Source organism: Bacillus rossius, chromosome 17, assembly GCF_032445375.1.
Source record: "Bacillus rossius redtenbacheri isolate Brsri chromosome 17, Brsri_v3, whole genome shotgun sequence".
NCBI classification, from domain to species: Eukaryota; Metazoa; Arthropoda; class Insecta; order Phasmatodea; family Bacillidae; genus Bacillus; species Bacillus rossius.
This window is the reverse complement of record NC_086344.1, coordinates 40,119,251-40,368,650: the sequence shown is the minus strand read 5'-3', so window position 1 is coordinate 40,368,650 and position 249,400 is coordinate 40,119,251. Positions and strand designations below refer to the sequence as shown.

General features: G+C 42.1%; 8 protein-coding genes and 1 long non-coding RNA gene across 13 annotated transcripts; 5 read left to right on the top strand and 4 right to left on the bottom strand.

Annotated features, from left to right (window-relative positions):
• The first annotated feature begins 1,254 nt into the window (after nt 1-1,254).
• On the top strand, nt 1,255-10,906 carry LOC134540845 (eukaryotic translation initiation factor 3 subunit I). The gene is made up of 6 exons (XM_063383836.1): nt 1,255-1,390; nt 6,244-6,490; nt 7,003-7,155; nt 7,661-7,788; nt 9,855-10,055; nt 10,598-10,906. Exons 1-6 carry the CDS (start codon nt 1,388-1,390, stop codon nt 10,862-10,864), a joined length of 999 nt encoding a protein of 332 aa, XP_063239906.1. The 5' UTR covers nt 1,255-1,387; the 3' UTR covers nt 10,865-10,906.
• A 5,386-nt stretch (nt 10,907-16,292) lies between these two features.
• Nucleotides 16,293-56,389, bottom strand: LOC134540844 (serine/threonine-protein phosphatase 6 regulatory subunit 2). Of its 4 annotated transcripts, none has more exons than XM_063383834.1 (21): nt 55,964-56,389; nt 52,195-52,274; nt 51,223-51,302; nt 50,013-50,286; nt 47,664-47,801; nt 45,765-45,943; nt 40,669-40,785; nt 37,179-37,338; nt 35,592-35,744; nt 32,285-32,410; nt 31,899-31,963; nt 29,816-30,011; nt 28,629-28,715; nt 25,789-25,883; nt 20,902-21,036; nt 20,745-20,827; nt 20,442-20,663; nt 19,210-19,330; nt 19,045-19,131; nt 18,549-18,716; nt 16,293-17,441 (listed from the first exon to the last, which is right to left on the bottom strand). In XM_063383834.1, the coding sequence occupies exons 2-21, from the start codon at nt 52,252-52,254 to the stop codon at nt 17,375-17,377; spliced, it is 2,613 nt and encodes an 870-aa protein (XP_063239904.1). In that variant the 5' UTR covers nt 52,255-52,274; nt 55,964-56,389; the 3' UTR covers nt 16,293-17,374. The 4 variants fall into 4 exon arrangements, with proteins under 4 accessions (XP_063239904.1, XP_063239901.1, XP_063239903.1 ...); XM_063383831.1 differs by having other exon boundaries at nt 47,664-47,834; nt 56,154-56,389; XM_063383833.1 differs by having other exon boundaries at nt 56,154-56,389.
• Nucleotides 56,390-62,468: 6,079 nt separating this feature from the next.
• Nucleotides 62,469-70,330, top strand: LOC134540574 (mitochondrial carrier homolog 2-like). Its single transcript, XM_063383391.1, has 7 exons — nt 62,469-62,669; nt 63,521-63,605; nt 65,082-65,253; nt 66,458-66,589; nt 68,435-68,621; nt 68,936-69,003; nt 69,730-70,330. The coding sequence occupies exons 1-7, from the start codon at nt 62,574-62,576 to the stop codon at nt 69,866-69,868; spliced, it is 879 nt and encodes a 292-aa protein (XP_063239461.1). The 5' UTR covers nt 62,469-62,573; the 3' UTR covers nt 69,869-70,330.
• Nucleotides 70,331-78,171: 7,841 nt separating this feature from the next.
• LOC134540575 (tubulin polymerization-promoting protein homolog) lies at nt 78,172-92,812 on the bottom strand. Of its 2 annotated transcripts, none has more exons than XM_063383393.1 (4): nt 92,723-92,812; nt 86,722-86,973; nt 82,252-82,381; nt 78,172-80,922 (listed from the first exon to the last, which is right to left on the bottom strand). In XM_063383393.1, exons 2-4 carry the CDS (start codon nt 86,970-86,972, stop codon nt 80,740-80,742), a joined length of 564 nt encoding a protein of 187 aa, XP_063239463.1. In that variant the 5' UTR covers nt 86,973; nt 92,723-92,812; the 3' UTR covers nt 78,172-80,739. The 2 variants fall into 2 exon arrangements, with proteins under 2 accessions (XP_063239463.1, XP_063239462.1); XM_063383392.1 differs by lacking the exon at nt 92,723-92,812 and adding an exon at nt 87,558-92,685.
• A 20,404-nt stretch (nt 92,813-113,216) lies between these two features.
• LOC134540889 (Na(+)/H(+) exchanger beta-like) lies at nt 113,217-130,479 on the top strand. Its single transcript, XM_063383918.1, has 15 exons — nt 113,217-113,302; nt 114,470-114,551; nt 114,738-114,765; nt 115,666-115,878; nt 118,127-118,309; nt 119,386-119,467; nt 120,409-120,504; nt 122,207-122,328; nt 123,441-123,643; nt 125,309-125,398; nt 126,388-126,453; nt 126,537-126,637; nt 127,464-127,710; nt 129,839-130,028; nt 130,110-130,479. The coding sequence occupies exons 1-15, from the start codon at nt 113,271-113,273 to the stop codon at nt 130,277-130,279; spliced, it is 1,905 nt and encodes a 634-aa protein (XP_063239988.1). The 5' UTR covers nt 113,217-113,270; the 3' UTR covers nt 130,280-130,479.
• Nucleotides 130,480-144,222: 13,743 nt separating this feature from the next.
• On the bottom strand, nt 144,223-152,968 carry LOC134540670 (transcriptional repressor scratch 2-like). Its single transcript, XM_063383542.1, has 2 exons — nt 152,944-152,968; nt 144,223-145,220 (listed from the first exon to the last, which is right to left on the bottom strand). Exons 1-2 carry the CDS (start codon nt 152,966-152,968, stop codon nt 144,223-144,225), a joined length of 1,023 nt encoding a protein of 340 aa, XP_063239612.1.
• Nucleotides 152,969-154,831: 1,863 nt separating this feature from the next.
• Nucleotides 154,832-183,313, top strand: LOC134540704 (uncharacterized). The gene is made up of 3 exons (XR_010076491.1): nt 154,832-154,902; nt 170,628-170,895; nt 183,244-183,313. It is a non-coding gene; the product is annotated as an uncharacterized LOC134540704 (long non-coding RNA).
• A 17,767-nt stretch (nt 183,314-201,080) lies between these two features.
• LOC134540669 (ribosome-binding protein 1-like) lies at nt 201,081-206,968 on the bottom strand. Its single transcript, XM_063383541.1, has 5 exons — nt 206,960-206,968; nt 202,226-202,921; nt 201,859-202,025; nt 201,603-201,715; nt 201,081-201,532 (listed from the first exon to the last, which is right to left on the bottom strand). Exons 1-5 carry the CDS (start codon nt 206,966-206,968, stop codon nt 201,081-201,083), a joined length of 1,437 nt encoding a protein of 478 aa, XP_063239611.1.
• A 466-nt stretch (nt 206,969-207,434) lies between these two features.
• On the top strand, nt 207,435-215,784 carry LOC134540668 (transcriptional repressor scratch 2-like). The gene is made up of 3 exons (XM_063383540.1): nt 207,435-207,516; nt 208,651-209,455; nt 214,197-215,784. The coding sequence occupies exons 1-3, from the start codon at nt 207,435-207,437 to the stop codon at nt 214,369-214,371; spliced, it is 1,062 nt and encodes a 353-aa protein (XP_063239610.1). The 3' UTR covers nt 214,372-215,784.
• Nucleotides 215,785-249,400: the final 33,616 nt, after the last annotated feature.

Sequence of the window (249,400 nt, the reverse complement as noted above, 5' to 3'; positions counted from 1 at the left end):
CAGACCAGCCTTTACACCAGTAAGAAAGCATACTTTTTTTAATGATTCATGCAATGGAAATTTTGATTTAATGCAGTTTTTTGACATAAACCATTCCAGTTTTGCACTGTTTGTAATGGAAAAATTCCGAAAATCAAAAATTAATAAAAATATGAAGATAAAAAATTCACAGAAAACAAGACTGAATCAAATGATGTCGGAAAACGGAACGAACGATGACAGCACAGACAAAAAATTTCAATCACTAAATATCAGACAATACAATAATTCTGTTGAAGGAACTTATTCATGAAAAATATAATAACAGCACAGACGAACACAGTGGGCTACCAACGACGACACAGATTAAATGCAGGCAGTCAACAAACCTGGACAATGCAGCATACATATAAACACAATGATGAAGATAGACAAATACTATAAACTACACAATGATGATAGCACTGATGGACCCAAAAGTTTTCCAATAAAACAGTTACAAAATTTCGGGAACTGACATCTGTTCCCATCATCAGGCACAGACAGACTGATATTGGACACATTTTTTTATGCTTGTTTGCTGCAGGTTATTAACAACAGTATATTATACATATTGATTTGATCCATTAACGAAGTGCAAAATAGACTATATAGCCACTTAAGAGTTTAGTACACCTAACATGTTTCAAAACCCTTAAACTAAATATATTTATTCACAACCTTACCTGTGAAACAAAACACTGTTTTTTGTATTCATATTTTTGATCACATCCACAAGCAACACAAGAAGTAACCATACAAATTCAACACTTTTGAATGAGACAAAACAACACTTTATTCTGGAAGTTATGATTTTTTTTTTGCAATGTGGTCTACAGCTTACACCAACAGCAATAGGATGAATTTGTCCTTGTTCAAATATCGTTTTTATATCGTAATCATAATCATATATCAGTATGTATATGTTTCGCCCATGCCTTATCCGGGACTCGAACCCAGAATCTATCACACCTTAAGTAAGTGTGCATCCAACTTCGCTACAGAGGACCGATTTTGAAGTCAAATAAAGTTAATTAAAAAAAATATGTAGACATTTCATCAACAATATATTATCTACGTTGGTAAGATAATACGTTTATCTATATAAACCCAACCTATACTCTTTAACTGACACAGCAACCACAAAATATTACACACGAAAGCCTGACACTACAGTGATTCTTAGGGGAACTTTCCTTTAATCAGCTGTTTTTGATCGCGGAAATAAATGTGAATAAGCTCTCTATGATATATATGCTCAATGGTTGTTCACATTCCCGAGAGAGAGACCCAGCGGAATTTTTGGTTATGTGTGGTTTGTTTGAGCTATTTTAGATCCGGTTGTTTGGTATAAATATCTAAGAGAAATATGGTTAGTACAAATAACTTATTTTGAATCTAAGTTCATTTAATTAACTATTATCAGATTACGTTCTGTTGAACGATATGGCTGCGGATGTATGTGACTGTGTTTTGTATTACTTATGGGGAAGGGGCAAATCTGCAAGGTGGATGAACGGATTTGAGAGATGGAAATTGTGAATGGGTTGGCTTTACATGTAAACAAGAAGAAAGTGGTGAGATTTGCAAGGAGGAGGACATAAATACAAAGAAATACAGAGAAGGAAGGAGGGAAGCAGACAGCGTGGGTTAGAGGAGGGGTCGGGAGGGTGGAGCTGATTGACAAGACATCGAAGGGAACGTAAGGAAGGTAAAGGCAATGGTTGCTACGTTGGTGATGTCAATGATTTTTATGCTGGAATTTCTATTGGCCTTTATCTAGTGACATAAATAAGGTAATTATCAGACATCGTGGCTTTTTAGAACGGAAAGAAAATAATCGGAAAACATCGTTTTCACACACTACACACATCCATATATTTGCTCCGAAGGGATGGTTTAGTAATAACTACTAGTTTCTGAAGGAAAAAAAAATATATCTTTCGTTACAATACCTGGGCTTTTACGCTGCTGTCGCCATTCATTGTTTACCCATGATAAATAGGAATATGAAACATTTTCCTGGGTAAATATTTACTTGGGCGGTATTTCCGAAAAAAAATGTTAAAAATCCGAAAATACCTTTATTTTATGCTCTTCAACTTCCTCTTTTCATTAAAAGTGGCGGAGGTAAGAAATTCCAAATACTTTAGGAGATATCGAATTTTTAAATTTCATCATATGTAGTTGAGCGGTATTTGCGAAAAAAAATGTTAAAAATCCGAAAATACTTTTATTATATGCTCTTCAACTTCCTCTGTTCATTAAAAGCGGCGGAGATAAGAAATTCCAAATACTTTAGGAGATATCGAATTTTTTAATTTTGCAATACAAGACCTGTGGAACCATTCGAGCGGCGCCATTTTTGTTATTTTGCAGTGTGTTCGTGAGTACGTGAATCGTGAATGCGTAATTAATAAAATGGTTGATTAGGTCAGGTCAGTTACATTATTAATACTTTCAAACTAAGCCGACATTAAAAGTTATTTTGTGAATTAATTTTAATGGCTGTTTAGTTTTAAAATATTTATAATGTAACTGACCTGACCAAACAAACCCGGACAGAGGGTGAACAGTAAACTAAAATGGTCGATTAGGTCAGGTCAGTTACATTATAAATACTTTCAAACTAAGGTGATATTAAAAATAATGTGAATTAATTTTAATTATTCTTTAGTTTTAAATTATTTATAATGTAACTGACCTTACCTAACAAACCCGTAACAAAGGATGTACAGTAACAACTCACGTAAATTTTTTTGTTACTTATTACTTGCGCAACAATATCAAAATAAACAAATAAGACTTTAAAATTAGAAACATTAAAAACTCACTTAAGTTGGAGGCGGTAATTAAATACCGTTTTAAACAATAATTGAACTAAATAATCACGTATTAATTCATTTGAATTCTGGCCTATCACGAACAATCACGTGACATCATTATCCAATAAAAAAAAATAGATACTCGTATGTAAACAAGAAACAATGGTGCACGCACGCCACAGGAATGCGCTGGTTTTGTGCTGAAATTTAAAAATTCGATATCTCCTAAAGTATTTTGAATTTATAATCTCCGCCACTTTTAATGAACAGAGGAATTTGAAGAGCATAAAATATTGGTATTTTCGGATTTTTAACATTTTTTTTCGCAAATACCGCTCAACTACATATGAAGAAATTTAAAAATTCGATATCTCCTAAAGTATTTGGAATTTCTAATCTCCGCCAATTTTAATGAAAAGAGGAAGTTGAAGAGCATAAAATAAAGGTATTTTCGGATTTTTAACATTTTTTTTCGGAAATACCGCCCAAGTAAATATTTACCTAATATGTATTGTACGGATTAGCGCCAAAAAAAAATCGTACAAATATAAAATAACTTTCATTATATGCTATCTTACGTTCTCTTTTCAGAACCGCCTGCGGAGATAAACAATTCCAATTACTTTTGGAGATATCAAATTTTTTAATAATCATTTTTTGGCAATTTTTTTAAAATAAAATTTTAAAAATCCGAAAATACCTTTATTCTGTGCTCTTTAGCTTCATCTTTTCATTAAACCCGGCGGGGATCAGAAATTCCAAATACTTTAGGAGTTATGGAATTTTTTAATTTTCATGATGTGTACTGATGCGGCGTTCAGCGGGAAGCCTACGATTCACAGATCCTTCTGGACATACCCGAATACTCACGTTGGCAAGCCTTCTTTTCTTAAAATTAGCAAGAAATAATTAAAAATACTTTAAAACACTGTGGATGGTTGGTTATCTTAGGTAAGTATAGCTACATTAAAAAAACTGTAAAATAATTTTATGGTTGCTTAGCAAATAACTTTTTAATATGTAGCTATCCAGCGCTAGGAAACCGTTTACATGATTTCACAGTATTTTTAATGTAGCTATCCTAACCAAATCAACCATCCACAATGTTTTGAAGTATTTATAATGTAGCTAACATAACCTAATTGACCATTAGTTTTCATGAGTTGCATATTTATTTACAATAAACAAAAACAAAAAACCGAAGATGCACGATTGGGCGTTTGCCTCTCGTCTGTTGAAAGAAGGCTTGCCAACGTGAGTATTCGGGTATGCCCAGAAGGATGAGTGAATCGTAGGCTTCCCGCGTTCACCATTGTTGCTTGTTTACAAGTATGATTTTTTTTTTTTTTTCGCGACGTAGTTGAACGACTACATCACGTAAAAAGAAAATTACGTGAGTTCCTACTGTTCATCCTTTTTCCCGGTTTGTTAGGTCAGGTCAGCTACATTATAAATACTTTAAAACTAAACAACCATTAAAATTAATTTTTATTATTTTTAATGTCCGCTCAGTTTCAAAGTATTTATACTGTAGCTGACCTGACCTAATCTACCTTTGTCCCGTTTTGTTAGGTCAGGTCAGTTACATTATAAATACTTAAAACTATACAAGTAAAATTAATTGATATTATTTTTAATTTCCGTTTATTTTGAAGTATTTATCATGTAACTAACCTTACCTAATGGAAAATTTCTGTTATATAAAATGGTGCCTGTTGAATGATTTCATAGGGCTTGTATTGCAAAATAAGAACGGCAATATCTCCAAAAGTAATTGGAATTTTTAATCTCTGCAGGCGGTTTTCAAAAGAGGACGTAAAAGAGCATATAATGAAAGTTATTTCATATTTGTACGATTTTTTTTGGCGCTAATCCGTACAATACATATTTACCCATTCCTGAATTAACCCTGAAAGGAAGGTTTCTTAATTCCTACTGGTTTCTGAAAAAATAACAGTTTACAGCTTACATTACAAAACCTATGTATTGTGTAGTCACACAATCGCTGACATTCATTGTTTAGCTTTGTGGGTTTTTTATTTTTGATAATTTTAGTTAATGTAGGTGGTGGTGTAATAATGAAATTCATTTAAATAACTGTGTTTCACTTATAATGAATTTTAATGCTTATATTTCATGTTTGTTGTATTATTAGAATAAGTAATTGTATTATGAAATGTTTGTTCTGTTACATTTCATTTAAAGTACGTACTATTTTGAGTCATGTTCTAATGGATGAGTCCATTGGGAGGCAAAAATTTGAATAGAATTGGTCTTTAGTATAGGTACATTAAAAATTCTGTAAATTTATGTGAATGGTTGGTTAGGTCAGGATAGCTACATCTTAAATTCGTAATTCCTAACCAACTATAAGAAATTATTTTATAGTATTTTTAATGTAGCTATACTAACCCAACCAACTGTCCACAATGTTGGAAGTATTTTTAATGTAGCTAGCCTTACCGAATTGACTATTCACAATATTTGAAGTTCTTCAGCACAAACACACAAACCTGTGTTGGTAAACAATTAGTGGCAGTGGCACGCACAGATATTGTAGTGTGAGCTAAAAACTGGGATTTCTCAGAAAATAGTTGGAATTTATTAACACTATTTTACAGGTAAATACAGGAATGTCTCAAGTTTGGAAAATGGTATTTTCGTAATTTTATTTTTACTTTGTGGAAAAGCAGCAATGTAAGATATTTACCTGTTTTTCCCCATAGGAAGAGGACTCTCCATAGCATGAGTGTTTCCCACAGAAACGGTATAGTCAGTGATTTCCCACAAAATAGGATTTTTTTGAAATAATAAATTTATTTAGGTACTTTCTCTGTTTTTACACTTTTGACTACAATTTACTCATTTATTTTAGAGGAGTATTTAGCTGGGTATAATTTACAGCTTATCCTGATAATTTAAATATCTTGATTAGTATATGATGAATTGTTTCTGTATTACAAGAATCATTAATGAGCAAAGTATTGTTATTAGAGAAGAATTACACAGTCCTTTTATTAAAATTTACTAAGATTTTCTATTTAGAAACACCACTTGATTTAAACCATGACATCTAGCCATACAGTTGAGTAAGTGTTAGATGACAGAATAAAGTAGCAACTAACAATATATAAATGGAATTCTAAGTACAACAGAAAGGTATACCAAAATAGTTTTTGTATGGATTCTACACTAGCTCGAGATGAAGTGAGGTGGTGAATGGTAACTTATTCCAAATTAAGTAAGATAGTGAGTGGTAATTCACATTACAGAGGGTTTAAATCTTGTTCCAACCATTCTGATTTTGGTTTTTCGTGGTTTCTCAAAGTGACCTAGTGCATTCGCACCTTGGTGACTAGCTGTGTTGAGGCGAGCGACAGATGCGGGTGTGTGCTTGCAGAAGCCACTCATGCTGCATGGTCACGAGCGGTCCATCACGCAGATCAAGTATAACCGCGAAGGGGACCTCCTGTTCTCGTCGGCCAAGGACCAGTGCCCCAACGTGTGGTACTCCATCAACGGGGAGCGCCTGGGCACCTTCGATGGTCACCAGGGCGCAGTGTGGGCCATCGACATCAACTGGGAGACGACGCGCTTCATGTCGGGGGCTGCGGACCAGTTCCTCCGCATCTGGGACTGTGCCACAGGTTAGGGCCAGAAACAGTGGGCTAGCGCGTACGAGGCTGTATACGTGGTAAGAATGATGAAGGCATGATGCTGTATACATTAATCCTGTGGTACATGATACTTGCTTTTTTAATTTAATATGTTGAAAGATCCTGGTCAAACAAAAACAAAAATATCACAACACAAAAAAAAAATTATGTCGGGGTCTTGTGGAAATTTTTCAATTCATATTAAGCTCACGATCATAATTTGTAGTTATATGAAAAGTTTTCGTTATGTTCAAGATCTTTCGATGCAAGCAAGGATCAAAGTGGACAGGATCATGCCATCAGGATCAAAAAATAAACTTGGTTAAGTGATATGGAACTTTTACCATTTATTTAGTTACATAATGGGAAACTTGTTCACCAGCGTCAGCTTTGAGGAGTCACCAAAGCTGTGTCTGGGTGCAATACTACTGTGGTCTAGTTCCAGGTGGACAGGTGTCAGTCCTGGGACAGTGTGACGAGGCGCGGGGTTGGACTGCTTGCAGGCAAGGAGATCGGCAACATCCGTGCCCAGTCGTCTGTGCGGACGTGCAACTTCAGCTACAGCGCCAACATGGCTGCCTACTCCACGGACAAGCAGTTGCGCCAACAGTGCGAGATGAACATCATAGATGTGCGAACCGTTGATGAGTCTATAGGTGTGTGCCACAGCTCTCCGAGACACGATTCTTTACCGAGTTAACAACTGTAAATCACATCCCACACAAAATGATATTCCAAATGTTTAAAAACCAACCCTGTGAAGTCACAGGATAAATATTAAAACAAATTTGAATTTTTGAGTGGAAAATCATGTTTTGTTGCTGTTAATTTGTTGAATTCTGAACAAACAAATACATGCCACTATAAGCATTTTAATATTTTACAGTTTGTTTACATTCTGGAAAGTCAGATAAGTAGGAATTGATCAGGAACTGTCAGAGAATTTCTTGAAATATGCGATAGTCATGTAAAGTCCACGGTGACAGTAATTTGAGAAGATGGCCAGCTATGAGGACGGCGGTGGCTGGATTGTCTTTGTTCATTTCATAAACTTGTTAATAGGTAAATTGCATAAAGACGTTAGTCGGGAAAGTCAGGGTAATGTTACTGCAGAGTTGTGGGAACACTGAACCATGAAGGAGGTGATGTCTGTGGGCGCAGGCAGCTCGGAGCCGATCCTGCGCATCCCGTTCAGCGACTCGAAGGTGACGTCGCTGCTGTGGGGGTCCCTGGACGAGACCGTCATCGTGGGCCTGGAGAGCGGGGAGATCTCCCAGTGGGACCTCAGGGCAAGTACCCCCCGCTGCAGTGGCTTAGTGAGGCATAGTGAGGCATTAGGCTCTTTTTGTTTTTACTAAGCCTATGGCTCTACTGATTCTGATACCACAGTATCTACAGATATTGACAATATCGGTAGCATCTGAGAAAATTATTTCAGCACTGATGCTACAACTCACAAGTACCATTTATTCAGGAAAAAAATCATGCTTTGGTATTTGCAAAATCATTCCTATAATTGAAAGTGATTTAAACTACCTACCTCTTACTCAAGCAGAGGTTATTTGACAAGAGTGTTTTATTTACAATGGGTTGTAGTAGATTTTTTTTTTTACACTAAAAATCTGCATATAATATGCTACCCATTTGCTGGTAAATACGGTATGTTCCTTCTTTCTCAAACCTAAGGGCCTTGTCTTTTTTACAGATGTATAAACATGTATGTGTCTAGTTTTATTTGCTGCTTGTAAACTTAGACAATCCAGAAGGCATCTCCTGCCATAATAAGTTTTGACAACTAATTTTTGAGTTATAAATATTAGACCAAGTTTATGTATTTTAAATAACAGGGTTTAATTATGTGAATGTAATTATATTTTACTATATTAATGTATGTAGTTTAATTGTGATATAACTGAATAGTATTGGATGTGAGTGCGAAGAAGTTGACCAGTCGCCATATTGTACTACATATAGCTGCCTGTTTGATTGTACCGTCACCCTAGGAGTACACAATGTAGTTCGTCGTGTATGCATGTCTGATGCACATCGTGGACCATGTAGATTGTAGATTTAGGTATATTGTTATTGTTATTAAGGGAGTTTCAAGCCACGTGTAAAACTTGAGAGTCTTGCCCAGGTCCATGAGGCCATTTTCATGTGGTGGCTCGCATCAGCTACGACTGTTTTAGCTGTAATAAAAAAAAATTGCAATTCAATAATAATTTAAAGCTTTCAATCCATACCAGTGTTTCAAATAATGACCCATTAATTTAAGAGATTTCCTACCAATTGGTTGGATTTCTTTCTATGCATACAGAATTTTTATTTAAATTAATCATTTCTATTCGATTGAACCAAAATCTGTTAAATAGTCACAATACTCTGATTAATCAGTAAGTGTTCTGCCTTTTTTTTTAAAAAAATTTAGACTAATCGAAAAACTCGAAAAAATATTATTTGAAAGTATTGATGAATCATCTTAAATGGTCTTACCTATTTAAATAAGTATTAGGATACTCTTAAATTCAAAACGTTACTATAGGAAAACCATTGAATTCTGAATCTTTTGGTCCCATTTCAGTTTGTGGAATCAGCAGATTCCATAACCTGAATTGACACAACAGTATTTGTTTGTATGGATGATGTGACCAGTGGCCACCCGACCAGAAACATTAGGAAACCTCGAACGAGCAGCAGGGAAGACGGAAGAAATCGGTACACTTTTCGAAGCAATCGGGGAATTGATTGTTTGTCTTGCAATTTGGAAACAGCTTAGTTAAAAAAATCTGAACGCCATGCCTCTCTTAACAGACCTACCAGTAGATGTTAATCAAATCATAAGAAAATATTTATAATTATTTTCATAAATATATTCTTGCCGTTTGTCAATAAGTTTCCTTGTAGATGGCTTACAAACTAATAAAAAAAAATCTACGTTCAATATAGTATTTGAACCAGTGACCTCACGGTAAGAAGTGAAGGACTGACAACTCTGACCTCTATAGTCTGTACCACTGGTACGGGCTTTAGTGAGGAAGAGTCACACCTCTGGACTTGAGTCGGTGGAAAGTTTAATGCTAGTGACATGCGTTGCAATAAACCTACAACTATGTTCGGCTTTTGCTAAAATTATCTCTTAGTTTATGTTATCACTTTAAGACACCATTTAAATGCTATCAAATTATTTGCAGGAAAAATTCTTTATTATAATTTTTCAGTATTGTAATTTATTTCAGAGTAAAATGAGACTCACTTAGATTTTTTATTAGTTGAGATGACTTGAAAAATGTGTGAATGAAACGTGTAGTGACGGGGGCAGTGCAGTTTTGCCAGAGGCGTGGTTGCGTGGTTGCAGAACGGCAAGAACCTGGCCACGGTGAAGGACCACACCAACTCCATCAACGACATGCAGATGAGCAAGGACGGCACCATGTTCATCACCGCGTCCAAGGACAAGACGGCCAAGCTGTTTGACTCGGACACGCTCATGTGCCTCAAGTGCTACAAGACGGAGCGGCCGGTCAACAGTGCCGCCATCTCGCCCATCCTGGACCACGTGAGCTTCATGTTCGCCCCCTTTTATTCCAGAAGCTTGTTTTTAATGTGGTTACTAATAAAATACATCATCAAACAGCACAAAATAGTTTAATCGTGGAGTGTATGGTCAATAATGACTTGATGTAAGTTTTTGGACATACGCCATTGCTAAGAACTTTTTCTGTTGAAGAAAAACTAAAAAATAAAAAATAATAAATAATTTATTTATTTCTTTATTTTTTATTTTTAGTTTTTTAGTTTTTCGTTAACAGAAAAAGTTCTTAGCAATGGCATATGTCCAAAAACTTACATCAAGTCATGTACTCCCATTGCACAAATCTTTCAAAGATAATGGTCAATAATAGTATAAATTGTGCAGAAAAATATAGAAAATTTAACTTTATTGAGACTTGCCATAATGGACCATTAGACACCTTGTTGGAAGCAGTGTTGCCAAGTGAAGCGAGCGGGAGAATGCTTCCAAGTTGTACATTTGAAGCCAGTGGTAAAAGGCAAAGTGCCAGTGTCTGTGGAGCTAGTGAGGTGTGTTGGTTCTCGCAGGTGGTGCTGGGTGGTGGACAAGAGGCCATGGACGTGACCACAACATCGACGCGCATCGGGAAGTTCGACTCGCGCTTCTTCCACTTGGTGTTTGAGGAAGAGTTTGGGCGCGTGAAGGGCCACTTCGGCCCCATCAACAGCGTGGCCTTCCATCCAGACGGCAAGAGTTACAGCAGCGGCGGGGAAGATGGTTACATCCGCATTCACAACTTTGATTCCTCGTATTTCGAATTCAGCTTTGAGGCGCAGGTTGAGCCTTCCAAGTGATGGAACTGATGTTCAAATAAATGTTTGTATGTTCATGGTAAACCTCTTTGTGTGATTCTTTATTTACCATTGTACTTGATATTTCAAGCATCTACCATGCACTGGTGGATAGCTTCAAGTGCCAGAGGTAGCTAGAACCCTGTAACTTATACCTGTATCCACTTGTATCTGCAATCTCTGTTACCTTGTATCGAGTAGCCGCCATCAAACTAGTTGAACTTTGTATTGGCCCTTGTGGTGTTCAGTAGATAATCGACTGATCATCCTATGAACCTTTGCAAGGTGATGAGGTACCGCACGTCACAGCAAGCAGTCAGTCTCTGGATTGTTTCAAGCACAAACATCCTGTCATGACCATAAACAAAATAGTGGGGTATCTATACTATAAGTTAAAAAAAGATGTAAGAGTGTCTTTCAGTACTTGCCAGAGATGTGCAACATCTAACCTCGGTAACAAACACGTGTGTTCTTATGTTGCAAATACACTTATAATATGAAACTCTGACACAAATTTTAATGTATAATTCTTTTGAATTTTGCATTACGACCAAAAACAACTTGTCGGTCAAGAGCAATGAATTCCGTTTTCCCTTTTACCGCTTTTACCGTTCAACGTTTTCACTTTGTCAGTTATAACGTTGCGGTTGTGTCCGTTAGTTTGTTGTCTACTCGCGAGTTTTATTGGATTGTAAAGTAAATTGTTTGTGTGTTATACATATCCGGGCTATATTTAAAGTTTTAAGTTAACGTTATGTCTGGGGACAAAAACCAGACATTGAAGCAATTTGTTTATATGTAATTTCAATTATTTCTAGTTAAGCTTTAAAAGGAAAGTTTATAAAAGTTAACAAAAGAAAAGTACTAAAAGCAAAAAATAATTTATGAAAAAAATTTGTATGCCAAGAAAAGTTAAAAAAAAGCTAAGGAATAAAAATAGTTTTATTTCATAGTTTTTATGATTAATATCAGTAGTTCATAAATTAATACGTGTAAATGTGTAAAATGCACCCTCATAAATGCAACAGCTATTTTATACTACTTGAGTGTATTTTAATTTTATCTTTGAAATTACCTCTCAAACAGGATTGAAAATGAAAACTAGGGGTTTTTAATCAACATCTAGGGGAATTTGAAGTTGGTCCTAGGGGTAACACTGTAGGAGTTGGCATCACTGCTGTATACAGATGTGACAAGAATATTAAATATTTTCACGTGTACTTTCTTTTATAGTTATGATGAAAATTATTCCACAGTAGTACAAAAAAATAATTTATATGTGAATTTGACTTGAGTTGAGCCATTTTATGCTGCAGTTAAGTTGTAGTGAAGTACTATTTTTGTAAAGAGTTTTGATATACTGCCGGTACCGGTTGCAATGCCGACATAAGAAGCGAGTAGCTAAGGAAAAACCAAAATTTTGTTTATTGATTCGTCGCGTTATTTATTTGTTGCATTACTAATTACTTGCAGTGTATTTAATAATTTAATGTTACTCAAGTTTCATTGCCATTGTGCGCGCACGGAAATAAAATTTAAAAAGTTAAAAATTGTATATGGTTCGTGGAAGTGAAATATGCCAGGGTTAACCCGCACCCGGATATTCTGGAGTCTGCTGTACTTCTTATAAAAAAGTATTTACAGAAAAAAGCCTGAGAATTCATGAAAAGAAGGAAAAACAAAGGAATTTCGTGATATTAAACGTTTATAAATTTGTTAAGGTGGCTAAACATCAACAAAAACAGTATTCGAGATGTGTAAACATCAACGAAAACAGTATTTTTCATTTTACAATCACGAGAGGTCTCTAAAGGCCCAACTGATTTACTATTAAGACCTAAGTGTGAACTTTGTAGTTGGAGTTATGGGTTAGCGTGAGATTAATGATAGTTGTACTAAGGAGAAATATTCTCACAATTTTTAATGATTATTTAATCGTTTTACTTTCTTGTTGAAGCTCATAGTCATAGAATATTGCCAGGTTATGCTACTGATGTGTAATAGCCTTTGGAGTTTCCTTTCTCTATGAAAACTGTATAAACATGCTTGTTATTGTAATTTACTGAACCTATACAATTTTTTGTTGTTAAGTTCACTTTTTAATATAATTATGTCATGTAAAAAAACTGACTGAGCGGAAGGAACAACAAAAAAAAAAACATTCTGTTTAGAAGTTTAGTTAAATTCTAACTTCTTGTGAACAAGATATTTCTGGTAATTTTGATAGAGAATTCAAGAAGTTATGCTTATAGTTTGTACAAGAGTTATAAAGAAAGAGCACGAACATTAATTCTACGAACGACCATTAAAGAACCATCTTTGTTCGTAAAACAAACTTTTGAGTGAATTATTAATTGATAGTGGATACTGGAGTATTCAAGGTATATACATACTTCACCCGAAATTCTACAGGACATGTGGATAATCAAGTCAAGAACCACATTGCAGCACTATGCTTGAAACACGAGATTCTGGGAACTAACAGTGATGAACATCTGAGTACTGTGAGTTTTTCAACGGTTTCTTGTAGAGAACTCTTGTTACCTGCTGCTTTCGAAGCACCTTCGGTTTTATGAGCACCCCTCGTCGAACAATCATTGCTACTGTCAGTCACGAGGTCAATCGATAACCAGAAATTGTTTATTGTGGCAAGATAAGGTATGGTCCATCATATGTAAAACTTGTCACTTTGTTTCAGGGTAAATGTGTCATATATGGTATAAGGTAACTAGCATTCTCCTTTGAAAAGTTAGTCTGTTTAACTTTGATGATTGCAGCTTCAATTTAACTCTTTACATGAATTGCTAATAGATGTTTGAGATTTTATTTTAACATCATCATCTTTACTGTTTCTCACTATATTCCAGAGGTGATCCCTGAGTATGAATTTTCTCTTGCTTATTTAATGTACTGATTAACTAGTGCAAAGTTAATTTGTAATATTTGAACAATATCACACATAAATGATTAAAATTATTTTTCTGTAGTTAATTTGAAAACACGAAGCCAACTGATTTAATTATTTAATCCGAATTCAAATGCTAGTTTGTCCCTGACATCAAGGTCGAGAGTATGTGATCAACAAATTCCTTAACTAGTCATTGAGTTTTTTGTTTTGTTTGGATGAACTGGGAATAGCATACGCTGATATCTAGATACTCCAACTATGTTTTTCTATTGATTTTAATAATCTATTCGTTGAAAGTCCAAGGTAAATATGTAGTTGGGCAGTTTGCGAAAAAAAATGTTAAAAATTTGAAAATACTTTTATTCTATGCTCTTTAACTTCCTCTTTTCATTAAAAGCGGCGGAGGTAAGAAATTCCAAATACTTTAGGAGATATCGAATTTTTAAATTTCATCATATGTAGTTGAGCAGTATTTGCGAAAAAAAATGTTAAAAATCCGAAAATACCTTTAGTAGATGCTCTTCAACTTCCTCTTTTCATTAAAAGTGGCGGAGATAAGAAATTCCAAATACTTTAGAAGATATTGAATTTTTAAATTTCATCACAATTATACCAGTGCATTCATGTGGCATTCTACATTGTTTCTTGTTTACGAGTATTTTTTTTATTATTGGATAATGATGTCACGTGATTGATCGTGATAGGCCAGAATTCAAATGAACCAATATGTGATTATTTAGTTCATTTATTGTTTTAAAACGGTGTTTAATTACCGCCTCCAACTTAGGCGAGTTGACGTGTAGAAGAGAAAGTCTACTCCCCGAAAATGTAGAGCAGCTTGTGTTTCTCCACAAAAATTTAAATTAGCTAATATGTAGTGATGTGACAAGACCTTTTTTAATACGAACTAATTATAAAATTGGAGAACCTTAAAATTTTAAGTACTGTCAGTTTTTTGATTCTACATATACATTGTATCAGTAAATATGTACCTGTTATCATATTGAAATGTGATGTGATATAACATGTTTTATGGGATTTCAATTCTCAGTCCAATTATTCGAACTCAATATTCGTATTCGAGAATAATTCGGTATTCGTATTCGAATTCGATTCGAACTAAAAAACTGATATTCGCACAGGCTTAATGTCCAGGCTTAACTTATATTATAGTTTCCTTTTGAGTGATGATAGTAGCTTTATCCTTTCATAGAAAGATGCGATTATGAATTAAACTAACTTACGATAGTGGAATACGGGTGAGTAGCTATTTAAATGAAACATAATTATATTAGTTATATGAAAATTGATGCTAAGTCAACTTGTATGAGCATTTATTTACTTAAAAAAAATTAAGTTTTACGATAAGTGGCACAAGCAACAAATTTCTTTTAAGTACCTATACATGCTTGATATTTACATTAATACGTAGTAGAATAATGGTTATCCCTACCCTATAGTCCATGAGTGTGTTCATGGAACTGAACAGGCATGGACTAGTTATTGAGTATAGTTAGTGACTCCCCAGACTAAGGCAAATACTTAGCGATGAGAGTGAAGGTCCAAAGATCCACATTTCGCCCACAATAGTCCTGACCTCTTCTGACCTGGTCGTGTCCAACATAAGTGAAGACCCATCCACAGTACACCATTGCAATGAGGCTGTTACAGCACAGGAATCAGCTATTTGTTTATTTGTAATAGCTGCTTTTATCTTTGCCAGATACTATCTTTTGACAAGCATTAAAATTTAGTAATCTGATTTTACTAAGAATGTAAATGGCAAAATATACTTTAAAATACTTTGGCCAATGTCAATGATGGCTGCAAAACAAAATCTTGTGTTTTCTTTCCTTTCACTATTTTTTTTTTCAATAGAAACCAAGGTTATACTTTTATGCACTCAAACTTTGAGGCTATGAAGTTTTTAATTTTTGCAACCAAATCAACATAGTGTTTAGGTTGTTCCTTATTTAAAAAAAATCTTAACTGCAATGCATATAATATTTCCAGCAATGAATGACCACAAAAAAGTTTGCCAAAATTTACTTTAAAAAAGTTAACTACTTTGCGGTTGTTAGGTTGCCTCTAAATCCCACTTAGTTCTCAGATTTCCACAAAAAATAAGAGTGTTAGTTGTAGCGTTGAGTAGCCACTCTTTATCTTCCTTGCTTTGTGGTTTTGTGCAAACAATCTCCAACTGTTTAAGTTTAACTGGAGTAAAGCTTAAAAAAAATTGAAGCAAAAAGCTGCAGGAAATTGAATTGTAAGTGGATTCCAGTGGTGTGGTGTTACTGTTTACTTCAAGACTGCCTTTTCTGACATGAAGACACCCTGTTACTGTACAGATGCAGTTGTCTCTCCTCTTTGAGTCAACTTGTGAAGGTACTTGTTTATGAAGAGCAGGCACTCTGCTACCTCGTGCAGACAAGGTGCCTGTAAGTGTTAGCACGAGTGGAGACACCACATGTCCTACCTTTCTTAGCTTCAAGGGGGTGTGCATGCAACACAGAAGAACACAAATGTGCATTTACAGTTTATTTTCATCAATTTTACAACAATAATTTTGTCATTAAAAATATTTGAACACGAGTATTCTCAGTTGTTTTGAATCATACAGCAACGTTACTCCTAGCCTGCTCTTAACGTAAAAGTACTTGACACAATTGTGAAATTAAAAAAAGCATTAAAACTTATGCACTAAATAAATTCATCCCAAGTAAATCAGAAACAGCTTCCAGTAATAATGAGCTTACTACAACTGCCTACAATGGTTCTCAATAATACTTATTTTAGGTTCAAGGCCACCAAACATTAGCATCGGCACAGGGACCGTCAGGGCTTCCCTCAAGCTCGGAGGAAGTTCAACACACATATATTACACCAATTTATGTACAAAATGCCAAAAATATTCTTAAGCTTAAAAAATGTAGATGAATCAACAATGATAGTGTATTTTTTAATATTGCTTAAATTGCAACAATTCGTAAATACATACAGAGTCGACATTTTTGAAAGAACTTATTTAGTTGAACAATTAACAATGCGTAACACATCATCGTACATCCTGCTTCAATTGTTACCTATGACATGTATGTTTATTACAAATCAAGCATGACACAAGAACATTGTGCAGGAACACAGTTAATAAACATTATTGACCTGACAGTTAACATTCAAAAAGTACTTTTGCAAGTTCTTATTTTTAAAAATTCACAGAAAAATTACTAATGCATATCATATCATATCATTCTATACAACGAAACGGTGGATGTTTAGTAATACATACTATCACCACACAGGATCCAGCCAAATACGCTTGACAACATGCTACAATTGAGAGCGAGAATGTTGCAGACTAATGTTGTAAGGTTATTCCGAAATGACAAACTACAAACGGTGGCACAATACCGCACAGTTCAAATACTTTCCCATTTGTAATAACCTACAAAACTCGACTGCACTGTAAATAACACGCTAGATATGTGGTGAAGGCAGAGCACCTCGAAGGAACATCCGGAGCACTTGAACACTGCAGTGTCGGGACCGCGGGCGGCTACGCCTGATATGAGGTCCCGCAGGATGAAGTAGCACGGCGGCCGTGCTCAGACGGGCCCGTTGGGCGTTACGGGCGGTGGTCCGGTCTCTGCGCCCCCCTCCTCCGCCTTGGACCTGCCACGCACACAGTCACGCCACTGACACCACGACTCTAGTTTACAATGTTCACAGTCACACCTATTTGACTGCCGAGCATACACGCAAGCGCAACCCTTGCTGTGTTTGTGATGTTCACCGAGCAAGTAAAATACAATCAGCTGTTATCTCAGGTGCTGCTGGCCACACCAACCTGTGTTCGCTATGTTGGCGATCCTGGTGACATCACCGGGTGTTTAGTTTCTCAGCTATTTTTTCTAAACGTCGCCGCCGACTTCACGTGTATGCAGGTTAAAAAAAAAATCTTGTTTTTGCATGGAATAGGGCTGTACATCTGCATTTGCTTTTAATGGTGTTTTGTTTCTCTCAATATTGTGCTTTAAATGGTCATGTTCGACTGAAAAGTTCACTGAAGTACGAAAATATCCATGTTTATGGAATAAATAAATGGCAGAATATAGAAGACAGGATGTGCAGGACTATGCCTGGGATTTGATTTTGAGGAAATGCTAATTATGAAATTACTCCAATTTTTTTTTTAGACTAACTTTATGAACCCATTTCTTTTTACGTTTACATACTGTGAGAGCCAAGAACATTATCATAGTTGCAATCATCACTCAAATCCCACAGCATGCACCTCTTCAACATCGCGAACTGGACTATCCTGTCTGGTCACTTCGTGCAGTGAACATAGCGTAGAAAGGGAAGGTGAGAGAGGCAGAGGAAATGAGGAAATGAATCAGAAGGTAGGGGTTGGAAGATGATGGTAGTTAATTGTAGGAATGTTTTAAACAAAGTGCACAAGCTATGGCCAGTAGTTGAGCTGGATGGGGAAGTTTCAGATAGGAACACAGGAGAGAGCTGGAGACGGAAGTCCAGTGGCTGGGGGAAAAGAGGTTCTTCAGCTGAATAGTACAAAAATATGCTGAGAACAGCCTGATAGTGGTAGTGGGTGAGTGCGGGAGTGTGCTAAGGAGCTAGCGGGGTATTGGGACAGTAGATGGCAACCGATTTAGTTAAAAAAAGGTCTAAATGAGTGCATGACTATACACAGCATGACGAGACTTGCGTGTCGGCCATCCCTCGCTGTCTAAGAACCTGCCACCACGCGCACACACTCACTTGGAAGACGCCGTGTCGTCGTCTGTGGCACCGGACAGTTCAGGAGTCACGACCGGCCCGTTTAGCTCCGCCTCTACATCTTTCCCTTTCCCGTTGCCGCCGCTTTCGTCGCTCCCGCCACTCTCCCCAGCAGAGTTCTCGGAGATCATGCCCTGCGTCGACAGGAACCTGCAGCGCCAAACAACCTCCCTGACATTTTACCTGCAGCTCACATTCCCAGTCAGTTCAGCCATTTCACTCAAACAAAGGAACTTCAATAAAAGTGAGAGCAAAAAAATTGTATTTTAAGGTATGCCTATCAGAAGAAAATTGATTCAAGAATTATGAAGTACGAAAAAAATTAATAATTGTATGATCGAACTTAAATTCACAAAATTAATTACTCTAAAAAATAATAAAATACCTTGATAAATTGTTAACGTAAAACTGCAAATCAAAAAGCATCTAATTGACCACATGTACCACGCCACTAAACAGACGAGACTGCGACGTGCACCTGTAGTTGTCCAGGAGCTGCGAGTCTGCTCCGGCCGGCTGGTTCTGGTTGGCGTCGGCCGCGCAGCTGTCCGTGCCCTCCGCCAGCCTGCAACACGGCGCAGTTGTAGCGCGCTCTCGCGCCGGCACGCTCGCCTCCGCACCGCGCACACGTCCCGCTACTCACGTCGTCTCGGAGGGAGCGTCGTCTCCCACCGCTGCCACGCGCTCTTGTTCCAGGCCCCCGTGCGCCGCTTCCTCTGGGCTGTTGCCGTTTGTGCAGGTCGCATCGTCTTGATCCAGCAGGGCTACCAACCACGGAAGAAATACCACAACCTCCATCAGACCTCACTATACCAAAACAAAGTAGACAACTGAAGCTACATAATAACGGTAATTTACTTACATAAGTTAAGTTTGCAAGGTTTGTATTTAGCAAATGGTATTATGATAAAAAGTCACGGGGCCTAACTCTCAGTGATGCTCAGACATACAGTTCGGGCTGGCAGCGAGACGCGAGTGCCGTGTCACAGGTACAAGCGAGACGGCACTGGGGAGTTCGAGACAAGCAAGAGAGTAGCCAACGTGAGAGTTGGTCAGTGAGATTAAATGAGAGTGAATTTGGAGATAAGTGGCTGGATGTGGCTCATTAGCAGTTTGTTGACTGGATTAGTGTCTTACAGTTTCCAGTCTTTTCAAATATTATTTGTGAGACACAGCTCATGGCAGTGAGCAAGTCCTAGGCCAACAGTACGTTACACATAATTCCCCTCCCCCCTGTAACTCTATCAAACCAACACATCACTGTATCAAAAACTCTATCACTATCTTGTGAGATTACTCCCTCTCACTTTAACAACAGATCTGTGGTAACCACACCTACATGTTTCTCTAGATATGCAACTTTATAGCTGTCATGTTGGATGACAGATTTATTGGACTATTTTCGTTACTATCTAAATAACTATATTCCTCTATATTTATTTTTCCATACAGGTTCAGTCTGAATTCGAAAGACAACCTTCATCTGCAGATTTATCACGACAAAATAAGTTGAAAACCTCTATGCGTTTATGGTCTATTGTTGGTATGTTTATGGTGGTAAAAATTAATACCGAGAGAGAAACACCATACCACCAAGTAAACATCCAAATTAAACTTAGAATTCACAACAACAAAAAAATGTATTTAATGTTAAGAATGTTAATTATGCGATGTGAACGTACATTTCGCATACTGCCACGAATTTCACGTGGTGCACAAAATTTCGCAAAAACGAAATAGTACATTTAAATCAATTACAAATGTTCTCAAGTAAGCTTTCTGTTAATCACCGACATATTGCACTGTTCTCGTAAAACATCGCGATTTCATCACTAACAAAATGCAAGATGTCCCGCTGGTTGGTCGCGTGCGCACCTGGGGCGGAGGGGGCGGAGGGGGCGGTGGCCTGGTCGTCCAGGTCGCACGAGCCCTCCGGGTCGAAGTTGGCCTCGAAGTCGGCGAAGCCCGCCGAGTCGAAGTCGGCCCAGCCAGCGGGGAAGCCGGCGGCGGGCGGCGCGCTGCTGGCCCACGGGTTGCCGGCGTCCACGGCGACGGGGGCGTCGCCCGCGCCTTCCGCCGCCTCGCCGCCCGCCCAGGCTGCGGGCACACACGCTCGCGCTCGGGCCTCGCCCCCACCGACACCCGCAGGTACCTGCTCGCCGGTGCAGCCGGACTCACCGTCCGCGTCGGCCTGCTCCTCCCGGTCCGGGCCCGGCGGCTCGTCCTCATCCGAGCTGCTGTCTGCCGCGTCGTCCCACCGCCTGCGCACCGCACACACGCTCGCACGCGCTCGCACACACACGGCACGGGCCCTCCACCCCCCGCCCCGCCTCACCTGCCGTGGCCCCAGGCGTCGCTGGCGCCCAGCTTGCCGCGGCACACCTGGCGGAACACCTGCGCCTGCTGGTCCAGCTCCTCCTCGCTGACGGTGAAGGTCATGCTGGCGAGGCGGTCCGTGGCCAGCCCCGACCTGCGGACGCCAGACTTCACACCACCTCCTCGCTCTCCACTCACAATCGGACGTGGTTACGCAAAAAAAGGAACCAAAACCCACACGAAACCTATTCAGAGTGTTTCGAAGTTGAAGTTAATCACAAATTGTAATTCTCGTATCGACAACATAATGTGGGTATGATTTTAATGGTCTAGTACAAATGCCGATATGATAATAGCAACGACGGTACGATCAACCTTGTACTATTTCAATTTATTTTCAAATAAAATGTAACAAAATTGTGGGATGGTTCCTTTTTGCATAACTATGTCCAATTATTCAAAGTCTGGAGTTGGCAGTGGTTTCGTGGGAATGTTCAGCACGCACACAAGTGTAATACTCTGTTAATGAATGAATGAACGAATGAATGGAGGGTGACCGAATGCGCAGGCGGGCGAGAACAGCAGAACCCTGAGCAAACCCCACGGCTCACTTTAATGTCCAACAACACGTGGCACCTTGTTTCCAAACGTCCTAAACCCGATGCCTCGGTGATAGGCGAGTTAACTGCCCACCGGACCACTGGAGAAAAACTGTACTTCATAGTAGCAGCGATTCAAAGATAAAATGTACACAAACAGAAAAAAATATTAGCAAAAAAAAAAATGGAAATTAACTGACTTAACTCCAGTTTTTAATGGGGTCTAAACATTTTAAATCTCTTTTGTTGCTTTTTTTGCTTAGGACTTCATTTACTTTGTACGAACGAATACTTAAAAGTGCTAAAGTGGCATTAAAAAAAATAGAAGCATAATACGTGAGGACAAGAAAGAAAAATCTGTTGCATGGTTCAATAAAATGTATGCTGCTGATGTGCCAGTTTTTATAAAATTTAATTTTTTACGTGTGTTGACACACAAAACAGACCTCTCAAAATTTATAGCCAATACCTTAATAATTTGCAAAAAACATTTGGTACCAAAACAAATATATAAAATTCAAGTATATTTATTTTAGATTTAAATGAATATTCAAGTTCTTAACAGACATGCATAAATTTATATGAAATTATTGTACAAGTAGGGTTTTAATTATATTAATCTCTAAGGAAACTGCTATATGTAAACTCTCAATTCCAATCTCTAAATGTTTAGCATAATATTGTCCAGTTATATAACAAGCTTAAAAAATAAATGCCCCTATGTTTAGAATGAGCAAATAGATAATGCAATTTAGATATCTTGATTGCTTGGAATATAAGACAATCTTAAACAAAAGAACATCTTAATTATTAGACCACTTCATAAGCAAAATTAAAACATATCAGCTAACGTTCCACTATAGCTAAGCTTTTACGTATATGCAACAAATAATAGCACTATTTTATTTGTAATTTTATGTTAACAGTTTGGACCACAATGTTTTACGTTCTTTAAATGATTCATGCAATGGGGAATTTCGATTTTTTGCAGTTATTTTAGACACATGCCATTGCAGTTTTGAACTACGTATATGTCATAGGAAAAAAAAATCACGAAGATAAAAAATTCACAGAAAACAAGTCTGAAATCAGCTGTCGGAAAAACGGAACCCCTGCCCAACTACACCACTGCTACAGTCCTCGGACAGAGGCCACTGCTGCAGCTCTGCGCCTCTGCCTCTCACGACACGACTACAAGACTTGTGCCTCAAGCCAACGTTTACACTCAACATGCTCACGTACATATCTGTTTGCTACCACATCTATGCTCGAGTGTTTTCAGAACTTGTCTGTGACACTGTATCTCTACAACTTTGATTACCTTCCTACCTAGAATACTAACTATCCATTCCAATTCTGTAAACAGCTACCATCCACAAAAAACACAATTTTTTTTTTTAATGTTTTAAAAATTTATGTGGGATGCTATAATAATTTTCGTAGAAAACTTTTTTTTCATGTTTCACAAATGTAAAAATTAAATAAATATATATATAACACATTATTTCTACAACCTGTCATTTCTTAAAGTAGGTGCTCATCAAACTAAATATTAACATTTTAAAATAGTATTTTAGAGTACTACTTGTCCCAAAAAATTACATTAAGAATTTAAATATAGTTAACCTAACCAAATATTCAAAATAGTAAATCACTCAAAATATATTAAAATGCCATTTTACAGAATCATAAAAAATTATGAGAAACTGAAAACTACCATTTTTAGAATTTTATATTTATCTATAAAATTACCCATCTCATAACATTAACAATTTATTTTCAGCCACAACAAATAAAATTACTAATACACAAAATTTATAAAAATGAGCAGATCTGTTAATTCCATTTTATTTATCACATTTTTCAGGAAACATATTTTTCTCCACTTGAAAAGGACATCAGTTTCAGTGTGATGTCACATAAAGAAGAAAAAAAACCAAGAATACATATAAAATACCTACTTTAGCTTCTCTTATAAACACTGCTATCCTGCTTTTTTTTTTTTACTAAATAACCAAGGATATGAAGTTACAAAATGGATAACTTTTGGGTTTTACGCACAACACAGAGCAAAGTAGTATGTGTTTGTGCCGTTCATAAATACTATCAATTGTCATTCCAGCATAATAAAAAAAATATTACCTTCGAGATAGTGAAATACTTTGTTATTGAAATTTATTCCCTGTTTCAAATCTATGACATACTGTCTGATATTTTCAGAAATTACATTAATAAACTCAAAAGAACTACATAGTTGTATTTTATACCAAACTTAATGTTTACATTAGACAATATAGTTGGAATTTCCAGAGGGGAAAACAGAATTGCATTTTTTTTTAACAAATAGCACGCTGCACCTCACCATTTTTGTGGTCCCTACCTATAACTGCTATATCCCCAATGAATCTGCTTTTATAAGAAGATACGAGTATTTGAGCTAACCATTGAAGTGTTAGTGGCAGTAACAGCCAGGCTTCTATAATAGGATAATACTTTTCTCGACTGACATAAAACTAGGTTTTGAATTTTAAAAACCTAAAATTGAAATAAAATAATGCTGCAGTATATGATTATGGCATATTACATTCACAGGGTGGCCACCAATATCTGATTTTGAAATTCATGCACACTTCCAGATTTTCAAGGAACAAAATTTAATTTTCCAAGGAATTTGCATGGTGAAAATATGCAAATTTAAGATGTCGATATAAATTTATATACTAACAACACAGGTCCTAAACTTATATTTCAACAAAAGACAGCAGATACAATTTAATTATTGTTTCTGAGCTGTCAGAATTTAAAAAAAAATTATACTTAAATAAAATATACCCAACCAAAAATGATTAATATACATAGTCATGTGACCGTTTACATTTCCTAAGTGCCTTTATTGGCATATTACTGAAACATAAGCTACTTATTAAAATGGTATTCACAGGCATTTTTATATTTTAAAATTCATAATTTTAATTTGAAATTATTAAGCTACAATATCTTACATTTCGTTGTTCGCCATAACACTATTAATTGCTGAGAATAAAGATGATAATGGTAGGCATAACAACTCAAGAAAACTAAGCAAAAATGATTACATTCCTGTTCTAGTTAATACAGATCCCGAGTTTGCGAATAAACACTGACTATGTACATTTTCATGTGCTCATTGAAATACTTGCATATTTTTATTTGTGAATGGAAGCTTTCGTAAAATTGCAACTGCCATTTTTATAAAAAAAAATTTTTAATCTGTAGACCTATAAATTCTTACAAAATTAAACACAACATAATAAAAAAATTAAAAAGTGAAAAAAAATTGAATGTATTTTCAGCCAGCCAAAGTTTGTAAGTGAACATGTTTTAACAACATACTTTGCTTTTAATATGTTTTATTTCATGTAATATATATTATATTTTCAATAAACCCGAATAGTGTTTTCCTGCACCTTTGTACATTATATAAACCTTTGATTGGGCATGTCATTCATAGCATCACAAAACAATGGCGAATGGAATCCACACACCCTGCCAGCCTGCCGATGAACCCAAGTATTTATGTTGGCGATCTCGACACGTACAGAGTGACCTTACGTACAATACGATTCCAGAATCTGAGGACCACCTAATTGTACCAGGACTTTAAATTGTTTTAGGCTTACAAAAAAAGTTTGAACTCTTTTGTGTAAATGGTAGGAAAATATTTTTTTTATCGGTATTGATAGAGCCAGTTAAGAATGCAATTAACGGTTTCTGTAAAATAACATAATTGACACACGAGACAGGATAAACGTCTCAACTTGATCATCGCGCACAGAAATAAGAATAACTCTTCTAAACAGCATTTTGGCAAAATTACATTTTTCACAAATTACAGCTACAATTTTTTGGTTTAACAGCCGCCAATTTCAATATGGCCATGGTCGAATTAATCAAAGTAGACAAAACCATGTTAAAGCAGAACTGCCACAAATTAGCAAACGGTAAAAACTATTACTGTTTCTTTTTGTTTTTGTTAATTTGAAATGAAATTCTAATATCATCAAAAGTCTGGGTTTGACATAACCTGTAAAACTATGAGACATATTATCTGTCAGAGAGCTAACTGAAATTCACGGCGACAACAAGTAATTGAAGCATAATTCCAGGTTTTTTCCAGACAATGATGACGGCCACTCTGGTTCACTTCAAAGTAAAAGAAACACACAACATCTATAAAGTATAAATAAAAGAACACCACAAAATATGAAAGGATAAAATTTTTACAATATAAGTTAAAATCACAATCGGTTTTGAAAGCATTATCTTACGATATTTCATCTCCATCGCTGAACTCATCATTGTGATAACCATAGTTCTCGATAAACTGCGGTGAAGGCTGGTTTATCTGATACTCTGAAAATACCTGCAACAGAATTAATGACAAATGCAGTCAGAGAAACAGAAACATTACTGAGTGTAACTGTAAACTCTTCATGCACAGAGGCAAAAAACAATACACAGGAATACATAACAGTAGTTTTCAATTTTATTCATTTACATTATTTGCAAGATAGGTGGATAATCAACCCATGTCACAACTGCATTATGTACTTTCTTATTTTCTGGTCCTGTAAGGTTTCATCTTCCAATGTCTTCTTTATGTTTGTTTCTGTAATGTTTCCTGTTGAACTGTCTACCTAACGCTAGTCTCAGTAATGTGTCATGTTCAGCTTGCCGATATTATCACATTCAGCATGTGATTCATGTGAACCATACATAAAAATATGCGTAATTCCAAGTGCATTTAGTGTTTACCATATTTACCCAAAACAAATGTGACTGAATATAATGTGAACCCACACTTTCTCTGTGAGGCAATGCAAAATACTTTATGGAGAATAGTTAAACAGTTAAAATACATGACATAGTAAACAGAAAATTAGTATTTAACTTTGCAGATAATTACGATATTTACTAAAGCTATTCTGGTAACACTTTCATCAATTGAGCTAACCTTTGAAGTGTTAGTGGCAGTAACAGCCAGGCTTATATAATAGGATAATACTTCTCTCGACTGACAAGAAACCAGGTTTTGAATTTTAAAAATCTAAAATTGAAATAAAATAATGCTGCAGTAGATGAATGCGGTAAGTAAAAGAAACACAGAAAACTACGTAACCCTAGAGCTGCCATCTGCGGTGGATGGCACGAACCAAAGCTCACGAAAACAAAGGCTGATTTATATTATTAAATGATTAATGAATTTTAACAACATGAGCCATGTTCTAATAAAATTCCTTATTGAAAATCAGGTCCAAAGGCGAGGTTTAATATTTTTGTCAATTTTTTTTTATTTAGTTTTGTTGGAGCCATTTCATTATATGAGTCAACATTTCGGTCTGCTAAACAAATAATTCAATAGTCGTTGCAGCTGTTCCAGCAGTGAATCCTAGCCGCAGGTGTGGAAACTATGAATAATTCGCGTCCAGAAATGTTGTTAAAAACACAATTTGCATGTATGTATCATGCTTGGCACTGTTATAAAAAAAAATTACATTAATTTCTTGTCCGAGTTTCGTATTATTAGTGTATTTGCTTGTTATTGAGGTTAGATGTTACACATCTCTGGCGAATAATAAAAGACTAGCTCACAATTATTTTATATATCATGTAAATAATCTTTAACATTGTTTCACTATAATTACAATCTTACGTATAAAAAACAAAGATAATGTATTTAGTTAAAAACCGGTCTACATGCATCATTTTATGCTAGAATTAAAGTTAAATAGTTTTGCTACAACTTCACTCGTGACTATTTTCTTCGTAGGATCATTGAGTTTCCCAAAATTACTCAAAATTCGACCCAAAACTTAAAATTTCACTTTTGGGAAAAAATAACCAATATCTGAAGTGCTGTATCTCGAGAACTATATGACATTCAGAGCAGCAGTTGAGCTCTAATTGTGGCACATTTAGTATTATAAAAAACGGTAACAGTGAATTTTTCACTATCACATTTATTATTGGAATTAGAAGCAAAAAAAAAATTTTTTTTTGCTACTTTTTGCGAATATCTCAAAACACACCTAGAAATTTTGTTGGATAACACCCCATATTTGGATTCAGCAACTTGAAAAACATAGGGAATGATAATAAAACTGACTACTGGATTGTTTGCAATGAGAGGCCTTTTTTGACACTGTTTGCCTGGGTTATTCCTCGAATATTGAAGCTTTCAAATACTGAGAATTGAATGATTTACAAGGTTTTGAGGATTTGATTAGCTCATCCCTACAATCTACAATTTATATTTGCAATCTGAAAATATCATACTGCAATGAGTAGGTGATTAAATTAAGACTAAACTTAATTAATGCAGGAAACAGCATAGGCACAGAAAGTGTTTATAAATCTTTTAATGGTAATTGTTACACCTATGTCGTTAATGCATCCCTCGTTCATCAATATCCCACAATCCTGTGTGTGTACTGTTCCCTATGCACAGACAAACAGGATAGGATGTTGGAGATCTTACATGAGAATAAAAAAAAAAAAGTGAAAGATTAAATAAATGTTGAGGTAACTGGATTTTTTATGCAGTTATCATTTCCAATGAGTGGTAGATGTTCCTGCACGGCCAGACTCCACAGAGACACCTACCTGCACTCAGCGCGCCGCGCGCCCGCGCTGCAACTACAGTCGGACGCCAGGAGCTGCCTGGGGTAAAGGAACACACAGTGACCACACTAGCAGCTCGCACGGGAGCTAGGTTCTAACAAGCTGACTGCAGCGATTGTGCCTTCTACCGACAGGATTCAGGTGTTGAACTACAGCTCTCAGTGTGAGCAAACTGGAGAGATCACGGATGAGAGCCACATGAAAAAATGCAAGGGAGTTTGGGAGGTTTTCTTCACATGAGATGCTGGTTTCCGCAGCAGCCAAGCTTGCTAACGCTACGACGCTCAGAACCATCTTCGTGCTCCGGAATGAACTGTCAGAGAGCAGGCCGGACCAGACTTGCACAGTGCTGATTGCAGTGACCGTTTATCCTTTATCCTCAGGTGTGTGAAGATGCTCAGGGCATACAGTGTGTCCTAGTAGCTTGGCTCGCCGCACAAAGTGTACACAAGTCTCCTCAGGTGTACACAAGGTCACGAGGCAGTACCTGCTGCAGCGCGGGGTTCTGCGGGAAGGGGATGTCTCTGAAGTCCTGTGCGTCCTCGGAGGTGAACTGCGCTGGGTGCACACCCGCCTGCAACACACGGCCTCCCTGGAGTCAAGTGCACCACTAGCACACATTTATAACTGAACCATGTATAACCCTTGGTAAGGTTTACACCTGAACGTTCATTAACAACATTTTACGATTTCAACACTGTGATTTTTTTTCCTCCCTTGCGGTTTGGATGGTTGCCTGCAGAGACTAAAGAACCTAAGTCTCATAGAGAAAAAATAAAGGAAAATAAGGTGATTTGACTGTTAGTATTTATGATGAGGGGAAGGGGGGGGGGGGAGAGCAGATGGAATATAGAAATAACATCATTAGAAAAGAAACAAGTTGGTATTACACTATCAGTATTGGAAAATATAAAACTAGAACAACAAACTGTTAGTACTTTTATCAATTTCAAGCAGGCATATTGAACCAAGCCAGAAACTGGATACAAACTCCAGCTGTTATACATTCCAAACAAACATTAACACTTTTTAAGCTAATTTTCTCTATCTTGAAAATTACAAGTCATTTTATTTAAATTATGTATTGCGAAATAAATTATATTTTGTGAGAGAGTGCAAGACCTCCCAATTGACACCTAAAAACCTGAACACTGCATGGCACGTATATTTTGAAGAGTGTGTCCAAAGTAATTTTTCAGTGACTTGTTGCAGTGAAAACGGAATATTTCCTGACATGTTAACACATTATCCAGTCTTGTAAGGATGGGTGAAGTGATGTAGGAAACACGAAGGGGAGGCGGGTGGTCACAGTACCTTCGCCGGCACGGCTTGTGCCACCACCTAGCAGCTAGCAGCCGTGGGAAGAACATCAGCACTTGATACAATGAAGTAACCCAAACAACTTCTTATTAAGTGGTGCATAGTTCACGTCGTGTCACCTCATACACCATGTGCCCAGCCCTGATAGATCGCTCCGCAGATACAACTATGTAAGGGTCAAAACTAGTGAGCAGTATTCTTTTAAGTATGTATCGATCCATAAACTGTCTGTAACTAAGGAATATGTTAAGTAAACATGTAATGAGTTTCAAAACTGTGCATATTTACCTACGAACACATTAACATGCTCCATGAACATAGTGTGACTGCAAGTTGCTGAAATGAGGCCCTCACCAGCAGGATGTCGTTGGTGCGGTTGGTCTCGGCCAGCGCGTTGGCCATGAAGGCCTCCCAGGCCGCCACGGTGTCCTTGGTGACCCAGTCCCTGATAGCAGAGCCCAGGGGCTCCTTCTCCGCCGCCTGCGCCACGTGGTTGGCGATGTTCGCCAGGTGCCCCATGTAGCCCTTCCTGCGGCCCTGGATGCTGCACCTGCACGCACCGCACACCGTGCTTCTACCGCACCACACACCCTGCCTCTACCGCACCACACACCCCGTGCCTCTACCGCACCACACACACCGTGCCTCTACCGCACCACACACACCGTGCCTCTACCGCACCACACACCGTGCCTCTACCGCACCACACCCCGTGCCTCTACTGCACCACACACACCCTGTGCCTCTACCGCACCACACACCCCGTGCCTCTACCGCACCACACACACCGTGCCTCTACCGCACCACACACACCGTGCCTCTACCGCACCACACACCCCGTGCCTCTACCGCACCACACACCCCGTGCCTCTACCGCACCACACACCCTGCCTCTACCGCACCACACCCGTGCCTCTACCGCACCACACACATGCCCTGCCTCTACCGCACCACACACATGCCCTGCCTCTACCGCACCACACACCCCGTGCCTCTACCGCACCACACACCCCGTGCCTCTACCGCACCACACACACCGTGCCTCTACCGCACCACACACACCGTGCCTCTACCGCACCACACACACCGTGCCTCTACCGCACCACACACCCCGTGCCTCTACCGCACCACACACACCCTGCCTCTACCGCACCACACACCCCGTGCCTCTACCGCACCACACACATGCCCTGCCTCTACCGCACCACACACCCCGTGCCTCTACCGCACCACACACCCCGTGCCTCTACCGCACCACACACATGCCCTGCCTCTACCGCACCACACACACCCCGTGCTTCTACCGCACCACACACCCCGTGCCTCTACCGCACCACACACACCCTGCCTCTACCGCACCACACACACCCTGCCTCTACCGCACCACACCCGTGCCTCTACCGCACCACACACATGCCCTGCCTCTACCGCACCACACACCCCGTGCCTCTACCGCACCACACACCCCGTGCCTCTACCGCACCACACACACCGTGCCTCTACCGCACCACACACACCGTGCCTCTACCGCACCACACACACCGTGCCTCTACCGCACCACACACACCGTGCCTCTACCGCACCACACACCCCGTGCCTCTACCGCACCACACACCCCGTGCCTCTACCGCACCACACACCCCGTGCCTCTACCGCACCACACACACCCTGCCTCTACCGCACCACACACCCTGCCTCTACCGCACCACACCCGTGCCTCTACCGCACCAAACACACACCCGTGCCTCTACCGCACCACACACACCCGTGCCTCTACCGCACCACACACACCGTGCCTCTACCGCACCACACACACCGTGCCTCTACCGCACCACACACACCGTGCCTCTACCGCACCACACACACCCGTGCCTCTACCGCACCACACACACCCGTGCCTCTACCGCACCACACACACCGTGCCTCTACCGCACCACACACCCTGCCTCTACCGCACCACACACACCGTGCCTCTACCGCACCACACACACCGTGCCTCTACCGCACCACACACACCGTGCCTCTACCGCACCACACACCCGTGCCTCTACCGCACCACACACACAGTGCCTCTACCGCACCACACACACCGTGCCTCTACCGCACCACACACCCCGTGCCTCTACCGCACCACACACACCATGCCTCTACCGCACCACACACACCGTGCCTCTACCGCACCACACACACCCGTGCCTCTACCGCACCACACACACCCGTGCCTCTACCGCACCACACACCCGTGCCTCTACCGCACCACACACCCTGCCTCTACCACACCACACACCCTGCCTCTACCGCACCACACACCGTGCCTCTACCGCACCACACACCTGTGGGAATATGCGGTATATAACACAGTATGTATATCATTCTAAATTCATATTAAAGTATCATGGAATGCCATAAAACCCTATAAAATACATAAACTACATACTCGTTATCTTCATTGCCATCCCAAGCCTCAAGTATTCTCTGCATCAACTTGCATCTGATGAATATCTGGAAAAAAAAAAAAAAGAAAAAAACTTTATGGCCTACGTAATTATTTAAAAATTAAATTTAAGAAATCCCTTCCTCTCCGTATGTCTTTAAACTGTTCATATAACTTCCGGTCAAAGGCAACTACAAATATGGACCCCCAAAGAACGATAAATAAAACTGACTACTAAAGGCATGTTAAAATAACATAGAAGCAGTGCAAAATTTCAGGTATATATGAGTTAAAAGTCAATTCTAAAATTTTACACCGAAGGAGTATTTTTGTATTATTTTAGCCTGCGTGACCAGGGGCCAAGAACGTGAGAGGGGGACGTGACTCACGCTCTCCAGCAGGATGCTGTGCTGGGCGTCAGAGGCCGGCTTGAGCTGAGCGTTCAGCGCAAACGCCAGGCACTGCTCCACTTGGAAGTGCAGGAAGTTGTTCCACGTGTAGTTGAAGAACAAGTCCTGCAACACAACCCCGCCCAACAAGTCAGCGTTTTATCTCCACCGTGCCTACATCGACAATCCTGCATCCTACCTCGCTGTCATCAACACATATACTTAGAAGGGGGGTTACTTTTACAACCAGTATCATGTTAACTGAAAAAAAATTTGTAAACAGAAATTGTGTCACTTGAAATATATGTTTAGATTACTTAATAAGAATAATTTATTCTAAAATTAGTGATGGGTCGAATCTCAAAGAGTGGCTTGAATCAACCCCTTGGACCCAAATCTAGGTGTCAAGAGTCAAAAATTAAATAATGTACACTAAATAACAATTCTGGCTTTTCTTCAGAATTACTTATTGTTTTTTACAAAATAAAAACAGTTTTGGGTTTAAGAAACTATCTCATAAAATGTACATAAGATCATCTCCATAACTTTCTTAAATTCAACCAAAAAATTAAAATAACTTGAAGTTGAATTATTAAAACATAATATGGTAAGTACTAAATGAAGTAGTACACAAACTCTTATCTATTGGCATAAACAGCGCAGATACCAATAGGCCGGTGTGAATATAATTTTTTTTTTTAAATTAGAATGAAATACAAATAAAAATTATTCGTGAATACAAATGTTACGCAGGTTGGTACTGCGTAACGAGGAAACTCGCCCCTGCGGGCTAGTGGGATACCACCCGCCATACACAGCACGGACTCGGCGCGCGAATTTCAATTGATGCGCGTTGGATAGCAGATCCTCGGGTCCACTCGTGCCGAATCGCCTTTGATCGGAGCACGTGGACGTGGTCGGAAGTTTCCGAGCCGCGTTTCCGATTCAGGATGTCCAGAATATTCCTCGCTGTTTTAGTATGGAGCGCAGCGAGTATATAAGCAGGCTGCTAGCACGAGTTCCACAGAGTCTTCTCTCAACCGGCTGCGTGAATAATGCGGTGACCACGACCCGCACCTTCGATCATCGACGCCGAAAGGCTGCCCGCTGAGGTCTTCAAGCTGCGCATGGATGCCGAAAAAGGCGGTAAGAGAGGCCGCAAATTATACAAGTCAGTTACGGACTTGGTAATAATTCAGTGGTAGCCCAGAAACAATTTGCAAGTTGGCACGGGACTTCGGAAGTAAAAAGTAGGTGTCGGACTTTGCAGTAAAATGACCAAGGGGAACATTGAAAATTCCGCCGAGGGTCATGAAGTGGTTTGCGACTAGGAGCATAACAGAGTTCTGCTCAGCAATACTTTAAAAAGAAAAATATATTTTCTCGTTCTATTAATACGGTGAAAATAAAAGGTGTTACTACTTGATTAAAACATTAAGGGCGTAGTGCAGTGGCATTAGCGGGACTACCAGTCGTGGCGTTTAAGACTACCAATGAACATAAACAAGGAGGTAAATTTTTAATGAAAAACTGTTTTAAAATAATTTCAAGCAACAGCATGTTAGGTGATTTGTCTCCAATTTTCTGCACTAGTATAGTGTTCGTTTTATTACCAAATAGTGTGAATTAAGAGCCGGCGAAAATGTGCAAGTATCAGGGAATCAGCACGGCGGCAGAGGTAGAATAAAGACATTCGCTCCGTCGATGTTTCCGGTCCGACTGGGGTGATCAGGTCAAGGATCAACGGAAATAAAAAACACTCGCCGCTATCACTTAAACGACACTGAAGATTTTAGCCAATTTTATTTGGGGAGAAGTGTTGAAATTTAAATTGTGTTAGAAATATCTCGTTCCTAAGTCTCTGGTACTGTTAAAACAATGTCTAATTTTGATCTGTAATTGAAGGTTTAAGTATTTTGTATAAAAAAGAATTTGTAATTATAACTAAAAGAAAAGGGTCCAGTTAGAATTATTTATTGAGGAATAATTCGTGTAGTTATGAGAAAATGTTTAAAAAAGTAGTGAATGGTACGTAATTTTGTATAAGTTTATTTCAGGTGTTTTGTTGGTAATCGCTGGAACATGAATTGTAGCAGTAAGGTGTAAAAGCCAACATAATAAGAAAATTTATATTAATGTAGGAAGATTATATGTGTTTGTATAATGTGTGAATAAATTTCTGTACATGCCGTACTAAATATGTGTTATACATTGCTCTGTGTTTCCTTAAGCTCTTGTTGCCATTCTAATTTCCAACGACTAGGTAACACAAATATAGAATAGTAAGAATTAAAATTAATATCCCACTTTTTTTTTTCACATCATGTAACAACTTCTGGAAAATTAGACAAATAATACTAAATAGTAGTTTTTTTTAATTATGCAACTAACCTAACTAACTAACTAACTAACTAACTGACCAAGCAACCAACCAACCTTTCATTTCAGTTTCCTACTCGCCCTATCTTCCATAACCTGCTACTCTACATACTGAACCTGAAAATTTTCGCAAAAACCACAAAGTACCCTGAAATCCATGCAAATCTAATATACGAAAAGCTTATCTTTTTTTTTTTTTTAAAAAAATGCTGTATTCGCACATTAGTGAATGAACTGTGATTATTACATGGTACTGAAACTGTGCATTAAAAAAAATTGGTTGTAAAGTTGGTTTACAGACGATAGTTTAACGTGACATCGTCATAACAAAACATTGATGAAATGATTGCATACTTTTATGAATAAAATCGAATCATTTTTATTGAATTATCACTATTTTGTATGGATACAAAGAAAGAGTGAAATGAAATCTACAATTTAATTCATAAATTTACTTTTATTTGCACTCATTAATTCAAATATGTTTATTACTTTAACAAACAGATTATTTTAACTAGTATAACTTTTATAAATGTTTTGCTATTTAACTTCTTCCAATCTATGTTATTCTGTTAAGGATAGGACGATGATAGGAAAAGTAGGAAACGAATGGGAGTGTTCAAGGTTAAATGTGCCTCGAAAAAGTCAAATTGACGGTTGTTCCAATCGAGTGGAAGAGAGATAGATGTGGCGCAAGCCTACAATGAGAGTAATTGGATGCAGCGTAACGGGACACTGTACGTAACGGGACACTTTTTCGTGTGTGCAGCCGGGCGTTCGTCGATTTATTAGACATTGTCACGTCAAAAAAATAGGTTATATTGCATCCAAGTGGGTACAAAAATCAGGAAAAATGCAATCCGATGGCGACGGAAGTGAACCGGACGTAGGGAGGGGGGGGGGGGGGGGGGGGAGGGGTGTGTCGTACCAGCAGCACCTCGACGGTGCCCAGGCGCACCAGCTCCTTGTTGACGTCTGCGTCGTCGATGCTGACGAGCGCGGCAACCAGCCTGGCCACCTGCAGCCGTGCGTTCCCCAGGGGCGGGTCCAGCACGCCCACCGTGGTGCGCACGGGAGCCTTCTGCAACACGCACCACCGCCCTTCCCCCAGTCCGGGGACCAGACCACCTCCAAGCACCTGGCAACCTCTCCACACCACTTCACAGCTCTACACCCGCTCCATCCCGCTCCAGACTTTACCTTACAGACAAGGCAAACCGGTAAAAAAAGCTAACCAAAAAAACAGGAAAAAAAATAAACGTCGTCATTGCGACGGTAACATCATTGTATTCCAACATTTAACCTAATAATTGTAATATATTCAATTATGCAAGGCTCGTGCCAATTTACTTGATTATGCTTCTGGCAAGCGGGCAAGTTGTTTTTTAAATTAGAAGCGACGTGAACAAGTTGACAGCGGGCTTGCGGTACAATTTTGTCAAACTAGTTGATCTCGTACTGATGATTGTTTTTCTACAGCAGCACACAATACATACATATTAACGTACCTAATGTGTCAATATACTTACACATATATAAACATGACAAATCTATTAAAAGCTCTCTAGCCATTAAAGTACAGTAGAGCACCCTCAACCGGAATCATTGGGGGGAGGTCTATTCCGGTTATGGGAAAATTCCGGGTAAGGGGAGTTGCGGTAGAGCCGGCCTCCGAGCCGGACGAATGACCTTCATTCAAGCAAGCTGGCAGGCACGTGTTTCTTATCTCTGTGGGTGGGTGCGTGCGTGAGAGAAGAGGACGATGAAGAGGGTTCGGGGGAGGTAGTAGGCCTACAGCTGCAGGGTTGTGTTACTTCTGTGTTGACGTGCTAGTAATTCACACTTCCTGGAGAGTGTATAGTCACTGCCACGCACAGTTTACATTTCACATACACAAGAATAACACTTCAAACATCTCGTTTAAAAACACAGATATAGAGAAATACAGGTAAATGTAGACTGTTTAACCATATATTAACATATTTGTACACTAAATTATTGTCTACAAACTGAAAGCATCACACGTTGGAAGTAAATGTTACTGGCTATCACGTGTGTCAGCGTGTGTAGTGGGAATCAGTGTACATTCTCAGGCCGGCCGGAATTTTCCGTTTACTTGACATAGTGAAACAATAAAACTACTTATAGCATAAACATCTTTATAGTATTTCACGTCGGACGCGAAAACCAGCGGTGTATTTACGGAATGCGCGGGAAAGACTGGCTATAATTAGCTCTCTGACAGACGTGCGCGCGCGCGCGCCTACAAGATGTGTACAGTCAGGCAAAAGCAAAAAAACCTCGTTCCAGTGTGGAAATGTATTGGAGATGTTTTGTAATGTTTTAATTTTTTTTTGGAAAATTAGTTCCGGATATCGGGAGTTCCGTTTGTGGGAATTACGACTGAGGGGTGCTCTACTGTATTGGGTGTTCCTATTTGTTCGGTTAAGTTAAGTTTTGTGTTCCGATGTCGCTTGTGATGACACTGCGCACGGCGTGGAGAGGGCAGACTCACCACGGGCGGGTTGAGCAGAAGGTCGTGCAGCCGAGCTACCCAGGGCACGACTGCGGCCGTGGTCGACACCACCACCCTGGAGCGGGGCCTCTCCTCCCCAGCCGCGCCGTCCGTGCCCAGGGACGCTGCCCCATACACGCTCGTCTCTGCCACACACGCGCTGCACGCACACACGCTCTCACCACGCTGCCGTCACGGCCGTTCCTATGTTCCCGACAATACCCTTCTCAAATACATAACAATTCCAGACTTCAGTATATCATCACTTTTACTTTCAAGTCCTGTGCGTCAATAAAATACAGTAATAAATCAGCTGCCTGAATAATTGAAGTATAAGTATCAAATCATACAATGTAATAATCAAAAAGGCTGTTGATTTTGGTAAAAAAAAATTTGTTATTTTTCTGTTAAATTTTAAGGAAAATAATTTATTTGTTAGTAAAATTTTCTGGATTTTACAACTTAAAAAAATATTCTAACTTTAGAAATTAATTTGAGTATTTACTAATATATAGGGGTGTGCGAAGCTTAGAGTATTCAATGTTGAATCAAAGATATTTTTTTCCTTCGACTTTGGCTTCGACAAAAATAAACTTTGAGTGGAAAAGTCGAAGATTTTTGCCAGAAACATTTGGCCCACTATTTGGATCAATATATATATATACTGCCAAAATATATTTGCTGCGGGTAATTTCCCGTTTATGTATACAGCAAATTCTCTCTAGTACGTCCCTCTTGTTAACGTACAATCCAGTATAACGTATAAAGCCGCCGGCCGGTCCCTTGAAACGATATGCAAATTAATAGGCATAATAAATATATAACGTACGTTTTTCAAAGCCCTGGACGGTAATTCTCGTTAATACGTATCGTTTTGCCGATATTAATACACAAAATATTAAACATTTTCTCATTTCATTCACAATTCTATAGCTTTGTTTAACGACAGGTCTTGTGGAAATTGTTTACAGACGTTTTCTTTATTTCGTTGAGAGTTGAGTAAAATGGGAGTTGCAGTGCTGGTAACCGTGCGGATAGAAAATTCATTCGTATAAAATAATGTCAGTTTTTTGTGTGATTGGTGTAACAACATAACATTTATGCGGAATAATCAAGAGTTATAAATAAAAAACGCTTAACTTTTTCAATTAAGGAAAAAAGATTCGATTATAATATTTATCCTACAAAATGCGTATTTTCCCGTTTGAATTTGTAGCAATGGATATTGGCCGATGGCGGCCATATCTGGCTAGGTACATAAAACGTGGATTATATGATGGCCAACGACTACTAATGCATTTTTTGTTACCATTTGTTTTCTGTTACGATGACCTAACCTATAATTTGTTTGTAAACATCATTTCAGATTGACATCTTTCGCAATCGTACACAAATGTAATACGTATACAACATTTATTGAACAGATCTAGTGGCACGTTTCCGACGCTAGTGAACATTTTGTGACGTTTTGTGAAGCTTGTTTATGGCGATGTGACGACGTGGATAACCTGTTTATATTTTTATATTTAGTGTATTACGGCAGCATATGTAGGTAGGCCTACCCGTAGAAGTTATGAGTACCCGAAAGCGTGTGGGTATCAGCATTGCAAAAAACTAGAGATTCTTACAGCTGTTGACAACTGCAAGAAAAATTGTGATGTTGCAAAACGCTTTAATATTGCACCTACAACTCTGTCCACAATAATAGAAGACAGAGCAAAAATTGAAGAAAATGCAGCAAAACTGCACCAAAAGAGGAAAAGATATAGCAAATGTATCGATAGTGACCTTGACAAAAATCTTTTTGATTGGATTGTGCAAGCACGCTCTAATAACATACCCATTTCGGGGACAGCACTGCAAGAAAAAGCACGAATGGAGGGAATAAGGCTTGGAATTGACAATTTTCAAGCCTCAAATGGCTGGCTCACACGCTTCAAAGCCAGGTGGAATTTAACTTTACTAATACGTAAAAACCAGATTAATGAATTTTACAAATTTTAAATAAATGAAAAGTACTTATTTTTCCTGTAGATTAAGACATTTAACAGTACTTATGTAGTATACATACATTTTTTTTATGATGTTTGGTACAATGGAATTTTCTTTAGTCTATATAATCATGATGAAACATATGTAACAATTTTTTTATATTAAAAATTATGATATTTCAATCCTTCGACTTCAATTTTCCTTCGACATTCCTTCGCACAATATAAGCTTCGCTTCGACTTCGCTTCGCATTTAAAAAGAGACCTTCACACATGCCTACTAATATAATATATTAGTAATTATCATTTAAGTATACACCTGTTTTAACTTTGGGATTATTATACAGTAAAAAAAATTAAGTAAAAATGTGAAATAGAAAAAACAAAGTTAGAGAATTGTTACCAACATAAAATATATGAGCACTGCATAGTCATGGGTATTTTTTTTTGTAAAACTGATTCAAGGTGTTTTTTTAGTTCTGAAGTATTATTTTTCGAAAATCTTGGTAATTTCTTTGTGCTGTATTTGCACTTAAAACTAGCATTTCCTGATAATTCGTAGTATTATTATAATAATAAATAAGAAACTTATAAAAATAAATACATTTTAACAAAACTTGATTACTTACAAACTAAACCAAAATAAAATAATAAGATAATTAAAATAGCTTTAAAACTTTAACTAAAATTCTTTTCAAAGTCTTCAACAGTTCTTAAAAAATAGTTCCAGCAAGTAACTCGCAAATGTCACAAGTTAAAAAATAAATTAACATAATTTAATTTTAATAGATTCTATTAGATAATAGTACAATATTTCTCTGCTTTAGTCTGTATGTGTAGATAGTGTTTAGTATTAATCCTGTATTACACGCATCTATACAACCATTATATTACAGTACAGCACGTAGTTCTACTTGTCTTTCTTTACCACCTAACAGATCACTTCTTTTATTAATTGGTTGTGTTTGTATAAAATGGTTGATAAAACTTGTGCGTGTGTTTCTGTAGAAGCGTAGCTCGAAACATTTTCTCGTTTTAGCAGTTTGCTCAGAGTTTACCATTACTGTCTGTTTCTGTGCCGTTTTAATTTTTAAAGCCCTTGGTAGCCATTTGATATTCTTTTGCTAAAATGAAGATATTGAAATATTGATGTTGGATAACGCCAGTGGCGTAGCCAGGATTAGTGTATGGGGGGTGTTAAGAAGCATGCCTCCCCCCCCCCCCCCCCCCCCATATTAAAGCGGTGGTGGGTCCGGGAAAATTTTGATTTTAAGGTGTAAAATAGTGCTATTTTAGCAGTTTTCGGTACTTAAAATTTAAATATTGTAATAGTAAAATTTTTTATTAATTTTAAGATGAAATTTGTTTGAGTGATGAATAAGAAATTAATTAAAGATTTGGTGCTAAGGGGGGCGGGGGAGGGGTGTTTGAACCCCTAAAAACCCCCGCCCTGGCTACGCCCCTGGATAACGCGACAAGGCAGAGCGGGGTGCAGGTACCTCTGCCTGCTGCAGTCCAGGAGCGCCAACAGCACGGAGATGCCCCCCACGATGGAGGCCTCCGACTTGTCGCTGCCGCCCAGCACGTTCTCCAGCAGAGTGCGCACCGTGTCGGGGCTGCGGGCAGGCACGCACGCTCACAGCACGCTCGCTACCCACTCCCGCTACCCCGGGCGTTCAGCATCCCGGGACCAACACAAGAGGCTGCAAAACCCTTCACAGAGTCAATGTCGAATCAGCGACCGATTTTCTCCGACCAAAGCCCGCCGCGCACGGCACAATATTCCTTACGACATTGCAAGCTAGGGAGTCGCACTGGCTCTACCACTAGTTTCTTCACTCGAATTCAAACTGGATACTAGTAGCTGTACTAGCTGGGCTACTGGTTTTGCGTGACAGACTGCGTCCTATTTCCGTTGCTTGCTGTGTTCCGATATTTAAGGAGTGGCCAATCAGAACTCACGGAAACAGCACGAGGGGTTGTTCACACTTTTAAGCGCGCATGTCGTGATAAACATGGACGGAAATAAGTGGAATAGTGGACAACTTCTCGTTTTAATAAATGCATACAAAGAAGTGCCTTGTTTGTACGCATTAAAAAATGTGAATTATCATAATAAAAATTTGTCGTGGAGAATATTCTCTTAAAAAAACTAGTATGGCAGCTAGACTTGTGTGCAGCAGGAACTTGTAGCGCACCTAGTGTTTCAGCTTGTAGCCTACACAGTACAGAAACCAGTAAGCAAACTAGTAGAAAATATTGTACCGTGTGCGGTGGGCTTTACAGAAGAAGGATCCGGGTCGGGGCTCACCAATATGACATAAACTGCGTGAGTAGAAGCAGGTAGGTGCCGCTTTCAACGTCCTCAAGTGTCTCACCTGAGTGGGCCTTGGTAATCAAGAAAAAAAAGTTTTTTTAAAGATTTTAAAGTAGAGTTTGAGGGATATTTCTTATGAATGTTCATGTCCGCGGTGTGGCGGCGCATGGTCTGGCAATCCGCCGGCTCGGTTGGCCCGGCTAAGGCTAAACAATAAGCCTGTGCGAATATCAGTTTTTTAGTTCGAATCAAATTCGAATACGAATACCAAATTATTCTCGAATACGAATATTGAGTTCGAATAATTGGAATGAGAATTGAAATCCCATAAAACATGTTATATCTAGGGATGGGCAATTTACTTGGCCTGTTTACGTTTTCCTTGGAACACATCCTATTGAGGTACAGTAGAACCTCGCTATTACGTGATGGTCAGGACCGAGATAATCACGGATTACCGAATTTCACGGACTAGCGATTAAAAGCCCGGAAGGTCTTGTCAAGCTTCTCAGACACCGGCGTGCAGCTGGGTTAAGGCCGTTCACGGTAAGGGCCGGCCGTCTTCGAATTAGAGTCTCGGCTTAAAAAAATACAGCACTGCCTAGCCATTAGTTCACGGTCATTTACAACAGCCGAAGAGAGAAAGATAAGATCGTGCTGGCCTTGCACCCTCCCCCCTCGCCCACTTCGTACAGCCGAATGCCAGCTAGACACGTCACTCGCCAGGCACCTGCCGTGCGTTGGCGGGTGGAAACAAACAAAGGTAGAAGGGAAGCAGAAGTCAGGACATCCCCCTCAAGTTTAAAGAGTGACAAATGTGACAGCTGAAAGGGGGGCGACACAAAGGGTCGGTACAAACAGCTTTGCAGAGTTTGGCGGCCCACGCGATGGCTTGCAGTGTTTGCCGGCCGCCGGCCCGCGTGACGTTAATTTTAAGCGCTGACAATTTTTACTTCTTTTTTTTTTTTCTCCTTTAAATCATCCCGGATTATCCGATTCCCGAATTAGCGCATCACGGATTAACGAGGTTCTACTGTATTGTACTTTTAATTCGTTATTATATAAAAAAAATTATGAAGCATGTACTGATTTGGGAAACTTACTTTATATTCATGAACATGGATGCATTGTCGCTACATTGGCATTAAATAAGGCATAAATCACATATGTATTCTCAGAATATGCTAAAAAATAAAATTAAGCATTTTGGGATCTAGACTAAATGTATGAATCTTGTTTTTTTTAAATAACTTTACAGAGAAATCTGTTACTTAGTAATACAACAGTAATGCCGACTTTCATCACAAGTTACGGTCGCACATGTAGTAATAAAATGAAATAATGAATGAAAAAAATTAATACATTATACAATTATTATTTTAACCGCAATTCAATTTTAAATATTCTGATACACGTTCTATTTATAAATTTTTTTAGGAGCAAGTTTGGTTTGTGTAGACTACCAACGTTAAAATATGTATTATCTGAGAATTCCATGATGCCAACCCATAGAAAACATTTACTTAACAATCTTGGTACACCATGTAACGTGATCGCAAGCTTTTAAGTAAGTTCTTGGCAAGAGTTTTTGACGCGCGGGACAGGATAATTGCCTGAGCTGTCACTACGCGAGGAATTTGGGAAGGGTGGGAAGGGTATAAAGTTTGGGGGGGGGGGGGGGTGGTGGTGGTGTTTGCCGCCTGCATCCGGTCGTTTGCTGTGTATTATCCTATTGAAAAACATTGACGTAGCATCAGTAGCTGATCCAGAGGGGGGGGGGGGGGCTAAGGGGCTCAAGCCCCCTCCAAAAGCATCTGGGTCCACTATCGTTTTAGTGTTTGCCTTGATAAAGCCTAGCCTCAGCTGGGTCAAGCCCCTCCCAAACCAAAATCCTGGATCCGCCACTGCGTAGCATGTTAGGCTTTTGGAGTCTTTTCTGTGAGTATGCGGCCAGATGTTTTCCACATGGTCTGTACAATTTTCTTTCTCTTCGCCGTCACGTTCGGAACGAAATTACAGTGCCGACAAACCATGTTTCACCCTCTAATCTGAAATCTGTCACCTATAACGTCCCGGTTGTATGGATTTTACAGACACGTATTTATCTTTATCAGTATGCTGACAGTTCAAATATATTTTAAACGACATGACGACATTCTTCTACATAAAATACGTTAGTTATCGCTCCGAATTACTGTGTTAAAACGGGCTTTACGTGGCCAGATGTAGTGATCCCGCTCAGCCTTTTTCGTAAATGACTGAATATTCGTTTTTTCGAAGTGTTAGTATTCAAAATCGAATTGAATACGAATAATAAACTATTCGTTTTGATATTCGAAAATTCGAATATTCGCACAGGCCTACTAAACAACCCACAATAGTAACACAACACTTCAATCACCTGAAAAAGTTTATGTTTGAATACAATGACTTAGTTTTTTTTTTAAGTTTGCCTGGTTGCCAACAATGAAGATGAATTATTTTCTTAGGTTAAAATTTGGAATTTAGTTGTCTTTACAATAAAAAAAAATTTTAAAGCTGGCTTTTGTTTTATTATTTATTCTAAAAAAAAACATACGCATATCACAACTTACACATCAAGATGATTTTCTGCATATTTTCACTGTAAATCATCGCTCAATTACAAAAAAAATATTAAAAAAATTAAGTCCTTTAGTTTAATGTTGAACAACGGTACAATCTCCCGCGGATATGTCCCGGGAAGGTGACAACAGTCACCCTGGGCCGATGCAGAGGCCTGGGGTCAAATTTCTAGTTAAACGTCCAAAAAACCAAAAATAGAATAAAAAGAGGTTAAGATTTGGCCTGGCCCCGACCAGCGGGTGTAAAATTAACTACCGGCAACTTCTACATAACTTTCGTGAGCTGCCAAAGACGCGGCCACACGCGGCAACAATCGAGCGACAAGCGACTGAACAATGTGACGTTGTCTTCCTTCACAAAGGTGAAAACAAAGGGGAGGCAACCCCGTGTCGACTCGCCAATCACAATACAGAACCAGAAAAATGACCCTATATGAAATACTATGCTGCTAGAATTTTTTTCCTCTTCTGTAAGAAGGTAGATACCACAGCCGTCGTACTGAAGAAGCCTGGTCACTATGACGGTGGCGAGTAAAAGAACCACAAATGGGTGGGCCCGTCAACTACACTACGCGCTACCTGCAGGTCAAGCATAGTTCCTTTACTAGCCACTGTCGAAGCGACGACACGTCTCCGGTACGGCGGCGCCGAGCATCAGAAGTTTATAGACTGAACATTTGCTGAAGGACCGGTCAAAAAAAAAGTCTCACTTTATTGTGGAAAGAATGTATATCTATTTTTGATGTCAATAAAAAAAAACAAAATGTTGACCATATTGTGTGCTAAACTGGATGTCCCACAACTCAAAAGTAAAGCAGAGAACAGTTTATAGGCCAATTAATGATGGTTCTACACGTTTAAAAAAAAAAGGAAGTGTAATAGTTTTCAGTTATAAGTAGGGATGTGGGAATCCTTGATTTTCAGTTCGGTTTGAATCCGATTCGAATCCCTGGCAATATTTGAGGTATGATTCCGATTCCGAACATTAAGCACAGAATAATTAAAGATAACAGATTAATTTAAAAATAATGTGTGTTCTCTTTTTTCTAACTGTAACTACTGGCAATTATTTATTACACTGAGATTGAAATGTTTATAATTATGTAAAATTAATTAATAATAAACACTTTAAAATATGAAAACCAAAACATATTTGTTTCTCCAACTCAATCGTAATAAACTGCACGCCACAGGGAAATCTCCGTTTTATAAATGGTTCAGCAAACGAAACCATTTTTTTCTCCAATAAACAGCCAAGACGTTTTTTTCTTGTAGGTATGTAATTGTTTTTAGTTTATAGTTTGCTATATGACGAAATTCGTAATTATAGTTCAAGCTCTCGAAATCTCGAAATTATTTTAATGTCACTGTGTTAATTATTTAGTTTACATATCTTTCTTTGATACATCATATTATAAATACTTACGTAATAGTAGCCTAATTTTATTTTTCACTGCTAGTATTTTTGAGCTGTATTAAATTAATTTATAACTTTTGTGTATATTCGCAATACTGTTCGAATCCACGTACGTACAACGATTCCGGGTTCAGGTAATTGTGGATTCGAACCGTACACGAAAACATCGGGCACTCGCACATCCCTAGTTATAAGTTAGCGTTTTGAAATCCCCCACGCTGCACCACATGATCTAGTATTACAGGTAATGACACTCACTTCTCGACCTGCGCGAGGACCGGGTCGGGGTCGCGCCGCTCCGTGCAGCCGTGCAGGCCGTCGCGTCCCAGCCGCACGATGTCGCACAGCAGCTGCGCGGCGTTGCTCTGGCGCTCCGTGTCGACGCACGGCCGCAGCAGCGACACCAGCGACTGCACCACGGTCTGGCTGTCCAGCCACTAGCACACAGCACGGCACGGGCGTGAGTCCCTCACCGACCCCACACACCACTCTGCATTCACGCAAACAAGCGACTGCACCACGGTCTGGCTGTCCAGCCACTAGCACACAGCACGGCACGGGCGTGAGTCCCTCACCGGCCCCACACATCACTCTGCATTCACGCAAACAAGCGACTGCACCACGGTCTGGCTGTCCAGCCACTAGCACACAGCACGGCACGGGCGTGAGTCCCTCACCGACCCCACACACCACTCTGCATTCACGCAAACAAGCGACTGCACCACGGTCTGGCTGTCCAGCCACTAGCACACAGCACGGCACGGGCGTGAGTCCCTCACCGACCCCACACACCACTCTGCATTCACGCAAACAAGCGACTGCACCACGGTCTGGCTGTCCAGCCACTAGCACACAGCACGGCACGGGCGTGAGTCCCTCACCGACCCCACACACCACTCTGCATTCACGCAAACAAGCGACTGCACCACGGTCTGGCTGTCCAGCCACTAGCACACAGCACGGCACGGGCGTGAGTCCCTCACCGACCCCACACACCACTCTGCATTCACGCAAACAAGCGACTGCACCACGGTCTGGCTGTCCAGCCACTAGCACACAGCACGGCACGGGCGTGAGTCCCTCACCGGCCCCACACATCACTCTGCATTCACGCAAACAAGCGACTGCACCACGGTCTGGCTGTCCAGCCACTAGCACACAGCACGGCACGGGCGTGAGTCCCTCACCGGCCCCACACACCACTCTGCATTCACGCAAACAAGCGACTGCACCACGGTCTGGCTGTCCAGCCACTAGCACACAGCACGGCACGGGCGTGAGTCCCTCACCGGCCCCACACATCACTCTGCATTCACGCAAACAAGCGACTGCACCACGGTCTGGCTGTCCAGCCACTAGCACACAGCACGGCACGGGCGTGAGTCCCTCACCGGCCCCACACACCACTCTGCATTCACGCAAACAAGCGACTGCACCACGGTCTGGCTGTCCAGCCACTAGCACACAGTACGGCACGGGCGTGAGTCCCTCACCGGCCCCACACATCACTCTGCATTCACGCAAACAAGTGACTGCATGTATTCACGGTGAGTTTAAAACTAAGTTAGCGGCAAGCTAGTCAAAGCAGTTTCAGTAGATATATTTTAAGCAGCTATCCACAAGTACTTTAATATGTACGTTGGAAAACTTCGTTACCAATATTTTGACATCTAAATTATACAAGTGTCAGTTGCCTGTGTGAAAGTTGACTGCTGCCCCAAATCAGTTACTTTTTCATCCATGAACAAAGTAGAACAAGAAAAAAATTCCCCAAAGAAATTTTTTGATCCAATTTCTTTTTAGGTCCTGTAAAAATATGAATTTTGATTTCAGTACATACTGTTTTTCTTTGCATGTATACGTGAACACATTTTGAGAGTGAAAGGTTTGTTACGTTGGGTCAGACACAATTATAATACTGTAAAATCGTGCAGAAGGCTGGTTACGTTAGGTCTATGACATTTAAAATACTCTAATATTGTGTGCAGAAAATTTAGTTAGCTCAGCAACATTAGAATATTTCAGAATCTGGTAGGAATTTAAAAAAAATGCAGTTTTGCAGGGGGGAAAAAAAATTGTAGGGTCAAAAAAATAATATTTGTATTTTTTTTTATTTGGTCTGAAAGAGTGGCACCCCACCAAACACGGCACACTCACGTTGAGCACGTTCTGGCGAATGTCGACGCCCTCCACCTGCGTGATGAGCTTCAGAGTGGCGTCCATGATGGCCGACGTGCCTAGGTGCTTCAGGAGCAGGCTCACGAAGTTGGCCTTGGACTTAAAGAACTCCAAGACCTGCAAGCAAGTGAACTGATAGGAATACCAGTTCTGGCAGGGAGGGAAGGAGAGAGAGAGAGAGAGAGAGAACAAATTTATGTAAAAAAAACTGCCCAAATCATAACAAATACAACATGTTCTAAACTAAATGAAGGCATGCAGATCATTTAAAGTAACTGGCAAAGTAATACAGTTTTGCCAAATGTTAAACATGTTAATTCTAACATTTATCATAACATTAAGGTACGTACTAAAAAAAAATGACTGATTGAATGAATGAGGTCATGAGATGAATGAGTGATACATGGTGCGCTGCAGCAGCATATGAATGCTGTGATAGGAAAACGAGAGCACTTCATGACAACCCACATTCAAGGCTATGTCTACCAGGCTTCCCAACTGCAGCAGCACCACAACACAAACAAATAAAAATATTCAATGACAATTATAAAATTAGTAACAGTGGAATGTCACTACACAAGGTGCACTGAAACAAAAATATATCATAGAATTTTCTCAACCATCAGATTTATATTTTCAAATCAAAACTATTGTTAATACTCTTCATCATTTTTTTACCATCAGATTTAATTAAAAAAATTAAAACTATTGTAAAACTTTTAGCAATTTTTTGCTGCTGTAGTTAGATATTTGCACCATGAAATTAAATAATTTCACTGTATCCTTCTACAAAAAAAAACTTGTTTGCAGTTTCCTTTTTCCGACCTAACAGTAACCCTTAACAGGAACCAAGCTTTAATTTATCTGAACAAGGAAAAAATTTCCACACCTGCCACACATCACACAGAGGACGTACGAACTGCGAGCTTGAAACAAGAGAAACCAGAGTCCGGCCAAGCTAGTTTTTGCCCCGCAGACATCCGGCCAATCACTAAACCATTCTTAACAAATTTAAAAAAAAAGTCTACTTTTCCAGATGATAATTTTTTATGCTGCAGGTCTTGTGTTGTGAGTCTGCAATGCAACCTTGTTTCCAGTGTTGTTAAGTAACAAATTACAAGTAATCGGACTATTGTAACGATTACTTTTCAAGTAATTTATAATTGTAACGAGTTACATTTAAAAAATGTAATTCGTACTTGTAATCGGAATACATAACATTAATTGTAATCAATACATTAAGGTAATCGATACTTTATATTTACTTGCCGTTACTTTTATTCTCGGAACGTATAATGTATACAATTAAGAACAAGAAGAACATACATTTTTGTATTAGTAAAGTTTATAATTTTACGCTTGTAGTGCTACGATCGTATGCACGGTAAGCAAACTAGATAATGAATTTTATTAATGATATGTATTAACACTGTTTTTTTACAACATTTACTGACATTAGCAACTGTATTTCCACGATTGCAAATGTTTTGTAAGCTCAATTCCAAAATTTAAAGAATGTTACTTTTATTACAGGTAGCTACTCCTATGAAGTCTTTTGATGTTATTCAAGCAAGTTTGTCCTCAAATATTATTCATTTAACTAAAGATAATTAATTTAATCATTACATGAAATAATTTTATTTAACAAACATATATGTATGTATATTAATGTAACAGAGCGTAAAAAAAAAAAATCTTAAGTCAGTTTTAAAATGGTAGCGGAAAGTAATTGTAATAGTAATTGTAATTTTACTGATTAGGGGTCGTCCAATAATCATGTGATGTTTTTTTAGCAAATTTTTAACCCCCCCCTCCCCACTAGTGATTTGTGGTGAGGTTTTTAGACTACCCCCCCCCCCCCCCAAACCAACAAATCACGTGTATTTTTTCGTACAAAATATTTTTAAAAATTTCAGAATAATATCTTTAAATATAGGTATAATCTAATTTAATTCTGGAAAATTAAGCACAGCATGTATATTCGGCGCCAAAATCACAGTCTTACTGGCGACCGGCAATGCCGAGCCGGGTGGTTCACGTTGCGGCGGGGCGGGGATATTGTCGCCCGGCTACGGCGAGTCAAGGTCACGCGTTGCTTTTCGGTTTAGTAGAAATCGCACAAAAAAATAAATACACATGATATCTCTCTACACCCCCCCCCCCCCCTTGTGATATTTCGTGATTTTTCAGAAACCCCCCCCCCCCCCCCTTTCGAGCCTCACGTGATTAATGGACGATCCCTTACACCTATGTAAAGTAATTTTTACTTGTAATTAGTTACACTGTCACCGCAGTGATTGTAATTGAGCCCTGTGTGTGTGCAGGTACCTGGTCGCCGTTGCGGGACACCAGGGCGCCCACCACCTTGCTCCAGAAGGAGGCCAGCAGCGGGTCCAGGGGCCGCTCCTGCTCCAGGAAGCCGTGCAGCCGGTCCAGCAGGCGCGGCTCCCCCGCCAGGCGCTCGCTGATGGCCGGCACGTCGCACGTCAGCAGCTCGCACGCCAGGTTGGGGTACTTGTAGCGCAGGCGCTCCTCCGCGTCGCTGCTCGGCGCCGCCGTGACCAGCGTCACCAGCTCCTCCATCACCTCCGGCCGCACCAGGCTGCCGGCACGCACGACTCGCTAGCTTCACGCACGGCACGGCTGGTGCAACCGAGGGTTTCCCGTCCACCGAGTTACCCCAGTTTTTCTTTTTTGAACTTGCAAAAATAAACGCGGCGCACGTAACATTTCAAAAGTAATAAATATATTTGAATTAATGAATGCAAATAAAAGTAAATTTATTAATTAAATTGTACATTTCATTTCACTCCTCCTTTGTATCCATAAAAAATAGTGATAAATCAATAAAAATGATTCAATTTTATTCATAAAAGTATTGCAGAGGTAGATTTTATCATACAAAAAATAGGAAAATTAAAAAAAAAATTACTTCCTCAAAGAATATAATATTTTTAATGCCTAAATGGTTTGGTTGCAAAAAACTATTACGGCTCAGTCTCAGGCCGAATATGATATTTCCTTTTCTTCTGGATCAATCATTTCATCAATGTATTGTTATGACGTCACGTTAAACTATCGTCCGTAAACCGACTTTACAGATAACCAATTTTTTTTAACTGTCATTAACGCATACAGAATATTTTTAAGTGTGTGGCTGCCAATACGTAAAAGAAAACAAAAGCCCTGAAAGAAAAGGCGTCCAGAGGCAGGCTGTGCTACCCCCAGACCGGCAGGTCCGGCAGGAAACAACGGCAAAAAAGCGTCATAAGTATCAGAGTATCCATGCAAGGCGTGTCTTTATCAACAATTGCTAAATATTATTTTAAAAAAAAATGTACAAATTGATAATTTCCGATAAGTCTAAAATCTCCAGGGTTCCAACAGCAAAAAAAAAAAAAAAAATCACGGCTCGTTCCCGGTTTCCCGATATTCCCGCTGGGGTAGTCACGCTCCTTAGCAGAGAGCTTTGTCGATTTAGACATTGATGCTAGCACATGCTCAAGTCCACAGCAGCGACATGCTACTTAATGCTTACAAGTCAATGAGTTTCTTGTTTTGCACTCGACATTCTTGAAGAGTGTCTTCTTCGTCCATGAGATCCCGAAGTGTCACATCCTGCAAACAAAAAAAGTTAATTACAGCTTCACAGCCATGATTAGTGTTGTCAGGTACATTACAGAATATCATAGCTGACAGTACAGGGTTCCAACTGACATTTCACTACACATCTAAATTACTAACTTTTAGTGGCACACAGCGAGTGCTCCACTCGCAGAGCGGAATTATCTGCTCGGCTCCACAACAGCGAAGCCGAAACAGAGCGCGGGCGACTTTTGTTTAGAACAACCTTTTGTGAGCGGGTTTTTAAACAGCATTACCCAAGGGAAAACCTGAGATAAACAGTAAATAAATTTTTTAGAAGTGATGTTCAAATATTTTGAAATTGCAATTTGTGAAACTTGAACTGAAAATATTCCCTGGAAAGCTATAAGAAATAAATTTTAAATTTTAAAGTTATAAATTCTTCGTGATAAAATAAGTTGGTAAGAATTTTTAAATATCAAGTTCTGTCGTAATGAAAGTTCAGATGAACAGAAATGTAGTTTATTATGTTCAGCAAATGTGATGCAAAGTAATTTTGAAAACAAGACCTTATTTACATTTTCAGAAAGTATTATTATTGTAATTGTAATATTTAAAGCTGCAGTCTTTTTAAAGAATTTGTATTTAATCTTATATTTGCAGCTGAATAAATAAGTGTACTTTTGTGTTTCACAGAAGGTGATTTCGTTGAGAACAACTGTACTTCTAGACCTAGTGTTCAAGCTACCTGACATTTTTCTCTGACTTTCTAGAATGTGGACTAATGACTGCCAGTGCGAGATGCAAGCATAAGATGACTTACAGAATGCAAAACACAAACACAAAGTGCAGATTACAAGATACCAAACCAACTGAAACACGGCCCCCGTTCACTCGACGATAAAGAATGTCTTAGAGCACAAACCTCCTTGTTCAGCACTGCTTCAACTTGCGCAGAGGAGTTCTGATTGAACTTGAAGAACATTGTGGCGACAACTCACGCTCCTGAAACAATAAACCATATGTAACTGTTACGTACATTACTCGCCTCAGAGCAGTTGGTTGGTTACGTCCTGTGATTGTACGCAAACTAAGGCAAAAGTGTGGTATCCATCTAGGAGAGGGGTACATCTTAAGGAGGAAAAAAGCAAATACAAATACCAAAATTAATTTTGTTTTTACTTCCTGAGTTTTTTTATAACTATTCTGTAAAATGGTAAAGCTATTAAAATTCTATTATTTCATGACCAAATAACTACTTTCCAGCAGCAACTACAGAGAAAAACATAAATTTCTGCCATGTTGAATATTAGAAAAGAGACATTTGCATATTGTGAACGAATGCAAGTTATTACGGAGGAAACTTAGTACTTTTTATTTGTTATTCACAGTACTGGTGATTGTTTGGTTTCCTTACTAGGTAAAAAAAAAAAAGCAGATTTGAGGCTTTTGCAAACCAAAAGAATAAAATTTCAGAATTTTATTTCACTTCCTGACAGGTTTTTGAATTATTCTCTAAGAGGGTAGGAACTGTGATACTTCTAGTAGTTTACTAGTAGTTTGCCATTTTAACACGTTGTTAGGTTAATTAAAAATTCTGTAAAATCTTGACAATGGATGGTTAAGTTAGGTTGTCAACATTAAAAATATTGCAAAACTGTGAAATTGCTTGGTTAGGTTAGCTACATTGAAAATGGATACTGTAAAATCATTTTACATTGTTGGTTAAAAATTACCAAATTTAAACCCTAACAAACAAACAATACTTGCTTTAACGTAGTATTTACAATGTAGCTAACATAACCTAACCAAACATTCTCAAAATATTACGCTACTTTTTATGTACCCAGCCTTACTACTCGTTCAAAAAATGAGTTACTGGTAAATTAATTAAAGTATTAAAACACTCTCTTAGAGACAGATTTGAAAAATGTCAGGAAGTGAAAAAAAAAAAAATCAGAACTTTTATTTTTCTTGTTAGCAAAAGCCTCAAATCGGGTTTCTACAGCAGTCTATTCCACCTTCAATGCAACGTGTCCCAGTTTTCAGCAGCCCCCGTCTCCGTGACCCTGTAACAGCTACAACCCCCCTGCCCCCTGATCGCCACAGACTGTCTTGCCGTTCCCCTGGCCGCCCCGCCCCGCCCGCCAGCAATTCTCCGTCAGGAGTGTGGCCAGTGGAGGCTGCTATTTATACACAACTGTAAGTTAAATCATTTTTATATTTAAATTTTCATTTTAATTTCAGTTTGCAATTTTTTTTTTTAAGTAGCCAACCTTTTGTTTATGTTTAGTTTTAAGTTTATTTGTTATTTTAGTTTCTTTTAAACTTCAGTTATTATAAAATCAGGATGTAAAAGTTATTTGAAGTTTAAATTTAAATTTTCTTTTCATTATGGTAAACAGTTTCACGGACTTTTAAATACTAGACATTAAAAAATGGTTATCGGGAAGTCGCGGGAGTCGCTATCCTATTAGTTGGGAAGAAAAAACAGCTGACACTGCTGATACTGCGTATGTGCAAGAAAGATGTTAAGTTGTGTGGTTATGCAAAAAGGGCTCGGCTGTGGAGAAGATTGGCGTGTGCATGCACGAAGCTGGGACTCTTGCTTCTCGTCGCAGGTGTGAGCACAGGGGCATTCTACTGAGGGCTCGCGGAGAGACCCGGGTGGTGTCAACAGTTGCGGAACATGACACGATAGCTAAGAGCACGTAGCTCGGCCTTTCCGTGCAAGTTTATGAACACAATTTAGTTTGAGGCCATGACTGATTGGCTTCGAGTTCAAGAAATCATCTGAGAACCTGTAAGTACTCTTTTCAATTTTTAAAATGGAAATGGAGCATGCATCGTGTAACATAGTCTGGGTGGACAACAGCAATATTTAGCAGGCAGCTAAACTAATTTTTGTACATTTTGTACATTTTGGATTACATTTTGTTTAAAGAAAAGTGATAAAAATGTATAAAACTTGATGTTAATATGAATTTATAAATTTGGTAAAGCAGAGAAAATGGCAAGTTTTTGCAAGTGATTAACTCGCAAATTTTCGTGTTGCTGTCCCGATCGTTGTCGTTAGAGATTCCCCTAAGTAGGACCTTTAGATTTTGAATAATTATCGGACGTTGCTGATTTTTAGAATGGAAATAAAAAATAGGAAAACATGGTTTATACACACTGCACATGTCCCTAACTCTGAAGGGATGGTTTCTTAAGTCATACTGGTTCATGAAAAATAACAGTTTAAAGCTTACAAGACCTGTGTTTTCATACTACTGTCACCATTCAATATTTACCCGCGATCCGTAATTTGTGTATCTCTTTGTTCAGCACAACTATGGAGAATTAAAAAAATATGCTAATTCTTCACTGAATTTTATCCCTAGATCCTGTTGGATTGTATTCTGTTGGCTTGATCCTATGGTACATTAAGCTTGCTGTTTTAATTCAGTATGTCGGAAGATCCTGTTCATTAAAAAAATACATTGCCATATAATAATGAATTATAACAGTAAGTCAAATTAAAAGGATTTTTTTAACCTACAATTATAATTCTATTTTGCAATTTCTTTTATGTGCAGGATCTTTCGACGTAGGTACTGAACTAAACCAGCTAGCATCATGCAGGATCAAGCCAAAACGACCATGCCATCAGGATCAAGCCTTCAGGATCCAGGGATAAATTTGGAAACATGAAACACAGAATATATGACGACTGTAATCAAAGAATAACTTGGAAATACTTCAAAATTCAATGTGTCTGCTACTTCTGTGCACAACGTTTATTCCTCACCGAAATTGGACATTAACAATTCAATTCAAATTTTAGGCTCCCATCAGAGTCGTTCGTTACATCACTCAAAATAGTACCTATGTACTTTAAATGCAATGTAACAAAACAAACATTTTGTAATACAATTACATACTTATTCTAATAAAACAACAATCATGAAATACAAGCATTAAAAATTCCTTACAACTGCAATACAGTCATTATGTAAATAAATTTCATTATTACAAATTTTAAAAAACGCACACTGGTAAACATACACAATGAAAGTCGGTGATTGCGTGAATACATAGGTATTGTAATTTAAAGCTGTACACTGTTATTTTTTGCACAAACTAGTAGGAATTGAGATAAATTTCTTTCATGGTTAATTCAGGAATGTTTCTAGTATATAGAAAACATATATTCCTATTTATTTCGGGTAAATAATTAATTGGCAATGGCAGCGTAAAAGCACAGGTATTGTAATTTAAGATATAAAATTTTAATTTTTTCATGAACTAATAAGAATTACGTAACCACCTCTTGGGAGTAAATTTAGGGACCTATAGTGGGTGAAAACCATATTTTCTGATTTCCTTTCTTTCCAAAGATTTGTTGATAAATAAATTATTAGAAATAATTTATATGAAAAAGTATTAAGTAAATTTGTTTTTGTGTTGAACTTAATCAGAACTCCTAATTTTAATTTGTTTTTATCTGGTTTTGAAGATTGGTGACATCTAGAATTGGTATGTTTGATGACACTATTTAAAAAAAATATAAATTTTTTTAAAAGTTGTTTATGCTATACCAAACAGTTGACACATTTGTGCTACCTCGGTCTAGGAGACACAAGGTACTGCAAGATGTCAAATTATGACATTAACCAAATCCACTTCCATGTAAATATCTCATACTTACATACCTGACCACCCTATTAAACAGAACTCAAAATCGCTGTTCATTCAACCACTAAAGCTGAACTTCTCCTGTATGTCAATTAACATTTACTGCACAGCCAATATATGCATATAAAATTTATTATTTATTGTTATTGAGTTTGAGGAAATTCACTTCACAACACAATATAAAAAAGGGAAAAAAATGTAACTAACCTATTTAGTAAAATTATTTACACTTCAGTACAGTACGCTCTAACCACAATTTAGTTAAAAAAAAAAAAAAAATTATTTTCTTTCAAACCAAACTTCTTGAACTTATATTCATCGTCGAACATGCCTAAACAATTTCATGGTTTTAAAACAAGTGACATTATTTACACACTAAATAAAATAAAATTTTAATAAAACTTTAAATACTCGACACCCCTTTATTGTACAATACATAACAATGGCGGTTCGAATTGATAATTGAAGGCGATATCTATGAGGATTGCCATATTCGCAGACATATATTTCTCGTTCTGTGCACATACATCACGTTGGAGACACTGCAGACGATATATTGCGAAAGGGAACGAAATAAAGTAAATACTACAGTTTCCTCAAAAATTAGGATCTACCTCAAATGCAAGTGTAATGCTTGGTTGGGGTTCTAGTTGTGGATAATTAAAATAAATAAATAAACTATTTCTCAAGTAGTAACACGTGTTGTCGTTTACCATTGTTAATTTTTTTTCCCCCGCATACAAAGTATGGGAGGATCAAATGACCACCCTACTACACTTGATTTCAAATACAAACTAAAATGGTATATTCTTGGGCAAACTTCTTCTGCTATATTAACACAGAGCAAGAATATAAAATCAAATACAGAAAAAAATTTAGTCAAACCTACATCAGAGTGATAATTAAAGCATCGCAAATAACTAGATATATCACCTAAGAGGGCGGGACAAGCGTGATACATACTTACAAAATAAATGTTTAAGTAAAACATAACTTAATTCTTCTAGCATATTAGTAATGAGAAATATGTGAATGTGGGACTGTCACATAGCCAGCCTTTCTAGGTGCTCGTCAATACATGGAGAAAAAAAATGCTTAAAGACACACAGGCTATGTGCAACATTTTAAAAAATAGAATAAAAAATCCAGTGAAATCCCACACAAGCATGATGAGATGAAAGTTATTATGTAGATATCGCTCACAAATAATGTTATTCGGCAGATAACTGAAAACCTATGAAATTAATTTTCTAGGACATAAAGCACTATAAAATTCCACAGTAGAGAATAAGAGCATCCCTACATCTCAAGTGGTGGGAACTCGACTTGGATAGTCTGTACTGTTTGATGTTATTTCTTTTCTCTACTAAGCCATGGTAAACGACTGGCTATGCACTTCTTTTAAATTTCCTTTTTATTCGTGACATTATATATATTATGGTAACAGGAGAAAAAAAACAATGTCCTCTACCTTTAATTTAGTTCAAGAATGATTTGAATTAATTTTATTTGACTATTATCACTGAAACAACTTCTGAATACCAAACTGAAAGTTTTCAGTCAAGCTTTTACCTAAACAAAAAATATCTGAGTCAAAGGAAGTCATTTTAATTATTGATTTCATTCTTCCAACGAATTAAATTTAGCTGATGTATAGTTAGAAATAGCTTTCAAATTTAATGCCTCGAGGGTATGTACTTGCGATGTCGTTTGCAAGTAATTGTTTTAAAGTTTTAAGTGTGATTAATTCATATTTTTTTAAATTTTTCTAGAAAGTGAAATTTATTCAATCGGTACTTATGAATTTACATTATGTTTTGGATTTTTTGAAAGTATTTGTATTATTAATTTGACAAATAATTTTAACATTTACAATATTGCCCCGGTTTCATGCCACACTACAAGAAATGTTTTCAACATTTTTCGAGTTGTTACTTAAAGTTGCGTTTTATAATTGTTTTTATAACTATTTAAACATCATTTTATGAAGCTTTAAACTACTTTTTAATGGTTAGTAAGTTTACATATTGATGTAATAAATAATTATTTAGGTTTTAAGCATCCAAGCTACATGCTGCCAAACAAAACATGTATTCGGCATTATTTTTCTAGTTGTTGCTTTGAGTTTGGTATTATAATATTATATTACACATCATTTTAAGAATTTACAACAGCTTTTACATAGTTAAAAGGTCTTCACATTGAAGTAATATATGAGTTTTAGGTTTTAAATGGCCCCACGCCACCTTCCAAAACACATTTTAAATACTTTTGCACATTTTTACTTGATGTTATGCTTTATAATTTTTTTTATTATTATTTACACATCATTTTATGAATTTACAACAGCATTATGATAGTTTAAATGTCTTCATATTAAAGTAATCTATGGTTATTAGGTTTCGCGCGGCCTCACGCCACCTTCCAAAACACACTTTAATCATTTTTACTTGATGTTATGCCTTATAATTGTTTCTTATTATTTAAACATTGTAGAGACCCTTTTCAAACTTTATTGTTTTGCACTGACAAGGCCGCGGCTAGTCCCTGTTATAAGTGGCGCGTCTTCGGCTGCTCAGGGGCGGTAGATTAGGGTTCGTGCCTCGTGGCCTAAGGGATCTAGCCTGCCCAGGATGACTTCAGGAAATAAAGTCCGAATGAAGTTTTTATGGTTTTATGCACGATAAAAAAAAAACCTTTACATGGGGCTACCGCGGTCCCGCCTGTGGCAATCTCAATAAGGGCGATGCCCGGTTCCGCGCACTTTAATTTTCCCGCACACTGCAAGGGGCGTCCAACCTGTACTGTAATCGCGACTAAAAAGGCCTAGCTGTGGAGCGACATCTCCCTGCGTCCACCTCCCTGCGTCTCTCGAGCGCGACTGCTCTCCCACGTGCCGCGCAAGCGACTCCCCTCCCACGTGCCGCGACCTTGACTCCCCTCCTCCGCGAGCCCGCGGAACGTGCGGATTGGCCACAGGCGGAGAACCACGGCCTAGGCGCCCGGTGAATAATACAAATAAAATAAATAAAATATGAACTATAAAAACAAATTAATCTGAAATGAAATACAATACAAAATAAGTACATACAAAAGGAAACACAAGTCTACACTGCACCCTCGGCGAGTAGAAACACTTCCACGAAGCAACACTCGGCAGGAGAAGGCATTGGCGTGACATATAGGCCTGTAAGAGTTAAGGAGGCCTTTGGGCCGACGTCAGTACGAATGGCCCCACTTTGTGTTAGACAATTTGACGTCATACCGACCGAAGGCCATTAGCCCGGCCTCAGCCCGCAGTACTGGCTCCTGCTGGCGGAATGCACCCCTCGCCAAGTCTCCACCCAAATGAGACGTGCGGCGTAACCTTGGCGCATGGAGGGAGTGTCCCCCCCTCCGCATGCCAACCCCTGAGGCAGTTCTGATCAGCTCGCGGCCCGGAGCGGACGTGCGCGTACCGTGGGGAGCCTTCAAGTTTTGTCTCTGATTCCTCACGACTGGTAACTATAGTTATCACCAAATACCTTTTCAACGCAACTCCCCACGCGACTCCGGGTCGGTTTTTTTTCTACGGTGCAGGGATTAACCCGGCCGTCGCTACTTTCCAAGTCAAGCCACCGAGTCTAGGGGACACACTGGGGCCGATCGACCCACTCACGGTTAGACGACAGAGCTAGCCTGGCGGCCTTCCGGAAAACACCCCAATTTTCACGTACAGCTCCTTAGACTCGCCGCGGGAATCGCACCCGAAACCCCGGCTGATGGCAAATTTAATATGTTGTGCTTTCTTTCTCTGTGTAAAATAATACTGCTTAGGTAACATTCAGTTGGCATGTGTCAGGAATAAGTAGGCCAAAGTTAGGGATTGGCTTGAAAATACAGACTTACACATACACTTGGATAGATGAAATAATAAATAACATAAAACCAACACACAACTAAAATTTTTACTTATTTATTTAAACAAAAATATTTCAAATTTACTCTTACTGTTAATATTTAATTATTATTCTCAAATTTTCTAACTGTTTATTGGCATCGCATTACACATAAAATTACCAACTGACAGGAGTGACGATGCGCACATTTCATTACCAAGCAAAAGTCTTTGGTTCGGGTTCGACGATATATACACAGTTTTTGTTCGTTGAATTTTGGTTCTTAATTAATATTACCTCGGCTAGATAGTTTTAATTAGGTCGGTAGAGCTCAGAGTCTCTCGCACATCAGACCTCTGAGTCAAGTTAAATGTGTGTAAAAATAAAATAAATTATATTAACGGCGTTAACTTTACCGTTTACCGTTTCAAAGTCATTACCTCCTTAGAGGGGTCTCGGTAATTGTTCAACTTCAAACGTCTCCATAGAACAACATTCTTATAGATATGCATTAAAAATAATTACCGTTTTTAAATAAAGTAAATATCTGCCATTAAGTATACTATTAAATAAAATATAAATAATAACTTAATCAGGCAAAAACATTAAATGTTACAGTACAACATCATTTATAAATTTTAAAAAAATTTGTATAGTAAAAAAGGTTTTGATATTATTGTAACCGATGAGTTTTACTGTTTTGGTGGCTCAGTTTTATGCCACATTACGGTATAATTAATAGCAACTTTACGTGTTTTTTTACTTCAAGTTAACCTTTGTTATGGTACTTATTATTATGTAAGAACAAGTTTATGAATTTTTAATCATCTTTCGAATGGTTAAAAAACCTCTGTATAAATTTAAACGATAAATTTTACGTTTATGGTTTCCCTGGGTGTTTGATATTTCTCAAATATGTTTTTTCAAGTTTATACTTTTAATAAGGTGTTGTATTGTTATATATTAAGTCTTTTTGTCAGTTTTTAAATTTACATGTGCTTTCGGATTATTGAAATCTGTGTAAATTTAATGCGCTATTTTCAGTTGCAGTGAGCGCAGCTTTACGCTGAATGATTATGGGAAAATTCTCTGGTTTCTGTTTGTTTTACAGCATTTCCTCTTTTACCATTCGCTAAATAATATTGTTTTGGTATTTTAAGTGTTGCTTTGCGATATATTTGACATTAAATTTGAATTTTATATTTTTTGTATTTTTGTTGTATATTTATGTTTTTTCTTACGAATTTAGATGAAAATTAAAGTGAGGATTTGGATGACGTAAATGGTTTTGATATGTTTGGTGCTTTTGACTTTTTTTGTAATTTAGTTTTTTTTATTTATTATGATTGTTTCGAAATATGGAATCATTATTGTAACTTTTTACAAATTTTGCGTTTTTTTTTTTTTTTTATCTTTTTGAGCATCTCATTCTTCTTGGGTGACGATTCTACTGGTTTCCAAAAAATGTGGTTATATTTCGTAAATTTTCAGTCTTTTGTTAAATTTTTGGCATAAAAAATTATAATACTGATGTTTTCTATGGTTCAGTTTCGTTGCATATTTATAAAGTTATTATAATATTTTTATTTGGACCCATAAGTACACCAAATTTCAGAGGAACCGATGTAGTTAATTAAATTTAGTATACCATATAGAAGTTCTTTTTTGACGCAAATTAAAATCGATCAAAATGTGAGCTTTGCGATAATTATTTAAATTTTATAGCTTCAGGGAACATGTGATGTTTCATGCAAGTTTTGGAATATAATAATGTCTTATTGGATGAATACTTTTTATTTAAATCTTCCTAAAACATTATATAACATAATAAATATTGAGTTTTTGTTTCTTTCAATAGGAATTAGAAGACAACTTAATGCTGCGATCTAGTATCTGTTTTGCAAAATATTTGTAATTATAGTTGAAGAATTGTACTAGAAAATTATTTCTGTTATCCTGGCTTAATCAGCATTATTTTTAATAAATTATTCGTTATATTTTGTGTCCGAGGTTCAAGTTTCGCATCAATCTAAATATTGGAAGTAACGAAATCCTAATTTGCATAATTTGTGTAGTTATTTAGCCATTTTCTCTCCTCTTTGGAGAGAGGAACCCCTAGTCGCCCCGCCTCTTTAGACGCAAATTTTGCGAGTAACTGGGTTTGAAATTAAAAATAAATATATTTAATTTTGTATTCTTAAAAACATTTACGTAAAATTTAATGCCGAATGATGAAGTTCGGTATTTACAAAACACCTATTTACCGTGTAACAACCCAAAATCTATTGCATCACATGACATGCAAACAACAGTTTTTAGAGTTGTTACTTTTTGTATGACTTTTGATAATTTCCATTTTTTTTAGTAATAATTTCCTTATTTTAAAACATAGTAAGTGCTTTTAAAAAGTCTTAAAAGTTTTATTGGTTATTTATTGACGACTCAATTAATCTTGGAACACTGGGTTGGAGGTTATGAGAAAATTTTCCTCAATTTTATATACATCTATTTTTCTAATGCTACGAATATTTCTAATAAATTCAATAAATATAATAATGGTCACGTACCCATGCATTACTGATATTAAAATAGGGCTTGTGGCTGTTTGGAATTTTTTAATTTTAACATGTTTGCCAACCTATATATATTTTACATTTTGAGTTTAGTTTTTTCCATAAACTAGGTTATGGTTGTTGAATTCTATTCCCCGAGAAAGTAATGCTAGATTGGAGGTACACTTACATATGAAATGGCAAATAATGATTTTTCTTGGAGTGCAGTGGTTGGAAAAGTTGTCATAAATACAGTGTCCCATCCACTGGAATATGCCAAAGTTCTAATTCAGGTAATCCGACGGTATCTTCAGCTTTAGTGAACAGAAAGAGAAGGCTTGACATAGGCAGTGTTATTGGTAGCATGAAAACGCAACGGATTATGCTGTTAGCTTGTTTAGCAAATGAAATAAGAATATAAAGTAGTATTCAATTTGCTGATGATTTTGTTTTTGTGAGGTTATGGACAAGCCGGCTTTAAGACAGAAAAATAATTGATATGTTATAATAATATATGGTTTATATTAATAAAATAAGACAAAAAATAAAAGGAATCTGCAGGTTGGGTGCAGCTGATGATGATTACCTGTAATGTAAATATAGGGATGAAAAGTTTTGTTTTGCTTTAATAGCGTAGCGTAGAATACATTACACGAGAGATTTCCTTCATTCTGTAGTCACTTCCCTACTTGTTTCCTGTTACTAATTTGCAACGATCCAGTGGTTCTCCAAAGATTATTAAGAATATAACTTAGCAGAGACTGTTTAAAAAAAGACTGGAAATTTTATGTCGGTAGAGTTTTTAGATAATTGTTCCATATCACATATACATGTTCATCCCTTGATTCTGATGGCATGATCCTGTAATTATTGATCCTGTGGTATATGATGCTTTCTGTTTCATTTTAGTAGGCACGTCAAAAGGTCCTGCACATAAAAATGTTTCATTTAATAATATGAAATATAATTTTTTTTTATTGCAAGAATCAAGTACCACAGAATCAAAATGTACAGGATCATACCATCAAAATAAGGGATAAACTTGGATACGTGATAAGGATCTTTTACTGAGTCTTTAATGTCAGATTTTAAAATGGGTAATAATTACGAGCAAGGGCTCATAGGGCTGCTTGTATGTCTGCAGTTGGGTCATGAGCCGATCCCTCCGTACCCAACGAGGACACTGTTTGGGCGGCCTGCACTTGCGCTGCCTAGCATCTTCCAATATGGTACGTGGTCACACTGTCTCGTCCCTGCTACCCTTCCTCATCCCTGCTACCCTTCCTCGTCCCTGCTACCCTTCCTCGTCCCTGCTACCCTTCCTCGTCCCTGCTACCCATCCTCGTCCCTGCTACTCTTCCTCACCTCTGTATTTACTGTTGAACTACATCTGACTCATGGCTTAATCTTTGATTTTCCTTAGAACTTTACAAATTTTTTTTTCCGAGACTTGGCAGAGGCAGAAAGTTAATTTTTAATTAGATGTTTTACTCATTTATCATTTGGTTTAGAGAGACACTTATGACCTAGAAGCTGGCGTCATCCAGATGCTGGTGTTTATGACAGTAGCTGCAGAGGGGCAGAGTCCTGTGCTCTATACCCGGCAGATGTGCTCTCAAGTTGATCACATGGCAGGCACAGAGCTGCTGCCCCTGGTACGTCCCCTGGGCCGATTGGAGCAACAGGCTTGTCCCGACGAGGGAGAGTTCATGGGTGTGGTGTCTGTGGCAAGCCAAGAATGGCTTCTGGGTTAGAGCAGCGACACCCTGCAAGTGCCACTCCGCTCCCCGGGATGTGGGGCAGGGCGAGGGATGTAGAAGTACCCCAAGAAAACTCACTTCTCAGCTACATCCACCGTGCTTCCCACTTAATGAAAATGGAGTTCAAGACCAGCCTTGGAGAGAGGTACATCTGTGATAGTATCTTCCAGTTAATTGTTCACTAAAATTCAGTGATTCAATTATTTGCAAGATTACCACTGAAACTTACAATCATTAACACAAGTGTCTCTGATACTATGTATGTTATATGTTTGAAAGGTACTTAAGTTCCTCTCAGATTATTCAAGGCTTGACTTCACCTGCCAATTTTGATTTTTCATTATTTTACTAGTTGAATTTTTAATGAAGAAATATTTGAAAAATGATTATGGAAGCAATTTTTTATGTGATATCAGTTGTGCCAACCTGTAAAACAAACTTCCTGAGTTACCACAATGCAATTAGAAAAATTTAAATCATTGTATTGTGCTGTCTTTTTCCAAAATGCAGAACACTAGTGTATGTATATCTGACCACGCAGTCTGCTACAGAACTCAGATTGCAATGCTTGTGTAGTGGAACAGCAGGAGAAATTGTCCTCGATAAAAGAAGACACAACAAGTCAAAAACTAACATGGTGGGTGTAGCAGTGCTTTAAAATAAATTTATCAAGAAATCCCAGCAATCTTTAGAAAATTTTCTCTGCTAAATACTAACCATAATTCACCCTGTATGTTGCACATCACTCGACACATGAATGTGCCTTCCAGTGTTGTGGAGTTGACCATAGTCATCGTCAGTTGAGCTCAGCCTGTCTGAGCTTCATTTGTGACTGCCAGCGTGGGCCACGCAGCAGTCTCGTTGGCTCTGTGACGGTCTCAGGCGGGACTCAGCGCCCTGTTGGTCTGGCACTGCCTGTGAGAGGGAAGTGTGGTGTGTGCGTAGTGGCGCACATAAAGCGTGTGGATGGCTTGGCGGGCTGCTATCGGGGACTGGGAGCCAAGCTGTGCTCCGTGGTGGTCAGCGGCTACGTGTACCACTGCACGCTCGACTCTGTCCGCGACGCGTCGGACACAGACGTGGACGCTGAGACCGAAGACCTCTCGCCGCAACTCAGGTTTGTCAGCCTGCGACAGCTGAGTATTACGCTGTCTCTTCCCCACGCGGGAGCGCAGCCCTGTGCTGCTAATTACAGGTGTAACTGCTGCTGCTGACATTAGCATTTCAGAATGGGATCATTCTATCATTCCTGCAGAATTGATCTTAGCACAAAATATGATGTTAAAAAATTGCTTACACTTGTTAAAAAACAATTAATTGCTGCCTTAAAGTAAAAAAATTAAATCACAGATAAATCAAAAGCAGTTGAAAGGCTTGCAGCATCACTTAAACCTAAAAATTCATGATCTTAGTATTAGTGTTAATGTTATGGTATCCATCTAGAATAGATGGCAATACCATAACATTATAAATGACATCACCAAGATGGCATCACATATGTCCTACTTTCTTGCGGGACAAGCACGAGATTATGGGGGTTTTGGGCGGGGAACAATAAACACACTTTCGCATATTTCATTTTTTCACTATTATGCTTTTTTGGTATCAAAATATAAGGGGTGGGACTGTATTCCACTTCACGATACTGAGAAAACATTATTTTGAAACGTCTCGCTTTCAGAAAATTAAATACCGGTGTAGCAAAATAAAATAGACTGGCTGGTATCGTTTTCTACTCTACGATGCTGATAAAATTATTATCTAGAATTTTCCTTATGTATTTAAATCCAGCTATCACATAATAGACTAGACTGTTTGGATTATTTCGTATTTCATAAATTCACAAAATTTTAATCACTAAAATCCTTATTTTATACAAGTGAAATACCGCTATTGCAAAACAAACTAGACCTTTTAGGTCGTTCTGATCCTGTAATTTGTTTCTGAACTGTAATTTTAGAAGAGTGAAAATGGCTGAAAGGTGTGTTTTCTGAATAATATTTGGGCATAAAACACCCGGTACAGATTCTCAAAACCACTCAAAGGACATGATTTACATCTATATCTTCATTTGTTCACCTTGTGATATAATGGTTACCTCTCAGATCTCACGGTTGCCTTACGCACGACGAGAGTACTGTGCGCTAGAAGCACCAGCGAGCGTCGCTGGCTGGTGGACCTCTCAAGGTCGTTGGAGGTGGAGAGATGAGCGTGAGCCTTGAAGGAGCTGCGGGGTCGGGCTCTACCTCGACGGAGTCCTGCATGCATGTCCCTGCCGCAGGGCAGGGCGCAGCGGTGACGTGTGTGTTTGTGTCGTGGAGGGGAGAGAAGTTTGCCCGGGAGGTGCGGCAGATGGCGCTGGCGAGAGCGGCCGCGGTCGTCGCGAGCCAGCCCTTCACCGTCGTCGCGGTGAGGACCATGGCGCAGTTCGTCGGAGGCGAGAAGATATACGTGTGAGTCGTGTTGTTTATCATCTTGCTGGCGGATTGTGTTGGTTCGTGTCTCGAGGAGTGAACGTGACACCTCAGTTCGTACACTCTGAGTTACATTCAGTGGCCAGGGTATTAATGTCATGATATATGCTGCATTATACTCCATTTCACCCATATTCCGGTTTAGTTCCGTTGGAATTTAATTTAATTTTAAGGGATTGGCAAGTTAAATTACAGTTGCCACACTCTTTGACAGGTATGTCTGCAGAGAACACTTTAGGATTTAGGATCGTGACAGTAAGGCAAGCTATTCGCCCTCCAAGTAATTGCCTTAATGTTTTAAGGCTAGACACTCTACTGTAGCTCCTGGATGGGTGATCTCCCGGCCATGAGGGTTCAACAGGTGAAACCCTTCTCCAAGCAGGAGTGCCACAAAAATGGCACATATTCGTCGCCTGCATGTGCACCTGTGTGTGCTGTACAACTACGACAGTACAAGTGGAACTGGCGTCAGACCTGTCCACTCAAGGTTTTATTGGAGCCTGCAAGCGCTTCCTTGCTCGCCGGGGCAGATCACCAGACATTTTCAGTGACTTGGGACAAACTTTGCCTGGGCTCACAAACATTCACGAGAATTACAACAGCTGTTATCGTCATCGGAATACCAGAAAATTGTTCCAGATTCCTTGGGGCCACTTGGAGTGACGTGTAATTTCAACCCAAGGTTAATGGAGATGCTTGCGCATCATTCTGCACATCATGTTACTTGTAGCCCCGGCTCGAACACCACCACCGTAGTTTAAAAATGCTTAGAAAACAAATCTTGTCCCTTAAAGACAAGTTGTTTCTTGCCAAAAGAAAGTCAGTTTTAGTTTTGAAATCATGAAAAAAATTCAAAAAAGAAAACTGGAATCTTAAAAACTAAAGAAAAAATGGTTTTTCATCATCTACAGATCCGCATGCATATTACTATTTTGGATAGCATTATGTATCAGCATTATAAATTTTTTGATCCTGATTTTATAATTTTTTTGTTTGCTATGGTTCTTTATTTTCTTAATTTTAACTACTGTTTGTTTTGGCTTTATTTCGGTGCCAGTATTACGCTTGTCTCACTTTTGCCTTTTTTATTACCAGTCATGTGTAATTCTTGAAGCATTTTCTCTGCTCATGATCTGTAGGACACTTGAGATGCCTCGCACGTAATTCGTAATCATTTTCTGGTTCTCTCAATTTATTACAAGCTTTGAGTTGTGTTATGTACTTAGCACTGTTGTTAAATAATGCTCAGGTTGCCCTTCTATCTTTTAAGTGAGATTGTGACATCATGAGTTGGAATTTTTTTTATGAGAAACTTTATCAACTCCGAGTTAATTGTGCCTGACCCTTTTGTTTATTGAAAAAATCTGTTTCAGTATTGCTTATCTTTTCAAATATTGTCATTTTTGTTTGTTTTGATATCTGAATGCTTTTTTTTTGTAGCACTACAATTGACATTTTGTAATTTTGGTCATTTATTAAAAGGAATTGATTGCATAATTTTGTATAAAATATTATTCTTATAGTATGCTTATTATTATTAATTTTCATTTGTCATCACTCATCACCAAAAAATATTTTCATGCATGCTCAGAGGAAGTGATAGATTAATTTTTTATCTGAAGAGAAATAAATTGTGGTTTTGGTTATGACATATTAGGATTGCTGTAAATTATGGTTTTAGGATTTAAGCCCTTTAGTGCTGTTTTTTGTAAGTAGTGTATCCAATGACAATGTGTTTTGTCTTGTGCTTTCTGTAAGGCACGGCTGATGCAGTGCATTGTCTTACAGTTCGTGTGTACTGATCCTTGTGTGTTTTTCTGACAGAGGGATTTTCGCCTCGATAGGAGAGATCTATCGTGAAGAAGGAATCATGGGGTTCTTCAAGGGGCTGGTGCCTCGGTTACTTGGAGAACTGATAGCACTGATAATTAGCAGCACTTTCACACATTTTGTGAACAACCTGTTGGTTAAAGACCGGGAGTTCCAGTCGTACGTTTCCATCACTTCCTCGGTGAGTTCTCACCTGCTGTTTGAGCAGTGTTTTTTTTTCTTTCAGTTACAGATGATTTAATTTTTTTATTCAAAGAAGTGTTGCCATTTTTTCAGTGATGTCTTAATTCTATGTTTTCTCTAATCCAAAACTTGAATTTGAATCGTAATTAATTTCATAAGTCTACCAAAAACAGTTGTGTAGCAGAAACAACAGTGAGTGGCTTGCTGTGAACCAAACTCCGGTTATATACATTGTTGAGGACAAGGAAGTGTTTGCAGTGTGAATGCATTGCTGTGTTGGCTAACCTGGAGGAGCGCGGGGCTCTGTTGCAGTACCTGGCCACGTCGCTCACGTACCCGTTCCAAGTCGTCAGCAACTGCATGGCAGTCGCGAACACCAGGTGAGTGGCTCTTGTTGACCGACTCTCGGTTCTTGTGCGAGTTGACACGAGAATAATAAGCTGTGAACTGCAAGTCATTGATAAAATCACATTCTTCATTGTCATTGAAAATCTTGAGATTATTGAATCACTTACAAAAAATTTGATTTGTTATTTAGGGTTCTGATTGTTGATTCCTTTTCTTCATGTGGGAATTGTAAAGTTGACTTAACCAGCCGCTAAGTTGGGCCAAATGTTGGGCTTGTGTAAGCCAGGGCCGGCGCGTCCATATAGGCGAACTAGGCAACCGCCCAGGGCGCCAGGTAGCTGGGGGCGGCGCAGCACGACACATAACAGCTGATATAATATGATTAACGATTATTGAAACTAAATGAAAATGGATTTTTGTAACAGTTTGGAATATTTACATTGATATAAGTAATTATTTAAAGTCCACGGTGACCTATTTATATGTAATAAGTAAAAAAGTAAAAAAAAAAACACAAGCCTGCTTACGTTTGATTGTTGACAAAATCTTAAGCTTACGTGATGTATTTTGAGGCAAGGAAAATTTTTTTGGTGGTGTCCGGCCGGGGGGGCATTAAGGTTTTTCGCCTGGGGCGCCAATTTACCTTGCATCGGCCCTGGTGGAAGCTGCCCCACTCCGCAGTGGCAGCGCACACGTGGCTAGTTGCCTGCAAGAGTGCGAGAGTGCGAGAGAGTGGGCGAGTGTGGGCACGTGCGCAGGCTGGCTGCGGGCAACCCCCCCTACATGCCGGGGTACACCACCTGGGGCCAGTGCTGGCGCCACCTGGGCGCCACCGGCCAGCTCAAGAGAGGCTCCAGCTTGCTGTGGCGCTACTACACGGTCCTCCCTGCCGCCTAGCCGCCTAGCCGCCGGTCCCCTCCGTCGTCGCTTCACACTTCACACCAGACAGTACTTGGTTCTGTCCTCATGTTCACAAAACTATGTTCAACTCAGTTTCCATTATAACGCTGTGTTTAACAGAAGTGTTTATTTTCAACTTAAAGATTTATTTTTTTTCTGATTGAGAAACTTGGGGACAGTATTATTTCCTAGTAAATATTAGAAAGAGTACAATTTTACTCAGTAAGAAAGTGTGTTTCGTGGCAATACAAATAACTACCTGCCCCTCCTTTCCCCTGCATGTGCTTCATTGAACATTGTTGTTTGTATACTGCATAAGGAACAGTCATTCATTATCATCCATTCTTTAATGATTGTGCGTGACAAGCGAGCGACATAGTGAACACATGTCTTCTGTTTTTTGCTAAGTGGAATATTGATGAATCATAGAGTATAGCCTGTAAAAATGTCCATTTTTTATTCAACTGTCCAGGAAAATCTTATTTATCTTTCAACTGAATACCTTATACCTTATCCAGTATGTCCCTAAAAGAATGTCCCAGTTATGAAATTTTATAGTATCAACTGTAAATGTTGTAAAGTGTTGGTTTAAGGTCACAATTAAAGATTAACTCAAAAATTTTTAGATAAGTGCTTGGATGAGTACTGCTTTGTGGTTTTCTCGCTTGCATCGTGAAAGAATGGCTCTTTTCCCAATTAGTAGAGGGTGAACCTGTAAACTTTATTTGGCAACAAGATAAAGCATATTCCCATTGGAATCTGTATGAATGGTTGAACTTCGAAGTCCCTGACCGTTGGATCGGTCGCAATTTCGAGGCGACAGAGTTCTTTTTGCTGACCTCCACGTTCAGCTGACATAACATCATGCAATTTTTTTTCTTGGGGTTTTATAAAAGATTGTGTCTACGTTCCGCCGCTACCTAATGATTTGCTAGAGTTAGAGTCAGAATTGAAGAAGCTATTGCTTCCATTGCTCTGAACATGTTAACCAAAGTGTGATAAGAATTGGACTTTAGGTAGGATGTGTTTCGTATAACAAAAGTGAACAAATTGACCACTTGATAAAAAAAAATTTACCTTCGATATGATGTATGATTTGTTGTAAATAGTCCAAATTAAACTGTTAAAATGTACCATTAAAACTGGAACATTCTTTTATGGACATTCTGTATTTGTGAGCTTAGATTATAACTACCCAGTACTGCACCAGGACACAGGCATTCTCTTGTTACTGACCTTGAAGTTGGCTGCGAGCTTGGATGAGGCCTAACCTAGAAGCCAAGCAGTATTGGTGACTTGGCCATGGTTTATGTTGTCTGTGGTAAAGGCATTTCTTAAGATTAAACGTTAGCTCTTCTGAAGTTCCTTTGCCAAATATGTAGCTTAAGGGGCCCACCTAGTAAGGGATGTAGCTCTGTTAGTGAGGCGGTATGCTAAGTGTGACACATGCTGGTGTTTCTAGTACAGTGTCACCTCTAAGCACAAGGTTCTGAACTCATGCACAGTCATGCTTAGGGTAACAGAGATGCAAGCAGTAACCATAACACAACATTAAATGGTGGAGAAATTAATGTCTAATGTCTTGGGTGCTTTCAAGTATCTGTACTGTTGCATGGCTAAAAGTTATTCTGAAAACACTCGTGTTAGTCATGTTCAAAAATAACACGGAAAAAAAACCAATCATCCGCCCCCAGCATATTCGTAAACGCTTTTCGTAAACAGTTTCACATTGATAGCTTGAGCAGTTTTTAAATTGCATATTTTTTTCTGAAGCTTAACGTCTACAGAAGCTAATTTGAATGATCATTGATCATGCTACAGAACTCACGGAGCACTGTGGCCTACAATACAGTCTGGTTCTAGTACGTGTGCTCTAACAGAACGATATGTTAACTTGTAAACCCATAAGACCTCACGTACAAGCTGCAGAATGGTCGCTAATGGACCAGTGAACATCAACTCTGTCGTAAGCAGGTGCATGCGTACACATCCCCCTTAACAATTCATTTTTATGTAGTTTTGTTAGAATCTATGACCTATGTAATCTGTTGTGGTTTTGTTTTCACGTAGATAAGAATTCCTCTAATCCGGCACATTTGGGAACACAACCTTAGCGGATTATGGAATGTCAAAATTATATTGGGAATACGAAAGAGAAATTAATCTGCAGTATAATGGAACAAAAACCAGCTGTAATAAACTGCTCTGTGACTGCACCATATGCGTGCATGCGTGATGTGTAGCCTGCTAGGAAGCATGTCTGCACGTGAGCAGCTTGCGAAGTGCTGGAAGAGCTCCAAGCATAGGTAATTATCTTCCAGTTTACTGAAAATAAAATGTAAATGTGGGGGTTTTGTTACTTTGAAAATAATTTTAGTACCACTAAAGAAAATTTAATTGATGGTAGACAGAACACAAGTGTTTACTTGCTAAAAATAAATTTTGTAAATTTCATACACTTTAAGTGCTTGCATTAGAAAGATAAAAGGTTTTTTCCTTACTTAAGGGAGACTAAAAGAACACACTTAAGGGTATAGTTCTGTGAGATTGCATTTTTTTCAGTACAAGCGACATTGACAAGCAAAGGTCATTATAAAGTTATGGAGAAGTTAGTTTTGTTTCATAGTAAATTTATGCTTAAAGCTGGACTCACAATGATCCGTCTCAGCCTTCTGTCACCCATGTCCGTCAATCACATGATCTGCAGCCAATCAGATGGTACAAAAAATTTCATCAGTCCGTTCACCAAAACCTTGGCAAGCTTTAACTTTCGACAGACAGATTCAATTATAACCTTAAAAATGTCTGAAAAGCATTGCCTTTATTTTAAAATGATTTTTAGTTTGTTTATTTGTTTATCCTTCCTTATTAGGTTTTTAACTTGTATACGAACACATTTGAAGTTTGATGTTTGAAATAAAAATTGTCTGAGACACACAAGTAATTGCGGTAATCATTTATAAGGGCTTAGCGTACGTGATATTCAAACTGGTAAACCTGTACAAAAGAAATTTTCTTAAAAATGTAAGGCTTAATAGTTGGCAGCATCTAAGTAGGAAAATAATATGACGTGTGGATCATTGTGATCTCTCAGCTTCTTGACGGATGGACGGATGCAACGGATCAGAGTTCAGCTTAAGGAGAGTAAATTTAAGTGTAATTGTAATGTTGATGGTACAAATTGTTGCATTTATATCCAGTGCATGCTACTTTGAAAGAAAAAAAAGGATCTTAGCTTAATATAAAAAGAGGAGTGTGCTACTTTAAGGGCACTCCTTCCAGCAACTTGATGGAAACGTGAACAATTGGGCTGGTGTAAGTAGAAGATAGACACAATAACGAAAGATTAATAACGTAAGCTACGGTGAAAGGTCTTAAAGCCAACACTTTCGGAACATGCCATGCCGGATTATCAATTTCACGATATTATTGAATGTCAGTATTGTTTTAAAATAAAAACCAAATGTGAAACTGTGAAGTATAACCTGTTAGTAAACAGGAAATGCTGAACTAAAAAGAAAATTAATGTTAACAATAAACTCTTGAGTGAGTGGATTTCACCAAAAAAATCTGAATGTGGATGGTTCTCTTGAAGCTGGACTACATAACATGAACATGTGGAGCCATAGAACGCCGGTTGGAAGATCCGTCACCGTACTTGTGTAGCTGTGGATACTGAAGTGGAGGAAGATGAAACTGGGTATAATCATGTAATTCCAGGAGTTGGTGTTGTTTCTGCCGTGATGCCAAAGGGAAAGCTTTACTTGATGTTCCCATAGATCATTAATACGTATTGTGTATGAGAGTTTTCTTACTTGAAAATGATGTTGAAAATGTCTGTTTTTAACTCTTAACTCGACCAATTACATTTCAAAGAGTAAATAAAAAATCTTGCAGATCTAACAGTTTCTCAAATGTATTTATGACAAGACTGCACTGAGAGCAGTCTACAATCCTGTTTCAAATTTCCCAGGACTTCTCCAAGTTTATTGCTGGAATGGCTGCGTGCCAAATGCAGGACTTAACCTTCCCTACGTCCTTGTGTGCTGTGTGTATCCCCAGTGACATGACGGTCCACAGACGAGACAGTCGGATCGCCACAAGCATTGAGTGGTTGTAAACGTGTGTGGCTTGTGTGGCACAAGGCGCAGTCCACGGGAGTTCTGTCGTCGCAAGATGCTGTCTGGTCTCTGGCGCTGGCAGGGTCTATAGTCACGCTCTGATGAGCCCCGCAAGTGTAGCTCACGGTCAAGAAGCATAACAAGAAGGAATGCTTGATTCCACAAATTAGTTTTTGTAGACACTGCCATTGAGAGAAACTAAGTCCCTGGCAGCAAATATTTTTTTGGGTCTTTAAAAATAAAATTGTAAGACTCTAATTTTTGTCCTATCAGAGTAAACCCGAGCATTAAAGAATGTCCAAACTCATTGGGCCTCGTGTGTTGACCTCCCCCTCCTGCCCCCTTCTGTTGGACACCATGATTGGAGAAGACATACGAGGTTAAAATTAATACTAACACAATTCTATTTGGATAGGTGATTCCTAATGATAACTTAACACATACTCGGTGTGCATTTTTGCAAAATGTGCACATAAGTGTCGAATGCTAAATTAGAAATGCCTGACAAGCATGCAACATGCACTGCAGACTACATTCTACAATAGTGTACACGAGGTGGCACTTCAGTAAGCAAGCAAGCAGAACAGCAGTTGCAAGAGTCAACACGGTAATGTGTAGTGTATATGTGGTCTGTTGACTCGTACCTTGTTCAGTGGATACTGGTAGCTGTACTCGCCATACGAGAGGTAAGTCAAGCTGGCAATGCAATGTATTGGCGCTCGTGGTAGTGTTTGTAATTCTTCACATATCCATTGAACACCAGTGCATAGTGCTTTCCGTTCATTTTGTCATCGCATCACATGTCTTACCATTTGGTGTTTACTGCGTGTTACATACTCGCCAGACAATTCAATTTTAGCATCTAGTACTTACACAGGGTTTTGCTCCGATTGGTTCTCAGCAAGTTTGAGAAACTTTTGATATCGAGACTTCGTGACTTAGACTTTACGTAGGAGACTGTTGGGGGGGGGGGAGGGGGGGGGGGAGGAACCATCGGAAAGTATAACCATAATGCCCCATATCGAAAGTCAGTTGCGTATCGGGCCGTAACTGCGGCGTCAACTGTTCACCTGGTTCGTAGACAGTGCTTTCTACCTCGTAACATTATCCCAGAAAACAAAGGTTTAAACCCGCACAAAATTTGTTCAAAGCTGAATTATTGCACAGTGGTAGAATATATACTGTGCTTAATAACATAACGAAAGTTTACTGCTGTAGACCTTGTGTATATCACCGAAAACGTGCAGATGACAACGACGAACGACATATTAAAAGGCTTCCCATTTACGCAGTTTTTAACGTAGACCCACCATAATATTACCAAAATAATCTACAACGCTATTAAGTATAAACATTCATATTGAAAAACCTCTGATTTTTAATATTAAAGGTTAGATAAAAATCGATTAAGTAATGAAATAAGTTTTTTTTAAATCCCAGTAAGGACATAAAAACAAGATTCACTTAAAAATAAAGGGCCCGACGTAATAATCACTCTTACAAAAGTTGTTGCATATTTCTTAAGCTTTAAAGTGATATACTTTTGAAGAGGCTAGCATAATTAATGACATCGTTAGTGTTCTGAGCGTATCAGTGTTGCATACATTCCGTGAAAGTGCTACAATCGCAAGAGCTGGGGCGACTTTCGCTCCCATGAAATCGAGGTTTTTTTAATCTTTGGAAAATTTGACCAAAACGGAAATTTAATACAGTGGTAATATCAACATTCCTAGCAACACGTGAAGAGTATACCTCGCACTCAGGACGGCACGCTGAAGTGAATTCGTGTGTTCTGCCTCTGAAAAGCGCCGGTCGCAAACGGACAGCACTAATTAATCTTTCGCCTTGGTCTTCTTGGCTTCCTGTTTCTGCCACATCGTCCGTTATTGTCTGTTCACTTTTTTTTTTTTGAAACGGGAACTGGGAACAGCGTATATCACGAGTGTGGTTCTATGCTACCAAAGGACGCAGATTGGGACCAAAGGTTCGAGTTGACCTGTACTTATTCGGACCATGTGGTCAGAGGGTCTCATGGGCCAATCAGCGATCAGTGTCCGTCGTATACAATTCAGCTCATGTCCTTCCGAACTCGTTTCCCCCGCGGGACGCCATGGTAGTGCATTACTGCAGTATCTCGGTGCCTGGCTCGTCTACACAGTGCCACAACAATGCCCACTCGTGCCGGAGGTTGCAGTGGGTATTGGTAGAATCTAGAATGCATCCAAGCAGACAATGCAGACAATGCAAAAAAAAAAAAAAAAAAAACTTCATGTGCTAATTTTTTTGAGAAAGTATTTTGGGTGGTTTGCATTTAAGTTACTACACAACTTAACTTAAAAACACGTCTATACTGGGTTAGTGTAATGCCCACGTGACAGCTTGTTCTCCGTCTATGTTGGCACGCCCGAGTGTGAACACAGCAGCTCCCGTGCCGTCTCTGTAGCTTCAAGCGTAGTTCAGCAGAATCCCGTGCTGCAAGCATAGTTCAGAAGCATCCCGTGCAAGCACAGTTCAACAGCATCCCGTGCTTCAGGCACAGTTCAGCAGAATCCCGTGCTTCAGGCACAGTTCAGCAGAATCCCGTGCTTCAAGCACAGTTCAGCAGAATCCCGTGCTTCAAGCACAGTTTAGCAGAATCCCGTGCTTCAAGCACAGTTCAGCAGCATCCCGTGCTCCAAGCACAGTTCAGCAGAATTCCGTGCTTCAAGCACAGTTCAGCAGAATTCCGTGCTTCAAGCACAGTTCAGCAGAATCCCGTGCTTCAGGCACAGTTCAGCAGAATCCCGTGCTTCAGGCACAGTTCAGCAGAATCCCGTGCTTCAAGCACAGTTCAGCAGAATCCCGTGCTTCAAGCACAGTTTAGCAGAATCCCGTGCTCCAAGCACAGTTCAGCAGAATTCCGTGCTTCAAGCACAGTTCAGCAGCATCCCGTGCTCCAAGCACAGTTCAGCAGAATTCCGTGCTTCAAGCACAGTTCAGCAGAATTCCGTGCTTCAAGCACAGTTCAGCAGAATTCCGTGCTTCAAGCACAGTTTAGCAGAATCCCGTGCTTCAAGCAGTGGCGTAGCCAGGATTTGTGTATGGGGGGTGTTAAGAAGCATGCGTCCCCCCCCCCCCCCGTATTAAAGCGGGGGGTCCGGGGGTCCTCCCCCGGGAAAATTTGGATTTTAAGGTGTAAAATAGTGCTATTTTAGCAGTTTTCGGTACTTAAATTTAAATATTGTAATGGTAAAATTTTTATTAAATTTAATATGAAATTTGTTTGAGTGATTAATAAGAAATTAATTAAATATTTGGTGCTAAGGGGGGGGTTTGAACCCCTAAACCCCCCCCCTGGCTACGCCCCTGGCTTCAAGCACAGTTCGGCAGCATCCCGTGCCTCAAGCACAGTTCAGCAGCATCCCGTGCAAGCACAGTTCAGCAGCATCCCGTGCTTCAAGCACAGTTCGGCAGCATCCCGTGCTTCAAGCACAGTTCAGCAGCATCCCGTGCTTCAAGCACAGTTCAGCAGCATCCCGTGCTTCAAGCACAGTTCGGCATCATCCCGTGCTTCAAGCACAGTTCGGCATCATCCCGTGCTTCAAGCACAGTTCGGCAGCATCCCGTGCTTCAAGCACAGTTCGGCAGCATCCCGTGCTTCAAGCACAGTTCGGCAGCATCCCGTGCTTCAAGCACAGTTCGGCAGCATCCCGTGCTTCAAGCACAGTTCGGCAGCATCCCGTGCTTCAAGCACAGTTCGGCAGCATCCCGTGCTCCAAGCACAGTTCGGCAGCATCCCGTGCCTCAAGCACAGTTCGGCAGCATCCCGTGCCTCAAGCACAGTTCGGCAGCATCCCGTGCTTCAAGCACAGTTCGGCAGCATCCCGTGCTTCAAGCACAGTTCGGCAGCATCCCGTGCTTCAAGCACAGTTCGGCAGCATCCCGTGCTTCAAGCACAGTTCGGCAGCATCCCGTGCTTCAAGCACAGTTCGGCAGCATCCCGTGCTTCAAGCACAGTTCGGCAGCATCCCGTGCTTCAAGCACAGTTCAGCATGTTGCCGCCATGTAGCATTCGCCCTGACAAGCATTCCCAACTGACACTTTCAAAGTGTCACCTTCATTGCATGTTTGGAATATTTCACCTCCACGACAGCCACTAGGTCTGTCATATTTATTAAGAAGAAACATGTACTCAATAAATCGTGCAAAATCTCAAAACGTTTATTGAAATAAGTTTTACAACACTTCACAAAAAACTTATAACAAAAATGGAAGAAGTAAGGCGTGAGATCCATTCTGAACACATGGAGGCTCTGAAAGCTACTGACACTTTAACATTGCGTTACAAAGTCCATGAAAAAATATGCTGTTTATTTATTACGAACGATGTTGATTTTCTAGTGTTGTGCACATTTTTTTGTTTTGTTAAATGATACAAATGACGAAATCACCGGCTATATTATACAAATTCAGTGAACAATATGAACCAGGCACATATGCTTAACGCTTTGTAAACAAAAGTGTCCCAAGGGGCAAAAATAAAATATTTGTATTTTAGTTATGTTAGAGCAAAACATGCATTCAAAGATGGGTTAGCAAGAGTAGGTCTAACAAAATAAGTCTTGTGATGTCAGGAAAAAAAAATCACGGGTGTGAACGTTAGCGTTTTGTATTATTATTGTTTGTGCGTGCTACGTGTATATAACGAACTGGGGACAGTTTCTGAGCCAGATTGATATAAGACATAGCAGTAAATGCTGCCAGTATGACAGTAAAAGTTACCCTCTGCTATAAATAGGTAAGCCTACTTCGTCTACGATTGAGTTCTTATATTAAATCCAAGATTGGAGAAGCTGAGTATACTCTTACTACCCGCTTGTTTACTAGCGTCACGTGACATTGTCAGGTGATGGGCTCGGAGTCGTAAGCAAAAAACAAATTAATTTATAATTTAAAGTTTCAATATAATTTAAAAGAAATGTTTTTTTCAGAAATAGTTAACTTTATAAATATTCTACAAACAAATTGTAATGGAATTTTTTTAAACTAATAGATAATTAATGCTCATAAAATATGTAAGTCGACTGAAAAAAATCACAAAGTAGTTTTCCTGAATTATAGTTTTAATACTTTCCCTGAAATTTAAGTTAAATGCTTCCATAGGTAAAACTAAATACAGGTGAGACAAGTGACTCATCAACCAGGAATGTCTTAAACAGCATCTCTTTAGTTTATTTTCCCACCTAGAACTATATTTTACTTTAAAATAAGTTATTTAAATAGATTTTAAAATATTGTTCAATTAAGTTTTAATTAATATGGTGAATAATGTTATATTTTTTTCCGTCTATGACTTGTTATTTAAATAAAAATGCGGTTTTGATCTCACGAAGTAAAGAAACGTTGAAAGTACAGAGAGCAACTTCGGCCCAGTGAGCTCGGGTGGTATTCGTGCTGCATGGAGTCTATGCTCGCAACAGTAGCACATCAACGTGACAGCATAGTGTCGGCAGCAACAAACTGCGGAGTTAATTAGTCACTTGCCGTGCCTGCTGGAACACGACTGTTGCTAGAAAGCTAAACCCAGTTAGTAAAACGTAAACTAAACTCAGAAAGATTGCCGACATATCAAAGTGTTGAGTTTCTGAAGGTATTTACTCCAATGCGCATCAGCGGATAGAATAATTTATTGTTTAAGGTATATATTACTTCTGCAAGCAACCTAAGACCATAAAAGTTATACATCGTTATTGCATGTGGTGAATTGAGCAACTTCCTGATAAAGCCCTTCGTTGCTCATCTCCAAACTGTTACCACTGTGAGTCAGCAGAGCCTTTGACATGGAGACGAACACTTCAAAGTACAGTTTGTATAAAGCAGAAGAGGAGTCTTAACAAACAGTATTCAAGACAGAAAACTACCGTAAAAAGCATAACTAAATCACTTAAAAGCACAACATCACAAGGAGTATTCTCAGAATCCACACAAATAGGGCAATATTAAAATAATAATATTTACATATTTAAGTACGTACGATTTATGGAGGAGAGTTAGTTACCATTTTTAATTTTATAAATATTCCAAATTACTTCTATTCGATAATAGTTTTGGAAGAAGAATGGTAGGGAGTATACCAATAAATAATTTACCATCATTATAATATCATCAAAGATGTGAGTTATTTAATATCAGTGATTCCTGAGACTGAAACAATTGCGGCAATCACTGTGAGCTGCAGTTGGCAAGTGAAACTGCGGGCTGAGGATGTTAGGTTTCCAAGTTTGACATGAAACCACAACAAAGTCCTCCAAGGACAGCTGCCAGCGAGGGGCTGCCCAGTCTCTGTCCACACTGGACACAGCGCGAGCCAGGGGCCGTGTGCGCGACTGCGGAGTCTAGCCTCCTGCACTACATCCCGCGCCAAGACCACGACTCTAAGTCCGTCTTACGGCAGAAGGCAGAAGGCAGAATTCCACCACCGTGTAGCTTGTACGCAATCAGGTTTGCGCCATTGTCAGGGATGACTATATAACAATTTAATTTTTTTTTGCGTCAAGATAGTGAGCTTAACAATATAAATTCTCACACTATTTATGCTGGGAAAAAAAAATAATCGTAACGTTTGTGGTTAATTCAGTCGCAACAAGGAAACAAATGCAACTGGCTTAGAGGAAGTGCATCGAGGACAAACAGTAACTGCCGCCGCCTCGACTCGCCCCGGCTGGCCGCGACCCTTCCAGCACGGCCCGCAGTCTGCAGATGGCGCGGCTACTGGTTCTTGTAGGAGTCCTTGTTCTGGTAGCCCTGCACGTAGCCAGAGTCGTCGGGCAGGTCCTTCCTGCCGGCGATGCCCCGGCCCTTGCCGCTGTCGTCGAAGCGCTGCTTGTGCGAGCCCGTGTACCTGGCGGCGTCCGTGAGGCGGTCCACGGCGGCCGCTGCCTTGCCCGCCGGCTGCAACACGTGCACCCTGCACACTCTCTGCACACTCTCTGCACACCCTGCACACCCTGCACACTCTGCACACTATCTGCACACCCTGTACACACTGTACACACTGCACAACCTGCACACTCTGCACACCCTGCACAACCTGCACACACTGCACACCCTGCACACTCTGCACACCCTGCACACCCTGCACACCCTGCACACTCGTGGCCGTGGAGCGCCTGGTGTGAGGTGTCACGTGACACCAGCGGCCCGCATCGATCGCCGTGTCTCGAGTGGCGGCAGAGCTTGTTGCCTGCGTGCCGGCCCCAGGCTGTGCTGTGCTGGTGCCCGCCCAGACCACTCTCCGTGCGCGCTTCACAAACCACTCGGCGACTTGCTGTGCGCATGCCCAGGAAGGTGTCTGACCCTGTACAACCAGCGGCGCGCGAATCCTTTCAAAAAAAAATGTTTGTTTTAAAATTTAATTTGGCGGCAGTTCGTGTGTTTTCGGTGCATGAGTGCGCATGTATGACAAAAGTGAAATGGATTAAGAATAAAATACAAAACAGTGATAGAGAGAGGTATAAAAATAGATATAATGATGTAAAGATAGATAGAAAGAGATAGAGAGAGGCGTAGAGAATGAGGTAGAGAGATAATGTGATATATATATAGAGACAAAAAAATATAGGTAGAGAGAGTGTGTATGTGTATACATAAAAAGACAGAGATATATAGAGTATATATATATATATATATATATATATATGAAGAGATAGAGAGATGCTTTGTATATGTGTACCCGCTTCAAACAAATAAAAAAAAATTGAATGAGGCAGTGCAACGAATGCCGAGCATTAGCTAGCAACGAAATATAATTAGGCAAACTATCGCGTATTAGCATACTATATGTAGCATGCAGTAGTTAGCTGATAGTATTTAGTAGGCAAAGTATTCTAACAGAAATACTAAAAAAATAAAATATGATTTCTGATCATGTAATCTACACACTGTTAAAAGAAATATTTTTTTATTAATTTTTTTGTTAATACTATTTTTAGAAGACTTATTTGTTTCTGCATCACATGAAACACATTGTATTTTTTTTAAAAACGTTTTTGTACAAAAAATGTCGCGAGAAATGCAATATTTATTCAATGTGTCTGGCCACTGAATCATTAAAACACGGACAGGGCCGGCACGACACAGACTGGTCCAGAAGCCAGCAGCTAGCGAGGGGCAGCGAGGGACAGCGGGGGACAGCGAGGGGCAGCGGGGGACAGCGAGGGGCAGCAGGGGACAGCGAGGGACAGCAAGGGGCAGATAGGGGCAGCGAGGGACAGCACCCACCGAGTTGGAGGTGAGCCCCGGCGCGCCGCACGACGCCAGCTTCTTCTTCACGTCCTGCAGCTCCAGCCGCTTGTTCTTGGCGAGGTCTGCCAGATACTTGTCGTAGTCTTCCGGCGCCATCTTCATGACCCTGCGGCATTTCTCTGTGTAACTATCAAGAGTTTAGGTTATGTGTGAGTGAAATATCCTAAACAATTATTACCTCAGTACATATTTTAGTATTTTGTTATTTACATTTATTGACAGTCTCTTTCACAATAATTACAGCGATTTATTTTAAAATCACAAATTACTGAGCTGAAGTTAGCTCTATCCACCGGCTCTAGTCGGCCGCCCGGGGCAAAAAGCTTGGGACAACAACAGCCTAAGTCATTCCACGCAACTACGGAAATTTCCAATCGAGTTTTTATATTCTTACAACAAAATGTGCAAAAATAACGATAGAACAGTTTCATAGCGACCTTCATACATGTGTGTACTATCAATAAAAAATTTAATTTAGAGTGCGAGCCATCGTACAAGTTATCCCAGGAGCCTTGAAGGCCACCAATGTGTTGATTTCATGGAGTATATCACAAACATTTTTTTTCCTCTATCCCTTTGACTACCGGTACCGATAGAGGTGGTACATAGGTACCTTCCTACAGGTATAGACTTTCAAATAAAACATAACTTAGCGGGCAAACTATCGTACAGGTTGTTCCAGGAGCACTGTCTTAAATGTTTTCCCAGAACATTATTTTGTCATTATTACAGCTTTGTATTGGCTTGGTATTTGCATTCTTCAATTCACTGACATATTGCATCAGCATATGAAATAAAATTTCTATATGTTCCACGAGGAGGAGAGTTGTTTAAAGTTAATTTGTAACAGGCAACAATGACTTTCATAATATTTAATTGTGTAGTGAACAAAAAATTCAACTCAAAGTTTTTCAGCCAAGTGAGTACAAACTTCTTTTTCCCCCCTGGGTCTTGGTTGTTAAAGTTTTACTTTTATAATGGGTGTAATTGGAAACACAATGTATCTGTTAGAACATCCCTGTGTGAATAACAGAAGGATATACACACTTTCACATAAAAAAGTAGACTGAAAACATCGGTCAAACATCTCCATAGAACCAAGTCAACTTTTACACGTGACTTGAGCCGAAATGGAGTATTCTGCCAATAGATTAGATTTGTAGAGTTTTTGTTCGGCTTCACTCGCCTGACTGAAAGCGGCCCCTACTGTCATGGCCACCACTGTTATGAAAATACTGACGTACAGACAGAAGTTGCCCCTGACATGGTTAGTAAAATTCAACACAAAACACGTTGTCGAAGTTTAGAGATAACCCAATATAAAAAAAAAATATATATATGTTCATATATAATAAATGGAGGCAATTTTAATAAATAACATTAAATTCAGCATTATAAATGAAATAAACCATTTCCTAGAGGGCGTATGATTTGAATAATATAGTTATAAAAAAAAGAATCATGGAAACAACTCAAAATATTTAATTTTACGAATAATTTCTTATGATTATTTAAGTGAGGAGACCTTAAATCAAAAAATTCATGGCTGTAACTCAACCCGTACAATAAATGAACTTAATAAAAATAAATGATATGTGTGAGTTCAACTTAGTTGTTACCTAAATCAGAATTTAAGTATTTCAAGCAAAGCAGTTGTTGTCACTATTATATAAAGAAACATGTATTTCACCAAAATATTGAGATATATTATATACATATAACTTAGAAAATTATCTGTATATAAGTAGAAGTGACAAAATTGGCGAAAAAAAAATAATGTTTGTGAAATACTCCATGAAAACAACACATTGGAGGCTTTCAGGGCTCCTGGGATAACTGTAGGATGGCTCGCACTATAAAATTATTTTTTATTGATAGTACACACATGTATGAAGGTCGCTATGTAACTGCCTTATCGTTATATTTGCACATTTTGTTGTAAAAATATGAAAACTCGATTGAAAATTGCAATGGTTGCGAGGAATGACTTAGGCTGTTGTTGTCCCAAGCTCTCTGCCCCGGGCGGCCGGATAGAGCTGGCGGATAGAGCTAACTTCAACTCAGTTCCCAATTCACGCCAAAATGGCACCCTACTCCTCTGGGCTCTGGGCTTTGACCTGAGCTCAGGGCCGCAACTAGGGGGGCGCAAGCGGGGCATACGCCCCGGGCGCATAGCTGTGGGGGCGCGAAATCGCCGGATTGGATTGTAATTCCTACTACAACTGATAGTGGGTTCACACATGGAAGTTACAGTAGCACAGAAACTGTTACATCTAGGTATGGAAAATGCTTAAATAACACAATTTTTCCGTGGGAAGGCTCCCGGACACCCCCCCCCCCCTTTTCCGCTTTATTGGTGTGGTATGTGCCAAAAAAGAGGGGGGGGGGGCGCTTGAATCAATTCATGCCCCGGGTGCCAGAGACTCTAGTTGCGGCCCTGCCTGAGCTAATATGTGACATATCAAGATAAATTTTCACCTAAACTATATAAAAAAACTAACAAAACACAAATTATTCAAAACTTAATAAAATATATATAGTACAAATAACTTACGCTATATAGTTTTTAGTCTACAGTTCGAATCTGTCGAGGGCAAAAATTATTTATTTAATAAATATTCAACAAAAATCTAAAAAATAGTGTAAAAAAAATCATTTATATAAAATTAAGTCACGGACTTATTAGTAGTTGCCTCGATACCTGCATTAGAAATTAGAGTCCCAAGTGTTAAAATCCAAACGAAAACACAATTGTTAATTTTTGACAATATGTTTTAATTTCCGTTTTGACGAGCATATTAATCATTTTCTCTACAAGCAAAGACTTTATACAAGGCGGCTCTTCGACTGATCTCTAGGCCCATTCAGAGGACAGCGCTCCTTGTGACTACTAGAGTGCCAAATGCAAGTATATAAGCTAAGTGTCTTCGAACTAAGAGACCTTATTTTTCGATATTAGTAATCCCTTTCAAACAAGCCATGTCCATTGTTAGGCATATAGCCCAGGTGTTTCCAAACCAAGAGGTCTCCTTCGTTGATTTCGATACTTGATACACCTTCCAACCAGGTCACCTTTTTCGTTTCTTGAAATCATGATAATAATTCCTTATTTCCTACTCCTTTCGTACTATTTAATAACCTGCTTTCCCCGAGGAAACATTTATTTGCGCCAACACGTTCTGCTGTGCTGTAATTGGTGCTTCCCATAATTCTAAAGGAAAAAATATAAAATATAACTATCTCTGTTAAATCTTAAGTCATCACATGATTCGCTCACGACCTGTTAAGCTCTTACACGACAATCACCTTAATTCCTCATGACCATACCATGCGTAGTTGTGAATCAGTAGGTTCGAAAATATGGCAGTCAAATCATGTGCACTCGACCCATGTTCTATGTTACGGCTATTTTATTTAACAGTGAATCCACCTTAGGTCGTTTTGAGTCGTTCTGTCATGCCCCATATTGGTTAATTCGCGTCATACCAGCTACTAAAGTAACATCAAACCAATGTTTATTTGTGAATGTGCCGAGGAAGGATGTTGCTCCCAGTACCTGAACTCTTATATGAATACTGCCATCTCAGCTGACTGGACAACATACCTGGTTCTGTTGCATTGGTACAAGGGTGTATTGTAATGTAGCAGGCACCAGCTAGGCATGTGTCGGCACCACAGAGCCACAAGGTGCAACGAGGTACAACAAGGTGCAACGTGTGCCACAAGGTACCGAGATGTACCACGAGATAACAAAAGGTACCACGAGGTACCACGAGGTACCACGAGGTGCCACGAGGTGCCAAAAGCTACCACATGCCATAATAAATGCCACAATGTACCACGAGATGCCACGAGGTCACCACGAGGTACCACAAAGTACCACGAGACATCGTGATGTACCAGAAGGCACCACGAGGTACCGAGAGGTACCACAAAGACCACGAGGTAACAAGAGGTACCACGAGGTACCACGAGGTGCCAAAAGCTACCACATGCCATAATAAATGCCACAAGGTACCACGAGATACCACGAGGTTACCACAAGGTACCATAAAGTACCACGAGACATCGTGATGTACCAGAAGGCACCACGAGGTACCGAGAGGTACCACAAATACCACGAGATAACAAGAGGTACCACGAGGTACCACGAGGTGCCAATAGCTACCACAAGCCATAATAAATGCCACAAGGTACCACGAGATGCCACGAGACATCGTGATGTACCAGAAGGCACCACGAGGTACCGAGAGGTACCACAAAGACCACGAGGTAACAAGAGGTACCACGAGGTGCCAAAAGCTACCACATGCCATAATAAATGCCACAAGGTACCACGAGATGCCACGAGACATCGTGATGTACCAGAAGGCACCACGAGGTACCGAGAGGTACCACGAGGTACAAGGAAGTGGCACGAGGCACCACGCGGACGGCAGCACTCACTTGAACTTCTTGAAGTAGATGCCGGTGTCGGTGGTGGTGACGGTCTTGCCGTCGATGACCTTGGCCTGCTTCATCCACTTGTCGCTCTGCGACAGCGTGATGTGGCGGCCGTCGGACTTGGGGTCGCCGAACTTGGAGAAGGCGCGGAACTGCGCCTTGAAGGAGGGCGATGCAGCCCTGTCTGAGGCCGGCGTGCCGGGGGCGGAGCCCTGGGAGACCTCGCCGTCCTGCTGCGGCTCGCTCTCCGACATCCTGGCGCACCGCCCCCTCTGTCAGTGTGGTCCCATCCCAACCAGCCATCTCGGCACTGCTTAGTCGCCGACAAGCTTGGTGCAGATGTCACTAAACTACTTTATATTTGATTTATCAGTGTGTGTATTAAGTTGTTGTTATATGTTACAGTTAATATTATTCATGTAACATCACTTATTACTAATAGGTATAGAAACAAAATTTAGACTTAATATACATATTAAATTTAACTCCATTTTTAAATGTCATTTTATGTATATTGTAAATATGTCTGATTTATTATACATTTTATCAATGCCTCGAATTTAATACAGAAAAGTATAAAACTATTGGTGTTATTTTACCATTCCTTTTGAACACACTTGTAGGGGTTCTGTCCTCCCGAAACAATATTAAATATTATGAAGTCGCTAAAATCTGTAGCCAATGGCATTAACACGAGGGTTGTTTGTGGTGAAACTGGTTCCTGATTGGTCACATTATCTACAGGGAAAATGTGTCTTCACTTACATTAAGACACTAAGACACTTTAATGGTTTTACAGACTTCTAACACTCCCTGTTGTGTTTCTCGCAGAAGCTTACATCAAGCATCTACGTTGAGGGTCGGACAGACTGCAGCAGGTAGCAGCCAGGCGAGTCTGGAGGCCAGGGGCTCCGGTGTGAGCCATGGAAGACCGCCGCTCCACCAACCAGCGCCTCTGACACAGCGGTATTATTAGCACCGCGAGGTTATGTCATCGCCGCTTCCTGCGCGCTAATGGGCCGCCGCTCCGTGTGCGCTCGTACACCACTACACCACCAGGAGGTAGCATGGCGGCATGTCTGCTCGTAGCTGTGAGGTGGGGATGGGACCAGGAGACAGTCGCCCAGCTATACATAGCCTACCCGCTCCAGGGCCTGCACGCGGCACGTGAGGGTTCCTCTAGCGTGCCACGTGCAGCTTTCTGTGTGGCACTTGTAACAGACGTGACAGTTCACATCCGCGACGCCCAGAGCTCGGCTGAAGTATCGTGTGTTAGGTTCTCGCACAGGAAACTATAGGTAGCTAGTAATAATTAAATTAAAAAAAACTATATAAATGAAAAAAAAAAAGTACTAGTTTTCACTCAGTTTTGAAACGCCGCGCGCCGACGTTAGGAGAATTTTGGCAAGCCTGAAGGTGCTCTCGCATCAGGGAAGTGACCCGCGGTGTTGCAACTGTAGATAGCAGTTTATCTCCGCCTCGCTGCGCCGGGAGATAGCGCCTCTCTAGGCGGGATCTCGCACGATAGACTGCAACTACGCCAGTCAAACAAGCTGGGATGAAACTAGCGCTGCAACGTGCTGCCAGTGCATTAGGCCTACACTCGCGTTTGTAACATCGACAACAACCGCGCCTTTGAATACACACATCTGCGTTTTTTTTTGTTTCTTTGCAGGGAAGGGAAAATAACTTTATTCAACATTGATATCAATTATTATTTTCCTATGTTACTTTTATTTTTAATAAAAATTATAAAATATAGCCTATCACGTGCCCATCAAAGTTAGCCTACGAATTTAAATTAAAAAAAAAAAGCTGATCTAGAAAGAATTGATAAGTTATTATTATGAAATAACTAATTCAAAAAGTGTAAAGTTAAACACAACTTTTGTGAGTAAGGTAGTGTTTAGGAGCGGCCATGACAGTGGCAGACGAAATTTGGTTTGTTATGTTCTTTACGGTGGTTATAGACGGAAGTATGTTATGCATCACGGTAGTACCTAAGCTGTCTTTTTATTTAAGCGAAGTTCTTATTACTAACAGATCAATTAATTTATATTATTTTTCATACACTTTGATTGCAAAACCCCTTCCCTATGGGTTCATGACCCTCTAACTCTCACTTGAGAAAACTCAGAGAGCAACATTGCAGTCTCGAGCTGTGCCACAGTGGCTGAGGTGTGGTGTGTGGTGGTGTGGTGGCGTGGTGGCGTGGTGTGTGGTGGGGTGGTGGCGTGGTGGTGTGGTGTGTGGTGGCGCGCTGCCAGCCTCGCTGCGACATGACCGCCGCGCGCCTCTACGTGAGAGGCAACTATCGATCACCGCCTGAAGTGGCGTCGCTTTTGCCTCCTGCCCCGCCCTGTTCACACGCAGTCCCTGATAGCCCGAGCTCTCGCAGCCCCAGTCCCCTGTCCCCAGTCCCCAGTCCCCAGTCCCCAGTCCCCAGTCCCCACAACAAGCACAATAGGACGACCACACGCCAGGCCTCGTGTGCAGCTGAGACCGGCGATAGTAGCCGCGCGAAGGTGCTTGCTTGCCTCTGCTGTTGTTGTCCTGGCTACATTCGTCAGCGCACAGCCAATAAACCAATCACGAACCACTCTTCAGGGCGTGCCCTTGTCACTTTGCAGACAAAATGCACATATTTGTTGACTTTGCGAAAGAGTGGACCGTTGTAGGAATTGGGATTGACATGATCCATTGAACGACATGTGTCACACGATAATGAACATATAAAGCGACACACATACAGCACCCAGAAAGAGACCACAATGGCCTGAAACAACAGGCAACAAAGGGCGGAGCAGACAGCAGCTCTTCAGTCACAACCTGTACCTCCGCGAGTTCGCACGGGTCTGGTCGCTGCTGCGGGTAGCTGTCAGCCAGCGGGGACTTGCTGAGTTGCGACTACACATATACAGTGTGAGTGGTGCGATGGACTTCCCAACACTCTGTTCCTACTTGTTGCGCGCTTTAGTTAACTGAAGCTAACAGTTGCTTATAGTTTTAGTGTATTCGGACAAGGACATGGGCTACCCACAGGCCTGGACTGTTGTAGAGTAGACGAGAATTTTATGTAGGGGCTGGATAAAGATAGCGGTTTGAAGGACAACATTTTCATACCTCTGGAAAAAAAAAATTCTGGGTAGCCTGTATTTTGGACTACAGGGGCTCGTTTTGCCCACTGGCTCATTTATCTCGGCTACTTTTTACCTCATTCAGTACCTACGGCACTTCTCTGCATTTGTAATTGCTTCCGCTCGGGCGATTTCGCTTGTTTTCTTTCTTTTCTTTCAACGTAACCCGTTTTCCCTTAGGCATTTTGCGTATAATGTCTACAAAACCAAAGTTAGTAACTTTATAGTTATTCCACTTAACTATCCCCGCTCAGCGCTCACTCACAAGCAAATTAAAGTTTAAAGACGCAAATGGTCCATTACTTTCTGAGTTACATAGCTCTCACTGACTTAAGTTAGACGCTATCCAGCAACGCTCGTTACGTCATCACTGCAAATATTAACCGCGTGATTCATACGTAACGCAAACGAGAAAATTCTGCTCTACTAATTGTAAGCTATATTTACTTCATCTCTGTAGCTTTCATAGTTTACGAATTTTAAGAGGTGTCGAATCCTCAGCCGAAGTGACACCAAACCCAAGATTAAAGACATTCATATTCCTGTCGGAAATTCCTGTCAAAAAGGGAATAGGGTATATCTTCGTAGTCTGGCTCACTACTGAATCCCGCACAAGCCTATGTCCTACGGAAGTGTGAAGTAATGATTACTATTTTTAGAGCTGTACTGTCACTTTATACAGGGATGGTGATTGTGAGGGGGGATATATCCCCAAAATCCTAAAAAAATAATAAAAATCTATTATAGTTATATAAGATGTATAATAATTTGAACGCAAACAGCAAGCAAAAAGGTTTTGTCACTTCCTCCCCCAAATGAAACTCTGCGTACACTCACTCACCAGGCTAAGCCTCTGACTGCAATAACCGCCTAACTACCTCACATGAACTTGTTCGAGTACATTTACAGTTAAACTTGTTGCACGGTCGCGCGAGAATCAACACAGATAAGGCGTTTAACTTCACGACTTACACTTATCACCCCAGTGAACTAGTGCTTGTAACAGATAAGTCAACAGATAAATGTCGCGCTGTCTTTTTTTTCTCCATGTAGTTTTAAAATGATTGTTTCGCATCTACGTGTAACTTGCCTGAGAATAAAACCGAATGGGAGTTGAAACTCCACAAACTGTTTTTTGAGTGAAACGTGATGTGTGACCGATCACGCGTGTGAACATGTCACTCTGGCAGCGCCGGTAGTTCGCTGACATTCACCTTGTCATTTATATTTCACTGTCCGCACACATAGCTTCTTATTTATGCCTGCATTCACTTCTCAGTAAAGAAATACGTTGAATATGGGAACTAGAATTGATATCATATATTTATTTCATCTCATAAAGGAATATACGTATATATAGGTATTTACGAATATTGACGCGAGACAACTCTTGATGACTCGTAAATACAGCAGGAGAACATTCGTATTCTTTGTACTCCGCTCAGAACACTACAAATGTCACGCTCATCTCTACAAATTTATTAAGATCATTTCGTAAATATGGATCGTCGTTGCCGTTCACTCCACATACGTCGTGATATTCAGCGATTCAACTAATGGTGATTGGTTGGATGGATCATTATCAATATCATGATCCATTCTAGAACTCTGGCTGTGAATCATTAAAAACAACAATCCCAGATATCTAAGCATTCCATGACAATATGTTCTTTGAATGATTATTGCAATGGGTAAGATTGATTTAAATCATTATTTTGAACATACATCATTGCTAGTTTGCATTGTATGTATTCGAGAAAAACCGACAAACGCATAAAGAAAGATGAATACACAAACACACAGAAAACAAAAAACATAGAAATCAGCCGATGTCAAATGAATAGACAGCACAGAGAAGGAATTAGAGCAATATCACAGCTCACAACATAGACGAACACAATGGGCTGACAAGCAAAACAGTAGCAACAAAAACGGCAAATACAGACAGACAACAACCTTGAATAGCACAGCGACAGGCGGAGGAATCCAACGATGATACTAAACTGATAATCTGGACAACCCACCGACAATCTCACAGGCGTAGGTAAGCAAAGAATGACGGGGAGAGGGAGAGGAGGAGGATAATGCCCTCCCCCGAAATCTTAATTTTTTTTTAATTTCCAACCAATGGAAATAATTTGAAAGCAACCAGTGAACAGAGTGGTTGGAATCACCGTGCGTGCGCTCAAGGACAATATATTAACGCACACGCGAACCCAACGATGAAATTAAACGCACAGGGAAAAAAATCGGTACTTCTTAAAAAGACTCATTTTGAAACCAGTTGCGAATAAATAGTTTGTAGTAGTACAATAATGATATTGTAACGTTATACAACACATGACAATAATTATTTTTGCAGTTTATCAAGATAAATCTGAGAATTTCTAACGAAAATTGGCGCATAATTATACATTTGAATTAATATTTAATAATCCTGGAAAGCTATTCAGGGAACAGTTTAGAAATAACTTTAACTTTTGGAGGTACTGGGACCACACAAAGCATAAATTCCTGGGTAGGAATCCGAACCAGGTATTACTGCGAACACCATTTTGTAATAATACAGTTGTTTTTATGTAATATCTGTAATTTTACATGAATATTTCTGCTCCATTTACAAAAAAGAAAAATCTGTGCAGGCATTCTGACATCACGCGTCTGGGCTGTGGTATTGTTCTAATTCCTTACACAGAATTCTCTGTGTTGTCAATACACAAACATTTGAAATTGGCTGAATTTGGGTTGTTTTCTGTGTGTTTGTGTATTCATCTTCCTTTGTGGTTGTTCAGTTGTTTTCTATGACCTCCAGCGCAAGCCAACAATGACGTGCGAGCAGAGTGACAGTGACAGAGTGACAGGCCTACCTGAGCGCTTCTTGTGCGGCGATGTCACACCCTGCACATCACACGACCACCACTCGACTGACATCGATCCCGCCGACGCAGCCAGCGGTCGTGTTCCGACTGCGCCGCGCCGAGCAGGCCACGCCCACCGGCCAATGGCAGCGCAGGTCGCAGGACGCGTTCCGACTCCTGCTCGGAGTTCTCCGTCACACTGGCGCTCAGTGGCGAGGCGCGAGGTTTGCATGCGGGGAAGCAACAACTCCTTTCACCCCAAAACATGTCCGTGGGGGGATTTCAAGGTACAAAAGGGTGCTATTTAAGTTGTTTCCTTAACTGAACATTGACTATTCCACAGGTAGAAAAATTGACAATTTTTTAAATTATAAATTATTTTTGAAAAATAATAATGTTTGACTTACATTATTCTGATAATAAAATACCTACTCTACATTATTTATATACTAAGTGGGAGTATAGTATCATCGATATCTGGTACAAAATATATAAACAGACAACACAGGCAAAGTAAGTACTTAAAATAAAGAGAAGAACCTCATAAAAGTGTACTAGAATAGTAACAATTAAATGTTGGTATTTTTCGTACCAACTCAAAAGAAATTATCTTCATACGTGATCAGAAACTCTGTTAACTGGTACGTGTACCAAGAAACTGGCACGTCAATTATTCCATTCCTGCCACCTCGCCACCTGCCGTGCCGAACTGTAGCGGACATAGCCGAAGCAGTCGGCGGAAGAATTCCACCGTCTGATGTTTCGGCCATGTTCGCTTCAGTTCGGCAAGAAAGCGTTACCTTCGTAGCTTCTACCACGTATTTTTACAGCCAATCCCCTCCTCGAACCTTTATACCATGCCACCCCCCCTTCCGAAAGGAAACTACTGCGGCAGTCTTCCTGCTGAAAGCGGTCCTACCAGCGCTTCTAAACCTAGCAACGCTTCTAAAACAGCATGTTTTGTGTGTCAACGAGTTCTTTTCTTACAGCGCACATAGTAAAGTATTGGGTCCCAAGAAGATAATGTAAAAAATACATACACCTAACTGCACGAGCCAAAGTAAAATACTATTCTGAATAAAATATTTATTTAAAAAATACAATGTCTGGAAACTGCCTGGGCAAGCATTGCTTGCCTTGCTTGCCCTGACGAGATGCCACTTCTGGCGCTCTGTCTCACAGCCGCACACATTCTGGCGGTACTATGGAATCAAGGGCGCATACTCAGTTAATTAGTAAATATAAACAATATGAGCGACTAGAACTAATATTTACCCTCTCTTTCAATCAAATCTTGTAGGTAGTAAGCTTGACTTTGCAAGCAAATGAATTTGCAGCAATAAGAACGGTTGCCAGATTGAGGGATTTTTCCACAAAGAATAAATAATTAGGAAAAATTAATAGGCAAACAGAATATGAATCGAAGTGGCGGCTTCTACGTGGCATAATGCATTATGTTTAGTATCATAATCAAGTGGCTAGTTTATAAGTAGTTTGTGTGTCTCTTCTTTCCGTGTGTGTCCCAAGGCAACAAAAATTAAAAATATGATAAAACTATGAACGTGGTCAAAAAATTCCAACTCCCGCGCGGTAGACTCTTTTCTGTCCCGACCAAGTTTTCATCCAAACCATCCTCTGTATCCTAAATTGCCTTGAAGTTAAGAAACTAAAAAGTGTAACAACTATGGAACTGCCATATGTGACGGATTGCGCGAACAGAAGTTTACAAATACAAAGGGAAACTTTATTTTATTAATGGTTTAATGTTTTTTTTAAAGATGGGCAGTATTTTAATAATATTTCTGGGCGAAAATCAGTATTTTCTTTTTCACTTTTATCAGAGAAGTTTCATTATATAATTTAAAATTTCGTTCTGCAAATCGAATGATTCGGTACATAGTTGACATATGGTAACAACTCCTGCAGTGTATTGTAGAGGTTGCAGAAACTATTTGTAATTTACATCCAGAAATATAATTGAGAACATAATATGCATATATTCATCACTCTAATTTTTTTCTAGGAGTTCTTAAAATAAGTTTTTTAATGTTGTACTTTCTGCACCTGTTTATATTAACGATTCCCAGTTGGTGGCCATGTTGGTTTCAGAGAATATAAATTTAGCTTTCCAAATTTTTCTTTTATTATACTTCGATAGAGGCTGTGACAGATTTAGTTTTAAATTATTTGTGCGTGATATTACAGCCTTTAAATTTTGTTGTTCATAATCAATATAGTTAATGCCTAATTATATTTGTCAAGAAGAATTAAATATTATATGTATATAGGAAATTATATATTTTTGTAACTTTAGCTATTTGGTTTTGTATAAAAATAATAAAATCAAAACAAACATACCTTATCTTGTTGATGTTCTGCCACACTTTAAAGATGTCGAACTTGGGCTATCTTCCTTCTGTTTTGTATTTAATATTAAGGTTAAACCACATATAAGCAAGTTTACCTTGTGTGTATGTTGAAACATGGTAAATGTTTTATTTCTTTATTATTCACTATTGCTTACAAGATATAACAACACGTTCCAGTTATGATATATCAAAGGTCCGCCATTACATGAATATTGCTGGCCTTCATGTCTGCCAACTTCCAATCACAACACCATCCCCTAACGAATAACGCACTGCCACAGCGTTTGACGAACTAGTCTCTCAATCTTGCGGGGAATCTGATTTCCCAGCCACTCTTTGTGCGCACCGGATACTCCACAATTGCCCCCTTGTTCTCACACACACTCACAGCAACCTCTCCCTGCTGGCTGACTTTTTCTTGTCCTTCGCTCGACGGCTCCACAGCAGCATCTCCTTGCTGGCTGACTTTTCCTTCTCCTTCGGTCGGCTGCTCTTATACCTGGCCCCTGGTGCAAACCCTCTGAAGTTGAAGTCTAGGCTGGACCGTCTATCATGCTTCTCCACAGGCAAAGCCGACGGTCTCAGATGTACAGTGTTTCTTCTGATTTACGGACCCTCTTGATCCCTGACCACATACAATCTTGGTGTCCCCGCTTCTCGCACTACTTCTGCAGGTTCCCATTGTCTGTCTTTATATAGTGACGCCGTCGTCGGTGCTCCCTCTGAGAGCACAGGCCGTTATGTGTCCTCAACACCTGATAAGTGCCGCGCCCCGAACGCGCCCGTGCGCGCAACGTAGTGCAGTTCCCCGAACGGCGTGACGTCAGTCACGGCCTCCTACGTGTGCAAAGCGCCCGGCCGGGTGTGGCACTGCGCAAGGGTATTGTTTATTCATGCATTTGATAATATAAACAGAAACTAATAAATCTAAAACCATCAATAATTAATGTTAAGTTAATAATCATTTTATAAAGGGTTATCATTCACAAAACTGGCCGAAGTCATCTTCCCGAGCTCCGTAGTTTTCCCGTGGAATTTCCCCCCTCCCTGGCCCCGGCGGCCAGGGAGGTTAGTCAGTCGCCATCCAGCACTCGCCCGGGCCGGCAGCCCACGCACGGGGAGCCTTCAACTTTCGCGCCAACATCTTGTAACTGCAATAGGTAATTATAGCCAAACCGTTTTATATCAGCTCCCCGGTCGGCCCAACTCGGCCGTTAGCCACTTCGCGCGGTCTATTAATAAAATGTGTATCCCATCAGGGATTTTTATATTTTACGTAAGCAATTAGGTGATCCTTCGTGGCACCTGCGCCTCACGCTATAACGTCCCACCTCGGGACATAGTTCTTTGCCCACGCAGGGCGGCACTGCGCCAAACGCGACCACAAACATTCGGACGAGTCATCAACTGGGACGTGCCACGGCCACGTGTGTGATATCGTACCAGATTCCACCGTGTCCGTTCCCAGCTTAACGTGGCCTTCGCCACCCCGCGGACTAGCCGCTTGTGCATATCCTCCTGTGCGGGACTAATCACAGTAATTTAGTGTAACGTGTTTTCATAAGTAAATTCGCGGGACCTACCGTCCTTTTAGTGTAATGTGTTTTCATAAGTAAATTCGCGGGACCTGCCGTCCTTTAGTGAAATGTGTTTTCATAAGTAATTTGCGGGACCGATCGCCCACACACCTCACGTCGCGTCCGAGTACTCTCGCAGAAGCCATAACAGGTTCATCGTGCGCGGAGCTTAGGTCGACGATGAAGCGGCCAGTTACGTGAACGTGTGGCGTGTAGACTGTGCTACGCAATAAAACGGCTACAAGTACGTGAGTGTTTCATTAATAAGGCGTCCTGGGAGGCCATAACAGCCCGGGGAGTCCTTTGTCGCCGCATCCCTGCCTGCAGCCACAAGGCCAGGAACCCCACCCTTGAGATTCAAAATTAACCCACCAGTTTAAATTTACGTAAATTCAGATCAGGCAACGGGGACGGCGTCAATAGCAACACTCGGTCCTGCTGGTTGAACCCTCTTTTTATTTTTGCCCTTTGATCGTGCCACTGCTTGCTTTTATCTTGCCTGTCTTGTAACGCCTGAGTTACTTTGGTGTGTACTTGCGGTGTTAACAGTTTCTTGCTGACTGGCAACTTGGTCCGCACACACCGGCTCATGAGTAGCTGTGCTGGTGACACTCCCACTCCCGACAGGGGAGTATTTCTATACTCAAGTAGCATGACTGACAAGTCAGTTTTCAGATCCAGGCATCTTCTGAGCATGTTCTTTGGAACTTGCACCGCCCGCTCTGCTTGCCCATTAGACCTCGGGTAATTTGGGCTTGTTGTCACAACTTCAAAATCCCAACATGTTGAAAATTGCTTGTACTTGTATGAATTAAACGGCATGTTGTCAGATACGATCACTTTCGGGACTCCGTGTGTTAGAAACACGGTCAACAGTGCTGTCTTTACATCCCCAACTTGTTTGTTTTCAACTAGTACCACTTCCATCCACTTGGAAAAGTAGTCCACCAAGACCAAGTAACTCTTCCCTCCAAAGTCACACAAATCAACACCAACTTTTTCAAATGGTAGCGTTGGGACCTCATGACTAATTAGTGGCTCTGCTGTGTTCCTGCTTCTGAACTTCTGACACACAAAGCACATAATAACCGTTGCTTCGATGCCCACTGACATGTTCGGCCAGTACAACAGCTGTCTGGCATCAGCTTTGGCTCTCTCGTTGCCTAGGTGTCCTTCGTGCAGACGGAGTAGCATTTGCGGACGCAACGTTCCTGTACCACTACACGGTCATTTAGAAATAGGAGACCGTTGTCGGCATGCAAGTTATGTCTCTGAACAAAATATGCTTGTACCTATTGGCTGACTCGATTTTTATGTTCTGGCCATTCTGTTTGACAGTATTGCATCACCTCACTTAGTACTTCACCACCTGACGTTGCCTGTCTGAACTCAGCCTTTCGCTCTTCTGACATCTGAACACTGTCACACACACCGATGGTGTGAACCATTTCTTTGGTCAGCTCAGCCTCTCCATCGTCACACTCTTATATATAAGACCGTGACAACAGATCCGCTACATGCATCAGTTTGCCCGGAATGTACTTCACTGACAGTGTGTACCACAGCAACTTAAGTTTCATACCCTGTAGTCATACTGAGTAGACCTCTCCCACATTTTTCTTGAATACGGGCACAAGAGGTTTGTGATCTGTGTACATAGTGATGTTACTCCCATATATGAATTGATGAAATTTCTGTGCTGCAAACACTATACTTAGCATTTCCTTCTCTACCTGTGCGTAGTTTTTCTCTGCTGGAGACAAACTCCGAGACGGATAGGCGATGGGTTGATCCCCGCACATCAAACAACACCCCAAGCCATCCTTGGATGCATCACACTGCATCGACAGAGGCTTGTTGGTGTCGAACAGACCTAACACTTTAGTCGTCCTGACCAACTCTTTGACGTACCTCCATGCTTCTTCGTGTACCGGCAGCCATTGCCACTCAACATTAGTTTTCAGTAATTCATGCAGGGGTGCAATGACGGAGGCTAGGTTAGGCAAAAAATTTCGTAGATAGCTTATAAAACCCAATACCCGTTGAAGTTCTACCTTGTTGATGGGTGCCTGTAGCGCGAGCACTGCCTGCACCTGTTCTGGATCTGGTTGCATACCGTTCTTGGCCAAGACATGTCCAAAATACTTCAATTCAGGTTGTTTGAACTGAATCTTGGCTTTGTTGAATTGTACATTAAGGTCCTTAGCTCTCTGTGCTACCTGCAATAATATCTTGTCATGTTCCTGCTCATCAGCTGCTGCAACCAACAAATCATCAAAATATACTATTACCCCTGGAATGTGACCAAAGTTCTCCACATCCACACGTTGAAATATTTCTGGTGCACTGGATAAACCAAATGGGAGTCTTCTAAACCTGTAGCACCCAAATGGTGTGATGCAACCACCCCACTGGCTTTATTTTGTGACCACCGAATCCTTCCAGGGTTACGTTAGGTTGCTTTAGCTCAGTTGTGCCGTCAACCTGCTTCACGAGAGACTGTGACAGTATATTTACTTCCGACCCTGTGTCCAACTTAAATTGTACACTCTGGTCCCACACACACACATCCTGGACTCACTCCTTACGATACTGTTTGACACTCTCTATGATAGCACGGCATTCGCCTGATCCTACAACTTGCAGCGTACTTACAAAGAAGTCCTCTGGCCCACATGTCGACTCAGTTACCCTAACCTCTTGCACCTGACTAGTTCATGCAACTGCAAAGTGATTGAATTTTTTTACACTTGTAGCACTCTTTTCCAAATTCTGGGCACTCATTTTTCTTGTGCTCTCTTCTACACTGTCGACACCGAAAGCCTCATTTGACCACCTGCTGTAGATGCGGTTGTCTCAGTTGTTTTGATGTCCTCCAAACTGCGTCGATCCCCTGTTCACTCTGGGACTCCTCCTTCATTGTTTCGACATGGTAATGCACTGGAGTGACCACCTTGCTCTGTACAACACCTGCACGCTGTTTGCCAAATTCTGCCACTCGGCATTGTTCAACTACCTTGCCTAGGCTAAGATCAGGCTCTCTTTACAGTCTTTTTTGTAGGCCTTTATCTCGAATGCCAAGTACTATGCGATCCTTAACCACACTATCTGCTGCTCTTTAAAGTCACAGCTTTTCACAAGTTTCTTTAGATCCCTCAAAAATGAGCCAAACAACTCACCCTATTCTTGCGAACGACAGATGAACTTAAAGCGTTCCACGACGATGTTCTTTTTCGGGTTACAGTAGGCCTCAAACGCTGCTGTTACCTTTGTAAAATCCGTCTTGTCTTCGTCCGAGAGGTCAAACGTGTTGTATAGCTCCACAGCTTCGTCTCCGATTATATTGAGCCACATGGCAACCTTAACTGCCGACGACTTCGATTCATAGCCCGTCGCCAGCATGAAAATGTCAAAACTCTGCCTGAACTTGCGATAATTTTCACACAAATTGCCATCGAGAGCTAGACACGGTGGCGGTTTGAACGACTCCATTGTCTAACCCGCCCGACACACACGCACACAGAGACTGCTCAAACTAGTTCGTTCTTCTAGCGCCACATGGCCCACCGCTGGCTACCGGTATTTTGAACACCTGTAGGCGATCCTACCGATTGTGCCATGTTTTATTTCTTTATTATTCACTATTGCTTACAAGATATAACAACACGTTCCAGTTATGATCTATCAAAGGTCCGCCATCACATGAATACTCCTGGCCTTCATGTCTGCCAACTTCCAATCACAACAGTAAATACAGCGGTGCTTGCAGTGAATGTTGGGTTAAGGTGGAACCAGCCTCAAAACTTCTTAGATGATGAAGGTTTTGGTGTCTGCACCATGAAATGCAAACTACGGTACGTAGATATTTTCCGGAAGCTGCACCAAGGTAATGAATATAATACACAGTATATCTAAAAAAAAACAGGATTTGAAGAAGACTACTATAGACCACACATAAACTAATTGCACTGTGAGATTTCCAAAGATAAAGATACTTTTATTAATACTAATATATTGATATAACTGTTAAAATTTTAATTTTATGCGACGTCAATTGCCGGTGTTCCCTATTGTCACACAGGCCGTTTTGTTCCACCAGCTCAGAAAAAAAAACATGTGTATTCAGAGTATGACCGTGTCCCGTGCTGAACATTAGCCAGGGGCAGGGCAGTGCAACACAGCGAGTGCAGCAACCTTGAACACCGAGTTGGCTTTCGCCCCTGTGAAAGACACAGCAGGAACTATTTTTTGTATTCATAATGTATTATTTCTGTGGTTACAGGAGACATTTAAAAGGGCGTAATAAGCGAGCAACCTCTGTAAACAATTTACAAAAAATGTAAAGGTTTTATTTCTTTACACAAACATGACCTTAAATTGATGCGCATCTCCCGCGAACACAACCCCTGGTGGAAGTCATTCCCGTCCGGGCCACGTCTCTCACACCACGGAGCGTCAACTTCTGCAAACAACATCCAGATAGTTAGTTCTTCTTTTAATTATCGTTTTTCAAACCGGCGGCCTGACCACACTTCCCTTTTCAGATATGGGCTGCATTATTTATTATAACTTTCAGGAATGTGCATTTAACCACAACTACATAATTTCGCCCGGACACGAGATTGGACATGGCTGCATTGTAATGAACTCAGCCACTTTGACAGTTATTCAGTTTCGGCCGCACAGGACCGCATTGTTCTGTGAGAAGTGCACCAATGTGTTCTTTAATTAATTAGATATGAGGACTATTGACATCTGTGTTCTAGTATCCTACATGGCCTATGTTTGAACTTATTGCCCAGATGACACATTTATCAAGTCACTTTCAGGTCGCACGACTTAATGTGCATTCACTAACTCTCTAGGCACACCTAATGCAGAGGTGCCCACACCCCCCCAAAAAACTATGACTCACCCCCCTAACCTAATATTGCCCCCCCCCCCCCCCCCGAAATTTTTTATGCCATTTTCTCAATGATTTACTCAATTATTTTATAATATTATACTTTTTTAGTATTACATTTTATCACATTTTGCATTAATTTAAACTGATTTTCTAATAATAATTTTGGTCATATCAGGTAATATTTCCATCCTGAACCGACAGATAACTGCTTTTGTTGAGGAAAGTGCGGGGTTGCCAATTTGATTTACAAGATCCCTTTCAATTATCAAAGCACCGGAAACGTATTTTCACATTAGAAGCTATAATTATGTAAATAATATATACATTTTTCTCGTCTTTTAACCCCCCCCCCCTGAAATTTTAATGACGCAGTCTGCGTCGTTACCCCCCCCCCCCTTGTGGGCACTCCTGCAATGTATTTCAATGTATTTTCTATAAGTAATATGTTAGGGTAATTGTGCAGCTTACCTTAAGACACTTTGTGTTATGTGCATCATTGTACTCTCTAAGTAACCTAAGGGTGTTTAACATTATTTGTTTCAATAACATGTTGAGTAATTGCATTACATCACTGTGCATGTCAGGTTGGATGCTTCGCTGTACCCTCTTACACATGTATCCAGTACGGGACTGCGCTTAGGTGTGCGCTTTGAGCAGCGGATCGCACAGTGGCTTCGATACCCGGATGCTTTCCGCCTGCCACATCAGTACGTGCAACAACAAGTTACAGACTTTGTCAAGGAGACAGATCATGTCCGAGCGTAGTTGATGTTAAGTGCTTGCACACAATAAATAGATTGCACTAGTGCTCCGAGTGTTGTTCATAGTCTCAGCAAGCGACCTGAGGCGCTCTAACACCCCGGGCATCTCTGTCTGGCACACACTCTACTGCCCGCAAGCCAAGAGGTGAAGTCACCCATTCACCACAGTTTCACTGCCCCGTGAGTTGAGGCACGGGAAACCACACTTCAATTGGTACCCTATTCTTGCCCTTATAGCAGATGCAGGAAATCAGTAGGTGTCAGGTGTTTACAAGAAAAAATTATGGGGCACTAAATTTCGTTGGTTTCTGTTGAGTAGTTATAACAGTCAGTATGTACTGTTGTTCCTGTTTTCAGTAGCTACTGGATTCATTTTTTAAATTGGATTTGTTGTAAACAGAAAAAAAAAGGTTAAGTTTAGCTGATTCTTGTTGTTATAATAAATGTTTTTTTTAAAGTCATTCCACTAGTTTCTGTTATTTTTTCATTGGGTACTGTTATGTCATTCTGTTAGTTTTTGTTCTAGTTTTTTTATATATTGTATTCTGTTGGTTTTTATTTGTTTATGGGTATAATTTTCTGTTGTTTTTATTTTCAGTTCTAATTTTATCCAATGGATTATGTAGGTTTTTGATAGTTTCTTTTGTAAAGAAATTCTAATGGTTTCTTATGTATGTTAGTAAGTTTGATATTAGGATATGGGTTTATGTTATATTTCACTGTTTCTCATTGTAATTTGTTGGTTATTGTGGTTTGTGTTGTAAGTAAAACTGTTGGTTTCTCCTGTTGTCTAGTGTTTATTTTATTATGCTGGTTTTAGATGAAATCTATTGTAATACAATTATTTTTGTTTCTGTCGTACTTTAGAGGTTTCATTGTATTTTAGTATTTCTCATTGCATTTAGTTCTCTCCCGTCTCCTTCAGACACACGGCCACGCTAATTAAGTGCATCTTCGAAGGTCTATTAGCGCTGGCTAATGTACTAATTGACATGTTGCTGCGAGCTTTTTGTGTCAGTCACAGTGACGCTAGTGCGTGAGTCACTGCGCGGTCAAGACAAATGTGTTAGGAGGGCGTGAACTAGCGGAAGTTAAGCCAAAGTTAACCCAGACCATTACCTGGGAACCATTATAAAATATGGCAGTCATGATGTCCACTCAATGCTTCTTTAAGTCCAAAACCAGAAAACGTTGTATTAAGTTGAGCCGACCTCACATCCTGGCTTCACTTTCCTCGTCTACAATCCGAGCTGAGCTACCCTCACCCGCGGGAAAAAGAGCTGCCAAGCGGCGCTGAAGGATCCGCTGACAGACCGCTGACAGACCACAAGTGTTCTTGCGCAGGAGGGGCCTACCTGCTTAGTTCCCGCTGCTTTCTCCAGAGCAGCAAACACTTCCCAAGCAGTCGCTTCATGGTTATTTCCACATATTCAGTACAGTAATACAACATTTTTACAATTATGTTCTCAGGGAGGGTGAATATCGCCCCTTTGGTTACGTCCCCATTGAAATGAAACTTCTTCCAAGTGAAAACTGTAGACACAAAAACCACGCGAACGAGTGAGTAACCATTTCAGCCCCAAAAAGAGTGTTGCCGACACTAAACGCCTGGGAACACCCGGACCAGGGCGACCAGGACCTCGGTGGACGGCGAGAAGACGGGCGCTGACCTTGGACAGCGCTGGCCTTGCTGACGTCACGCCAAGCCCCGAGCGGGGGGCGGCGGGGCAGAGGGGGCAGAGGCGCGCGAGAGGCGGCGATGGCAGCACGCGGCGCCTGGGCTCTGCTGGGCTTGGGGGCGGCCGCCGCCCACCGCGAGCAGTTCCCGCCGCCTCCCGACAACCACACGGCATACACGGCGGCGCACGGCATACACGTGGCCAGCTGGCGCTGGGGCGAGGTGGGGCTGCTCATGGCCGCGTCCCTCTTCGTGGTAGTCACGGGTCTGGCCAAGGTCGGTGAGTGTCCGGTCCCCTCCAGATGTGCAGCAGCGATGACCAGCACCACTGGGTAGCGACCCCGCTGGCCGCCTGAGCGAGACGTAGCGGCGGTCAGCTCCCCTGGCACCAGGGGCGCAACAACTACATTTCCAAAGGGGGGCAATATACCTTTTTATAAAGAATCATCGTTCCCCCCTATTGAAGCGGGGGGTCCGGGGATCCTCCCCCGGGAAAAAAATTTGTATTTCAAGGTGGAAAATGGTGCTATTTAAGCAGTTTTATTACCTAAAAATTGATTACACAGAACTTTCTTTGCCCCCGTTTGCCCCCACTTCAAAGTTTCAGAGGGGGGGGGGGGCAAAATACCCTTGCCCCCCCCCCTGTTGTTGCGCCCCTGCCTGGGACCCACCCCTCAACTGCGACAGTGCTGGGAAGTTTCCGTACAATGGTCGCCTTGTGCGAACACCAGTGCTCACAGAACTCCGCGTCATGATGGGACTTTCGTTCGTTGAATAGGACAGCGTACAACCAATCTTTGAACATCTGGAACCTAACCGTTTATTAAAATGTTTTAACCATATCGATGATTAACAGTCTATGACCCAAAATTTAAACTTGGTATGGCATTTGATGTATTTCTTTAAACATATATTATAAAATATATTTTAAGTAACATAGGATACAATTGTTTCTCAAAACAGTTGTCTGTGATCCATTTTATCATTTAATCGTTCGATTAACAAACAAAAATCCTTGAATACATAAAAATATTTGAGCATCGTCTCCTATTTTATCTTCATGGGTGGCTCGTCATTATCAATTTATAAGTTTGGTTCTGTCGGAAACATTTGAAATTTAAATTAGATCTGGGAAAAATTACCAATAGCAATTTTTTTTTTAAAGTGGCCACCATCTAACTTTTTGTTTTAGAGAAGTTCCCGGAGACGCCATCATCACACTTCTTCTTTATAAGGTTAGCTTTATTTAAGATATTTTGTTGATCAAATATACTCTGTAACAGCACATATACCAAAAATAATTTTTGACGACCAGTTTTTCAGGAAGATAAATTGTTTTAAACGTTTTACCCGAAAGTTAGTCATTTCGAACTGAACATGTTACTAGTTTACGGCGAGTATTCAAACATAGGCGCACATGGAGAGGGTCGCTGTGTTCACTCTGTAAGTGAACAGCTTTGAGACGTCTACTCTTGTTTGCAGGCTTCCACCACGCGCACTGGCTGTCGTCTCGAGTGCCAGAGTCGTGGTGAGTGAACACTGCAGCTACACTCTGTTCAAACACGTGCTTAAGTAGAACTATTACAGTGTTAACATTGTAAACATACATTTAGATAGTATAGGTTTATTGGTTTTGGTCACGGAGAAGGAGCAATTTGAAATATTTTATTTTCCTCTTAACTTCCATCCCAAATAACCTACATTCCTCTTCCCAACTTCTGTAACACTGGTACCAAATTTGAAATGGGGGCACACGATTATAAGAAGACTAGTTAGTTTAGCTGTTTGTAGAGTAATCAGTCGTTAGGATGAGGTTTTCATATTAAGTGATTTAGAAACAGAAAATTCAGCAGTGAACTGACAGTAATAGTATGATTTATGTTAACTAAATAAAAATCCTTTTGAAAGAACCTTAATGTACACATTTTGCTGGCTTGATATTTCTCACTTTAGCGTTTACAAAAAAAAAAAAAAAAAAAAAAAAAATTCTGGTTTATGAGCAGGGGAGGAGAGGATCATTGAAGCCTTCAGCCAAACAACAATTATTCGTAAACCTGGCTGTTCTCTCTGTGCAGTGTTGAAGTCACGTGTCCTCTGTTGCAGCCTGATGATCCTCATGGGCGTGACAGTCGGAGGAGTCATCTAGTAAGTAACTACTGCAATGCGGTGGGAACATGTCGCTCAGTTCATGCCAGTTCAATTGAAATACCTATTTACAATAAATTTGAGAAATACGAACTACAACATGCTTAATGAGATCAAAAAAAAATTCATATTAAAAAACAACACATAAAATTCTCTATAAGGTTTACCGATAAGAGATTAGAAAACATTATATGAAAATATTATATAATGTATTTATTCTGAAGTTGGCAAATTTTAGGATGCCACCACTACCCATGAATTTAACTACTAAGTATTGAATAAATAAAGATATAATCTGGCGATGAATCTGTGCTCAGTGCATGCTATAGCTAAGAGCATGGCGGTCTGTGATGTACTGAACGGTGTCCCAGTGGCTACGGCGTGCCGGTGCCAGACAACCCCGAGGACAACATCGTGCCGCTGAGCGACGTGCACGAGTTCGCCATCCTCACCTTCACACCTCGGCTGTTCTTCCTGGTGCTGCTGCCCCCGTGAGTACATAGTGCCGGTCACAAGTCCCGCGAGTACATAGTGCGGGTCACAAGTCCCGCGAGTACATAGTGCGGTTCACAAGTCCCGCGAGTACAAAGTGCCGGTCACAAGTCCCGCGAGTACATAGTGCAGGTCACAAGTCCCGCGAGTACATAGTGCGGGTCGCAAGTCCCGCGAGTACATAGTGCGGGTCACAAGTCCCGCGAGTACATAGTGCGGGTCACAAGTCCCGTGAGTACATAGTGCCGGTCACAAGTCCCGCGAGTACATAGTGCGGGTCGCAAGTCACGTGAGTACATAGTGCGGCTCACAAGTCCCGTGTGTACATAGTGCCGGTCACAAGTCACGCGAGTACATAGTGCGGTTCACAAGTCCCGCGAGTACAAAGTGCGGGTCACAAGTCCCGCGAGTACATAGTGCGGCTCACAAGTCCCGTGAGTACAAAGTGCGGATCACAAGTCCCGCGAGTACATAGTGCAGGTCACAAGTCCCGCGAGTACATAGTGCAGGTCACAAGTCCCGCGAGTACATAGTGCAGGTCACAAGTCCCGCGAGTACAAAGTGCAGGTCACAAGTCCCGCGAGTACATAGTGCGGGTCACAAGTCCCGTGAGTACATAGTGCAGGTCACAAGTCCCGCGAGTACATAGTGCAGGTCACAAGTCCCGCGAGTACATAGTGCAGGTCACAAGTCCCGCGAGTACAAAGTGCGGGTCACAAGTCCCGTGAGTACAAAGTGCGGGTCACAAGTCCCGTGAGTACATAGTGCAGGTCACAAGTCCCGCGAGTACATAGTGCAGGTCACAAGTCCCGTGAGTACATAGTGTGGGTCACAAGTCCCGCGAGTACATAGGGCGGGTCACAAGTCCTGTGAGTACATAGTGCGGGTCACAAGTCCCGTGAGTACATAGTGCAGGTCACAAGTCCCGCGAGTACATAGTGCAGGTCACAAGTCCCGTGAGTACATAGTGTGGGTCACAAGTCCCGCGAGTACATAGTGCGGGTTACAAGTCCTGTGAGTACATAGTGCGGGTCACAAGTCCCGTGAGTACATAGTGCAGGTCACAAGTCCCGCGAGTACATAGTGCAGGTCACAAGTCCCGCGAGTACATAGTGTGGGTCACAAGTCCCGCGAGTACATAGGGCGGGTCACAAGTCCCGTGAGTACATAGTGTGGGTCACAAGTCCCGCGAGTACATAGTGCCGGTCACAAGTCCCGCGAGTACATAGTGCAGGTCACAAGTCCCGTGAGTACATAGTGTGGGTCACAAGTCCCGCGAGTACATAGTGCAGGTCACAAGTCCCGCGAGTACATAGTGCAGGTCACAAGTCCCGTGAGTACATAGTGCGGGTCACAAGTCCCGTGAGTACATAGTGCGGGTCACAAGTCCCGTGAGTACATAGTGCAGGTCACAAGTCCCGCGAGTACATAGTGCAGGTCACAAGTCCCGCGAGTACATAGTGCCAGTCACAAGTCCCGCGAGTACATAGTGCGGGTCACAAGTCCCGTGAGTACATAGTGCAGGTCACAAGTCCCGCGAGTACATAGTGCAGGTCACAAGTCCCGCGAGTACATAGTGCGGGTCACAAGTCCCGCGAGTACATAGTGCCGCTCACAAGACCCGCGAGTACATAGTGCGGGTCACAAGTCCCGCGAGTACATAGTGCCGGTCACAAGTCCCGCGAGTACATAGTGCAGGTCACAAGTCCCGCGAGTACATAGTGCGGGTCACAAGTCCCGCGAGTACATAGTGCCGGTCACAAGTCCCACGAGTACATAGTGTTGCTCACAAGTCCCGCGAGTACATAGTGCGGGTCACAAGTCCCGCGAGTACATAGTGCCGGTCACAAGTCCCGCGAGTACATAGTGCAGGTCACAAGTCCCGTGAGTACATGGTGTGGGTCACAAGTCCCGCGAGTACATAGTGCAGGTCACAAGTCCCGCGAGTACATAGTGCAGGTCACAAGTCCCGCGAGTACATAGTGCAGGTCACAAGTCCCGTGAGTACATAGTGCGGGTCACAAGTCCCGCGAGTACATAGTGCCGGTCACAAGTCCCGCGAGTACATAGTGCAGGTCACAAGTCCCGTGAGTACATAGTGTGGGTCACAAGTCCCGCGAGTACATAGGGCGGGTAACAAGTCCCGCGAGTACATAGTGCAGGTCACAAGTCCCGTGTGTACATAGTGCCGGCCACAAGTCCCGCGAGTACATAGTGCCGGTCACAAGTCCCGCGAGTACATAGTGCAGGTCACAAGTCCCGTGAGTACATAGTGTGGGTCACAAGTCCCGCGAGTACATAGGGCTGGTCACAAGTCCCGCGAGTACATAGTAGAGGTCACAAGTCCCGTGTGTACATAGTGCCGGTCACAAGTCCCGCGAGTACATAGGGCGGGTCACAAGTCCCGCGAGTACATAGTGCAGGTCACAAGTCCCGCGAGTACATAGTGCAGGTCACAAGTCCCGTGAGTACATAGTGTGGGTCACAAGTCCCGCGAGTACATAGGGCGGGTCACAAGTCCCGCGAGTACATAGTGTGGGTCACAAGTCCCGCGAGTACATAGGGCGGGTCACAAGTCCCGCGAGTACATAGTGCAGGTCACAAGTCCCGTGTGTACATAGTGCCGGTCACAAGTCCCGCGAGTACATAGTGTGGGTCACAAGTCCCGTGAGTACATAGTGCCGGTCACAAGTCCCGCGAGTACATAGTGCAGGTCACAAGTCCCGTGAGTACATAGTGTGGGTCACAAGTCCCGCGAGTACATAGGGCGGGTCACAAGTCCCGCGAGTACATAGGGCGGGTCACAAGTCCCGCGAGTACATAGTGCAGGTCACAAGTCCCGTGTGTACATAGTGCCGGTCACAAGTCCCGCGAGTACATAGTGCGGGTCACAAGTTCCGCGAGTACATAGTGCGGGTCACAAGTCCCGCGAGTACATAGTGCAGGTCACAAGTCCCGTGAGTACATAGTGTGGGTCACAAGTCCCGCGAGTACATAGTGCGGGTCACAAGTCCCGCGAGTACATAGTGCGGGTCACAAGTCCCGCGAGTACATAGTGCGGGTCACAAGTCCCGCGAGTACATAGGGCGGGTCACAAGTCCCGTGAGTACATAGTGTGGGTCACAAGTCCCGCGAGTACATAGTGCCGGTCACAAGTCCCGCGAGTACATAGTGTGGGTCACAAGTCCCGCGAGTACATAGGGCGGGTCACAAGTCCCATGAGTACATAGTGTGGGTCACAAGTCCCGCGAGTACATAGGGCGGGTCACAAGTCCCGCGAGTACATAGTGTGGGTCACAAGTCCCGCGAGTACATAGTGCCGGTCACAAGTCCCGCGAGTACATAGTGCAGGTCACAAGTCCCGTGAGTACATAGTGTGGGTCACAAGTCCCGCGAGTACATAGGGCGGGTCACAAGTCCCGCGAGTACATAGTGCAGGTCACAAGTCCCGTGTGTACATAGTGCCGGTCACAAGTCCCGCGAGTACATAGTGCGGGTCACAAGTCCCGCGAGTACATAGTGCGGGTCACAAGTCCCGCGAGTACATAGTGCAGGTCACAAGTCCCGTGAGTACATAGTGTGGGTCACAAGTCCCGCGAGTACATAGTGCGGGTCACAAGTCCCGCGAGTACATAGTGCGGGTCACAAGTCCCGCGAGTACATAGTGCAGGTCACAAGTCCCGCGAGTACATAGTGCCGGTCACAAGTCCCGCGAGTACATAGTGCGGGTCACAAGTCCCGCGAGTACATAGGGCGGGTCACAAGTCCCGCGAGTACATAGTGCAGGTCACAAGTCCCGTGTGTACATAGTGCCGGTCACAAGTCCCGCGAGTACATAGTGCGGGTCACAAGTCCCGCGAGTACATAGTGCGGGTCACAAGTCCCGCGAGTACATAGTGCGGGTCACAAGTCCCGCGAGTACATAGTGTGGGTCACAAGTCCTGCGAGTACATAGTGCAGGTCACAAGTCCCGTGAGTACATAGTGTGGGTCACAAGTCCCGCGAGTACATAGTGCGGGTCACAAGTCCCGCGAGTACATAGTGCAGGTCACAAGTCCCGCGAGTACATAGTGCCGGTCACAAGTCCCGCGAGTACATAGTGCAGGTCACAAGTCCCGTGAGTACATAGTGTGGGTCACAAGTCCCGTGAGTACATAGTGCGGGTCACAAGTCCCGCGAGTACATAGTGCCGGTCACAAGTCCCGCGAGTACATAGTGCAGGTCACAAGTCCCGTGAGTACATAGTGTGGGTCACAAGTCCCGCGAGTACATAGGGCGGGTCACAAGTCCCGCGAGTACATAGTGCAGGTCACAAGTCCCGTGTGTACATAGTGCCGGTCACAAGTCCCGCGAGTACATAGTGCCGGTCACAAGTCCCGCGAGTACATAGTGCAGGTCACAAGTCCCGTGAGTACATAGTGTGGGTCACAAGTCCCGCGAGTACATAGGGCGGGTCACAAGTCCCGCGAGTACATAGTGCAGGTCACAAGTCCCGTGTGTACATAGTGCCGGTCACAAGTCCCGCGAGTACATAGTGCAGGTCACAAGTCCCGTGAGTACATAGTGTGGGTCACAAGTCCCGCGAGTACATAGGGCGGGTCACAAGTCCCGCGAGTATAAAGTGCAGGTCACAAGTCCCGTGTGTACATAGTGCCGGTCACAAGTCCCGCGAGTACATAGGGCGGGTCACAAGTCCCGCGAGTACATAGTGCCGGTCACAAGTCCCGCGAGTACATAGTGCAGGTCACAAGTCCCGTGAGTACATAGTGTGGGTCACAAGTCCCGCGAATACATAGGGCGGGTCACAAGTCCCGTGAGTACATAGTGTGGGTCACAAGTCCCGCGAGTACATAGGGCGGGTCACAAGTCCCGCGAGTACATAGTGCAGGTCACAAGTCCCGTGTGTACATAGTGCCGGTCACAAGTCCCGCGAGTACATAGTGTGGGTCACAAGTCCCGCGAGTACATAGTGCCGGTCACAAGTCCCGCGAGTACATAGTGCAGGTCACAAGTCCCGTGAGTACATAGTGTGGGTCACAAGTCCCGCGAGTACATAGGGCGGGTCACAAGTCCCGCGAGTACATAGTGCAGGTCACAAGTCCCGTGTGTACATAGTGCCGGTCACAAGTCCCGCGAGTACATAGGGCGGGTCACAAGTCCCGCGAGTACATAGTGCCGGTCACAAGTCCCGCGAGTACATAGTGCAGGTCACAAGTCCCGCGAGTACATAGTGTGGGTCACAAGTCCCGCGAGTACATAGGGCAGGTCACAAGTCCCGCGAGTACATAGTGCGGCTCACACCTCCCGCGAGTACATAGTGTGGGTCACAAGTCCTGCGAGCTGCCTCCATTGTTCAACGGGAACGCCCTGCGTGGAACGGACGGGTCGAGCCCTACAGTGACGACCAAACAGTGCCCACTCGACATGGCCGAGTTACTCGTCAACTGTTCTGAAATAATCATACATGTATCCACGCATTGCTCGCTAAGAACTTCACGACCAACATATTTTGAACGCATTTAGCATTCTAAGAAAAATTCTGCGCCCAAGGATATTCTACATCCTCCTTCCAGCGTACTTACCAGTCACGCTACTAACCTCGCAGGACTTCTGGCCCGCACTATACCTCCCCTTCTCGACTCCACCAGCCACGGCCTGACCACTGCAGCTCTGCTCTAGTTCCTTCCTGTCGGAATTCTTTGAACCGTTTGAATGTGTACAGGATTATAACAATACAAAGTCATTTGTGTGAATACTCATACTAAACTGTTACTAGGCCCCTTGTGCGCGTTTCTTTCAGTACTCTTCAGTGATGTGACATATCAAACATCGGTATAGCGCAAATACATGTGTTCTCATGTTGCAAATACACTTTTAATACGAAACTCGAGCACGAAATTTAACTCAGATTTCTTCAAAAGAATGCTGAGCGTGATAAATATACGCGAATTGTGGTTTCAACGACATTCGTGGACGCCAATCAAACTTAGTCTCCGCACCCGCCGCTACGATTCGTTCCTGGAGCAGCTAAGTCATTCATCGAATCATTCCTTTTGCAGAGCGTAATTTTAAACTTAATAATGAAACGGCTCCGATAAAAGCGAAAAAAGACTAGAAAACATACTGAACCCCTACTTTGGACCAGATTTTCGACAAGGAATTTTATTTAAATACTGTCCATCTTGTTGAAATTCATTAAACAGTTAATACTTCCAAGATCTCTTTAGTCTTTGTGAACTTTGCTTTACATTAACCGCCACAGATGTCAGCATTGTTACACATGTTTGTTCCTTGACTTCCGTCACATGGACGAAATTATTCCCACCAAATGCTGTATACCGAGAGCTAAGATGTCACACATAAAAAAATATAATTCCTATTTAAGGAATTAATAAACTAATCAAAATATAACACATCGAATAATGGCATTTATGCAGTTTTACTTTTAAAATATATTTGTTTGGGTAAAACAGGCGGTTGTTGCAGCTACTAGCAACCCCACTCCCTCGGCGGCCATTAGTGTATCACTGCGCGCTCCTGAGACAGTGAGACACGTCGAGGCACTCGGCGCAGAGAGACGGAATCAGTCAGGAATACATGAATATCACAGCACAGAAGAATACAGTGGGATGATAACAACTGGACAGCTGCAACAAGAACAGTAAGTAATGATTTCTGACTGCATTCTCTGTTCATGTTGCAACCGTTTTTCGTTGTTAACTCACTGTGTTCGTATGTGTTGTGATATTAATTTTTTCCTGACTAATTCTATCCTCTGAGTTTTCTGTAATTGACGATGTATTTTCGAAATACAGCATGAGCCAAAAATGGAGTATGTCAGAAAATACGTATTAATGAAACGTCAGTTCGTGACATGACGGGCTGACCAGGCAACTGCAGACTGTCTCGACCCACACTTCACTGCAGAGGGAAACCTGCGGCGTCTCTGAATACATCGCGGTACCAGACGAACGGGTCGATGTGATTAGCATGTGCTCGAGGGTGCTTGTCGGGCGACCGTGAGAGAGCGCTGATACGATCACTGTTGCACGCGAATCAAGAAGTTCCCCCCCCCCTCTCCACCAAGGGTGACCGCCCGCAACCCTCACTTCCTTCCGCCAGACGCGCGCCCCGGACAAGACCTCACGTGACTAGTCCACGTGATTCAGTGCGTGACTCACCGACCAACCAGCGAGCTGTGTTGAGCCCCAAGCTGCGCTCGCTGTTGCAACCTCAGAGGCGTCTCTTGCTGAGGAGCTTGTTACTGCTGGCTGCAGGGTAACTGCTCCAGTATCCTCCCAGGACAGGCTGTTGCGTCTCTTCTCCCGATGCCATCTTCAGTCACGGCATAGCGCCAGGAACGAGCGCAGTGATTTCGTGATTATCTTTTAAAATGTTCCACGGTGACGAAGGAGATTGAGACATTAACGTTTTCACTGATACGGCTTTTTTTTAAAAAGAATTAAGAATAACCTATAGTTAGAAACTGACCTTAACTAATACAGGTAAAAGAAATTATAATATTTCTGTTGTGTACATGTGTTCAAGTATGCGAGTGAGCAAGTAAACGAGTGTACTTGTATGAAAATATGCTAATAGGCAAGTGTGCAAAATACAAACAATTCAAGCGCCCCAAACCTCATTACACATTCGTTATGCTCCGATGACATGACCCTCCTGAAGGTCCCTTATGAAGGTCACTTCAGAATTTTCCACTGAATTTAAATACAACTATTTACTAATTTTTTTTACGTCAACATCAGTTCTCCTTACAGATAAATGAGATGTGTGGAGTTATTTTTGCAAATGCTATTTTCTCTCTGTGCAGAGTGATCCTGGAGTCGGCATACTCGCTGTACGATCGCGCGTTTGCCTTCAATTTCCACACGATCCTCTTGTACGCAGTAATAGTGAGTACTCTTATTCCATAATAGTACAATATAAGTACATTTAAGAATGCCATGAAAGGTGATTTAAATTTTCTCTTCATGGAATTTGTAAGAATAATTTTTCTTAATTTGTTGACATGCATATTTATTAAGTTTTAGGTGCTCTTATTTACACATAATTAAAATATAAATTTTATTTTGTTTCAGGGGACACTGATCAATACATTCTTAATAGGTAAGTAACTCCCGCCAGATGGCTAGCATAGCATGTTTTCGAAACTCAGCCCGATTAAAGAGTTTAGGCAACTTGAATGGCGATACCAAATACTTTAAGAGAAGATTGAGTTATATGCAGTTACGAAAAGTAACTGGATTTATAACGAATATGTTTGGAACACATTCCCATTAAGTTTAATGTGCAATAACCAACCAGTCACATGTAGTAAATGTTTTTTTAGAGTAAATAGTGATTCTGTAAAAGTTTCTCTCACATGTGAACTATGATTGGAATAAGAAGCAAGGAAGGTTTCTGTTTAATTTTGCAACTTTTTACTGTGAGTACGAGTCGAGTACCCACACCTGTTTGCCAAGCGTAGGATGACGACGTCTTTCTTCTTATCGACCACTGACTTTGTCCTGGTGGTCACTAGGAGCTCATGGTTTGGGGCAGTCCAAATTGATGTGTCCATATGGCTTTGTTTATGCGACAATTTACATATCAAAGCTACTATGTACAAATCCAATTGATTCTTTAAGAGATGCATCGAGCTCAGGTGTGACAAGTAAAGTCAAGATGAAGGCTAGTGACATGGTCCCTGGGCGACAATGGGCGCTCATGCTGAGCTCACACAACATTTGATGTACCTTCCTGAGCAATCCTCGAGCTTGGCAGTGCTGAGCTGTCAGCAGGGCTCTGGGGGAACCACTGTTAGGGAGGTTGACGTGAAGAACGCAGTGACACACGCTGTACCTAACCACTTGGATGCAAGTGCACGGATTCATTTATAAAAGCTGATACAGCTAAAAAGGTTCAAAAAAGTCCCCATTGTCAACACACTAACCTTTTCAGAAACCCCTTGGAGTAACGTTGCTGAAGCACTGTGATGCTATGTGAGTCACACGCGTGTTGTGGCAGGCCCCGCTCTGTTCGGGCTGTCAGAGGCGGGCATGATCGGGCCCATGGCGCGCACGGAGGACGGCGTGCTGTACCACGTGTCTCTGATCGACTGCCTGGTGTTCTCGGCGCTCATCTCAGCCGTGGACCCGGTGGCTGTGCTCGCCATCTTCCAGGAGGTGGGAGTCAACAAGGACCTGTACTACCTGGTCTTCGGCGAGTCGCTGCTCAACGGTCAGTGTTTCTCGGGGCTGCCCTCGCCGATCAAACACCTCGCGAGATGCCTTTTTATTGACCGATTCCTTTCTCAAGTTAGAATCTCTTTCAAATCGTCGCATCCATCTGGATGCCCTGTTTGTGTTTAAGTGCTATAGTTCAAAAATTAATTGCTTATACTTACTTGATAACTCTGGTATTCGGGTCCCGCAGTTCAAAAGCCGCCTTCGATCCCTATTATGTTCCTTACACAATAATAATGATTTAATTTACAGACTTATCTCAAATTTCAATAAATATGAAAATTTTATTAAAAACTTTAAATTTTAATTTTTCATGATTACCCTAATTTCTTGAGTAATTTTATAATCCTGTTTATTCTTCCCATTCTAGATCATTTAGTTAAGATTATCTCAGTTGCTGTTTTGTTTGTTATTGTGTCGTCTTTTATTATCCTGTGTATGTTGTATTTATTCGCTTGTATGTGTCGTGTTTTTATTACTTGTTCTGTGCACACCTCCAAAGCTTCGGCTGTTGGTGTGCATGTCACAAATCTAATAATAAATAATAATAAATAATAAATAATAATAAATAAATAAATAAATCTTCGCTCTTTCCACATTACTGTAGTCGAAATGTTTCGTTCGCTACACTTGATACTGGTTGTCACCAGAAGTGGGATGTAATGGGCACATCAAATGGACTATAGGGAGTTTATCCTAAAAAATAATGGCTTCTTAGATATTTTTTTCAGTTTTCGTTCAAGAGCCCTAAATCGCAATAAAATTTATTCGTAGCCTTAAAAAATTATGTTCAATTGACCATAGCCTGAACCGTAAATAGTTTGTGTCTCACGGGTGCCACGAATGTTGTCATTAAAGCCTTTATTTATTTTCCTATACAGGATGAGTCTGGATTCGACCGACAAACCTAGGCCGCAGGTTGATCGCGACAAAATAAAACGAAACATAGGTACGACTTATAGTCATAGTGCTTCTCAAGTGTTGTATACTTCTTTGAAGTTGGGACTGAGCAACATTTTTATTGAAAATAATAAATATAGTATTTAAAATTAATCATTGTGCATTTGAATTATGCTTAAGTGAAGGATATTGTAAAGTTTTTGTCGCTGTAGCACAATTATTTCATTAAAATAATTGGTCGTAGCATCTTTTTTTTACATATATTTGGTGGCGTATTACTATCCCTAATTATTTCAGGTAAATAGATATGTGAAATTTCCTTAATTCGTAGTGATTGTATAACTACATTTAATAAAACATAATCTAGATGCTCTGAGATTAATATTAAATAATTTCTCTATTATTTACAATAAAATTGTTGTTCAGCTCTAGCTTCAAAGATGTAAACCAGGATTAGAAAGCACTTAAGACCATATTTTGTAGTAATGAACCTGAAGCAGAAGTTGGACGGTCGAATTCAGACTCACTCTGTGATAAGTGCATGGTTGATTGAGGGTCACTCCTAAGGACATAAGAAGTTAATCAAATCTAAATCGCCACCGGTCCAAGATTTTGGTAGACTATGACTGTCTTCCTTGAACTTAGGTGCAGGCATAACACTTGCACATGTCGGTACCTGGCGCCTGCATCCCCTAACTTTGAAAGGTGTGCGGGGTTAAATAGACTGCCTTCCCAGTCTATATGAGACAAGTTGCAGTCCTGCTGGCAGGTGTGGCAGCTGGTGACAATGGTAGTCCTCAGGGTAGTCCTCGCAGCAGTTCCCAGCAGAAGTTGCCGACATGGACGCAGGCCTGTTGTTTGAGTACTAAATCCACCCAGCCAAGACAATGCAGGTGAAACACGCAGCACTACCATGCGAGGCAGCAGGGTGTGGTGTTCAACACTCTTGGAAATGGCGGGGTACACTAGGGGCTTCTGGTGGGCTGTAGCAGTGGTTTGTCCATACATCCATCCAATCTGACTCAGCCCCACATTCGACGCCAGACTTATTTGTGGCATCATATAACACAATACATTCTTTTTTTTTCGTGACAAAAACGTAATTTTTTTTTTTTAAATTACAAAATAGTATGGGCATTACAACACTTTGTAACTACACTTAACTAAGTCCGGAGGGTAAACACTGGGGCTTGGTCGGTGGCAAGAACAGCAGATTATAATGCAAAAGTCTTGATCAACATCTGTTTGCAAGGAGTGGGACTTCCAGAGTAGTTGTTTGCGGTATTGACCAAACTTGAGGGACTCGTCAAGGAGGGCCGTGCAGCGCGCGTGTCGCTGCGCAGACGCGGTGACGGTGGTGCTGTACACGACCATGGAGGCGTTCAGCAAGATGGCGGAGGTGCCCGCGGAGCAGTACGGCCTGGCCACACTCGCCTTCTTCACCGTCAGCCTGGGCGGCTGTGCCGTGGGCGTGCTGCTGGGGCTGCTGTCCGCCCTCATCACCCGAGCCACGGGCGACGTCAGAGGTCAGCCCTGCACACCGAGCCCTCCCGGCTCCTCGCGGACTCACAAGAAACCTGAAACACAACAATCAGCAGTTCGTCGCCTGAGAATTGGAGTGTTCTATGTCCATTGAAGTCGGAACTGAGATATAAGCATTTGAAAGTTCAAACAACTATGAATATCCATGACACAGAACAAAATAATATTGGTCTTGAATTAAGAAGAAACATTTTTATGTGCGTAGACGTGTGTGGATATAGTACAAATGAATACTAATATTAATTTCGTGTGCATAGCATAAAAAACCTAAAAAGTGGACATAGAACACTCCAATACTCAGGCGGCGAGTTCCTGATCATGAAAAATTTCATTGAACAATAGAATGTATTAAAAAAAAATTGGTTGTCTGTAAAGTCGGTTTACGGACGATATTTTCACGTGACAACGTCATAACAAAACATTGATGAAATGATGATTGCATACTTTTATGAATAAAATTGAATCATTTTTATTTTAATAACAAAAGAATAAATACTTGTAATTATACTAGTAATCAGATTTTAAAAATGCAAGGATAATAATTAACCTTTATTGCCGAAATTTGTTGTTGTAATAAGCAATTTAAAACACATTAACTTTTCACTTCACTTTATAAACAGTCGACGAAACAGTTCACGTGTAGATGACTTGTAATTAATTTTAAAAACTGGCGTTTAGCTATAAAGTTTATTTATAATTATGAACAAGTTTTCATATAAATAAACTGTAATCAAATATCTATCATCAATTATACGAGTCACCATAATTTTTTAGTCAATTGTAACATAACCTATTATTACTGCACTCACCGACAGCGTAACGGAACACAGCGTAACGGAACAATGAGCGTAACGGGACACAGCGTAACGGAACAATGAGCGTAACGGGACACTTTTTTGTGCGTTGTAGACGGCGTTCATCAATTTATTAGACGTCACGTCAAAAATTACATATCTGCACACAGTACTTCTCACAAATCATCATCAAATTTTATAGTTAGAAAGCTAGTCATCTCCAGCAAATCCCAGAGGTACATGACATGTTGTAACTGTTTTGGCAGTGGTGGAGCCTCTGGCGGTGCTGGGACTGGCCTACATCTCCTACCTCACAGCAGAACTGTTCCACTTCTCCGGCATCATCAGGTGAGGCGCCTGTCTGGAGCTAGCAGCATCTTGCCTCTCACTGTACCACGAGATGTCACTGGATGCACTCGGCACTTAGTTCAGTTTTAAAAATATTTTATTGCATCATGTATCCATATTGGCATAAAATATCAGGTTTTGATGGTTCGTGAAATGAATGCTAAGGTTTCAGATGCACCTATTGCAAGTAGATGTGATGATGTTCCGTGTAATTTATTACACAAACCACTTGAGTTTACACTGCGAAATTTATATAAGCAATATCTACACCATGATTTAGTAAACAGTCATAATAATTTCTGTGTTGGAATGCCAAACCTAAATAAATAGTAGCAAACTTAATTCGTAATATTCCAGGCAAAATGTCGTGGGTTTCTGTTGCTTCTGCTGTTGAACCATGACCCAGCTTGACCGACAAGAGAGATATGCAGCATATCCTGAGACGTCATGTCCCTAGTGATCACCTGATAGTGACGGCGGAGGGAGATAGTGAAACAGGTGACAGGTGGCGCCGAAGTAGGTCCGTCTACGTCATGCCTTATCAATGGCTGTCACCCGACTTGCTTAGGTAGAAACAAGCCGTTTACGACATTGATTTTTCTTTTTAAGAGCATCGATACATTTTTGGTAGAAATATATTTTGAAAACAAATTTGATCGCTTTAAGACATTACTTAACCATTACAATTTTGTTTACTTTTATGCACGATTATCAGTGTAAAAGCTGGTTCTGTTTCAGCACTGGTGTTGCATAGTTTGAATCAATTGTGGTGTGTATTTATTTTGTGCTGGTTATTATAATATAATAACTAGCACAAAATAAATAATATATGCTACCCTTCCTCAAGGTCTGATGACGGCTTTCAAGAAGCTTCATTTCAAGAAAAAATTAATGAATGTAGAGTTTATCACCATGACAGCAGAATGTCACTGTGTTCACAGCATCATCTTCTGCGGAATCGTGCAAGCACACTACGCCCTGAAGAACATCTCGCAGAAGTCTTATGTCACTGTCAAGTACTTCACGCGGATGGTGAGGTGAGTTCCCACATCACCTCCGCTCGGCTTGGTGACGGGCTCTGTCGAAACAACGGCGCAACTGTTTGGCGAGTGTTCGGTGAAATACTGTTTGGCACGGGCTAATAATCGAATCGGACGTATATCGAAGTACGAAAATGCCAAATACTAGGTATTATGAAATGCTGACTAAAACGTGATTTCACATAAAATGCAAAAATACGCAAGCACGGATAAAAATATCCAATATCAGAGTTTTCTGTAGACAGTTAATTTGAAAGTGCTCAAAACTACAAAGACGAATCAACGGATAGAGCAAGAGAATTAGGCACAAACAATATAATATATAACATATAATTATATATAATTTATTATATTATTATTTTTCACAAATATAATAATGATTTATAATTTCAAACAGCACTGCACTATGAACGAATAACCAGAAATTCCCACAATCGCCATTTACACAATAATAATATAAACTAGTACTGAACTCCCTTAGTTTCACTTCTTGAATTCGTCGGAAGTTCCATGTACCGGTCGTTATACAGCTCGCATAGTTCCAAGCAACTTCAGTTTAGCTTACTTGATATGTACAATTTCTACACTCAGAAACTCAGTCTTAATTTATTAGTAACATTTTTAAATAACTCTAACACTAGTCAATTTCTTGCTCTCAGTTACACTTTACATAACACAGCTTATCTCTCTTGGAATATGATTAACATTCATACGATCACCGCGTCGGCATGTCTGAAATGGAACATTGACAAAAAAAAATTATCTTTCCCCGCATTGAAAATCTGTTTTTAATTGAATGCGATTACCATGGTAATGGAGTGATACAACTTATGTGCTTTTAAATTCCCAAATGTTTATTTCAATACACATCCTCACTACTCTTGTGAACAGTGTAAGATGTGTTTTATTGTTTTAATTAGTTGTGCTTATTCAATTATTGCGTTTTTTATTAAAACTTAATCATACATGAAGTGTCTGATGATATCAATACCTCGGATATTATTTCATAGAGTTGATCCACCTCAAACTTTCCAGGGGCCAGACTTTTGAAGTGGAAGCCATCTGTAATGCTGTATGTATCTCAAGATTGTTCGTTCCGAGCAGACCTAGTATTCAATGGACTCTTACAGAGCGCCTGTCAGCCAATGTGGACCACTCTAGGCTTAGTCTGAAAGCAATGTCCTTTAAACTGGAACTGTAAAGTTAGTATTTTCTGATCATTTGGGCATACTTCGTTCACTTAATGTTCAATAATGAGAACAAAATTCCTCCAATCAGGCTGTGCAGTTTAATTCTTTGGCTGTTCTTGGCAGTGTATAAGAATGAATAGGTAAACACAAAATATCATTGCACCATGGATAAGAAAGGAACTATCTGATGGTTTATAAATATCCATATCTCTATGCTCTTCCAGGTTGTCATATTCTGTCTCGTGAGAGCCAGGGATGGTGAATTCGGGGGTTTCTTAATGCGCGGGGCATGAGTCTATGCGATTACAAAGTCAATAGTGACTTAACTGGATAATTCGGGCCACTGGAAAATGCACTCTGGTTTCTCTGTCATTCGGTGGGTTTTGATAATGCAAAAGCCTGGGTTTATTTAATGATTTTTTTGTATCCTGGATGTTGTGAGACATCAAACGAGCCCTCTGAGATGGCATGGGTCAGATGGGTTAGACTCGGGTCGTCCATTTGTGCAGCTCTACGTGCGATGCCATCATCTTCCTGTTCCTGGGGATGGTGCTGGTGAACGACAGACATGTGTGGCACACGGGATTCGTGATCTGGACGCTCATCCTCTGCTTCGTCTGCCGGTTCATCGGTGAGTCCTCTCTCTCCTGTCCTGCCCGCACTGTTCGAGGGATCTCCTCAAGCAACTGGGTCAGGTTGTTTTATTACCAATCAGTTACACAAGCCCGTGTTATTCAAGTACAACCTGATTGTACATCACTATACTAAGCTGGTGTTAGAGGTATCGCTCATTTATGCCATGGTGATGAAGCTCAGATGGATCGTATGTCAACACATAAAACATGTTAACATAACGATTATTCTAAACGAAATTCTATGAAGCCATGTTGGCCATTTATCTAAGATATTACAAAAAGGTATGAACACCTCTTTACCTCCAAAATATTAACATATCCTTTTAAAAGTGGGAATATTTTGGGCATTTCACTCCAAACGAACAGTACAAGATGAAATGCCCGAATGAGTGAGAATATCGTATTATGTCCACAAAACACTCCAAGATTTCAATTGGTGTTCAAGTGCTCGCCTTCTACACACCATTCTCGTCGTGAACAAGAATGTCTCACATACAAAATGATTGTTTTAGTGTAGAAATAAACATGTATCATTATTAGAGATATTATAAAAGGCATTTGCAAAATTTCACACGAACTTCATGATAATACTTGGAAATTATGTTTAATATCGTCGACCAATAAATTGCGAAGAAATAAACAAAAAATGATTTAGTAGTATCAGGGAGAGATCGATCGACACGTATGGAGCAGTTTTTTTTTCAATTCATTTTCAAGCTTGCAGACTTGTTAAAAATATCAAAACACTTTATTGATGTTATTGTTCGCGAACTGTTTTTTTAATTTTTTTTTGTGTCTTAATATGAATATCTTTGGCTAAATGAAACCTTATCTCGTGTTTTTCTTAATTGTCGTATAAAATATTCTACTGTGGGTTCACGAGGGCTTTCATTTATGTAAACATTCATCAAGCGATCAAGCTAAACCGACCAAACTGACGCGAGCACATATTTGTTTGAACACAGGCGAGAACTTCCTCTAAGCAGTATATAAAAAATCTGAAGTAATTGCCAAACTACGTGGTGCAGTACCGAGAGATCTGCTGAACATGCCTCCAATCAGCAGACAGATGCCAGCAGCGCCTGAGGGAGCGAGTGTGTGTCGGCAGGAGTGTTCTCGCTGACAGCCCTCGCCAACCTGTATCGCGTGATGCCCATCAGCGGCAAGGAGCAGTTCATCATGGCGTATGGCGGTCTGCGTGGCGCCGTCGCCTTCTCGCTGGCCGAGATGCTGAGCGAGGACACGGTGCGCCCCCGCAGCATCTTCGTCACCACCACGCTCGTCGTCATTCTCTTCACCGTCTTCCTGCAGGTGGGCATCTTTCTCTTCACAGTCTTCCTGCATGCGGGCTTCTTGTGTCGATACCACCATGCTGGTCTTCTTTCTCTTCACAGTCTTCCTGCAGGTGGGCTTCATTCTCTTCACCGTCTTCCTGCAGGTGGGCTTCTTCTTTCTCTTCGCAGTCTTCCTGCAGGTGGGCTTCTTTCTCTTCACCGTCTTCCTGCATGCGGGCTTCTTGTGTCGATACCACCATGCTGGTCTTCTTTCTCTTCACAGTCTTCCTGCAGGTGGGCTTCTTCTTTCTCTTCACCGTCTTCCTGCAGGTGGGCTTCTTCTTTCTCTTCGCAGTCTTCCTGCAGGTGGGCTTTTTCTTTCTCTTCACAGTTTTCCTGCAGGTGGGCTTCTTGTGTCGATACCACCATGCTGGTCTTCTTTCTCTTCGCAGTCTTCCTGCAGGTGGGCTTTTTCTTTCTCTTCACAGTTTTCCTGCAGGTGGGCTTCTTGTGTCGATACCACCATGCTGGTCTTCTTTCTCTTCGCAGTCTTCCTGCAGGTGGGCTTTTTCTTTCTCTTCACCGTCTTCCTGCAGGTGGGCTTCTTCTTTCTCTTCGCAGTCTTCCTGCAGGTGGGCTTTTTCTTTCTCTTCACAGTCTTCCTGCATGCGGGCTTCTTGTGTCGATACCACCATGCTGGTCTTCTTTCTCTTCACAGTCTTCCTGCAGGTGGGCTTCTTCTTTCTCTTCACCGTCTTCCTGCAGGTGGGCTTCTTCTTTCTCTTCGCAGTCTTCCTGCAGGTGGGCTTTTTCTTTCTCTTCACAGTTTTCCTGCAGGTGGGCTTCTTGTGTCGATACCACCATGCTGGTCTTCTTTCTCTTCGCAGTCTTCCTGCAGGTGGGCTTTTTCTTTCTCTTCACAGTTTTCCTGCAGGTGGGCTTCTTGTGTCGATATTCTATCCTCAGTCTTTCTGTAGGCAGGCTTTTTGTGTCGATACCACCTTACTCGTAGGGTATTTTTTATTTTACTTTTAAGTTAATAACTCTCTCCAACGCTTTCATTCACCTATACTAGTTTTTGTATACGCCAGCCACACTCTGGCTGTCTTGCTCACAATCGATCAAAAATACTGGTTTTATACTAGGGTGGACAGATGTTCTAGGATGTAATTATCGTGGCAAAAGGTGTGGAGTTCTATTATTATTTATGCCCGAACTAACTAATAATAATGATTATAATGGTGACAAAGTTATCAAATACTCAGGAATTCAAAATATAAACCTTACATAAAGCTCCTTTTTCATCGCCACTCGGGTATCGATAACTGTAAGCTTTAGATGATCTAGAAAATGACTTTACTAGGCACAAACTTGGGGAAAGGTGAAGGATTTTGATCGTCTAAGACTTCGCTGAAGTTCGTGAGCCATAATGTCATGATGGAAAAGTCCTGAAGGTTCATTGGCTCCTGATGTTCCGCATATGTGCAACTCGGTGAGGTGTTCTGTTTCACAACTTGGCTCTCAAGAGGCTAAAAGCATTGTTAATAGCTATAGGGGAACTCTTTTGCTCAAGGCGGAACAGCGGGGAAACACTTTACTAACAGTGAGTGGTCTTCGGGACAACCTGTTCCAGTTGCTTCCTCACGGCGGATATGACTCGGGACGAGCACATGATCAGGAGCTGCTAACTGTTGTGTTTCAGGGCAGTACGATCAAGTTCCTTGTGAATCTGCTGCACATTTCCAAGTCCAAGTCCGGACAGAAGAGCCTGAACGAGGAGCTGGGAGACCACGTGAGTGTTCCACCTGAGCTGTCCACTTGAACTGCTCCCTGATGATGGCGGCTGCAATGTCGAACGAAACGTCGGTGAATTATTCGCCAAGGACACGGCTACAACCCAGAATCCAAGCTACTTCAATTTAGTTTCTTATTTCTCGAACCTCTCATTTTATTGGTAATTTTGATTAAATTATCTTTTTCCCCCCCCCATCGAGTAAGGATCGAACCAAGGACGGATATCGATTGAATCAAACATTATTTTAACAAGCGATAATTTTAATGATGTTTGTAATTTTCCTAATTTCCGAGTTAATAATTACGAATTTCCAAGATGGCACCCATTATGTCATCATCGGCCTGGTGGCTGGTGGATGAAGAATTTAAGCAGTTTTTAGGATTTTTCACCATATTTATTAAACAAGTTTTTTTACTGAAATAAATACTTTGCTCAAAATTTACTGATTTGAAAAATAGTGAGTTCCAAGATGGCGGATGTGGAGTCATCTAAATGACCAACAACCTCCTGATTATAGGCAACGACAGGCGAACACGCCCGAACATGACCGAGTCCTTACCATCGGTAAGCCACAACTGAGGAAGCCAACAAGGCATAGTCCCGTATTCCCTATTTTACACTACTCTCAACATATTTTTGGTTACTTGGAAATTGAGGTAGATTATTCATAAGCCAAACACAGATTATCTAGAGTCCTTGAGAATTAGTTTAAAAAAATTTAGTTGCAATGTCTGAGTTAAACTGTATCATTTTTTTGGAAGAAATTCTTCAGTAGCACTCAGAAGAGGTTATACAATTTTATAAATCCCCAACCTGAATATAACTTTGAACCCAGTATCTACTTACTCGGTCTCTACCTTAATTTTCACAAGGAATTAATCACATTTAGGAATATTTAAATCACGTATCCGAGCAATCTTTAAATGATAGTATACGTACAAAACTGCACTGAAGATGTTAAGGAAGTGTTACGAAACTGTTTGAAGGTGCTGTCCTTGGTGATGTCTGGCATAGAAGAGATTGTAGGGATCCGCTCGGACTTCTACATAAGGGTAATTACTGCTTCTCAAACAAAGTAAAGTTAATACCTCAAGTGTTAAATGCAGTGATAAATTTACACGTGTGTTCTTTGCAGAGGAAATTTGAACAACTTGATGACTCATGCCTGAAACGGATCTTTCTGAAACCTGGGAAGCAGAGTGACTTGACGATCATCTTTGAGAAGCTGGCAATGACGTGAGTAAGAGAGTTTATATACATCGGCACATGCCAATGATACTGATTTCAGTGTGAGTAAAAATTGTTTATCCAAAAGTCACCAGATAAACATTCAAGTTATGTGGTAAGGAGGAAGTTACACGATATGTTTAACATGACCTGTCTCTTTGCGTATGCTATGCAAGGAATTTTATTTCATGTATAAAATATGGCAGTAGAATGAAAAAAAAATTAAGGGATTTATTTGTCTTATCTTTTTTTTTTAAAAAAAGGTTAGGGAATGCAACTTCCTCGTTCAAAACATAACTCACTGTGTTCAAAATAGAATATGAAGACAATGGCTTTGGTGTTTCAGAATCTCTCAATATACCATCAGTTAGTCACCACTTTGCGTCTTGGAAAACATGATAAATATTGGGCATCGTATCCCACTTATTCAGAACATGTGGGCTGTTGGCCATTGACGTGATGGTAGCATCGTCATTGATCAGGATGACATCAGTAAAGTATGGATCGTCACATCCTTCGTCACTCTACCAGCAATTGTCACTTTTACAACTATCATATATGACCATTCATGAAAAACCCAAATTTTTTTTGTATCACAATATATAGAATCTTAAAATTACCCATTAGTCAAATAATAGTTTCTATAAAAAAATTCAAACCACCGTTGGCACGAACAAAGTTCTTACATTGGGTACAACTGGTAGGCGGTGCAGGTGCTGGTACTAGGTGTAGAGATGTCCGTATTGTGACCTGTGCTAGGGACTGCTGACTCCAGGAGAACTAGATGACTGAGAAAGAGCTCACGGTGCTGACCTGTCTCTTGGTCGGTCCCCAGGGAGCACTTCACGCACCTGTACGGGCCGCTGGCGGTGGCCGAGCAGAGCAGTCGGGCGAAGCACGCGCCTGTGGACACGAAGCCTGGCTCCTCCAGCGTGTACCGCACCCACAGCTGTCGCACCACGGCGCGATTCTCGCTGCTGTACCCGGGATCCTTCCTGCAGCCGCGCTACCAGGAGATGCTGGAGGACCCTGACACCGCCGGCACCCTGAGGAAGGTCCTGCAGAGCGGGCCCTACCACCAGGTGTGTCTCCCTGCAGCCGCACTACCAGGAGATGATGGAGGACCCTGACACCGCCGGTGCCCTGAAGAAGGTCCTGCAGAGCGGGCCCTACCACCAGGTGTGTCTCCCTGCAGCCGCGCTACCAGGAGATGCTGAAGGACCCTGACACCGCCGGCGCCCTGAGGAAGGTCCTGCAGAGCGGGCCCTACCACCAGGTGTGTCTCCCTGCAGCCGCGCTACCAGGAGATGCTGAAGGACCCTGACACTGCCGGCACCCTGAGGAAGGTCCTGCAGAGCGGGCCCTACCACCAGGTGTGTCTCCCTGCAGCCGCACTACCAGGAGATGATGGAGGACCCTGACACCGCCGGTGCCCTGAAGAAGGTCCTGCAGAGCGGGCCCTACCACCAGGTGTGTCTCCCTGCAGCCGCGCTACCAGGAGATGCTGGAGGACCCTGACACCGCCGGCACCCTGAGGAAGGTCCTGCAGAGCGGGCCCTACCACCAGGTGTGTCTCCCTGCAGCCGCGCTACCAGGAGATGCTGGAGGAACCTGACACCGCCGGCACCCTGAGGAAGGTCCTGCAGAGCGGGCCCTACCACCAGGTGTGTCTCCCTGCAGCCGCGCTACCAGGAGATGCTGGAGGACCCTGACACCGCCGGCACCCTGAGGAAGGTCCTGCAGAGCGGGCCCTACCACCAGGTGTGTCTCCCTGCAGCCGCACTACCAGGAGATGATGGAGGACCCTGACACCGCCGGTGCCCTGAAGAAGGTCCTGCAGAGCGGGCCCTACCACCAGGTGTGTCTCCCTGCAGCCGCGCTACCAGGAGATGCTGAAGGACCCTGACACCGCCGGCGCCCTGAGGAAGGTCCTGCAGAGCGGGCCCTACCACCAGGTGTGTCTCCCTGCAGCCGCGCTACCAGGAGATGCTGGAGGACCCTGACACCGCCGGCACCCTGAGGAAGGTCCTGCAGAGCGGGCCCTACCACCAGGTGTGTCTCCCTGCAGCCGCGCTACCAGGAGATGCTGAAGGACCCTGACACCGCCGGCGCCCTGAGGAAGGTCCTGCAGAGCGGGCCCTACCACCAGGTGTGTCTCCCTGCAGCCGCGCTACCAGGAGATGCTGAAGGACCCTGACACCGCCGGCGCCCTGAGGAAGGTCCTGCAAAGCGGGACCTACCACCAGGTGTGTCTCCCTGCAGCCGCGCTACCAGGAGATGCTGAAGGACCCTGACACCGCCGGCGCCCTGAGGAAGGTCCTGCAAAGCGGGCCCTACCACCAGGTGTGTCTCCCTGCAGCCGCGCTACCAGGAGATGCTGGAGGACCCTGACACCGCCGGCGCCCTGAGGAAGGTCCTGCAGAGCGGGCCCTACCACCAGGTGTGTCTCCCTGCAGCCGCGCTACCAGGAGATGCTGGAGGACCCTGACACCGCCAGCGCCCTGAGGAAGGTCCTGCAGAGCGGGCCCTACCACCAGGTGTGTCTCTGGGGCAGGGAACTAGCAACTGGCTATGGCTGGGTGGTGAGGCAGGACAATACGTATGTTTGCTGTATTCAAACAAACGTTATGTTGATAGAAACAAACCATTGGTAACAGTGTTAAGAAATGAGCAGTCCACACGGTTTGTGACTTTCTTTTAACTCACAGAAGTTGTTTTATACCTTTTTATTTACCAATCGTCAGTCATACTTTTGTAAAATTTTAATGCATTTTAACACAATTAATTTCGTTAGTTTTTTTTAAAATTAGACTAAATAAAAAATACACTTTAATTGTGAAATATTAACGGCCAATATTTGACGCAACATAGTTTTTTTTTTTTCAATTTGATCTATTTGTCTTAAACGTCAGACGTGATATCGTAGTAACAAATTATACATCCACACAAACAAATCTGCCAATATTTCAAGTTTGACTACTTTAAGCCCATGTAATTTTATCACGAAATATGCTATAAATAAGCAAGAGGAAGAACTGTCACTTGAGTAGCTAGAGCCAAAGCGAGCAGAGAGTTAACTAGACATGCTACAACCCTGCCCAAGTTTGGTAGCAACTCCACTAACTTCCGCAAGAAAGCAGTCAGTTATATTTCCCTGTGTTGTATGCTGGTATTTCGGAAGACTACTGATGGGTTCGGAATGGTGTGCAGATACAAGGGCATCTCAACACGGACGCGATGGTCTCGGAAGGACTGAGCGTGCAAGAACAGCTGGAAGCACGGCACTTGAAGACCATGCAGATGGCTGAGCTGGCGGCGCAGGCGAGGGATCTTGACGACGTGTTCTACCCGCCAGGCAGCGTGTCGGAGCTGGCTCCCACGAGGAGGCTAGTGGGGTCAGGTGAGATCCCTCGCACATCGCGTGCTGGATGAAGGACCCTGTAGCCGGCGGCGGAGAGGAGAGATGCTTGTGGTTGCGCAGAGCTGAGCGAGGAGGAGGGCGTACCCCGGGGACTGCTGCACGGCGTGCAGGTGATCCTGGACAGGACGGAGCGGCGCCTGTCCCAGAGGCTGTCCACGGCCTCCAGCGACCCCAGCACCGCCTGGTGTCCGCGGCAGGAGTCAGCTGCTGCCGCTGAGTCCTGCGTCTGAGCTGTGCCGGCTGCTCCACCCTGACTCCCAGCGGCAGTCGGCACACGAGGCCCTGCAGTCGAGCTGCGCTTGATCACTTACGGTCTTCTTTATGTACTCGCACACTACGTTAAGTTTAAATATTTTATCTATTTAAGAAATATTGTCTTCAGATACTATTATGAAGATTTATTATTGTCATAGTCATCCTCAAAAAAAAACGAATTAAAAAGTAAACGCTAATAATTTCACATTGAAAACTTATTGCAGCACACTGTGACATTTAAGTTTTGTACACTCAAAGATAAATATAATTAATGTTCGCAGGCTTTCACGGCCATTGTCTGAAGTGGCTTGGCTTCTGGGTTGTAGCCGCGTCCTTGGCGAATAATTCACCGACGTTTCGGTCGACATTGCAGTCACCATCATCAGGGAGCAGTTACCTACTGATGATGGCGACTGCAATGTCGACCGAAACGTCGGTGTATTATTCGCCAATGACACGGTTACAACCCAGAAGCCAAGCTACTTCGATGAATATAATTTCTGTAGAAAAAAGCTCCCGAAACAGAGGTAGGGTCATTCAGTTCATCTCCTTACAGGCGAAACCTTAACGTAATGGGAAAATGCTCTTAGGGAAATACTTGAAGAATATTTTATATTCCCAAAATTATCATTTAAATTGGTTACATAGCGTTCAGTGTTTCAGATACACGTGAAAAGTGAAACATTCCGAAACTTGAGCGTTGCTTGAGCTATCTGTGGCGACAGTGGGCACGGAACTAGACAGGAGAGAGCGAGCAAGACGAGGCGACAGAGGCAGTGGCCAACCAGAGGCGCCCGCGGTTCGCATGTCGTGGTCTCATTGGAGCGTCTCTTCTTTGGTGTCGGGCACAGCCACGTGACCATCTTCATCGACCGGCGGTATGTTATGACTAACATAGTAGGTATGTTTAATATCCATCTCACCTGTTTGATGACTACAACAAGGCAACACAAGTATGAGTTATTACAGAATCGCAGCCTGATGGTAGAGAAGAGGGGAAGGGGAAAGACAGAATAAGAAAATTACAGCAACTTAGCTACATGATGTTTTGGAAGGAGCATGGTAATCCTTAGAGGACTACAATGATTTGTGTTTTCTTCAAATTATAGACCGACATGCCTCTTACACAGAAGTGGCATGAAAAGTGTTTCTTCTTACACACGTGTTACTTCAAACATGTATTTCATACAAACTTGACATGTGTGATTAATGTATTTAATAACAATAATATATAGTATTTACGACTTGAATTAACGAAATCATAAGAAAATTAATATAAATTGTTCAGTTTCATTTCATCAGGCCAAATATTTTCTTAAATATCTATGTGTAAAAGTTTATTTTATAAAAGTTCTTGTGACACTCAATTTTCTCTTAAAACTCAACTATAAAGAAAGCTACTCATAAAAAACCCTCCTTCACAACATCCTAGCTATGCACAGGCTAATAGTAACGTTGTTCAGACTTAATGCCACTGACAAGGCCATTTTCAATTAACTTAATATCTACATTTTTATTATAAACAATATAGTTACAGCATTGATAGTTTGGGTTCCACGGTCAAGTACAATGTTATTATTTGCAGTGTTACAATAAATATATTATGTGACACTTATTTTTTTAAACTATTGTTTTGATAAAAACTGTGGCCTTTCATCATTTTTACTGATGTTTAAAAAAAACAAGTTGGTTATTTTCAGAAAAGTTCAAAAATACGGACAGTGTTTTGTTAACAATAGAGTTGGGTTTTCAATACAAATAAAGAGTAAAAATTGTTTTTTATTGACGTCTTTGAAAAGTAACTAAAAAACTTGTATTTAATAGCTAATCATTTTTATGAAAATATTTGTTGGGAACTCCAAACCACAGCCTCATATCTCGTTCACCGCTGCTAGATGTGCAGGAGCAAGGTATGTGCGAAGTTAGACAACAACTACACTCTACTTATTCTCACAGCAGTAAATACTCGTTTACACTGGATGAAGTCATACAACTTGTTATAAATTGTCGTGAGTCCGAGCATAACTTATGTGCATTTTTCTAACGCGTACACTAACAACTTGCTACTCAACAAACTTAGCTTGGCCATATAAATAGTTTTGTTACAAATATACATGAATCTTTTTCGCGAAATACAAAAAAAAATATCTGGCCCACAAAAACTTCCCAATGGTCGTAACATGAGAGAAAATAAATGGGCACTACGCACATGTAGCACCAGTCGAGGACATAAAACGTGTGACAATTTGAAGAGGCAAAACAAAATGTATTAATATTTTAAATAATCCTTTACTGAAAATAGAATACTTAAAACATGCATTGTTGTTAAAATGATGTTAACATGCATTCAGTTTGTTGGAAGTATTTTATTCTACAGAATTCTTGACGCACATTTCATACATGTGTAGTTATTACTAAATTGGTTAAAATATATTTATATATTTGGACGTAAGTTCTACTACACATTTTAAACATCTTGTACATTTTAACACATTTTTTTGTAGTTGTATAGGGAATTGGTACATTTCTCAAAAGATTGAAAATATAAAATGCATATCCTGAGATTGAAAATATGTTTTATTGCTTTCAAATGTCTAACATTATTTCATATAATGTTGCTACTTCTATAACTTTGCCATATTTTATTGATGTATTATTTGTACGTACAGGAGAAAAATACTCTCTAAAACCGAACATAACTCGCTGTGGAGAGATACAAATATTGCTTGGGAACTTTACGACAAACAGGCCTTGAACCTCCTTAGACGCATATGTACTGTTATTATGAAGGGTAAATATAAAGCCATGATATCGTTGATTTTGTTCGTTTAGTATTAATAAGGACAGACATAAATTAAATGTACCATTAAGGACATAAATTGATGTTATATCTTCCTTCTTGTTACATTTAATTTGAAAGCATTTAAGTTGATACTTCTTAATGCATATACTGTTAAACTTTCAAGTTAATGACTATGAAAATCATATATGGTTGGGTTTAATATGAATCATGTACAATTAATGCTTTTAATATTGGAAATATCATGAATGTATTAAAATTATGAACAATATTAAATTGATCGCAAAAATTTAAGCAATATTTGAATATTAATGTTAATACATATTTTAGAGTAGCCGACTAAAAATAGTCTTTTTAATCAAACACAAAATTAGTCTCTATTACGTTAATGATAAATTATTTAATCCTACTTCACTTCAAAGTGCCGCTGGAAGCACCTAGCTATGATATTATGGTAGACGATATAAAAATCCTTATTTATTAATCTTTATAGTAACGTTGTAAGTATATGTTTATTTAGCGGAGGAAATGTTTGAAAAATTCTTTAATAGTAAGGGAAAATAGTTTTTGATTCAATTAAAAATATTGGTGTTTAAATATTTGTGGGAGAAATAACATTATTATAAAGTACTCAATCAGAGTATCAAACCGATTCTGTTGGTATCTGTTCAAATAAATACATTACTTTTCTTGAAACAAATTCGTAATTGTTTTATCAATTTAACATATCAGTCAAAATAATAAAAATTTTATTTTTCAATTTTTATACCATTATATCAATATTTAGTACAAACATTGGTGTATTTTTAAGGCTGCATAATATATTATACCTAGCAAATAATGAATCTAATTAACATCAGATTTGGTATATCCGGGTTGTTAACCTTAAGTTGAATTTTCTTACGTCTTGTTAATATTTATTGCTATAGTTCTGATCTAATATTCTTTCTCACAATTCTTACCATTATGAATTATGAGATTATTTTAGCGCTTAACAATTTGCAAGTAAGCAGTTACAATACTCTCCTATGCCAAATAAAATAAAAATACAAACATGTTCTAAAATAAACAGTAACTATCATACGTCAATATAATATATACTTATACAAAGTAATATAACTATGTCATCATCATGAACAACATAACGCTTTCTTTGGATGAATTCATGATTGCAATTCCTGCCTTTAATTTTGCTGTATTTCATTAAAGTTTTCCAGTCTGCATGGCTCCCTAAGGCATAGTTCTAAACATTTACATCAGCAAAGGTGTTAATATTAATGCAAATTTAATAAACATTGAATGAAAAAAAAATTAATTTAAAATTAGTGAAAGAGGACCAGAATGTTTGGTGTATCATGGTTTGGACAGAGTGTACCGTCACTACTGAAGTCTTCCTGACAAAAGTTACGCAGAGACATGTGTAGCAAGGATGCTTCCAGAAGGGAGGCCTATTCGTGTAAATACTGCAGCACGAGCGATTCTAAGAAAGACCAGCAACGGCGATCTCAGCCAATCACGACATCTTGGTTACGGACATGATGACAGATGTGTGCCAGACAGGCCTGAGCCCTGAGACTCTCTAGGGCCCCACTCACTCCAGAGTTGCCTGCACTGCCGGCTTGTCATTGGTTCGATCTCCGAGTGCCACCAGCTCACGTGACACCGCAGGCCGCACAACCTCAGCTGTTCCGTACTGACTTAGCGAGAACTGCACATACCCATTGAAAAGATTCTGGTGCTATTTTTGAAACACTACAAGTTGAAAAGTGTAAATGCACGATAAAAAATGAAGCATCCTTGGTTACAAAGAGATGAGTAAATGTCAACACGTGTATTGAAATAAACATTCCTTATTTATGTAATTTTACATCAGATTGATAATACATTTGTATGATAAATATTTAACTATCATTTTTAATCTTTAATAACCATTCATACGGGCCTTTATTACATATAACGTTTTTGATTATAATTGTGAATAATAGCTAATAACCTGATTTGCCACCAAAAATTTTAGTCACTCTTCGTAAAAATGCGTTTCAAAGGGTAATTTAGCATTATAACTTAGGAATTATCAGTTTTATAATCATTCGTGTAACAGTATTAAAATAATTTTTTTTCTGTTACTGTAGTAAGTATCCAGAACATTGTAAAGTTTTACGTAAAACAATTCAACATTTTATAATACTATAAATATTTGGAATAGTGAACCATGCACATTTAATTAAGATAATTCGACCACCTTTATGTTTTTTAAAGTTTGTTTTAGTGGTTCAAGATGTTCCCACTTTCAAATGAATGTGCATAGTTGAAACAATGAGACCATGACACGCATGTACACACACACAGACAAATATTTTTTACAGTTCATTACTTTACAAACATGTACCACAGACACAAAATATATCAATTTTGAGTATATCACTTGTATATGTTTAAAAAAGAAACATAACATTACCACACAATTTCACATCTCGTAGGGAAGAATAAGTGTGTAGGGCATACTTGATGTCTAGGAGGTAGGAATGTACTAGCGCGTGTTGAATAAAGAAACCGGCAGACACAGGTCAATATAATGTTAGAAGTAAAACAATACTAATTAATTAGCTTTTAATTTTCATTGCTAAATTTTTAGTGCTTAGAAATTTAGAAAGATTTTAAAATTTTGTAAAATATTTTAATTAACAGATCTTCCTGCAAAAAGTTATTGTGATAATTTTATTGCCTTCCTAGTTGTAAACATAAGATGAATGAGGTGTTCACTTTTGTGAACATGAATGTATGTTTTAGTATTTCCCAAGTTCTCATGGATTTCTCTAAATGTGTTTAGGATTATACTGCAACTTTATTAAATAGCTGGCACAAATAATTTTTAACGTATACAATTTTTGGTTATTAAATTGAATACCATTAACAAATTTTATAGATGAAGAGTAAATATTGCATACACCTATTGTGAATGAATAAATTTAATACCATCCATATAAATGTGGGCAGTTAAGTAAATATTCAATCATTATGTGGTTCATCTCTATAAATCAAATATATATTTAATTATTATATATAATCGAATGCTAGAAATGTTTCAAGATTAATTCCATTTTAAACGTGAGAACCAGGGCTACTTTGTGTTAATGGCTGGTTTATAAAATATATATTTAAATGTGTAACTACCACCCACTCAACGTGATTTGAGAGTGGAGGTGAAAATGAACGAACTTGGGTAACACTCGAGAGTTGTTTAAATAATTGCTAAACATTAAAAAAAGTACAAATAAATTCCACACAGGCTTGAGAATTAATTATAATACTTATAAGTAAGTACTAAGTGTTATTTCGCATATTATTTGCTGGTATGCATTGAGTGTCTAAACAATTGAAAGAGTTACAAGTAAACTGTCAAAGATAAACAATTATACAGAAGAGTAACTAAGTTAGAATGAAAAAGTTAGTCATGTGTGGAGTTAGCTTACAAATTATCTTAAAAAAGACTCCTTTTTTATACTAAAAATTAAAAACTTCAAACCTAAATTTTAGAATACATTATACCGCAGCCTTGAAATAAAATTTTTATAATTCTTTAAATGAACCACATTAAAATTAAAATGCATTTATGGATTATTTTTAAAGTAATATTTTCGGTAAAATTTTTCGTGTTGGCGAGCGTGATATTGTTAGATTAAACCAGCAGACACGCGGCTTCAGTGTTTCAGTTACGTTACAATAAAAATCCAAATCATTTTGGAAACTAAGAATTCAAACTGACTTGGCTGAATGGTTAAATATATCATGGTCATGACATCATTTCAAGTATATAGGTGAGTTACATACATATCTTTCATTGACACTGATAATATTAGTAGCTTGTCAATTAAATATTTGACGAGCTATATTAGGTACGGGTGATAAACTGAACACGAATAATCCATTATTAATTATGTCATTTAAGTTCTGATAATCGTTTGGCCTCGATGAAGTTTTGAGATAATATGCAAGCTATTTGGGCAGTGGATGGAAGTGAGTCTCACTGTGACAGAAAATTTGACATCGATGAATGAATGTACTGTTTTGGCACTGGCTTTCACAAAGTTACGATTCATTGACTATACTTAACAACACATTGTTACTTACAAAATGCATCGTGCAGAACTACAAAATATCTCTTACGTTTTATTAAAAATACATTTTGTGTTTCATGGTGTAGCTTGCATATTACAAAATACGTTACCACTGGACGGCTCAGCACTTTGAAAGGTTATTTGAATTGATACAAGCAGCTGTTTCGTAGCAAAATGGGACATCATCCACCACACGGAAACAAAATGCACAAAAAAAATATTCGGAAACCAGATAAAAAAGGAATTTAATATTATCAAAGTGTAGCTGTGGAACCGTGTGTTTTATAAGAAAAAGTAATGAAATAATGTACGTTAGGTGTTTAAAACATTAAAACATTAATTTTTTATAAATTTCAGTTTACACGATTGAAAATAATATAAGTATCGTTTAAAGAAAAAACCTGTAAGGTAGATTGTTATAAAATGCATGACTGTCGTTCTGAATCAGTTTGGGAAAAGCCCAAACGCTATTGCAACTCATATATGTAAGAAAAACATTAGCAGGCAGTCACGGATACGGAAAGTACAACATGATCCTATTGGCGAGTGCTTCCCCCCTCCCACTGCCTCCCCCACACAGCACGTGTCCTTCAAGACGCTACAGCGCAGTAGAGCAGTCATGTCCAGGTCTGGAACCAGGGCTGATGTCTCCCTCGAGCAGTCATGTCGAGGTCTGGAACCAGGGCTGATGTCTCCCTCGAGCAGTCATGTCGAGGTCTGGAACCAGGGCTGATGTCTCCCTCGAGCAGTCATGTCGAGGTCTGGAACCAGGGCTGATGTCTCCCTCGAGCAGTCATGTCGAGGTCTGGAACCAGGGCTGATGTCTCCCTGGAGCAGTCATGTCGAGGTCTGGTACCAGGGCTGATGTCTCCCTCGAGCAGTCATGTCGATAACTGGAACCAGGGCTGATGTCTCCCTGGAGCAGTCATGTCGAGGTCTGGAACCAGGGCTGATGTCTCCCTCGAGCAGTCATGTCGAGGTCTGGTACCAGGGCTGATGTCTCCCTCGAGCAGTCATGTCGATAACTGGAACCAGGGCTGATGTCTCCCTGGAGCAGTCATGTCGAGGTCTGGAACCAGGGCTGATGTCTCCCTCGAGCAGTCATGTCGAGGTCTGGTACCAGGGCTGATGTCTCCCTCGAGCAGTCATGTCGATAACTGGAACCAGGGCTGATGTCTCCCTGGAGCAGTCATGTCGAGGTCTGGAACCAGGGCTGATGTCTCTCTGGAGCAGTCATGTCGAGGTCTGGAACCAGGGCTGATGTCTCCCTCGAGCAGTCATGTCGAGGTCTGGAACCAGGACTGATGTCTCCCTCGAGCAGTCATGTCGAGGTCTGGAACCAGGGCTGATGTCTCACTGGAGCAGTCATGTCGAGGTTTGGAACCAGGGCTGATGTCTCCATGGATCAGTCATGTCGAGGTCTGGAACCAGGGCTGATGTCTCCCTCGAGCAGTCATGTCGAGGTCTGGAACCAATGGCTGATGTCTCCATGGAGCAGTCATGTCGAGGTCTGGAACCAGGGCTGATGTCTCCCTCGAGCAGTCATGTCGAGGTGTGGAACCAGGGCTGATGTCTCCCTCGAGCAGTCATGTCGAGGTCTGGAACCAGGGCTGATGTCTCCCTCGAGCAGTCATGTCGAGTAGTGGAACCAGGGATGATGTCTCCCTCGAGCAGTCATGTCGAGGTGTGGAACCAGGGCTGATGTCTCCCTGGAGCAGATATGTCGAGGTCTGGAACCAGGGCAGATGTCTCCATGGAGCAGTCATGTCGAGGTCTGGAACCAGGGCTGATGTCTCCCACGAGCAGTCATGTCGAGGTCTGGAACCAGGGCTGATGTCTCCCTGGAGCAGTCATGTCGAGGTCTGGAACCAGGGCTGATGTCTCCCTGGAGAAGTCATGTCCAGGTCTGGAACCAGGGCTGATGTCTCCCTGGAGCAGTCATGTCGAGGTCTGGAACCAGGGCTGATATCTCCCTGGAGCAGTCATGTTGAGGTCTGGAACCAGGGCTGATGTCTACATGGAGCAGTCATGTCGAGGTCTGGAACCAGGGCTGATGTCTCCATGGAGCAGTCATGTCGAGGTCTGGAACCAGGGCTGATGTCTCCCTCGAGCAGTCATGTCGAGGTCTGGAACCAGGGCTGATGTCTCCCTCGAGCAGTCATGTCGATAACTGGAACCAGGGCTGATGTCTCCCTCGAGCAGTCATGTCGATAACTGGAACCAGGGCTGATGTCTCCATGGAGCAGTCATGTCGAGGTCTGGAACCAGGGCTATGTCTCCCTCGAGCAGTCATGTCGAGGTCTGGAACCAGGGCTGATGTCTCCCTCGAGCAGTCATGTCGAGGTCTGGAACCAGGGCTGATGTCTCCCTCGAGCAGTCATGTCGAGGTCTGGAACCAGGGCTGATGTCTCCCTCGAGCAGTCATGTCGAGGTCTGGAACTAGGTCTGATGTCCTCCTCGAGCAGTCATGTCGAGGTCTGGAACCAGGGCTGATGTCTCCATAGAGCAGTCATGTCGAGGTCTGGAACCAGGGCTGATGTCTCCCTGGAGCAGTCATGTCGAGGTCTGGAACCAGGGATGATGTCTCCATGGAGCAGTCATGTCGAGGTCTGGAACCAGGGCTGATGTCTCACTGGAGCAGTCATGTCGAGGTCTGGAACCAGGGCTGATGTCTCCCTGGAGCAGTCATGTCAAGGTCTGGAACCAGGGCTGATGTCTCCCTCGAGCAGTCATGTCGATAACTGGAACCAGGGCTGATGTCTCCATGGAGCAGTCATGTCGATAACTGGAACCAGGGCTGATGTCTCCCTCGAGCTATCATGTCGAGGTCTGGAACCAGGGCTGATGTCTCCCTCGAGCAGTCATGTCGATAACTGGAACCAGGGCTGATGTCTCCCTCGAGCAGTCATGTCGAGGTCTGGAACCAGGGCTGATGTCTCCCTCGAGCAGTCATGTCGAGGTCTGGAACCAGGGCTGATGTCTCCCTCGAGCAGTCATGTCGAGGTCTGGAACCAGGGATGATGTCTCCATGGAGCAGTCATGTCGAGGTCTGGAACCAGGGCTGATGTCTCCCTGGAGCAGTCATGTCGAGGTCTGGAACCAGGGCTGATGTCTCCATGGAGCAGTCATGTCGAGGTCTGGAACCAGGGCTGATGTCTCCCTCGAGCAGTCATGTCGAGGTCTGAAACCAGGGCTGATGTCTCCCTCGAGCAGTCATGTCGAGGTCTGGAACCAGGGCTGATGTCTCCCTGGAGCAGTCATGTCCAGGTCTGGAACCAGGGCTGATGTCTCCCTGGAGCAGTCATGTCGAGGTCTGGAACCAGGGCTGATGTCTCCCTCGAGCAGTCATGTCGAGGTCTGGAACCAGGGCTGATGTCTCCCTGGAGCAGTCATGTCGAGGTCTGGAACCAGGGCTGATGTCTCCCTGGAGCAGTCATGTCGAGGTCTGGAACCAGGGCTGATGTCTCCCTCGAGCAGTCATGTCGAGGTCTGGAACCAGGGCTGATGTCTCCCTGGAGCAGTCATGTCGAGGTCTGGAACCAGGGCTGATGTCTCCCTGGAGCAGTCATGTCGAGGTCTGGAACCAGGGCTGATGTCTCCTTCGAGCAGTCATGTCGAGGTCTGGAACCAGGGCTGATGTCTCCCTCGAGCAGTCATGTCGAGGTGTGGAACCAGGGCTGATGTCTCCCTCGAGCAGTCATGTCGAGGTGTGGAACCAGGGCTGATGTCTCCCTCGAGCAGTCATGTCGAGGTGTGGAACCAGGGCTGATGTCTCCCTCGAGCAGTCATGTCGAGGTCTGGAACCAGGGCTGATGTCTCCCTCGAGCAGTCATGTCGAGGTCTGGAACCAGGGCTGATGTCTCCCTCGAGCAGTCATGTCGAGGTCTGGAACCAGGGCTGATGTCTCCCTGGAGCAGTCATGTCGAGGTCTGGAACCAGGGCTGATGTCTCCCTGGAGCAGTCATGTCGAGGTCTGGAACCAGGGCTGATGTCTCCATGGAGCAGTCATGTCGAGGTCTGGAACCAGGGCTGATGTCTCCCTCGAGCAGTCATGTCGAGGTCTGGAACCAGGGCTGATGTCTCCCTGGAGCAGTCATGTCGAGGTCTGGAACCAGGGTTGATGTCTCCCTGGAGCAGTCATGTCGAGGTCTGGAACCAGGGCTGATGTCTTCCTCGAGCAGTCATGTCGAGGTCTGGAACCAGGGCTGATGTCTCCCTGGAGCAGTCATTTCGAGGTCTGGAATCAGGGCTATGTCTCCCTGGAGCAGTCATGTTGAGGTCTGGAACCAGGGCTGATGTCTCCCTGGAGCAGATATGTCGAGGTCTGGAATCAGGGCTGATGTCTCCCTGGAGCAGATATGTCGAGGTCTGGAACCAGGGCTGATGTCTCCCTGGAGCAGTCATGTCGAGGTCTGGAACCAGGGCTGATGTCTCCCTCGAGCAGTCATGTCGAGGTCTGGAACCAGGGCTGATGTCTCCCTGGAGCAGTCATGTCCAGGTCTGGAACCAGGGCTGATGTCTCCCTCGAGCAGTCATGTCGAGGTTTGGAACCAGGGCTGATGTCTCCCTCGAGCAGTCATGTCGAGGTCTGGAACCAGGGCTGATGTCTCCCTGGAGCAGTCATGTCGAGGTCTGGAACCAGGGCTGATGTCTCCCTGGAGCAGTCATGTCCAGGTCTGGAACCAGGGCTGATGTCTCCCTGGAGCATACATGTCGAGGTGTGGAACCAGGGCTGATGTCTCCCTGGAGCAGTCATGTCGAGGTCTGGAACCAGGGCTGATGTCTCCCTGGAGCAGTCATGTCGAGGTGTGGAACCAGGGCTGATGTCTCCCTGGAGCATTTATGTCGAGGTCTGGAACCAGGGCTGATGTCTCCCTGGAGCAGTCATGTCGAGGTGTGGAACCAGGGCTGATGTCTCCCTGGAGCAGTCATGTCGATAACTGGAACCAGGGCTGATGTCTCCCTGGAGCAGTCATGTCGAGGTGTGGAACCAGGGCTGATGTCTCCCTCGAGCAGTCATGTTGAGGTGTGGAACCAGGGCTGATGTCTCCCTCGAGCAGTCATGTCGAGGTCTGGAACCAGGGCTGATGTCTCCCTGGAGCAGTCATGTCAAGGTCTGGAACCAGGGCTGATGTCTCCCTGGAGCAGTCATGTCCAGATCTGGAACCAGGGCTGATGTCTCCCTGGAGCAGTCATGTCGAGGTGTGGAACCAGGGCTGATGTCTTCCTGGAGCAGTCATGTCGAGGTCTGGAACCAGGGCTGATGTCTCCATGGAGCAGTCATGTCGAGGTCTGGAACCAGGGCTGATGTCTCCATGGAGCAGTCATGTCGAGGTCTGGAACCAGGGCTGATGTCTCCATGGAGCAGTCATGTCGAGGTCTGTAACCAGGGCTGATGTCTCCCTCGAGCAGTCATGTCGAGGTCTGGAACCAGGGCTGATGTCTCCCTGGAGCAGATATGAAGCTTAGCTAGTGACGGCCGTCTCAAGAGAGGCTCGCATCTCGCCGACATCATGTTGCCGTCAGGAGAGGACTGCATCCCAGGACGTGTCGATGCTTCAAGCACACTTAGAGACCAGCTGGGTGATCTCTGAACCCTGTACTAGAACTCCCTCCCCCTGGCATCTCGCCACTAATGTGGCTTTGAGGCAACCACGGAGTAAAAATGAATTATAAAGAGCGAGGTGAGTTAACTGACGTGTCATTTGCTCATCTCGTCCCCTCCAGGCCACTGGAGACACAATGAGTCAGGACAGCTAGACTCCCCGGTGAAGAGTCGGCGAAAGCCCAGACTCCAGGGGTTATTGTGGGCGCAACCCACCGCCTTGCATCCCTGGTTACAACATTCCAGAACTGGATAAAAAATATGAAAACGACCAAGAGTCCCTCGCGGTTGACTCTTTTCTGTCCCGACCAACTTTTCATCCCGACAGTTTTCTGTCTCTTGTATTCTCCTTCCCATGACCATTGCACCCTTCATGTCTGTTTTAAGGTTTACCTGGGCCCAAATAAACATAGATTTGCCTGGGACCAACTGAACATAGTTTAGATCTAGATTTGAGTAGCTGTCATGGCTGGCAAATCCCCGCTCAGAGCACAAGATACATGCCACCCTCTCCCTGCATGATTAAGCGTATAGACTGAGCCTTACCCAGAACCCTCTTACAAATACACTTAGTTCTGGTTAGGTTAGGAATAAACCAGGGCCTGTGGATCTATGGGGGACATGCCTCGGCTTAGCTGGTGCACGCAACTGCTAAGCCACTTATTGTGGGATTAAGGTCCGGCAGTATTGCCAACTTATCTCAGCTCCAAAATTAATATGACTGTGCCAAGTCTTATCAAACTTTTATGATACTTATCTTTACCCACATATTCATGGTTCAGTCCGTATCAGAGACTTTCCTGACATGCTATATGTATTTTTAATCTAGAGAAAAATTAATGAAATGTTTGGAAATAAAAAGTTTTAAATTAACAAAAATATAAAGAAAAATATAATGTGGTTATCAATATCATTAGAATATTGAAGGCAAGAATAGGTTATATAAATTTTTCTTAATGACAGTTTCATTTCTTCTCAGTAAATACAAATACAAAATATAAAGGCAGGATCTCAAAAGAGGATTGCACATTAAGTACCTAAAAACGTCAATCATGCTGTCTGAATTCAATTTCACTAGACATATTTCTACAAAATTGTAAAACTGAGTTTGCAATACCATTAGTCGCGTAAATTCTATTTAAATATATACTCAAGTCCTATCAGACTTCTATAATGCCATTACAAAAAAATTACATACTCTATTGAAAAGGTCTTAAAATACTATAATACTATTTTTTTTTGCATACAAAGCACTTGAAACAATGCACTGTTATAGTGTGAAAATTTAATAACTGTCTAATCTTTTTTTCTCTAATTTCTTAATGTAGTTTGTTAATATCAATAGTGTAGTATTAAATGAATCTCTGAAGGAAAGATGAGATCGCCGCTGGACCGCTACATGACCTCGATCTCCACGTCGGTGCCCTCCTGCTCCACCAGGTGTTGCTCTACGAGTGCCCCCACCCCCAGCACCTGCCCCGGCTCCTCGCCCTCTTTGAAGCAGGCCGACTCCAGGTGCTTGTTGAGGTAGGACTTGAGCGCGAACGCCTTGTGGCAGCGCGAGCACGCGTAGTTCTTGTCCACGGAGTGCGTCTGCATGTGCGCGCGCAGGTTGGAGCGGTCGGCGAAGGCCTTGCCGCAGTGCGCGCAGCCGAAGGGCTTCTCGCCCGTGTGCGAGCGCAGGTGACCTTGAAGCAGCCAGGGCCGCGAGAACAGCTTGCCGCACACGCCGCAAGCATGGCTCAGCTTGTGCGTGAGCAGGTGCATGGCGAGCGCCGGCATGCTGACGTAGGCCTTGCCGCACGTGACGCAGCGCTTGGCGGACTGCGAGTCGAGCGAGCGGTGCGTCTGCTTGTGGCGCGACAGGTTGGACGACGTGGCGTACTTCTTGCCACACTCGCAGCACGAGTAGCGGCCGCTCTTGCAGCTGGGCGCCCCGCCGTCGTCCGAGTCCCGGAGGCCGTCCTCGGGGGGCGGCTCCGGGGGCGGCTTCCTCGCCGCCTTGCCCCGGGAGCGGCCGTCCGCCACCAGCAGCGCGTCGTACGTGTACACGACCCCGGCGCGGTACGGCTCGCGCTCCTCGTGGTTGGGGCTGTTGTTCTCTGCGTCGGAGGAGTACTCGGAGGTGGGCGGGGTGAGCGAGGGGTGCGGCAGGTAGCAGGGCTCGGGGGCTGGCGGCGGCGGCTGGTAGCACACGGGCGGCGCCACGGTCACCACCCCCGGCGCCGGCAGCGGCGGCAGAGAGCGCGACAGCTCCAGCAGGTCGTGCGCCGCCTCCGTCTCCTCGGGACTGCGCAGTCTGAAGATGGGTATCCCGCCGTCGTGGGCCAGCACCTCGGAGCGCAGCACCGTCGACCGCTCGTCCTCTGCAGGGACCAGGTCCTGCAGGTAGCCTGCAACACGTGCAGTGCTCTCACTCCTGTGCTGACAGCAGTACCTCCTGCAAGCAGCAGAGCAAGACACTTGGCCTTCGAGGGTTTGACTCTCTCTTGTATTAGAGGGCCTAACGAAGTGTTCACTCACATGATCGTTCTTTAGGCTATCCCACTATGATTTCTAGGTCTCATGTTTGGACTTGTAAATATTGTATGTAATTTAGTGTATAGTGTTTGGAAACATTTGAATTTTGAACTTCCCGCGCTGCTTGCTAGCAGCGCCAAGTTTTTCAAGTTGGCTGCCTGCCAAGGTGGGTAGCCCTGCAGCTTCCGGCAACGAAGCAACAGTTGTTGTTGAACCATCATGGCGGTAAGTTGTGCTATCGTGCATGCTTGCTGCCAATCGAGTTGTTCGCGAGTGAATCGTTATTAATTGTTTCGTTTTATATGGATTTTACAGTCTCGTACGTCTCTAGACAAAACATTTGGTCCTCCGGGCCAGATAGTTCCGGTTTTTTCTGGTGTTGTTTGAAACGTGATTCTTGTGCACGTGGTAAACATTCATACTTCGTTCGTGTTATTTCGTGCGCTATACTTTCGTTATTTAGAGTATTTTCATGGTCAAGATCTCTTCGGCAACGTGTTTTAGAAGAAATTCGCAGAAATTTAGAGAGCTAAGAAACTGTTATATTTTCTTTGTTACCGTGGAATATATTTCGTGTTGGGGTTATGTTGTAATATTTATCGGCGTCGGCTCATGTTTTTCGTTGCGTTAAGTGTTTTTGCTGGATGTAAATTTTGATTTGCTGTGTCTAACCTTGGTTATATTGGTCTTCGTTGTGTTTATTTCTTTGTTGTGCCTTTTTGTTATTTCGTCCTTTGCTTTTGTGTGTGACCATGGCAGATATAGGCTCGGCACTCGTGCGTATCCGACTAGCAGAGGCTCGGCTCAAACGTGCTGTCGACCTGTCTCAAAAAGTTGTTAATGATGCTTCTAAGCAAGGATTGTTTCGGGCCACAGTTCGTGATCCATCCCAAGTTCGTGATAAGTTCGAGGCGGATTTTGTGGTTCTTGGGGCAACACAAAATTCTGACATCGATCTCTCAGAACTGATGGCACGTATGGACGATTTCGAAGAGAAATATTTTGAAGTTATGGCGACGGTAAGTGCCCTGGAGGGGTGTTCAATGGAGAGCTCAACATCGTCAAGGCCCAAGGTGAGCAATTCTAGGGTGGCTTTACCAAAAATTACGCTTCCAAGTTTTGAGGGTAGCATTAAAAATTGGCCTAACTTCTCCAACCTATTTTTCACTCTCATTGCTAACAATAGTGACCTTTCATCTGTTGAGAAACTGGCTTATCTGAAGACTGCTCTCAGTGGTGAACCCCTCAGCATGATTCAGGCCTTGCCAATGTCTGAAGTAAACTTTGATGTGGCTTGGAAACTACTTGTTGGTACGTACGAGAACAAGAGGCTCATTGTGTCTGTTCATGTGGAGGCTTTACTTCAAACACCCTCTGCATCAGCTGACTCTCCCAAGGCATTGCGCCAACTGTTGAACACTGTTACAGAGAATGTGTCTGCTCTGAAGGCCTTGTCTGTCCCTGTAGACCAGTGGGATCTGATGCTGCTGCCCATTCTATGCAAACGGTTGGATACTGCCTTACAAACACAATGGGAAATGACATTAACAGAGAGTTTCCCACTCTTAGTAGTTTCACTTAGTTTCTTGAAAAACATTGTCGTGCTCATGAGGCTGTGATAGCTTCCCGTTCTAGGAGTTCAGGAAATCAGGTTCCCAAACAGACGGCTCAAGGGTACCAAAACAACTGGAGGCAGTCTCGAGATCAGTCTGTACACACATTAGTAAGTTCTCCACAGTCACAAAGTTTTCTCTTGTGTAGTGACATTCATGTGGTTAGGTCATGCCCTATCTTCTCGCAGGGTAGCCCCAAGGAACGATATGCAATAGTAAAGGAGCATAAGTTGTGTCTGAATTGTCTTTCCCCACCACATCGATCAAATTGGTGTCCATCTAAGTCATCATGTCATCATTGTAAGGCACTTCACCATTCCATGCTATATTTTGGGGGTCAGCGATCAGATGAAGACTCCATCCCATCCAACTCAGACAAGGAACCACCATCATCTGACTCTAATCCTGCCACTGTTGCAGTAACTGCTGCTAAACCTACCTCAACATCAACAATATTGTTGTCAACTGCTCAAGTACAGATTTTTGATCGTTCTGGTGTGCCTTGTGTTGTACGTGCTTTGCTAGACACTGCCAGTCAAGCCAGCTTATCACCGAACAGTGCCTACAAAAGCTCCGGCTGGTTCGCAGATCTTCCGATACATGGTTTGTCCAGTACACCTGTGAATGTGGCTAAATCCTACACATCAGTTGTCATCTCCCCAGTGGGCAATCCAGATAATCAGTTTGCCCTGGATGTATTTGTGTTACCACACATTACCAATAACTTGCAGAGTGCCAAACTTTCATCGGATGTGCGTCGATAAGTGGCTCATCTCAAGCTTGCTAATCCTTCTTTCGACACCCCTGGTCCTGTTGACCTGCTTATTGGTGCTGACCTATTTCCTCTTCCTCCAGTGGCTCTCGACTCTGTTTTGGGATGGATTCTCATGGGAAAGGTGGACGCCAAACTTCCACCACCCCGCCTGGAATCGCATTGTGTCACATTGTTTACTTCTTACCCTCCATTAGATGATGTTGTACGAAAGTTCTGGGAAATTGAAGAATTCCCACGTGTAGAACACAAGTCTCCTGAGGATGTTTGTTGCGAAACCATGTTAGCCGAAACTCATGTTCGAAACGAAGAAGGCCGATATAGTGTGTCCCTGCCATTTCGCCACTCGAGACCTGAGTTGGGCACCTCTAGACCCCGAGCTATAATAAGGTTGATGCGCCTAGAGAGATGCTTGAAAGGTGACTCAAAGCTCAAACTGATGTACTCAGAGTTCATGGAAGACTATCTTGCCAAGGGTCACATGGAAAAGGTTCCAGATGATCAGATTAATGTGACTCCAGCATATTATATCCCCCAACATTGTGTCGTGAAGCCGGAGAGTTCAATCACAAAGCTGTGGGTAGTGCTTGATGGGTCTGCTAAGAGCTCATCCGGTGTCTCATTGAATGACACACTGCTAACCGGCCCCAAGCTGCAACGAGATATTTTTGACCTACTGTTGAACTTTCGGCTACTTCCCTTTGTGTTTACAGCAGATGTTAAACAAATGTACTGTCAAATATCTGTTCTGCCCCAGCACCAGGACTACCAACGCATTGTTTGGCGCTTCTGTGATTCGGAACCTGTGCAGGATTATAGATTGAAGACGGTGACATATGGCATCTCCTCAGCTCCATTCTTGGCCCTTTGAACTCTTCAACAACTGGCGGTCGATGAGAAAGACCACTTTCCAGCTGCCTCAAGAGTTTTGCAATCCGATGTGTATGTCGATGATGTGGTTACCGGTTCTCACTCTCTTGAATCTGCTCTGGCTATACAAAAGGACCTTCGAGCTCTTCTTGCCAAAGGGGGCTTCAAGTTGAGGAAGTTCATGAGCAACCATTCAGCGCTCATAGACTGGCTTCCGCCTGAAGATGCCGATATGCCCCAATCATTTGATCTGGATCCTGAGAGTCAAGTTGTGGTCAAGGTCTTAGCACTTCAATGGAACCCAGTCTCGGACACCTTCTCCTATGTAATCCGAGGCCACTCGAGTCTTGTTACGAAGAGGAGCATCCTTGCCAACATAGCCAGAATATTTGATCCTCTAGGATGGCTTACTCCACTGTTAATGTTTGCAAAGCATCTATTGCAACTGTTGTGGGTGCGGTCCATTGACTGGGATGATCACCTCCCGCCTGATCTTGTTTCTCAGTGGGATCATTTTAGCCGGGAGCTCCCTCGTTTGTCCTCCATTGCTATCGCTCGATTCATTAAGGGTCCAGAAGGCTTTACCTATCGACTGCATGGTTTCTGCGATAGTTCTGAGATTGGTTACGCGGCCGTGGTGTACCTGCGCATAGTGTGCCCGGATGATCGAACCATCAGTCGTCTGCTGATAAGTAAATCCAAGGTTGCACCAGTCAAGAGCCAAACCATACCTCGTCTGGAGCTTTGTGGAGCACTACTGTTGGCTCGTGTGCTCAACCATGTGATTGAGACTTACCAAGAAGTTTTGCCTGGATCTTCCATCACAGCCTGGACAGACTCGCAAGTGGTTTTTGCATGGATTAACTCATCTCCTTATCAGTTGAAGACTTTTGTAGCTAACCGTGTAAGCGAACTCCAAGAGCTTACCCGTCCCAGTTGGTGGAAACACATGCCATCTGAGTTCAATCCTGCTGACTATGCCTCTCGTGGTCTCTTCTTCCCTCTTCAACTATTGGATCATCACTTGTGGTGGACTGGTCCACCGTGGTTAATAGAGTCACCCGGACAGTGGCCTTCCTAGTCACCAGATGCAGTGGAAGTGGATCCCGCTGTGATGGAGAAGAAGACTGTCACTTTGACCACTGTAACGTCCTCTGATGATCTTGGCCAGTTGGCAATGCGATTCAGTCGACTAACCAGGCTTCTGCGTGTCACGTTCTGTTTATTGCTCTTTGCCCACAATTGTCGCGTGTCACTGAAAGAGCGCAAGACTGACAATATGTCTCCTGATGAGCTGAATAAGGCTCTTCTGGGTACAATCACATCATTTCAGAGAGGATATAAGTGCTCTGAAGAAGGGATAGTGCACTTCCCCTCAGATTCGCAAACTAGTACCCTTTCTTGATGACAATGGCCTGATAAGGGTAGGTGGTCGTTTAGCTCACTCCAGTGTTCCTTTTGAGCAGAAGCACCCGGTGCTGCTTCCAAAATCTCACCAATTGACTGATCTCATTATTAACCACTATCATGAAAAGAATCATCATCCTGGCGTTCAAACTCTTAGAGGAATTCTTAGAGAACAATTCTGGATTCTTGCAGATAAGGATGCCATCTCTCACTGCTTGCATCACTGTGTTCCATGGTTTAAGCAAAGACCAGTAGCAAACACACCTCTCATGGGCGATCTTCCCACTATGAGAGTGCAACAGGTTAAACCATTTGCCAAGGTAGGAGTTGACTATGCTGGTCCTTTTATGGTTAAACTTGGTCGTGTCCGTGGGGCAAAGGTTTTGAAGGCTTACCTTTGTATTTTCGTCTGCTGTGCGACAAAGGCCGTTCATGCAGAACTAGCTTCAGACCTGTCCACTGAGACCTTTATTGGAGCCTACAAACGTTTTCTTGCCAGGTGTGGGAGAACATCTGATATCTACAGTGATTGTGGGACCAACTTTGTCGGAACTCACAATCGTCTTAAGGAACTTCAGCAACTTCTGTCGTCGGCACCACACCAGCAGGCTGTCACTGATGCGTTGTCCCAGCTCGGTGTCATGTGGCACTTAAACCCTCCTGCTGCTCCCCATTTTGGTGGTTTGTGGGAAGCCGGGGTAAAGTCTTTCAAGACTCACTTAAGTAAAGTTATTGGTGAACAAGTGCTCACATTTGAAGAGCTTTACACCCTTCTAGTGCAGGTGGAAGCTATGTTAAACTCAAGACCCCTGTGCCCTTTGAGTTCTGATCCCAATGACAGCAGTGCTCTAACCCCTGGCCATTTCTTAACCCTGGAGCCACTGGTCACATTACCAGAGCCTAATTTGAGGGATGTATGGCTAAACCGCCTTCAACATTGGTAACTTGTGGAACGCCTCCAACAGGACTTTTGGCATCGTTGGCACAGGGATTACCTACACACGCTCCAGCAGCAGCAGAAATGGCATGAGCAGGGAGTTAGTCCCACTGCCAACCAACTTGTGCTCCTGAAAGAAGACAGGCTCCCACCTCTACAGTGGCGCTTGGGGCGCATCGTGGAGCTCTATCCTGGGAAAGATGGTGTTGCCAGAGTGGCTACTATCCGGACTTCTAGTGGAACTTTGAAGCGTCCTGTGGTGAAGTTCTGCCCGCTACCGTACGATTGTTGAAATGGGACATTTCAAGGCGGGCTGTAATGTTTGGACTTGTAAATATTGTGTGTAATTTAGTGTATAGTGTTTGGAAACATTTGAATTTTGAACTTCCTGCGCTGCTTGCTAGCAGCGCCAAGTTTTTCAAGTTGGCTGCCTGCCAAGGTGGGTAGCCCTGCAGCTTCCGGCAACGAAGCAACAGTTGTTGTTGAACCATCATGGCGGTAAGTTGTGCTATCGTGCATGCTTGCTGCCAATCGAGTTGTACGCGAGTGAATCGTTATTAATTGTTTCGTTTCATATGGATTTTACAGTCTCGTACGTCTCTAGACAAAACATCTCATTCTCAAGTTATAATTTTTTAAAAATAATATACATTCATATTATATATACACATATATAATCCATGATTACTTTAGTGTCGTTTAATAATTACATATGTAATATTATATTTAACCCCAAACTTATGAAGGAAGTTTGTTCGTGCTTGATATTTACTTTAGAATTTCAGAATATTCGGGATTTTTAATGCAATTTACAAAGTTACACTTCATGCTGTTGCAAAGCACCTTACCACTGTCACTGAATTATATTAGATCACATTCTCATGCATGTACTGTTTGAAAATACATGTTATACTATCTATATGCCACTGATACAATAACATATAAAAATTAATATTTTATAAGTGAGTAATCAGTTGAATATAATCATTAGATATCCACTAATGCTCAGTAATGAGATGTTAAACTAATGATGTTGGGTTGTGACTTCAGCGCCCATGTGCCGGAAATGAGGTATTTCGGCACTTTTTTTATTTTACTTTTTATTATGATTTTAAATTATATTTGGAAATTTTATTTTGCATATAAATTGGTTATAAAAGGGTGATTTACACTTTGTTACGCTGGTGTACTCTACTTAGTTAAACTATGCTGCAGGGGCCCCAAGGCACCCTTTTCTCAGGGGCCAATATGATCTTTTGCAAGTCTAAAGACGACATTAGCAGCCCGGATGACATTTCTCCCGCTTGCAGTCATGCCCGGGGCGTGTAATATTAATTCCCTACCTTACTAAATTTGCATAGAGCATCTTCTGGCTTGCAAGCTATATTTCTTAGAGGCCCGCTGAGCCCAGCGAGTCTCGGCAAGAACGAGTATCTAGTGGACCCTCTTTCCCAGCCTCGTTGCGTTTTCTGTCCACCCTCACCCCCAGTACCCCTTTTGGTTCTCAGAATTTAGCCCAGGATCATTGCCCTGACGTGAACTCGCCAGGCAGTGGCCTACTTCAAAGAAGATTTTCCACAGAAAAAATATGTGCAAATATGGACCACATACGACATCTAGTGACAGAAATAGTAACTTCTGCTCTTGTCGCCAACGAGTGGAGCTAACACCCGCGACACCTGTTGGCGACCTTGCTAACCTCCCCTTTATTTCCCCTTTAGGCCGCCAGAGAGCAGCACCGGCTGCACCATAAGCCCCTATGCTTTCAACTCGTGAACAGTAAAAGTCGATCCTATGTATCTTTCTGTGCCCGCTCTTAGAGCGCGCGGTAGTCGTCCTTCGGCGCAACAACTGAAGTTGTGGTTACGCTTACCTTGGTCACCTCTGAAAGTTTTCGGCCCAGAGCCGAACCTTCCCCCTCTTTTCCCTAGGGCCGAGCGCCCGTTTTAATTAGGAGCATTGTCCGCCATTGTGGCACTTAGACTTTGGCTACTTACCACGGAGCAGGAAGGCCTGTGTCATCTCGGTGTCGTCTCTGTTGAGAGGATTTTTCGCGGCAACGACGAACTCTACCTTTGAATTAGGAATGTAGTCATCGGTGTTAAGGGATGTGATCCCAGTTTCTAAATTTAGTAGTAGCCAGTAAGTCGTTGTAATTAGGCAACAAATAATATTTCAGTTTAAATTATGTTAATTTTTTTTATCTTCCTAAATTATGGTTTCTTCCGCGACATCTGCGCTATTCATGGTCCGCGCCTTTTGGATTTCTGCGCGAGACATTTCCTGAGTCCAGGAGCTACACCCTGTTTGGTGAGTACTTCGGTCTCATTTTCCTCCCCGAATTCCCGTTTGTTGGCCTTTTCGTGCCAGCAGGTCTAATTCGTCGGAATTTGACTTGTGTTTCAGACAGGGTCTAACTCTTGGGCGCCGAAATTGCACCCCAACATGTTTTCCAGGACCTAGAACTTCGAGTCTCTTTAAGAAGAGCTTTATCCCGGCCAGACGTCCAACTTTGAAGCCCCGCGTGATATTTAAAATATAACTTCTCCCTACAACCAATGAAAGAACTTATTTAAATGAATACCAGCGAGCAGTGCCATAGGGAACTTAACAAATAGGAATGTGTGAAATTGTTTAAATGAAACGAAAATTACAGTAATGAGTGGACGAATCCAACATGCTATAATATGTCAGGAAGGACATTTTTAATTTTTTTCTGTGCTTGATTTGTTGTTAAATTATAGTATAACGTGTGTTAATCATATCGGGCCGGCCCTCCTTTTAGTAACTTGTTAATACCTTTTATTTTGAAACCAAAGCAAAGGGAAAACAGATTAAATTTAATTCTGTTTAAATAAACCAGGAAACCTATAGACCAATATACTTATGTAGTGATTTTTTTATTTCTTATTTACCTGTATATATTTAAACGACCCACTAGCTCCCAAGTTGTTTGTGTTCAGGGAGTATCAAATTGTCTTGTTCACCGCCTCGTGCCACATCTGGCAATACTTGTATTTTTCTTTATAATTTTGCCCAGATGTTTCCTAGGCCTTTTTTTTTTTTTAATAAATTTAAAATAATCTAATTTTGGGGCACAGTGGGCATTACACCCAACCTAAGCATAACTCAACTTATGACCGGGTGGATGACTACAATTGGGAAGTCCTGTGATCTGTAAGTTATAGTAAATTTTTTGTTTTTCAAAAACCCTTGTGGTCGGATTTGTCCATTAACGAACTCGACCGAGATTTTACACTAACACATATTAAGTATAAATTTGGAAGTGATTTGTGAAAAATTGCGGCAGTTATCGTGGCCTATATATATATATATTATATATATATACACACACACACACACACACACACACACGCATATAAATTTTTGAGTTGACGATGGTTTTGAGGACTATGGGCCATAAAACGTAAAAATATATAAACATTTTCCGGAAGTCGCACCATAGTAACGGCTACAGTAGGTAGTATTTTCTCGAAATTTATCTAAAATAAGTAATTAATCTTGAGGTTGTTAATGTAGCTTCAAACCAAAGCCTGTGAATACAAACTACACCGGAGTAACCCAAAATTTCCCCGTTCTTCTTACTTCCATCTAAAGTCGCGAATAAAGCATATTTGCTTTATCTTATTGACAAATCATTTTAAAAATTTTAACAAAGGTTAAATTTTCCGCTGTTGTTGGTTTGACGGGACACTTGCACGTGTTCCTGTCTTGACTTAAAGCTCGGCCTCACTCGAGAGTGGTTGTTTGCAGCGGACATCGCTCGCAACTCTCTCCCTTACCGTCTCCCCCTTTAACCTCTCTTTTGTCTTTCACTTCCCCTCCTCATGCCCTCAGCCTCATTCGTCTCTCATTCGTCACGTGTTTGTGGCATTAGCTGCAGTGGTTTACATTCTCGTGCGACGGGAGTTTCTGTCACGTCATGATCGTGTCAAGTAAGTTGCGTTCGTCATTTGCGTGATGGCTGCACCCGTTTAGTGTTAAATTATTTTTCTTGACAATGACTATTAGTTTTATTTATATTTCAGCCACCATTCTCTAAATCTATAACTCTTTAAATCTGTTTGAGTGTTTCCCTCTGTGCGTTTCTTGCTTTCTGAAGAACGAATTACTGGGCCAATCCCGACGCCGCTTAACGCTTTAACCTATGTTTGGTCAGGTTCCCTTCAATGGTTGTTTTTGCTGACCCTCAGGGTCCGTGCGGGTCTTAACGTGAACGAGCACTGAGGCAGTTCTGTGTGTCCCGTGTAACGGGTGACTACTGGACGTAATCGAGTTGTGCGTTTTATTTTGCTTCTGCTTGAGCGGACTGCTTTACGTCAGATTTCCATTTCTCTCTGGAGCTTACAGCTCTTAGATTTAATTAATTGTTTTGTAAACCTGCGAATATTTATTATGATATTGAGAGGTGTCTAATGCCGTTTTGGCATCATTTTGTTAGTGACCCGTCCATTCTAATTTGTATAAATATAAATGGACCGTAGAACTTGTTATGTTGTTACGTGTTTTACTACGTGCATTTACGCACAGACGTTTCAAAAGGCTGTATTCTAGTTTTGCTGAGTGTAACCTTGTTGTGCAAGCTGAAAGTTGGTCTGCTTTATTTCACAAGTTGTCAAGTAACTTTAAATGTATTAAGTTTACCGGGAAATTTAACACTTTAAAATACGTGTCATGTTGTTTGCATGTGTGCTTTGAGATACGTAGTCACTATACCATTTATTTGATGGTTTACTAAGCAGGAATATTTTCTGTTAGTTTATTTACCTTGAAGCTAAAAATTTATATATTCTTTGTACATCTGTTTGTCACAGAACTGCCCGAGGGCCATTTAAATTTATTTTTAGATTTTTTTCTTTAATATTTATTTGATATAATATTGTTGTCAATGTTACAATTTGAAATCCGTAAAAAATCATTTGCAATTTAAAAATTGGCCCGATTATATACACTTAATCGCTCTGGTGCTCATAAAAGAATTAGCAAAGAACATAGTGAAGGCACTGTTCCTACTGTTCACGTTGTGAATAAATACTGTAACCTGTAAGTATCAGAACATATTTCGGATGAACCTACACCAGCACGATTTAACTTTAACACAGTCGAGTGGGTTAGAGGCCAAACTAATCAAAACTGATGTTTAACATAAATATAATTGAGATTAGAAACTGTTACTGTAATTATATGTAATACTGTTAATATAATAGTTGTATGTTGTTGACATAGGTCAGTAATCAGCTGTTTATTTCCATTTGACGTTACTTCTTCATACCGTTGCCACAAGTATGTGAATTATAGCGGAACATACTGCGCATGTTGGCTCGTAGCCAAGGAATGCTTTACGTGTTTCGGTAGCGCGCAAATCCCTGCAAAAGTTCGCATCAGCCCGCTGGGGTGATTCAGGGAATTTCAGGAAACAGGAGCAAGGATGGCAGTGCAGGGCCGAGCTACTCATTCACACCGCCACCTAGCCAACAGCCACACAACCACCCAGCCACACATACACAATGCCACACAGAAACACAAGGCCACACATAGACACAGTGATACGAAACCACTCGGTCACACAACTACACAGCCACACAGCGGCACAACCACCAGCTACACAGCCACACATACACAATGCCACACAGAAACACAATGCCGCACAGCCACGCAGAGACACACAGAGCCACACAGAGCCACAGCTCGCCGAGAGCTGGCCTCGCCCCACGAGATCACGTGATACGCATCGACCCGCTCAATCGATATGAGGAGCATCAGGGGATGACCCAGGGAGGGGGGGGGGAAGTGCCTACACCGCGGTCTGCTGGCAGCCTTCTGGAGTGTCCAGCAGAGTGCTGCTGCACTTCTCCCGTGTCTGCTAGGAGGGCAGGGTCCAGGGTAAACACTGACATGTCCTCTGTGTGGTGCACCCACACCCACACATGTGCACAACCACTGTCCCGCGAGGACATTAACAACACAAGTTAGGTGGCTTCAAGGACCTATCTCATAAACACTGCAACCCACATCACAAGCTTCACGCTGTTCAATCTACAAGAGCTAGATATGCCTTTCATTAAAATATTTACTCAAGTTAAAAATAGGAAAACTTGTAAAGAATGTTCACAATACTGCTGATTTTTGAACAAAATGTCTACGAGAGAAAAAGTAGTTCAGTGCGACGTACAACTAAGGACCAATGCGAGACGTTTAGATAAACGTCTGAATTTAAGGTCGGTTTGGGGCGTTTGAAAATTAAAATTTTTGAAAAGACTTATTTGTCGTACACTGCAGGAACACCGTGCATCTGGCCGAAATTAAGGAACTTCCCTCCATTTTTTAACCAGTACAGTGCAATACATAACTGCTGCTCTTGTTTCTATTTTTTTAGATGACGCAACAAGTGCTTTAAGTGAACACATCCTGAAACATTCATTGCATTCATAATATGTAACAACAAAGTTAATACAAGACTTGGCCTTTACTTCCTTTCCTTTCTAACATCAACACTGTAGCATCTTCATCTGGATCAGTAATCACTTTGCAATACAAAATTACCATTAATTAATTCTTGATGAGAATTTTCAGCTTAAGAAAGTGATTAAACTCAAACTTATGACTTATCATGTGATTTGATAATCTCTGAAAAGGTACTTGTAGAATCTACAAGCATTTGTCTGTGAATCTCGGTTTATGAAACTCAACACACTTCACTCGCAGAAATCACTTGGCACAGGCAGCGCCTGTCGCTTGCAGCTTGCAGCTAGCAGCTTGCAGCTTGCAGCTTGCAGCTGGGTCGCGACAGAGCAACGAGACACGAGCAACTTCGCGTCGTTGTGGACAAGCGGTTCTCACCCGCACGAGAGTAACAAACAAACAATTACACACAAAATATATATTTCAAACACATACCCATCAGTCATACGACAACCATCAATCTACATTTTTTTTTTAAATCAGCATGTTTGAGAGAAACATTTTTAATTACAATTTATCATTCATTCAGTAAAAACTCTGAGCGCGGACACATTTGAAAGATTCCAGCGGTTTATTTAGTACAAAAAGCCTCCTAAAACGCACACATAATAACAGTATTACGAACTATCGAGAACATAATCTTTGGTCACTCGCTAGAGACGCGATGGACTAAGGAAATGTTTCTCCGCGGGAAGTGGTCGCTGCGAGAGAGATGTCCGCGCGTCGCACAGGGAATACTCTACACGCTCGTCAGCAGGTGGACGACACCTGTTTGCAACAATGTGTGGCAGCTAGAGAGACGCTCAAGCTGTTTGGACGAAATATTGTCACCAGCTTAAGGCTAAAGATTTTTTTTAACCTTTAAGTAATAGTATGAATGATGGAAATATTTACTACAAGTAAATGTGAAAAATGAAAACAAGCTCATGAGTTTTTAATTTGAATGACGAATTCTGTTAAATAAATCACCCGTTCTACCATTTGTATAATATAATAATATACGAGGGGCAGATGAAAGGTAGTGAAAAATAATTTACAGTGACAATCACTTCCAAACTATTAGATAGATTTCAAAGAAATATTACCTATTGTAGCCGTTATCATGGTGAGACATTCAATTTTTTTTATAGTTTTACGTTTTATGGTCCATAGACCTCAAAACCATCGTCAACTCTAAATTATATATATATCACAATATTGTGAACACAATAACTGACAATTTTTTACAAATCACTTCCAAACTCATACATAAAATCTAGTAGTGGAAAAAATCTCGGTCTAGTTGGTTAATGGGCAATATCCGAACAAAGGGTGGAAATGGGGAGGTTTTTTTTTTTAAAAACAGAAAATTGCTGTAACTCCCATAATATGGAAAATATCTTATACGTTTGAAAGTATTATAATTAGTAGGAGTAATACAAAAATCTTCTGCCTGAAAAAGGTTTTTATACGACCAATCATAACTACAAGGGGTTGAAAAAAAAATCAAAGATTGGAAGACAAAAAAAATCATAACTCCCTTCGTAGGCACAACATCGAATTCGTACAAATTAGGTAATAATTTTATAATTTTTATCTAAAACTTTTGTCTGAAACAATTTTTTATTATACGACCAACCATTGCTGCAAGGGGTTGAAAAAACCTGGGCTTGAAATAAGAAAATAAATAAAACTTTCTTACCATTTACTATAACGAATTAATGTTTATTTTTGTTTCACTTTTGAAATATTGTTGAAAACTTTTGTTAAATGGTATTTATATCACGAATCATTACTCTAAGGGGTGGAAATTACAATGACAGGAAGTCAAATTGTCAATAATTTTTTAATAGATATACGTACTTTCAATTCCATTATTATTTATTGTCAAAATCCTAAACTTTATCTAAAACCTTTGACTGAAACAATTTTTGATGAAACGAACTCTTACAGTAAAAACAGGGGTTTAAAATTAAAAAAACCTTAAAACTTTCTTTGTATCAAGTTAGTCAGAATTTATTTATAACCATATTAATATTACCTTCAACCTTTGTCCAAAAATTTTTTATACGACCACATTTTAGTGCAAGAGATGAAAAATAATGTTTGGAGGTCAAAAATAATTGCATAACTACCTAAGTAGGCATAATATGAAATTCGTTAGGACATTCAATGTTGGTTGCTATTAGTTAAAAACATTCATGGAATATGATAAAATGTTAAATCGATATTTTTCGAATATTGGCTAGCATGAAGGTTTTTATGTACATTAAGTTATTAAAATGTTCCAGGAGTTTACAGAAGTTTCCAAAATATTCCCAGAATAAAAATAGTTACTTCAAAATATACCTATGCCTGTAGGCTATGCCGAAAGGGATTTTTTATTTCTTAACATAATATCCACTAACATTCACGCAACCATCGCATAGCTGCATAAAGACTTTGGGTTGCTGTCTCAGCCTAACAGGACACTCTGCTATCTATCGTACAATTTTAAAACATCATCGAATGTCGCATGCATACAAACATGGATAATGCTGCCATTTATTAATATTCTTGGAAAGTAATGCTACTAAATTAAAATAAACCATATCAATTAGTGACTTTCTTGATAACTTTCCCTCGTATATTATGCAAAAACAATTAACTTAAATGAGAGATGTTAAAGAGTGTCTATACTTAAGATTTACAAGTAGATAAAAGACAATGCTTTAAGTTTGAAGAAACATAACGAAGTAGTTTGCAGACTCTGTGGCCGTTGCCTAGACAACCATCTTGTTTTTATAAATTTGAGCTGCGTCGACACTGTATGTGCCTGCTGCGATTCAGAGCGAAACGTCAGTACAATATAACTTTTGGACGCGATCCAGCCTATAAAACCAAGATAGTTTATAATAAACAATTTGGTGTTGCCTAAACTTAAGTGTGAGAATGTTACTGCAAAATATTTATGCGGTGGTTGTCAGTAATTTAATAGCATTGAAATGTTCATATAAAAATTGAAAAAAAAAAAAAAAAAAAAAAAAACGCGCTTCCAGCATGTGAAACTTCAATGACGAGCTACAACTGTTTACTGAACATATTTTTGAACACGGGCTCCTCTTACAAGCCTTATATTTATTTTTAAGCTAATGTTGTTATAGTGTGTTAGGTTTTGTATAATTAACTATGATGACTTTAGGAAATGAAGGGGGAAAATACTTATAATATTACTGCGGAGTTGAAATAGAAACACAGAGTAGGTTCAGTAAAAAATAAACTGGACTAGAATATACATTTTTGTACCAACAAGTGTTTTGTTAAATGTTCAGATATGTCTTATTAAAACAATATGGTCTCAGCTGACAGTTGAAGGGGTGCCATTTTAAAGGGGGTGTGGTGTCAGCTGATAGTGAATGTGTGACAGTTTTTGTGTCAGCTGACAGCAGCTGTAGTGACAGCTGACTGTTTATGTAGTGTAAGCTGACAATGGATTATTTTTTAGCTGACAGTGGGTGTAGTGTCAGTTTAAGTGTATGTGGTGTCAGCTGACAGTTGAACAGTGTTAGCGCAATTTTATTGTGGTAGTAGCTGACTGTAGATGTGTTGTCAGTCTACAGTGAATATTGTGTTAGTTGTCAGTCTAGTCAGTTGATATGATGTCAGATGGCAGTGGATTTTGTGTTAGCTGAGAGTAGATGTTGTGCCAGTTGTTTGTGTTTGTTGTGTCAGGAAACTGTGGATGTAATGTCAGCTGAGAGTAATTTTGTGTAAGTGGTCAGTAAATGTGGTGTCATGTGACAATGGATGTGTTATCAAGTGAAATATTTTTATGTCAGTTTACCGTGGATGTTGTGTCGGCTGATAATAAATGTGATTTAGAATGACAGAAGACTCTCGGCCAATTGTCAGTGGATTTATTTTAGCTGACAGATGTCTCCAGGACTGTTGATGTGCAGTTTCACTGCGCACGACCCAAACTCCAGCCCTATCACGGTGGAGTGTCAGTGAGCTTGATTCAAGCTTTAAGCTTCAGCTATGTCACTGGGGACAGTCACTGCGCGTGACTCAATATCAAGCCCAGTCAATGTGGAGTGTCACTGCGCATGACACAAGCTACATCTCTGTCACTGTGGATTGTCACGGCGCATGGCTCCAGCTCTGTCAGTGTGGTGTGTCACTGATCATTACTCAAGTTTCAATTATGTCAATGTGGAGTGTCACTGCGCATTACTCAAGTTCCTGTCCTATCGGTGTGAAGTGTCACTGCACTTGATTCAAACTCCAGCCATATTATTGTGAATTGAGTGTCATCTTACAAATGATGACAAATAGAAGATGCATTAAATATGATACTTTCAAGCTTCGATACTGCACTTTGCAAACCGGAAAAACCACTACAAAGATCATAACGTAGTCCAATTCTAATTACAGGCAAAGCAAGTGTTTCAATAGGAAGAAATATGCACTTGTTGGCTTCAAACATATTCTAGTTGAAACAATTTTTAGAATTTTTTATTTTAGTACTAGTTTGAAACAAGTTTATACGTTTTAATCTTTATTATTATGTTAATTAGAGTTTTTTTCATTATTTTCCCAAGGAGTAGTATTTTAAGAAAATAAATACAAGAATATTTAACATTGTGCTGTAACGGATAAATAAATTGAACATAATTGGGGCAATCTATGCTGCAAGGGAGAGAGAGAACGCAGTGGCATAGTGTTGAAAACAAGTTACTCGCGATACAGAGGACCTGGCTTACAATCTCAGTCTAGCAATCCCGACCACGGTTGTTTGTTAGGTTCTCCAGAACAACGCTGGGAGGGCGTGTTGTCCCGTCCCTCCGTCGCATGCAACATGTGTTCTCATTGGTTCTTGACCGGTTGTCGTGTGACCACCTGTGCGCCAACCTCAGAGTCAGCACTACCAACTGCTGGGGAAAATGAGCAGACAATTACCGCGGAGTTTCAGTCGATACTTCACACGACTGTCTGGCGGGCCGAGATCGAAAGGAACATCTGATAAGAATTTAAGACACGTAACACTTTATACACAAATTATGTTAAATTATAACACATACTACTTAAGGTTAACTTTGTGCAACTCAGAAACATGATTTCGTAAATAAGACTTCGTAACAAGAATTCCTATGCTGTTGTAAATGCAGTATCGCAGCATGTTTGAAGGCGGCTTAAGGTGACCAGCTAGTTACAGGTGTTAAAGGCGACACTGGCTGACTGTCAGTTTCTCTCCGCCCTTATAGGCGTGAGGCTGTGAGCCGGAATGGAATGCAGCAAGCTGCAAGGACATTCAGCTTAATGGCAGCCTACACATACTTCCCCCAGTTGGAAAACTACATTCCAGAAAGCTTGTACCTAAAAACAATTGAGTTAAGCCTTGTTTTGACTTGTTTTCACAGCCGCACGTCTGCTAGCCTATCACCAGGTCGCCAGTAAAACAATCAATACATTCATACTTCTGCCCAACACGTCTGGCTGAGGTATCATATTCAAATACACACACATTTCCCGGTAGGCACTCTTCAAGTAAGTAATGTTTTACTTGTCGTAATGCTGACTGTACTTTTTACGTGGAAAATCAACATTTAAATATTAATCACTACTATGAAGAAAAAAACAGAACACTCCTTGGAAACCAGAAACATCATTGAACTTGACCAATTCCAAATCATAGCCAACACCCGATATTACAAGAAAATATGCATTCGAGAATCAGTAGAAATATTAAAACCCCCAGCAAAAATAAATAGAGAGATGGCTACAAATTATGCAGAATATGGGATCCACTGTTCAAAAAACCTCTAAACCTACCTTTGCATCTAACATAAGAAAGGTCAACTCTGGTTGGCCAAACAGCCCAGCCAATCAGAAGAGAAGAGGACACTGATTTACCAGCACTTCCAGCCAATCACAGAAGCCCATGCCAACCAGACGAAAGGAAGGCTGTGATTGGCCCACAGCTACAGCCAGTCAAGAAATACTCCTCTCAGGCGATAGCATTTAAGGCAGAACAGAACTTGTAATGATCCCATTAGGTAACTATAACCTGATGATGGCGACTGCAAAGTGGACCGAAACGTCGGCCATATATTTGCCTAGAACGTGGCTACAACCCAGAAGCCAAGCTACTTCTTAAAAAAATTAAAATAAATCGCAATTTATGTTTATAAATTTACCAACTGAATCAACAATTTCTTATTTCGAACCAAGGAGGTGACTCACTTTATGTAGATACTAAATTGATTTATGATGTTTATATATTGAAAAATATTAGAAATTTTAAAAACTATTTTGATTTAGCTGGTTTCCAAATTATTTGGAAAACATATAGCTCAAAGATACTGTTTAACTCCTTTTTGTTGTTGTGAATATTGGTACATGTTTAACGATGGGCAGGACCCGCTGTATTGCGGGTGTGGCGGAACTGCGAGCCATAAGCGGGGAGGAAGGGCACTCACTGTGCTGGACGGGTGTCTCCTCCGCTCGCGCGCTCTGCTGGTACTTGTTGCATGTCTTCTTCACCATGTAGCAGCGAGGCATGGTGAGGTGGGGCTGGGACCCACTCTGAGACACCCTGTATCTTCAGCTCGCTGCTTACATATCCACCTCACACGCTCCTAATGCAGCACAGTAAAAACCCCTTCTCTTCTTTCTTTCTTTGTAAAGCATCAAATATATCGAATAGCAATGTCACGATACCCTCGATAAATATACTTTTAAAAAAATTATTCTTATCAAAACTACTTTCTACAAAGCTTTTCTTATAAGGGAGGAAAAAAATTTGTTCGAATACCACATCAGACACTTTGTCAAATGTTAAACATCTTCACACCGCAGTAAATATTTTTAAAAAATACACAAGTTCAGTTCAATATTTTTGACATGCTTTTTTTTTTAAGTTTTATCAAAATAGTTTCGTCCTTCGACTGATTCCCAGTACCTCGCATGAGGGCAAGGAAAACATCGAAAATATTGCCCTTTCGGTGTTCTATTGCTTTCGTTTCTTAGCGCACAGCATACGTGAAGTCCTCGTTTGTCGAAACCTCGCGCGAGTCTTATCTTTCTTTGGTTCTTTTTTCTCTTACAAAAAATCACATAGCATTTAGTCGTTGTAGAAATTCGTTATTCGTTCGGTGTTTGCGGGACGCCGCGGCTCGCCGGCAGGACAGAGGACAGCAGAGGACAGCAGAGGACAGCAGGGGACAGCTGGGGACAGTTGGGTGCGGCGGAGCGAAGGGCAGCTGAGGGGCGTGTGCCAGCAAGGGAAGAGGTGGTTGGGTCGGCCTACCCTGGAGCGAGACAAGCAGAGGGTGCGGGATGCAAGAGGAAGTATAGAACCACCTGTTAATAACCGGGCGGGCTGGAAGCAACAATTGGTCGATGGCACATGCAGGGGTGCGGAGGGCTCACATGCCGGCCGAGGAAGGGCGGGAGACAGCGACAGAGCTCCAAGTAGGCCGGGGCGAGGTCTAGGGAGTAAGGCCGGACAGCAGCGGCGGGTCGATGCGGTGTTGGTGGCGGGCCGCTCACATGTCGTCACGTGCAGGCGCCGAGCCCCGCGGCGCTGGAAGCCCTGGCTGCGGCGCCGCGGCGCGAGTCGCCCCTCGTGCTCGCATCTCACGCACTCGCTGTCGGCTGCAGCCAGCGACGCCCGGGCACTGGCGGCCCGCCGCGCCACAGACCGCCGCCTCTAGGGGGCCGCGCGCATGCGCGCCTCGACGGCGATCGATGCGCGGCCCCGGGGCGTCGTGCCGCCCGACACCTGTTACCACGCAGCCACGAGGCGTATCGATCCGCGCGGGCCAGGCCGGCGTGGAGTCGGCGTGCGCCAGAACCGCCTGTATCCCTCTACTTGGGCGCAGGAACACCTCGCTCCCGCTACTTCTGCAGCGGGACCGCCCCTCTTGCACTACTGTCGCGGCGACACACACTTGTTGATGCTACTGCACAGGGCAACTTGCGTGTGTCTGCACTACACACTTGTTGCTTCACACTTTTCGCATTGTGCACTGCACACTTGTTGCTACTGCACGTTACAAGCTCTCAAGCTCTCGTGCGGACCTGTGTGCACTCCATTGCACACTCTATCTTCAGCATGCAACATAGTCTAAAACTGTCACACTGCAAATGCTGCTATAAATGCGATTCTTCAATGTGGTGGAAAACTTGACTTTTTTGATTCTTCAGTATTTACATTTAGGACTTATAAAATGCTAGGTGACTTGCAGTACATGTGTAGACGGGTATTTCAATAGGAATATCAACTGACTTGTGGGTGTTTCGTAAAAGTTGTTAAAGTGAGTTTTTTTTATTACATTCAATTATTTTAGGGCACACGAAACAAACAAAGGGTCAGTTAAAATAATTAAACCTTTTACGTTTCTTTCTTACAACCTAAAAAAAAAACATGGTTATATATGATGTAACAGTTGTAGCATGGCTATCACTCTTAGGACATTATTAGTCAGGGTCGGACAATTTAATAAATTTTATGTAAACACAAATAATTATAATTTTAACTACAATTTTGAATAAGTTCAGAGAATCATTGTTTGTGCTTAATTTTTTAAAATTTTATTTGTAACATTGTTTCTTCTGTCATTGTGTATCGTTATGGTACTTAACTGATAAATCTTAATTTCAGTGGATCCACCTCAATTTATGTTCTTATGAAATGTTACATATATTTTATTTATGATTATAAGCCATAGACCCGAAGCAAAATTTTCATTTATTCACCCTCTCTTCTTTATTAAGTTTGGTATGTTGGTAACATTTTAAACCCTTGCTGTTTTGTTTAACACTGTAATTTTTAATACATAATAAAATAGTAAAGTAAATTAAACGATATGACATGTTGACTGGAACTTTCATAGATTTTACTGTTTTTAATAACCTCCAGTGTCACCCATTGAGGTTATGTGGAATGCTATAACCACTGAAAGACTTCCAGGCAATAACAAACCTCACAATTTTATAAATATACTTTCCTTTTTCCACCCTTTTAGGGACCCTTTTTCGTAAAATTAAAAATTCTTTGTTGGATGTTTTGTATGTTAATAATTGGCAATAATTTAGCTTGATTAGTTTCAGAGATGTAATTAATTAATTAAAACCACATTTACCTCTTTTTCAGCCCCTTAGGGGTAGAATTATATATTTATATACAGCCTAGTTTTTAAGTTAGCCAAAGACCGTTCTAATAAAAACAGTTCATCAAAATCTGTCCAGTAGTTTAACGTGATGCTCGAGCAGACAGACAGACAAACAGACAGTTACACTTTGCATCTATATACTTTTTTAAACTGTATGTGGCCTAAGTAATTTCTCATGATGATATATTTGATGGGAATTTTTTATATTTAACCTTTACTGTGAGCCTTAAGTTGGTAGAATCATAATTTTTGTTTTTCTATTGCTTGCTTTACGCAGTTATGCCATGGTTCGTGTGTTACAGTGATTTTCATAGCCTGTTGCTGAGGAACGCGCTGGCAGTAGACCTTTCTGAGTTTTTATTTTATTTTCAGTACATGAAGGGTCCTGTGTTTATAATATTTCATAAAAGTTCTATTGGCTCTAGTTGTCCCGGTCTATTTTTCTCGCCCAGTCCCACGCTTCGTCACTTTGCAGTCCTGATTGTGTGGTTAGTGGCGCCTCTACATCCCCGACTGCACCACTCTGCACAGCATGTGCCTCTGCTCATGTGGTCTGCTCTGTTCCTCCACAGTTAGACCGCAGTCCACCAGTCACTGCTTCGAGTAAGCCATTTCGCTTCGACTGTTGAGTGTTTGAAACTGTTTGTATGCCTCCCCCCTCCCCCCTTGCATCACCCCACCACCCCAAAAAAAATTGTTTGTCTGTAAAGTCGGTTTACGGACGATAGTTTAATGTGACGTCATAACAAAACATTGATGAAATGATTGCATACTTTTATGAATAAAATTGAATCATTTTTATTGAATTATCACTATTTTGTATGAATACAAAGAAGGAGTGAAATGAAATCTACAATTTAATTGATAAGTTTACTTTTATTTGCACTCATTAAATCAAATTACTTTAACGAAGAGATTATTTTAACTATAACTTTTATACATGTTTGCTATTTAACTTCTTCCAATCTGTGTTATTCTGTTAAGGATAGGACGATGATAGGAAAAGTAGGAAACGAATGTGAGTGTTTCAAGTTTAATGTGCCTCGAAAAAGTCAAATCGATGGTTGTCCCAATCGAGTGGAAGAAAGATAGATGCGGCGCAATCGTACAATGAGCGTAACGGGACACAGTGTAACGGGACAATGTGCGTAACGGGACACTTTTTCGTACGTGCAGCCGGCGTTCATCGATTTATTATACGTTCTCACGTCAAAAACTTGATTCAAATTATTGCGATGAACATTCTTTAGAAATTTAATCAAGCAATCTTTCGCGAAATTTTTTCAAACTTGTTGCTAATAATTAACATCTATATTTTTCTACGCTTAACAATATGTATCTCGCATGAGACATGTTACCCAGCTTCAGTAACAACGGCCTCACACTTGTAGCCACCCTTGTAGCCTTATTTGTAGCCACACTTGTAGCCACACTTGTAGCCACACTTGTAGCCACACTTGTAGCCACACTTGTAGCCATACCTGTAGCCACACTTGTAGCCACACTTGTAGCCACACTTGTAGCCATACCTGTAGCAACACTTGTAGCCACACTTGTAGCCATACCTGTAGCCACACTTGTAGCCACACTTGTAGCCACACTTGTAGCCACACTTGTAGCCATACCTGTAGCCACTCTTGTAGCCACACTTGTAACAGAAAATATGTGACTCGTAGTCGAATCACAAGGATGGGCTTAGTTTGTTATAATCCGTAGTCTTTTCCATTGTCTCACTTTCTGAACGAATGTTTGAGTGGTCATCCAATAAGGCAATCAACTCGAGTCTGAAATATCTTCAACAAGTGTGCACGTACGCAATTTTTCAAATAGGAAAACCACTATAGGGAAACCTTTCAGAAACGTTCAGTAAGTATTTTAACAGATGTTTGACCTCTGACCTGTAAGGTAGGAATAGAAAAAAACATAGACAACATATTTGCAGTGTGAACTAAAAGCGACTACTTCGTCAGAAGGTTGTGAAGGCGAGTGCGGCAAGTCCTGGACTGCTCTCGATAGCTCGCGCCGCTGTGATCGATACCTCGCGGGAGTCGACCCAGAGGGCATGACATTCTCCACCGAGGCGACCTCCGGCGAAAGGGCGCGGCGAGGCAGACCGGGTCTAACGGCCCTGCACACGTGGCCGCGAGGTCGGACTGCATCTCTGCAACATGCGTGTTGCGTGGTCTGTTCAGTGTGGCATGCGATCAAGTCCTTTAACAACTGTACCTACTAAAGGCTTAATACACATGACCCGTACACAGATAACAATTATTAAACAATATGTAGATTGCATGAATATATTATATAACCAGGGGGTTGTAAGGCGTCTAAGGCAACAGTTTTCAATGGTACCTAAAACACTTTAATTTAATATACACGAACTATTTATTAAAAATTCATATTTTTAAATATTGTTATTTAGATAAGTAGTATTGATTAACTGGATATAGAAGAAGATAATTAATTAAATCTGGACTTAAGATTTAAATTGAAAATTTTCTTACGTAATTGTATTGATTTTTTAAAAAATATTTAGCCATATGAGTCGCTGTTTTATTTGAATGTTATAAATTATTTTTAGGTCTAAAATATAAAGTTGGTTATTTAAATTTATTTTCAGTGATAAATTGAATATTTACTTACTTAACACACCACTGATGTGGAGGAAAATGGCTTACCCAACACCAAGATGTAGGCACTGAAGTTAAACTTGTCTATTGCCTTACATATACACGTCTTTTGATGCAACAAATATGCGACAGTTAACACTGAGACTCGTCAGCGGCCAAGACATGGCACACTAAGCCACGATTCGCTGCTTTATCACTGATCAAAATACGACGCAATGCCCCCATGCATGTTATCTTTGCACTGCGGACTAGGCAGCAATGCCAGGAGGAACAGTATAGCAAAGAACAATGAAAATGATACAATGTAATTGCACGGGAACAGAATTAATACAGCGTTACAGAGCCAGTCAGCGATGTTTATATATATAAATCAATCAATTGCAGCATCTATGAAATATCACCTGAGAACTGCTCGACCAATATAGTTTTTTGGTTCGTAATTGTAAATAGAAGGGTTTGCATAAAACAAATTTTTTTTTTGTAAATTTACCGAAAAATTCTAAAAAAATCTTGCAGGTTTTTCATAACAACAACAAATTCCGCATTAGATATTTCAGTGCTTTATCAGTGGTTATCATATATTGGGTGCATTCAAAACCGTAAAATTTTTTTCATAGCATAACATAACCGTTGAAATTGAAACATTCTATTGATTTCAGTTGGTAGTTAAGTGATATGAATGCCACCAGTGAGGCATCGAAATATCGGCCAACCACATGACCAACCACATGACCAACCACATGACCAACCACATGACCAACCACATGACCAACCACATGGCCATCCAGCAAATGAGATTGAGAAAGAGCGTGGACACTGTTTGGAAGAAAATCGAATGAGAATTTCTCAAGCGGACCATGATGTGTCCAGAACAACGGTTACAGTCGAGTCCGACCCGCTCAGTTGGAGCCTGCACACAACATATATTAGAACAGACAGCCAAGCGTGAATTGCGACATGAAAGTTTGACGTTCAGATATGATCCAACATTCAATTACACCGCGGATGGTTTATATATGCATATATATATGTTGATATGTATGTCGTTGATAAACTCCGACACCGTTTGACCGAACGCCATGAAAGTTAACATATCACAGTGTTTTATTAATGGAGAAGGTTTCTATTCTATCCAATTTTAGGTAACTCGCCGCTAGATGACGCTGCTAAAGTGCATCAACTTCTACACCGTTCAAATGATCTCTATGAAAATTGGTTTACAGAGATTGAGGTGGTTTGCACGCCACATGACTTTTGTTTTGTTGAAATATTTTTTGTCTAATATTTTCACTTGAAGGTCTACTAGTTTTGGCACGTTGTATTTTCAGTAATTTGCTTTCTTTATCTGTAATTATTGGAATGTGCTTATTTGCTTCTAAAAAATAGTTGTACTTTTAACTGTAATATTTTTGTAAGTTTTTACAATTTTTGTAGAGGTGCCACCGACGCAGGACTGGCGTACCGGAGGTGTACGAGAAGTGTGCGCGAGGGTGCGCCGCCCTGTGCCGGGACTCGTACCGGAGTTACGGTGTTGTTTCTGGGCTGCGCGAGTGACGCGCACTGCGCATGCGCAGCGCCCGAGTGGTCGGAGACACGGCGGAGTCTGCCTAGTGACGCCCGGTGGTGCACACGCGGCGTGGAGGGAGTGGGGCGCTCGACGCCCTCCTGCGCCGGAGAGACTGCAGTGACCTCATCTGCCACAGTAAGATCCGCCCAGTGTCTGGGCCTCAGTGATGACGGGACAGTTTCCTTGGGGATCGTCCATTAATTACGTGAGGCTTTAAAAGTGGGGGGGGGGGGGAGGGGGTCAAGAAAAATCACGAAATATCACAAGGGGGGGGGGGGGGGGTGGTAAAGAGATATCACGTGTATTTATTTTTTCGCGCGATTTCTACTAAACCGAAAAGCGACGCGTGACCTTGACTCGCCGTAGCCAGGCAACAATATCCCCGCCCGCCGCAACATGAACCACCCGGCTCGGCTTGCCAGTCGCCAGTAAGACAGTGATTTTGGCGCCGAATACATGCGTAAATCACATATAAGCCTTTCCTTTATTATTTTTTATGCCAGTGAGAATAAACCTGCAACCTTAATGTGTGTCTGGACATTTTTATCACTGTGCTTAATTTTCCAGAATTAAATTAGATTATACCTATATTTAAAGATAATATTCTGAAATTATTAAAAATATTTTGTACCAAAAAAGACACGTGATTTATGGGGGGGGGGGGGGGATAGTCAGATACCTCCCCACAAATCAGTAGGGGGGAGGGGGAGTTAATATTTTGCTAAAAAAAACATCACGTGATTAATGGACGACCCCTTGGAAGAAAGGCCTTTGCAGTTCGCGAGTGCCAAGGCACAGAACTGACTTTGTTTGATGCGGCAATTTTTGTTTTTAGGAAACTATCTTAGAACAATTTTGCCAGTTTTTTCACAGCTCTGCAACTTTTGGAACTAGTGTTAAAGTGTGACTTGTGTTGCCAGCACAAGGCTAGCAGTGCGCGGGAGAGCGCGCCCAGTGTTACCTAGCCGCCCCATTTGACTGCAGCGCGGCGCGTGCAGTGTAATCCCTGCGGTAGCCGCTTGCGTGTCTTGGGTGGGGGGGGGGGGGGGGGGGGGGAGTGACAGGCTCTCTACACTAGGCCTGCCCCACCATACTGCACAATACTGCCAGTTAACTACGAACTGTTGGTTCGGCCTTCATCCCGAACCTGTCTGCGCAAATCATTTAAGTACTGCAGCCATCTTCAACAAATTTGCCATCACATTATTTCGCTCACGAGTCGTACAGAGACGTGATCGCACACTCGAGACCAGTGCTAGCTTGGTGGCACACCCAAATCATAGACTTAACAATGGCTGGGAATGTGGCCGCTAGTTAAGTATTAATTTTTGTAGTTTTAAGATTTATTTACACACAAGAACGTGTACATAAATACGTCAATAAATTCAGTAAGAAGTCAAAACAACTTATTGCACTCAGAATGGTCTCCATTTTCCCCACTGTTATTATTTGTCCCCTTATTCACTCTGCAGTTTACTACACCTTTTTAAAAAATTGAAATAGATTGAACGTTTTGGACGTTAGTTAACGTTTTTTTGTGTTGTATCTCCTGAAGGAAGGAAATGAGGAGGGGGTTACCAGTTATTTGAACACGGAGAATATTTTCGTGATATCCATTTTGCTATAACTCGCCACTATATGGCGCTTCAGCGCATCAACTTCTTTTCCGTTCAACAGATCGCCTTAAAAATGGGTAAATTATAATTTTTTCACGTCCTTGATCCTCAATAACAACAAATAATAGTGAGTGTAACTGTGATAAGTATTTTGTGTGTGAGTTTAGGATGGAATACCATATCAAACACTTTATAGATTCTGGATTACATACAAACCATCTATTTTAGATATAAAGAGGTAAAAAAATTAACAGTGACAAGAAAACTTCTGCTGGGTTCTGCTTATATATAAACACACTATACATATATGTATATTTATATATCACACACACTTGGAGGTTGTAAATCACAGAAGGTTCCGATGAAAAAATGAAGAATATAACAAACACTTTAATATATTGTTACGATTTTCCTCGAGGGTTCGTAAATGATAGCCCAATTAAAGATTTTTATCACACACACAGTTTTATTTATTACTACTACTTGTCCCTTACAAATAATCTTCTAAATTGGCAGATAATTAATTACAGGTAAAGAAATGTCAATTCCCCAGTCACTCGTTTCACACACCTCGCTGGGCCGCACTTCTGGCGCAACTCTCGCCGCAGCACCCCTCGTGGGTCTCCGCCGCAGGACTCCGTCGCCGCACTCCGCCGCCGCCGACGCACTTCCCTTCGCCGAGATCCCACTCGACGCCTCACTCGGAACTTCACTGACTCCGCCGCGCCCGCGACTCTATCGCCCGGAAACTCCGCCGCGGGAAAACTCCCGACTCCACTGAACTCACTCACTCCCTGCCCTGGAACCTTCGTCCAAGGACTTCGCCACTCTGCCGCACCCGCGGCACTATCGCCCGGAAACTCCGCCGCGGAAGAACTCACTCAGTCACCGACTGACTGACTCGAAGCTCGGCCCAACCTCATTATATAGCCCTTGGGTTCCCGTCCAGAACAATCGGGAATGTCTCCGAGATATCGCGCGACCTTCGCCATCGAAATGTCCAGAAACGCGTCGTGAGTCCTGTCGAAGGACGCGGCGACTGCTCAAAGAACACCGATGAACGCAACAAGCATCGTGTTCCCACACAACGCGCCGATAAACATGTCTGAGTCCTTTTATGCCGCATTGCGGACTCTTTTAAGTAACTCAATATGAGGCAGGTGCGCGCTGCGAAGGTCAGGATTTCGCGAGATAGTATGACACGAGATACTAGGGAGAGGATGCGGGTGGAAGGGGGCGCAGACAGGCCGAACGAGCGCGGCGACGCCAAGCACTACAGCCAAGCGCGATCGTAACAATATGCTATTAACAGATAATTTTAGCATAAAAAAATTAAGTGATCTCAAAATAAGAATACAATATAAAAATTCAAAAGGGTGTAACTACAAAAAGGAATATCTTCCCAAAAACGTTTGTGGCATACAAACATATATACCTACATATAAGATAAAAATACCAGTGCTTTTTAAAAATAAAATTAACAAATTAAAAGATTTAAGCATATTTAAACAAATTAAAAAAAAGATTTTCCAAATGACATACGCAGAAACCAGGACACCGCGAATGGTAGAAATCGTGCATTGGAAACAGAGTAAATGCACACTAACTCAGGACGAGACGCTCTGTGGTTAGTTCCTGGTGGTTCGAAGCCAGGCCCTCGCCACCAGACATTGGCCGTCAGATGTGAAGCGGTTCTTTCATCCATTTTATTCTTCTGATTTTCACATACCAATATGGCGGACGTTTATTTATATGTTCAAGAGTCAGGAGGAACAGACGCCACTGTTCAAGAGTCCAGGCAGAACAGACTCCAGTGTACAAGATCCAGGAGGAACAGACTCCACTGTTCAAGAGCAAGGAGGAACAGACTCCACTGTTCAATAGCTAGGAGGAACAGACTCCACTGTTCAAGTGCAAGGAGGAACATACTCCACTGTTCAAGAGCCAGGATGAACAGACTCCACTGTTCAAGAGTAAGGAGGAACAGACTCCACTGTTCAAGAGCTAGGAGGAACAGACTCCAGTGTTCAAGATCCAGGAGGAACAGACTCCACTGTTCAAGAGCAAGGAGGAACAGACTCCACTGTTCAAGAGCAAGGAGGAACAGACTCCACTGTTCAATAGCTAGGAGAAACAGACTCCACTGTTCAAGAGCAAGGAGAAACAGACTCCACTGTTCAAGAGTTAGAAGGAACATACTCCACTGTTCAAGAGCCAGGATGAACAGACTCCACTGTTCAAGAGTAAGGAGGAACAGACTCCACTGTTCAAGAGCTAGGAGGAACAGACTCCAGTGTTCAAGATCCAGGAGGAACATACTCCACTGTTCAAGAGCCAGGATGAACAGACTCCACTGTACAAGAGTAAGGAGGAACAGACTCCACTGTTCAAGAGTAAGGAGGAACAGACTCCACTGTTCAAGATCCAGGAGGAACAGACTCCACTGTTCAAGAGCAAGGAGGAACAGACTCCACTGTTCAATAGCTAGGAGGAACAGACTCCACTGTTCAAGAGCAAGGAGGAACATACTCCACTGTTCAAGAGCCAGGATGAACAGACTCCACTGTTCAAGAGTAAGGAGGAACAGACTCCACTGTTCAAGAGCTAGGAGGAACAGACTCCACTGTTCAAGAGTCCAGGCAGAACAGACTCCACTGTTCAAGAGCCAGCCAGCCAGCCTGAGTGGATACGGATATGCTGGAGGACGTAACGCGACGGTGATTACAAGCTAAAGTCACGTGGCAGTTAGAGTTGATTAGTTGGGGCGAGACGTAGTTTGGAAGAGGTTTCCGGAAGTTTTTAAAACTGGTGTAAGTTATGCCCGAAGTTGCTCCCTTGCCGCAGTCAGACTAGGCTGGAGGCAGTGGCTTGAGTTAGTGTGCGAGTTACTTGCTGCTTGATTTATGCTGTATTCACAGTCATGCGCTGGAAACTTTTTCATTCCCATCTACACCCTTCCTTTCCCTTCACGACGACGTAAAAAATATATAAGTCTGGTTCGCTCGGGTCGCATCACGCGAACAATTTCCATCTGAAATATGGAGCAACCCACAGTTGGTAGCACTGTCGACCAGCGTAGAGCTGCAATGGCGTGTTTACCAAAAGTAAGACTTTACCTCATCGCGAGCAGCACTACCTCATTACGAGCAGCGGGCAACTGCCACAGCATCTCTGCGTTTATGAGGTGCCATTCTTTGTTTGGTTTTTAAAAATGAAGTTCTTGAACAGTGAAAATGGCTTATCTAAATAGTTCCAGCAACGTTATTGGTGAGCGAAACTGAAGAGACTCTGGATGCATGTTACTCCGCCAGAACCTACAGGCCATCCACAAGAGCACCAGAGACATCAGTCAGCGGCTCCGCTACTTGCACTACTGAGTCGTGAGTAGCGAGTAGCTGGCCTCGAGACTATGAAACAACTGCAGCCATCGTTCACTGACTTACATGTAAATTACCTGCGAGTGCTAGAGGCAGGTGTTCAATATTGAATAGAACATAATAATTTAAAGTTATTGAATGTTTACTGATAAGCTAAGTCATATTAGTATTAAAGAAACTGTTTTATATAGTAAAACATAGATTTGGAAATTGAGCTTAGAAAGAAGGAGATACAAACCTTGAATGATGTGGTTATTAAGCTAGAAGGAAGCACAAACGAAGACCACTCTCACTGTTAGTAGAAGTGTGTGTAGTAGAAGTGACGGAGTCGAGCTGGGATTGTCCGCAAGTGTGCGCACCTGGTGTGCGCTCAGATGACGGCTGGACCACCCGTGGTCCGCGCTTCGTACCCAGGACTAGACGACCTCCCCGCGAGGAATACTGCCAGTCACTAATCCTTGTACCCGCGACACATCGGCACCAGTTGGAACTGCGCGTGTGAATAACGGTCGCAACAGCGTCCTGCTTGCTTGAACCTGCCTCAGCGACAGCGACCTGCATTCAGAACTAGACGAGGATCGACAGGTAGCAAGTGACGTCACAACACCTGATGCAATGTTCAAATTAATATTACAGTCGTCTTTAATGGCTTAAGTAGCTTTGTTTCGTCATGTCATAGATTTAAGCCTCCCGTTTTATTTTTATTCAACATTAAAAAATATATAAGTACCGCGAGCCTCGACACTGTAGGCAACTTTTCAACACCACTCCGTTACTTCTGTCGTTGGTACTCCACGTGCCGACGACAGCAAGGAAGCCAGAAGCTACTGCGGGGGTGGGAGGCCAGTGTGTCAGCGCAGTGTGTTACCACTACCTCGCCTCGCTGCGTGCCGGGCCGGGCTGGGTATTTAGTTTCGTCGTCAGGTGGATTTGTTAAGTGTGAAGTTTCGCTTGTAACGATCGTGGCGTACCACGCACCCGTTTGTATTTTTTTTATGTGTCTCATATATTTCTAACTAAAACATGTTTCATGATTGGTAAAACATTTATTAAAATATAAAAATATATCTTTTACACAAAAATATTTTTTAATATATTTCTTAACAGTTATTCCGGGCTAGAGCCGTGATGCAGAAAAAATAAACCTTTTTAATCACTAACGAAAACTGTAGTTTCAAATAAGCTAAATTAATTTCAAGAAATTCATCAATACAATTTTTACGGAACACATGTTTATTAGTACCTTGTTAGCCGCTCAGCACAATAAAGCACCTAATACAGACGCCGTGGACTCGCTTGCTATTAGCCAAATGGAGAGTAAGGCCAATTGAAACGTAGATAAAAAATCACACACACCTGAGTCGAAAAACATTTTTATTCTAACAAATCTGATGTGAAATTAAACAGACGTGTTTTATCACAACAAAGTAGGCTCTCTCGACAATTATTGTAGCGATTATTTTCACAACGTCAGAACAGTTCTCAATTTTTTTGACGTGACAACGTCTAACAAATCGATGAACGCCGGCTGCACGCACTAAAAAGTGTCCCCTTACTCACATTGTCCCGTTACGCTGTGTCCCATTACGCTCATTGTACGCTTGCGCCGCATCTATCTCTCTTCCACTCGATTGGAACAACCATCGATTTGACTTTTTCGAGGCACATTCAACTTGAAACACTCCCATTCGTTTCCTACTTTTCCTATCATCGTCCTATCCTTAACAGAATAACACAGATTGGAAGAAGTTAAATAGCAAACATGAATAAAAGTTATAGTTAAAATAATCTCTTCGTTAAAGTAATAAACATATTTGAATTAATGAGTGCAAATAAAAGTAAATTTATCAATTAAATTGTAGATTTCATTTCACTCCTTCTTTGTATCCATACAAAGTAGTGATAATTAAATAAAAATAATTAAATTTTATTCACAAAAGTATGCAATCATTTCATCAATGTTTTGTTATGACGTCACGTTAAAATATCGTCCGTAAACCGACTTTACAGACAACCAATTTTTTTTTTTAATGCGAGAGACAATATTCTAGGGTTTTGGCATACCGGAATGAAATAGTTGTAGTGGTACCGAGAGTACGAGAGTAACGCCCTCGGCTTGACCACGGAGAGTGCGCACTCGAGCATGCATGCTCGCCGGCTCGTGCGCTGGGCCGCTCTGATAGCATCGGCCTGTGTATTAGCATACAGCCAGAAGCGTGGTTGTCGCGTGCCAAGCCACGCTCTAGTGACGTCACCAGCTGCAGCAGCCGAGGTGTGACGTCAACTGCCTCCGCGCCGCACCTTCTGTTCTGGTCGCAATTCCTTGCACTTTGCGCCAATAATACACACTGACTTGATGTAGGCTGTTGTGGAATATTGCGTGGTGTTAAATCCTGACAACAGCCATTTTTTCTTAGTGTGTTTTTTGTCATTTGTGTTTTTTTGTAGTTTTCTTCTGCAGACATACATGTGCTAAGCAATGGCGTATGTCCAAAAGCCTACATCAAGTCATGCACTCCCATTCCACAAATCTTTCAAAGATAATAATAATACACACTGTTATAACTATAACATTTTACTTTCTTGTACGTAGCAAATCAAAAATACATATTTTGCAAGTACCCAACCACGTTTTGAGTATATAAATTTCTAGGAACTGGAATAATTCTCAGGTTCAATGACCTCCACGATGGACTCCACGATCCTCTGCACACTCGGGCAAACCTCGCCTGTTGATTGGCTGCTGACTTGTGAGGCGTCTATCCTGGGTGACTCGTGATTCAGCACTTCTTTGAAATAGTTTTGGAAATAGAAGTTTTAAACACTTTTTTTCTTATTTCCTTACAGAATTTACACTCGGTGTTTCATTGTTGTTTTAGTGTTTGTGTATTCATTCTCCACGTTGTTCCACGTTTAGTTTCTCGTCATATTGTTATTTCCGTGTAGTTTTGTCTTCTGCAACACACCACAGTCATGGTTACCACGCTTACTTCAGCCAATTTACCTGAATTTCCCTCTTTTCTCTGGCCGATTGATATTTATGACAAAATGACATATATTTTACAATACACCTTATTATCAAACACATATCAAGACACATGCATTTCATACTTTATTATCTACAAAAAGTTTTCATTTTGCACACTCTTGCCAGGCTAAAAACCAAACAACTATTTATTTGTTTGATAAAAATTTTGATACAATAGGTCTTCATTAATGGATCTAATCAGCCGAAAAATGTAGATATTTAATCGTACTTAAAATGCAAAGACAGTGTTAGTAGGCTATCACTTATGCTTAAATAAAGTGTGTTAAAACAAGATACTGATTTCAACGGGACACGAGTTAATGAATGAAATACTTAGTTAACATAGTGCAGAACATGGAAACTTACTGCTACTGTTTTCTAAATAAAATATTGTTGATTTCCTTATGACAATTTGGAAGTTTTTTTACATTGTTTCTCTGCTTCCCGGTCGGCGATAACAGCGCTCAGCGCGGTAGCGGCAGCGGTTGTTCATGCCGCGCGGCTATTGGGCGGCCGAAACAAGGCTCGTGATTGGTTGTCGAGATAGCCATCAAGTCCCGGGCAGACCCAGCACCGCGCCGCACGAGTGCCAACACTCCAGCACGAACACGCGCGGTGTTGCAGTGTTGGCAGTGCCGGTGGCGGCTCCTCATCCAGCCAATAAGCTCGCACGATCTGATTGGCCGAGATAGGGCGGCCTGTCACGTGATGCAGACGGAGCCGAGTCGAGGAAAGTAATCTCTGCTGTGTTGACGAGGGAGATTTATGTTCGCCGCGTGCTTCATCACGCGCGTTAGAGGCGATACTTCAGGGATAGAGGGATAGGAAGTGAGCTGTAATGAAAACATGCCATCGAGCGCTGCTGTTGCTGCCGTCTGTGATCTCAGAACGTAATTTGATAGCAGACATGTAATACACGAATAAACTGGCTTTCAATAAAGTACACAGCGAAAGTTCACACTCGAGGATAACAGTTGTAACAAACATGTCAGAAGGGTCCTGCAGTCTACTCTCTACTCTGTTCCATTGAGTGCCCCACTCATGAGTCATGTATCATCACCTAACCCTCCTAGGTAGACCTGCAAGGCTACACGCAGCGGGAAGGCAGACCTGGGTGGTCCAGCAGTAGTCTGGCAGGGGCGCGACCCCCCCTCCTGCCTCGCCCGTCGTCTGTCCCTTGGAGGCCTGGGGGCCGCCGAGTGGAGTGGCGTGAATAAGCGCCGCTGTTCTGGATGCTTCGAGCGACGAGTCGGCCCGGGATGACGCGACTCGTCACAGCCACTCCAGTCGGTTCCTGTAAGACGGCCAACGGGTATAAAAGCGGTGACGCCGACCTCCGCGGGAGTTGCAACAAGCGAGTGGAGTGAAGTGAGAGTTCGGTGAGCGGCACAGATACAGAGCGACGGGACCGTGAGAGTGCGACTGAGTGGCACGAGACTGTGTGAGTGGCCAGGCGCGAGGTGAGGGGCGAACCACTGTCGAGCCCAGCTCCAGTGAGGAGTGGACAGATACTTAGTGATTTATGAACAGGCATTATGTGTGGTGGTTTAAATAGTAATGTAAATATTAGTGGCAAATAAAACTGTATATCATTAATTGGGTTATCCTTTTGAACCAATTTTTCTCCCACTTGTAACAATATTATAACATTTCCATATTTGAATATTATCTATAATACTTCAATAATCAAATGTTTGGTTTCCAAACTTCCGCGTGAATGTTTTAAAGAAAAATGATACTTTTTAACAAGAAGTAAAAAAAACGGTTGAAATCAAGATGGCATCTTTCATTTACATCTCCTTAGAAATAAAAAATAGAATTTATCATATGATGCTCTTTGATGAAATAGACTAGGAAAATGTGTTTTCACAAATCTCATTCCAAATTTTACCATACATGACAAAACTATTTCGATACATTAAAATTTTTAATTACATTATAAAGTTGTGTCTGAAACTTTGGTGCTCTGTTTCGTGCATTTTGCAACAGCGCACACCGAGCGGTAGAAATCGTGCATTGTGAAGATAAAGGAAATGGACACAGCACTAAGGATAGCCGATGTGTTACTGGCTCGCTGAGACGTGTCACGCACTGGGCCTAAGCGGAGAATGTGCGTCAGTTAGGAACCGCTAAGACCCCGGAAGGGACCTTACCACAACACATTTGTAAAACACATTACAGTTGTTACTTCCTTTTGAGTTAACCTTGTATTGTGCATTATTAAACGTAAAGTAGCGTAGAAATTTAGCAGAACTGGCAGAATGGTCTTAATCTATCAGTCCTCTATTTAAAGTTTATCACAACTGGCTAGTGCATAGAGGCTACGAAGTGTTTTATTCGACAAGTTTTGAGGATCTCTCCTCCTATTTGATAACCCAGCCTTCATGCCTAAAATGATTTTTAAGGCTGGGGCCCCCATGGGCACGGATACGGATACGCCGTATACGCAAAATTTATTCAACAGCCAGAGTCGGCCTTAGTGCCCGCTGCGCTAATTCACTTCCATCCTGCACATGACTATGCCTCTAAGTGCTCTCCGGGGACCACGCCGGTTGGCCGCCCCGCAGGGACCAGGGAGCAGGAAACATGGCGGACGTGGCGATATTCCCCCTCCACACGTCTCTAAGCCACGTGGCCACAGCTCCGCCCTGCCGCGACTGTGCTGACAAGGCACTGCGAGGACCGGCTACAGTCGCGAGGCATGGTTGGTTCCGTGCCAGAAGGCACGTAGCGGCGAAATAAACTCCTCACTGTCGAGTAACAAACAAACCAAACTTAACAACTGCTTCTTATTGGACACAGCCCCAAATGTTGATGTTGTTAGTACCATTGTCACTATAATACCGAAAAAAAAGGGTATTAAAAGGGTTGTTTGTTTTATGATTTATTCCAGTTTTCTTTATCGTCGGATTTTTGTTCCAACGACCCTAGGTAGGAAATGTTAGCACATTAAATATGCATAAAGAGACGAATATAAAATTGACGTTTACCAAAAAAATTGGTTGTCTGTAAAGTCGGTTTACGGACGATAGTTTAACGTGACAACGTCATAACAAAACATTGATGAAATGATTGCATACTTTTATGAATAAAATTGAATCATTTTTATTGAATTATCACTATTTAGTATGGATACAAAGAAGGAGTGAAATGAAATATACAATTTAATTGATAAATTTACTTTCATTTGCACTCATTAATTCAAATATGTTTATTACTTTAACGAAGAGATTATTTTAACTATAACTTTTATAAATGTTTGCCATTTAACTTCTTCCAATCTGTGTTATTCTGTTAAGGATAGGACGATGATAGGAAAAGTAGGAAACGAATGGGAGTGTTTCAAGTTTAATGTGCCTCGAAAAAGTCAAATTGATGGTTGTTCTAATGGAGTGGAAGAGAGAAAGATGCGGCGCAAGCGTACAATGAGTGTAACAGGACACAGCGTAACGGGACAACGTGTGTAACAGGACAATGTGCTTAACGGGACCATGTGCGAAACGGGACACTTTTTCGTGCGTGCAGCCGGCGTTCATCGATTTATTAGACGTTTTCACGTCAAAAATGGATAAATATATCAGTTTCCTCTGAATGAGCTTGAATGTTTTCGGGTTCTCGTGCTCCCGCAGAGCGAACTGTGTTTATCGTGCCCTAGTGCTGCCACCCCCACGGCCAGCGCCTGCTTCCAGGGAGAGCCGCAACCCGCACAGTGGGGCTGGTGGTCGTGGTTGCCTATCCTCGCTCTGCACGGCGGAGCCGCACGGCTGAGCGAGCCTGCGTGCCGGCGCATTCTCCGAGCCGTGCCGCTGCAGTCTCTCCATTACCTGGGGACTTGATGCTTGTTAAACACACACACTTCGTCACCAAGCGACGACACCTCACAGATAACGGTCTTGGCAGACTGTGCTGGGTCCCATTACTGGACACTACAGTTGCCATGTTGTTTGCGATGTACAGTACCGTGCAGGGCGATCAGTAATCACACCGACAAACTTTTGGGAAATTTTGTGTCAATTTACAAGAAAATTTTCCTGCAAAAATTAGCTATACTTTCACAAAAACACGCAAATTTTATCAATTTTTTAAAATTAAACAGAACAAAATAAAACAAACGTTTGTCTTTGTTTACGACTAAATGGTTTGGCAGGACCCATGCCACCTGCTACCGACTGATAGGAAGTAGCTACCAACCTGCAGGTACTGTGTAAGGTATATGTCGGCGGGCGGGCGACCACGTGAGGGGCACGTGGCGGGGGCGGGGCGAGGGAGGAGCCTGCCGGAGGGAGGGGCAGCCGCCGCCATGGCCGCGGGGATCGATGCGCGCAGGCGCCGCCCCCGGCCCGGGGTATATAAGCCCCCGGCACGCCGCCGCGGCTCAGACACCACTCGGCCGAGCCAGGGGCGCGCAGGGCTGCCTCCCCCGCAGTATTGTTTATTTTTAGTTCTCTCCCCGGGCGGACAGGGCGCGACGGGCACATGAGCGCGCCATGCCGCGCTGCCTCATGGCCAAGCAGTGGCGCGCGCGCGAGGCGGGCCAGAGCCCGCACCACGTGGAGGAGGACGAGGAGATCGACGTGGTGGGCGGCGAGTGGGCGCCGGCCAGCCCCAGCGAGGCGGCCACCGCCCCCAGCCCGCCGCCCACCTGCCCCCGGCCCTGCAGCGGTGAGTGCTACAGCCGCCGGTGCTCCCACCAGCCCTACTTACCTGCCAGAGCTGAGTTACTTGCACTCTTCTGTAGTACATGTTCCCACCACCGCGCCGTAGCCATCGACACACTAACTTGCTAACTCATTAACTTGCAAATCATAATTTTAAATAGGTTAAGTAATAGTAGAATTTCGATAAAGGGTATTATGCAGGAAAAAAAAATTGGTTGTCTGTAAAGTCGGTTTACGGACGATAGTTTAACGTGACAACGTCATAACAAAACACTGATGAAATGATTGCATACTTTTATGAATAAAATTGGAATAATCTTTATTGAATTATCACTATTTTGTATGGATACAAGAAGGAGTGAAATGAAATCTACAATTTAATTGGTAAGTTTACTTTTATTTGCACTCATTAATTCAAATATGTTTATTACTTTAACGAAGAGATTATTTTAACTATAAATTTAATACATGTTTGCTATTCAACTTCTTCCAATCTGTGTTATTCTATTAAGGATTGGACGATGATAGGAAAAGTAGGAAACGAATGAGAGTGTTTCAAGTTTAATGTGCTTCGAAAAAGTAAAATCGATGGTTGTTCCAATCGAGTGGAAGAGAGATAGTTGCGGCACAAGCGTACAATGAGCGTAACGGGACACTTTTTCGTGCGTGCAGCCGGCGTTCATCGATTTATTAGACGTTGTCACGTCAAAAATGTACACGGAATAAATTTCTCTGTATCTCAGTGTTATATATTTTTAAACTAAATTTTGATATATGTATTTTGAATGAAAATGATACATAGAAGAGAAAAAAAAATGTGAATACAGCGTTTAGAAATTTAATTATTATTTTAAGAAAAAAATAGTCATAAAATAGTTCAAGTTTTAAAAATATATATGTTTTCCATCCAAACAAGCCAGTGAGTTGGCAATTTCTGTGTTCGTTAGTTTGTTTTCATGCTTGAGATGGCGCATAAAACCCTGTATAAATGGTTAACTTTGTTTAAGAAAAAAACGTTTTTAGTATGGACAAATTAAAGCCTGAATTTTCTTTAGAGGATTACTTCAAAATTATAAAATAATGCTGTATGCAATTTTTCACTTCTTTGTTTTAATTTTTATTGAAAATACACATCAAAAGCAAATTTATAAATATATACCAATAAGATACAAAATAATTTGCTTTGATATACTTTTCCACCTAGTAAAAAGTAGGAAAAATATTTTATAATTTAAATTTTTTAACTTATTAAAATATTAAAAAATTTTCTTATGCAATAGTAAAATAAATCATTGAACTATATATTGTTCCCCTTTTTTTACCATAGGGTGTTTTATTATGTGATTTTAATACATTCACAGCCAAATTTTTACTAGATATGTTTATTTATTTTTTTGGTTCAAGCACTTATTTGATGAAAAACCGATCGTAATTTTCTTAAACAGTTTGGACTATTTATGTACATCCAGGTATCTGAAATTAAAATATTTAGCAAAAAACAAAATGGTTTAGGTTCTATTATTGTTTTAATATTCTCGTGATTCATGCCCGATGAGAATCACTCCGTCGCCACGGAGCATCTGGCGAGGAGACCTCTGTACAGACCAGGAGCTGACTGAAGCTGACTGAAGCTGACTGAAGCTGACTGCCAGACACAGACTGACACTTGTCTGCCTCCTGACTGAGCCCGGATCAGACGACTGTCTTTCAGCTGTAGCCACGCCTCGCTATATGTCACACAGCAGCAACCGAGGCTGCTCGGGCGTTCAATCAGGACCCAGAAACAAACTTTTTATAATAGACATTGGTTCATGATTGTTTCAGAAGTTCAGTCAATAAATTTATAATGATTTTTGATGTGTCTAGAAAATTTTAATAAGCCTGTATTTATTTAAATAAGCTAAAATTGAGACAAAATGTTCAAAAATAATTTAAACAGAAAAATATTTTGCAAAAATTATTTTATTTTCCCATTGTAATGTTAACGTAAATCAAAAATTATCGTTTCTTTTTTTCCCCCACACTTTACTGTTTAGATCACGAAAATATTTCTGGTTAGAGCCATATGCAGGACATGATCCAAGCCAGTTGCCACGCTCTACTACAAGCTCTACTCACTGCACACGAGACTGTAGTCAGCCATCAGGAGTAGCACAGAGCATAGCAGACAGCTATAACACGAGTAGCATAGAGCATAGCAGTCAGGATCGAGCAGTCTGCTCGCTACGACGACTCGCGATCTGCCCATTGGTTTGTATTTGTGAGTTCAGGGACATTGTTAGCTATACCATTTTTGTCTGTAAAATATGTAGGGATACTTTTTTTGTTTTACATCTTCTGCGAAATTATAAGTTAAACTGGAAATTATGTGTTTATTTTTATACTTGTCTAAAGTAAATCAAAACATAACAGAAAAAATAACTATGAGAGTATGTGTCGTATTAATATTAATTTATTAAATTACATATTATTGTTAATATCATAAAATTCCAATTATAAAACAAATAATAATTTTTTCATTGTTTCATTACCCATTAAAATTTAAAAAAAACTTCTACCAAGTGCATAAAAATATAATATTTTTTATATTAAAATGTTATGGTTTTGTAAGTAATTAGATATTTACACTAAATAGTGAACCACAAAACGAAGGAGTCACTGCTTAAAGTCCCACTGAGGCTCGTTGCCGACTATAAGATTGCCCGTCGGTTCCGTGCCTGTAGGGGCGAAGAGGCTTGTGTTGCGCGAGCCAGGTTCGCCCTTAGCGACCCTTCTCATAGAGCACGCTCGCCCGACCAGGTGGAGAACATGGCGCTGGAGCCTGGGGGGGGGGGGGTTAATTCCCCCCTCTTCTGTACCACTGATCACCTGATCTTTGATGTCGGTTTATTGCTTTGTAAAACGTGTTTGTTTAAATTGTTTATTGCTACCGTACTGCGTGTAATTTTTGAAGTGAAACTTCTCTGGGCGCAATGGAAGTAAACTTTCCAGGCCAAATTTCAATGCAAAGTTTTAGTGAAACAGTGTTGGCTCTTATTTTAAATTGAATAAGCAGTTTGTTAATTAATGTTTATTTAAAAAATGAGTTAATACTATTTCTATTTCTTTCTCTCTATTCCATTTTACCCTTTATGGTATACATACGATTCTAGATTTAAATTGCCGAAGAAGTTTCACTTATATCACGTGTGCGGAGTTACACGCTCTCATTTTATTTTCAATTTCAGTAGTATTGAAAAACAGATAAAGCCAAGATGTCATAAATTCTTTTATATTAGCATTTTAAAGATATATTATTTTTCTAACTCTAGGACCTCCCATTTAACTGAGAGTTATTTCCCCGCCAGAAGCCCTCCTGTCTCTGCCACTGCGGCGTGGTGACAGCAGACAGGCCTGAGACAGTCAGTGGCTTGTGACTGGTTGGTACAGTGGCAGCTGACAGATCATAAACAGTCAGTGGCTTGTGACTGGTTGGTACAGTGACAGCTGACAGATCATAAACAGTCAGTGGCTTGTGACTGGTTGGTACAGTGGCAGCTGACAGATCATAAACAGTCAGTGGCTTGTGACTGGTTGGTACAGTGACAGCTGACAGATCATAAACAGTCAGTGGCTAGTGACTGGTTGGCGCAGTGATAGCTGACAGGCCGGAGACTGCCAGTGGCTTGTGACTTGACGGCCCAGTGGAATAAGCAAGAACGGTACAAAACATGAATATCGTATTGAGAAGTCTATCAGGAAATAAGACCCCTGTGAAACACAACTGTATCTAGTTATGGCTAAGATGGTTTCAGATAGAATAGTTCTTTGTTCCAAGATAGTTTGGTAATATTTTTTTTAAATTCTCAATTTTACGGTTGAAAGGAAATATATATTTTAACATTGTATAACTCTCTGCCACACCACCGCTATGTTCCCATTGGCTGTACGCCAGTGGGTGGGGCTTGTGACCGCTCACTGCTTCCAGGGGTGGGGGGAGCGCTTGCAGGCCTGGGCAGACTTATCGAGTCCCTTTCTACCACAAATCACTGTCCCTATGGCGATGAGAGGCTTCCAATAAAAGTCTGCACAAGTCTCCATATTTTCCTGAGGCACGTTAGGCGTCAGAAAGTAGTATACAACAGGCTTGTTACTGGCTTGGAGTGAATCAGTGTTGCCAACAACACTCCGTTCAGGAGAGAGGGCAGTGGAACTGCAAGCGCGCAGTCCAATAAAAGGCGGGTGTTGTCTGTGCCTGGCTAGCTGAGTTGTGCTGTAGTAGCCTCATTCTTTGCTTGCAGTGTGCATACTCTCTCTCTCTCTCTCTCTCTCTCTCTCTCTCTCTCTCCAAAGCACGAGATCTGCTATTAGTTCTGTCCTTGCTCCAGTGCGCTCTGCTGCCAGATATGTGCAAAGAGCCCCCAAATTCAGGAAAAAAATGTTTTGTATTGCAGTAAAGATTTTATATAATTTATTAAAAAAATATATATTTAAAAATGAAAATGCGGAACGATAATTTGGGAATACATTTTCTCATGTTTCATCAAGATCATTGTCTGATAATATTAAATTCTTATTTGTAAGGAAACGTAACAGAAAAACGTAATTTGGTTGAAACCAGTTTATTTTATAATTTAATATAAAATATTTGGCTGTTCAACCATAGGACGTAGTTAATGGTATTGCTTGTTATTTATAGTGACTGCCTGCTCAAAATATTTTCTCGTATGAAATAATGTTTAGTGTTTAGAATTTATAAATATATATTTCTTTCAGAATAAATACACCTGTAGTATTGCTACCAAATAAACTATCTTACGGTCTTGGATATTAAAAAAACAGTAATATTAATAATATATTTAAAACTTATTATAATATTAATGGCATAGAAAATAATAATTTTAATGTTAACAAGCTGGGAATGTAAATATGGCAACAGTGGACACCATGTGATAGCGGGTGAAAGGGGGCAGGTGAAGGCATGGCCTGTATTTGGGGTGTGAGCACTTTAACCACCCCTTCCCCCCTCGTTCACAGGGAAACGGCTAGTCCAGTGTTCTTCGCCAGACAAGTTTACCAAAGATGATGCTTTATTGGGATAAGTTGGCTATCTGATGACCTTCAATTGTATTTTTAAACACGTGAATTTTTAAAAATAAAACCTGACACATATGAACGGTAGATCCTTACGCTACTACTACTGCTTATGATTGCCATAGTCGCTAGCCGAGCCCTAGTCGCTAGCCGAACCATAGTCGCTAGCAGAGCCCTAGTCACTAGCCGAGCTCTAGTCGCCAGCCGAGATCTAGTCGCTAGCCGAGCCATAGTCGCTAGCCGAACCATAGTCGCTAGCCGAACCATAGTCGCTAGCCGAACCATAGTCGCTAGCAGAGCCCTAGTCGCTAGCCGAGCCCTAGTCGCTAGCAGAGCCCTAGTCGCTAGCCGAGCCCTAGTCGCTAGCCGAGCTCTAGTCGCTAGCCGAGCCATAGTCGCTAGCCGAGCCCTAGTCGCTAGCCGAACCATAGTCGCTAGCAGAGCCCTAGTCGCTAGCCGAGCCCTAGTCGCTAGCCGAGCCATAGTCGCTAGCAGAGCCATAGTCGCTAGCCGAGCCCTAGTCGCTAGCCGAGCCATAGTCGCTAGCAGAGCCCTAGTCGCTAGCCGAGCCCTAGTCGCTAGCCGAGCTCTAGTCGCTAGCCGAGCCATAGTCGCTAGCCGAGCCCTAGTCGCTAGCCGAACCATAGTCGCTAGCAGAGCCCTAGTCGCTAGCCGAGCCCTAGTCGCTAGCCGAGCCATAGTCGCTAGCCGAACCATAGTCGCTAGCAGAGCCCTAGTCGCTAGCCGAGCCATAGTCGCTAGCAGAGCCCTAGTCGCTAGCCGAGCCCTAGTCGCTAGCCGAGCTCTAGTCGCTAGCCGAGCCATAGTCGCTAGCCGAGCCCTAGTCGCTAGCCGAACCATAGTCGCTAGCAGAGCCCTAGTCGCTAGCCGAGCCATAGTCGCTAGCCGAGCCCTAGTCGCTAGCCGAACCATAGTCGCTAGCAGAGCCCTAGTCGCTAGCCGAGCCCTAGTCGCTAGCCGAGCCATAGTCGCTAGCCGAACCATAGTCGCTAGCAGAGCCCTAGTCGCTAGCCGAGCCATAGTCGCTAGCAGAGCCCTAGTCGCTAGCCGAGCCCTAGTCGCTAGCCGAGCTCTAGTCGCTAGCCGAGCCATAGTCGCTAGCCGAGCCCTAGTCGCTAGCCGAACCATAGTCGCTAGCAGAGCCCTAGTCGCTAGCCGAGCCATAGTCGCTAGCCGAGCCCTAGTCGCTAGCCGAACCATAGTCGCTAGCAGAGCCCTAGTCGCTAGCCGAGCCCTAGTCGCTAGCCGAGCCATAGTCGCTAGCAGAGCCATAGTCGCTAGCCGAGCCCTAGTCGCTAGCCGAGCCATAGTCGCTAGCCGAGCCCTAGTCGCTAGCCGAGCCATAGTCGCTAGCAGAGCCCTAGTCGCTAGCCGAGCCATAGTCGCTAGCCGAGCCATAGTCGCTAGCCGAACCATAGTCGCTAGCCGAGCCCTAGTCGCTAGCCGAACCATAGTCGCTAGCCGAGCCATAGTCGCTAGCAGAGCCATAGTCGCTAGCCGAGCCATAGTCGCTAGCCGAGCCATAGTCGCTAGCCGAACCATAGTCGCTAGCAGAGCCCTAGTCGCTAGCCGAGCCCTAGTCGCTAGCCGAGCCCTAGTCGCTAGCAGAGCCCTAGTCGCTAGCCGAGCCCTAGTCGCTAGCCGAGCTCTAGTCGCTAGCCGAGCCATAGTCGCTAGCCGAGCCCTAGTCGCTAGCCGAACCATAGTCGCTAGCAGAGCCCTAGTCGCTAGCCGAGCCCTAGTCGCTAGCCGAGCCATAGTCGCTAGCAGAGCCATAGTCGCTAGCCGAGCCCTAGTCGCTAGCCGAGCCATAGTCGCTAGCCGAGCCATAGTCGCTAGCCGAGCCATAGTCGCTAGCCGAACCATAGTCGCTAGCAGAGCCCTAGTCGCTAGCCGAGCCATAGTCGCTAGCCGAGCCATAGTCGCTAGCAGAGCCATAGTCGCTAGCCGAGCCATAGTCGCTAGCCGAGCCATAGTCGCTAGCCGAGCCCTAGTCGCTAGCCGAACCATAGTCGCTAGCAGAGCCCTAGTCGCTAGCCGAGCCATAGTCGCTAGCCGAACCATAGTCGCTAGCAGAGCCCTAGTTGCTAGCCGAGCCATAGTCGCTAGCCGAGCCCTAGTCGCTAGCCGAGCCATAGTCGCTAGCAGAGCCATAGTCGCTAGCCGAGCCCTAGTCGCTAGCCGAGCCCTAGTCGCTAGCAGAGCCATAGTCGCTAGCCGAGCCCTAGTCGCTAGCCGAGCCATAGTCGCTAGCCGAGCCATAGTCGCTAGCCGAACCATAGTCGCTAGCAGAGCCCTAGTCGCTAGCAGAGCCCTAGTCGCTAGCCGAGCCCTAGTCGCTAGCCGAGCCCTAGTCGCTAGCCGAGCCCTAGTCGCTAGCCGAGCCATAGTCGCTAGCCGAACCATAGTCGCTAACCGAACCATAGTCGCTAGCAGAGCCCTAGTCGCTAGCAGAGCCCTAGTCGCTAGCCGAGCCCTAGTCGCTAGCCGAGCCCTAGTCGCTAGCCGAGCCCTAGTCGCTAGCCGAACCATAGTCGCTAGCCGAACCATAGTCGCTAGCCGAGCCCTAGTCGCTAGTCGAGCCCTAGTCGCTAGCCGAACCATAGTCGCTAGCCGAGCCATAGTCGCTAGCCGAACCATAGTCGCTAGCCGAGCCATAGTCGCTAGCCGAACCATAGTCGCTAGCCGAACCATAGTCGCTAGCTGAACCATAGTCGCTAGCAGAGCCCTAGTCGCTAGCCGAACCATAGTCGCTAGCCGAACCATAGTCGCTAGCAGAGCCCTAGTCGCTAGCAGAGCCCTAGTCGCTAGCCGAGCCATAGTCGCTAGCCGAACCATAGTCGCTAGCCGAACCATAGTCGCTAGCCGAACCATAGTCGCTAGCAGAGCCCTAGTCGCTAGCAGAGCCCTAGTCGCTAGCAGAGCCCTAGTCGCTAGCCGAGCCCTAGTCGCTAGCCGAGCCCTAGTCGCTAGCCGAACCATAGTCGCTAGCAGAGCCCTAGTCGCTAGCCGAGCCCTAGTCGCTAGCCGAGCCATAGTCGCTAGCCGAACCATAGTCGCTAGCCGAACCATAGTCGCTAGCAGAGCCCTAGTCGCTAGCCGAGCCCTAGTCGCTAGCCGAGCCCTAGTCGCTAGCCGAGCCCTAGTCGCTAGCCGAGCCCTAGTCGCTAGCAGAGCCATAGTCGCTAGCAGAGCCCTAGTCACTAGCTGAGCCCTAGTCGCTAGCAGAGCCCTAGTCGCTAGCCGAGCCCTAGTCGCTAGCCGAGCTCTAGTCGCTAGCAGAGCCATAGTCTCTAGCCGAGCTCTAGTCGCTAGCCGAACCATAGTCGCTAGCCGAGCCCTAGTCGCTAGCCGAGCCCTAGTCGCTAGCCGAGCACGGCCCGACGGCAGAGCGGTCTGGCGGCGGCTGGTCGAATACGTGCATAATGCAGCAGCTGCCTGAACCTGTAATCAATAGCGTCGCGTCACGCGATGCTCTTATCCGCCGGCTTTTTATAGCCGCCCGCCGCCAGAAGGCAATCAGCCCTGAAGATGACTGCCCCAGAGCAGCGCGAAACGCCGGTACGATCCACCACTTTGTTCGATCGTATCAATAACAGACATATATTTTATAATCATTTCAAAGCACAAACATATGGTGTTATTATAATGGACATACGCCATTGCTAGTTACTCTGTATATCATAAAATCCTCAAAAACTGCCAAAAAGTTGAATAAAAAATATGAATGAAAACACACAGAAAACGTGTCAGAATCAAAATAGTTTAAAAACAGAGCACAGAAAACTCAATGAAGGGAATAAATAAATAAATTATTACAGCACAGACGGACACAGTGTGTTAACAACGACAAAACAGTAGCAACAAGGACAGTAAATAAAGACAAAAAAAAGACTTTGGAGAACAGAGCGACAAACAGACGAACACAAAGATGATACTAAATAGATAAGAATAATTTCTTTGACATCGGATGATTCTGGTTTGTTTTCTGCGTGTTTACATTCATGTTTTTTTATATTCATTTTTTTGGTCAGTTATTGAGGTTTCTTATGACATACTGTGTAACCAGCAATGGAGTATGTCCATCGACTGAGCAGGTAGGAAACTAGACATCTCTTAGCAGGAAAATGCTTGTTTATAAAACAAAGTAATGCCATAAGTTTGTTTTGAAAAGATAAGGGTCAAAATCACGCACTAAATATGTTGAGATTTATTCGCCAACAAAACACAGTACAGTAAAGTAGAGTTAGTGTAAAACTCACTCCATGTTATGCATAAAATCTCACTGCCACGTTTAAAACAAAACCAGGAAACAAATGTGAGCGAGTCTTGCAGTAGGCAGTGCGTGTGAACATGTAACCTCGGTAACGAGCAAATTAATGTCTTGATGTAAGTTTTTGGACATACGCCATTGCTAAGAATTTTCGAAATTTCATTGTTCAAATGTGATTTTTGGCAGTGATATGCGGCAATTCTTTCACTCAGAAGCTTTTGGCTGGCTTTCCGGGTTATTTGTTGAGCCTGTTTGCTGTTGACCGGGGATTTGATTGTGAGTCCTCTAGGATTTACTCCCGTACTGCGACATTCTTAGCAATGGCGTATGTCCAAAAACTTACATCAAGTCATGCACTCCCATTGCACAAATCTTTTAAAGATAACGAGCAAATTAATGTGTTCTCATGTTGTTCATGTTGCAAATAAACTTATTACATGAAACTTGGACACGAAATTAAACTTGGAATTCTTTTAAATAATGCCGAGTGTGTTGAATTAACCTGATAAATAAAATATTTACTTTTAAAATACAAAAATGTCTAGACGCGAATCACACAAATACTTTCTGCGCCCGCCGCTAGAATTCGCTGCCTGAATCGTAAACGTTGCTTGCCACCAACAAACTCAAATAGCAATTACCAGCACGAAACAGCAGGACATTTTAACTATTGGGAACGCCGGTTTTGGATCTGATTTTCGACAAGGACTTTTATTAAAATACTGCCCATCTGGTTGAAAATCACTAAATAATTGATACTACAAAGTTTCCGCACACGATAAAAGTTATACTTCAATGGCTTACTCAAATATTATCCTGAAACATTTTAAAACTCACATTATAACACTTACTATATGTATGTATATTTGCTTTTGCATAAACGACTGAAATAAGTCTGTAAATACTTCATACTTCCTACAAATAAACCCTACATACTGGGAATATTAGCCAGGGCGTGTGGTGTCAAAGACAATATAATTTATTCAACACAATTTACAAGACACCCAAAGGTCATTTGCGTGATCACTATTACTTCGTGGGTTGGACACATTTGCTTGGGAATGTCAACATGGCACCCGTACGTCACTGTAAACAAAGAGAATTAAGTTTTAGTGCAAGGTTACATTAAAATTTCACAACCATCAAACTCTGACAAAGAATCTGACGTCAGGATGTTAGTGGCCGAACGGGTGCGTCAGTACTTCACAAAACCAGCGCGCGAAGTGTCAATAACACTCTTTACTAGAAAACAACTTTTTTTTCCTTAATTATTCTGGGAACGCAATTGACTTTTAACACGACTAATTTTTGAAATTAAACATTTACGTTTACGTGACTCTGCTGGCTGGACACACCCTGTGGATTCAATGCAGTTTTTTTTTAGATAGTTTTGGCAGTTTTAAAGAACGTACACTCTGTGGAAGTATGAACCAAGTAAAACGCAAACTAACACCACACTATAATATCCCACTTAACTGAATTAGGAAGCTGAACAAACAACACAAAATAAACATAACTACCGATGTTAGGCCCTCGAAGGCAATATATATATCTATAATAATATTATAAAGCTGAAGAGTTTGTTTGCTTGTTTGTTTGAACGCGCTAATCTCAGAAACCACTGGTCCGATTTGAAAAATTCTTTCAGTGTTGGATAGTACATTTATCGAGGAAGGCTATAGGCTATATTATATTATCAATAAAATTAGGGATCCCTACTAAAAGTCCAATTTAGAATCAAATGCGTTGGAGGGGGTTAGATACAACATGCAGTACACGTACGAACTGTGTGTTGACAATGCCGCAGGCGCTAGAAGTTTATTTCCTATTGCCTATTAACATTGTTGCCACGCACTAGATGCATTATCATTCTTAATTTTCCCATACAAGTAAAAAACACCCGTGTGATATTAACAACGAAACAATCAGTACCCTCATAAGAGTTCAATTAGTAGATTTAAATAGTTTTTATCACTTTAAATCGCAAACCTAAACTATTGTTTTTTTCCTCTCTCTGTGTTTAATTGGTTTTTTATTGCCCTTTTTATTTTACAGACTTGAAACTTCACAGTAATGTTCCTTATGTTACGCAGGATGACATTTTCCGAAAATTAGATCCCATGGGTGGTTAAAACCAGGCAACAGTGGGTACTTTGTCTGCATGAGAACAGGATTTTGCATTGTTCATGCCTTCTGCGCCTCCATGGCAACGGGCATCGCGCGGCAGTGGCGTACCCACAAGGAGGGGCATGTATAATGAGCGGCGCAAGAGTGATCTGCCTGTAGACTGCCGTAGCGAAGTACGGGTACATCAGTTGTACGTTGCGTGCACGAGTCGGGAAACCATCGGTGCTATTCATTTTCTCTCTGGTACATTATACAGCATTGTAATAAATTTTCACTGAATTTTTTTTTAATTTACCATTACTGTAAATGGGAGATGTGGCTTAATTTTTTTCCATTAGTATAGCCGTGCGAAGCCGGGTCGGGCAGCTAGTGGTGAATACGAGTTTTTACTCTCGTAACCTGCGGTGTGGGTGACGGACGCAGAATCCCGCCCCGCGCACCGGACGTGAACCAGGCCTCCTGGGGAGGGGGGGGGGGTCTCCTAGCGGCAACGTCCGCCCCGTCTCGCCGCTGCTACTGGCGGGCACGGCCAGGGTGGGAGCGAGGGCGCAGCGCAGTGTTCAGGAGCGAGGGAGGGTGCATATCTGAATAGCAACGAGGCCCTGGGGCGTCTTCAGACAGCAGGTCACCCGCTTGGGTCGGCACCCTGGCGCGACTCTGGTTCACCCGGCACTCGGGGCAGAACATACACGACAACACTCAGCATGTTACCGTTGTGTTTCATAGCTACCGTTTATTACTGCTTCCACACAGTGCTTACTATCACAGCCTTTTTAGTTTTGCTATCTTGTTCATTGAAATACAGTTTCAGCTGCACATTGATGAAATTAACGTATGTAAATATTATATTTGATGGTTAGATATATAATTTTAGTGATGATTTAATGGTTATCGGTGTACTAAAAGTATTTATTTTTCTGAAACTACTTAAATATCACGGGCAATCGTTAGTGCAATATGTGCAGAAAATTGAAAAAAAAAAGTGAAACATGAAAAAAAAATTCTATCCCTCTCTCATTTTTACCAGGTGCATCAAACAAAGACAAATACATACAACAATAAATAAACATTAAATACAACTGTCATTACACAAAAGTTGGTAATAGTAGAAAAAAATTAGCTCTCCAAAACCTTCATCCTTTCGTGACCCCCCCCTCCCCCCCTCCCCATCTCTCTTAGAGTTGTCTATGTTGTGTCGGCATCTTGGTTTTTCTCTCTCTGCTGATCTGCTGAAAACCTCAAGTATATATACTCTACAACCACCCCCCCCCCTTCTTCTCTTCTGTTGTCCCGTAATCGTCTGGGAATTCGGAACGTCTGAGAAGCAACTGAGCCCTTCTTGATCATTTTTCACTAGTCTGCATTGCACTCGGCAAAATCGATATCAAGGCGAGGCTTTCCTTTTTTCCCTTCTTCTTTATAAGCCCTCGGCCTGTCCGGTTGGTAACCCTGAGTCTTTTCATGTTGGAAATAAAAAAGGTTCCCTCAACCCGTCTACTTATTCTATGGTTGCTCTGAATGTTCACCGTTTTTGCAGTACACAGTAGTACCGGCAGTATCATATCTATAACTTTTTGATAATGTTTATGACACAAGTTTTCATTTTACCCACACTAATTCCCAGGTAAGGTTTCTTATAGATGTTCTCAGCCACATTTTTAGTACACGAAACCTTAAAAACAGAATATTCAGTTAGTTCGTGACCTTACACATGATGCATAGCACCACAGTGAGATTTGAGTGGTAACAATAACATATACGGCGGGGAAATGAAGATTTACGTGTAATTCAAGTTACTTGATTGCTTTAAATAATCTGTGCCTAAATTTGCATGCCTAAAAATTATTCTGAAAACATGCGTGCTAGACACTTTCATTCTTATAGAAATACAGTCTGAAAACTAAATACGCTCAGCGCCTACTCACTGCTTCCCGCGAACTGCCCCACGTGGATGTGTGAGTAGTCGTGTTGAGTAGTTATGTGGCGTAGGGGCCTGAAGGTGGAGTCACAATGTCACGACGAACACGACAAACCGTCGTACAGCGCTTCAGCACGACAGATTCACAGCGTAATGGCGCGATACCACGACAACATTTACACAAACTCTATCTTGGCTGTCGGATAATATTTCCGAGCCAAATGCGTTTATAAAATGCAGTATAAAATGCGTTAAAAACAGTGTAGAAGAAAAAAAAAACATGCTATCTCACCCATGCCTTTTCTTTTTTTGCTGATTTGTTTAGTCCTTCAACCTAATGTCATACAAAATATAATTAGCCTGAAATTTACTAATTAAAACTTCTTCGCTGGACTCGACCTTTCTTAAATTAAATCTTGGCCATTGAACAATAATAAAATGCAATGTGAACACAAAAATTATTGTTCATATAAACAGACGAAGGCACACTACAAATTTGAAAGTGTAACCACCCTAAAACGAAATTTAGTTTTTCATCACAAAGATTTACCAAGTGGGTAAATATTCTTGAAGTTTGGTTTTGTAAGGTTTTCTTTTGGCTTACCGTCTTGCGGCACGACACGAAAAAAGTTAGAAATATAATGTATTTCTTTCGGGGCAGCAGGGCGCGTATTTTGTCGGGTGACGTCACGGCGACCTTGTATTTCATTGGCTACTGACATGTCGTCACGACGGACACGACATGACAGGCCGACGGCTCGCAAGGAATAGATTGTTTATAGTTTTGTCGTGTAGTGCTGCCCGGCAGAAAGGAAAACGGAAACGGAAACCTTACAGAACTATAAACTTCAAAAATATTTGCTAAATCTTTATGCTGAAAAATGAAATTTCGTTTCGTTTTACGTGTGGGTACACTTTAATATTTGTAACTTGCCTTTATCTGTTTATATAAACGGATATCATCGGGTTTATTATCAGTGTCGTTACTGTAGATTGGCGAAGATTTAATTTAAGAATGAAAGAATCCAGCGAAGAACTTTTAATTAAAAAATTTCAGGCTCGTGGCATTCTGTATGACATTGTGTTGAAGACTACAGAAATCAGTCCAAAAAAAACAACAAAAAAACAAATCCCCTTCAGCACAGACTACATGTGTAGGTAGATTTCAAAGTACCTATTTCTTCTGGAAATATTTTGGATAAATTCTATAAAATTCTGTAAATTTTAAGAACTTAATGCACATAACATATATATGTTCTCCAATATTACAAAATTATCGATTAAATATTTTATCCTTATCCGTTCATCGAAAATATTATGAATGCTTTTAACTAAATATGTCCACCATTGAATAACTTAGAAAGAATTACATATTTTATGCCAAATGAGGTAATTATTTAATTTTTTTAACCTTAAAATATTCTTTTTCTATCCCTTGCACTAATAACGTGGTTGTATAAAAAATTCGCTTTGCAACAAGGTTTAAGATAATATTATGATGGTTTGAAATAAATTAGAATGAATTTGATACTAAGAAATTTAGAAAGATTTTAAATTTTAAACCCTATTTTTACGGTGATAATTCGTTACATCTAAAATATTTTTAGCCAAAGTTTTAGATGAGTTATAGGATTTATACCATAAATTATAACGAATTTGATAGTAAATCTATTAAAAACAAGTAATGATCATATTTTACTTTCAAACCTTGTTATTTGCACCCTTTGCAGTGATGGTTTGATAATAATTTATTTTAGCAATAATTTTATTCAATATTTAGGAAGTTAAACAAAAATTAGAATTGATTCGGTAGTGTACATGGTAGGGAAGTTCTATTTATTTTCTCATTCCAACCCCAGGTTTATTAAAATCCTTGCTATAATGGTTTGCTTTATCAAAAATTGTTACAGACAAAATTTTAGATAAAAATCATAAGATTTACAAACAATTTGAACGGATCTGATATTGTGCCTAATAAGGAAGTTGGAATTTTTTATTATTCAACCCTTTTTATTTCACCCCTTGCAGTTACTGTAGGTTGTATAAAAGATTATTTCAGACAAAAGTTGTAGATATTAATTAAAGGTTTTACAATAAATTAAAACGAATTTGTAATTGTACATGATAAGGAAATTATGAATTTTTTAAAATTCTACCCTTGTTTTTTCAACCCTCTGCAGCAATGGCTCATCTTAACAAAAATTGTTTCAGACAAATGTTTTAGATAAAAATTATAAGATTTACAAACAATTCAAACGGATTCAATTGTGTCTTTACTAAGGGAGTCACGAATGGTTTTTAACTTTCCAACCCTTGTTTTTTCCACCCCTTGCAGTTATGGTTGGTCGTATAAAAATTGTTTCAGACAAACGTTTAAGATAATATTTATATGGTTTGCCAACAGTTCTAACGGATATAATAGTGTGTATATTGAGGGAGTTAAGATTTATTTGTCTTTCAACCCTACTTATTTTTACCCCTTGAAGTAATGGTTGGTCATATAAAAATGATTCACACAAAAGTTTTAGATATAAATGAGAAATTATAAGATTTACAAACACTTTGAATGAATTCGATGGACAGGCTACGAAAATAATTATGATTTTTTGTCCTTCAACTCTAGTTTTTTCTACCCCTTGAAGTTACGGTTGGTCGTGTCAAAAATGTTTTTAGACAAAAGATTTTGGCATTACTCCGACAAATTATAATACGTTAAAACTGGTGTGATATTTTCCATATTATGGGATTACAGGAATCTTTCTCTTTTTCTAAAAACCTTCCTCATTTATACCCCTTTGATCGGAAATTGTTCATTACCGAACTCGACCGAGATTTTCCTCTATTAGATTTTATGTATCAGTTTGGAAGTAATTTGTAAAAAAATTGCAACCGTTATAGTGTCCACAATATTGTGATCTATCTGTATAAACTTTTAAGTTGACGATGGTTTTGGAGTCTATGGACGTTTTGTTTAATACAAAACTTTTTAATATTTCAGATTTCTTCGTTTTGCAATAGCTTTTAAAAATTGGTGTGTATTTTTTTCGGTGTTAGAAATCAACAGAGTTAAACCAATGACCATATGAGATGCTACATTGTGGGTACCTAAAAACAATTAGCTTTATCAGCATCTTGAGACAGGTAGCCAACTTCAAACATCATAACTTCCTTTTTATAAAAAGGGGGTTGTCTGTAAAGTCGGTTTACAGACGATAATTTTACGTGATAACGTCATAAGAAAACATTGATGATAGATAATTGCATACTATTTAATTTTCAAATATTATTTACAATTTCTGCAAATTTAATTTAAACAATTTGTTTAAATATAAGCACGAACAATTAGCTATAGAAATAAACTGAAATCAAAACAATGTCAATAAATTGTTAATTTGAAATGACGAAATCGGACAGATAAATCCATTTTTTAAAATTTCTGCTCTCAAAAAGCCCGGCTTAACCTGTTTGATATTACAGAAGATTTTCTCGCACGGTGGTCGGCCGGTTCTTGCACGCTCGGCTCAGGCGGAACGTGACAATCTGTCAAGCTTTTTCGTGCGTGCAGCCGGCGTTCATCGAATTATAAGGCGTTATCACGTCAAAAAAAAAAATTGCTCCGTCAGGAAAATGCAATTCTCGTCGACATGGTTGGTGCTTGGGCAGAGAACCTTCAGGCCGCGAGTGGCAGAGCGACTGCGCTGCGCTGCGCTGCACTCCGGGCTGGGTGAAGGCACTCGCCTCACCAGCGAGGCTATGGCTGGTCCCACAGGAACAGCGGCTAAGCCGGCGATCGCGAGACCCGAGAAGCAGTAAAACAAGATTAGGAAAGAGTGCAGGGGGCAGGGGGTGTGGACGGAACTCACACACACACATATATAAACTGAGCCATCAGCCAGCGAGGGTGGAAGTCACCCCGGATTGAGAAGGGGGGGAAGCGCACCCCCAGGGCCTAACGATCCGCCCGCCCAGCCCGCTATGCGCCATTTTGTCGCGAGGGAGGGAGGACTGGGAGGGAGGGGGATGGTAGTTCTGGTAGCCGGGGCGTGACGTCACGGGGCTGCAGTGGTGGCATTTAGACCCCCCCCCCCAGCCGGGGCCACAGCCCGGGGCTTGGCGCCGTGCCCACGAGTCCTGCAGTCCCGGACAGGACCTCCTGCGGCGAGGAGCTCCAGGACTCGCAGGCTTCAGCCCCTGCAGGCGCGGTAGGTGCTGCTCCCTCTCCGCCTGGCTCACTGCCCCTCTCCGCCTGGTTCACTGCCCCTCTCCGCCTGGTTCACTGCTCCCTCTCCTGGCAGGACAGCTTGGTTCACTGCTCCCTCTCCCGGCAGGACAGCCTGGTTCACTGCTCCCTCTCCCGGCAGGACAGCCTGGTTCACTGCTCCCTCTCCTGACAGGACAGCCTGGTTCACTGCTCCCTCTCCCGGCAGGACAGCCTGGTTCACTGCTCCCTCTCCTGACAGGACAGCCTGGTTCACTGCTCCCTCTCCTGGCAGGACAGCCTGGTTCACTGCTCCCTCTCCCGGCAGGACAGCCTGGTTCACTGCTCCCTCTCCTGACAGGACAGCCTGGTTCACTGCTCCCTCTCCTGGCAGGACAGCCTGGTTCACTGCTCCCTCTCCTGACAGGACAGCCTGGTTCACTGCTCCCTCTCCCGGCAGGACAGCCTGGTTCACTGCTCCCTCTCCTGACAGGACAGCCTGGTTCACTGCTCCCTCTCCGCCTGGCTCACTGCCCCTCTCCGCCTGGCTCACTGCCCCTCTCCGCCTGGTTCACTGCTCCCTCTCCTGGCTGGACAGCCTGGTTCACTGCTCCCTCTCGGCCTGGCTCACTGCCCCTCTCCGCCTGGCTCACTGCCCCTCTCCGCCTGGTTCACTGCCCCTCTCCGCCTGGTTCACTGCCCCTCTCCGCCTGGTTCACTGCCCCTCTCCGCCTGGTTCACTGCTCCCTCTCGGCCTGGTTCACTGCTCCCTCTCGGCCTGGCTCACTGCCCCTCTCCGCCTGGCTCACTGCCCCTCTCCGCCTGGTTCACTGCCCCTCTCCGCCTGGTTCACTGCTCCCTCTCGGCCTGGTCCACTGCTCCCTCTCGGCCTGGTCCACTGCTCCCTCTCCCGGCAGGACAGCCTGGTGCACTGCTCCCTCTCCCGGCAGGACAGCCTGGTGCACTGCTCCCTCTCCTGGCAGGACAGCCTGGTTCACTGCTCCCTCTCCCGGCAGGACAGCCTGGTTCACTGCTCCCTCTCCCGGCAGGACAGCCTGGTTCACTGCTCCCTCTCCTGGCAGGACAGCCTGGTTCACTGCTCCCTCTCCTGGCTGGACAGCCTGGTTCACTGCTCCCTCTCCGCCTGGTTCACTGCTCCCTCTCCGCCTGGCTCACTGCTCCCTCTCCGCCTGGTTCACTGCCCCTCTCCGCCTGGTTCACTGCTCCCTCTCCTGGCAGGACAGCTTGGTTCACTGCCCCCTCTCCTGGCAGGACAGCCTGGTTCACTGCTCCCTCTCCTGGCAGGACAGCCTGGTTCACTGCTCCCTCTCCTGGCAGGACAGCCTGGTTCACTGCTCCCTCTCCTGGCTGGAAAGCCTGGTTCACTGCTCCCTCTCCTGGCTGGAAAGCCTGGTTCACTGCTCCCTCTCCTGGCAGGACAGCCTGGTTCACTGCTCCCTCTCCTAGCAGGACAGCCTGGTTCACTGCTCCCTCTCCTGGCAGGACAGCCTGGTTCACTGCTCCCTCTCCTGGCAGGACAGCCTGGTTCACTGCTCCCTCTCCTGGCAGGACAGCCTGGTTCACTGCTCCCTCTCCTGGCAGGACAGCCTGGTTCACTGCTCCCTCTCCTGGCAGGACAGCCTGGTTCACTGCTCCCTCTCCTGGCAGGACAGCCTGGTTCACTGCTCCCTCTCCTGGCAGGACAGCCTGGTTCACTGCTCCCTCTCCTGGCAGGACAGCCTGGTTCACTGCTCCCTCTCCCGGCAGGACAGCCTGGTTCACTGCTCCCTCTCCCGGCAGGACAGCCTGGTTCACTGCTCCCTCTCCTGGCAGGACAGCCTGGTTCACTGCTCCCTCTCCTGGCAGGACAGCCTGAGAAACATTAACCACGTGATTAGAATTTTTATCGCTTAATCGCTGTGTTGTAATCAATATGGATAAAAAGTTTGTTTTAATCACTTGTAACTCGGCTATTCGTTCTTGGAATTCAAGATTATTAATTTAACAAAGAGTTACCTACTATTTTTATGTAATTATGGTGTGGATAATTTTACGGGTTTCCTGACAATTTTAAAAAAAAAATTTTTTAAATATATTCTGCGAATTTTAGTAAATAGGAGAAATATGTAAGTTAATAAGAAATATGTCGTTCGGTTCCATTGGTTAAGATGGACTAAACCACCATTCACGGGTAGTATCTGTAGTTGTTCAAGATTGTTTGCCATACGAACAATTCCTTTCAGGCTGATGTATGTCATGATATGGTTATAGACATTTTATTAGTGCGCTAATCCTGAGAAAAATTATAGCAATTGCAGAATAATTGGTCACTAGCAGAGGGAAAGTACTTGATCAGCACGATCAAAAAAAAACAGTAAAAAATCTTATTTCCTAGCTTCTAAAACAATTTGAAACTTGTCAGATATGAATAAATGTGAATTATATTCTTTTAAAACAAAGATAAAAAATATCAATGTAATGTTAATTATACTGAGTAGAATAAAAGGTTATTTTACCTTTCTTGGAAAAAATTTACTTTTTCTTAACATAGTTACCAAAAAATATACACTTAAAATAAGTGAATACAAGATAAACTGTTTCCTGATAAATAAAAACAAATATGACAATCTGGATACTATTTAACAGAAAATGAAATCATTTTTGGCTCCCGTAAATAACAGAAAAAATTTCTGAATTTTTTAAAATTTGTTTAAAAGGAAATCAGCGATAAATTAATTTTGATTCTAGAATGTGAAGACAATGATTAATAAGCCTATCCTATGACGAGGCATGTACGTAATCTCCTCTTATGTTAACAAACGCAGATAATTTTTTAAACTAAGAATTCGTATCTCAGAAAATTTACCAAGTCAGACCTTTTGATGTGCTTGAGAACTTACTAGAAGACAATCAAAAGGTTATACCAACAATTAGAACGATTGCCATTTTTATTTAAAAAGATAAATTTACATTTTTTAAATTGTTATTTTTAGGCACTTATAATATTGGATTATATGTTATTTTTAATCATACCTAAATTTTTAGTAATGTTTTTACATACAACCTTAGTTATTTGTGTTTTAATCAACATAAAATAATCCAGTTAAGATTAACATAAAAGTAATTATGTAGGCCCCTAATACTTAAAATAATGTTGATTATATTTACCAAGAAATACAATGGAAATTGATATTTGTTGTTCTACGTTATTTAATTATAAAAAAGACTATTACCACATAATTAGTTTAGTGTATATAAATGTATATTTAATTATTTGACATAAACTTTGTTTATACGTTTATGAATAGTGTGTACTTAATGAGTTTTCTGTGTTTTGTATTAGTGTTGGTAAACCTAAAGTAAAATGAAATATAACTAATTCTACCTTAAAATTATACGCTCAATACATTTCTGTTAATTTCAAACCAAATGTTGTTTATTGTCATAGATCAGCTTTTGATTAAATTCGGTTGTGTAAAGTGTTATATAAATAAATTTAAGGTCTTAAAATTGACATAAGTAATATTTAAGAAGCGAATATTATAATTAACTTTGACTGCAGTTTTGAATAAAAAATATAAAAATCGAGATGAAAATTTTGATGTCAAATTGGCAGTATTTTATGATCGAATTAAAAAGTTTTATTTATTTCTGAGATATTTCTTGAATATTCTTATTAAATTGAATTAATATAGGATATCATCAAAGAAAAATGTTTGTAGACAATCATAAGCATGAGATAAGATAGTTAAGTTCATGGTTAAAATTTTCAAATACAAACAGAAACGTTTACTTTCAAATACTAAGCAAAAATTACCCCTTTTTTTACAATAAGTACCGATGTAAATAGCTCCAAATTATGAAATTAACATAAGACTTTTTACTCGGAAACTGAGCCAGAATGAATCATATTTTATCATAAAGTTTTGCCGAAATCTCATAAACAATCTTTGTGATGAATTTATTTCATAATAATTTCAATAACATATTTTTCAGAATTAATTAAAATTTGTTTTGGTATCATATAACATTGCAGATGTTTCGTCATGCTACATGTAACTGAGTACTTGAGATGTGATGCTGGTGTTTTTTCCTTAACAGTTAATAGCAATTGATGTTCTGCATGCATTTAAAACTTAAATTATTATCAATACCACTTATAAAATACCACTAATAAATTTAGAGAAAATTTCAAAACACATAAATACATTTCAGTGAAAAATAATAAATGACACTGAATTTTCTTTGTAAATATAAAAGTTCAACGAATATTGCATCTTATTTCTACTTTGTTAATGCCTATACACTAAAATTAAATCAAGAAATTTCATTTAAATTGTTGTACTGATTAGCTAATTTAAAAATACTTTTTTTTTTAAAAAAAAATAAGTGAACATAGTTGTAGCTATTCAATTGCGTATCAATTTATTCCTGCCAATGTTAATGTTGAAATAAATCTAAAATCATCGAAATACGAATTCTGACATAATATTTAAAGTTAGTCATTTTTAACATGTGATATTATTTTTTAAGAACATTAAAAGTGATATCGTGGTGTAATATACTACACAGTTATATAATGTATAATACTATTGTTTTGAATGCAACTGCAGCTGTAAGTTTGTGACGGTTCTAGCATTTGCTGCCATAACTTCACTAAGACCTGCTCGATCAGTGTTACAGGTTATTAATTATTAAAATTACTATGAATTCGTAAGGCGCTAGGGCCTTATGAATATAATAAACACTTTAATTTAATATAAACAAAATTTTATAAATTAAATTTCTCTCAATATTGTGCAAATGATTATAATTTCATATATATCAATGAAATAATAAAAAATATTTGAAAAATATATACATACATAATATGCAACTATACTATTTACATATAATTTTAGCAGCAAGAAATTAAGTGACCACAAAAGAAGAATATAATATAAAAATTCATAAGGGCATAACTACAAAAAATATGCAAAAATACTTTAGGGCGTACTAACGTATATAATATACATAAAAAGTACCAAAAATATAAAAATATAAACTTAAAAAATATAATAATATTTAAAAATAAAATAAAAATATTTTCAAAAGGGCATAAGTGCAAAAGTCAAAATATCATCAAAGATTCCCAGTGACGCACACTTAGATTTTTCACCCTTTTAAGAGCTAAACTTTTTGATATAAAGGCCTTTTTTTAGTAATTATAAACATAGTTGGTTTTAAGGCGCTTAAGGCGAATAATATAGGGTGCTTAAGGCGGATAAATATGACAGACATTTAAATCTAATAACTAAGGCGTGTTCCACTTATGTAGTTGTATTAAAAATATAACTCCACTGTTATGCTTCCATTTTATATTTTATACACATCTCTATGGAGTAGGCAACTACTTGTGCTTCATGATATGCTTGTCTCCAAGCTCTACATACATCTATGGCGTTACGCGATCATTAAGTCATTGATGAGCGTAACTACATACAGGATACTCACTTCTGCCTTAAGGCACGGTCTCCAACGCCAAGCCGGTAACAATTCTTGTTTTTAAAATTTCTCTCTATTATTATTAAATAAGCGATTTTAATCTCAATTTATTGTAATAGCTCTCTTGCATTTGTTGTTGGATGAATAAATTTCCTCGCCAGATATTTTCTCAGCGTTATTTTAGAGCAAGCCAGCGATCTGGGTTACGAACTCTTGCGTGGCGTTGTGTCGCATGTAATAGAAACCAAGTGAACTGGTGTTGAAAAGCGAGAGCGCTGTCCTAAGTCCAGTCTCACAAGGTCACGCCGTGAGCCGCCTTACGCCTCGCCGACTGCCGTGAGTTGCTCGGTGTCCTCGTGTTTCTTTGTGGTTATTACACTGTAGTGTCGTGAATTATTATCTGTGTCAAAGTGGTACTGTCTTTACCTCGATCATGTTAATGTTTTACAAAATTAATATCAATTGATAGTAAAATAAGACTGAAATAACCAAGTTAACCGCAATTTAAACCATAACCAAGAAAATGAAAATAAATTTACAAATACAATACAAAATAAATAAAAAAATTACTAGCAAGTATCAAAAAAAAAAAAAAACCATAGATGGAAAAAGTGATTTAACATAGTACCTATATGAGAATATAAAAATTAATAAATACGTAGATAGACATCATTACAGACTAGCATCATAGAAATTAAATTAATTTTTTTCCTAATACTATAAATTATAACGCCAGTAAAAAAAGTTTTGGGTGATAATATTTGATAAAATGTCCTAAAGCTACCAATAGTACTCTGCACATGTCCACACATGATCCACCACTTGCCTCACTGAAGCTGAGCACGGGAGTTCAGCGTGTGACTGTGAGCTCACTCACGCAGGGAGCTGTCAGGAGCCAGTCATGTCCTCGGGGGCGTGGCCGCAGTGGTACATCACTGCTGTGAGGTTGGCTGCGCCTGGCCTCCGTTCAGACGCCGCGCCAAGTGGAGTGAACGTCTCGGGAGAGAATTAGCCCGGCTGCGGCAGCCTCCCTGCTCGCCTTGGGGGGTGGGGGGGGGGGGGGGAGAGAGGAGATTAGCAGAGAGGTTCCCTTCTGGATCTGAGATCTGCCAGAACCACCTCAACACTCTGCCACTGGATCCTACCACCCGTGCTGCGTATTTTATACTTCATACTTGTCCACGTCAAATAATATATGTTACACTAAAATTAACGAGACATCTTAAAACAATTTAAACTAAAGATGCATTAAAAACTTAATAAAAACCAACAATGTTCGTAGGCTTTCACGGCCACTGTCTGAAGTAGCTTGGCTTCTGGGTTGTAGCCGTGTCCTTGGCCAATAATTCACTGACGTTTTGGGTTTAAATTGCAGTCGCCATCATCAGGGAGCAGTTACTGCTCTCTGATGATGGCGACTGCAATATTGACCGAAACTTCGGTGAATTATTCGCCAAGGACACGGCTAAAACCCAGAAGCCAAGCTACTTAATAAAAACCAGGCTGCAAATTTACCTAGAAATAACTGGACAGTTGTTTTAATCGTCGTTTACTTGCCAAACAAACGTTGAACTAAAAACTAAATAAAAATAATTTACTAAAATAAACTACAAATTACTTAAAATTTAGAACTAGACATTAAACATAATTAACAAATTTAACCAATTAAAACACATTTCATAGGGGAGCTGCCGTCAACGTCTCTTAAGTCTTTTGGCCATAGCGAAGCTGGCCACGGACCCTCAGTGAGGGGTTCTTAATTCCCTGAGAAAGAGGGTAGGGGAGGGGGGTCCCTCTGCCCATGGATCTATGGCCATGGCTGGAGATGACTCCTGAGTCATGTTGCTGTATTGCAGTGGCGTGTACTCCGCCCCTGTTCCGACGACTGTGCATTGACGTGACTGTAGCCCATGCTGCACCTCGTCTGTGTGTGTAGGATATCTTCAAAATGTGGTCTGATCCCCGAATATTGGTTACCAGTGTAGTTACATTACTACAGGAAGAATGGGTTCAGTAAGAGACCAAAGAGTCCATAGCCAAGTCTCTTGTCCTGTCAAGTCGCAGGATGTGCCACGTGCCAGGGCGACGTGCCAGTGACCGCGGGCTGTGTGTTGCAGGCTATGTGCAGGACGCCTTCACCGCCTACCTCCCGCAGCCAGACCTCGAGCGCCACCATGGACAGCTGGCGGCCTACTACAGCCCGCCGCCGCCGCCGCCGCCCCCGCCGCCCCCTTCCTACGTGACCCTGAGCCCGTGGAGCGAGCCGCCCCCCGCCTTACCGCTGCCGCCCAAGAAGAAGGAGATCTACCGGCCCTACTCGCTGGACCCGCCGCCCCCGCCGCCCCCGCCGCCCCCGGCGCCGGACGACCTGGCGGTGGCGCACGCGATCCTCGACCTTAGCGCCGCGCCGCCCGCGCGCACCGTGTCCTACACCTACGAGGCCTTCTTCGTGAGCGACGGCCGCTCCAAGCGCGCGCAGGAGCCGCGCCAGAGGCACTCTTGCGGCGAGTGTGGCAAGAAGTACGCCACGTCGTCCAACCTGTCGCGCCACAAGCAGACGCACCGCTCGCTCGACTCGCAGTCCGCCAAGCGCTGCGTCACGTGCGGCAAGGCCTACGTCAGCATGCCGGCGCTCGCCATGCACCTGCTCACGCACAAGCTGAGCCATGCTTGCGGCGTGTGCGGCAAGCTGTTCTCGCGGCCCTGGCTGCTTCAAGGTCACCTGCGCTCGCACACGGGCGAGAAGCCCTTCGGCTGCGCGCACTGCGGCAAGGCCTTCGCCGACCGCTCCAACCTGCGCGCGCACATGCAGACGCACTCCGTGGACAAGAACTACGCGTGCTCGCGCTGCCACAAGGCGTTCGCGCTCAAGTCCTACCTCAACAAGCACCTGGAGTCGGCCTGCTTCAAGGAGGGCGAGGAGCCGGGGTCCGCCGCGCTGCTGGGCCCTGCTGGGCCCTGCTAGGCCCTGCTGGGCCCTGCTGGTAGCCGCCCACCCTCACACTCTCGGCCACATTCCATTCCACAGGAGACTCAAGCTCCTGCGCTACCGCCTTGCAGGCGTGCTGTAACTCATTACAATAATATATATTTTTTCTTCACTTTGTTTATCATGTTCCTAAGGAATTCAGAATCCTAGAACCTGAAAGCTGTGTAAGTGGCCATGCGTGCGGGGAGGGCTCGGTTACACTGCTCCAGTGACTAGGCCGAGAGCCACGCGGCCGGATGCAGCTGCGCAGATGCCCATCTGCGTCATCTGCGGGAAGCACCGGAGCATCGTGGCAAGTTCCATCAGCTTGAGCAATGGTGATCCCTGTTGGCGCTCGTTTCCTCTTCAACCTAACTTTTTAGTTTCATAGGTCCTACGTACTTTACAACTTTCCTCTACTCATCTGCAACAACCTTGCCTAAACCTGTGTCTCAATTGATGTGGTGCGTCCCTTCGTCTTTGCTTGATTCATTTAATTACTTCATTACTACTGTTACAAAGTCAACGAGATTGGGCCTCTATGGAAAGTAATTTCTTCAAAATGTTACCCTCGTGGCCTTTCATTAAAATAATTAATTTATTTTATTTAACTCTACAAAATTATGTGTTGCCAACAAGGTTCACGGGAATTGCATGTTATGACTTAGATGTAAACATATTATTCTCAGAGTTACAGCAGTGTCGACATCATCCCAGAAGGTCAGGTCTGGACTCTCCCAGGTGTTGTTCTTCATTCCAGTTTGTTTATGGATAACGTCTGCTTTATCATTTAAACAGTAAATGATTAGTTTTCAGAATAATAATCTATAAATAGTACGAATAGCAAACGATAAACAGTTGCACGGCCAATTATTTTGTGCCAGGAAAATAAATTTGTAAGGACTGTTTATTATTAAAACAGAAATTTCGTTATCAGTTATCAACAGTTTTTTTTTAACACAAAATTTTTAAAGACCGAATTCAGATTAAGTGTTTGCATATTAGTAGCAAAATTAAGCTAAGTTGTATGATAATATACTGCAATGGAATTTTCTGTACAGTCCAGTGTTGCGAGCAAAATTTATTAAGTTTTCTCTATTGTTGTTCCTAAATATAAAAGGATATCGTTAATTTATTACTATTCCAAACTCCAGACCTGATCTTTGGAATTGGTGGCAAAGAGTAAAAATATTACGTAGAGAGAATACCAGCGAAGACATAATACAAATTACATAGTTTTAAATTTCAATGGCAGAGAGGCTGTCTCGTTGGAATCAGAGCACCGGCTATACTTGCGAGAGCCATTCCTTAACTGCTGCATTCTGACAATAGATCTCTGATTGCTACGCAACTCTCTAGTTACTATTTTTACTCACAGCTACTTGTGTTTGTAAAGGCCAAAAACCTATTGTGTTCATGACATTGCTTTCAAATAATGCTTGCACATGTCTACTTCTGTTCGAAAGTAAGGATTTCCTATGTCAAATTTCTGAAAAAGCGCAAACACAAACATACATGTCGGTTGAAATTATTTCCTGAATAAGTACTTATATAAATAAAAAAAAGGATTTATATGTAACGTCGCGTATGGAGGAGTTTTATAATAAATTGTTGCATATATTTTGTAACGATATTTCTCATTGCCCATGAGAAGATTTTACAACCAAAGAGAATAGATTGTAGATTTTATCACTGCAGTTTAGTTGTTTACGTTTCTAAATGAATCCTAGGTACGATAGGCAATTATAGTCGCACTGCTTAGCTAAGACATATATTCAACGATAGGCAGCAAACAATAGAAAGAGTGGCATAAAGCACTTGAATAAAGCACGCTTTTTTATCTTGTTCAAGGCAGTATGATTTCAGCGTTCAACGAAAGTTCGGTGAAAGAACGAAGCGTTTCATAAACAACGAAAAACTTCAATTTTCCTAGTCTAGTCTAGCTGCCGTACGGCTGTTGTTTACACACGTAGTGAGATTGTCTAGTCATTGAAGGTAAGCTGTAGGCGAGCAGAGAAACTGGTTAACATTTAGCCAACAAGTTTGTATCGACTGCACTTTGTACAGAGCACTAGCAGTTGCACATAAAATTAAATTGCGTGATAAATATTACAAAAAAAAGTTATAGAAGACTTATAGAAATATATTCTAGAATGCATGTATATTTTTTAGGAGAAATTAAAACATTCCGACCATTTGTAGTGCGTTAAGAGTCGTATCGCATGCCGAGCGTAAAGCTGCGAGCGATAAGCGAGAAGCGTGGTTGTTTTCTAGGAGCATGACAGTGCGTGGGAGCGTGTGTGTGGTTCAGACTGAACAAGCTTGCACTCCTAGTTGTGTACACGTAGTGACTAGTGACAAGTAGAGTACTGTTTGTTTGCCTGTGTTGTCGTTACGAGGTGCCGCGCTCTTGCGGTGCGTACTTACACATTCCATTGTCACATACTCCCAGTTGTCAGGCAGTTCAGGCAGTTCAGGCAGTTCAGGCAGTTCAGGCAGTCGCCTCGTGCTGCTCGCTGCTGGACTGTCGAGCTAATCTTGTCCGCCATGACATTACCGGTTATAATCTCTAAGGGAAAACACTTCATTTACTATTTGAAGCTATTATTTTACTCGATGCAAGGATTGATGGTTCATGTGATAACATTGTTATCAGTTCGTGTTACAATTTTTAGCTGAAAAGAAATTAAAGACGAGTGCATTAGCTGCATGACTAAACACTCATACTCTACTTAGCCTTTGGTATTTTACATTTTAAGTCCAGCGACATTTATTAAATGTTATTCGTGGTATCTTTCCTGGAGATATTTGATACGGATAGTAAATATTTGCAACATTTTGACCATTAGTAGTTTCATGTTAACCATGAATTTTTTTTCTCTTTTATAGTAGCTACACATATTCGGATTGTCATTCGTCGTATTCAATTATAAATAACTAAAATAAGTTCATAAAATAAATTGCGCCTATACGGTTTCCGGAACATGGTAGATTTCTCCATAGCTGCAACAGGCATTGTGGGCGAACACATGACGTCAAAGCTTATCTCCAGAAGTATCCACTAGAGTTCTATGGGTAGGTTCCTGATCGATTTCGAACAAAATAATGCATTTCGTGTAAATAATTTATATCTAATAAATCTGTGTATCTTAAATTCAGCTGTTTTAATTACGCCCAAGCAGTTAAACATGGGTGAACATAAAATATGTACAGTTGGCGCTAAAAACTTGCTGACTACAAACAACATTTATAAAAATAGTTTAGAAGTATCCTAAAAAACACCGAGGTGTATCTGGTTTAATTAAAACTGAGAGTATGTGGCATTTATTTAAACTCGTGCAAGTGAGTCTTGCAAGTGTACTGAAGTAGCGTCGTTAGTAGTCTCTAGCAGTAGTGTTATTTATTAATTAGTTAGGATTCACAAAATATTTATTTGTATTTACATCGTTTGATGTTTTTGTGAGTGTATCATTGAGGATCATTTCTCGAGTGTTTATTCTAGTCAAAGTAAAGTCATTATTGCATGAATTTTACTCAATTGCTTATGCAAGGGATACAAAATTATGATTTTCGACAGTTGCCATAGTCAATGCAGTAATTTTAAGCTTTTGTAATAAATAGAACAACGTTGTACATAACTGCATTAGACTTACTAGCGTAGGAATGTAAGTGATCTAGGCTCAAATGAAGCAATAGAGTATATTGAGTATTTATATATCATGAATACAATATGACGAGAGACTGTCCATATTATGAATACATAATGGTTTCCAGATAGAACTAGATAACCTGCACTTTTCTATTAAATAAACATTTAACTTTTTTCAAAATTCAACAAGGGTTTAAAGAGTTTCCGATTGAATGACGTTTTAAATTAAGTGTTAACTCTGTGTGATAATATCAAGGAAAGCAATACCGTATGCTGTCTAACTTAGCAATAAATTTCCAGCAATAACATTAATAGTGTTATTAGTTCTGTTACATGGGGCTTACTTAATTTTTATTATGTAACATTTAATGATAAACTGTTTTGCATTTTGAGGTTAACTTCATTATTTAATGATTGTATTTACAATGTTGCTGAAAAATGCTAACTAACTTTCGTTTCCTGATGCTACATGTCACAAACTTGAGAAACTATGTTACGAGCAATCGGTACCAAAATGTAATTATTAAATAATTCAACTTTTTATGAAATATAAGTCTGTGTTTAGTGATAAATATGTATATTTTTGTAAAGTGAAACACTTGTGCACTGTTGGAAATTCAACGAAGAATTAAATTTAATTAGGTCTCCGAGTTGTGTTTGCCATTGTCAACAGTTTTTATAAGGTTTTTTTTTAGAGCTACGTATCATTATTGAGAGTTGATGGTCTAGTGAGCCAACTCAGTAGTCCAACCCGCGAATTCACGAGGATCACTTGATCATTTGAAACGAGTGGTATTCGTAAATTGAATACGAACAATTTAAACAGTGCACAAATTGTTCATTACAACAAATGATGGTTGGAAATTACAAAGAGTAAGCCCCATTTAATTTATGTTACAAATGATGTTTAAAATATTCGTGTGTCCAGCTGAGCAGCGATATAAACGCAGAATCTGTATGTGTGAATGCAAACTCTTGTTGAATGATTCCACACGTTTAGTGACAGTAGTGCTTAGTCGCACAGGGGCACGGCGACAGGCGAGTAGACTCGTCATGGCGAGCTGCTTGGCTGTCAGTAGTGTCAGTAGTGTCAGTAGTGTCAGTATGGTCAGGCCTGCACGTCTTGCCAGCACTCAGCTTGACCTGAAGAAGCCTCGACCGGCGGTTCTGTACAGCAGTGTGCTTCCCGACCTATTAGTGCCAGAGTTGTCTGCTTCATAGTCGGTGTTCAGACCTCGCGAAGCAGGCAAAATGAGATAAAATAAATAAAATATACCATAATGCCTATTCGTCAGCTGCCGTTCATCTAGTTATTTTTTTAAAATTTGCAATTCAAATCTAATAAATACTCCTAGCAATAAAATAAAACAATTTAAAACTAATGAAGCCTTATTGTTTTCGAGAAAACCGGTTTGAAAATTTTAAGCTAACATTTTCAAAAAATTATGTGTGATTTATGTTTCGTTAAAGAAAACACTTCTTTATTATTTTATAAATTGCCTCCAGAGTGTTTATTTAAATGACGATGTTAAAGGTGAATATCCATAGTTAGACCCCGAGAGTAGGCTGCCACGAGGCCTGATCATACCAACTAGTAGCTAGCACGCCAGAACTAGTCACCATACACTATTGTAGAGTCTAGAGTCCTCACGCTAGTCATCAGTTTGTATAACCTGTGTTGAAACATTCAACTGGCAGTAATTACTGGATCGATGACTTCCAGCGAGAAAATAAAAGAAGAACGATACCGAATAAAGGAAGATGCATTTCAACAACTTTATTTTGTGTTCAGCAAACTTTAATAAAAATAAGCGAGGCAACGAAACAGTATTTTACATTAGCAAACTGTGGTAAATATTCAAATAATAATTTACGAGAGGGTTATATTCTGTAAATGTGTTGATGGCCAAAAAACGTTTGACAGTTGTTATTACCTAGAGCAATAAACCAAATGACTTTTATATTTTGTATAGACCCTGGTGTTTGTAGAAAGCATTATTACTAAGTGTATTTTTTAAAAGTTGTACGTGAAAGTTGCTGTGGTGTTTGTCGCTGTATAAAATGTTTGATCTCTCTTTGTTTGAGTAATCGTCTTCTTCCACTCGGGAAGCGCCGAGCTGAGCAGTCCAACGAAGCGAGCAACGATTCCAGGAAAATGCCGGGTATTCGCAAGCAATAACGAGTAGAAGGGCCTCAACAAGGAGCGCGTGTTGAAGTTGTTCACTTCGACACCGAACAAGGGCGAGTCTCACCTCTTTAGAAACTGCATTCTTAGTCTCAGGGCGCACGCGATAGCAAACGAAATTCCTGCTGCATTCCTTTCACAGACAAAAAAAACTGTCTAATAAACGTGTGAAAAACCATTTGGCTGTGTCGAAAATATAAATAGAAACACGCAGGAGAATTCAACAGACTGAAACAGTCGGTAGACATCGAAACAAATTGAACAACGAATAAGAGGGAAATAAATACAGAAAACAGAACTCAGTACGAAACTTTGCTGTTAGCACAGACAAAAACAGGCTGTGACGTTTCGGATCATCGATGTGGTGGCATAACTAGATACTTGGCAGGAGACTCATGTCGCTCTGCCGGTTCAAACGCGAACACCGCGTGGTGTCTTTCAAACACATTGCTTCTGGACATTGTTTCAGGATACTGTTGTTTTGTTTACAAATTTAATATATATATACTTTTTACTTTTAAAATAATATTTCTAATTTCAAAACCGTGCATTATAGTAAAAATAATTATTCACGTCAACCAAAATCATTAAATGCATTGCTAGACTATTAAAGCCGTAATTCAGCTCGAATCTCACACAAACCTGGTTTAAACGACTGCGTGTCGAAGCAGCCAGAAAGTTAACAACACGTTACTCCCTGAACACCGCGGGACGTATTGCAGTGTCGAGAATACGCTGCAGAAGTTCTTCTGTGCTCAGCACGTTAAGCCCAGTTTCCAAGCTTTGTTCATAGCAATGTCGCCACAAGCGTTGATGTCAAATTTATTGTTTTAAACTTGCAATTCGATAGTAAACATAGCTCTTAGTTTTAAAAAGGCGTTATAAACACGATATTAATACAGTTTTTTTAAAGTCACATTAGTCTATTTTTAAACCAGTGCTTTATGATTAAGAATTGAAAACTACGTACCTTTATCAATATATGATTTTTCATAAGAAAATAAATATTTTTTAAAATGAAAATATAATTTGTTTAGGAGACTCAAATATTAAATAAAACACCATAATTTTCATATAATTATTTGCAATAAGTATAAAAGCAATATACCACAACTTCACTCATGAACAGAGAAAAACAGTCTGCCAAATCCACACCACATCAGTGTTACCAACCCAGCACCACTATTATCGCTTCGTGTGCATGTGCAATGTGCATTGTACTGTCAAAACTGCCTGTGCTATGCCACACATGTTAAATATTCGGTGAGACTCGACCTTGAACTCTGGCCCTAAAAGTAATAATTATAGAGCAATATGTAGGTTAAATATCGTACCATGTAAGTGAATAGTTGATAGACATGTAACTTAAAAAATATGCAAAGTGTAACATACTGTAACTTATAGACTGTGAATCACGTAGATATCAAATACATTTTCCTCAAACATAGTGATTATGATGTAATCATGAACAGTCAAATGTTTGAAAAAAAAATAACGGTAACATACAGTATTAGATTTGGCATTTACGTGTGAACTTTCATTATGTTAGATATGATTTTGTTTTAGTTTTCTGTGTAAATTACTCAAACTATTTATTGTAATTTTGACGCAGTATTACTAGTAGCTTATTTTTTTCTCAGACGCACCGCATAGGAAGTTATAACTTGCACAAGTGACGTCTATGTACTGTTTGGAATGTAACTTATAATAATTAGAGAATCGTTGTAATAGAGCCTTGGTCAGTCCCGAGCTATGCTAGAGAAGTTGCTAAGTAAAATAATGCAGGTATATACTGCCGAGATGAGATAGTTGAAAATAAGTATTAGCATTTTTTATGTTGATTTATAGTTACCAATAGCCATAAAAAATTAGATTATTTAGAAAAAATTGTAAGCAAATTATAAATTAAATATAACGATTTAGTTGAGCAACAAAAAGTAACATTAGTATTGCACAATGCCTCAGAAATTAAATCAGTTTGTTGTTACATTTTGAGTTTTAAACTCCCGGTGTCTGATATGATTTTCTGTTGTAAAGGTTCTTGTCTACTTGTGAAATAAATTTATTTTCAGACTTCATTTGTCATAAACATTTTACGAAAATATATTTACTTTTAAGCTTTCATTCAGCTCTTTATTTTAACAGAGCATTACGAACTGAGCAGTTATGTAAAAGCTACATTGCTTATCCGACCACATGAACGAAGAAAGTTGTACCGTAACAAATTGTATTTGCTACATATTATAGTAATTTTTATTATATTTTCATAATAAATAGAATAGAAAACACGCCTTGTATTGTATCTTTATTACAAAATTCCTATTACACCTAACTTACCTAAAGAAATTAGTACTGTCATTTATTATTATATATTTACATAAATTTAAATTAATTTTATAACTGCTGAAAAATCTGTGTTATTGAATAAAAAGGACGTATAAAACTATAATTAAATAAATATATAATGTACCAAATATAAATATATCTGTCATCACAGTGCCTAGACAGCGAGCCTGTTCTTCAAAACTGAGTACCTCAGCAAGTAGTGCATTGTTTTTTTACCTCACAGACTTTACTTAATTTTCTTAACAATTGTTTGAAAATGTTTTTCCTTCTTTGTTTAAGCGCTCAGCAGATGACAAACAAACGCACAGACCGAGTCGCTGAGACTGTCACTAGTGTTTAAATGACTGTGTCGGACAACGGACACAGACACGTGAACGCACAAACACACAGAGAAAAAAAATATCCCGAATCAGCCGATGTTGAATGCCAAATGTACGGACGTCACAGAGAATTAGAACAATATCACAGCCAAAAACGAACACCGCGGGTTGACAGCTGTGACAAGAACAGTGGTCACATGAAACAACACTTTGGTAAACACAGCGACGATGACACTGAACAGGTAATCTGGACAAAACAGCGACGCGCTACAAACAGCACAGACGTCGCGGCGCAAGGGTGACTGGAAGAAGGAGTGACCGGTGACAGGCAGCCCCGCCCCTAGAGGTCACGTGATCTGTCCCTGCTGGCGCTCCGCCACGCGGGGTATTCAATCAGCCTCTCCCCGGCTTGGCTCCTCCTGCACCACGTCCGTGTACAGGCTGCAGCAACACACGCCTACTTCTTGTGATGCTGCCTGTTGATGTGGAGTTGCTGTACGGCCGGTAGGGCAACTCATCACAGCGACACGCTGAGGAGTGGGGCGCTCGATCATGGAGAGGAGAGGGGGGAATATATATATTTACCCCACTCTTCGCTCTCGGACAAGCCTTAGTGAAGCTACGCTACAGCGCTGAAATCTTCGTTGCGCTGCTGAAACACTCAGGTTGTCTCCCAGCTGCTGAAACACTCAGGCTGTCTCCCAGCTGCTGAAACACTCAGGTTGTCTCCCAGCTGCTGAAACACTCAGGTTGTCTCCCAGCTGCTGAAACACTCAGGTTGTCTCCCAGCTGCTGAAACACTCAGGCTGTCTCCCAGCTGCTGAAACACTCAGGTTGTCTCCCAGCTGCTGAAACACTCAGGCTGTCTCCCAGCTGCTGAAACACTCAGGCTGTCTCCCAGCTGCTGAAACACTCAGGCTGTCTCCCAGCTGCTGAAACACTCAGGCTGTCTCCCAGCTGCTGAAACACTCAGGTTGTCTCCCAGCTGCTGAAACACTCAGGTTGTCTCCCAGCTGCTGAAACACTCAGGTTGTCTCCCAGCTGCTGAAACACTCAGGTTGTCTCCCAGCTGCTGAAACACTCAGGCTGTCTCCCAGCTGCTGAAACACTCAGGTTGTCTCCCAGCTGCTGAAACACTCAGGTTGTCTCCCAGCTGCTGAAACACTCAGGCTGTCTCCCAGCTGCTGAAACCCTCAGGCTGTCTCCCAGCTGCTCATTGAGTAGACAACATGGTATTCAGTGTAGTGTATACTTTATTGATCAGGTTTATCGCTCAGTTGGATTACTGAAGCGTGAAGCTTCACTTCCAGCGCGCGTAGAGGTCCTGCGTGCATTTTTTAAAGTGGTGCCAGAACAGACGAATCTTTACTTTATTTTTGCATTTGATAGGTGAATTATTTTGTCACTCTGTTATAGATTTTTGTAAAATTGTATTGTTCTCTGAATGAATCTGTCTTCTAATGTAAACAAAGATGTATTTTCTGTTTTTATTGTATTAACCTTGAACCTGATTGGTGGAGCAAAGTGTCTGGCCGCAAATAGTAACTGCGCAACTCCGTCAGCATTCTTCCGGAGTTCACTCTACAAGTGAACCACCTGTCAAGTGCGTCTCTGGAACCTGATTGGCTGATTGCTTACCGTTATATTGCTGGCTCTACTACACAATGCCTTTCAAGTAACAGTCTATACACAGTCAGTTCCGAATGTGACTGCCTGAATCTCCCTTCATTATTTGATGTAAGTTTTCAACAAGAATACTTCATCACTGTTTTCAATCATCGTCAGTGGCCCTTTCAATTTATTTGGCGAACAAATCTTTCTTATATAATATGTTTGTTGTAAATAACTATAAACAAGCTTTAAATAAAAAACAAAATATACATATTTTATCAAACATCGTAGACATTTCGTGAATTATTATTTTTTAAAAAATAATACTTGAATTCCATTGTTTTACAATGAAAGTTAAAATAAAAATAATAAGTTTTTCTCTCACGGGTTTCTAAACAAAAGTCCGCTATAATTTACTTTTTTAATCGTCTCTGTTATGGCGAGCGTATTTTTATCCATCTAATTTTTCATGTGTTTAACCTGTAATTAGTTTTCCAGGTGTAACAACTCATAAGAAATTAAAATTGTTCCTATATTTACAAGAAAAAAGGTATAAAATAACATTTAGTTATTAATCATATAGTAGAGAAAAAAATAAATATATATTAATTAATCATGATACTATCCGACTACGTGGCATTTAAGACGAGGACGGATATTTTACAGTTGGGAACTATATAACACAAGCCGTGAGGCCTTGCTTATCCACAAGCAGCCTGCGTATGTCCGGGTGTAGCGACAGCAGTGGCGTAGCCAGGATTTATGTATGGGGGGGGTGTTAAAAAGCATGCCCCCCCCCCCGTATTAAAGTGGGGGGGCCCGGGGATCCTCCCCCGGGAAAATTTGGATTTTAAGGTGCAAAATAGTGCTATTATAGAAGTTTTCGGTTCTTAAATTTAAATATTGTAATGGTAAAAATTTTATGAATTTTAATATGAAATTTGTTTGAGTGATGAATAAGAAATTAATTAAAGATTTGGTGCGGGGGGGGGGGGGGTTGAACCCCTAAAACACCCCCCCCCCCCTGGCTACGCCACTGAGCGACGCCAGGGCGAGACCGCCTCTGATTGGCCAGCTGTCTGCCACGTGGCCAGGTGGGAGGGACAGCCAGCTGTCCCCACGGGGTCGGCCTGGCTCCAGCCGAGCTAGCTTCCCCCGGTCCGTCACACTCCGGCGCCTGGTGCCGCTTCCAGTCGCCGTTAGGTTGCGTGTATGTGCCATGTGCCAGCAACTGTCGACCTTGTGTCACACTAGCACACACGGATATCCCGGCACTTCGATGTGTACCTGACAGTGTGACAAGACGAACACCTCTGTAGTCACACACACCGGCTCTGTGCAAGCACGCAAGTTAGACGTGTGTGCGCATGGCTCATCAGCTATAAGTTTGGGTAATCGCCTCGGCCAGTTTCAGACACAACTTGTTGCACGGGAATCAGACCCGAAAAAAGTCACGAGGTAAAAGTGTCATTTAATTAAAAACTAAACATTAAAAAAATGTCACGAAAGAATGAAAGGGTGGTGTCTGTGACATTGCGGGTTGGTCGCTCTCAATCAGACAGTCACAGACAGAAGAGACTGCCACGCACGGCACAGGAGCGCAGACAGCTGCAGATAAGGGAAGAAGGCAGCCATCACTGCTACCCTCAGCTGGGCTGCGGGCACAGTTTAGGAACACGCCTCGCCGTGTGTTCCGCTCGTCAGGTGTCTTGCCGACGGAGCGAGACTTGTTGTTCCAGTAATTATGGCATCACACAGAACATGTCAAATATTAAATAACTACTATATCTCAGCTTCAAATAACCACTTCACTATAGCACATATCCCCCATTGTTAATTCGACAAAGTTAAAAAAAATCCCATAATTCTGTTCAGTGGGCTGTATGTACAAAAGTAAGCAAATCACGTAGAAACAAATGGCAGGCAAAGATGCTAGTGTCAGTGAATGCCAGAGTAGACAGAGCTCGGACAGCTAGTATACTTGAGTAAGGGTGCTTGGGGCGGGCAACAGCTGGTCTGGCCCAGGAACAGGTGTCCTAGCCTCCGGCCAGGTGAGACCTTAGCGCGTGTCTACCCAGCCCGCCACTGCTGCGTGTCGTTCCCTTACCTGCACGAGGCGCACAGGCTCCCAGCTGCCGTTCTGGCACACGTACTTTAACATACCTTGTTGGACAAACATATGCTGTACATTACATTTAATGAAACAGTGTGTGCATAAGATTAGTATCAACCTAATATTTGTCACATGAAGGAAATTATAGCTGAAAATATAAAAGTTGTATCAATAACAGGTAAAACTGTTAGTGTATGTAAGTTTTCACCGCAGTACATTTTCTCTGTGTGATGTAGGGTAAAATGCTCCTCCAGAAAGTAGTGCGAGCTGTCGGGTTGCGAGGTAAGTGCGTGCTAGTCGCTGCCTCGTACAGTCTGTGAGGGCGCAAGTGTGGTTGAAACTAGTGGCGAGGCTGCGTGGTTGAAAGCAGTGATGAGGCTGTGTGGTTGAAAGCAGTGATGAGGCTGTGTGGTTGAAAGCAGTGACGAGGCTGTGTGGTTGAAAGCAGTGACGAGGCTGTGTGGTTGCGAGCAGACGGCACCCAGCTCCCTCGCTGCTACTTCAGTCGTCAGGGACGACAGGTATGTTCCACTCGGCACTCTGGTGTTTCATTTCACTTTAACAATCGTTCATGGATTGTAATATTCAATATCAAGTGATTTGCTTGGTCATACTTTACCGCGCCGTATAGCACAAGGCATGAAGCCGGCAGAATGCTGGGATAGTCGCCTGGCTACGGGCCATGGCTGCGAGCTTGGCACAAGCACAGTGCTTCATGGCTCTCTGCCACGTGGTTGGTGCGGGCCGGTACCACGTGACTCGAGGACAGTCCGGTAAGCACATCACCACACAGAGTGCATTATCTTACAATTAAAACACAAACCCGAAACACGCGTTAAGATTTAATCGAGGGAGAAAGAGAGATAACATAAATTATACAGCATTCTTGTCAATTAACATTTTCGAAATTTTCGGTAGGTGATTCTGATGAACCATACAGATCCTTCCGTTTCAACTTCAGTGTTTAGAAGTAGTCTCAGGAGTAGTCGTAGCTGGGAAGTGTGTTTATAACAGAGGACAGAGACTCTAGCAACGTGTCGCTCAACAGCCAATGAGAGACAAGGTCGCCGTGACGTCAACACGACGAAACACGTGCCCCAGCGGCAACAAGTAGACTCCATTTCTAACTTGGTCGTGTCGTGCCGCACGCCTGAAAGCAAAACGAAAACCTTACGGAACTTCACAAATGTTTACTTACTTGGTAAATGTTTATGTTGAAAAATAAAATTTCGTTATACGTTTGGGTGCACTTTCACATTCGTAGAGGGACTTGTACTGTATATTATGTATTTTTATTTTATTTTTAAGCATAGCTAACAGTTGAATTATTTTCTGTTCCTTTATCAGCATATTTGTAGCCTGCTTCCTTGTAACTTATCTAAAATAAACTTAACCTTACTTTGTGAAATAGACGAATAAAAGTTATATTGTTATGTACTTGGGCTATCAACAGGGAATAAAAGAATCTTGTAAGGCCCTACAGTATTTTGGCGCATTATACACATTATACACAACCATACTAGGAGTTCTTCGTGAATGTGGTCATGGTATCGTAACCCTACACTGTTAACTATGTCGTGCCGGATTTGTCGTGTGGTGTCCGTCTTGGCATTGTGACCACGGCTTAACGAATGGGGAATATTTTTTACAACCTAATTCTAAAAGTAATTGTGTTTGGGAGGGGTCTAGGTAGGAAAGACTCGGTGCGTCTCAGGCCGAAGCCTATGCGCTTTAATCATGCAGGGTTTCAGCCATGCAGGAGGGGTAGCATGATTCATGTGCTAGGAGGGGATTGGCCAGCCATGGCAGCGATTGGCGCCATGACAAACTCCACTCACTTCTTAACTCTAGACTAAAAACTAGATAAGATGGGCCCAGGTTAAATGTACATAGACACCGGAAAAACCATAGGCCCTTTCGTTAGGGATGCAAAATCATGCATCAAGCAAGCAGGTTGGTTTAAGTTACATGCGGGTGGTTGGGCACTTGAACATTACTGTCCATATTGGTTTTGGGGGCCGCTGGTTTTCCGGGGTGACATATTATCGTTTACCACCAAACTGCCAGCCAGTATAGAGGCCTGCCAGCGCTGGGGAGTCCCAGTAGACGCCGGGGAGTCCCAGTAGACGCCGGGGAGTCCCAGTAGACGCCGGGGAGTCCCAGTAGACGCCGGGGAGTCCCAGTAGACGCCGGGGAGTCCCGGTAGACGCTGGGGTGTACCAGTAGAGGCTGGGGAGTACCGGTAGACGCTGGGGTGTACCAGTAGAGGCTGGGGAGTCCCAGTAGACGCCGGGGAGTCTCAGTAGACGCCGGGGAGTCCCGGTAGACGCTGGGGTGTACCAGTAGAGGCTGGGGAGTCCCGGTAGACGCTGGGGTGTACCAGTAGAGGCTGGGGAGTCCCAGTAGACGCCGGGGAGTCCCAGTAGACGCCGGGGAGTACCGGTAGACGCTGGGGTGTACCAGTAGAGACTGGGGAGTCCCAGTAGACGCCGGGGAGTCCCAGTAGACGCCGGGGAGTCCCAGTAGACGCTGGGGTGTACCAGTAGAGGCTGGGGAGTCCCGGTAGACGCTGGGGTGTACCAGTAGAGGCTGGGGAGTCCCAGTAGACGCCGGGGAGTCCCAGTAGACGCCGGGGAGTACCGGTAGACGCTGGGGTGTACCAGTAGAGGCTGGGGAGTCCCAGTAGACGCCGGGGAGTCCCAGTAGACGCCGGGGAGTCCCGGTAGACGCTGGGGTGTACCAGTAGAGGCTGGGGTGTACCAGTAGAGGCTGGGGTGTACCAGTAGAGGCTGGGGAGTCCCGGTAGACGCTGGGGTGTACCAGTAGAGGCTGGGGAGTCCCAGTAGACGCCGGGGAGTCCCAGTAGACGCCGGGGAGTCCCAGTAGACGCTGGGGTGTACCAGTAGAGGCTGGGGAGTCCCGGTAGACGCTGGGGTGTACCAGTAGAGGCTGGGGAGTCCCAGTAGACGCCGGGGAGTCCCAGTAGACGCCGAGGAGTCCCGGTAGACGCTGGGGTGTACCAGTAGAGGCTGGGGAGTCCCAGTAGACGCCGGGGAGTCCCGGTAGACGCTGGGGTGTACCAGTAGAGGCTGGGGAGTCCCAGTAGACGCCGGGGAGTCCCAGTAGACGCCGGGGAGTACCGGTAGACGCTGGGGTGTACCAGTAGAGGCTGGGGAGTCCCAGTAGACGCCGGGGAGTCCCAGTAGACGCCGGGGAGTCCCAGTAGACGCCGGGGTGTACCAGTAGAGGCCGGGGAGTCCCAGTAGACGCTGGGCTGATTGGGCGTGCAGACAAGTGGCCGTCGGGCGTGCCGCTGAGGAAGTGCGTTCTCGGACAGCGTGCGTGCTCAAGTGCGCAGTGCGCGAGGGGCCCGGCTCCCACACTCCCCGCATGCACACTCGAGGCTGAGAGGCGCGGTCCCTGCACAAAGCGCAGCCTCAAGGCCGAGTGTTCCGCCGAGACAACACCAGTGGACAGCCTCTATACCGCTTGTGTACCACCCTAGGCTGCTATACGTCTCCCCATATTGTAATACATAGAGAAACACTGAGCATCTGCAGTGTGATTAATTGAATGATAATCTACAACTAAAGAAAAACACGTCACTGTTGTAAAATGAAAAAAAACAATAAAAAATAACTGAGGATAAAATTTTTATTTTATACATTTTTTGTGAAGTCTTACCCCCCCCCCCCCCATTTATTCAAAAAATAATTTTTCATCATTGACCAAATTAGTGGTGGATATAGAACGTAGTGCAACTAGATATAACACAGACGCTCAGTGGTCCATCTGTTTAAGATCTCTCTATTGTTTACAAAATAATTGTTGTTCTACTCCAACTTGGAAGACGTATATCAGGCTTAGGAAGCACTTTTGACGAGTCTGATATATGTTTTATATTTATTTTGTCGTGCAAAACCTGCAGTTTTGGACGTGTGAGTACTTCTACACTGTTGAAAGTTTTCACCTTAAATTTACGAAGAACGCGGGTTTTAATTTCTCCAGGGATAAACTTATCGTACTGGTACTATGTTCACTTACTTTGAACACAATAATGATCTTGGTACATAATCACAAAAATCAAAAACTTCTTGAACTACTGCATAACAAAAATTATTTCGTCCAAACTTATATATTCCTCTTTTGCAACGAAGCACTCAACTCGATCGTCGGTTCTGGCGTGGTCTCTGAGAAGACCAAGTTATGTGAGATATCAGAACTGTTTGTGTTTATTTAAGGTTAATTCTTAGTTGTAATTTCGAAACTACTGCAGGCGAGCACATGACTGAGCTGGGACTGGGGTGAGCGGTCAGGGACTCGCCACACTGCAGATAGCAGCGCCGCACTTGTTGACGGCGGTGTCGCCGTGTTGATCTGGCTGCAGTGGCCTGGCCCTGGGTTCAGTGGAGGGGGGTGGGGGGTTTGAATAATTCAGCGGCACTTTAGCCAACACGGCGGGAGGCGGCCGGCGGGAACAATGGCTGCAGCCCCGTCAATAGTTAACGACACGCCAGCCGCCCGCCTGCCTGCTGTGGCTCCGTGGGACGATCTGCATTTCAGCCGGCGACTTGTTGTTGCAAGATTGCTGGTCACTTTGCTGCCGGGTCTCTCTTCGTGCGACCTTCAGTAACTGAGCTACTTTGTTTGAACAGTGCTTCATCTTGATCTACCAGTTAATGCCTGTCTTTAATACTCCTTGCTCGCAGGAGAAGCTTATTTAAAAATTAAATATCTAAATGTTAACATAAGAAATTATATAAAAAAAAATTAATTTTGCAATGTGTATCGGCCCAGCTTAACTAAAGACTACAATTTTTTTCCTTTAATTTGAAATTTCATATGCACAAAATCAATGGAAATGGAATGTAGATTATGTATGTAAATAAAAAAAAACTTAAATACACATTTTTTAAAATTAGGTAGCATAAAGCTTTAAATTAATTTATAATAAAAAAAAATTTTATCTTAAAAATTAAAATTTTTTTTGAACTTGGTTTGTTCAAGTTTTTTAAATTTCTACTATTAAAGGTAATAAGAATAAGTAATCAAAATTTCTTGTGTTTTTTCTTTATATATTGTGCTTAAAAACAAATTCTCACTCCAGAATAAGGTAATGTAGTAGTAGTAGGAGGAATGGCACGTGTGCAGGTGCCGTGCAGTTCAGCGAGTGCACTTGTCGAGCTCCCCCGGCTGCTGATCCCCGCTGAGCCCCCCCCCCCCCCCCCTGCCCGTGGGGAGGGATCGCTGACACTTCCGTCGACACCCGACACCACGCTCTTCCGGCCGTCGGCGGAAGCTCCTCTCATTGGTCCGAGCCGCGACCCGCGCGCTGCAACACCGCCCACCATTCCTCGCTGCCTCGCGGCTGTTGCTTGTCTCACCCTGCCATCTCCTCCCGGTTACTCGTTAGTTCTTGACCACTTTCCAGTTCGGCCAAGCAAGCCATTACGTTCTCAAGTTCGTCGGCAGTCATCCTCCTTGTCCGCATGCACTATTGATCTGCCACTATCACTACTGTCCTATCACTGCACTGTAGTTTTACCTATGAGCTAACCTGAAACTTCTACACAAAACTAACACTAACTTTACTACACTAAAAACTAAATGCATTTCCTAACACTTATTTTAATCACGAAAATCTAAATTCTACTACTTTTTAAACTTATTAAATACACTATTAATTATTCGTAATTCATTGCATTAGGAATATCCTACTTATGACACCAAATGTTACGAGTGGATGAAAAGGGTTAGTAAGAATAGCCCAATTAATTATATACAGTTTTATTTGCTACTATTATTGACATTACTATTTAAGTCACCACACATGATGCCTGTCCACAAATCACTAAGTATGTGTCCACTCCTCACTGGAGCCGGGCTCGACAGTGGTTCGCCCCTCACCTCGCGCCTGGCCACTCACACAGTCTCGCGCCACTCAGTCGCACTCTCACGGTCCCGTCGCTCTGTATCTGTGCCGCTCACCGAACTAGCACTTCACTCCACTCGCTTGTTGCAACTCCCGCGGAGGCCGGCTTCACCGCTTTTATACCCGGTGGCCGTCTTATAGGAACCGACTGGAGTGGCTGTGACGAGTCGCGTCATCCCGGGCCGACTCGTCGCTCGAAGCATCCAGAACAGAGGCGCTTATTCACGCCACTCCACTCGGCGGCTTCTGTAAGCCCGCGGAACCCCCAGGCCGCTAAGGGATGGATGACAGCGCCGTGGAAGGAAGGCGCGGGGGCAGGGGAGGCGTGGTTTGGCCACCCTAATCCCCACAGGTTGTTCACGTGGCGTCAGTGGTCGTGTGGGGCCTTGCATACTAATATTATTTTTTAACATTATTGGAGGTGATATTAATACTTTGAAAAGAAAATAAAAAAAATTGTTTACCTAAGAATTAACTCTTTGTACAGTTTGAAAATTATAAGGAAAAATTAACTAAGTGCATTTGAACGTTTAAATATAAATAGGAAAACAAGTTTCGAGTTGTCTAGCAAGATAGTAGAGGCACCATTCGATAGATTGCTGTACAAGCTATTGATTGGTGCCCAAGCGGTCTCACTAGCTCGATCGATAATATTTTTATTTTTATAAGTACATGCAAATGTCGTTCATTTATTTTTTTCTTATATTTTTCAAAATGTTAGACTTCAGTATTCTACGTCATTCTAGCTGACATAAAATATAACAGCAATGCAACAAGCTGACAGCAATTAACGCAGGAAAAATAAAATAATACCCTACATATTACTTAGTAACTACAAAATATCTTGCTACTTTATAAATAAAAAAAAATTGCTTTTCACAACAACGTTAGGCCTACCTCAGAATCAATTTTGTAAGTATTTTCAGACTAAATATTTGAGGGGGTGAAATTATTTGTAGGGTAAATATGGAAAATTAAACTAAATGTAATATGTGATATTTATATGCAACAAAAGTGTCTATAATTAATGAAATTAATAAATAAGACAGTTATTTATCTTATTGGTCAAAACTTTCTTAAAATATTTTGCAGTATTTTATTACACAGATTAGATGTTCAGTTTGTATTTCACTTAGTAGTGCATCTAACAGTGTAATGTAGTGTAACACATGGCTGGACGCACCCAGGGTGGGAGGGGGGTGGAGGGGGAGGGCGGCAGCAAGTGGCTGGGGCGATGTCAACTGCTGTCGCCCTCGGCTGAGTGACGTTAATAAGCAGCAGTAATCCGGGATGAGCCCTGCTGCTTGCCCGCCCCACCCCCCGCCTCCCCGCCGCCTCACGGCCCCCACGGCCCCCACGGCCCCCAGGGGGCAGAGCCGCCTCCATCGCTCTCCCTCTGGTCTGCGCCGCAGTCATACACACAGCCGCACCGACTGCGCAGATATCTAAAAAAAAAAGGTGGTTGTCTGTAAAGTCGGTTTACGGACGATAATTTTACGTGATAACGTCATACAACATTGATGAAAAATTGCATGCTTTTTTAATTTTCAAATACTATTTACAGTTTTTGGCAACTTTAATTTAAATAATTTGTCTAAATATAATCACGAACAATTAGTTAAAAAGCCCCGCCTTAACCCGTTCGATATTATGGAAGATTTTCTCGCACGGTGGTTGGCCGGTTCTTGCACGCTCGGCTCAGGCGGAACGTGACACTTTTTCGTGCGTGAAGCTGGCGTTCATAGATTTATAAGACGTTATCACGTCAAAAAAGGACGAACATTATCTTCTTACGTAAATTTTATCATAACCAATACATTTTTAGAAAGTACAATGGGCTAACGGCGATAACTCTTAACTTCGCAGATATTGCAAATATCACGATATGCTCAACCTACCTAAAACTTTCACTATCGGAAATATTGCACTTGTGTCATCTCACTCCAAATGTAACCACATGTGGCCCTCGCGATGTTCAAACATGCCACGTGGCCATGAAGGCTGTGTTGCCAGCGCAGCCATGTTTGTTTGGCAAGTAGGATGACTTGAGTTTCCATAAAATATTTTGCCTGTATGAGGGGTTCTAAAATAATTGGGTGTTGGTTGCGATCGACCAATAAAAATCTTTATTGGCGCAAACGGAAATGACCTCCGTTTCCGTTTCAAATATTCTTTAAAATGACTAAGAGCACGTGGCTTAGTTAAGAGGTTAAAAAATATTACCAACTACAATAATGTTAACATACATGTATTATGCAAATACATTTTATGCGTAAAATTGTAATAATGTTTCTATAACTTTAAAATAATTTCTGGAAATGTATTTCATTATGCATCGAATATTATTGTGATTAAAATTTTATTCATGTTCAAAAATTAAAAAAAAAAAATTGTACAAACATAACAAGTTAAAATAATTCGATCCAGAAATGTGATTCATTATTTAATTTCAAAATTGAGATAACATTTGAAAAGTTTAATATAGCTCGGACCAAAAATAAACTTTGATAGTGTGACATGATTTAAAACATATTTGAAGTTATCTGTCCAAATATATTTTACGGAGAAAATTGTGAGGCATTTTCCGTCCAAGATTTTTTCCAACCAACTCTGTTGTCTAATATACTGGAGACGGATATTGGACATCGCGACAGGCCTGCCACAACCGGACGAGCTAAGCGCAGTTGGCATGTCCAAGCCAGCCTCCTGTTACAATATCCGTCTCGGCTGGCCATTTCATTTCCCTACCCTTCATCCATATATGCAATATTATGTATTAAAATCTCGAAATAAAGTGTTTCAAATCATTGCCCGTGTAATTGACACGAATTCATTTCCGGGTAATTAGTATTTATGAACGTATTAATAATTGAGCATGGCCACACGTGGCACTGCGCTATGTCTCCAAGCATGGTGCTGCGGCGGTCTACAGGGTCGGGAAAAGACCGTACTGAGTGCAGTACAGGACTACACGAGGATACTTGTGAGCACTTCCGCCCTCGGCTAGGCACACTCGCACACTCTCTATTGCCACGTCTCTGTTGGTGGATTCTTCCGTCATTCCACTCTCCTAGTACATTTTCTATTGGCAGCTTAGCGAGTGACGTGTTTTGGTATTCATTCTTGTTAAGTCGGGGCACGCTTCTCACTCACATCTAGCTCACGGCTAGCTCACGTCTAGCTCACGTCTAGCTCACGTCTAGCTCACGTCTAGCTCACGTCTAGCTCACGTCTAGCTCACGTCTAGCTCACGTCTAGCTCACGTCTAGTTCACATCTAGCTCACATCTAGCTCACGGCTAGCTCACGTCTAGCTCACATCTAGCTCACGTCTAGCTCACGTCTAGCTCACGTCTAGCTCACGTCTAGCTCACGTCTAGTTCACGTCTAGCTCAAGTCTAGCTCACATCTAGCTCACGTCTAGCTCACGTCTAGCTCACGTCTAGCTCACGTCTAGCTCACATCTAGCTCACGTCTAGCTCACATCTAGCTCAAGTATAGCTCACGTCTAGCTCACGTCTAGCTCACGTCTAGCTCACGTCTAGCTCACGTCTAGCTCACGTCTAGCTCACGTCTAGTTCACATCTAGCTCACGGCTAGCTCACGTCTAGCTCACGTCTAGCTTACGTCTAGTTCACGTCTAGCTCACGTCTAGCTCACGTCTAGCTCACGTCTAGCTCACGTCTAGCTCACGTCTAGCTCACGTCTATTTCACATCTAGCTCACGTCTAGCTCACGTCTAGCTCACGTCTAGCTCACGTCTAGCTCATGTCTAGCTCATGTCTAGATCACATGTAGCTAACGTCTAGCTCACGTCTATCTCACATCTAGCTCTCGCATAGCTCACGTCTAGCTCACGTCTAGCTCACGTCTAGCTCACGTCTAGCTCACGTCTAGCTCACGTCTAGCTCACGTCTAGTTCACGTCTAGCTCACGTCTAGCTCACGTCTAGCTCACGTCTAGCTCACGTCTAGCTCACGTCTAGTTCACGTCTAGCTCACGTCTAGCTCATGTCTAGCTCACATGTAGCTCACGTCTAGCTCACGTCCAGCTCACGTCTGGCTCTCGTCTAGCTCACGTCTATCTCACGTCTAGCTCACGTCCAGCTCACGTCTAGCTCACGTATAGCTCACGTCTATCTCACGTCTAGCTCTCGTCTATCTCACGTCTAGCTGAAGTCTAGCTCACAGCACTCACACAAGGAGCAGGGCAATGCAAATGTGTCTCGGCTCCAACTGTAGGGACGTACACCAGCCTTGGAGGCACCTGGCACCATACGCCGTACAGGTTGTTTTCAACTTATTTGCTCGTGATGAACCTGCACTCGCAGTTTGTCGGGCGAAGCCAGACTCACCCCGTATAGCAGAGGCCACTAGAACATAACCAATTGCGGTTCGCAGTGGCAAGGAAGGGTTGAGTAACACATGTCGCTGACTCCCGAAGCTGCACCAAGTACGGATCAGCTTATTTAAAATAACGCATAGTCCATGTTCGTGGCTGGACCTCACACTCGGCAGTGTAGAGCCCGGTGGATGCTCGGTAGATGCTCGGTAGATGCTCGGTAGATATTACGCGAGACTGTTCTGAGTGGGCTTCATACGCAGGCAGGAGCACGTGGGAAAGGTCGGTGTTGTTCAGGGGCGTAGCCAGGGGGGGGGTGTTTAGGGGTTCAACCCCCCCCCCCTTAGCCCCAAATCTTTAATTAATTTCTTATTCATCACTCAAACAAATTTCATATTAAAAATTAATAAAATTTTTACCATTACAATATTTAAATTTAAGTACCGAAAATTGCTAAAATAGCACTATTTTACACCTTAAAATCCCAATTTTCCCGGGGGAGGACCCCCGGACCCCCGGCTTTAATACCGGGGGGCCATGCTTCCTAACACCCCCCATACACAAATCCTGGCTACGCCACTGGTGTTGCTGATCCCCCGTGAGCGCTCCTGGCAGACAGAGTAGCGCGTGCTGCAGCAGGAAGCAGACACCAGCTGGTGGAGCAGACACGTGCGGCCTGCACGAGCAGGCTTCCTTCCTGCCACAACCCCAGCTCGGGTTACACGTCCGGACTGCAGGCCCTGTCCTCTCCTCACCAACACTGCGTCCCGTGGTCCGGCACGCTCTGCCATCCGACACCGTCCCAGCCGGCTCTTGGCCTCCCTCCACTGCTTCTCGGCGAACATCACTTCACATGTCACATCGCTACTCCGGCATGGCTGCGGTGCCGGACTGCAGTAGATGATGAGTGGCGTGTTCTATGCGACGAAGCTCGCAGGAACAAGTCGGGTCCCGCGGTGGGAAGCGCTGGATCAAACATGGCTAGAGAAGAGAGACTGAACGTTTCGCCGTGTCGAGATCATTAACTATTGTAAACTATAATAACCAGTCCGAACTGTGAGCACGGTTTCTTGCAATCGCGCAAACTGTATTAATTCGGGTTTCATTTTGTCTGATGCTGCAAAGAGCTTATGTTAACTGTCAGATGTAGAGCAACAGTGCAGATATAATATGTAAATAAGATTGAAATATTCATAGAAGTTTTTAAGATGGTATGCATTCTAAATAAAACTAACATGGCTTAAAAACAACGCATTGGTCACACGGCTTAAGGCATAAGGCGCAAGGCACAAGGCACTTTGTACAAGACAAACGGCACCATGCACAAGTCACACGGCTTAAGGCACAAGGCACACGGCATATAGCATATTGCACACGGTACAAGACAAACGGCACCATGCACAAGTAAAAAGGCATACGGCTCGAGGCAAAAGGCACACGGCACACGGCACACGGCACACGGCACACGGCACATGGCATCAGGCACAAGGCACACGGCATATAGCATATTGCACACGGTACAAGACAAACGGCACCATGCACAAGTCACAAGGCATACGGCTCAAGGCTCAAGGCACACAGCACACGACATAAAGCTCGAGGCACAAGGCACACGGCACACGGCACGAGGCTCAAGGAAGAGGAAGCCCTGGGGGTATCATTATGCGCCCACTTGTAGGTCTGCGGCTCCCTGGCCAGTGAGGGTTCACAGAGGATTACTGCGGAGTGCTTCGAGGGGAGAGTGAAGCTCCCTCGCGACTGAACACACGACTCATTCCTCCCCAGTCGCACCTCCAGAGGCTTGCAGCTGTGACACTGTCAAGCTAACATCTGATACGTGACGTGTGATTCACAAGCCATGTAGCTCTAGGAGGCCACACGGCTTGCCAGATCAATGTTTATTGAACAAGCAGACTTTGGCGTCGGTGGGCTAATTTTGCGCAAGTAACTAGTTGGAGATTGGTTGATTTGAAACCACGCAAGCTTGAGCAAGGCGCGCTTGCCCGAGCGAAACTGACCTCTGTAGCAAGTAGCTAGACCTGACACCGGACAGCTACAACACTTCTGTGTGGGAGCCTGGCGTGTGTTCACGCCAGTCCAATGCAGGGCAAACGGTTTGCCCGGTATGATGTAAACACATATAGTATCAACATTGTGAAAACAAAAAAAATAAGTTTCTTATATCTTAGAAAAACGTATTTAAAAATTAAACAGATTTATGTCTGAAAATATACCTCCATTTTTTTATTTTATTAAAAAGGAGTGAATAAATAATATAAAATGTATAATTTAATGATTTATAAATAAAATGTTTCTGCAGTCACGTCTCTTGCTGCTAATCGCCTGTGTTGTTAGTGCATTAGTCGCTAGTGCGCCCGGGACATGGAGACTCTGACAGGCGAGCGGCAGTCGAGAGAGAGAAAGAGAGAGATCTGCACGTCTGAGCCGTGTCTGGCATCTGAAGGTCAGCCGCGAATTGCTGAAGAGATTATTCGAGCACACCAAAGTCAACCGTGTCTTTGCTGTCTTACATCCCAATAGTAAGGTGATTAGGCGAAGAAGGATGCTAATAAGTAAATATAGATTAATCGATAGCAACGCTGATAAGGATGCCTCCGGGACTAATCATAGAAGCGTATCGTCACTCTGGCAATGAGTCTTCTCTTTGACACCGCCACATTTCTGAAATTTTAGATCAAGAGAATACGAGTTCTACATCCAACTTAAATGAAAGAACAATGAGTTTTATCTACTTTTTGACGTTATACTTCTTTAGGTGCGTAATGAAAAAATGATGAGAGTGAAATTTTAAGATGTGCACGCATCAGTGTAACACAAAATTAACAGGTAAAGCTGCCCGCTAAATCGTTCATTAAGTCTCGAAAAAAAGCTACCAACAAAATAGAAATAGAACCTCTATTAGTCGCGCATGTTGGCACGCTCGTCGCCTCTGATCACTGTTTTCATATTTATAATATTTATCCACATGTTTATAGTTTCTACACTCACAACACGTGTTTTAGTTTCATACAAGTGCGAACTATATATGTGCAAATAAATTATATTCAGTAGTGATTTAAATTGAATATTTTGATTAATATTATTTACTATTCGTAAATATTAGTAAAAAAAATTGTGCCTTTATTTTTTTTTCAAGTGCTCCAATATAATTGAGGTTATCTATCCGTATGTGTTATTTGTGTACACAAATTAAAATATTATTTAATTTAATTAATACTAAATATTATTAAATTATTAATTTTAAATATTCATTATTGGTTATTTAATATTTACAAAATAAAGAAACAAATTTAATAAAACAATTTAATACAAAATTGTAATAAAAAATTTAAATCGAACATCAAATTAAAATATTAATTTTTAATATTTATTATTAAATTGAATAAATAATAAATATTTATAACAATAAATGAAAAATTTTAATGAAAACTTTTTGATAGAAATGAAAAGTGAATATTAAATATAGAAAATAATAAATATTTAAAAAAATGAATAAACAATAAATTAAATTTTTGAATTTATTATGAAATTTATTTATTTTCTTTTAAAATATTAAATAATAAAAAATTAATATTTAAAATTCAGATTAATATTTAGTAAAAATTATGTCATATTTATTTTTTATTCTCTAAATTTTATTTATTTAATTTTTCAAATTTAAACTGAAATTTATTGACTGTGTTGACTATCTTTTTCCAGCCCTTTTATTATTTTATTGTAATTAATTATTTGCATGAAATTAAAAACTATTTTTTAATGATGCCAAAGCAGTATAACTTCTCACGCGCGTACTTAATTACACGCACCCATTTTTTTTTACAGAGGAACACATTTTTTTTTGTTTTTATTTATTTATTTACGCAAAACGCATTTATTTATTCAAACGAAACTGCAATACACGCATTTTTAGTTTTTCAATGTACAAAGTTTTGTTGCAACGTCATTTGTCCTTCATTTGAAAAATAATTAATGAATTCTTGTCTTACTTTTTGATCATTAAATAGTGTGTCTCCAACGAAATGAGACTTTTCTAAAGTGGTTACATTGGAATACTCTGATGTTAAACCATCTCGGACTCTGCCTTTTTCTATGTTCTCAGAGTTTACAGAACCCGGCTTCGCTCACAGTTTACAATAAATCATTAAGTTAATCACAAGTTGCTTTTACTATTTTATCAATATGCCCTTATTCTAATCTGATAGTGGTTTGAAAAGTTCTAAAGCGTGGTTTCAGAATCCGTAAAACATTCTCAATAATGCTTCGTCTCTAGATAATCGGTAGTTGTATTTTTTTTTCTCAATGCAATTTAAATCGTTCTCACTGTGCGGTTTTAACGAGCCAATCCTCAAAGGAAAAACATCGTCCGTCTGCAACGAAAACATACGGAAGTTTTCGTGAACTATTTATTTTTCTCTCGGAGTGTTGAGTGAATTACATCTACATCTGATACTCTGCCATTCGTACCGAAATCAAACAAAATAAATCTAAAATTTGCATCTGCTATGGAGAGTGAGACTATACTGTGTCTATGTTCGTGAATTTTACTTATATGAATTTCTTCGAGCTGGAGGAATTGTCTCGACATGTTTTCCAACCAGGAAGCCAATAAGGCGAGGGCAAATCACTTTTCCGAATCGCTCACTGCGATGATTCCGTCATCTTCAGTTTGTGACACCTGAAAAATTTTTAAAACCACTTCATAAATATTATCCTCAAGATGATGAAAATTATGATTACAAATTAATATTTACTTTTTTTTATTGATGAACAGTTTTGACCTCCATTCCCAAAGAAATAGTAAAACATATTATTAAAAATGGAATAAAATTAGCGTGCAGTAAAATTATCGGAATTACAAATGATTATTTACAGGCGCTTGTTGAAGCATACTTGTAACGTGTGTTGTCGCAGGGGAATGTTGTGTGCGTGTTTGTAAAGCTAGCAGTTACGTGTGTAGCCTATGTATCTGTAAACATTGTTGTACAGGACAGGTTATTGTAATTTGGTCAGAATTAGCCAGCCAATAATATTCCAAGCAAAATAGAAAATTTCGGAATTTTACGACATAACGAAAATATAAAACTATTGGTGGTAAAATTGATTATAAAAGGGAATGTTTTTACGAAAATTTTATGTATTTGTAATTTCGTTGATAAAATGAATGTCAACCTAATTATGAAAAAAAAAATACATGTTTTATCATGCACCGAATATCTAAGTTTATAATATTAAAATATTCATCAGAAACCATTACATTTTAAAATTTTCCATCGGGTGCTGGGATAATCTAATAACAGACATAAGACAATTATCTCAAAACTAAACTTTTTCAACTAACATTGTCAAAACTGTTAGTTTCGGAAGGTTTTCTTACATACTTGAGGTTAACTATCAGCTTTGTTTGACGGAAGAGTTGTAATGTGATATTGCTTATTTACTGTAAAAACATGTCGCAGGACCTTAAGTCGTCTGAAATAGCAGTGCTTGCACCCTAACACACACCCTGATGGGCACTAGCAGGGAGCGATGTGCAACTCAGCATGCAGTTTATAGGGCGCAGTGTGCCGGGTGCAAAGTGCACTACAGCTGTGGCAGGACTGTACCCTAGAGACAGGCCGTGTCTCGCCTGAAAGGTGGATAAGACGCACAGATTCTGATGAGTATCTACCCTCCCCCCACACTCTCCCTTCCACGTCACCCTCCCCTATTCACTGGCATTGAAGTCTACTCTGTGAAGTAAGGGGGTCGGGGGGGGAGACTTTAAACTTGAGTGAGTGGTGGCGTTGCGAACCGAGGAGAGATGAAACGGAGAGAATGTGCTTTAAAATTTGGCAACCCTGTCTCATCCATCACCAGGCCGCTCCCCTAATACCTCCCCCCCCCCCCCACACACACAAAAACCCTCGACATCGCGTTCCTTCGCTGACGTCAGATGGATATTCCGTGTTCCCGCCTCTCGTCAGCAGGAGACGGAGAGAAAGAAAGAGGTTTCCTTGGCTGATGCGACTCCTTCGGTTCCATTGGACCCGACTGCTTGCCACTCGCGGTGTCCCGGCCCGCTCTGCTGTGCGGGTCAGCCAGAGGTCAGCCAGAGGTCATCCAGAGGTCAGATAGAGGTCAGATAGAGGTCATCTTGAGAGCAGCTAGATGTCAGCCAGAGATAAGACATTGGTGTAAGCTTTAGCAGCCAAGCATTAGGCAGAGTTGTGGATTATGTGCTGAGCTACTTTAAGTTATATTGTCTTCAACAATGTCAATGACATTGTATTAAATTTCCTTGAATGGGCGTACACCATATTGTGTACATAATATAAGATATAATGAGTTGTTAAATTGATAATATTATCATTCTGACCCATGCTAAAAATACATCATTACACAGAACAGAGAGAATAATCGTGGTAGCTCCTGCGGACAGTACCGACCTAGTTGTGTTGGCTCGGCGTGTTGGGAGAGTATACTAGAGCGAGGAGCGAGTACACTAGAGCGTGGAGCGTGTATACTGGAGTGTGTAGCGAGTATACTAGAGCGAGGAGCGAGTATACTGGAGCGTGGAGCGAGTGTACTAGGGCGAGGAGCGAGTACACTAGAGCGTGGAGCGTGTATACTGGAGTGTGTAGCGAGTATACTAGAGCGAGGAGCGAGTATACTGGAGCGTGGAGCGAGTATACTAGAGCGAGGAGCGAGTATACTGGAGTGTGGAGCGAGTGTACTAGAGCGAGGAGCGGGAGTGCGGTCAGGCAAGGCGCTGTGCACTTTGAGGCGGGGCAGCGGGTAAACAAGGCCGGCCAGGACGGACAGTGAGGCATCACTGTCAGACATCTCCCGCCCTGGTGATGGAGCTGGTCACTGCCACACAAACACCGCGGGGGTCCCCCTCCCCCTCCCCCCTTCCCCCCGTGTGGGGGCCAGGCAGTGCCCCTGCTGCAGATCAATACCACACGCCTGCAGAGATGTGTCGGCGCGCAGCTACTTCGCTCTAATCTCAGTCTACAGAACTTGCTGGTCTGCCAGCCTATCCTTAGTTCGTTTCATCACCATTATATGTGGTTTGTTCCTGTAGGAGCTCTTTCATTCTAAAAACCGTTGTAAACACTATTTAGATATAAGAGAAGATAGAGAAGATAAGAGCAAGCCTTTTATAATATGTCATCACCCGAAGCATAAATACCCTTAATATGTTTCTAATATGCTGATACTCAGGGGCGCAACAACTAAATTTCCAAAAGGGGGGGGGGGGGGCAATATTCCTATTCATAAAGAATCATCGAAGTGGGGGGTCCGGGGGTCCTCCCCCGGGAAAATTTGTATTTCAAGGTGGAAAATGGTGCTATTTAAGTAGTTTTATTATCTAAAAATTGATTACACAGCACTTTCTTTGCCCCCGTTTGCCCCCACTTCAAGGTTTCAGAGGGGGGGGCAAAATACCCTTGCCCCCCCTGTTGTTGCGCCACTGCTGATAATTAAATGCTTATGTAATGCAATCTATCGTGCTGCTTGCTGCAACTGAATGTCGTCGAACTGCCCAGCGACTATGACCGAAAAATAGTTATGCTACTTCGTGAAATGTACGACTGTTTCAATCTCTGACGTACGCATCTTCTTTACGTAGAAGCCCTGAAGGCCGGGCCACGAACCTATTTTTAGACGTATCAAATAAATTAATACAATTTTATTGAACACATGGTAACAAACAGCATTTAGGAAACAACCATGGCCATTACTGCTAGTTTGTTTTCAAATGCGGTTGTTTTAGATTTAAATGACTGAAGATAAAATTTACACATTTGGGTCTCAGATAAGCCAAACGGTTTTAAAGGTTGATAAAGGAAGCGATTCAAAAATTAATTTAAAATAAATAAAAATTGACCATGGATAAATAAATATTCTTTACTATTTTAATTAACATACATTTATTTCCTTTTTGTGACGGCCATTTGTAGCTGTGCTTAACGCCTCTGTTCGCTTCCTTCGATCAATCTTATTTATTCAGAGGCGCGAGCGACCTGCAGAGCAGAGTTCAGCCCTGGCGGGGGTGGCAGCCCTGCAGCAGTTCCCACGGGACTGCCTGGAAGCAGCAGGGCTCCCCTCTGCGGTGCTGCTTCACCCGCGGCCTTTATGCATCTGGAAGTGGCTCTCGGGTATCGATTACAAGTGCACTCTGCGCCCCGCGCCCCTGCCCCCTGCCCCTCGTCCCGTGTCCTCGCTCCGCTGAATAAAACATCATCACTCATTGGTTGGCGCAGGAAGGGGCAGTGCAGCAGTGTAGCAGTGCAACAGTGTAGCAGTGCATGAGTGCAGGAGTGCAACAGTGTAGCAGTGTAGCAGTACAGCAGTGTAGCAGTGCATGAGTGCAGGAGTGCAACAGTGCAGCAGTGTAGCAGTGCAGAAGTGCAGCAGTGCAGCAGTGCAACAGTGCAGTAGTGTAGAAGTGCTTCCCGACACCAGCCCCTGTCATCTCGGGGACTGGAAGCACCACCAGCCAGCACCAGCCAGCACCAGCCAGCACCAGCCAGCACCAGCCAGCACCAGCCAGCACCAGCCAGCACCAGCCAGCACCAGCCAGCACCAGCCAGCACCAGCCAGCACCAGCCAGCACCAGCCAGCACCAGCCAGCACCAACCAGCACCAGCCAGCACCATCCAGCACCAGCCAGCACCAGCCAGCACCAGCCAGCACCAGCCAGCACCAGCCAGCACCAGCCAGCACCAGCCAGCACCAGCCAGCACCAGCCAGCACCAGCCAGCACCAGCCAGCACCAGCCAGCACCAGCCAGCACCAGCCAGCACCAGCCAGCACCAGCCAGCACCAACCAGCACCAGCCAGCACCATCCAGCACCAGCCAGCACCAGCCAGCACCAGCCAGCACCAGCCAGCACCAGCCAGCACCAACCAGCACCAGCCAGCACCATCCAGCACCATCCAGCACCAGCCAGCACCAGCCAGCACCAGCCAGCACCAGCCAGCACCAGCCAGCACCAGCCAGCACCAGCCAGCACCAGCCAGCACCAGCCAGCACCAGCCAGCACCAGCCAGCACCAGCCAGCACCAGCCAGCACCAGCCAGCACCAGCCAGCACCAGCCAGCACCAGCCAGCACCAGCCAGCACCAGCCAGCACCAGCCAGCACCAGCCAGCACCAGCCAGCACCAGCCAGCACCAGCCAGCACCAGCCAGCACCAGCCAGCACCAGCCAGCACCAGCCAGCACCAGCCAGCACCAGCCAGCACCAGCCAGCACCAGCCAGCACCAGCCAGCACCAGCCAGCACCAGCCAGCACCAGCCAGCACCAGCCACCACCAGCCAGCACCAGCCAGAGGGCTCGCACCGCTGCTACTGGGGGACGAGTCTGCCTGCAACATTGATGCGCCGCGGGTCGCCTGGTCGATACCGCCGGCTCGCCGAGGCGGGCCGCCGCGCGCGTCGCAAGTGAAACTTCACACTTCAACAACCCTTCGACGCACTGCTTCATGTTGTTCAACTTTGAACCACTCGTTGGATGAAGGGCCCGATGTTTTGGCGTGCCTTGTGGCGGCCAAATTCAGGGCCGATTACCGAGTTGTCGATCGCCCCTGAAAACGACTGCAGCAAGGCGTGCTGAAACATCCTGCCTTACATCATGTATAAGGACGTCTCCTCAGCTTAGAAGCCGAGAAGAAGCTGTGACTGGCCACACAGCCTACTATGTAGCATAGTTTTACTTAATCTCTTTTATGCAAGGATGTATAATACGTTTGTTAGGTACTATTATTTTTATAATTATTGTGTTTGTTTTAGTTTTTACTTTTGGAGTATAATTTGGGTGATTTTTGTACAGTTCGCAAACTGAGCTGAGCTGAGAATTGGTAATTTTTAAATGTATTTTTTTTTTAGCTATTAGTAAATTTATGTAAACGTAAACATAGGAAGCACGTGTTTCCGCCCGACTGGTTTGACCGAGTCCCGAGGCGCGGCGCTAGTGTGAGCGAGTGACGTCAGCTGTGGCACAGGGTGTGCGCAGCGGCGGTGTGTCAGCTGTGTCAGCTCGCACTGGAGCTGACTGGGGCGTCGCAGTGCGTGGCCAGTTACACACTCTCCCGCTCCGTGAGCTGGCTTCGTCGTTACTGTAACACTTTGGCACGTCGGTGGACACGCCTCTACACACTTGTTACTCTATGACTTGTCTGTACCGATAATTTACTGTTATCTTTAAAAGATTTGTGCAATGGGAGTGCATGACTTGATGTAAGTTTTTGGACGTACGCCATTGCTAAGAACTTTTTCTGTTGAAAAAGAACTAATAAATAAAATAAATAAATAAAAATACCCAAAAAAGACAAAAAAACACACAAAATTAAGCAAACATTTGCTGTTGTCAACAAGGATATGAACACCACAAAATCTTCCGAAACAGGAATATGGTCAACAAACAAAGAAAAATTAACTAAGAGAACGAAAAAAAAACCCACAAATGATAATACAAAAATATTGAACCCAAAATAATTCAGCACAACAGTTGAAACGAGACAAAAACACAACAAAACGAAAAGACAAACAAATACAATAGTTTTACCAAAACAGAAACAAGCGACGTTTCGGGAACTGCTATCTGCTCCCGTCTCGTTTCAACTGTTGTGCTGAATTATTTTGGGTTCAATATTTTTGTGTTGTCATCATTTGTGGTTTTTTTTTCGTTCTCTTAGTACATTTTTCTTTGTTTGTTGACCATATTCCTGTTTCGGAATATTATGTGGTGTTCATATCCTTGTTGACAACAGCAATTGTTTGCTTAATTTTGTGTGCTTTTTTGTCTTTTTTGGGTATTTTTATTTATTTATTTTATTTATTAGTTTTTCTTCAACAGAAAAAGTTCTTAGCAATGGCGTACGTCCAAAAACTTACATCAAGCCGATAATTTAGATCACTATTTTGATGTGTCTATTTATATTAATAATTATTTTTGTTGTTAGGAAACACTTTTAAACGCTTAGCGCCTTTGTTTCCCTTCAGCGATTATTTTATCTTAAGTTTATAGTTTTATTATTTGTAATATATTTTTGCAAATTTTAGTGGTTAGTGTCTCTAATTAAATATCGCTAGATTTTACGATATATGTCTAACCATAACTGTCAGCTGTCAACGCTAATTCGTCGTACGAGAACCGTGAGCAGAGGCACCACATTTCTGATATCAATTATTGTTTTTGACGTGATTACGTCTTATAAATCGATGGAAGCCGGCTGCACGCGCGAAAAATTGTCACGTTCCGCCTGAGACGAGAGTGCAAGAACCGGCCAACCACCGTGCGAGAAAATCTTCTATAATATCAAACAGGTTAAAGCGGGCTTTATAACTAATTGTTCGTGGTTATATTTAAAAAAAAATATTTTAAAAAAATTTGCAAAAAACTGTTAGTAATATTTGAAAATTAAAAAGAATGCAATTTTTCATCAATGTTTTTTTAATGACGTTATCACGTAAAATTATCGTCCGTAAATCGACTTTACAGACAACCCCCCCTTTTGTTGTAATGTTGTTGTTGTTGTTGTTGTTGTGTTGCGCCTTGAGCGCGCGAGGCACTGCGCATGCGCAGTGTTCTGACCCGGGGCGAGTGGTTGGCAGGCCTGAGTGGTGTCGGGTTTCCCGCGGGCCGTGCCATTATCTGCTCCCAGGAGCGAGGCTATACTCGTCAGTGCCAGTGCCTGCTGGTTCGGTGCTTGTAACCTCGCGCACGGGAGCTTGGAACTGGACGATATGTTGTCGCCTGTGGCTTGTTAGTACTTCAGACCACCACGTCATCACTAGCGCCGAACCTAGTCTTCAACATGGCGGACCACGTGTTGCAGCACGCCAGTCTCGTGTTGGTGCACCAAGTAGTAAAACTATTCTCTATTACAATTGTAAACTAAAAAAAAGTCATAGGAATGAGTAATCGCAACATAAAAATTTGTTAGAAATTTGGCATTACAAATTAATTACGTACCTATAATCTCTTCGCAAATTATGTTGTGCTTTGATAGCACATTGGCAAAGCTTGTGCCTCCAAATTGGAAGATTTTTTTTGATAGTGTCCAAATCCCATCACCGAAAAAAGAACCGGTTTGATATATATATATATATATATATATATATATATATATATAACACAGTGAAAGAATGTCCATTATTGTGGTTTCTCTATGGCACAGAGTACGTCTAGACTGAAATGTCTGGCACGATTGCAGTGATCAAGTCTTGAAAATAAGTTTATCCTAATAGCTGGATTATAATCAAAGTGTTGTGTTATCTTTTTATTGTTTACAAATATATTACAGTAATAATATAACATACGTTTACTGTCATGCGTTAATGATAAAAAGGCAATATAAATCCTGTAGCAAATATTTAGAGATTTCTCGAAAAATACGTTTGTGTATTTTTCTAAATTATTATTGTGAATTATCTATTATTGTAATGTTATGTAGATACCAGTAGTCATTATACACAGACTCAATTTGTCGCAGTGTTGAGTAGTAGCGAGGTTCCACCAGCTTACTCCATAAACTATCGCAATATTATGATTTTGATAATTATGAATGTTATTTCTGTTATTGAAATTTATTATTGTGAATAAATACGTGTTCATAGCTCACCGCACCTCAGCTACCATTTCGAGTTTTGACTCCAAACTCGCCCCGTTGTCGGTTTAAGGCATAAATATAGAAAAAAAAATAGAACTTGTTTTTTATACTAATCTACAATTTTATTCCTAGCTTGATAAATTTTTGCAAACGTGACAACAAAGTATGTGAATATTTATAAACCACCGCATGTCCGTTCCTATACCTTCAAGCGGAACTTTGGTTTTAATAATATTATTTTTCATACTTGAAAAAAAAATTAATTAAAAAAATTAGTATGTCGCTGTCTTCATAAAAAAAAATATATATTTTTACCCCGTCCAGCCCAAGAATCAAAACATGGACCTTGGTACCAGCCAGTACACTAGTTGATACGGAACATACCACGTGACAGGATGTCGTACTGCCACTAAGTGATTGGAGCAACGTCACTGTCAGTCTATGGCCTGAGCTGAAGATAGCATCTAGTACAAGCGGTGGCCAGGTTTAGGGTACCTATCAATAATTGATGCTCATAACTTTAAATTATTAACTAGTGTCGGAGCTGTTCGTATTACTAAAAGTGTAAGGGATCGCATTAGCGTAATGCGTGAGGCAGCGTGCACGCGCTAGTACGACGCCTTGACACCAGGAGCGCATTCTCTCAGATCTGCTAACCACCGCCTCCCCCCCTTCCCAAGACTTGCTTCGCAAACACACGCTTTTTTCATTAACTTTCCCCGCCCTCCCTGCCATTGCAGCAGTCGAGGCCCTGCAGCAGGAATACTTGGAGCGGAAAAATAAGGAGGGCTGCAGGCGCCCCCCCAAAACTAGGAGGATAACTTGGCATTCAGAGCGGAGCCTTTCTCTCTGTCAGCTCGGCGGTGTTGTCAAGTGTGGCTTCCTCCATGGTGCACGTACAGAGCACCGCCTTTCTCTCTTTCAGCTCGGTGGTGTTGCCAAGTGTAGCTTCCTCCATGGAGCACGTACTGAGCAGCGCCTTTCTCTCTGTCAGCTCGGCGGTGTTGCCAAGTGTGGCTACATCCATGGTGCACGTACAGAGCAGCGCCTTCCTGTCTGTCAGCTCGGCGGTGTTGCCAAGTGTGGCTACCTCCACGGTGCACGCACAGAGCAGCGCCTTTCTCTCTGTCAGCTCGGCGGTGTTGCCAAGTGTGGCTTCCTCCATGGTGCACGCACAGAGCAGCGCCTTTCTCTCTGTCAACTCGGCGGTGTTGCCAAGTGTGGCTTCCTCCATGGTGCACGTACAGAGCAGCGCCATTCTCTCTGTCAGCTCGGCGGTGTTGCCAAGTGTAACTACCTCCATGGTGCACGCACAGAGCAGCGCCTTTCTCTCTGTCAGCTCGGCGGTGTTGCCAAGTGTGGCTTCCTCCATGGTGCACGTACAGAGCAGTACCTTTCCCTCTGTAAGCTCGGTGGTGTTGCCAAGTGTGGCTTCCTCCATGGTGCACGTACAGAGCAGCGCCATTCTCTCTGTCAGCTCGGCGGTGTTGCCAAGTGTAACTACCTCCATGGTGCACGCACAGAGCAGCGCCATTCTCTCTGTCAGCTCGGCGGTGTTGCCAAGTGTGGCTTCCTCCATGGTGCACGCACAGAGAACCGCCTTTCTCTCTGTAAGCTCGGCGGTGTTGCCAAGTGTGTCTTCCTCCATGGTGCACGCACAGAGCACCGCCTTTCTCTCTGTAAGCTCGGCGGTGTTGCCAAGTGTGTCTTCCTCCATGGTGCACGCACAGAGCACCGCCTTTCTATCTGTCAGCTCGGCGGTGTTGCCAAGTGTGGCTTCCTCCATGGTGCACGTACAGAGCAGCGCCTTTCTCTCTGTCAGCTCGGCGGTGTTGCCAAGTGTGGCTTCCTCCATGGTGCACGTACAGAGAAGCGCCTTTCTCTCTGTCAGCTCGGCGGTTTTGCCAAGTGTGGCTTCCTCCATGGTGCACGTACAGAGCAGCACCTTTCCCTCTGTAAGCTCGGCGGTGTTGCCAAGTGTGGCTTCCTCCATGGTGCACGTACAGAGCAGCGCCATTCTCTCTGTCAGCTCGGCGGTGTTGCCAAGTGTGGCTTCCTCCATTGTGCACGCACAGAGCACCGCCTTTCTCTCTGTCAGCTCGGCGGTGTTGCCAAGTGTGGCTTCCTCCATGGTGCACGTACAGTGCAGCGCCATTCTCTCTGTCAGCTCGGCGGTGTTGCCAAGTGTGGCTTCCTCCATGGTGCACGTACAGAGCAGCGCCATTCTCTCTGTCAGCTCGGCGGTGTTGCCAAGTGTGGCTTCCTCCATGGTGCACGCACAGAGCACCGCCTTTCTCTCTGTCAGCTCGGCGGTGTTGCCAAGTGTGGCTTCCTCCATGGTGCACGTACAGAGCAGCGCCTTTCTCCCTGTCAGCTCGGCGGTGTTGCCAAGTGTGGCTACCTCCATGGTGCACGCACAGAGCAGCGCCTTTCTCTCTGTCAGCTCGGCGGTGTTGCCAAGTGTGGCTACCTCCATGGTGCACGCACAGAGCAGCGCCTTTCTCTCTGTCAGCTCGGCGGTTTTGCCAAGTGTGGCTTCCTTAATGGTTCACGTACAGAGAAGCACCTTTCCCTCTGTAAGCTCGGCGGTGTTGCCAAGTGTGGCTTCCTCCATGGTGCACGTACAGAGCAGCGCCTTTCTCTCTGTCAGCTCGGCGGTGTTGCCAAGTGTGGCTACCTCCATGGTGCACGCACAGAGCAGCGCCTTTCTCTCTGTCAGCTCGGCGGTGTTGCCAAGTGTGGCTACCTCCATGGTGCACGCACAGAGCAGCGCCTTTCTCTCTGTCAGCTCGGCGGTGTTGCCAAGTGTGGCTACCTCCATGGTGCACGCACAGAGCAGCGCCTTTCTCTGTCAGCTCGGCGGTGTTGCCAAGTGTGGCTACCTCTATGGTGCACGCACAGAGCAGCGCCTTTCTCTCTGTCAGCTCGGCGGTGTTGCCAAGTGTGGCTTCCTCCATGGTGCACGTACAGAGCAGCACCTTTCCCTCTGTCAACTCGGCGGTGTTGCCAAGTGTGGCTTTCTCCATGGTGCACGTACAGAGCAGCGCCTTTCTCTCTGTCAGCTCGGCGGTGTTGCCAAGTGTGACTTCCTCCATGGTGCACGCAACGAGCAGCGCCTTTCTCTCTGTCAGCTCGGCGGTGTTGCCAAGTGTGGCTAGCTCCATGGTGCACGCACAGAGCAGCGCCTTTCTCTCTGTCAGCTCGGCGGTGTTGCCAAGTGTGGCTACCTCCATGGTGCACGTACAGAGCAGCGCCCCTCTCTCTGTCAGCTCGGCGGTGTTGCCAAGTGTGGCTTCCTCCATGGTGCACGTACAGAGCAGCGCCATTCTCTCTGTCAGCTCGGCGGTGTTGCCAAGTGTGGCTTCCTCCATGGTGCACGTACAGAGCAGCGCCTTTCTCTCTGTCAGCTCCGCGGTGTTGCCAAGTGTGGCTTCCTCCATGGTGCACGTACAGAGCAGCGCCATTCTCTCTGTCAGCTCGGCGGTGTTGCCAAGTGTGGCTTCCTCCATGGTGCACGCACAGAGCACCGCCTTTCTCTCTGACAGCTCGGCGGTGTTGCCAAGTGTGGCTACCTCCATGGTGCACGCACAGAGCAGCGCCTTTCTCTCTGTCAGCTCGGCGGTGTTGCCAAGTATGGCTACCTCCATGGTGCACGCACAGAGCAGCGCCTTTCTCTCTGTCAGCTCGGCAGTGTAGCCAAGTGTGGCTACCTCCATGGTGCACGCACAGAGCAGCGCCTTTCTCTCTGTCAGCTCGGCGGTGTTGCCAAGTGTGGCTTCCTCCATGGTGCACGTACAGAGCAGCACCTTTCCCTCTGTAAGCTCGGCGGTGTTGCCAAGTGTGACTTCCTCCATGGTGCACGTACAGAGCAGCGCCATTCTCTCTGTCAGCTCGGTGGTGTTGCCAAGTGTGGCTTCCTCCATGGTGCACGCACAGAGCACCGCCTTTCTCTCTGTCAGCTCGGCGGTGTTGCCAAGTGTGGCTACCTCCATGGTGCACGCACAGAGCAGCGCCATTCTCTCTGTCAGCTCGGCGGTGTTGCCAAGTGTGGCTTCCTCCATGGTGCACGCACAGAGAACCGCCTTTCTCTCTGTAAGCTCGGCGGTGTTGCCAAGTGTGTCTTCCTCCATGGTGCACGCACAGAGCACCGCCTTTCTCTCTGTAAGCTCGGCGGTGTTGCCAAGTGTGTCTTCCTCCATGGTGCACGCACAGAGCACCGCCTTTCTATCTGTCAGCTCGGCGGTGTTGCCAAGTGTGGCTTCCTCCATGGTGCACGTACAGAGCAGCGCCTTTCTCTCTGTCAGCTCGGCGGTGTTGCCAAGTGTGGCTTCCTCCATGGTGCACGTACAGAGAAGCGCCTTTCTCTCTGTCAGCTCGGCGGTTTTGCCAAGTGTGGCTTCCTCCATGGTGCACGTACAGAGCAGCACCTTTCCCTCTGTAAGCTCGGCGGTGTTGCCAAGTGTGGCTTCCTCCATGGTGCACGTACAGAGCAGCGCCATTCTCTCTGTCAGCTCGGCGGTGTTGCCAAGTGTGGCTTCCTCCATGGTGCACGCACAGAGCACCGCCTTTCTCTCTGTCAGCTCGGCGGTGTTGCCAAGTGTGGCTTCCTCCATGGTGCACGTACAGTGCAGCGCCATTCTCTCTGTCAGCTCGGCGGTGTTGCCAAGTGTGGCTTCCTCCATGGTGCACGTACAGAGCAGCGCCATTCTCTCTGTCAGCTCGGCGGTGTTGCCAAGTGTGGCTTCCTCCATGGTGCACGCACAGAGCACCGCCTTTCTCTCTGT

Bases quoted from the DNA above. Each gene is read 5' to 3' on its own strand.
- LOC134540670 (XM_063383542.1), bottom strand. From the start codon at position 152,968: ATGACACAGGCCTTCCTGCTCCGTG. The intron at 145,221-152,943 runs GTAAGTAGCCAA...CACGTGTTGCAG, and splicing joins ACAGGCCTTCCTGCTCCGTG to GCTACCTGCAGGACCTGGTC.
- LOC134540574 (XM_063383391.1), top strand. From the start codon at position 62,574: ATGGCAAATAATGATTTTTCTTGGAGTGCAGTGGTTGGAAAAGTTGTC. The intron at 63,606-65,081 runs GTACGTGGTCAC...GTGTGTGCGTAG, and splicing joins GCCTAGCATCTTCCAATATG to TGGCGCACATAAAGCGTGTG. The intron at 69,004-69,729 runs GTGAGTGGCTCT...GCACGTGCGCAG, and splicing joins ATGGCAGTCGCGAACACCAG to GCTGGCTGCGGGCAACCCCC.
- LOC134540889 (XM_063383918.1), top strand. From the start codon at position 113,271: ATGATAACAACTGGACAGCTGCAACAAGAACA. The intron at 118,310-119,385 runs GTCAGCCCTGCA...CTGTTTTGGCAG, and splicing joins AGCCACGGGCGACGTCAGAG to TGGTGGAGCCTCTGGCGGTG. The intron at 126,454-126,536 runs GTAATTACTGCT...TGTTCTTTGCAG, and splicing joins GCTCGGACTTCTACATAAGG to AGGAAATTTGAACAACTTGA.
- LOC134540845 (XM_063383836.1), top strand. The intron at 7,156-7,660 runs GTGTGTGCCACA...CTGTGGGCGCAG, and splicing joins AACCGTTGATGAGTCTATAG to GCAGCTCGGAGCCGATCCTG. The intron at 10,056-10,597 runs GTGAGCTTCATG...TGGTTCTCGCAG, and splicing joins TCTCGCCCATCCTGGACCAC to GTGGTGCTGGGTGGTGGACA.
- LOC134540669 (XM_063383541.1), bottom strand. The intron at 202,026-202,225 runs GTGAGCCAGGCG...CTGTCCTGCCAG, and splicing joins AACCAGGCGGAGAGGGAGCA to GAGAGGGAGCAGTGCACCAG. The intron at 201,533-201,602 runs GTGAGCCAGGCG...TCCTGTCAGGAG, and splicing joins GAACCAGGCGGAGAGGGGCA to AGGGAGCAGTGAACCAGGCT.
- LOC134540575 (XM_063383392.1), bottom strand. From the start codon at position 87,643: ATGGCTCACACCGGAGCCCCTGGCCTCCAGACTCGCCTGGCTGCTACC. The intron at 86,974-87,557 runs GTAAGCTTCTGC...GCGGTGCGCCAG, and splicing joins CCTCAACGTAGATGCTTGAT to GATGTCGGAGAGCGAGCCGC. The intron at 80,923-82,251 runs GTGGGTGCTGTC...CACGTGTTGCAG, and splicing joins CGGGGCTCACCTCCAACTCG to CCGGCGGGCAAGGCAGCGGC.
- LOC134540844 (XM_063383831.1), bottom strand. From the start codon at position 52,254: ATGTTCTTCAAGTTCAATCAGAACTCCTCTGCGCAAGTTGAAGCAGTG. The intron at 40,786-45,764 runs GTGAGTGTCATT...GCCTGCCCGCAG, and splicing joins GTCCTCGCGCAGGTCGAGAA to CCCCGACACGGTGCGCACTC. The intron at 17,442-18,548 runs GTGAGTGTGTGC...TGTGCGTGGCAG, and splicing joins GACGACACGGCGTCTTCCAA to GTCCAAGGCGGAGGAGGGGG.
- LOC134540668 (XM_063383540.1), top strand. From the start codon at position 207,435: ATGTCCTCGGGGGCGTGGCCGCAGTGGTACATCACTGCTGTGAGGTTG. The intron at 207,517-208,650 runs GTGGAGTGAACG...TGTGTGTTGCAG, and splicing joins CCGTTCAGACGCCGCGCCAA to GCTATGTGCAGGACGCCTTC. The intron at 209,456-214,196 runs GCCGGGGTCCGC...ACAGGCGAGTAG, and splicing joins TGCTTCAAGGAGGGCGAGGA to ACTCGTCATGGCGAGCTGCT.